The 288358-nt window shown below is 44.9% G+C and overlaps 2 protein-coding genes across 3 annotated transcripts; one reads left to right on the top strand and one right to left on the bottom strand.

Moving 5' to 3' along the window:
* Window positions 1–53320: 53320 nt before the first annotated feature.
* GFRA4 (GDNF family receptor alpha 4) lies at window positions 53321–119533 on the top strand (the record flags this gene model as incomplete). 2 transcript variants are annotated; one of them, XM_079534897.1, is made up of 8 exons in its annotated part: window positions 53321–53446; window positions 106528–106806; window positions 109671–109751; window positions 112696–113041; window positions 116037–116146; window positions 117045–117179; window positions 117269–117426; window positions 119387–119533. In XM_079534897.1, exons 1-8 carry the CDS (start codon window positions 53407–53409, stop codon window positions 119531–119533), a joined length of 1296 nt encoding a protein of 431 aa, XP_079391023.1. In that variant the 5' UTR covers window positions 53321–53406. The 2 variants fall into 2 exon arrangements, with proteins under 2 accessions (XP_079391023.1, XP_079391022.1); XM_079534896.1 differs by having other exon boundaries at window positions 106528–106815.
* Window positions 119534–130276: 10743 nt separating this feature from the next.
* On the bottom strand, window positions 130277–273104 carry ATRN (attractin; the record flags this gene model as incomplete). Its single annotated transcript, XM_079534709.1, has 29 exons — window positions 130277–130401; window positions 131681–131795; window positions 144932–145039; window positions 157648–157726; window positions 169295–169356; window positions 191346–191503; window positions 191909–191987; window positions 192827–192921; window positions 193992–194044; window positions 194923–195016; window positions 200482–200619; window positions 201489–201722; window positions 202606–202791; window positions 205544–205760; window positions 207301–207482; window positions 209319–209457; window positions 210236–210357; window positions 211263–211483; window positions 214079–214163; window positions 220261–220415; window positions 222035–222218; window positions 223320–223563; window positions 225044–225134; window positions 226437–226605; window positions 227617–227822; window positions 229657–229785; window positions 237598–237711; window positions 241094–241177; window positions 272755–273104. The coding sequence occupies 29 exons, from the start codon at window positions 273102–273104 to the stop codon at window positions 130277–130279; spliced, it is 4218 nt and encodes a 1405-aa protein (XP_079390835.1).
* Between the last annotated feature and the right edge of the window lie 15254 nt (window positions 273105–288358).

Here is a 288358-nt window from a genome sequence, read left to right as displayed (position 1 = left end):
AATTCCATTTGTGTCAGTTATATTTTCGGTTGTGAACTAGTAATTATATTTCTTCCCATTTTCTGCTTCATGGATATGATGGCTTATTTTAAAAGCACGCTGCCACATTTAGACCAGGATGTGGTCCAAAATGGGCTGACATTTCTCACTGCCAGTTGACTGCCCTTCATGAGAGTGGTATGAGAAGAATGAACTTACATAGAGGTGTTGCATGGGTAACAAGAGCAAGGTTACATCCCTCTGCTTTGTGCCCCTCCTGAGACTAACTCTTCAGTACCATTGCCACCAGAAATGAGACGCAATCTTTCCTTATGCTGCTCTTACCTCTTAATTATGGGTATAATTAAAATCATGGAATCATAGAATCCTTTGATCTGGAAGGGACCATGTTTGGATCCTCAGACAAGATCACAGACCTTCAGAGGCAACAGATCACTCTTCGCCATGGCTATTCAGTGGGAACTGAGCTTTCTTAACTTCAGAGAAAATCAGTGATAGTTCAGTGGTTATCCCATTCCCATGGAATTTTGAGTACATAAGAGCTAAGACTACTTATTTTAAGTTCAGCTTCAGGATTCATTTGGCAGCAAAACCCATGAACTGGCTGAAACAACACTGATGGTGACATGGTTCACGGAGAGGAAAGAATTTGTCAAGAGAAACTTGTTGCTTGCTGGGAAAATATTTCTGCTTACTTCTTTTCCAGAAACAAATAAACAAATCCTCCAACCAGAAATCCATTTTTTCCAAGCTTACACATTTTGTTCCACTTTATGTCCTTTTTAACCATTAAAAAAAAAGTAAAACCCTTGGGAGATGAGGTGGTATGGGAGGCTGGAAAATAGAGGAAGGTCTTATCAGAATAAAAAGAAAGAATGTGATGAGTTGATCTTCCAGTCTTTGTGATTTCTTTGTGACAAAAAATGTGCCATTATGTATAATGATGATTGGACTTGATGATCTTAGATGTCTTTTCCAATCTTAATGATTCTGTGATTCTATGTAGTTGGGAAGATGAGTGTGAGAAAACCCAGCAGTGGGTTGTGTGTGTGTGTGTGTGGATGGTGACATAAATTTCGTTTGTCCCTTCTTTCTCACTGTATTAAATTAAGGGTCAAATGTGTGATGCTGCCAACCTCCAACCTTCCCTATTCCTAGGAAAACAAACAAGTGAACCCACGTTGCAGTATGCTGCATCAGATACTGCACAAACACTGCATGAAATGAGAGTCCTGGCCCAAAGCACGTCCCGTTTGGCTGCACAGCAGAGTTGCTTGCAAGTGGAGCATCTTTCAATCAATGGAGAGGATATACAAGATGATGTTGTGCAAGTGGGGAAAAATTGTATCTCAGCATCTGGTACAATGCTGAGAAGACTTATTTTGAGACTATTACAGTTTAAATATTGCCATTATTGCCAATGCCAAGAAGAAGAATTCACAGCTTATCAGAGTAAATAAGAGCAAGGTTCACCTAAGTGAACTTAGGTGACTGCTAAGTTCACTTCACAATTTTCTACCCTTCCCTTTCTCCACTGGAGTAGAAACCACATCAGCTAGTAAGCACCAAGACCAGCATGCATAAAGACAGTATTCCAGCCCCACTTATAGAGGAAGCCTGACCAGGCATGGCTCCCTTTTATTACTGATCCTCATCCCAAAAGCTGAGACTTTTTGTGGTTTTAGAAGGCTGGCGAAGACCTCAGTCCTCATCTGCCTCCTGAATTTATCAGCTTTTGGAAACAGTTAGGCAGCTTTTATATAACAACTGCGGCCACTGAGGGTAATTTCTCACAGGACAGCATGACCTCCAGGCCCACCAGAGGAGGGAGTAACCCAGCTGAAGATCAGTTTATGAGTCCAGTGTAGGAAGGACAGGAAATAATAAACTTATCAAGGAAGATTTAACTTTGGCGCTGTCTGTGAATGTCTCAACTAATGAGCACATTCTAAGCACTGAAATGATTGCTTGAGAGACTGTGATGACTGTAGCCTAGCGTTGCTTTTGAGAACAGGAGGAAGGCAAATATCTGCCAGGACTACTTTGGGTGCAGTAGGTCCCATCAGTTTGGATATTAGGTCAAAGTTCTCTGAAAGAGTGGTAATGCATTGGAACAGGCTGCTCAGGTTGGTGGAGGATTCACCATCACTGGAGGTGTTCAAGAAATACGTCGATGTGGCACTCAGGGACATGTTTTTATGGGGAATATTAGTGCTAAATGGATGGTTGGACTTGGTGATTTTAGAGGTCTTTTTCAACCTTTATGATTCTAAGTGATCTGGGGATTTCTGACCCTAGAAGAGCATCTCCTGCCTTCTCCTTAGGTACAGTGCTGTTGGCATGGAGAGCTCACAGAAGTGAGCCTCAGCTCGTGCTGCAGTCAGCTCAATTCCTCCTGCCCCCTCCCTGCACACTCCCTTTGCTCTCGCAGTAAAGATTTAAGGAAGAAATAATAGTGGTAGGTCATTATGACGTTTTAGTGTGTGTTTTATAGAGCACCATGACTCACTGATTCAAGAAAGAACTTTGCAGCTCACTACGAAATTGCCTGTTTCAATCAATCCTGCTGGTGGTTTCTCTAGGAATTTTATGGAGTGTAACTTATATATGTGTAGTACGTGAGTGTACACCCATATATATTTATATGTATGTACATATATGTACACATGGCAGTGGTGGGGACGACTATGTTTTTGCTTCTGGAGTAACCAGTTGAAAGCCAAAAAACAAAACAAAACAAAACAGAAGTATTATAATGACAAACATGCAAGCCCTAAAATGCTGAAAGCAGCACAAGTCTCTGTTGGGTGAAGAGAAAGAATAGCTGTCATGAATAACCTTGGCAGGAATGTCTCCAAGCTCAGTTGCTCAGAGAGTTATCAGGGTCATTGTCTTTGTTTAGTTTTTTTTTTTGTGAGTGACTTAGATGCAGTCACCATCTTCTATGGCTCTGAAACTCTTGGGACAGTGATTCCTAAAGTTTCTTTGTGAGTCCTCAGGTCATGGATGAATGGGCCATAAATCAACCTTTTGTTGCTGGAGCACAGGAGTAAATTTTCTCTGCATTGTTTTCAGTTTGGATACTACAAAAAGAGTGCTGAGCTCTTCGAGGAGTGTGGTTTCTGGAGTAGGAAATACAATGCCCCAGGGCAGAGGGATGTATGTAGATCTGAAAGTAATGCCTTCTATTTATTTCCACGGAAACCACAACAGAAACAAAGAGCACGAAAACATTGCAGGATAGAGCAAACTCTCAGCTACAAAACAGTATTTTTCAACGTGGTTACCACCATTAGCTATGCATATGAACTGGAGCCTATATACCACACTCGTAATAATCTACAGCAATGGACATGACACACCCTTTCACAGATCTATGACAGCGTCATTGCTAAGAAAATATTACCCATGCAGTTCATCTTTCACTGTGCACACATAAACTATTTGGTCTCAGCACACTCAATTTTGGAGCAGTCCCCATAACGAAACAGGAGGCATTACTTTCGGAGCAGACCTCATACATGGTCTGTGTGCTCCATTAAAAACAAAACGAAGGAAAAAAAAAACCCAAACCCCAAACGTTTTTCTACCTTCATGTCTTCCAGATGGGAAAATAGAAGCCCTGGAGACAGCACTAATAAAGGTATGTCCGGGATGGACTTGGAACACATCCTGAGTTGAGATAAAAAGTGCCTGGGAAGAGATGCCAACTGAGGTGTTGAAGAAGGAGAGAGAAAAGAGCAAGGGAAACGGTTTATGTGATGGTGATTTTTTGTAAAAGCTTCATTTTGGATGGAGACAAGGACCCTGAACGCTTCAAACAAGCTTGTGGGAAGTGTAGATGGAGAACCTGCTTCCTGCTGGGGAGTGGCATCAGACCTTTCCGCTTGGATTTACATCTGGAAGCCTGACATTTTTGCTGTTGGCTACTCTGGGAAGGAAAGGAGTCTCCTTGGCTCATTGAAGGGCTTAAGTTTAACTACTGCAACAGTGAAATAGAACATACCAGCATATCTAAAGGGGGAAACCGGGGCAGCAGCCACTTCCTCAGGAGAAGACTTTGAGCTCTGAGCTTGTACCTTACATTTGTTTTGTGAAGGAAATAAGTTCACAAAATCATTTAACCATTGAGGTTGGAAAAGACCTCTAAGATCCCCAAGTCCAACCCCAAAGAAGGCAAGATTAGAGGTTACACTGAAATTGCATGGGCTGCAGTGGGAATGCAATCGGATAGACATTCAGCAGAGCATCTGTGGGCTTGCTATCTAAGAATCTTTCCTTGGCAATGAAAGGAACATAAGTTCTCTATGAGGATTAGCCAGAGGCAAACTGTAGGAAGGTACTCAAGAAAGAAGGGCAGGGTGCTTGAGGGCAGTCTGCAGGATATGATGTAAATAGAAAAGATTATCTCAGCGTGGCTGCTTGGGAACTGCTTGTGACATCATGTTTAAGAGTGCACATTAATCAGTGTGTTCTCCTTCCTTTACTCTATTCTTTAAAGAAGACTTGTCCTCCTCACATAGGAGACTGGAGTTTTAGCCCGGGATTTTCACCAATTTTCTCCATATGGTTCTTTCCTCCCTGTAGTTTAGTAACTAAACAATCATACTTAAACTACAGCATCATTTGTAATGAATTTAGGATATCATCCTGTACCCGTAGAATCATAGAATCACTGAGGTTGGGAAAAATCTCTCTGTCTGTAAGGTGCTTTGGGACAACCAAAATCCATAGCTCTGCTGTTTATGCATGGATGGTTACACTAAAAGACTCAGTCTTTGCATCTGCACTCTGTGAATGTAGTACGTGCATTTCTGCTGCCATACCAAGCCCCGTGTTTCTTACACATTGTTAATCTGCTCTCCTTAACACTTAAATGTTATTTATATCATCAAACCAGAAAACCCATAATTCCATGCACAGAGGACTTGGTGGAATCAGGTTTCTTGAACTCGGCCTCTGCAAGCTCACAGTGTGTCTGAGCTCTTCCCGTGACATTTTTCTCACTGGGAGCATCATTTCAAATCTGTTGATTTTCAGCCAGACGTATTTTTTCATCAGATTTATAGAAGCATAAGGTCCTTGAGCCAAAAAAATTGCCTGAAATTTGTCGATGGGTTCAAAAGTTGTGAAGGCGAACGAAGACAGACAGCAGATATTTCAGTTACATAAAGGGCTCGTTTCCCCAGGAAGCCATCCTAAAAAAATAATTGTGCCTTTCACAGAATATTTATGTAGACAGAACCATCAGATAAGAGCCTGAACTATGTGCACACTCTGGATTCCTAGCAGAGAGGAGTCCTCCCACCCGTAGGGTCTCACCCAGAGATCATGGCAGGAAGCTTTTATCCCATCCAAGATGTGTCTTGTGTCACAGCCAAGCAGAGGCCTCACATCGCACGGGGTTTCAGTCCACAGCTCTTGTTCTTCAGGGTTTCAAGCATATCTGCCAAAAATAACAAGTCCTGTTCATGACTTTCTAGGTTAGAGCTGTAAATCTGGTAGCACGAGGGCTCTCCCAGCGTCAGGAGCAGTCATGCTTTACCCAACGGGCTCCCATTTCATTTGCCTTGACTGGATTTGCAGGAGACCACAGGTACAGCAGGTTCATGATCTCCAGGGAATAAGGATTCTCTCTGATACATTGCAAATGAAGACAGACCAGATTAGCTAAAAACAGCTTTCACAGGTGTTGTGATGTATATTTCGATGGTCAGAACTATCTTTGGAATCATCTGGGACTTGCTGAGGGGTCTAATGCAGAGATCTAGTGGGACAGCCTTCCCAGAGAAGTGGTGCAGTCACCACTCCTGGAGCTGTTCAAGAAAAGAGCAGGTGTGGTTCTTGGTGGAATGGTTTAGTAAGCATGGTGGGGATGGGTTGACGTTTGAACTAGATGGTCTTGGTGGTCTAATCCAACCTTAATGATTTTATGACTCTGTGATTAGGATTAGAGATGACCTAGGGTATCTCCCACAGCCTGTAGCTGAACCCATGAAGCTTATAGGTAATTCTTCTGACCCATCTGCCAGCCTCTTGTGAATGACTTCATTGTCACAGAACATCATAAAGACCATTAGGCAGCAAGATTAAGTCTCTGAATTGAGTTTAAGACTTTCAGTACGACACTTTAAACCCTGTACGGGGTATCCTAATAGGAGAGGGACATTATGAGTCATGTGGTGATTAACACAATCTAGTTAGTACAGTCAGTGCACAAGGTAGATCCTCCAACAAACGTCTATATTAAACCAGAATAATCATGGCAAACACTCTTCTATTTGCATTGACTAGATATTTGTTGACTACTGTGACATTAGACAGCTAAATACGAAGGAGCCCCCTGTGAGCTAGTCACCTCATCAAGAGGAACGGCCAGCATGGTGAGCTTGGCAGCTATAATTGTTATGACCAATTTAGGGCTCTGTAAGGGTGGGATGCGGGCTTGACTCAATCAGGAGAAAAGCATAGAGAAAAGATTGACCGAAAGGAGAATTACAGAAGTGTTTGTCAAGAGGATATATCCAGTTCTCCAGTTCAGCCTTCCACTTCAGAAAGGCAATCTCCAATCCAAGTTCAAATCAGCCATACCTCTTCTTGCCATGCAGTGTTGAAATCATAGAATCATAGAATGGCTTGGGTTGGAAGGGACCTCAAGGATCATCAGCCTTCCCACTACTTACAGTGCCATTTCCCCCAGTCCTAAGTAAATTCCCAAGAATGTTAGGTCTTTACAGGTACAGTGGAAAAGACCTCTAACTCTCGAAATTCTTTCAGTGGAGTGAGCTTTGCAATCTAGTGTCTCAGACCATGTGTGAGCCAGTGACCTCCCTGGGACCCAGGGATCACTCCCTCCAGCTTAGAACTGAACTGAGCTCTGAGAGCTTTTGTGCATGTAGGTACACACATCATGTTTCTGCAAGCATAATCTCAGTTGTCAATGAACATTCTGGTTTTGTGGAAACTCTCTGCACCGCTAAGCAATGGCCTTCAGGCACTCACAACCTACATATGAATCACCCAAACTCTTCTTCAGGGGGTGCTTGACACAGCATGAAAGAAGTCACGTCAAAAGGTAGCTGCAGCCACATGCCGAGTAACTGTGGGGGCTGTGCCAGCTTCTGCCACATGAAAGGGTTGTACAGGCATCAGAGAACATCAAAACCACGTTTCCTGAAAACACGGGATGTGGTGGTGTCATGCTGGTTGAACAGGAGCCCTAAGAGCACCGCTTGTCTTGTACAGGCAGCAGTGTTTGATGGAGATGCTCCTCTTTCTTGTGGGCTGACAATGCCCCACTGCTGAAAAACTGAATCCAAGGTTCTGACAGTCAGCAAGGCTCCTGGAGCAAGCAGGGCTGATTTTGCTTACGTAGCATGCTATGTGCTCTGCTGTGCTACTGCATTTCATTACAGAATGAGCAACGCCCTGGGGAGGGTCTCAGCATTGTTAGGAACACAACTTTGAAAGCATCCCTTGGAGACATCAGCACTGGTGATAGAGTGAGGGGAATATTAGGATGCAGAGCTAGCAGGCACCATCCCATCCTGTCACCTGCAGCTGATGCAGCACAGAGGCACTGTGGGGTTGGGGATGGAGGCTTGCAGCAAGCAGGCAGGGTTGGCCCCAGCGAAGCAAAGAAGAGAAGTGATTCTTTATAGGTGAGACGCAGTTACTGAGACACTGGTAGTTATTTTCTCATCAGTCACATCGAGCTCGCAGTGCATTTCCAATTTTATTTGCTATTTTAAAGTGACAGAAGAAGCAGGGATCTCTTCACTTCCCTCCCACAGAGGCCAGCTACTCAACATAGGTGGGAATGGCATCTTAATTCCTTTTTTACCGGGCGGGTTGATACCTGCTATATCAAGAGGATGGCATTTCTCTGAGAGCAGGCTGCAGAATTCAAATGAAATGATAAGCACAGCGAGTGGACAATCGTGATTCTTTCTCTGATGATATTTGGAAATGCAAAATTATAACATATCAGAGGAAGGGGGGGTTGGGTCTTCTTTGAAAGTGGGGAGAAAAAAGTTCCCCTTTCCAGGAAGAGCACTTAACAATATGCAAGCAAAGTGGATAAAAGCAGCTCGGTAACAACCCCAATTGCACAGAGATCGACTCTTGCATTCCTGCACATCTTTGCCTTTTTGACATTTAACTTTAATTTATAGCAATTTAGCTTGCTCTTAGAGGCTGCGCTGTACGTTTGGGAAAGCAAAGTGATCTGTTAAATGTTTGTCTGCAATTCAAATAAGGCACAGCTTTGTCTTTCCCTTAAAAAGGAAAAAACAGTGATCCCCCTACACTCACCCGAGTGTTCTTATTTTGGAATAGAGAGACAGGTTATTCTCCTACTAGGAATTAATTAATAAATGAGACGACCGCTACAAATTAGTTTGGCCCATTGGTCAAGAGTTACAGAATTAGATGCTCATCATTAGATTGCTAAATATGTGGCCAGGTGGGTGGAGATGTAATTTATGTCCTGACCCCACAGCACATCCCACATCCCTGCTCTCATTTAGGTCTGGTGTCTCATCACATCTCATGTTGCTAATTGGGTCCAAAGGGGCCTTGCTCTGAGCCCACCCAAAAAAAGGCCAATTTTCTGCTGTGCCAAGGAACCAAAACAGATCATAGAAGAATCCTTGAGTGCCACAGCCAGAACATGACCACGTGGCTGTGAACAAGAGAAGAGAAGGCTCCAGGGGAAACCACATTGTGGCTTCCAATTTTGAAAGGAATGTATAAACAGGAGAGAGAACGGCTGTTTATGAGGGTGGATAGTGATAGGACAAAGAGGAACGGTTTTAAACTGAGACAGGGGAGGTTGAGGTTGGATATTAGGAGGAAGTTTTTCACTCAGAGGGTGGTGAGGCACTGGAAAAGGTTGCCCAAGGAGGCTGTGGATGCCCCATCCCTGGAGGCATTCGAGGCCAGGCTGGATGTGGCTCTGGGCAGCCTGGTCTGCTGGTTGGAGACCCTGCACACAGCAGGGGGTTGGAATCAGATGATCATTGTGGTCCTTTTCAAGCCTGGCTCTTCTATGATTCTACAATTCTATAAAGTGTGAGGAGAGGAAACAGAACATCTATATTTTGGAGGAGTGAGCCATTCAGCTCATTCATGGAGTCACACCCATCTGATATTCAAAACTGTTGGTTACTGAGATTTCCCTTTGCTGTCAGTGCATGCCAATTCGTTGTCCAAAAGTCAAATTTCCTTTCATTCATTTTAAACAACACTAAAACAGTGACAGGTGTCCAGGAAAGAATTAATTCTGCCATTATTTTTTTGCCTCTTCTTGCTCACGAATTCTCTGCAAGCAATTTGTGATTTTCCCAAGGTTGTGAATTATTCAAAATTATTCACTGATGACCTTGTGAATACACTTGGACTTTTCTGCTGTTTGTAAGGAGAATGTGAGTGGGATAACATCTGAAAGCAGGGACAATGCTCAGGTCCAGGAGTTGGCTTCTAGGAGAGTTATGTGGGACGGCACATCTACAGCTGACCTTGGTCGCATCACTTAATGCCTCTGAGCCACTGACACTGTATCTGAGCTGGACCTTTCCTTCCATAGCAAGGACTGCTTTGATGATAATGATGAAATTATTCATGTCTCTGAGCTGCTTTTGTGCTAAAGTCAGCATAGGGCCAAGTGGAAATATACTGAGCTATTAATTCAGAAAGGTGACATACTGAAGGTTCTGCCTCTTGTTGGGTGAGAAACTTAAAACCAGGTTTCTGGGGTAATTTTGAAACTTGGAAGTAAGTTCCTAGAAACTGGGCGTTATCTAACTATAAGCTAAGGCTTTCAGTATGGGAGCAAGAGACTGAAATCCGATAGCCATTTGCATACAGGCCCTCTTTTAGCTTCATAAATCAATTCATAGCTCTATCCTCATGGCTGCTCTTGGATGCCTGTTGGGGTCAGCCAATTTCTGTAGCTGTTGCCTCAACAGTCTCGTTGCCAGGACTATTTTCAGAAAACGCACACTCAAAGAAGAGTCACTGACACATTTGAAGAGGTTTGTTTAAAATTTTCAGCAAAAGTTGGTGGAATATCTGAAGTGCTTGTTGGAAGCTAAATTCCATGCTTGGAAGATTAATTCTCCTCCCACAACTTCTTTTTTTTTTTTTTTTTTTTTTTTGTGTGTGTGGCTTAAAATCATATAGATTGAAAAAGACCTCTGAGACCACCAAGTCCTACTCCAATCCACCCCACCATGCCCACTGGCTATGTCTCTCAATGCCTCATCTCCATGGTTCTGAAACACCTCCAGAGATGGTGACCCCACCACCTCCCTGGGCAACGTATGGCAATACCTGACCACAGGTAGTGGTCCTCAAGACCTGAGGTAACCAAATGATGTGGGCTTTGGCCAATTCTGTCATTATGAGCCCACAACTTCGTAACACGTGTCTATCACCAGGTTTGCCTATTGCCATGTTTTCTATTTTGTCAATGATGTAGATTTTAAAGACATCAGAGCGTCTCATCTTCTGCATAATATTCCACTTTCTGTTAAGTCCTGCAGGGAGAATTACTTTCCTGAAGCCCAGACATGATGGCATTGAGCTCATGAAGCTGAACTACAGCGCATCTTTTAGAGAGATTTCCTATCTCACTTTAAAACCTGGAGTGATAAGGTATGTACCACTGGCTTTTCAAAGCTGTTGCAGTTTATCTGCACTGTAAAAATAAAAAACCCACAAAAATCACCTTTCATTTCCTACGTCAAGTTCTCGGACTTCAACATCTAAACCTATTGGCTCACCATGTGGTGAAACAAGACTAATGTGAGCTGCAGGTCCCCTGCCACCAGAGGTAAAAGAAATCTAACAGACTCGGGAATTTATTCCCTGTTCATCACTGCTGTCTGAGCACGTGTCTGAACTATGCAGGAAATTGGAGCCGTTATCATTATTTTGACAGACCCAGCTTGTCTCCAACTGCCCCATCCCTTTGCCCTGTGGGACACACTGGCAAGTTTCCTTTTTGTTCTTAAGTGGATTTTTTTTTTTTTTTTTTCTCCATAAAAATGCCTTTTATTTTTCCTGATATGTCCTGGTTTGACATCACTTCAAAGTATGAATCCATTACTGCTCAGCTGGCTTTCCTCTCCCCCTCCTCCTTAAATGTTGTTAATATAAATGGTCAGAAGAAATGATGACAAGGAGAAGCATGACAGTGCCTTTGATCCACCAGTGAACTGTGCTCTGAACTCCCACCCTTCCTTCAAAAAAATGTCATGCCCCCATTGCTATAGCAAAGGGTCATTGGTTGGCAGCATTAGGAAGTTCAGCCACTGAGGACAGGCAGCGAGCATCCTCAGTCCATCTAACAAGACAAGGAAAGACTTGAGGATGCATGGCCCTTCCATTTGTCTGCTTACCATCTACAGCAATGACTTTAAGACTTCCTTTTGCTTTGGACAGCTCTGAAGACAAGATTGTCCCCAATCAAATCTCAGAAGAAAGAGGCAGAAATATTTTAACTCTATGAGGCCCAAGCATCCCGTCACCCACACACTCCAAAGAGGTAAGACGTAGTAAAATCCACTTAACTTTAAAGCCTACCCTAGACTGTTAGATTGTCCCAGTGTGGATATGAGTTACTGGTGCCTGAGGAAAACTACATGACACCTCATCTAACAAATTAAATGTTTCCATGCAATTAAAATGAAGCACTCAGCCTTAGTGTAATAAACTTGAGGCTATTAGTATTCCTAGCGCCGTTGCCTTCATTGTGTTTTACAGTGCCATAAATATAAGCTCAGCATGATGGCTCAGCAGGCACTGAGCATGGAGAAAAATATCTTGTAATATTTGTTATTAAAACATTAAAAAGCCCTTTACTTGAACACACACATTTTTAAGATGTCCCTGACTTGGAGCCTCTGCTTTTAATCTCTCCACGTGCCCTGTGGCACTCCATCACCAGCCTCTTCCCAGAGTGACAGGGATTGCTGCTGTGAAGTGCAGTGTTCCCTCAGTGCTCTGAGGTGTGGAAAATACCTACAGAATTCCAGCTCTTGCTCAAGATGAAGACCAGAGTTGTGGTCCCAAGGGGAGAAGCCTTGTGTGTTTTGCCAGGGCCTTGAACAGAACCTCACCATAGAGATGACCATCCAAAAATGGTCGTGTCCAGAGAGTCCTGGCTCTCAGTATGATCTGATACCTACAGATCGAAAGAAGAGGATTCATTTTCAGCCTTAGGAATTCATTTAGCTGGTGGTGACACTGAAGGTCAGGTGCCTATATATACGAAGCGCAGAGATTCCTTTTATAATTTGGAGAACACCTAGGCATCAAGTACTAATGTTGAAGACACTGGATTCAGTTGCCCATGCAAAGGTGTCTGGTGCCATTTGAGATGCACTGGGGTATCCAAGATGCCTATGCAGGACTGGGACACTGCAGACCCTCTGTTGGTGAGGTGGCATACCCTAACTACCTAAAAGACCCAATTCAGCACTCAGGCCAAGACAAAACAAAGTAAAGCAGCAAAATCTGAAGGCATCTCAGTATGTCCTAAGTGTGCAAGTCCTCCATGGGAATGTAATTGGTGAAGGCAGTGGAGATGGTGGTGTGATCCACCTGCCTGAATGAAGATGTTGCCTGGAAAAGCTGAAGATTTCCCATCCCTGGAAGTGCTTAAGATCAGGTTGGGTGGGATCCTGGGCAGCCTGATCTGATGTTTGGAAATCCTGCTAGTGGCAGGAGAGTTGAAGCTTAGAGATCTTTAAGGTCCCTTCCAACCTAAGCCACTCTATGATTCTGTGACCTCCTTTAGCATAGGATGAGCCATGGCCTAGACTCCACCAGCTACACCAGCAAGCTCTCCTCAGGCTGATGTGCTCAGACAAAGATATCTTACCTGCAGACAGATGTCTGTGATTTTAGAGGAGACATCTACAAATTCCTAACATCACATTCTGCATCCATTCATGTGCGCTTCTGGGCTTACTGGGAAGTAAGAGTAGGGAAGCAAGAAGTAGAGCTTCTCCTCTGAAGTAATGCAAAGTAGTGCAGAGCTCAGCTCATGGGATTCGCTTGAGATAAATCAGGAAAATGTCTTTTGGGTAATAGAGAAAGAGTTATGCAAAAGAATTCAATTCTACTTTCTCCTGCATCTTTCCTAGGAGTCCTAGTCCTTGAAATCCAGTTGAGTTACCGTGGTCGTATATCCATCCATGGTCAGCACATTTCACACCCCAGTTTCCCTTCATTGCAGCCCGGCTAAGCAATGCTTCTTTGACTTCATTTGGAGACAGAGTAGCAAGGATTTTAATAAAACCCAAACAGAAACTCTTTATCCACTATTAGTTTTAGCTAAAAATAGGCAACACATTTCTCTGCTGAGACTTACTCTTTATAAACTCAGGCATATGCTTGTGGATTTGAGCTATTTTTCTGCTATTTATCCACTGTGTAAGCACGGATTTCTCTCAATACATATTCTATTAGTTACAGTTAGAACTGCATGGATCACTCTTCTTTTTCACTGTCTTCTTCCTATACATCTCTGGATCCATGATACCATGTCTCTTCCAGCAGCTGTTGAAGATGAGTTAAAGCATCCTTCCAAACATCCTGAACTGACCAAAGGAATAAGAGTGAGAAGTGCATCTCGTCCTATCACTGTCCCTTTCTCTTTAGAAGGAACGTTGCTCAGTCCTCATAATTCTTTAATTCTGCAATTTCCAGTTTTAAATATTTGTTAGTGAATTTCTTAGCATCCTCTGTCACCAAAAATTGGGTGGTTGATTTGTGCTGTGTCTGTTCACAGCTTCTGAAAATCCCCTTGTTGCCTCTTTATCAATAGCCATCCTGCTTTCTCAGACATCCTCACAATTTGTCTTCGCTATTACAGACGGGTTTTAAGCAAGGAGTTTTATCTCTCAGCTATTTCTGGCTCCGTCTCCCTATCACCCCTGCCATCTTTCCCCCTCCTACTGAGATTCAACCACCAGAGAAATGAAATGCATTTTGGAAAGTGTCTGCTTTATCCCACATAAAGAGTGAACGACTTAGCCTGGGAGCTGCTTTTCCTGTTTGTGCAGAGAATCTTGTGCCTGTATCTTAAAATATTAGGAGATCTGAAGCCAAGAGATGAAGGCATCCTCCGTGTGAAAGCTGGCAATCAGGGGTGCATGAAGGGTACCTACTGGGAGAGCTTTGAATGCAATGGCACAAAAGTTCTTCTTACGAGCTCCCCAAATGCCCTTAAACTTTACAGACCATCACAACACGGCCATCTGGATCCTGGGCACATGATCTAAAGAACAAAGCACTTACCATTTACAGTACATAAATCTGAGGAGAATTCAGTACGGGAGATCATAAAAATGTAGAAGCACTGGAGGTCAGAACGCTTGTCTGATGGCAATAAAAATAACAACAATGCACAAAGCAAGTCCTTTTCCCTCAGATTTCTAATATCCTTCACCATCAGAAGTGAAATGATGCTCACATATAGGACAGCGGGAGAAGACAGACCAGGGCTTTCATAAAGGTTGGAGGGGAGAAATAGAGAGCTCAGGATCTGTGGACCAACCCTAATAAAAGCACATCTTATTTAATCTAAAAGATTCTCATATATTTTTGATACTCCTGTAGTTTTTTTTTTGCTCCATAGGAAATGCAAGTGCGAGGTACCAATCCCGACCTCTGTGTCCTCTGGCCCTGGGCAGTTTGCTCAGTTTCCCATGGGGGGAATTTAGAATGTACTATTTGAATAAAAGTTCCATCCATAGAAAGCTGCTGAAACTCTTACAAAAATATCTTTATTTCCATAGGAAATTTGTATTTTCAAGCAAAAAAAGAAACCCACTAATCCTTGCAGTCACTCTCCACCCTACCAGCTTTTCTTCTCACCCTAAGACAATCCTAAGACAACTGGGGAATTGGAATAGACAATCTTTAAAGGTCCCTTTTTAACTCTAAGGAGTCTATAATTCTATGGTTCTATCACCTGATTAGTCCTAATTGATAATTTCAGCAGTGGGAGTGGAGGATGCCCAATTCTCTGTGTCTAGCATCAAATCCTTGCTGCCCACAGATCTTTCCATTTGGACTGATAGGGAAATGGTTTCAAGCTAAAGGAAGGCAGATGTAGATTGGATATAAGGAAGTTTTTTTTACAAATAATAAGGGTTGTGAGGCATTGGCAAAGGTTGCCTAGAGAGGTGTTGGATGACCCATCTCTGGGGAAATCCAAGATCAGGCTGGATGGGGCTCTGAGCATCTAATTGAGGTGTTCCTGTTCATCACAGGGGTGTGGGACTAGATGGCCTTTTAGAATCCCTTCCAACTCACATGATTCTATGGTTCTAAGATTCTATGATATGGGTGACAACATGTATGAGGGAGGGGAAATCACCCAGAGGATGGACTTAAGAGGTGGGCCCACATGAACTTCATGAAGTTCAACAAGGCCATCTGCAAGGCCCTGCACTGGGTCAGGGAAATCCCAAACGTGGATACAGACTGGAGAAAAGAAGGCTCTGGGAAACCTCTTCATTGCAGCCTTCCAGTACCAAAAGGGGCTGTGAAGAAAGGTAGGGTGAGGCTCATAGTTGGTGGATGTGGTGATAGAACAAAGCATAATGGCTTTCAACTTTAACTTAAAGGCTTTAGATTAGTTTAGATTTAACTGGGAGTCTTTAGATTAGACATTAGGAAGAAATTCTTCACTCAGAGGGCTATGAGATACTGGCACTGCTGCCCAGAGCTGTGGGTGCTCCATCCCTAGAAGTGCTCAAGGCCATGGATGGGGCCTTGGGCAGACTGAGCTGGTGGGGGCAGCCAGCCCATGGTTGGGGGTTGGGACTGGATGAGCTTTAAATTCTCTTCCAACCCAACCATTCTGTGATTCTATGGTTCTACACTGACTGGGAGAATATGAGATGCCATGACAAGGAAAAAACAAACAAGAGGCCAAGAATCTCGTCGGAAACATGCAGATTCAGCAAAGTACCCATGTGTGCACATCCTTTGGCAGCCACCGGTGCTAACTGCTGCTTCTGGCATCATGCATAAGAAAGACATTGCAGGAGCTGTAATTCTGTGTCCATGTCTGATTGACTCAGCATCTTCTTTCCTCTCCAAGGCTTTTTACACCTAGATAAATAAGAATAAGGTGAGAGAAGAAAATATGAATAACTGAGTGTGCACATCACCTATCTGGTGCAGGATCCACCCTTACATACAGCCAATGTCCCACTCTCCCAAAGAGCAAACTACAGGGGGATGCCCCTCTTCTATTCCTATTTTATTTATTTTACTCTATTCTATTTTATTCATTTTACTCTATTCTATTTTATTCATTTTGTCTTTTTTTTTTTTTTTTTTTTTTTTAAATTAATTATTTCAAGAATAAATACTAGGTGGTTACTTTGCTTTCCCTTACAGAGTTCGGGTGTTTTTCAGGAGTTTTATTTTGTAGCTATCTTTCAGCCACTGTTTTTTGACAAATGCTTTATGAGGTGAAATGAGATGTGAAATGGGAAAATGAGGGAGATGAGAGAAAACACTACCAGGGTGAAGAAGGAAGGGAAGGAAGACAGCTGCAGAGGGAGAGGATGACAAGAGTGGCATGAAGATCAAATAGCAGACCATGTGGAATTTGGGGACTGGGGGGACCATCTTGGAGGGGCAAGGTGAGGATGTAGGAAGCAGCGAACGTTTCCTTGAAAAGATCAGTGGGAATTTGGGGATTTTTCTTGGCTTGCTGTCTCTGTTCTGTGCTCCCAGGCAGCAGCCCTTGCATGTCGTTTGGCGTTGTGAAGGGCTGTGTCATGAGGTTGTGCACCATGACCCACTGCTGTGGGCGTTTCATGCTTCAGGTGTGTATCTGCTGTGTCATCCCAGACAGGAACTACTCTTGTTCAGGCCAAAGTTGATAGGGATGGGTGCAGTAAAGGCTGCTAGAAAGGCAGTGACTGCTCATTGTGAGTGAGAAAGATGACTCCTCCATTGGGGTGTCCATACCACAGCACGCAATGCAATAGAGACTGTGAGCAGGAGGTGGGCTTTCTCCAGCAGCCCTTGAAGTGTTACTATCACATTGAACAACTCACTTCTGGGCTCTGCAAGCAACTTGCACAGCCAGTCAATAGCAGAGGAACAGGCTACAAACTGGTGGCACATCCAAGGACAGTAAGTCATAGAGTCAGAGAACTGTTTGAGTTGGAAGACACCCTTAAAGGCCACCTGGTCCAACTCCCTGCAATGAACATGGGCACCCACAGCTCTATCAGGTGCTCAGAGCCCTGTCCTGCCTGACCTTGAATGTCTCCAAAGATGGGACATCTTCCTCTTCTGAGGGCACATCCTCCTGGGATGAATCAGCAGACAGATGGCTGGGGAGGATTTAATACCTGAATCTGGAATAAAAACTGGCCAGCAAGGCAACCTGTGGAGTGACTGACCTGACTAAGAGCTATTTGATGATAACAGTCTACGAGCAAGTTTTTAACTCTTAGTACATGTCCCTTACCTAAATACTGGTCTACATGCCTCAGAACAGTTATCTTTCCAGCCCTGTAGCAATACTGATGAGTCTGGAGGAAAAGCATGATGGTGCCTACTCTGATCATGATAAGAAGGAGCCTGGAGGAGCTTTTAATAAAACTCAGTCAGGGGCACAAATTGCACCTTTCACACTGGCTTTGGAGGCAGAATCATTTTCATCTGGGGACAGGTGCTTTCGGGGTTGTCTTTATTTAAACAAATCTGCCTGTTTCCCTGAGATGGCAGATTGCAATTACAGCACAGCATGCTGGTCAGCTCAGGGTTGGATGTCCAGATTTCCATCTTCCTGCCCAGCTGGGAGGGGAGGGGTCTCCCCAGGCAGAAGTAACTGCTGGAAAGTGCAAAGACATGGCAGGAATAAGAGGTAACACTCAGCAGTGAGACTAATGAGTCTGCTGGTCTACTCTTGGGTTATTTAAATTCATTTTGGACATAGGGAACCTTTCCTGCATTTTTTTTCTAATGTTCCCGTGTGGTTGAAGGACATTCGTGCTGAAGGTAATTGGATGGATTTAAAGCCCAAAGCTTGCCTGTTAGAGATGCTCAGGAAGGAAAATATATACTGTTTTTCCAAAACAAAGCAAACAGTGTCTGGGTCAGATCCTCAGCTGCTGCAAAGTGTCAGACCTCCTGTGACCTCTGCTAAGGGTTGGACACAGTGTGCTTTCAAATGTGATGTTTGTTTCCCTGTTGTTATTAATTTGTTAAAGGATGAGATCTTCAAAGGGAGCCAAAGGAACACAGGAGCCCAGATCTTATTGAAATGCAGCCAGGCTCACATGAATTCCTCCAGGGTATCTAATTCCCACAGTGCTCTTGGAACAATCCTGGCCTTCAGGCTGGTGATGTGATCAGCACTGTAACAAACAAACAAACAAAGCTGTTTGATCTGTGCCTTCCTTCTGCACCACGCTTCTTACCCAGGTGGTGGCTGAGCCCATGGAGATCAAGAGAGGAAAACAAAGAAGTCCAAACAGTGCCTTTTTGGAGGCTTAGCAGTGCCCTATCCCCATGCCTGTCTGGTGGGACTCGTTAATAGGATATCAATGGGGCCTGAGCAGAAGTTTCACTCTTGCCTTAATGTAGGGCTGTCCTAAGTCTTCTCCTCCGGAGCAAATGATGGAGAATATCTGTCTCAGGCCAGTTCCACATGGATCAGCTGAGTGGAACACATCTCAGACAGACAGTCCTTGGAAGAGTCACCAATGTTTTTTCTGGCTTGGGCTCTCTAGGATAATAGGCTGGCAATCCATGAATGACTCTTTCTGGCTTACAGATCTGTGAACCTACCTTAGGCATCTAAAGGTCTCCAAAGCATTGGAGAAGAGTGTCCAGCAATAGCCTTCTCAGCAAACATAATTTCATGTAGAAGAGGGAAACTCACGGGATTCCCAGCCTGGGTAGGAAGGTGGTTTAAGGTTTAGTGAGTGAGGCATATGGTGTAGTTTTGATGGGTAAATCCATGCCCTCAAACAGAAGATCATCCTGACTGTGATGTTAACATCTCTCTCAGTCAAACCATTCACATCGAGACAGATATGATAGATGTTGTAGAACCACCACTAAGCCCTATTTCACCCAAGACACCTAGTAAGGGCTCTTTAAATAGGTGGAGATACCCATGTCCTCAAAGGAAGGCAAAGATGCCTCCCATTCTTGCCCCACAAAGCCTACAAAAAGATCCCCATTGCTAGAAATGTCAATCCACTCATCCGTGGGTCAGGATCTGGTGCAGTCCAGAGATGGTTCCTATCAGGCAGCAGAGACAAGGCTGGACCGATCTGAGGAAAGGGGATTGCTTTAGTTATGGTTAGAAGTTGGGTTTAGGGAGGCTGTGACCTTTCCATTGGTGAACAAAGAGCAGAGGCTGTGGCTCAAAGTGAAGTGCAATAGGTGACACACAGACTGAGCAGCAGAGGCCAGCCTTGAACCCTGCTGCCTTCCAAAGGAGGCTGTCGTGTAACGTGCATCCTGCTGTCTTCCTTGTTAAGTGATTGCCCTGTTTTAAAAAGCAAAGAGGATTGATTTGCTGGAGTGTCCCTCTGCGTGTGCAGCTTTCAGCTTGCAGCTGCTGCTCTAATTGTGATACAGAAATTTCTCCTGAGACAGGAAGGGAAGTCGGCTTAGGTTAAATAAAAAAGTGAAAAATACAGCGATTCTGCAAACTTAAGCAAAGAAATCAGCGTGGTTCTGGAGCTTAGCAACAAGAATCACTCTCAAAACATTTCATTAGGAATTGCTTGAGTCTAGTTTCAAGGAGCACGTTTTTCCCTGATGTTGGATTTGTGCTATGCTGGGATTAAAGAAGAGCACTGGGTTTCAAATATGTCAGTTCCCCCATTTGCAAGAGGTGTGAGGAGGGGATTTATGTTCACATGGGGCTGTGAACTCATCAGCTCTTGCCAGCAAATCAAGGGGGTGACTGGATCAGCTTTGGGGAGGAAGCCAGAAGGGAAAGTTAATTAACAAGGGCTTAGAAATGGGAAGTTTCACCTTCTGAAAAAAAAAATTCTATGGTTTTGATATTTGTTCTCCTCTCGAACTGAGCAAAAAAATCAGTCAAGAAAAGCAATAAGCTGAAAAATATTTGGACAGAATTACAGAAAATGACGTCCATGAGGTGGTGAGATTTAGCCCAGACAACACAAGGGAATGCCACATAACCTGTAAGGTGTTACCTGAGCCAAAAGAGAAGCATATAAAGCAAAACTTGGGGCTAGCAACACAGAACTGCTACTTCCATGAGGAACTGGCAGACCCCAAAATGAGAGACAGTGCAAAATAAGAAGTCTGGTTTGGATTATTCTCAGCTGAAATTCAGTTAAAATCAATCTTCTCATCAATTTCTCTTAGTTCTGAATCACTGTGATTCCCAGTGAGATATAAAAGCTGCTGCTGGCCATTTGAGGTCACTGAACACGTAAGATCTGTGCAGTTTTTGAGCATTATGAATTGAAAATGCAGTTTTGTTGACTTTTGTTTTTTTCTTTTGCATTGTAATTTCACATGAGCAACCATCAAGAATACATGACACAAACTTTGCAATATCGCATGAGGGAACGTGCAAAAGGTTTGCAGTGCTCCAGGCCCGTATCCACTTGGATACATCAGAGAAGACTCCTTTTCCTCTACACTTGCTTTATTTATTTATTGGATATTCTGCCCTCACAAGGGAGCAAAAGTGAAAAATTCTCCCACAAAATCTGCAAGAATGTTCAGCCACAATGTAAACCTCACTTTGGGTCCTCATTCCAACCGTTTTGCATACTGGTTTCCCAGGGAAGCTGTGGATGTCCTTTGTCTATGAGGGTTCAAGGCCAGTTTGGATGGGACTTTAAGCAATCTGATTAAGTTCTGCCATGACCATGGCAGGAGGAGTGGAACTAGATGATCCTTAAAGGTCCCTTCCACCCCAATGCTTTCTATGATTCTGTTATTTTATGTTAGTGAAAAAGAAAGCAGACCCATTTATCTTCTCCCACCAAATCCCTATTCTGCAAAATTCATCTTCATTTCCCTCAGCCCAGAAGTTAATGGTCCTGCAAAAGCTGCATGTGTTGGCTTAACACGTCTCCAACAGAGCAAGTAAAGCAAGGACGGGCTCCTCCAGCTTCCAGTTATAGGTATGGCTGGGATCAGAGTAGCAAAAGGAGCCATGTAGGGAAACACTAAACCCTTGGATAATGGTTGGACTTACCTTTGGCCCTGAAACACTACTGCAGACCATCACCTTTTAGAGATCCGCAGCACTGAGAGGTTGGGCTATCAGACCAGATGTGTCTGTGGGGCTGCAAGATGCAGCAGAGCTTTTATTCATTCCACATCACAAGGTCACAGGCTCACTTGGGTTGAAAAGGACCTCAGGAGTTTCCCAGTTCAATCTTGTGCCCAAAGCAGGATCAGATACAAGGTCAGACCACGTTACTCTGGGCTTTATCCAGTTTGGTCTTGAAAATATCCAACAGCAAAATCTTGGATCAGAGTCATTGAAGAAATGTCCTACAGCCCAGACCTGCCTAAAGCTGCATCCAGACCAGAAGTCATGAGAAGAATACGAACAGGACCACTGCTTCAAAGAACCCAGGGACAAAATTTGGCTTCCACATTTTTGACATCAGGTGTAAAATTCATGTTTTAAAGAAATGATGTGATTGGGTGAAGCTCACAGCCAAGAATAAGCGGTTCTGCTAGTTAATGACACCCTTCTCCAAAGTCTCTCTGGGTATACAGGGACATCCATGCTATGGTTTAAAGCTCAGTAAGGAGCTCCTTCTGCCATCTGATGGTGAACAGAGGAAAGGAGTCACAGCATTCCTCTGCTCAGTCCTTAGTAGGAATTAGCAAGGGCCAGGCCTTTCAACAGAAGATTTCTTTTTGACCTTTAACTTCTGGCAAGGTTTGGGAAATGTGGCCACAGAGAGAGAATCATAGAATCATAGAATGGCTTGGGTTGGAAGGGACTTCAACAATCATCTAGTTCAACTTCCCTGCCATGGGCAAGTATTGCCAACCACTGAATAAGGAACTAGTTAGGCTGCCCAGGACCCCATCCAGCCTGACCTTGAGCACTTCCAGGGATGGGGCTTCAGGTTACAGACATCCATCTTGAGCCCTCTTCAGTGACACTCATGGTAATCAACATGAAACTGAACTGAGAGTACATCAGAGATCACAAACTTAAAGGCTCAGGAGGAGACAATTTGGGGCTGTGCTTGGAAATATGGGAAAGGAGTATGAGACAGACTCTCTGAAGGACCTTTCTGTCCCTGGAAGTAGGGATATTCTTCTTTCTTTACTTGGATCACTGGGATGTTTCCATCTAACCAGCCCAGAAACCAAAGTGACTCATGGCAAGGGGAAAGAAATAGTGTTTCAGGTAAAGAAAAGTTTTGGGATGGAGCCAGCAACATCATTACACATGCAAACTTGTTTCTTACCCTTGGAGGCTGTGTTCTTTCCCCCAGCAACTTCCCCACACCCTCACAAGGCTCACCATCATCACCACTGTGCCACCCCTGCTCTTCCACATGTCCCAGCCATGTAGGCAATGGTCCTTTTCCTCTGTCTTTCAGATCCGCTGTTTCCAACCAGTCTCTCTAATTGCTGCTAAAGCTATTCTTCGCAAGCATGGTGGTGTTTGTTTCCCTGCTCTACCACAAGCCTGGCTTTTGGGAGTCCAAATTCCTGCAGTCCCACAAGGTACCATGGAGCCTGACCAAAGCAGTGAGGGCTCTGTCACTGCAGAGGGTGAGAAATGGCTATGTCAGTCCCAACCCTCCAGAGTGAAAGGTAAATGGTGCCTTGTGTGAGTGGTGTTGGCCTGATGGAGGTCTGGAAGGAAAACCAACCCTGGCCTGCTCTGGAAAGGCAGTCATTCAAATTGATAACAATGGCTTGATTTTACAGAGAGTGGCATTCCTCACATTTTTCCTTGTGATTAATGCTTTCCTTGTATGTCCTTGCCACACCACAAGCTCTTAGTTGCACAGTAATCTTTGTGTGCTGCAGGACACATCCAGCACATGATAATAAGGTCTCAGAGCTAGATCTGTGATGGTGCAGAAATGGGGGGACTGTTTGGGATCCCATGGTCCAGAGTTCGAGCTATACAGTCCTTAAATCCTATGAGACAAGGTGCTAGTAGAGTCTGATAAAATCACTGATAGAAACATAGAATCACGGAATTGCTCAGGTTGGAAAAGACCTTAAAGGTCATCAAATCCAACTGCAACCTAACCATAAGATGCTTCACCTACAGTACATTTTCAGGGCTCTGGTGTAAATCACCTTTTTGAAATGGATGAGTTGGCAGCAATGCATACCTGGGATTTGGGCCTTCTTCTGGACAACTCTCTTGGACACTGGGTGGTCCTGCATGGAGATATGAGTTGGATGCAATTAACCTCATGAGGTCTTCCAACTTGGGTATTCTATGATTCTATGATTCTTGGTGTTGAGAACGCAACTGTGTTTGGGAGACAGGCTTTGCAGAAGGACATGTTTTTCCTGCAGAACCTGCATTGTGCCAGTTATAGGATTGTGTCTGGGCAAGAACAATGTATGAGCAGTATTGTGAATAAGGCAGAGGATCAGGACACTCTAATACAGAGCTCAGAAAAACCTGAGGAGACATTCAGCAAGGAAAAAATGGAAAGAAGGTCGAGGGACACCTTCATTTGCAGTCTGCTGTGATTTGAAGTCATGCCCTTTAGGAGGACTTGGGAAGAGCACACGTGCATTATCCCTGCTTGAATGCCCAACACAAAGTCAGGCTGACTTTGCAAAGCTGAGTCACGAAGCGCGTAGAATGAAAAAGACAACATACTTTACTTTACATGCATGAGATATAAGTGTGTGGAGAAAGGGAAAGCATGTAGATTCCTGAGACACTTAAGTTCAGCCTGCCCAGGGCTCCATCCAGCCAGGCCTTGAGCCCCTCCAGAAGTAGGGCATCCACAGTTTCTCTGGGCAACCTGTTCGAAAGGACAGTACATGGCTTTCAGATCACTTCTGGTTTCCCTCTCTGGGCACTGAACAGGACCCTCATTATTTCTAACCAAAGTGTATCTTGACGGGTTCTCAACTCTGCTCACTGACTCCGCTTTCCTTCCCCACTTGTCTTTTAAGGGCACGTCTCTTCCTCCACACTGATTTTACAGCAGTGGCTTCGGTAGCTTCTGTTCCCTGCAAAGCTGCATGAGAGCGTAGCCAAGAAAGCAATGCTAATTGTAGCAGTAATTAAAAGCCGAGTGTGAATACTCAATGAGGGGTCAGCCTGGGTGAAGTCCCAGGCACAGCACTGAAGTGGCTGCTTCAGGAGTGAAACATGCCTTGTGCCTCAGCTCTCAGCACTGCAGAGCTAATTGCCCCTGGAGCAGTGCTGAGCTGGGAGGGCTGCCTGGCTTTCAAGTCCTGAGCCAGGCTCTGTACCTGGAGCCATGTGGTCACAACAGCTTGTCCTCCTCTTGAGCACAGAGACTGCATGGCAGCATGGAATCAATTGCTAAGAAAACTTTGTTTTGCTTGGGGCTTCCTAAGTTGAGTCTTATCGAAGTATCGACTGAAGCAAACGTTCAGAAGGATGTTTTCTTCAATTGGTACTTCTGGGTCATAGGGAAGAGTTGTCCTAATTTCTGGAGGTAATTGTAGCTTTTGGGGCTCTCTCAGAATAGCTAAAGGTTTACTTTACATTTTTTGGTCAATTTTAAAGGAGTGGATCACGTTTTACTCCTGGGAAGGTCAACCATTCCAATAACTTCAGAGCAACCTGTCCACAAGTCAACATCTGTGCATTTGCATTGTGATACATTATTAAAAAATGCACATTGCCAAATTTTTACATAACTTCCACAGAAGGATCAAGAGAATGAAGAGTATGTGACTTTGTAATAAGGTCTCTAGGACCAGCTCTGGCTAAGAGCTACTCCCAGTGTAGCTGGAAAAGTGCCCACCCAGAAATGCAGCCAACAGGTATCAACAATTTTAGCATCCTTTAAGGGAAACGAGATGATTTCGTGAACCAAGATGAGACAGATCAGCTAGCTATGTCAGAATAGCCACTGCTAAATTTGGGGTTTTCTCTGCATATGCCACCCAGGTAACCTACTTATTTCCTGCCCCTTGAACAAGAGCAGTATCTCAGATCCCACATCTTGATCTTCATACTGTTTTATCCAAACCATTTTGAGACATCAAATGCTGGATTTAGGCAATGCCAAAGGCTACAGTAAACCCACATAATTGGTACTTAACCAATAATAGTTACAGCTTTGATTAAGAGTGTGAAATTTCACTGTTTATTACATCAGGGTAATGAGGACTGATCCTCTCTCAGTTCTGAGTAACTCTGCCATCAGCCACCACCAGAGGGTCTCCAACGTGCACAAAGTATTTTCTTAGATAGTGATCGCAGACCTGCAGCGTTGACACCCTGACTGAGGATCTGTCCCTCCCATGTGTGCTCCCACTCAGGCACAGCAGAGCTTGGAGAAGTCACGTAGAAGCAAAGAAAACATCTTTTGTCCTGTTCTCATACTCCTGAGCCTCTTCCAGGAAAAGATCAGTCAGTAGATGATAACAGCTCTTGGGTTGACCTGGGGAGGGCAGGCCTGTGATTGAGATATAGGTCTCTGGGGATGGCAACAGTTGAAGTCTTTCCAATTAGCGAGCTGGATCAGAGTCAAGAATTGTCAGGGTTTTAATTTACTAACCTGTGTCCCTCTCCCTGTATATTCATGTGACAGCTCGTTCACTTAAGGTTGATAGAGTGCGTGGCTGGTCTCTAACTGATCTCACATCCATCTCCCCTTTGCTCCAGTTTGCTTCCCCAAGAACATTTTCCAAAGTGGAACTTCCATGACTTGTGGACGTCCAGGTCTCTTTATGCCAAAAAGTTATTCTTGCTGAAAAAAACAAAATCTCAGGCATTTATGAGTCCTTCAGATGTTTTGACGTGGGGATGTTTTGTTGGTGTCCACATCATGGAGAGGAGACAATATTTTTCTGGACTCCATGTTGAACGTTCTATTATTGAGCACTAGCTGGGCACTATTGAGCACTAGCAGGACATGGGAGCACTGCTGCTCCTGTTTCGTAAGATCAAAGTACGGGTTGAGCAAATGGCAGACAGGTGAGTGTGTTCCCTGGACTTCCTTGGAAGCCAAATGTACAGCATGTTCATCACGTGTAGATTAGGCTCCCACCTGCCTCCCATGAACCAGCATCTCCCATGAGCATCAACACCGAATCACCGTCAGGATGAGCAAGCAGTAATACCCTTCTTTATCTTTTTCAGCACCTGTTAAATGTCATCATCTCCCAAGCCTGGCACAAGCAGTAAATACAGCTCAAAATTTAAGGATACAACAAAACACAGGTTTCCATCTGTATCTTCCTGAGATCCTTTGATAAGGACAGGTGGACAGCTGAAACCAGCAAACCATTGGTAGATAAACACTAGAAACTCTCCTGATTGCCCTGACGTTTCCATTCCTGTCCAATCATCCTTACATCTTTTTTAAACACTTCATGTTTTCCAACTCAGAGCTGTCACTGTGTTTTCTCTTTAGAGTGGTACACATCCAGCAAACTTTTCAGTGTCCTAAGTGACAGTTATAGCTGAAAGAGCCTGCTCAGAAAGAGCCACTGTCATCACTGTTTGTGATGTTCATGTAATTCAGACTACCAAGTCTTGTGTCTCAGTGTCCATCCCAAAAGCACTGGTTCCACTCAAATCTCCCCTAGGGTTAGATGACCTCATTGTATACATCTGCTCTTGGGCCAGTCATCTACAGTGGGATTCCTTTGGCCAAGCAGGAAGGTCTGAAGTACAGATGTCTGTGTTGGATCTAGCCCCTTGGGCTCCTTTTGTAGCCAATGGATTGAAACAGGATACAAGCCATCTGGTCTACTTCAGAAATATGCTTAGGAGGCGATGAGTCATTCCTAGAAGTACCCATTTTGCTCCCTTGATTAGCAATGGAGGGTGGGCAGCTAATTCGGATGGAGATATATACACTGATTTCAAGTCTTAAAGTCTGAAGACTTCAAACGATTTGAATCCAAATGACCGTAATTACAGCGCAAATAGGAAGGAAAGGCACTCCAGCATCATTATGAGGCTTGTAGAGTAAGGAGCAAGAATAAAAATACAGAGCCAAGACCACATGCTCTGCTATTACAGAGGCTTCCTAGGTTATCTTCCCAGCTGGTGGAAACCTGCTACCTCTTTTCGTTTCCATACTCCTTGACCCATGAACCTGAGTGCTGAAAGGATGCTGGGAGGGGGCAGAATGAGAGCAGTGTGAGGATGAGTTCGAAGATCAGCCTAAGATCCCACAGTTTCCCCACGTTGGTGAGATTTCAAGGGCACGGAGACACCTGTGCTTCAACGGAGACTGACAGGAAGCAAATCCCTCACGGTCCTCCGTGTCTTTGAATCTTCCCTATTCAGCTGTATTACAACAAAAACTACAGTAAACTGAGAGCTGGGAGGGGGAGCAGGGATCAGAACGCAGTGAGCAAGATCAGTCTTGTTAGTTGTTCGAATGACAAGAATAATGGGACGGAGGAGGAGAGGGCATGAGAGAATACAAAAGCATTAGGCAGAAATTCTGTGAAGCTTATGCAACCTAAAATAAAATGCGATTTGCACGCAGTGCCGTTTAACCTCGTGCCCCTGTGACTAATGAATTTCTGTGTTGGGGGACAGAGAAAAAAACAAAACAAAACAAAACAAAACACCACCACAACAGCAGCAAAAGTATAAAAAAGAAAAGGAAAAGTGGCACCAACCCACAATTAGCTGACAAGCCACAAAAGAGTGGTGTTTTCCCCAGTCTACTTTGCAAAGGTTTCTTAGCAATGCATCTCAGGGGGCATCAGTGGGAGATGGGCAGGCTCAGCACAGGACTTTAATTCTCAGGCATTGTCTGACCGATAAAGATTTTAATTGGAGTATTTATGCTTCCAGTCCTCCAGCAACACAGATTTGCTCTGATAATGTGTTTTAAGGGACCAGAGGTAACATTTGGAAGATAAATGTGGTATCGGCTGCCCACAGGGTTACACAGACATTATAGCCCACTGAGGATGCATTATGCATTGTATTTTGAGTTTTTTTTTAATGAGTTTTCCAGGCATCCACCTCTGATTTTATGGAACTTTGCCTCTTTCCTCTGCTGCTTGACAGCAGACTGGATTATTGCGTGATGTAAATCAAGGCCCTTCCTGTGATTGATTATTGTGAGCTATCGGATACGATCCTGATCAGCAGTTTCCTTGAAGACAGGACAGTACTGGACTCCTCTTCTTATAGCTTGAGTATCACAGCTCACATAGCTAGGGATACCAACACCACAAAGTTGAGGAAGAGAAACAGCTCTTTGTTCTCAGTTATTGGACACAGCCCATATCTACAAAGGGGCAAGAGACACCTTCTACTAGTGATAAGACGAAAGGTAATGCATTTGCACCAGAGGAAGTTCAGTTTTGATATTAGGAAACATTTCTTCTCCAACAGAGTGATCAGGCACTGGCACAGCTGCCCAGGGGGTGGTGGGGTCACCATCCATGGTGAACTATGGTGATGTGGCACTGAGTGACGTGGTTATGGGCATGGTGGGGAGGAGTTGACAGTTGGACTAGATTGTTTTGGTAAAGTGATTCTATGATAAAATGGCCTCTGTAGCCATCGGCATCTCGGAAACCATGGGTCAAGGGACACAAAATCCATGGTTCAGGTTGGATATCAGGAAAGGTTTTTTCACCAGACGGTGGTGGGGCACTGGACTGGTGGCTTCCCAGGGATGTGGTCATGGCACCAAGATTGCTGGAGTTCAGTAAGTCTTTGGACAACACTCTCAGAAATATAGTCTGATTTTTGTGTGGTTCTCTGTGCAGACAGGAGTTGGACTCAATGACCCTTACTGGTCACTTCCAACCCAGGATATTCTATGCTTCTATGGTTGCACTTCCACCACCAAGCAGTGGAAACAAGTTTGTGTCTCTAGACAGTGCTGGGTCTTGTTTAGGGGTAGGATTGGCTGTGCAGTGACATTCGGTTGTGCTAACATAGTCATGAAGCACACAGAGGTGTTAATTCAGGGATGGGTGCAGGCACTGTGCCATGAGTCTGGCCGTAATGGGGGGGGGGGGGGGTAGGAGTGTCACTGCCTCCCTGCTGAACACAAGTTCATAGGCTGTGTCCCACAGCATTTGTCTTCACATTCTGAAGTGACTTGGTTAGCATGAGAAAGTTGATCTGATACAGATTTGTTTATTTTAAGTGAATTTGGGACACGTTCCAAAGTGCCACATTGACAGCCTGGGAAAAAGGTGGTCCTGTGTTTACCCTCAGAAAAGGGACAGAAGAGAAAAGAGCCATACAGGCCCACTGTTCTCTGCCTACCATCCTTAATGAGGAGAAACCAGCTAGAAGATGCACTTCCAGGTAGAAAAATAATATCCCCCAGTACTTAAAGCCAATTTGCATTTGATTCATAGCAGCTTGCTGGGGTTCCTCTTCTCCAGGCAGATCATTTCAGATGAGCAAGAATTTCCTGTGGGTCCTCAGCACCTGGATTTCAACAGCAGTTTATCAACAGGAGCCCTCCAGTTTGTCCCCTTCCATCTAAAAGAGGTAAGGAAACAAAAGGAATATTTTCCCTTCAGAGGTGATAGGAAATGCTTTTCTTTTTCTGAGATTCATGGTCTTTTCTGGTTGTTTCCTTACAGCTTACCAGAGCTGTCAAACTCACTTGAGCTTGGGAACATGGGGACATGAAATATTTAGGACTGGCTCTGGCTTTATTTTCAGTCTTCTGAAGGCAGTCCAGCGGGCAAAGTCAGACTTTGAAGATTTATAGGCTCTCTGAATAAGCACCAAACAGGGCTTTCAATTGGTTGCAGTTCATATTTTAAATGAGTCAAACCCTTGGAAATCCCAGTGTCAAGGGCAAGATTCTCTCCTCCTGGAAAATTGCTCCTCCTAGCCTAGAGTCCCTTAGGGAGAACTGAGCTGGGCCATAGCACACCTGCAAGCTCATGGGGTAGATGCCATGTATCACAAAGCTCTCCTGTTGGCTGTCCCCATTGAATGCATTGCCCTCTCTCACTTTGATGCAATTATAGCAAGATGTGTGTTAGGAGCAAGAAAACCAGTAGAATAATGGCCTGTTTACAACAAGAGGAAGATTTACTTCAGCCCAGATGATTATCCAATTTTAACTTCAGCCTGTGAAAGTGCTGCCTGAAGAGGGTTGTTAAAGGAAAAGACGTTAAAAAGAGGAATTTCACCAAGAAATAGACATTCTCCTTTACAACTTACTCCTGAGAGAGAGAATTCACCATCCCATTCTTTGCAGTCAGGGTGGCTGGTGAGGGTTCTCCACTTGCATTTGACCCCAAACTCAAACACTGGGATTTACAGGTCAAACATACCCCTGACGATGGGATTACCAAAGGAAAAGCTCTCCTCCTGCTTGTACTACCTTGGGCTTTGGCTGAGGAAAGAGTTTTCTATGTCATTTATCATTTTTTTTCCTTCTTCTGTTTTCCACAAGGAAAGGGAGTGAGCTCTTCTCCCTCTCAGGTTGGACTGTGGTCCAACATCCACTGGCCTCGTGGTTGCTGCATGAATGGTAAACTCCAAAAGAAGAAAACAGCAATTAGAAGTTCTTGTACCCAACGTTGAATAGAGCTCAGGGAGTCATTTTTCTCAAATAATTAGTCTGATGAAAGATGGAGGGTTTGGGGGCACTGGATTATTTGGGAGTACGGGTTGAGTGTGGCTGATGGCTTCTGCTGGAAATGAAAGCATGGGGATGATGGAAGGGAAATGTCAAAATCCTTCGTTTCAGTCTGCCACATGTTTCACATCAGAAACATCAGGGTGATTTCAGAGCAAGACTTTTCAGCTTCTATTTGTCATTTTGGAGTGAAATTTCTCTCGTAATGGAACTCTTTGTTTTTAATAGCTTAGAAAAAAAAGAAAAAATAGCTTAGAAATAAAGAAAAAATAATTAGGTGGCCAAGGGAAATTCTCGGGGTTGACCATAATCTTTTTTTGTTTTGTTTTTTTTTGCTTTTTTTTCTGGCTTCTTTTTTTCTTTTCATCTCTCAGGAAAAAAGAAGAAAGAAAAAGAGGGGGAAATGCTTGGGCTTGACTGACACCACTTTTTTTCTGATTTCTAGTAAAACAGGGGATGTCAAAAAGAAGATTCCTGAGCTCTGAACTTTGACTGCATTCTTCTTGTAGCATGAGTGGAGTACCGTCTCCTGCCTATAAATAGTCTGTGTTTATAGGCAGTAATTGAAAATACAAAGATTTCAGGAAAAGAAATCTAATCCTTGTCTCTGCTGGGCGCTTTAGCTGGAAGCACATCACTTGTAGAATCATAGACTCACAGACTCTTTTGAATTGGAAGGGGCCTTTGAAGGCCAAGTGGTCCAACTCCCCTGCAGTGAATGGAGGCACCCATGGATCTGCCAGCTGCTCAGAGCCCCATCCAGCCTGACCTTGAACATCTCCAGGACAAAGCGACAAGTCTTTAAGTGCTGGACAAGGGGGCAGTGCTGGGGCAAGATGATCACAAGGAAAAAGGTAAGGTGACCTTCCCTGGGGTCACTTTTATGAGCACAACTATGGGACCGCCAGATTGTTCTCTTCCCGTGTCAGAAGGAGCATGAGGAACAAAAGAACACATCTACAGCAGCTCCCTGATGAGACCACCTCATCCAAACTCCATTCTTAAAGAACTGGGATAATTTTTGTCTGCTTATAGGTCTTCTCTCTTCCCTCTTCTCTCAAACGACTCCTGAAACTTATTTATCAATTTCAAACAATTTCACAGGGAGATGTTGAAAAGCTAACGAATCTTGGGAAAAGAAGCAGTCAGGTGTAAGGGCAGAGACCCATAATCTCAGATGAGATAGGTGAACACAGGGTCCTGTATTAGACTTCATCTAGAATCATCATAGCCTGGCTTGAATTGGAAGGGACCTCAAAGACCGTCAAGTTCCAACCCTCTGCTGTGGGCAGTATTGCCAGCCACTGGATCAGGCACTAGTTCAGGTTGCCCACAATCCCACCCAATCTGGCCTTGAGCACCTTCAGTGAAGAGGCATCAGAGAATCCACAGCAGACAAGAGACCTTACATGTGTTTCCTAAAGAAATTCAGTCAGCTATGGGAAAGAGACTAGGAAATGCTATGGACAAAGGTCTTGGTCTCTACTGTTGTAAACAAAAAGGATCAGTGGATTTTGCTCTCAAACACAGGGATTTATTTGCAGAGGGATGTGGTTGACTGGAGAATGGCATTCATATTTCATGACCTTGAGCCTCTGTACGTTCCTGCTAGTACAGCTGAACAACACAGACCAGCCTGGCTTTCAGTCACTAAAGGCATGGTTTAGAATCTTCCCTGAAGAATAAGGCTGCATTTTGGGTATTTTTATTTATTTATTTATATTTTTTTAGTCCTGGACTTTGCTTTGTCTTGGCCCTGTGTAATCAGCACAGGACAGATTAGAGTGCTAAATTCTACAGCACCCCATTTAGGACAGAAGGAAGTCGCTGTTCTCCTGTTGACACTAGCTGTGATTTTTGGGACATGTCTGGAGCAGGATCTGGCCTGCTGCCATTGACAATGGGACAATGGTGTAATATCTCCCATCACACAAATAAGGGACCACAAATATGGTGGTTTTCAGCCGTGATGGTGAGAAAGTAGAAAGAGAAGATTTCATAGACTCATAGAATCATTAAGGCTGGAAAAGAGCTTTGAGATCTCCAACCCCAACCCCCAACCTCAACCCATCCCACCATGCCCAATGATCATGTCCTTCAGTGCCACATCTCCACAGTTTCTGAACACCTCCAGGGACAGTGACTCCACCACCTCCATAGTCAGTCTGTTCCAATGCCTCACCACCCTTACAGAGAAGAAATTTTTCCTAATATCCAACCTGAACCTCCCCCTTCAGACCCACCAGTCCAAATCTCTCCTGTAAATCTCCGACACATGCTGGGGCCATTAGCCCTGAAATTCAAGCAGTCTGGGATTTCCTTTCCCAACGCATTTGTAGTGTCCTGAGAGAGGACTCTGTTCTGTGTCCTGTCAATTCAGCCATGAATCTACACTCAGCACCTTTCCTTTTCTACATACCACATTTTTACGTTCAGAAAATGAAAGACAGAAGGAAAGAAACAAAATACAAGAAGAATCATTGGCAAAACAGAGCTGATTCTGTAACCTCAGAGGGGAAGCACAGCAAAAGAGCAGTTTTTGGAAGCCAAAGACCAGCTAAACTGGTTGAATTTCTATGCACCAAGGTGGCAAGCTGCAGTTTCCCATCCTTGCTCTCAGCCTGATTTCTGGGCAGCTGCATCACCAGTAAAGCTTGCAAACTAATCAAGCCACACTTTTTGCTGCTTCTAGAGTACATTTTGGAGAAATTGCTCTTCTGTAATGTCTACTGGGAAAAAAAAAAAAAAGGAAGAAAGAAAGAAAAAAAAAGAATAACTTTTTTTTTCACAGGTGTGTTTTATTTTAGAACATTATAGAAAGGACTAAAATGGACTGGGGAGGAAGGAGGTCGATGCTCACCTCAAGTGCATATCAATGCCAGGGGAGCTGGTGGATATACACTCATTTACATCAACTGAGAAATTAATCCTGAGGTTCTCATTATACAGAGAACACTGAATCCTAATTTACTATCCCCCAGGAATGAAGTAAAGGAGATGGAGGGTCAGGCAGCATAAAATCCAGATAAACAGGAAAAGAGAGTCATCTAGGGTCAACTGGTGTTGTTAAAGTTTCAGGACAAGCCAAGAGTTTACTGCAGCACACCCTCCTTGTGCCAGAGCACCATGGAGTAAGGGAATGCTGTCTTTTCAGGATCAGGGAATATGATGTTGGAGCTGGGAGGCAGGGTGAGCCAGGTTTGTTGGGGAAGATGGAGGATGGAGGCTTCATCCTATTGTCCACAGAGCAAGGCCAGGTGTCAAGTGTGTTGATGGGAATACGAGAAGCCCTTCCAAATGCTGGAAATGGGATGAGGGTGATGGAAACAACACAGAGTCATCAGAGAGAGATGTATTAACAGAAGGGGTTGGCTTGGAGATTCAGAGGACCCTGTTATTGCACCTCTTTAAAGAGACAGAAAAGGTGGCTTTGAGATAAGGTTCAGCTAGAGGTCCTCTGGACTCTCTTCTCAAATTGTAGGAACTCTGGAACATGGCATAGGTCAATTTTGGCATAGTTCTATATAAATATGATAGCCCTGACTCATCTCTGGCCTCTGGGGGTGGGAAAGGACTGGGCAAGCAGTATATGCCAAGTTGCAAGCACCGTTTTCCTTGGCTTTTTTTTTCTAGATAAAAGAGAGAACAAGACATAGATATCTTTTGTTGACCATGAGATGTGACTTTGTGCTAAAGTAGATAATTCAGTCATGGAGCAAAGCTTGGAAAACGCACATTGACACACAGCTCCAGGCTGGACCCTTCAGAAACATGCCCTGGAACTTGTGAGAATTATAAACCACGTCACAGGAAAGGAGCTCTCTTATTTTTGAACCAGGATTTACTCACACCAAACCAAAGTGTATGAACCACATGACTTCACCTAGCCAGGCATTTTGGAACAGGCTGCCCTGAGGGGTGCTGGGGTCACCATCCCTGGGAGTGTTCCAGAGCCATGGAGATGTGGCACTGAGGGACATGGTCAGTGGGCATGGTGGGGATGTGTTAGATCTTGGAGATCTCAGATCTCTTTTTCAGCCTTCGTGATTCTATGATTTTGTAGGTTGCATCTAGAAAATGCTGAACGGACACTGGGGTGAGTGAGCACAGAGGAATCTGTTGGCTTTTTCATCTTGACAGAGCATCCTGATAAGGTTGAAAAGCTGATGACAAAGCTTAGCAACAGAAGAAAATCATTAATTTTTATTCAATAATTCTTACAGAAGAAAACCACAATTAATCCCAAGAATAGGGCTGGGGAGTCAGGCTCTCAGAAAAGTGGTGCCACGTGAGGATCAGGGTTAGAACAGAGTGCCTTTCTCTTTGAACTGCAGAAAGATCTTTAGGAGTACAAGGAAGGAAAAAATAGCTCTTGCAGAGCTCCTGCTGACATCCTTCTTTGCTTCTGTTCAGCTTCCTGGAGTAGGTAGAAAAATATCACAGCTGATGAAACTCTGGAGCAGGAAGCCGTGCTTCTGTGCTGCTATCCTCCAGCCCAGGGGGGAGATGCACTACAAGGGGACAGAGTATAATTGCAATTGGAAGCAAAGAATATCCTCAAATGCTTCCCTGGAGGAAAGTCATAATGTCACCTAATTTTAAAAGCTGAGAGAAAATAAGTTGGAAAACACAGGCCTTTAAAATAATGTTTTCCTTCTCTATTGGAGTGGTTATTGGAAACGCTAATGGGAGAGCACAGGGTAAGATCGAGGATGCCTCATGCTTGAAAAAGAAAGGAAGAAAAAGCCAACACTCACACAAAACAACATTCTGGTTAATGAAATGGAAGTTTCCCAACTAATAAACTGGAAAGCACTCTCTGAAGTCGTAATACAATGAGTCATCCTGCAGGAGGTGTTGCACGGAGCAGGGCTGTGCCCAGAGGTCCGGTGGGAAGCCAGCAAAGGAGCAATTATTTGGGCACTGGCTTTGCAGAAAGCACAGAGTGCCAAAGGGGATGACTGTGGTGTGTGATGCAGTGAGCAACCCAAGAGTGAGGAGGAGTAGATATGACATCCATCAGCCACTGGATGCAGGATGAAGAAGGCCAGAGAGTCAGGATTTAAGAAAAGCAGAGTCGGGCAGAGATTCTCCTTGAAGGTGATTCAGTATGTTCAAATGTAACATTTCATCCAGGGGTTAGCTGTCAAAATGATCCCAATTACAGCATTTTTTTAAAAAACCATTTGAAAGAAATGAAACAATCCTATTCTATTTTATTTTATTTTTTATCCTTTGCATGTGGTAAGTGTCTGCTTCCTTTCAAAATACTCCCATTTCTCATCCAAGACTGTACTCAAGGAAGCTTTATGCCAAAGCCTCAGAAAACACTGAGTTCAATGCAAGGTTGATTTTTTTTTATCCTTGAAGAACAGAAGCTTTTCTGCTTTGATTTTGTCCCTGTTTTCAGGAAGGAAGAAAACATTTGCCAGCCAAATTCACCTTAAAGGATGGTTAGGGCAAAGGGCTGGAATATATGAGAAGGCTTGGATGGGATCTCAGAAGTTTCAGTTCAAACTTGCCTCTGGGCTGTACTTACATCATTTGACATAATGAATCAATGGATGATACTATTATCAAGGCCCCAAAGACAAGTGGAAAAAAAAAAACATGCCAGTTTCAGTCTCTGAATTCTTCAAATTGTGGAGGCAGCTGCCAAAGGCAGATCCAAATTCCCCTTAATCCCAGACAAGATCTGAGTGTTTTGAAATGCAACTTGATTCAAGGGCTGGATCTGAATTCTACTACAACACCTCCTTCCCATGCAACTTTGTCTTCAAAAAGCATCAGAGGCTCCAGAACATCCAATGAGAGCAAACACAGCTCATCCAGAAGTTATATATTTCATTGCTGCTTAGCAATGAAATTGCTTCCCTCCCATTCCTGAGAGGGAAGACAGGAGGCATGACGAGTAGCATACACAAGAAGGTTGCCTGCCCTACATCAGTCTTGGTTTGCTTTAGCAGCTTGCTGTCACAGCCACCAGGTTGATCAAACTGAGTGGTGTTCAGGCTGACTTGGACCTAACATGCCTTCTGCTGCAATAGATGACACCTCTCAAATGGGAATGGGACTTATCCTGCTGCTGGGGAAATGTAGCCATAGGCAACTGTGCAAACAGGGAAACCAGGCTTCAAGGCTCTTGCATGGAACTCTCTGAGACACAACCACATCTCAGCATGGCATGTATCAAAAGCCTCAAAAGTTATAGCTGGGCTCACAGGGAACTCATTTTGAGTTGTTCTTCAGGGTTTTAGTCATGTTAGGCAAAACTGTTAATCTGGAAAGACAAGGAGTAGAACTAGAAGGGTGAGTTTGTTCTTGCACAAGACACATAAGAGTCACCAAGGAAAAATCCAAGAGTTCCTTAAGTAGGTGCATTGGGGAAGAAGTTCAGGGGCAATAGCTTCTTGGAATCAACCTTTCCTGACAAACTGGTGGCCCTCCCACATCTTTTCCCTTACCAGATCTGTTGGTTATATCAAGTGTATAACTACCTTTAAAAGTCTGAATTTGAATGTCTGAGGATGGGGTAATTTCAACTCACTTCTCCCAACTGTTTTCTAACCCAAAGAAACTGATCAGCTTGGATCCCACAGCATATTTCTCCATGACAAGGGCCAAGAGATGAAGAGTGTCACCAAAACTGGCCACTGCTCTACTCCTGCAGCATATGGGACCAGTGGGTTACCTCTTTGCACCCCTCAGGTCATTCTCCTGGAGGTTTCCTTGCCCCATTAGGATGCTCCTTAACACAGGGAAGGGTTGGGACTGCAACTAAACATATCTGAATGCAACACCATGACTCATGTCTACAAGACTCAGCTTACTTTCCAGGGAGCCCAAATTCACCTCCTGTAGCCGCATGTACTGTTAGCAAAGCCTTTTCATGTGCAGATTAATATCCAACATTTCTGCAGGATGCAAACACAGTTAATCCCACAGGTAGGCTGTAGGCTGTGGGTTGGAGTGGCTGGATTCTTCCCCACGCTTGCACACTACTCCATGACACTGACTCCACCCACTAAATGCATTTCTAGAAATTGCCTTGGCCCCAGGATTAGATGAAAGGAGAGCAGCCATAGGAGAGCCTGAACCTCCTTCACCAGCTACCTGAAAGGAATGGTGCATTTGCAGATGCAACACTCCATTATTCACGCCTGAAAGATAGAAAATAGGGCACATTATGATATCAAAACCCAGCCTTTAAAATCACTGGCTTTGTAGTCTGCAATTGAAAACATATATCTGCCCAGGTTAGGATGGAGAAGTTTCTTTATCCAGAGAAAGCCCTCCCTCCTCAGAGCTGCACGGGGTGCGTCTTGCTGCCCATGGCTATAATTCTGAAGGTAGAACAAGACAGGGACAAACAGCTCTGAGCATCACAAGCGTGTACTTTTATAACAGACTCATGGTCCTCCAGGATTGATTCATTACAGATAGGATTGGGTTTGATTTACAGACATCATAGAATCATATCATAGAATCATAGAATCAACCCACCATAGAATCAACTCTTCATAGAAAGGTTTGGGTTGGAAGGGACCTTAAAGAACACTGAGTTCCAACTTGCAGTCGGAATCTCTTTTTGTTCCCTCCCAATGTCTCCAGCCATCTGCCTACCACGTATTTTGAGTTTCAGCATTGTCTTCCTTGTTTACCAAAGAAGACAAACTGCCAAGAGTGCCTCTGAGATGCTGGGGCAAGATAGAGTAATGCCAGATAGAGGAGTCCTGGCAAAGAGGCTCCTCTCTGTCAGTTGGCTTACCATCCACAGAGACTGCCAATGTCTGTCTCTTTTGCAAACATCTGTAGGTGCTGACAACAATGAAATAGGAAGGGAATATCTCTGATGAAGCCTGGGAAACACATGGATTTGAGAACAATAGGACTGTTGTACAGAGTACATGTTTGTCCTCTTGCAAGAGCAAGTTTCATGAGCTTCTTACCTTCCAATAATTCTTAGCCCCCAGACATTCCTCCCAGGTATTACAAATTTTTATGATAGGGGAAACTGAGGCATATCTTATGGCAGGGGTCGGAACTAGGTGAACCCAAAGCCATTCTATGATTCTAGGTTGTGGCAGAAAAAGTGGTGGCTCCAAGGATATTAAATGTGGGGTGGTGAAGCTCTGTGCATGCTTTGAACGTTAGAAAATGTGCTCCCCTGGATGTCACACTGCTCTCCCTCCACACTGGGAGGGAGAATATTGGCTGCAGATATCCTGCTGGCAGCAGCTGTACGGGGAAAAGGAAAAGGAGGAAGATTAAAGGACGAAAACAAAGCTCATCTCTTGTGGCACCTTTTACACAACCATTTCCCATTACAAGGTCTCAGCCATACATTAAGGAAGCTTTTAGGAGCAGTCCTTTTCTGCCTGATGAGTGAAACCAGATGCCAAAACCCCAGAAGCGGCAGCAGCAGTAAAATAAACCCAGCCAGCAGATTCACCTCCTGAACCTGGCAGCAGCGTGAGGCCACCTTAGCAAAGTCATCGTGGGACCATCCATCATCCCACAAAATTGCTGCTGCTCTAATTAAAGCGAGACTGTAACGATTTGGATTTATTTATCAAATATTGGAAAGCCAAGGCACTCACTTACTGCCAAAGTGATTAAAGGCTTCGTTGCTATTCACAAGCAGGAGTTGCACTCCATAAGCATCTATGATGGATGATAGAAGGTTGTTTCTCCTCAGGAGTTAAGGGGGCCCAATCCTGGATGGACTGAGGCATGGATGGGGTTTTGCTCTGGTAGCCCTTTATGTTACTAGTTCATCTGTAGACCCAACATCTTATGGGAAAGGATTCCACTTCCCACCTTGCACTGATGTGAAACAGATCCTACATTTGTCCTTTCATGTGAAAGAAGTGTTTCAGAGTCGTTTTTTTTCACTACCTTGTCCTGTTGAAACCTATATTCTCTCAATCCTTTCTACTGCTGCTGCAGCTTTGGCAGCGAGTGTCTCAAAACCGGAAACCTGAATGAAGTTTTGGGCAATCCCAGTGCAAATTCACACCTCTGGGTTTGGGAGTGGGCAACAATCTCCTTCCAATAGCTCTCCTTTCCTGGCAAACCAGCTATTTACATTCTGGTTTGTGAAGGTTCTGTGTCAGAGATGAAATCGTAAGCTTAAAAATGAGAAACGTTGGTTGTTTTTTCCTTTTTACTGGGAAAAAAAATGACTGTGGAAAAAGCGTTCATGTTTCATCATCGGAACAGGAAGCATCCTTCACTGCTCAGTGGCAACCCCTGTCAGCTTTCAGCAAATCTTTTGACTTGTGGAGGGGATTTCATGCTTCCAACCATGTCACGAGAAGACATTATTTCCCCCTCCTATGATTCCACTCCCCAATCACAAACACTTTCCTGGCATCCTCCCCCAGAACCTCCTGCACACCACCTCTTTCTCCATCCCAATTCTCATTTTTCCTTCCCTGCTTGCATTTTTCCTCTTGCCTTTTTATTTTTGCTGCCAGGAGGGAGTTTGGGCAGCTCTTTTCCAGCTTTTCTTTTTCTTTTCTTTTCTTTTTTTTCCTTTTTGGCAAAAATACAATGCTGGTTCATCGGGGAGAAGTCAGAGGAACATTTCCATTTCACTGCGTGGGACTGAAAGTAACCGAGTGCCAATGCCCTTGAAGCCATGTGCCTCCCTCTGATTTAATATCGAGCCTTTATGTGAGTTAAGGACAAATACCTTGCCTTACAGAACCACTCCCCGTGACAGCCTCTCTAATTAGTTGTTATTAACAGTGATAACAGAGCTATCAGATTTAATAGGCAGCAGATTATGGCAATTACGGTGAACTCAGCAGGTATGTGAAGTTGGAGGCTTGGCTGTGGGGACAAACGGGCACGTTTGTCAGGCAGGTCATGCAGGGCAGAGCTGCTGCACGGAAAGGCAGGAGTGGGATTGTGGCCGGGAAGAAATGATGATTAGCCCTGCTGGGGATGAGGGAGGGTAGGTGTCATAAACGTATAGGAAACCAGGCAAACTGGAAAGTGCAGGCTTGGGAAAGTAAATATTGAATGAAATAAAAAATCTGGACTTATTTGGACTTCTGCTTTTCTTCCGTCCTCCCTTTCTTCCTCTCCTTGTATAGTCTTTTATTCCTGCTCTTCCTGTTGCCTTCCTTCTTCACTCTTTTTCTCCTCTCCTCTCCTCTCCTCTCCTCTCCTCTCCTCTCCTCTCCTCTCCTCTCCTCTCCTCTCCTCTCCTCTCCTCTCCTCTCCTCTCCTCTCCTCTCCTCTCCTCTCCTCTCCTCTCCTCTCCTCTCCTCTCCTCTCCTCTCCTCTCCTCTCCTCTCCTCTCCTCTCCTCTCCTCTCCTCTCCTCTCCCTCCTCCTCTCCTCTCCTCTCCTCTCCCCTCTCTTGCCTTTGCTTCTTCTCTTTTCTCTTTTCTTTTCTTTTCTTTTCTTTTCTTTTCTTTTCTTTTTCTTTTCTTTTCTTTTCTTTTCTTTTCTTTTCTTTTCTTTTCTTTTCTTTTCTTTTCTTTTCTTTTCTTTTCTTTTCTTTTCTTTTCTTTTCTTTTCTTTTCTTTTCTTTTCTTTTCTTTTCTTTTCTTTTCTTTTCTTTTCTTCCTTTTTCTTCTTTCTCTTCCTTTTTTTCTTCTTCCTTTCCTTCCTTTCCTTCCTTTCCTTCCTTCCTTCCTTTCTCTCTTTCTCTCTTTCTCTCATTCTATTTCTCTTCCTTTCCCCTTTCCTTCCTCCCTTTCTTCTTTCTTCTCATCTTTCTCCCTTTCACTCTCTTTCTCATTTCTCTCATTCTATTTCTCTTCCTTTCCCCTTTCCTTCCTCCCTTTCTTCTTTCTTCTCATCTTTCTCCCTTTCACTCTCTTTCTCATTTCTATTTCTTTCTTTTATTTCTCTGCTTTCTCCCTTCGTATCTTTCTCACTTCTTCACTTTTCCAGCTCTTGTCTTTTTTCTTTCATTCTTTCATTCATTCTTTTCTTTCACTCTTCTCTTTCTTTTTCTCTCACACTTTTGCTATCCCTTTCACTATGTGCTCCTTGCTGTTCACCTTCTCCAGGAGAAGATGAGAAGAGAAAAAGAAAGATGAGAAAATTAGACAAAACATCAGCATCTTATTATTTCACTTTGTCCCTGCCTGAACTATTTCTGATGTGTGTGAGCTGTTTTCAGTCATGGTTGCGAATAGCAAAGCCAGTGCTTTTTGCAGGGTGCTGCAAAGGGCTGAATCCTTTTGTAGGAGGTGGAGAGAAGCAGTCTGAGGCCCAAGAACCACCTGGATGGAGGGATGGTGGTGTGGGAGGAACCCCAGAGGTCTCCTCACAATCATTTTGGCAGGTCCACCTGCCTAGTCCTGCCTAATTAAGCATAAATGGGGGAACTCTTCTGTGGACCACCCCATCCCAGCACATCACGCTCTCAGCCCCTCAAAGCAGGTGAGGCATTTCCTCCTGTATGCACTTTTCTCATCTCCATGCTGAATTTCTACTCATTAAATCAGAAACAAACACAACACGTGGTCTCAGCAGCCCATTGCTCTTCAGCAATGCATTTACCAGCCCTGGTTGCAGTGTTTTCCCCATTATCACCAAAGCTGATGAAGACGTCCTTCTCTGGTTTCTGTAACACAAATCCTCATCCCTTATCCTCCCTTCTGTCTCATTCACCCTACAAGCAAACTGCTTCCATGGAAAGATGATACACAACATGAAGTCATGCTCACATGGATAGGTGCTGGGGCCTGCTCCTCCGCTCCCAGCAGCAGAACTGAGGGACTGATCCCCTCCTCCCCAGAGCTAAGGCCCCATGGCCTGTGAAATGCTCTGGGGAAAGTGGTTGGTCCCATGACCTATTGAGCACCTTGGGGAAGGTGGTTGGCACAAGACATGGGCGAGAGGCAAGAGGCAGAGGCAAGGCAGGTGTGCATCACTCCATGCTTCTATTTTGCACTTGCTTTCTTAATCATATTCCCACCACTGAGATCAAAGACTTTGCAGCTGTGCAGCTGGATAAATAGGTAGAGCCTACTCCAGAGAAATACTGATTGGAGAGTCGGAAGGGATAAGGGTAGGGGAGCTGCAGAGACACACTGTCTTGCCCTGGATCCGTTGTCTGGGTTACAGACAGGAGTACATCTCCCATGTCTTCTGAATCCTCCCCCTTATCCCATCATCTCCCCTGAGGCATAAAAAACTTTTAACGACAAACAAGGGGTGGTTAGAGAGAGTTTTACAAGGTGTGCTATGGAGAAAACCGTATCTATTGCATCATATCCATTGCACACACCTCCCATGAGAAGTTGGATGGCTTGAACTGGCTGCTGTGCTGCAGATTGCTGTGGCCGTGGGAGCTGAAGTGTCAGACTGTGCTATAAAGAGTGTATCAGCTGCTAACACCGTCCCACAGAGTGTGATGGAGCTGTGCTGAACAGGTGACATCCCCAGACCCGAAATGGGTTGTAAAGAGAGGTGTTGGAAAGTGCAGACCTCCCAGAGATGATTTTATGCAGCACTGTGCTGGTTTGTGTTACAGCACATTTCTGCAAGGATTTTATGGTCTTCCATATAAATTTATGGAGTCCTTTTTCTGCTCCTGTCTCTCTCCCAGCTGAAATCCCAGAACTTGGCTAACACTTGCCCACTTGCCATGGGTTGGGTAACTCAAGCTCTGAGGAAGCATCTGTTTGGTATATAGTGCAGAGTTAATATCTAAGATTTTAGTTCAAAGCAGATAGAATAAAGAAGGTGCAAATGCTGATAAATTATCCTTGATTTTATTTTATTTTTTCCTCACAAAGCGGGGAAAAAATGGCACAGACTCAATTTCTGTAATGTTCTATTTTCATCTGTAAGAAGAAAAATTTTCAAGTCTAGGTGCCAAAAGCAGGAAAATTAAATCTGTATTTAGATAGTTAAATAAGAGGTTCAATTTTCAAAGAAAGAAATACCCTGCATCTCTAATTGCCACCAGAAGAGAGTGGGATCTTGCTTTACTTTTAAAAGAGTGATTTCCAAAAAGAAAACTGTCTGTCAGGGAATGAGGGGCAGAAGTCCATTGAAAGCTCAGTGTTCTCAAGCTTGTTCCTCCACTTAGTGTCATAGTGTGAGATCTTGGCTCCAGGCAGATCTCTTTATTACCAATCTTAACTCACCTCTGAAAGCAATTCGTATCAGCACATAGTGGACCAACTCCATTTATCATTCTGTCCAAACTAGAATGCACAGTGCACAACATTGGACACCACAGGGAAGCTGCAGTGTCTGCATGGGGATGGGGTTGTGTCAGCCAAAACAGTGCATCCCAATGGGAAGAACTCATGGCAGATGCTCCCAGATCTCAGCAAGAATCTCATGAGATATGCTGGGTTGTCTAAGGCTAAGAACTTTCCATCACTTCCCCCAGACGCCATGACCCAAGAGAGCACTCATTGGCATTGATGGAAGATAGCTTTTAGATAACTGAGATACTCTTAGATAACTTCATTTGTAGTGAAGTTGCTATCAATGTCCAAAAATAAAATACAACCCAAAATTCAGAAGGAAAATGGAGATATGTCACGGACCACTCAAAAACAGCCCGGCGGTGGAATGAAGTCCAACACTGGTCTTGGATTCCAAGGGCTTACCATTAGCTTTGAGGTCATTTAATCAGCCCTATGGTTTACTGAAAGGAAAAATAATTTGAAAAATAAATGCACAAAATTTCCAAGAGAGATCTCGGCCACAAAGAATAAGATTCTTTGCCCCAGGCCATGCTTTCTGCTGTGTTTGTGCTCATGCCAACCGTGAGAGGAGGGCCTCAAAATGTACACAATATTGTGCAAACGCTGAATGAGATAAATTCCTTTCTTGGAAAAGCCAGGCAGCTGGATCAAGTGCACCAAATCCACTCTGTAGTGTAAAAGTTGTTCAGGCAGCCATTATTTGTAGAAGAATTTCCCCTCACTGCAAGAAAGACATTGAGGCCCTGGAACGTGTTCAAAGGAGGGCAACAAAGCTGGTGAGGGGTCTGGAACACAGGCCATATGAAGAGAGGCTGAAGGAGCTGGGAATGTTCAGCCTGGAGAAGAGGAGGCTCAGGGGAGACCTCATTGCTCTCTATAACTTCCTGAAGGGAGGTTGTAGTGAGCTGGGGGTCGGCCTCTTCTCTTGTGTCAGTAGTGATAGGACCAGAGGGAATGGTTTCAAGCTACGGCAGGGGAGATTCAGGCTGGACATGAGGAAGTATTACTTTTCAGAAAGGGTGGTCAGGCACTGGAATGGATGCCCAGGGAGGTGGTGGAGTCACCGACCCTGGGGGTGTTCAAGGAAAGACTGGATGTTGTGTTGAGGGACATGGTTTAGTGGGAGCCATTGGTAATAGGTGAACGGTTGGACTGGATGATCCTTTAGGTCTTTTCCAACCTTGGTGATTCTATGATTCTATGATTCTACAATTCTATGAGCAAGTGAACAGGCTGCCTAGGGAGGTGGTGGAGTCACCAACCCTGGAAGTGGTCAAGAACCATAAAGATATGGCACTGAGGGTCATGGTCAGTGGGCAATGGTGGATGGTTGGATTAGATGATCTCTTCTCCAACCTTAATGACTCTATGATTCTAAGACCTTGCTGGCATATAACATTTTTCACAGAATCATGTTTTTTCCATAGTGTATGCTAGCTTTAATGATGAACCAGCTGAGGGTGTTTGCCTTCAAAGATCCTCTTGTGTTACACAAGTCAGTGAGCACAGCTAAATTATAAAACATGGTCACCTTGATTATGCAGTAGGACACAGGTTTCTCTCCTTGCTATTAGAAAAAAAGAAGCTTCAGAAATGAAAACAATATCACTGTGTTATTAAGGAAATGAGGAGGGAAGGATGCATTTCAGCAATAAAAATGTCAATCTCTGGTTTATTTAAAAAAACCAACACTAAAACAATGAGCTACAAAACTGGAAATCTCGAAAACTCCTTTGATAAATGTCACTATTTTTAAATTAGGACAAAGGAATTAGAAAAATGGAGGCTTATGTTTAATTCACTTGAAAGCAAATTAAAGGGTTCGGCTTATGGATGAAAGAGAAAATTAGGTTATTTTTTCCCTCAGAGTTACCAAGGCTACTGCAGCCCAGAGAAAGCCACAGTTCAGCACACAGCTCCGTGAACTGCTATTATTGACAGGGCTGTTTGCACATCTTAAGTGGATTTAGAAGTGGCTCCATCTCGGGAGTGGAAGCTGGACCAGACACTGTGTCACATCCTGGCATGGACAGCACTTGGTTGGGTTCACTTAATCCAGGGATCTTTTTTTCCCCCCAAATACATTCACTCCTCCCCCATACTTTTTAAGGCAGGTGCTGGTTGGATTAATGCGAAGCTCCCGGCAGCAGGATGTTTGCTTTTGAGATACTTTCTCCTACGTTAGTGAAGTCAACTCTTGTGCTGTGGTTTCACCTGGTCTGAATGGTGGGATTTAGCCAAGTACCCAGAAATGGAGCCCCTTGGTCTGTGTGTATCAATGTCCATTATGGTTTTTAACTGCCACGGCTCAAGCTGGGAATGATTTCCAACAAAGAAATGGCTGAGAACAAGTGCCCCATTTATGGGAACCCTTGCTTTCATATTCATGACTTCCCATTTCGTACTCTTTTGTTGTGTTTTTGCTCATCAATGGGGTCTTCTCTCTGCTATTCAGTTCCTCCCCACTGATGTCTCTCAGCTTTTTTTCAACCAACTGACTTCATTAGCACTTCATTTCTACCTTGGGGGCCAAAATCGTTATTGCAAACCTTAAACAAATCAATAGTAAGAAAGACCCAAGAGAAACTCCACTAACAGACGTGCTCCCCTTCCAGCACTGTTCAATATCACTTCCCATTAGCCACATTCTTCCTTGTCTCACAGTTCCCTCATCAAACTCTATCTTATCCTAAGGAACTAACAAGGTTACTCCATGGCACCTCATCAATTTCTCATTTCTCTGTCTTCCCAAAAAGGAGATTATTCACATGCCTACTTTTCATACTAAACTTTTTTTTTTATCCAAGAAAATATCAGGTTCACATGCTAGGATCTCTTTGTTGTTCCCCATGTCTTTAGTGCCTCTAAGTTGTAGCAAAGTGCAGTGAAGCTCTGAGCAGAAACAAGCAGCTCTATCATATTTTAGATTTCCTCTCTCTTTCAGATACAAACCCTGTTTTCTGCTCCCCAGCCCAGAAGCAGCACCTTGACTCAATAGTGTTGACTCCTTACTTCTAGATCCAAAGTTGTGCATGATGGCCCTTGTATCATAGAATCATTAAGATTGGAAAAGACCAAGCCCAACCCACCCCACCATGCCCACTGCCCACATTCCTCTGTGACACATCTCCAGGAGTTCTGGAACACATCAAGGGATGGTGACTCCACCATTCTCTGGGCAGCTGTGCCAGTGCCTGACTGCTCTTTTGGAGAAGAAATGATTTGTAACATCCAACCTTAACCTTCCCTGGCACAACTAATAGTCATTATCTCTCATCCTGTATGATCAGGTAGATCATCTTGTAGATGTGTTGATGAAGAGTTGTTCTGATTTGGGCACTTTTTGGATTAGAGCTTCTCTGTAGTTCTCATTTCTGAATTCCCATCCATTTCCATGACGTGTTTGGCTTTTACCATCCTATTCTTCTTAACTGAATAAAGATAAAATACTTTATTTTTTCCCCCAATACATTTTACCTACATTATGACAAAACACATATATGGAGATCAACCATAATCATCATCTCTCATTTCACTGTATATTCCCTGCCTGGATTCTTCTGGGTTTTCATTTCAAAGTATCCCGTGACTGAATATATTATGGTTGGACTTGATGACCTGAAAGGTCTTTTCTAAACATAATGACTCTATATGAGGAATACAGGAGGACTGGGGTTCCTATCACTCTTCCTAACGTTCAGATGCCCTTTTCCTTTGGTTCACTTGAAGATAATTGCAAAGTGTGGCAGATTAATCCAGATGCATCTCACCCAAGGGCTGGTTGCACTCTAGTGGTCATGGGAAAGGAGCATACCATAAGGAGATTTGCTCTGTTTATTAATGATGTAATTCTGCAAGTCAGTGTGGTCCTCCAGCTGATTCATCTGAGAGTACCGGCTTTTCAGGATCTCAACACAGGAGCTCAGGTCCAGATTCTCAGCAGGTTTTGCAAAATGCACAAGGATTCCCAAAGCCCTTGCAGTTCCCTGTAAAGCAGCACTTGCTTGCAATGAGTTTAAATACCCTACAGGTACTTAGACACTCTGGAGTCTTTAGATAAACGCTCCTGGAGTGTCCTTCTGCGAAATTGTGATTGCTGTTGTTATTATTTCTAGTTCTTAAATGGTAGCAAATAAGTTTCCTACCGTCCTCTCAGATCATTTTAACAGATGTGTGTGACTCTCCCAGAGGGTCAGCAGTCAGAGAACCCCAAATTAACTCATTCAAACGATAGAAAGGAGGTGGAAGAACACTCGAACACTTTCAAAACTTAAAAAAAAGCAGATTTAAAATTCACTGCCCTTACACGCTCATAAAACCCTGATAGCCAAGACCCACCTCCTGCCCTGCAGAGACAATACCTGATTAAAGAGGGAACACAGATACTGCCCTAGCATAGCAAACAAGGATGAATACGAGAGCAGCTTGGCCAGATCAGGAAAAATTTAATCTGTTTCTGATGACAGCCAGGCTGAGGTCATTCCATCTACAGAAGCTTTTCCATAGGCTGCGGGGTGACCTCATTACAGCCTTCAGTACCTAAAGGGAGCCTACAAACAGGAGGGGAGTCAACTCTTTGAAAGGGTAGATAACAGCAGGACAAGGGGAAATGGTTGGAAGTTGAGGGAGGGAAGACTTAGGTTGGATGTCAGGGGGAAGTTCTTGACAGAGAGAGTGGTGAGGTGCTGGAACAGCTGCCCAGAGGGGCTGTGCATGCCCTATCCCTAGAGATGTTCAAGGTCAGGTTGTTTGGGGCCCTGGGCAGCCTGGTCTGGTATTAAATGTGGAGGTTGGTGACTGTGCTTGCAGGAGAGGGGTTGGAACTTGATGATCCTTGAGGTTCCTTCCAATCTAAGCCATTCTATGATTCTATTATGATCCACATCTTGGATTGTATGGTATAGATGAAATGTGTGAGAACAACCTTACCCCCAACTGCAAGTGGAAATGGTTTTGAGAGATGTTATTCAGGAAAGGTCTAACAGCTTCAGAATCCCACTGACACGCATGCTATCTACACTGCTGAAATCTGCTGCTTCTCTATGGCTCTGGCTGGTTTCTCTTGTCTCTGTGATTGGTAATCACTTAAGAATCCTACAGCTGTATGAATGCACGGAGGGGTATCAGCTGATACCAATAAAGTCAGCTCATCAGCAAGCCAATTTGAAGCCAGATCAAGGAATTTTGTAGAGCTGACCTGAAAGTGTGGTGTTTTTTGTTTGGAGATGGGCCTATCTGTGTCAAAATTTCACCTCTTTCCAAAAGCTCCCAAGCAGTGAGGTCTAGGGATGTTTGAGGCAGGAAGTATTCTCTTCACTCCTGGTTCTGTAGGCCAAGGTAGTGCTTGGGGTTTAATGTAGAGCTGCTGCCTCGTTCATCTTCTTCAGTTTCTCATATTCCCTGATTCACATTTCTAGACAGTTTTCTTCTTATTCTAAACAAAGATAGGTGGATGGAAGGATAGGGGATGGGTGGTTTGATGGATGGGAGGAAGGGGGGATGGAAAGATGCATGCATGCATGCATGTATGCATGTCCTGTGGTGATCCTGGCTATTTTCACATTTATTTGAATTGCATGGCTTGTTTAATATGTCTGTTTTCATTTCTCCATTCATAAAAAGAGACAATAGCAGTTCCATTGCCTTGTTTTTATGGCTACTTTTTGGATGATCTATGATCAAGGGGATGTGCAGAGCACAGAAGTGGCTTCCACAGTCATCTTACTCCAGGAAGACAGAAAAAAAATGGTGTTCCAGTTTCCAGTGGAACCAGTTTTGCTTTTATAAGTGCATTTCTGTTAATCAGCATATTTCTTTGCTTTCCCTGCCCAGCAATTTCTCCATGGACTACCCAAACAATTCTTTCTTTCATTGGCATTGCTAAACCTCTCATCCGGAGCTCTGGGGAGAGGCTCTTTGGGATAGATCTAATATGAGCAACAATGGCATTGTTTAGACCTGACTGATCAATACCTTGATTCCTTCGTAAGGAAAGGTAGCAGGTAATTTTAGGAGGGGTGTATAGTGCGTGTGTTTGTGCATGGGAGGAGTGTTTTAATTAACTGCTCATCTCAGCATCCACCCAGAGATTAAGAGGAAGCCCAGATCTGATAAATAAGGCAGCAAGGAACAATGATCCCTCTCTCTTCATAGTATTTGTGGCATGTCTTTTCTGGGTGGTTTTTCCAGTGTTTGAGTCTCCCCCACATGCAGTAATCGCAGAAAAGGCAGGAAATGCCTCTGTATTGGGTTGAATGGTAGGGGTTGCCTATGTTTGGACTTTCCCCTTTTCCCAAAAACCCTACTAGTTTTTTCTTTTTTCCTGCAAACTTAGGAAGAAATGTTGCTTTCATAGCACTGATTCCTTGGAAGCTTCCCATTTGTTCAGGCAGGAGAGGTTGGGGTTGGTTCATAGCCTGAGAGGGAACAGCAAGGATTATGATCCTTGATTAGACTCATAGAAAGGCTTGGGTTGGAAATGATCTTCAAGCTCCTACTCTGTCTCCAGCTGTGCAAACGGAGATTTGTGTATTGGCACAGAGATGTGGCCCTGAGCGACATGGTTAGTGGGGATGGGTTGATGGTTAAACCTGAAGATCTTAGTGGTCTTTTCAACTTCAGTGGTTCTTTGATTCTACAAAGATGTTGATGTTCCTTCCCTGATTTGACCTCAAGCATAGCAAGGGGACGAGATGCGGTGTCTTCACATCCATGCTCTCAGCACTGGTGAGATCCCTTCATTAATGAGTGGGCTTATAGGGGTCAGGTCACTTTCTTTGGTCCAGCAGCATCAGGTAGAACCACAGGATCATTAAGGTTGGAAAAAAAAACATTAAAATCATGCATGCCCCATCCCTGCAGGCATTCAAGGCCAGGCTGGATGTGGTTCTGGGCAGCCTGGTCTGCTGGTTGGTGACCCTGCACATAGCAGGGGGTTGAAACCAGATGATCATTGTGGTCCTTTTCAACCCAGGCCATTCTATGATTCCATGATTATCCTTCTAGTCCAACCTCCAACATAGGACCTCATTCTTGAGGAGAGGGCAGACACATTAAAAGGAAAATACTCTTTTATTTGTCATCATAACACAAAGGATAACATATGTTCCAGTGACATTTATTTCATTGGTCAAATAGCTATGTCAAGAATATCATGATAAAAAAAAGAATCTGCAAAATAATTAGAAATAATAATAAGCAGAAAAATGCAATTATTTCCCAAGTCTCCCAGTTAGACGTTTCAATTGCATCTCATTGCAATTCCATTTTGAAATCTGCTTAAGCATAATCATACTCTCTTTAAAGAAGTAAAAAAACAAAACAACAAAAAACACAACAACAGAACAGCTCAAGAGTAATGCTTTTTCCCTCCAAATGAGGCTTTATTAACACTTTATTTTTCCCCACTGAGTAACTCAGAAAAAGCTCGTTTTAGATGTGAAATACAGTTATTAAAGACATTCATTTATTTACAGTTTTCCCATTCTGACAGAGAACTAAAAGCTCACTAATTGAGCATCTCGAGACTGGAACACGGTAGATACTTTCAGAGGAGAGGAGGGTCAGGGAGCACCCCTTTCTTTTTGATCTGCCAGGGGAAATAAAATAGAGAAAATGTATTTTCTCAGCCTGTTTATGCTCTGTGCCTAAGTCCTACAGATGTGGCTTTATGAATTATTTCCCTTCTCTTTTTCTCACAAAAAAAAAAAAAAAAATTAAGTAGTGCCGTTCCTCTGCTTTTCCAGGAGGGTTTGCTGGAGGATTAATGAGGTGATGCCACGAGGAAGTCAAGTTAAGAACCCTGAACAGCTCCAGCAAAAAATAATAAATAATAATCCAAGAGCTTTTAAACATCTGTTTAGCCAAAATATCTGATCCAGCACTTGAGAAAATCTCTTGCTGCAAGTGTTCAAAAGCAAATTCCTGAGCTTTCAGGGAGGAAAAAGTGAGTGGTGCTTCTCTCCGTCCTCAGAGGATCCTCTGTGTTGGGAAGAGGGAGAGGAAACGAAGGAAAGAATGAGGGAGGGAAGAAGGGAGCAGGAGAGGAGTGGAAAGGGAGAAGTGAAGGAAAAGAAAGGGAAGAAATGGGGAAAGGAAAGGGCAAAGGAAAGAGGAAGGGAAAGGAAAGAAAGGAAAGGACTTTTGAAGCTTTAGGGCTGGAGGAAGAACAGGGGTAGCTGTATTTTAAAGGGTACTGAGTCTTCTTACTCTGATGGTCAGTTAATGACTGAGCGAACCTGAAGACATCACTTTATGTTCTGTGTCTCAGCTACTCCATGCATGAAATGGAGGTAGAGGAAAATGATGCTCACTCGTCATCATAATGATTAAGAGGTGGCTCGAGGAGCCAGGCTCTGCTGCTTGGCTTCCTATAGGAGAGTCTTATGCTGGGACATGGGGATGATAGGTGGGAGAGGCTGAGGGCATGGGAGAAGCATAAGGGAAAGGTGGTGAGGGACATTTTGGTGGGGCTGTATGGGCTCAGAGCAGCACGGGGATTTGGGTGGGGGTTTATAGATTAATGGAGGTGGGAGAACATAATCTGAATTTACAGAGAGGGTTTGGGGAGGAGGTTTAGAGGATCTTATTCTAGGGGATTGCTTGAAGGAGGGTGTAGGGTTTGGCCGGAGACTTCAGGGCTCCAGCTTCAAGCAGCCAAGACCAGAATGCAGGTCACAAATGGAAAAAGCCGGTGTTGGTGATGGGGGCTCGAGGACGCCGGGATCCCCAAAAAGGGCAGAAGGGAGGGGAGAAAGCACACCTAGGGCTGAAGGAATTAAATACCTTGGGATGCCGAGGGGCTTTTCTGAGACACAGATCCACCAGGCTGGGGGAAAAACCCCCCGGGACCACAGAGCAGGGGCCAGGGAGGCGGGAAGGAGCGGGGCCGGGCCGCCAAGCCCCTCCCCACGGGGCCGGGGCCGCGGTAGAGGCGGGGGCGGCGGCGGAGGGAGAGCGGGGAAGGCGGCGAAGGGCTGCCCCGGCTCTCCGGGTACGGAGTCGGGGCGATCCGAAGTTTATTGCTGAAAAGGGAGGGGAAAAAAAAAGGGAAAAATACTAATAATTACAGAAGAGAATAAAATAAATACGGGAAGAATTGTAGATAGATACGGAGAGAGAGAGAGAGAGAAAAAAAAAAAAAGAAAACAAAAAAGGAAGAGCATCCATCTCCTTGCAGCTGCCTCGGAGGGATGCGGCGGAGCGCGGCCGGCGGGACCCCCCGCTGCCCGGGCAACACCCGGGGCCGGAGCGGGGCTGAACCGTGAGTCCTCACCCCAGGAACGCCGGACCGGGGCGGCGGGGACTCCTCCCGCCCTGCTCAACCTCCGCGCATCCTCCGGCGTCGCCGTGCCGAGCCGTGCCGGGCCGCTCGGTCCGAGCCGTGCCGAGTCGGTGTGAACCGAGCAGTGCCGAGCGGTTAGGATGAGGGGCATCCTCTACTTCTGCACGCTGATCCTCCTGGGTGAGTAACAACTTTCTGCCGGGGTTTGCTTGTCCGCCTCCGGGTATGGGTGATCTTTCCCCTCCCAGTACCCCGGGAGCATCAGCCCGCTTTCTGTTGTGCTCGCTCTGAAGCCAAGCGCTGGATCTTTGCTACTGTCACTCCGGATAGTTCTGTTTGCCGCGGGAATTGGCTAATTAGAGAAGAGAATGAACGCACTTCTCGCTGGGGAAGAGGAGCTTAGAGGGAGGTGTTGGGTGGGTGAGGATTTAGTACGGCGCCGGGTGGTGGAGGAGAGGGAAAATGTCGGGGTTCGGTGCTGGAGGGTGATGGCAATGCGTGAGCCTCAGCCCCGCAACGTGTGGAGCTGTGCAGCGGGGCTTCCCGCTGGTCCTTCCCAAAACTGGGTGCCCTCAGGGCTTTTTGCACGGGCAGCTGCTTCCCTTTACTCCTATGCGAGCTATAAAACGGCTGGGAGATGCTGTCCCCCGTGGGATGCTGCTGTATATGCTGCGATGCAATCCGCTGCATCCGTGCTTGGAGCATCCCACTTATAACCCATATCTCTCCCGTGTGCCATGCTCAGGGGTCCCCGAGTCCCCTGAGCAGTTTCCATGTGTCCGGCAGCGGGCAGCCACAGCTGGGAGCCGCACTGCTTTGGCTACAACCTCGACAGCTCCTCGTAGGGTGTGTTTCCCCCTTGCTCCGTGCTTCGTTGAGATGGCAAAGCCCAAAACGTGGGTTCGAATAAAGCAGGAAAGGCTGCAGAGAGGCAGGGGGTGGGATGTGCTGGTCCTCTTCGAGTGGCTGTTGGGAAGAAGGACTGGAAGTGGTTGGGATATCCTGATCGACCTGTATGTACCTTGAGCATCCCCGTTCTCATCCCACGTCCTGGGTGAAAACCACAGTAGGTTTTTGGTTTTGTTTTTTTTTTTTTTTGCTCAATGAAGATGGCTTTGTCAGAGCTCCAGGTGACTCCTCGTGCTCGCTTTCCCTGTCACTAGATGTCACCAGCAGCAACTCATGCAAGTCCCACCAGGCAGTGGGAGGTTTCGACTCCCAAGAGCAGCTGTCTCCAGCCCTGGAGTGGTTCACTCCGTGGGTTTGGGGTGTCCAGATTAGTTCAGCTCCTGATTTCAGGGACTGGAGCTGAGATGGGGAAGGTCTTAGGCTGCCACAGAGGTGGAGATCTCTCCTGTGAGGCTCGTGGAGCATCTGGGTGGGAGGTCAGGTCTCCGCATTGACCCCTTTTCTATGTGGTTCAGATTGAGTGGGTAACTGATTGAGTGCCTGATTGACTGGCTGGTGGGCTGATTGATTTTCTCTAGAAAAAGCCGAGTTAGAGAAAAGAGCTTGTGCAAATGGCCAGCTCTCCATTGTCAGCAATGCAATTGGGATTAGTGGCAGGATTTAAGGATACACCCATCATCTCACATCCAGACCAGAGCAAAACCATCAGATAGTATTCATCTTCTGATCTCAGGGACTCCAGAAGGACCTTTCCACCTGTGGACTAGCATTGGACTCTTGCAGGCTCAGTGCCATCTCAGCAGATGCCATCCCAAGCCCTCCATCTGCTCTATAGATGTTTCCTGGATGTTTGTGTTATGGATGGACAAGAGCTGCTTGTTCAGATGTGGAGATATCTGTGATGGGGATCGGGACTGCTGAGGTTCTGGGCTGGTGATGGAACCTTTGCAGCTATAAGCACAGCACTATCCAGCTTTCAATATCCTGCAAACCGTGAGGGCTGCAGTGGGAATGCCTCCCTTTTTGTGTGTCCCCCCCCTGTTTTGGGATGATGCAGGGTGGAGGAGGCAGGGCTGGAAGCAGTTAGGTTCTCTGGAGTGGGACCAGGCAGAATCTCCATCAAAGATGGAAATCTCCTGCTGTCACTTCGTACCCAGCTCCCCATTGGCACAAGCACGCAGGGGAAACCAGACAAAAGAAAAGAAATAATAATAGAGTTGAAGAGATTTTTACTTTCTCAGCTACTTTTCATCTAGATCAGCTCCCTGATCTGTCTCACCAGCAGCTACAAGGATATCAGTACCAGCAGCAAGGAGAATGTAAGATCACATCGCTGGGGACAGGGCCATGGTTTGTGGGCATTCACTGCTGACTCAGTGTCCCCTAATACTTGCTTGTATCTGTGGCAATGGTTGGAAATCCCACACGCAGAATAGTGGTCAGATATATTCAGGTAACTGTGGAAGGTTTTATGAAGGGTGAATCTAGTGGTTGGCAACCCTACCTTTGGTAGGAGGGTTGAAACTCAATGGTCTATAAGATCCTTTCCAACCCAAACCATTCTACTGTGTATAGATATATTTTCTATGATAAAACCCACCCTCCTGAAAGCATTAAATATGTCATTAATGTCATTAATTTTATGAAGATGTCAGACAATACCTCTGACCAGCTCCCAAAACACTGCCCATTCCTTATGCAGTAGTGGATCACTGGGATGGAGGGTGGGATCCCAAATGGCATCTGGGACATCTTCCTCTGACAACAGCTGAGTTTACCTGGGGAGTTTTATGGCTCAGGATAGTTAGCATCATTCCTGGCATATGTTAACCACAGCCTCTTCACAGATGTGATCAAACACAAGGGATCATCTGGCGGATTTTCACCCGTTTTGAGAGCACACATCCCATGGGGAGAGCAAAAATCTCAACAAAAATGCATCTGTGTGCACAAGAGAGGGAAACAGTCCCTAAATTAGTGCCTTTGTCAGCTCTGACAGGAGCAGTGCATTATCTGCATCAACGAGAATGTGATATTTATGCCTCTTTATTGGCACGGGGAAGAAACAAAACTTCTCTCTCCATGGTGCAAATTCCTCTGCAAGGAGATTGCCACACCCAGAACACATTTATTTGTTTTGCAGAGCTTTGGGCCCTAAAAAAAATAATTACTTCAGGGTCAAAATTAGTACCAGTTAAGTCTAATAATTAGTGTGAGTTACTGTGAGCAGTGCTTTCTCTTGTTTTGGGAGAAAGCAATGCCTTCTCTGCTCTCCTGATAGTTTTCACAGAAGGTCCCTATTGTGCCTGAAATTCTCTTTATCATTTCTGCTTGAGTTTTGTCACTTTCATAACTTTGCATTTGGTCATTTTTAAGCATGACTTTAATTGTGGTTGAAGCCAGTTACGTTTCAATGAAAAAACGTTGCAACCAAGACATCCGTGTTTTTTTTTCCATTCAGTGGGCTTCATTTTCCTTTTTTTTTAAAAAAGAAAATGGACCCCTTTTTTCTCAGCCCAAAGGTGGAAGAGAACAAATTCTAAGGGAGTTCTGCTAAAAAATAAAAATTAGAAGGGTACAGAATCATAAAACGATCAAAGTTGGAAAAGATCTCTAAGATCACCAAGTCCAACCCAAACCCATCACCACCATGACCACTAAATCATGTCCCTCGGTGCCACAAATATGCATTTCAAGGCACATTTCCTTGAAAGAAATAAAAAGAAAGCTTGTCCTTGTCAATCTTCAGTTCAGTTCTGTTCCAGTTTTTTTCCAAATACATCTGTCAAAATCCCCTTTGGTAATAACTTATGACTTCAAGCCTGGCTGGGCTGATGCTGGGAGCTGTGTGCTGGAAAGTGAGGGAGCTGGGAAGCCATGCCCATCACTCTGTATGGACAGCATGCAACTCTTGTGGCTATCACAGCCTTAAAGGCTTAAATAGAGGTGTGCTGGGATTGGGCTCCCGTTGTAATCGTATTTGAAAGTCAAGGCTAGGAGGATAATATTGAAGAGGTGGATGGGAAGTGGAACCACAGGTGGGCATTGGGTCCTGGAGATGGACCAGGAGGAAACACATCTATGATGTCACTGTGGGTGATTGTGTCCCAGTGTGTTCACAAGCGTGAACATGTGTGTCCAGGAGGAGTTGTGGTGGTCAAGGTGATGTTGGCCTTGGACTCAGTACTGCTGTATGGAGAGCAGGATGGCTCTGCAGAAGGTGGAACCACCATTTCTCCTAGGTAAGGAGATCCTGGGATTGCCACAGGGAATAGAAATGAGTGTGCAGAAAGAGTAAGCATCTTTTAAGGTCACACTGTATTCAAATCACCTGTGGCTCCTCCAGGATTTTGGTCTAATAACAAGTAATGCCACAGCTGGCATCCTTTGAGCTGTAAAGGTTTTGACAGATGTTCAGAAATGTTGGTGTTTTCATGAATATTTCCAAGCATCTTAGGTGAGCTATGCAGGTAGGAAGCTGTCACAGAATCATAGAGTGGCTTGGGTTGGCAGGGACCTCAAAGATCATCTAGTTCCAACCCCCCTTCCCTGGGCAGGGTTACCAACCACTAGATAGGCTGCTCTGGAAACCATGAAGCTTGGCCTTGAATGTATCCCACAACTGAAGATCTGCTTCAGGGGCTCAGCAGTGCCACATATTTCCTTGCTGCTGGGATTGGCATCTATGCAAGACATAGGATGTAGTCAGAGCCCAGTCATCTCAAGCCTTTCCTTGTCCATCTGACTGGAGCTGTTGGGGTAACTGGGATTTAGATACCTGTAGATGCAGACCACAGAAACCTCTCTGGGCTGCTGCTCGACTGCCTGACTGTCCTCATGGGGAAAAAGTGTTTTCCTATATCCCATCAGACTAGATCTTTATTTCCCAGCTCAGGACTGCCTTGTCACTTATTTCTTTTCACCTCCCTTCATGCGAATCCCTGCTCTCGCTCCGCAGGCAGCTCCTTGCTGCACACGTTGCTCTTTCTGTCCAAAGCCATCTGGGAAGCTGTTTGCATGAAAGATGCAGTCAAAACAGTTGTGCTGTTGTTCTGATTTATTGAACCCAACTGGTAAAACCTGTCTCTGATACCTGCCCTGGCTGAGTGCTTTGACAGGGCAATTAGCAGTGCTCCCTATGCGACTGCTGACAGTTGCATGGGTCATTTTGACATGCAAGTACAGGCAGTTGGTTTTAAGTTCATGGGTTCCTGTTTATCGAGGAGAAAGGAATGGTTTTCTGGTGCTTCTTCCAAAAGTAGGATCAAGTTGCTCATCTTTCACACGTGGCTGGGTCCTGCCATCTATTCTTGGTCCCCAGTGGGATGGCAGTACGTTTTGGCTATGGGGCTTTAACTGAGTCCAGATGCTAAAGGTCTGGGAGTTACAACCAGAGAAACCATTCAGCTTTGGTTTTATTTTTCACCACCTCTGCTTCTTGTGCAAAGAGCAAAAGGGCATCACTCAAGTCAAGTCTCAACACTGAAACTTCTATCTGAGAAAACATATTGAGGGTGCACTCTGTCCCCTCGTCTAGGTTCATGCTTGAGGCTGCTTTGCAGGCTGCCCTGTGAGCATGTGTTTCAGGTCTCTTCTCCCTTGGAGGAGTTTAGCTGCTAATGGCTGTAAATCCCATGAGGAGCAGAGGTGTCTGTGGGAAGTGCTTGTCTGCAAGAGGAATGTGTTTGGGAGTCCAGGGCTGTGTGATTTGAGGTCTCGTGGGACTCAGAGCTGAGCTGGGCATAGCAAATGCTCAGGGCAGGTTCTGGAGGAAGTCCAGGGCACAGAGAGAGCACAATCTTTGCGAAGTCATCAGCCTTTGCTTCAAGTTTTGCATCAAAGAAGGCTGGCTGATGCTTCTGCAGCAGCCACCTGGGAAATCCCATCATCCTTGATTAAACACAGCAAAGGAAACATAGGGCAGCTACAGCCTCATGGGAAAGAGCCTGTACTTGGATGACAGCTGTGAGTTTTTTGGAGCAAATCTGGTGTCTGGGCCACCACTCATTCAGGGTTCATGTGGTCCTGTCCGTGAGAGTTTTACATAAGCAATCAAATCAATCTTAAAGGGTTTTGAGTTTCTCAACTCATTTTACTGTGGCAACCTTTATTGAATGCTTTGTCTTCTTTTTTCCTCCTGCTCATACTGGACCCTTCGATGGCAACTGATTCACTGTGTTTGCAATTTGTTTTTTCTTTCTGTCCATTGGTCACTAGCATCACCTGTAAGTGGTGTCCAGGAGCTCCAGACCAGCACCCTGGATGCTGGTTGTAGGCATATTTCCTTGACTTGCAGTCCACCTGCCCCTCCTCCCAGCCAAAAAGCTCAGACCTGCTTGGGGAGAGAGGCATGGAATAATAGAATATCCCAAGTTGGAAGGGATCCATAAGGATCATTGAGTCCAACACCTTGGGAAGCCAAGGGGAAACTCATAGCTACTTGGAGCTACTTCTTTCTGTGACTTTGGATAAAAAGTTCTTAATAACAGGCTGAGTATTTCTTCTGAGGCTTTAACTTCCATGCGAGCAAAGAAAAATGCATCTCCCCACGACAGCCTTCACAGCAATCTTTCAGATATTATACAGCTCACTCCATTACCTGCAATCTGGAAATAGGTGGCAGAAGTCTGCTGTAGCACTGCATGTTTTTTCTTTTCTTGCTCTCTGTGTTTTCTTTTGATGTTCGGTGTGTACAGTACAAGGCACCTTAAAAAGGTGTCACAAGGCAACATAAATCCATGCACACTGACTCTTCTGTAATAAAGGCTGCAGGTTAGGACGATGTGTTTGCCATCTCCTAATGGAGAGGGGAGCAAACCAGGATGCTGAGTTATTAGACAGGGCTTGGAATGAATCAAAGCCATTTGACCTGTTTGTGTAAAACCTCAGACAAGGCTGAGTTTGCCTAAGTGTTTCCTCTGCACGGTGAGGAATTACACTCCTCCTCTCAAGGGTTGGTTGATTTATGCCCTGGATTTGACACATGAGTTATAGCAATTTCATGGTAGATCTTTTTTTTTTTCCTTTTTTTCTTTTTTTTTCTCTTTTTTCTTCTCCCTTTGGCTTGTTTTGTTTCTTCCTTTTATAACAGAGCATAACCCAACGAGGCTGGACTGGCTTTGCTTTCCTTCCAGTATGGGAAAAAGTGCTCAGGAGTCATTAAGGTCACAGCCTACAGATACCCTCAAAGTAATGGGGAAGAGTTGTTCTCCTTGCAGGGAGGAAATTGAGCTGTATATTAGGAATATATGCTTTGCTTTGAGCCAACATCTGATCTCTTAAAGGAAGAAAGAGGGAGCAGGTTCTCCTTTAGAAAATGGTAGGATCACTTTGAGGCTTGTTGGGGTTTGTAGGCATTAACAAATCTTATTCCCATAACCTGTGCTGCCCAGAGAGCTTCTTGTTTTTCCGAGGTTCAAGTTTGTGCCATTTCTGTGATAGTTCCCTAGTAACTGAAGGGAAACAGGAATGGAAATGACCTGAGACCCAGTTGAGCTGCCTTCTCATAGACCCAGCCTGTCTTTGGGGTTCTCTAGGGGAAAAGATAAAGAATTGCATTAACCTCGAAACTTAAGACTTCTCCCCATGGACTAGAAGGTGCAATAAAAAACAGAAGAGATGGACCAGAGCTGATCTAGGACAAGAGGTAATGACCTGAAGTTGTGTCAAGGGAGGGTCAGGTTGGATATTAGGAAACATTTCTTCTCCCAAAGAGTGGTCAGTCACTGGTACTGGATGCCCAGGGAGTGGTGGGATCACAATCCATGTAGGTGTTCCAGAACCATTGAAATGTGTCACATAGAGACATGGTGGCAGTGGGTTGGGGTTGGACTTGGACTTGATGATCTTAGAAGTTCTTCCTGCCTGAATGACTCTATGATTCTACGGTTCTGGTCTGGAGATGGAAGGACAGGAGAAAAGGCTGGAAAGGAGTTGGAGATGAACCTTAATAGGGGACCCAGGAGCTGAGAAGAAGGAAGGGTCTGTAAGGGTCTGAAAGCAATTCTGGAACTGAGAAAGCCATAAGAGTTGGACTCCCCCCTCTGTGAATGGTGACACGAGTCATGCTGGGGAAGTGGGGAAGTGCATGAGAACTGACAGCTGGAGGACCCATCCATCTGCATGGTGTGCAGAGGCATACACATGGCATAAAGCAGTTCCAAGTGATCACCCTCATGGGAGTGATTTGAGGAAATTTATCTCCTTCTGCTGATATTGCTTCACTCTTCCTCCTGCAGACCCAGGCAGGGCAATCCTTAATGTCTGCTGGAATGACTGTTGGTAATTAAGTACCTGACTCAAGGGGGTCTGGGTCTCTAGTTGGGTTCCTTATATATAATTGCATTACCAATTAATTATTGATCATAATTGGCAGGACTATAGCAAAAATCACCGTCACCAACAAAGAAACAAACAAAGAAAACAACAACACAGAACCAAAGCAAACCAAAGACGTTCTAGCAAATAACAAAGAGAAATTCAGTGGACTTCTGCATAAGTTCCTAATCTGCAAGGCAAATGCTGTCCTACACTCAGGAATTATGACATCTACTTCTGAGTGTCTCTCAGCATTTGGGAAACGATGCAAACTCACTGCAACTCAGTCTAAATGAGGGATATTTTGGGGGTAGACAAATTACCACGAGGCAGGAGCAGGTGAGAGTGGTGTTTGCCCTGGGATGTTGTGCAGAATGGCTACCTACAAAGTGGGACTGAAATTACTCACCGTTGTATCAGAATGAATGTGACTTTCAGCAGCACCTGCTGCTCACACAGTCGACTGAGCTCTTATTTTGGCACTTGTGCAGCTGCTGGCTAATGTGCTCTGAAAATCTGCCTGCAACCCCTACATGGGGATCAGTGGTCCTGCTGTGAGTTGGGTTTAGAGATGTGCATGGCTAAAGAGAAGGAGATGAATTCAGTGATGTGCCATGGAGACAAGGGAGCAGCTCTGGGGTGCAAAAACTAAAAGGCTCTGATAGTAGAGTAGGCTGGAAAACAGCAAAAAAAACTGGGATTTTGGTACAATTTGGCTTCCAAACAACACTGACAAATCAGGAATAGCAGGAACTGCCATAAAAGATAGAGAACAGAAAATTAAATACTTATTGAGGGTAATTCCATCTGAAGAAAATCAAGGAGTAAAATAACGTATTGGGTGTGTTTGTTCTGTTTTACCTGCTTTTATTTAAAAAAAAAAACAAAAACAGCTTCCTATTACATTGCTCCTTCTGGAGAGGCACTGGACATGGAGACAAATGGACCCTGTTTCTCATCTGTCACCTGCTCACTTCCAGACATGGATGGTTCCAGCAGAAAGTAGGTATGGGTTTCATCCTACCTGCTATTCTTCTGGAGCCTCTTTAGTCAACAGAGAGGGGCTGCTGGGTCCAGAGGAGCATTTATCCTCTCTGCAGATCTATATCAACTCCAGGAATTACAAGGAGAAACAAGATGGCAGTTTTAATCCTTTTCCTTGAATGTTAGATGTCCTAAGCTCATATGTACCCCTCCTAAACCACCAAAGCTGATGTTCCTCAAGAGATGAACTGGTGATGGGGTGAGCAGCCAAAGAGTCACTCAAACCATTCTATGATTCTGTGATTCTATGATTCCTTTCCCCAGAAAGCACCTGTAAACCACACGGTGCCCAGGAGCCTTTGGGGATGTTGAACTTTGGTTTTCAAGCCCATTAAACTGCCAAATGTTCCCTGAAATGGTTTTGGCCAGGGCCAACTAGCCATCTCCTGGGCAAGGGTCAGGATCCAGCATGAGCCAAGGCCCATTAGCAGCAGGTGGTTTGCATGTGGATGCTCTGTTTTGAAGGGGAAGGGATTTTAATAACGTGGATGAGGCAGTTCTGGACCAGCATCTCGAGTTGTTTAATTACCTATCTTAGACCATCCTTTCCCTCCCAGACACTGGTCGTCTCTCAGCCCCATCCTGCAGTTGCTGTTGAGCAAATGTGCTTCAAGCTTAATCTCAGCCCCACACATTCATCTTCCTTTCTGCTGTTTCCAGCTCAGAAGGCAGAACACTGTCAATGACATGAGATAATACAAAATAAATGATAGTGCTGCCTAATTTGATTGGGAACAGATAAATCCCCATTTCTAAAGCAAGCAGGTGCATGCAAGACCACACAGTGCTGGCAAGGGGCCGGGGCTGTGCATGCACACATTAGAAGCTCCATAGCTCTATCAACTCTGAAGTGTCCTCTCCATCACCAAAGTTTTCCTTGGCTTGCAGTTAGCATGACCTCATGAAAGATAAGGCACATGAGAGAAGTCTGAGGATTCTTGAATTATCTAGAGTTGAAAAGGGAAGAAAGACACAGGAGAGAACATGATCACACTCTATAAATACCTTCAAGGTAACAGAGCAAGGGGAGGGAGAGGATTAGTCACACTACTTTAAGACAGGGGATGAGGGGAGAGAGCAACAGTGTGAAGCAGAGGAAGAAAAAAGTTTTAAGCTGAGCAGAATGCCTAAGCTATTTTTCTTTCTCATTTGTACTGGAAAAAGAAATTGAAGGGCTGTAGTTTGGGCCACGCATGAAGCTTGGTGCAACTGTTTTTCAGGACATTTGGAGTTTCTGGCCATAAGGATTAAAGGCTACATCTATGTGTTGGATCTCTACATCATAGGTGCATACGTGAGCTAAACAAGGAGACTGTGTAACCTCCTAGACGAAGACAGGTCAAGGTCCCTCTCATTTGATTGAAAGAGAAGGTTGGCCAAAGTTCCTTCACCACCTTTTTCCCTCCACCCCCCGTATCCTACACTCATATTGAAGGTATCGTGGAAAAATGGTGCTGCTTGACCAAAGGTCTTCATAGTTGTGTGATGGTGGCTCAGTGGTGGGTGAATCTGGGACAACCAAGAGGTTTGGCTAGCCTCCAAATCTTGTTAACGGGTGATGAGGTGGCTGCTGCTCATCTCTGCTAGAGCAACCTTGCTTTTAGTGCCTCAGATCCAGCCCTGTCCTCCTTGAAAATGGAGATGGGGAAGGCAGGAGTTTGGATGCAGCTCCCTGATGGACTAGCTCCAAGACTGGCTTGGACAATCATTCTTATTGTCACCTTCTGTTATTCTGGGACTCAAAATTAAGCATTTTCCAAAAAATGCAGGTAGCTGCTGCCAAGATTCTTTCCTGTCTCCCCACGCAAGTGCCAAGAACTCCTTCTTCTCATAACAAATCAACAAGCCAAATATAGGTGTCCCCAGAGAAAAGCCTTCAGGCTAGTAAAAACCAACAAGTTGGTCCAACTAAAGGTAAACAAGTTAATTATGCTGTTCTTCAGCTTGTGGTTTCCTGAGTAAGTAAAGCTTGTAGACATATCAATCATCCTGTCCACCTTAAATAACTTCTGAGCCCCCCAGCTAGGTTTTATACATATTTGTACATATATGTATGCATATCATTATGTAGATATATATAGATATTTGATAGCAGTCTCCAAAGATGTTCAGGTCCCATGGATTGATGTGAAATCAACTGTGGAAAAAGAAGTGAGCTCTTTGAGTTGCCCATTGAGTTAGTGAAATTCATGGCAGAAAAGGTGCATGTGTGTCCTGGTTTCAGATGGGACACAGTTTGTTTTCTTCATAATGTCTGGTATGAAGCTATGTTGTGTAGTGGTCTTAGGAGGAAAACAATGTTGATATGACACTGAGAGACTCCTTTTATACTGTTGCTTGTTTTATTTCCAGCTAAGCAGTAGGATGCATGACACAGATCTGCATATTGCCAAAGAAGTGACTTCCAGGGTTCGAGGTGAGTGTTGGGTGAGATTGGCGAGAGCCCAACACCTGTTAACATAAAAGTAGTTCATGCAGTTCGCAAATCCAGTGAGGGAAGGCAAACTGAGAGCTTTGTGTAGATCCAGGACTGCTTCTAGAAGGTAAAAGCTGCTGAGAAATGCCAAAGGGGAAGGATGGTTCTGTGGAAGCTAACCATGACGTAGTACCATAACTGTGGATGCTAATATGATGTGACTATAGAACGGTTTGAGCTGGCAGGGACCCTTAAGGCCATCTGGTCCCACTCCCCTTCAGTGAACAGGGACACCTACAGCTCCATCAGGTGCTCAGAGCCCCATGCAACCTGACCTGAGTGTCCCCAGGAGCAGGGCATCCACCAGCTCTCTTGGCAATTTCAATGCCCAGTACCTTTCTTTTGTGCCAGCTGCACATTCTCGGGAGGGCTTCATTTTCCAGAGAGATGGATGTTAGGATGGAACTCTGCAGGAACTCCTTCAGGATGGATTTACTTGCCGGGGTGACCCCTTGGTCATACCAAGGATACAGGATGCAGAAGGTAACAAGTATTGATGCAGGGAAATGAGGAACATAGACTGACAGACCCCCCCTCTACTCTGCTCTTGTGAGGCCCCATCTGAAGTACTGTGTCCAGGTATGGAGTCCCCAGTACAAGAAAGACAGGAAGGTGTTGTAGAGGGTCCAGAGGAGAGCCACAAAGATGATCAGGGGACTGGAGCACCTCCCCTATGAAGACAGGCTGAGGGAGCTGGGCTTGTTCAGCCTGGAGAAGAGAAGGCTGTGGGGTGACCTCATTGCAGCCTTCAGTACCTAAAGGGAGCCTACAAACAGGAGGGGAGCCATCCCTGTGAAAGGGTAGATAACAGCAGGACAAGGGGAAATGGTTGGAAGTTGAGGGAGGGAAGACTTAGGTTGGATGTCAGGGGGAAGTTCTTGACAGAGAGAGTGGTGAGGTGCTGGAACAGCTGCCCAGAGAGGCTGTGGATGCCCCGTCCATCCCTGAAAGTGTTCAAGGCCAGGTTGGACGGGGCCCTGGGCAGCCTGGTCTGGTATTGGTCTAGTATTGAATGTGGAGGATGTGCATGTGGCAGAGGGCTTGGAGTTTGATGATCCTTGAGGTCCCTTCCAGCCCTGGCCATTCTGTGATTCTGTTTTTGCGATTCTGTCATCTTCAGAGGATAATGCCAAGCTGCAAAACCTTCCAGGACAAGGAAAAGCCCCCCAAGATGTTTCCTTGTTGGGCAAAGCATGACAAGAGGGAACATGTAGTTGTAAGAGCTGGACTCAATAGGTCCCTTCCACCTTGGGACATTCTATGATTCTGTGATGTTCTGGCAGCCTCAGTACGCATTTCAGCACATGCCATGACTCTGCTTGCACGTCCCACGTGCTGCTCCACTCAGATGTGACACACAGCGTCCTCGTTCTCCGTCATCTGACGTGTTGGGTGGCAAAGGTTAATGGCATGGCATGCAATGGTCGATAGCTGTCAACTACAATAGTTATTGCGACAGCTTGAAGTGAGGAAGGGACAGGGATTAAGTGAATTGGTTGGTGCTTTCTCCTCTCCTGTGCACATGATTTGTGTGCGCCCGTCTGAACCTCACTGCTCATTGCCGTGGTCCCATGTGCTGCTGCCTTGCAAACCCAGGGTCTGATCTCAAGGCACGGAGGCACGCATCTGCCCCATAGCATGTTATACAGAAATCACAAGGTAAACGATCTGAAATGAAAGAAGAGAGTGGAAGAGAGTGAAGGGGGGGGAAAAAAAATTCTTCATGGTGCTTTTGTTTTCTAACAATGTTGACATTATGTAGAGTAACCGAGTATAAAATCTGCCTATCGTTTGGGAGCAGTGTGCAGAAAAGATGCTATTATGTGAGCCTTTTATGCCTCTTTACCCTGTCTGGATCAGAGGAGATAAATGCGTAGATAGGAGCTGAGGCTCCTATCTTTATTTAAGCTGTCAGGTATCGCTACGTTATTTTATGCTGATTGTTATAGAAAGCCTCCACAAAGAGATATATGTTTCTATATTCCCCCAAGTTTGCTATTTTAATCTATAATTTAATAATAGAAGAGATGTATTTCCCTATATTATTTTTATTTGTGGTGTCAGTGCTCTTATTTTTCAAATAAACATTCGCAGACACAAAGCACTTAAAATATGCACATAATCAATCTTCTCTGTTCTCTTTTGGGTTCCCTTTTGACTATTATTGCAGTCATACTTTAATTTACGCACAAACACTGAAATATTTTTAGTACCAGATGGGTTCCCCATTGGGATGGCAGACTTGCAGTGAGCACATACGTGCGAATCCATGACTGTGGTAATATTCAAACGTGTTCACATCTGAAGTTACATACATACAGGCATGAAATGGCTACACATTGGTAGATATGAAATGGTCAATAGGGCCAGGGCTGTTATCCAGCCTGGTACGGGCCAATTTCATTTGGTGGTACAGATACAACCCAAGCTGCAATCAGAAGTGAGGGATTCACCTTCGTTTCCCCCCAAAATGTTTTCCATTTCTTTCCAGTGCTTCCCAACAGAGTTAACCATTTCTCTGCTATTTCTCAGTGCATTGAAGGCACTCTGAGGCCAATTTACAATCGAAATAACAGTCAGCAGCTATATGGAGCAGAAAACTTTGCTTGGGCGGGCCCATGTTTGGTGTCCTGCTTTTTCATAAAAAACAATAGGACAGATTTTATCTTCCTTTCTCCTGGCTGGTCTGCTGTTGGCTTTCCCTGTATGTATGTGCCCTCATGCAGAGTATACACTAATCCATGTGTTCACACCTAGATGACCAGAGCACCCAGAGACCGTTTGCATGGGTCAGCACACATAAAGGCAAGCACTTTTGACATTAACCACTCTCAGATACTTGGCTTTCCATGTTCATCATGAGCAAGCACGGTTCTGAAGCAGGCACTTCAGAATGTAAGCTCAGTGCTTAAGGAAGGGATTTCTGGAAAAGTAAATGATTGAGTCATCAAAGAGGAGGGAAAACACTGTTGCAGAATACTGAAATGTTGGGACCAGGAGGGACGATGAAGGGATACCAATTTGAGTAAATAACCAAAATTGCACCATTTCTAATCACAGAGCATTCAGAGGACACTTGCATGTTAAATGAGATTATTATCAGATGGTCTAGCCATGGGAACTTGGGCAATATCTTGCAAAATATTGAGATTTCTACATGACATTAGGGCACTGACCTTCTCAGAGTTGTCTTAAGAGGAGGTAGGTTCATGAAGTCCTATGAGGCAAACCAGATATTCGGTGTATGAATTTGCTTCATTTGAGCCCAGAACCATGAATTCTCTGCAGATTGCTTTTTTTTGAGGCTGTTGTAACCTCATCTTCTGTAGACAAAGTCAAATGGCTTCAGGCAACACTGTAGGACCACTGATAATTGAGGAAAGAAAAGGGGCTTATGAGCTAGCTTTGTCTCAGGTTTAACAAAGCTGCTTGAAAACATTTCCTCTCACTTCTTTCCTCTGCAAAAAACAAGTCCTTCATCTGAAGCCAATAAGAGTCACTTGTCTTTTAGAAGAAAGTATCTGCTTTCAACCATAACTATTTAAAAACATATAATAATCTTTACCGACCTCAAAATTTTCAGTGAGCAGGTAGCACATCTTGGGAATCACAGTTTGATTGAGTTGAGGGCTAGCCAGGTTAGGCTGTATGACCAGACCACATCTCTTGAGGTGCGAGATGAATGCATGCTATGCAAAAGTCCTACTAAGGAGCCCGGCCTTCAGAAGAGAAGGGCAACCAGAGCTGTCTGAACAATTCCCAGGCAGCAACCTGGCAGCATTTCAGATTTAAAATAGTGAGGCAATTAGTGGAAGCAGTTTCAGTCTCGATTATTTTCCTCTTACGGCAGAAGAATCTGCAGAAAAGTAGGATGGTTTCTTTCTGAGTGTGTTGAAATCGTATCAGAAGTGGAAGGAGTAAATGAGGGAATCCCAGCATTGGCCCAACACCTCCTACTCCTGCACATCTGAGCCCTGTGCTATCCAGCATCCAGCTCTGTTGAGCATCTTTGCACCTCTTGGCACAGGAGAAGTCAGAAGGGCCGTCTGCAGCGTTTTCACTCTATCTGGTCTAAAAACAGCCCCTAATTTCCAAGCTGTAGGAGTTATATATGTAATAATAGGAAAATCAAACAGCTGTATGAGAGTTTCCTTCTGCTCACGTGTAAAATGTGCAGAGAGTCTGGAAGGGAAAATTGCAAGAAAAAGCAAGCAGGAGTCATCGAGTCTTACAGAGATGTGTCTCTGTCTACTGAAATTCTTGTTCCTTGGGTCAATATTTCTGTGTTTAAGCCTCATGTTGTGCTACTGGTGTCAAGTCATTCAGGGCTGCAGGATGCTTCTGGACCTCCATCACTCCTTGTGGTAGCAATGGGAGGGCTGTTCATGAAGAAGTACAGGAAACCTTGTTCATGGAGGGACCGAGAGCACAAAAACTGCTTGCTGATTCCTTCATGCTGTGGTCGGAGCAAGGAACAAAGCAAAGTTGGAAAGGATAGCTTTGTCCTCACCCCACTGATCCATAATTGGCATTTAGGCTGGAAAGATTCACAAACCACCTTTTCGAGCACATTACCCAAGTCCTACAAGAACCCATAGTGCAAACCATCATGTGGATGCCCCATCCCTGCAGGCATTCAAGGCCAGGCTGGATGTGGCTCTGGGCAGCCTGGTCTGCTGGTTGGTGACCCTGCACACAGCAGGGGGTTGGAACCAGATGATCACTGTGGTCCTTCTCAACCCAGGCCATTTTATGATTCTCTGATTCTGTGGTTCTATAAACAAAAGATCCTTGCACACCCTACACATGATGAATGCTCCTGCATACGATGCACACCCCTTGCGGTGTGATTTCAGCCACACACCCTCCAACAACGCACACCGATGACCTGATCCTCTGATGAAAAATGTGTATATTTTCTGCCCACACAGAGAAAGAAAACATGTGCCATTTGGTTCCATGTGGAAGCTGAATCAAAAGCTTATGATTCAGCTTGGTCCCACTTTGATCTCCTGTCCTTCTCCACCCTTGGCAGCTCATGACAGCCGATCGCTACCCAATGGCTGTGTCACAGGCCCTGAAGGCCACCTGTGCCCCCACAGCTTGCTGAAGTGAACCTCAGTGTTCAGGTCTAATCAGCAGGTTTGCAGAGAAAATGAGATTTTTTTTCTTCCTGGCTGACTTCCATCAGCAGCAGCTCCAGCTCTCCAAGGCACATCTCAATTAATTAATAGAGTCAAACTTTGTTAGAAACAATCGTTGGCCAGAAACTACCCAGTCCCAAGTTCTCTTCTTTGCTTTTCTCTTTGTTGTTTCTCCCTGATGCTTTCTTCCCTCCTGCTTTTCTCAGCAGTGAAGCATATCCTGACAAAGCCTAATGCAGAGAGTGGGATCTTCATCAATTCAACCTTTTTTCCAGCCCATTCAAAGCCGTGCTGGAGTACTTTCCCAAGCAGACCTCAGCACAGAAGCTGTGCAGTCAACTGAGGGCAGGCTGCAGTGTATTAAAATATTGGGGTCCCAGAAGATCTTCTGTCACTTCAGGCTTGACATTATCCCCTCCAGTTTGGTGATTCCATGGTTTATGGAATAGCAGGAAGCTGTTTCTTTGAGAAAGTGACCCAGAAAAAGCTTCTGGGACAGAAATGCTGAAGGAAAGCTCTCTAGGCAGGTTGGTCTGAAGGTTTCTGAGGCTTGCAGGAAAGGAAGGGAGAAAGGGAGAAGGGAGGCAGGCAGGGAGGCAGGCAGGAAGGAAGGAGGGAAGGAGGGAAGGGGGGAAGGGGAAGGGGAAGGGGAAGAGGTAGGGGAAGGGGAAGGGAAGGGAAGGGAAGGGAAGGGAAGGGAAGGGAAGGGAAGGGAAGGGAAGGGAAGGGAAGGGAAGGGAAGGGAAGGGAAGGGAAGGGAAGGGAAGGGAAGGGAAGGGAAGGGAAGGGAAGGGAAGGGAAGGGAAGGGAAGGGAAGGGAAGGGAAGGGAAGGGAAGGAGGAGAAGGGAAAGGGAAGGAGGAGAAGGGGAAGGGAAGGAGGAGAAGGGGAAGGGAAGGAGAAAGGGAAGGGAAGAGAAAGGGAGGAATGAAAGAAGGTTCACAAGAGGATCAGTGAATATGCTGAAGCTGGGGATGGGAAAGAGGCTGAGATACCCCAAACCCAGACACACAGCTCACAGGTGCTCTGGCTGCCTCTGAGCCTGGCAAATGAGGCTGCAGACAGTAGAGATGTGGAATGGAGCTCACCCTCAGCATAGATCAATCATGTCCCAACTCAGGCTCATCCCTTCTGAAACAGCAGTCACACAGCAGGAGCAGAGGTTGCTTCACTTCTGCAGGTAAATAAAAGACGTTCTCCAGGGCTGTCAGAGAAGCACTTTTCATCAGCCTCAAATTATTATTATTTTCTTTTAACATGAATGCAAATACGTCAGCTTTTCTAGGTGGCTTCATTAACTGCTCAGCACATCACTCAGAACCTTGTAATACTTGTCAAATACCAACAGCCCTGTCCCATGATTGTGAAGTCTGAATTCCTCTATCTCATGACAGAAAACCAGTTTAGGGGAGGATTAAAAAAAACCATATATCCAAAAGATAACAGCAATTTTTCTTCTTCCTTGCAGTCACTTAATAACAGGGCAGATACCTGCTGGAGTCACAGCAGCTTACACCCAGAGTAATTCATTGCTATATCGTGGTGATATAGGTAAAAATTTTGAACCATCCTTGTTTTTATTTTTTTTTAGGTTCATGTTGAAAAGACAAAGTGAAGCAATGTCTCATCCCCTGTGTGTGTGGAAGGTTGAATCTCTTATATTCCCCATTTTGCCTCTTGAATGCCAAGGAGGGAAGCAAGAAAAGTGTTACAGGGTTGTTAAAAAAGGTGATCAAACTTAAAAAAAACAACTGATAGCAATAGAAAATCCTTTTGTTACGACACGCTGTTGATTTGTCTGCATATTTTTAGAAATATAGCAGAGTATTTCTTGGAACCTCTGTACGAACCATTCCATTCCCCAGGAATTTTACCCATGCTCTGAAACATCATGAATTAAGACACAGAGCTCTTGGATTGAGTCCAAAGGTGGGCCACTAAGATGATCAGAGGGCTGGAGCACCTTTCCTATGAAGAAAGGCCGAAGGAACTGGGCTTGTTTAGCTTGGATTAGAGAAGGCTCTGGGGAGAATTCATTGTGGCCTTCCAGTACTTGAAGGGAGCTTTTAAACAGGAGGGAGAACGGCTGTTTATGAGGATGGATAATGATAGGACAAGGAGAAACTGTTTTCAACTGAGACAGGGGAGGTTTAGGTTGGATATTAGGAGGAATTTTTTCATACAGAGGGTGGTGAAGCACTGGAACAGGTTGCCCAAGGAATCTGTGGATGCCCCATCCCTGGAGGCTTTCAAGGCTGGATGTGGCTCTGGGCAGCCTGGTCTGCTGGTTGGTGACCCTGCATATAGCAGGGAGTTTGAAACCAGGTGATCATTGTGGTCCTTTTCAACGCAGGCCATTCTATGAATCTATGTTCTATGATTCTATGCTTCCATGATCATCGTATAGATTCACACCACTGCTAAAAAGTGTTTGCAGAATGGAACATGAGCAAGAAATAACGACCGACCTTCCATTGCCTTTGGGATGCATAAAACCCTCCCGTGTGCCGATTCCTTTCAAGGTATTTCCAGGATGACTGCTTCTCCAGCTGCCTTCTCCTCTTGGCTGCATGCCACCAGAAAGACCTCCTTTAAACTCCTCAAAATATGGGAGGATTCGATACATTTCCTGAACAACTGAAGTGTGAAGAGGTGGTTTCCACAACCCCTTTGAGGCCTTGGAGCTCCTCTGAGAGATTTTTCAACATCCTGCAAGAAAACACGGCTGAAGAGGAAGTCTTGAGGAAGGGAAAGCTCTGAGCAGCTACATTTCAAGCCAGAACAGAGAAACGTAGCTCAGAGATGTTGAGAGAAGACCAAAGTCATTGCTTCAGATGTGCGTGGGAAAGAATACAACAACTCACGTGCAAGGAGAGGGAGTGTTAAGGGTTTTTTAGCAGCTGTGTCTGACTAAAAGGCCTGAGTCTTGGTCTTCAGCTGTACAAAAATCGAGATGCAAGCTCTCAAGTCTTTGATGCTTTAATTCATGATGAAGGCTGGGTACTCCAAAAATCTTATAGCCTGATCTGGCAAAAGAAATGAAGATCTGAGATGCTAATTAAGCCACACTCGCTGTTTCATTACTAATAAAGCCATGAAAACTTCAGAAAGCTCAGTCCAAACTTTACATTTGTTGCTGAGGTGGTGTTTGGCAGCTGAAGCAGATCTGGCTGCAGCCGTGCATTATCAGCCTTCACAGAGCTGTGCCTGCCTCCCAGAGGCTGTGAGCCCCCTGCTCCCCATGGGGATGGAGAGCTGGCCCTGGTGACCCTGATCCAATGCAAGCATGCCTTTAGAGAGGTTCAGAGCATGTGTTTACAGATGAAATGTTCTTTGTGTGCTTCTTGGTAGCAGAGCAAAATGAATGGGAGAGCACATTGCCAGCCTTTAAAAAAGTTAGGATGCCATCATAGAATCACAGAATTGTCAAGGTTGAGAAAGAGCTCTGTTATCCCCAAGTCCAACCCCAGTCCACCCCATCATGCCCAATGTCCACATCCCTCAGTGCCACATCTCCATGGTTTCTGGACACCTCCAGGGACAATGACTCCCCCACCCCCCTGGCTAGCCTGTTTCAATGCTTGACCTCTCTTTGGGAGAAAAAAATCTGATATCCAGCCTGATCCTCCCTGATAAGGCATATATGAAAAAACAAGAGGAAGTCACATAGAGCTTGAACCATTGCAACATCCATTTGGTTGCACAGGGAGAGCAGCAGCCACCAGGACCAGATCCTGGTAGATGGATAGAACTCGTCTGAAGGGTTCCTCCAGTCCTGATACCATTCTAGTGCTTCATCCCCTCTTTCACAGAATCACAGAATGGCCTGGGTTGAAAAGGACCTCCAAGATCATCTAGTTTCAACCCCCCTGCCACGGGCAGCGCCGCCAACCAACTCTGTGGTGCTGCCAGTCTTGCAGAGCTCCTATTTGCTTCATTAGATTACTGATGGTCCTTTGATGGAACAGCCGTGTTCAGAGAAGCATAGAATCACTAAGGTTGGACCTCTAAGCTCATCCAGTCCAACCATCCACCTACCATCTATATTTCCCCACTAAACCACATCCCTCAGTACACCACATGTATCAGGCACTTCTTGTCTCTCAGTCTGAAAGAAAAGAGATTATTTTTTTTTCTTTTAGAAACAGTCTCGCGGAATGAAGATGGATTATTCCAAATCAATTAAAGTAGCCGTGTAAAATTTCAGCACAAAATTTAACAAGGTCGTGAGTTTTTCTTTTACAACCCGTAGCTACTCATCAAAGCCCCAAAGAGCAAAGGAAACCTCACACTCTCCTGACTCACCCACTGCACTGCGATTATAAGAACCGTATCTTTTAATGCAGGACCGGAGGCGGGAGCCTGTGGCTTTATGGTTTTTCTTTGCTTGTGTTTAGACCTTAATGTGAAGATATTTTATCCTTTGAGCCTGAAATAATTTGCCGTATTCCTCACGCGGCCCCGAAAATACTTCGTTTGAGAAGTGCTGCCATGCATATTTCCTTGCAGACTACTGCTAAAGGAGGTTTTTATCTGCTCTGTAAGCAAAGATAGGGACTCTGGTTAGCAGAGGCAATCCATGCAAAACCCAATTGCTGCGTGTGCAAACTGAGCTGTAATGACGGTTACAGCTATTGCAGGGCAAGGAGCAGGAGCAGCTCAGGGAGCTTCGGTTTAGGCAGAGAAACAAATGAGGTGAAAGCAGGGATTTTACACCCAGCCCCCAAATGGAAAACCTGAATCAAGGCAGAGCACTGAAAATAATGGGAGGAGATGGGCATGGGTTGTGTGGGGAGGACACCATAGAGACCGGGTGTCTTCCACCCATTTCTGAGCATGGAAAACACCATCCCTTGGTGTAAAAATAGGAACTCTTCACACTCTTTTAATAGCAAGGAAACGCTGAGAGAAGCCACTGTTTTCAAGGTTATGCCCAGGGGGCCTGTCAGAGTGTATTTAATGCAGATTTTCTCAGCCATCCCAAGACTAAGAACGTGATGGGGTTTGAAAGGAAGAAGAGCATTCCTCTAATCCAGCAGAAGGGAAAACCTTTTTGATGCTGCCAGTCCTGCTGCTTCAGGGGCTGCAGCTCCAGGATGCCCAGTCTGGGTGGCAGAAGGACCACCTGCAGAAGGGTCTGGGGTTGATGTGCCATGTGCCAGTGCCTGATGTAACTGATGGCAGCTCTCAGTGGGCCTGTCTGGGTTTGGGGTTGGCCTTTTGGTGTTGTTTTCACCTGTTTCAGTTCAGGTCTCCATGTCCCATTGGGAAGTAGAGTTTGTTCTGGGCAAATCTTGCCTCTGATCCAAAATCACAATGTGTTTCACAAAATTTGTGACATATTCCCTCCTATTTACACTCCCATTTTCACTCTTTTCCCCTAGAAGGTCTGATCATGAGAGAAAGAGAGAAAGATACCGAGCCCTATACTTATGGCTGTAGCTGTACTGCAGCTCAGGAATTCAGGGCTGTTATTATCCAAATATTTCTCAATTTTTTTCCCTTCTAAGTTGATTTTTCCAAAACTTTGAAGATGAGATCCACTAACCAAAGCCAAGCAGTTAAATCACCCAGCTTGTTTTCCCCCTCCTTTTCCTCTTGCTTGCACGGGACAATTCAGTTGGCATCACAAAGCAAGCTTCCTTTCTCAACTTTTCCAGTTTTTTTTCTTTATTTAAACTTCTTTAAGGTGTTTTTTACTGTCCCCGTTACACAATATTTTCTCTGCACATTGTATCAAATGACCATCAGCTTTGTATTTGTATTGTTTCAAAAGTTGGGGGGGCTTTCATCCTCCTGAAAATCTTTTGACAGGGACAGCCCCAGGATCAGATGATCACAGAACAAATGAATCATAGAATGAGTGAATCATCACAGAATGACTTGGGATGAAAGGGACCTCAAAGATCATCTGTGTGGGTTTAGTGTGAGCAGTGTGTTGCGTGTCTGAAAGCAGCAGTGGTGTTGATGAGGCTGAGCACATTTCCAGGTCATAGTTCTGTTTACAAGAGTGTTTTTGAGTGTTACTCAATGACACTTGTCTTGTTTGGAGATGCCTTGCCCATGAGACTCTTTGTCTTCCAAAGGCCTTTCCCCAGAGAAGTGGTGGAGTCACCATCCCTGGAGGTGTTCAAGGACCATGGGGACGTGGCACTGAGGGACATGGTCAGTGGGCATGGTGCAGGTTGGGCTTGGTGATCTCAGAGGTCTTTTCCAACCTTAATATTTCTATGATTCTATAAGCTGTGGAACTGCTTGTGGCAGGGTGTGATGGGTGTTTACATGGATTACAGGGAAAACAGACAAATTTCACGATGACAAATACACTGAGACTCACTTCTTGTGTAGAAAGCACTTCTGGCTCAGGACATCCATAGCCTGAGGGGTTTCAGAGGGCAATATTATGTTCTGGACCCAGTGTCTTGTCTTCCTTAGGCATATTCTGTTGGTCACTGCTGGATGACAAGTACCTTGGAATGGCTGTTCCTACGTAAATCTGGGTCAGGGAAGGTTAAATGCTACTTTGTGGAGTCAATGAATGATTTAATGATGTCAGAGCAAGGGTCAGTCCAACAGGAGCCTTCACTGCACTTCCAGCTCAGCACTGATAGCAGAGAAACTTTTTAACTCAGAGGCTGTACGGAGGCATTTGTAATAGCCCCAGGGGATGGTTCAGCTTCATCCCACCAGGACGGGTGTCCACAACATTTTGCTTTTCTCCTTGCTTTCTGTGCATACCCAGTCCAAATTCCAAGGATGTTCAGAACCACATCTGCCATCCATCCAATAACAGGGGACCATGAATAGCAAAAAAAAAACACGGAGCAGAAACACCAGCTCTTCAGACTCGTTCTTCCTTCACATCTCTGACTTTGTAAGAAATTAATTGCAAGCAGCAAAGCACCCGCACTCCAGAGAGGCTGCTGGGGGCTCAGCAATGCAGGTGGGGTGAGGCCAGGCTCGAGCACAAACTCAGCTTTGTGCTACAGTCCTGCTGATTCCCAGCTCAGCAGGGAGGGAAAGTGGACGGAGAACAGATGGAGAGATGAACCCAGCAGGAGGAGAAGATGCTCGGAGGAGGGGGAGGAAGGGAGAGGAAAAAGGCAGAAAGGGGGAGGGTGTCAGCACAGGAGAAGAAGACGCGTCTTTCAGGATTAGTCCTTAGGCTGTTTGTGCCCAGAGTGCTATCTGAGGCTGATCAGGCAGGTGAGGGAAGAGAGAAGATATCAGCCTCTCTGCTGGGGTAAGGAAGGATGTGATATCTAACTAAGTGGGGAACAAGAAACAGCACAGCCACCTGAGGTCCTTGGCAGCTTGCACAGCATGGAGCCCCGAGTCAATAACTCGGGGCAAGAGGGATGGAGGGGTAGGACTTAAAGAGCTCTTTGATAAGCCTGGATTCAAAACACTTCTTAGAGGCTCTGATCAAAGTTAAAGGCAATCCCTTTGGGACAAAGCTAATGACCTGCGTCTGAATCTGCCAGCCCCATGCTGTTTCCCTCCCCACTCCATCCTTGCCAAGCTGCATGGGCTCCTCCTCACTGGGCTCTCAGCTCTTTGCAAGGATGCAAATATGGTGGAATGGATGTGCTCAGGGCAAAGAAAAGTCCCAGGAGCTCATGATGTCACTAGGGAGGGCTTTAACCTGATACATGTGTGTAGGGGTGGCTGCAATGGTTCTTGAATGGTTGAGATTGGGCAGGGTGTAAGGAAACTTTTACAAGCTTCTCTGGAATTATTTGCTCAGGACCATTGTCATTTTTTGTCCCAGATAGGGAATATTGCTATTTTTCTCCTCCATAAGCATTTATCAACTTAAGCTTTAGAAATCCAACAGGGAGCCAATGCATCATGGCATGTTACTGGTGGTTTCTTCTATGGAGTTCAGAATGATGCTAGGAATTTTGCTGGAGATAGAAGCAGCAGTTCCTACCCCAAACACATCATTTTCTAAGTACCTAAGTGTTCCCTGACTCAAATAGGGGAAGTTGTAGCAACCTTGCAAGGCCACAGCTTTGCAAAGCTGCCCCTTGGGGTGGTTTTCTGTTTGGCACCAAGTCTTCACAGTGGTGCACCATGATTGCATCTGCAGGGAGGTAACCTATCTCAGAACAGGGCCCTGGATCTCAAACAGCTGGGAGAATGAAGAGGGGTGAAGGAGAGATGGTCTGGAAAGCCAAATTGAGCACAAAGAAGACAAACAAAACAAAGATTTCGGCTCGTGTGAAAAGTGGCACTGAGTGACCCACGCACACTTGGAGAGGGTGGAAGGGAGGAATGCTGCTGTTCTGGGATGAAATCAAGTCACAGAAATGTGAATGTAAGCAAACCAGTTGATTTCCAGTGGCCAGGAGAAAATAAAAAGAAATGAAAAAAAAAAAAAGAATGAAAACACTACAAAAGAACCCCCCCAAAATATACCTACCAATGAGAATTTGATTGGCACGTAAATAAATGTGGGCATCTCCAGCTGCAGCCCCAGCTCCCCAGCTGAATGTTTAGCTCTTTATCGCCGTATTTATGAAGGATCTCTGCTGATTCACGTCTGCCCAAGTTCTGGCTCACCACTTTCAAATGGCCAGCTTTCCTTTAAAAGATAATCGGCACCTCCACAAGCTTTTCTTCCTCCAATACACCTTCCCACCAGGATAAAAGATTCCCTTGCATAATAATTGGCCAAAATGGAAATTGCACACGTTCTTTTCCCTAAGGTATGCACAGCTGAGCATCTGTGGTCTCAGCTGGGAAGTTCGATTTTATTCAGCCATTCAACCCGGGTGCTCAATAAAAAATGCAAGAGCGACAACAACCAAAAAAAAAAAGAAAATCAGAAATCAAAGGGCAAAGGAAGGTAATACTGCTGCCAGCTAAACAGCTCCTTTTAAGCTGGGCTCCGTCCTTTCCCTTCCGAAGGGGAACAATGTCGTTATTAAAGCCAGATGAGAGGGAGAGATGGGATCCTGGGTATGTGGGGCTGGAGTGGTTTGCAGAGATAAGATTTAATTTCCAGAGCCAGAGGCTGGAGCTTTGTTATTGCAGAAGGGTGTGCGTGTGCTGAGGGAGGTAATGGCGAGGTGGGGGCATACTGAATCTTCCCTTGGTGATCGACCAGAGGCAGACCCAGCTGTTAAAAAAGAGATTACTGCAGTGATTTTTGGGGGTGAGGGTGAGAATTTGGTTTAAAAGCTTCTTTTCTTTATTAAGAAGAGGTGGAGCTCCTGGTGATGTAACAACCCCGGTACCCTGTTTGTCTTCCCAAGGCATTGAAAGTGCATGGAGCACCACTGTGTAGGCAGACAGATCCTTCCCAGTCTCTCCTCTGGTTATAATGGATGCTGAGACAGCTGTGCAGCCTTTCAGATCTGCTCAGTGATGCCAAACTCCATGTTTCAACCTCAAACTGATGAAAGAAATACCTTCTTGCTGGTGACAACAGGGATTCCTTGGTCCTACCGGCTGATGGAGGCTGGAGGGACATTCTGCCAGTGATGCTGGGGGTGGTTGGCCTGTTATTGTGAGGTGCTGTGAAGGATCTGGAGCATAAGTCTTATGGAAGCAGCTGTGGGAGCTGGATGGGTCAGTCTGGAGAAGAGGAAGCTCAGGGGAGACCTTATGACTCTCTACAAGTCACTGAAAGGAGGTTGGAGTGAGGTGAAGGTCGGCCTCTACTTCCAAGCCACCAGTGATGGGACAAGAGGTGATGTCCTCAAGTTATGCCAGGGGAGGTTCAGGTTGGATATTAGGACATGGTGAGATTCTAATCTTACCAAACTGTGACAGCTACCAAAGCAGACATTGGTATGAGACAATGAGAACCTGCTGGACACTGGAGGGTGTAACATTCAAACACCTTCCTGCATTCATAAAATTGGGGTCAATAACTCCATTACTGATGCTAACTACTGCAGCCCCATTTCCCAGAGCACCGGCTGTAATAAAATAGCTCCCCAAATGTCAGCCCGAGCATAAAGGATATTAGAAACCTAATGGAGCACATTCATAGTTCTAATTGTGAGTAAAATATCAGCAAACAACTGGATACTTTGACAGGGTTATTTAATAATTAGGCCAGGGTGCAAGAGACAGGATCTGGGTTGCTGCTGAAAATGAGGCAGGATTAAGATGAGGGAAGTAGAGAGAGCCTTTTGCAAAGGCATTTTGAGACTAAATATTGCTGGGAGAGGGCTGCAAAAATGTCACTGGATATAGACTCAATGTTCAGATTCAGTGGAAAGGTGAGCTTGCTGCACTGATTGCCCAGGGAGGAGACTGCCAGAACAAGATGTTGGTGAATAAGCTAAGTTTAAATAGGAACTTTGTCATGTTTGCTTTCATCTGAATCATAGAATGGCTTGGATTGGAAGGGACCTCAAGGATCATGAAGCTCCAACCCCTCTGCCACATGCAGGGCCACCAAAACCCCCACATTTCATACCAGACCAGGCTGCCCAGGGCCCCATCCAACCTGGCCTTGAACACCTTCAGGGATGGATGGAGCATCCACAGCCTCTCTGAGCAGCTGTTCCAGCACCTCACCATCTCATAGTAAAGAACTTGTCCCTGACATCCAACCCAGATCTTCCCTGCCTCAACTTAAAACCGTTTCCCCTTGTCCTGCTGTTATCTACCCTTTCAAAGAGTAGACTCCCCTCCTGTTTATAAGCTCCATTTAGGTACTGAAAGGCTGCAAGGAGGTTTCTCAAGAGCCTTCTCTTCTCCAGGCTGAACAAGCCCAGCTCCCTCAGCCTGTCTTCATAGGGGAGGTGCTCCAGTCCCCTGATCATCTTTGTGGCTCTCCTCTGGATCCTCTCCAACAGCTCCCTGTCTTTCTTGTATTGGGAGCCCCAGACTTGAAATTTGTTTTTTTTTTTAACATCAAAGACCTCACTTATCCTCTTCGAGTAAAAAGCTACAAGAGGCAGAGCCATCCTATCACCTGAGCAATGAGGAAATCCCAGCAGCTTTGAGCCAGAAACATGAAAACCCATCTTTATAACCCAGCTTTGACAGTCTCTCAAATCCTCCTCCTCCCGTCACTTCTGTGCTTCTCTGACTGCTGCCATCCCGCTATGTGACTCTTACAAACTGTTGGTGAGATGTTTGCAGATGTAGAAATATGAGAAGTTTTCTTCGTCCTACCTGGAGTTGTTGCACTTGTATAGAATCACAGATTCATAGAATCATTAAAGTTGGAAAAGACCACTAAGATCCCCAAATCAACTCGTTCCCATCGTGCTCACTGACCGCGTCCCTTGGTGCCCCATCCACCCTTTTCCTGAAAGTGAATATCTGAACATGAATATCTTTGACAGATAGAAAGATGTCTGAGAAGATCCCATTGGATTTTAGGGTACCATTGTCCCTACTCCATCCGGTGCAGTGCCAGCTGGACTTCAGAACAGGCAAGCAGGCATGCTTTTGCCACCGTTGACTGTGCTTGTGACAACTTCTGTGGCACTTTTGACAACATCAGCGGAGCTCATCTGCTGGTATCCTTGGCCCTGTTCCAGCAGTAATAATTATGTCTCCCCACGTTCCTCCCGTAGTCTCAATTAGAAAGAATTTTCTTCTTTGCTTCCTGACCCGAACAGTTGCCTCGATTAGTTGTGCAATGTTGATTAAACAAGCCAGTTCCTATAGATGGTTTTGGAGAGGGTTGGGAATCCATGGGGATTCGAGCACTGATGGAATGCACAATATTAATAGAAATCAATAGAATTAATGGATTAATTCCATACTAATACATAGTGCTGGAGGAGAAGTTAGGCTAATGAAAATGCATGTATTCCCTAAACTCTTTCATTTGCATCAGATGATTCATCCACTACTGCTTCTTTCAAACAATATTAATGAGATTAAAAGCACATTTGCTAAATGCACATGACCAAGAGGGGGAAGGGAGCGCAAACTTGCTCCCAGGCAGCCCTGCTGTATCCAGTTCTCTAAGCAAAGTATCCTCTCTGTACCTTGCTTTTTGCAGGTTAGTTAACAAGCAGAGGGAAACTGAGGATCTGTAGTAAAGGGGGAATTTTCCGTGCTGAAGTCCGTGCTACAACTTGCCTTGCATCAGATTTAATTTTCTTATACTAGATAGACTCACTGAAAAACGGTTATAAAGTTTTACCTCCTCTGGTACTGGCTTGTGATTGCCAGTGGGTCTGGGAGTCTGAGGGTAGTAGTTGCAGATATCTGAGGCTGCAGTAAGAAATGCATATTTCTCATCCAGTTGGACATCCCTGGCTATCATTGAGCCCATCCCTTAGCACAGACTGAGAGGAAATTCTTTCAGAATGATGTTGCTTCTGCTGGAGAAGAGGTGCAGGTAGATATGGTTGCAGCCTTGAGCAACTGAGGGATCATCCATCCATTGCAAAGGGCCAAGACATTGTGGAGTAAACATGAGGCAAGATCAGGAGTTGCAGTTGCTTTCCATAGAGCCTGTGATCAGATGCTGAAGTCACTGGGTGCACCAAGGGCTCGGTTTTATGTGCTGTACAGCATAAATAGCATTGCATGTGCTATAGAAGGCATTCACACTGTTGCATCCTTACAATCAAAGAGCATTTTGGCCGTGTCCCTGTGTGGTCGCTCTGATAAAAGAGCCCTTTGTAGGCTGCATCCAAAGGCCACCCAGGCAGCCTGCAACTAAACAGCATCACTTGAAAAACAAGGCAATTGTTTGCTATGGGGCCGCCCAGATGTTGGCTGTGGGGTATCCTCAGCCCTATGACCAAACCCACTGAGCAGGCATTTATTCTAACTGAGCAGAACAGGTTGCAAAACCTTTGGAGTTTGTTTTTCCTCTGTGGGAAATATTGACAAAACCAGAGGCAAGAGAGGCACTCATGCTGAATTTTTGGCAAAAGAGAAAATGTTTTTGGCTGCAAACGAGGTGATTTGGATCCTGAACTGCATCTGTAGAGCATGCTGGGAGAGGAAATCCAGCTGTGAAACTCAGAACAGAACTGAGCCCGATTACAGGACTCACCACGGCCACAGTTCAGTAGTTCAGAGTCCGCATTCATCTTGGTCTGGGGACATTTGGGTTTTCAATTTAAAGGTAAAAACATCCTTCCCTTTGTCTGTGCATCTCCACTTGCTCTGTGCAAGCCCATTTCACTTCTACATTCCTTTCCCTCAAACTGGAAAAGGAAACAGTCTAATCTGGACAAAAAGCCATATTGAAAGCACAGTGTCCCACACCTCCAGTTTTCCTTAAATCTCCTTTCCACCTCCACTTCCAATTAAAAAATGCCTTCTTTTGACCCTAAGCTATCCCAGCACATGCTTAAAACTGAATGCAGTTATCAGAGCTGATGTCAACGTACAGATGGATTAACTCTTTACTGGCAACAGCAGATTATTCTAAAACATTTGCTGCGTGGGATGACATTTTCTCCTCAAAATAGGCCTTGCCCAAAGTAAAACATAGGAAAAAGGTTGAAGACTTGTTTAGAGAATGTGAGGAAGCTTCCTCTCTTCTGGTCTGAATGAGATTTTTAGCCTGGGTCCCTTTCCCCAGTCACGTATAAAGTCAATGCAGTTATTTTCCTTAATTTACTAAAAGTGCCATTGATTTCCTGCTTGATCTATTGTTCTTCTGGACCTGAGCAGCGCTGTGTTTTTCACATAATGAGCTCTATATTCAGAAACACTTACGTGATGCAGGCACCTCAATTTCTATAGGTGTTTTACGATTGTAGGAGCATGTGAATCCCAGGCTTTGTATAAATTATTAGATCATGGGAAATCTTTCATTGCTGTTCCCATTGGTGTACCTTGACCTGTCCCACCAAAGGCTCACCACACGTTGCTCTTTACTTTGAGCCACCCTTTATCTCTGTAAGAAGAAAATTTGGATGTACTGCCTGGAAGAATCTAGGCAACATTCAGGCCAGGAATGCTCATTCCTCTGATTGTGTGTTCCTTCTCTTGATGACATATGAGTGAGTTAGCAGTGTGCGAGTGTACAAATCTACCTTCACTGGAGCTACACTGAGTGGTAACTGCTGGGATTACTCGTGGATGGAATACCTTCTTGTGCATGAAGTCACATCTGTGTGTTGTTAGGACTGCAACAAGATTCAACACTTGAGAGGTTTCTACATTATCACCTGGATATGAGCAGCGTGCTTCCAAAAAAAAAAGCTGCTGCTTTCTCCACTCCCAAGCCAAAATTCATGATCCCACATGCAATCCAGTCATCATAGAATGGCTAGGGTTGGAAGGAACATTAAAGTTCCAACTCTCTGCTGTGGGCAGTTGCCAAATTCTTTACAGAGGGAGTGGTGAGGTATTGGAACAGCTGCCCAGAGAGGCTGTGGATGCCCCGTCCATCCCTGGAGGTGTTCAAGGCCAGGTTGGATGGGGCCCTGGGCAGCCTGTGCTGGTATTAAATGGGGAGGTTGGTGGCCCTGCATGTGGCAGGGGGGTTGGATATTCATGATCCTTAAGGTCCCTTCTAACCCTGGCCATTCTGTGATTCTGTGATTCTGTGAACCATCAAATCAGGTTGCCCAGGCTCCCATCCATGGCCTTGAGCATCTGCAGAGATGGGGCACATATGGCTCTTGCTGGGACCTCATTGCCCTCTGAGTAAAGAATTTCCTCCAACACCTAATCTAAATCTCTCCTCTATTAGTTTAAAATTGTTCCCCTTGTGCTATATCACTGTGTGCCTTCATAAAAAGTCAGTCTCCCCATGACCTTTGAAGTGGTGACACCAGGGTAGAGCGTGGCTCGTGGTCTGTGAGCTCCATGTGACTGATAAGAGTTGGCTCTGGTGATGCAAAGAGTGACAGACAAACTCACTGCATGATTTTCCTGCTGCTGAACGTAGCTCAGTCTGCTCTTAGAGCAGCCAAACATCTGCAGTGCTCAGCAGGAGGTCACTCTGCACTACTTCACCAGATACAGCCCTTTGTAAATGAGGGGCAGACCAGAACTGGCTGTCCCGATTTTCATTGTCATATCACTTACTTCTGATTTGCAGCACAACGACAACATCACTGCATATTCAGAGCAGAGACTGTGCAATAACCTTGCTGGTAGGGCCAGAGCCTCCATAGGAGGAGGGTGGGCATTGGTGGCCCTGCCTGTGGTGGGGGGAGGGAGTAGGAGCTTGATGATCCCTGAGGTCCTTTCCAACCCAAGCCATTCAATGTTTCTGTGATACTATGATTCTAAGAAGAGGAACAGAGCTGTCCAGTCACACCAGCAAATCACTCAACCCATGAAGGATGTCTTTAATCTCTTATTTTCTTTAATATTTGTGCTACGCTACTGACTTCGCTGCAGAATTCACACCAGCAAAATGAGACCAATGGCTGTTCTTTGTATACTAGAGGCATCTGCTCTATTAGCAAAAATCCAGTCACCAGGCTGAGCTCTGTGGAATTACTGCAGCTTTAAAGTTGTGTAACTGCGATTAAAACCTTGTCCTTACATTAATTCATATTTCATGGGCCTGTTTTGGATGTTTCACACTGTGACTCCACTGGGGAAATTCCAGCTGCATGTTCTAGATTCACGAGCTGTTTTATTTTGTCATCTATTCAGTCTGTTGTCACTGTGGCTACTCACTCAAAGGAGAGGAGAATTATAGCATCGTTCCCCCGGGCTGGTGTAAATCAGCACAGCTTCAGGAGAGCAGTCTGAGTCAGTCGCATCCTGGTTCCTGGTCTCATGGAATTGGGAATTTTTGGGCATTACAAGAAGCTGGGAATGCACAAGCAGCAAAAATTTAGCACAAAATTCCCCCCTGAAAAGGTCGCCAAAGTGATCTAAAGAGGGGCTATTTGACAGAGTTGGATGGAAAGGAATGGTGCCCAGTTCAGGACCTGGAGCTGGTGAACAGATAAGTCTGCAATCTGCCTAGAATCCTGAGAATTTAGCTTGGAGAATCTGTCTTTAAAGGCAACTCAGTGATCTTAAAAATAAGTAATCTTGCAGCCAAGTAGAATCCTGCAGCCCATCAGAATTATCCCAGAAATGTTCTTGCAGTGGCATTCTTGAAATCTGGACATTTATAGGAAATTAAAATTCCCTTCCTAGAAGAAAGGGCATTAGAATCCAAGACCAGCCTTGGCACTGACATTCAGGCACCTTCCATAACATTACAATTGGGAACTGAGTTTTAGTTTCCTCTGGCCAGTAGGAATGGATTATCCTGGAATGGTTAAGAGTTGGAAGGGACCCTTAAGGCCATCAGTTCCAACTCCTCTGCAATGAACAGGAACAGCCATGGCTCCATCAGGTGCTCATAGCCCTGTCCAGTGTGACCTTGAATGTATGTGCAGTATTATGTTTGACTCTTTGCACTATCCTGCATCACTGGTGAAAAGGTGATGTAGTTCAATGCTTGGGTCCCAACCATTAGCTGGACTTGCAGGAGATAAAGGACACTTGAAGACAATTTTTGCTGAGCCTAGAAAAACTAAACAGGCTAGGAAGAAGTTCAACATTCCTCCTACTTAGTCTATCCCCAGGAAAATGCCCCACAAAAGCTGCAGGAAAACTGGAATTGGCTGCTTGTGAGATGAGCATTTCAGAGGGGATGTCTGTGATGTCTGTGGTGTGAGACAGAAGCGCTGTGAAAGAAAGCAGATCCAGGTCCAAATGCAGTCAAAACCAGGTTGAAATGATCAAAAGCCCCTCAAGGATATAAGAGCTTCAATCTCATTTCATTAGATGCTTCTGAAATGGCTCCTTTAGCACCGGAGGCTCTCTGTGCCCCAGTGCACATCATGTCGATGGCACAGTCAGGCTATGTGAGCAATCCTCCTTGGCCAGGTAAATCAGCCGTGGATAGACACAGTCCTGTGCCCAGAACTAGACATAAAACCATTAGAGAGCATCCAAAGGAAGGCAAAGGGGCAGGCCACGGCAGATCCAAGGCTGCCCATACTATTTAATTCCTTTCCCCTGGTGCATATCCATTCTGGTCTTTCATTGCACGATTAAAGATACTGATATTGACACGATAACAATCTGTAGCGTGGAGGTATTGAGTAACTGAAGGCACGGATCCTCAGCACAGATACACAAGGAAGGCAGCTGCAGTGAGCTTTTCCTTCAGCTGAACACAAGGTCAGGCTTCTAGGGTGGGAGGAAAAAACTCATCCCTTCTCACAGAATGAGGATATTTTGGCAGAGGGAGAAGGATTGAGAGGCCATGGTGAACAAGAAATCCTGATGGTTTGCTCAGAATGAGTGCAGGACCAAAGCCCTGCGTGGATGCAGAAAGAGAAGCTGGTGGAGATCAGATGAGCTGCATTGGATGCCACTGAAGTGGAGACAGGAACCCTCCATGTACCTGAGAGCAGGTTTTGAGCCACTGAATCAGTGGAGCAAAGAGCTGCAGAAATTATTTGTAATTCTGCAATAATTTGTAATTCCAGAGGGCCAGAGGTTTCGAGGAAAAAAGTTTGTTGCAGAAGGGAGGTGTGTGGTGCAAAGACTTTTTGCCAAAGGTTTCTCGATAGAAGGAAAAACCTGAAAAGTGTTACTTTCTTTTTTCTTTTTTCTTTTTTATTTCCAAATCTCCCAAAGAAAGCAATGACAAAGAAAGCAGGGGAACAATTCGGTCCAGATGCAACCAAAGGAGCCAAAAGAAACACATGGTTGCAAGAGGGGTAATTAACCATTGGAACAAACTACCCACAATAACAGATTTCTTTGTCTCTTGAGGTCTTCCGAAAGAAGGGTGGGTGCTTCTTTGGAAAAGGCATATGAGCCAAAGAGAAATTACAGGGGCCATTACCACCGCAAGCGGATAGAGTCCTCTGAGCTGTGCTATGGAGGAGGTCAGCTCAGCCTCCTGGCCTCTGAACTTGTGAATCATACAGGCCTTTGGCTTTCAGAAGGGCCCCTGTCTCGCTCATGCACGCAGCACTGATGGATTTAATCAACTTCTTGCTGACAGCAGCAGAACAGCACTGCTCACACATCCTGGCTGTAATGCAGATCCTGATAGGAGAGCCACCGAGCTCCAGACCTTTCCCCTCTTCTGTTCCCTTGGTGACTTTTGCTCCTAAAACCTGACACTGACCCACTTCTAAGCTGTGCATAACAGCTCTGTTCTGCCTCATGGTCATATCCCTTATCTGCAAAACCATCAGCCTCCTACAGTCCCAGAGCCTTGCCTAATTTGCTGCCTCTCCTTGGACTCATTTGCTGTGTAGCAGCTGCTGACAACTCACTGTGAGACCACACAAGCTTGCACCCACACCGACATCCTAAACTTGTCCATCATCTGCATTTCCAGCAGGATCCTCCTTTGAGATTGCACCCTGCTATTCAAAGAATCATGGAATCATTAAGCTTGGAGAAGGCCTCTGGGATCACCAAGGCTAACCATCAACCTACCACCATTATTACCCACTAAACCACATCCCTCAGTGACACATTCCCACTCTTCTAGTACACTTCCAATGATTCCACCCCTCCCTGGGCAGCTGTGCCAGTGCATCACCACTCATTTGGAGAAGAAATTTCTCCTAATCTCCAACCTGAGATGGACGGGTCCAGTCTGGAGGTAGTCTCAGGCCCATTCCATTCTGGCTGTAATCTCTCTGACATGATTTCTGTGCTTTGACATGTGGATAGCAACCTTCCTTTCCCAAGGGTGCTGTGCTCACCATGTCTTTTGATGGTTCCCAACCTTCTGCGTCGGGACCTTTCTGCTTTTGAGTATGGCAGTAGTGTTGGAGTTCAAATCTTCCTTGGGCACTGGGAACTTTGAGTTCATCCACAGCTGAAAAAAAACACTTTTAAGATGAAAGACTGCTTTGTCTTATTGTTTATCTCCACACACAGCCAGGGATGCCGGCCCCTGACTGCAGTAGGGTTTGCAATGTTGAGTATGACTCTATAAGGTGAAAAGCAGCAGAGGATCTGGACTTGACTGGTGGTGTTGTCCCTGGCAGAGTCCCAGGCAGCTCTGAACTACTCTTCCCCACATGATGAAGGGATCCTCACAGCCAGATGCTGGCACAAATGTGCATTGCCTTCATCAGAGTGGAACAGGGTTGAGAGAGAGCTCAATGTACGGTGACGTGGGGAAAGAAGGGTTATTGAAATAACAAATGCCATTCGAGGAGAGCTATGATTAGCTGGACTCCATGCAGACTGTTAGAGGAATGCTGAAGTTTATTACTGCTGGCCTTTTCTGCTGCCTCTGGTCTGTTCAAACTTCACGACGCTTAAAAGTCAGATCAAACATTAAACTTCTCTAAACTGGCCAAATGAAGTCAAAAGAGAGCTGGGGAGAGAGACCAACCACACTGCTGCTTACCTTGATTAGATGATAGAAAGTGTGATTTCCCTTTAAAGGTGCTGTCAATCTAAGGGTGTGAAATTCACTGATGTGCAATAGAGTTTTTAATAGTCCACATGTTCCTGTAAACCTTCATAATCAATTTCCCTTATGCTCGTCTCTTCTATTACCCATCATCATCACCTCCTCTCAGCTCTCCCCAGCAAGCAATTCTGAATTTTGGGTTTGTTTGCAACCTGGTAACCTTCCCCCTGCCTACCCCAATATGAAACCCATGAATAATCACTGAAAGTATGATATAAATAATTGCATGTGTACTGCAGCCAACTTGAAGCCTGTAATTACATTTTAGGATTTTGCTCTTGTCTCTGGGTGGACTCTCGCTTCACAAAAGTAACAGAAGCCTTCAAGCAAGTTACTGGACCTTTGTACAGATCAAGTTATCTTGGATTACAAGATCATTTCTTACAGCAAAATTCCTCTTTGATTATTTGAGCTGAGACCAAAAACAGATTTCCAGGACAGAAATAGGGAGGGCATAAGGAGAAAGTTCAGCATGAAAGTTCAAACCTTGCTTAATAACTTATTATTATTTAATTTCCTTCCATCCCCTGAGATCTCTAGGATGGAAGGAATGTAATTTCCATAAATGCAGGTCTAATTCAGGTGAAGACATTCTGACTTTAGGACCATGTTTCCTTCTGTGGAGTTTCAGAAGTGTTGCCTTCCCAGGGGATCCAGTCTTTATGGCAGACAGCACAACTGGCACTTTGCTGCACTGTGAAAGTCCAACCAACCCTGGACAATCTCTACCTCTTTGTATCTGGTTCCAAATGTTTTATTTAATTCCTGACACAAGCCAGAGGTCTCCTCTTTTATCATCTTGCTACTTCCCCCAACAATGGGGTTGTTTGACACCTGGGGCTTATATTTTTACTGCCATCTCACTTTGTTTCAGAGCATCTTCAAGCAAACATCCTGCTCCCATTTGATCAGGAGTAATCTCCTATAACTTCATATACATGCCTACCTAGAGTTGAATGGATTCCCCACCTAATGCTCTACATTATTATCAATTTCCAGTTACTACATCAGAAATATGCTTACTTCCCTAAGGACTGGATTGGGTGGATGGTGATAGAACAAGGAGGAATGGTTTTAAACTGAAACAGGGGAGGTTTAGTTTGGATATTAGGAGGAAGTTTTTCAGCCAGAGGGTGGTGAGGCACTGGAACAGGTTGTCCAAGGAGGCTGTGGATGCCCCATCCCTGCAGGCATTCAAGGCCAGGCTGGATGTGGCTCTGGGCAGCCTGGTCTGCTGGTTGGTGACCTGCACATAGCAGGGGGTTGAAACCAGATGATCTTTGTGGTCCTTTTCAACCCAGGCCATTCTATGATTCTATAGATGTCTCATATCTGCAGTCCTATTCATGACTCAAGTGCCCTACAACACTGAACACCCTTACTGTGGCTTCTCTAGTGACAGTCCTCTAGGACTGTAGATACATAGCTCAGATGTGAATAACCAAATGAATGCAAGATGATTCCCACCTTCTTCCACTGAAAGAAGATGATTCTCCCTCCTATAGAGAATGAATATTTGCCTTTTATTGTGTATGGTATTTTTTAACACACTGCCCTGTATTTCTTTATCTGCCCATTTCTATTTGCCTCCTGCCCAGTGCCTTGACTCAGCATCTGTAGTGAAAATCAATCTGACATCTCATTTTTTGGAACAACTGTGTGACATGGCAAGTTTTTTTTTTCTCTCTTTCTCACAGATTATTTCCACTGTTTCCTTGTTCTGTGGCCTCCACGTTGGATTTATGCCTTTTATTACTAACAGTTAGCTGGATGAAATATCTTTCACACTCCTTTTTATGAGACATATTTGAAAAGTCATGCCAAAGCTGCTTAGATCTTGCAGTGCTGTTTCTTACAGCTTTGTGCAGCACCCCAAATATTAGCCCATACTCCAGATACGAGGCCTGTGTTCTTCCAAAGGTAGATTATTAACCTAAGTTGGATGGTTGAAATAGCACCTCTGTGCCAACGTTGCAGTCAGCTCCTGATGTTCTGAGCAACGTTGATACACGTAATAAGAAGCATTCCAGTGTGGTAAAGTGTATCAGTACACAGACTGGATTTATTATGGGACTGTATCAGTATAGACTACATCGCAGTGCTGGTTTGGGATGAGAAGTGTGGATGTAGGTCACCTTTTGCTTTACTCATGGCATGTCTCAATTTCTGAATCCTTGATTTTACAGCATCAATGTCCTTTTTATGTGTAGTTTTGCTTGCTTTAGTACAGGTTCTCATGGCTTTATTTTTCCCTTTTCCAGAACAGCCTCTTTTTTCCCTCCATCATTTCCAGCCTTGTGTTTTCTGCCTGTCTCTCTCCTTCAGCCTTGTTGGCTTTGGGGGCAATCACATCTAAGTGAGATTCCTTCATCTCTACCGGTAGTTAATGTAGGCATAGAAGTGCCTTTACTGCAAGTAATTACTTCAGTATCCTCTATCACAGAATTATATTCCAGAATCATAGAATGGCCTGGGTTGAAAAGGATCACAGTGATCATCTACTTTCAACTCCCCTGCCATGGGCAGAGTCACCACACCAAGTTAGGAAGGAGTGTTGATCTGCCAGAGGGGAGAAAGGCACTATAAAGAGACCTGGATAGACTGGATTGATGGACCAAGGTTAATTGTATGAGTTTCAATGGGGCCAAGCGTTGGGTCCTGCATTTTAGTCACAACAACCCAGGCAACCCTACAGGCTTGGGGAGGAGTGGCTGGAAAGCTGCCTGATGGAAAGGGACCTGATGGGCAGTCGGCTGAATGTGAGCCAGCAGTGTGCACAGGTGGCCAAGAAGGCCAATGGCATCCTGGCTTGGATCAGGAATCGAGTGGTGAGCAGGACAAGGGAAGTCATCCTGTCCCTGTACTTGGCATTGGTGAGGTCTCACCTTGAGTACTTTGTTCAGTTTTGGGCACCTCAGTACAGAAAGAACATTAAGGTGCTGGACCAGGTCCAAAGAAGGGCAACAAGGCTTGTGAAGGGCTTGGAGAATATGCCCTATGAGGAGAGGCTGAAGGAACTGGGGCTGTTCAGTCTGGGGAAAAGGAGGCTGAGGGGAGACCTTATTGCTCTCTTCAAATATCTGAAAGGTGGGTGATTCCAGTGAGAGCGGGGTTGGTCTCTTCTCATTGGTGACAGGTTACAGTATGAGGGGAAATGGCCTTAAGTTGCAGCAGTGGAAGGTTTAAGTTGGATATCAGGAAGAACTTCTTTAAGAAAGGGTTGTGAAGTACTGGAATGGGCTCCCCAGGGAGGTGGTTGAGTCACCATCCCTGGGTGTGTTTGAAAACTGTTTGGATGTGGTGCTCAGGGACATGATTTAGTGGAGGGTTGTTAGGGTAGGATGGTCAGGTTGTGGTTGGACTCAATGATCTTTAAGGTCTTTTCCAACCTGAGCAATTCTATGATTCTATGATCTACCCTTCTCTTGGAAACCTCCAGGGATGGTGGAGTCCCTGGATGGTGGTGGAAGACTCCACCACTTTCCTGGGCAGGAAGATGTGTATATAGATAGTGTCTACTTATATGCATATTTATATTTAAATGCAAACATACATCTACAAGAAGTTATATATATTGCCACATACCTAAATCCTTCTTCGCTGATCATTTCTCACTTCTTTTTCTCTTCCTTCCCTCTTCAGACAGAAGCTTCTCTTATTTTTCCAGCTTGGCTCCCTTCTCTAATCTCAGTTTCTGCCTTATTCAGCCTCAGTTACATTTCAGGCTTGCAAACTCCAGCCTTCAAGTTTAACTTCTCTTGTCAGAAGCAAAAAAAGTAGTCTGGGCACGAGAAGAAAGGATGATAGATGGGTGCAATGACCTGGACTGATACAGACATATACACAATTTTGTCTTTGAACCTAAGGTTGCCTGGAAAAGCGCCACTGGAGGATATATTTTGGAACCCTGTGGTTTCATAAAGTCAGGACAAGTATCTCTGTTCCTTGATTTTTAATCATCATTCATCTTCATAAAACTTCAGGGGAGAGGGGGTTGGGGGGCTAGCTTTTGTTTGAATGGATTTTGTGACTTCCAGAGAAAACAGAGGCAGAGAAGTATAATTGAGAGGTTGTTTAGTGCCAAATTCATCTTAAAGCAGGGAATGCAAATCACATAGCAAGTGTTGAATTATATATGATTAAAACTGCTTCAGCCCCTGCAAAGAAAAATAAAAAAGAGAACCTTTTTATTCACCAGTTAATCATGTACAAAGAAAAAAGCGGATAGAACAAAAATGAACTTAATCACAGAAAAAGGGGTCACAGTTTGCTGCTTGACATATGGCTGGGTTCTCTATCATGACAGTGCGATGCAGAACGCGCTGTCATTACAGTGTTTTAAAGAGGCACATTAAGAAGGGAGTTCACTGATAAATGACCCTTTAAAAATGGGAGAGATTCATTTCTTAGAAATGAATGCTCCAGGTTTGTGCAGTCCATCTTGATTGCTCTTGTATTTTGCAAGCTAGGCAGGGTGGGAAGTTTTTTCAGTGCTTTGTTAGATGTCTTGATGTACAGGATAGAAAAGAGTGTGTTGAACCTAATGAAGGCGTGGTGCTAACACTGTTCCATTTTGCTAACTGTTGTTAGCCTAGCATTAGGTCAAACCCGACATCACAGGTCCAAAAAGTGACAGAGATCAAAAAAAGAAAATCCAGTTTTCTCTTTGTTTCTCTACAGTGTGAATAGTAACCTGAAAATTGTCCTGGTCCCTGATGAACCAGCAATGTTGACATGCTTTTAGGATTGTTTGATTCAGTGGGCATCGTGGCTCCCTTGGAGAGCTTGCTGAACTTCATGTACTGATTCCTCTGCCTTTGAAGGCATTGCACTTGTTATGCTATTGGCAGGAGTGTACAAGGGGATGCTACGTGCTCTGCTTTAAGATCAGGCCTGCAGAGATGGAGGGTGCAGAGGGAACTACTGGGCTCAGCTTGCCCTTCATTCCCTCAGCTCTCTGGCAAAGGAGAACACAGAGCACCAGCAGGTGCAAAAATGTTCATCTTGAAACAAATGTCAGCCATCTTTATGCTGCTTTGGTGGTAGTGTCAGTGATTGGTGGTAGTGTCAGTGTTTGGTAGTAGCCAGTACCAGAATACAAAGCTTTAGGAGCTGTGCTAGTGCCTGGTAAAGCAGGGAAGAGCTGCTCCTCTTGTTACAAAGTTGGATGGCTGAACCTGGGGGGTATTGGATTGCTGAACAAGGCAGAAGTACTCCTGGATCTGAATCATAGAATCATTAACGTTGGAAAGGCTTCTTGCCTTCAGTTTCACAAGCCTTCATCTCAATTACTTCATTGAAGTTACTACTAACAACAGTTTAACTGTGAGAGAAATCACACGGACTTTGTTCATGAGGTTGCTGGGGACTGGAGCGTGATGATCCTTGAGGTCCCTTCCAACCCAATTCATTTGTGATTCATCTTTCATTTGGGTCTCACTCCAGCATGGTTTCTTTTGAGGCAGTTGTTCTCACTTCACAAGGGCACAAGATCCAGCCTCAAGATCTTCCAAAATCACTACTGGATGGGGTCATAGAAAGTGGGAGCAAGGAGGGACTGCAGGAAGGCACATACACAGCTTTCTGCTCCAACAGAGAGGGAGGATGCAGGAGCCATTTCTGGCAATTGCTTCTGTAAGTGATTCCACTGCTGGGGATTGAATCTGTTCCACTTTTTAACTTCCCATATAACATTTTTCTTAATATCTAACTGAATCTCCCTAGCCACACATTTAACTCAAAATTACTTCTCATCATACATCCCACAACGGTGGAGATCTATCTATCACTATCTGCTTCTTGTTTACATATGCAAGTGTTTCTTCACAGCCATCTTCCTAAACTAAACAAACCCAGTTCTTTCAGCCTTTCCTCACAAATCAGGCCTGCAAAAAAAAAAACCACCTTGTAAATATCATTAAATTCCTCTGAGATCTCTTTCATCTTCCTTAACATGTGCTGTTCAGCCAAAGAGCTGGACCTGAACTCCAGCTAAAGCTCACTGCAGTGGAGAAGGTCCCTTCCAACACAACCTATTTTGTGATTCTGTGATTCTATGATTCCATGATATGCATTTGTGTCCCAGAATTTGTGTTTTCGTGTATGCATGCTGCTGCATTTCCTTTTTCAGCCCTTGGCCACTTCCCACCCCACGGCCATGTCTTCCCTGCTGCTGGACTTCTCCCTCCTGTCCTCTTGTATTGCACTGCCCAGTGTTGCTTCTGCTTTTGTTCAACGTCATCCTCCTGATTTCAAACACTGCCTTCAACGAACCGAGATCATTTTGAATTCTGGTCTTGTCCTGCTCATTGCTTGTGACCCCCTTCTTGTCTTCTGTCAGCCACAAATTACATAAATCTATTCTCTATTCCATCATCGGAGTCATTATGAGAATATTGAACAGTGCCAGACTCAGAATAGACCCTAGAAGACCTTCTAGTCTGAAAATGTGCCATTTCTTTTTGAGCACAGTACTCACAAGCACCCATTTTACCATGATTGCACAGGAGCCATTCTTATGGGTACATCACATGGACTACTGCCAAATGCCAAAGTAAAATCATACCGTGTCACCCTTCTGGCCATTCTTATTCACCTGGCTGATCCATACTTCACCTTGTTCTTTCTTCTGCTTCCATAAAAAGGATGTTTCTTTGTCCTTGCCCGCTCCTTTGGAACCACATTCTTGATAAGGTTTGGAAAGCTAAAAATGCTGCTTTTCTGCCACCTCTTGAGGTTGGCACATGCAGACATAAGGTAAAATCTTATTAAACTAAAAAATAAGATTCACCCTGGTGACAATCCAGAAGTGGGTGAGGTTGTGACTTGGAAGGATGGTAACTGAAAGAATGAACCGGATTGGAAAAAAAAAAATAGACAAACCACAATAATAAAAAAGGAAAAACACAACGATACTGGGATGTCTTCAATGCCAATGGAGAACAAGGCGGAGAAATGCGTGCTCTCAGATTCCAAGCACTCAGTGCTGCAGCCTGCAGAAATGCTCTTCTGTTCATGAGACAGAAATTAAAAGGGCTTGGGCTATCTGCTAACACTGGGTATTGGTTTTAAAAATAGAATCTACTGCAGTGCGCCTGCCCCCGGGAACAGTAGGAAAGAAGGACGAGCCCCTCAGATCCCAAAGAACTCAATAGGAATATTTAGAGAAAATATTTTCCTTTGCTTGCCAGGGGGATGTTTTCAAGACAATGACTGGAGATGTGTTTTCTTTTATGCTGTTAGCTGCCCTCTTGGGTCCTTGCAAATTGCCCTGACCGAGAAGATGCTGAGAGTCTGCGTTTCCAATGCCCTTGATGGGAGCTATTGCTTGAGTGGAGTTCCCTCTGGGTTTTAACTTGCTCCTGAGGTTTTTGACAGGAAAGTGCAAGAGTCATTTGAAGGAAATGAGGACACTGCAATACACATTGATGATATGCTGAAAGAGGAAGACAACAAAAGAAATGTTTCCTGACCCTGAAATGGGTCACAAAAAAAAAAAAGGACATGGCAGGAGAAATCTAATTTCAAATCAGAAATGTGAGGTGTTTGGGGAAGAGTGTAAGTGTATACAGATTCTGGCCCAAGCCAGGCTATTGCAGATATGCTGCTTTAACAGATGATAAGAAAGATTTGCAGAGTTTGACTCCTGTAGCGAAAGGAGATTATGGTTCTTCTTCCTGGGCTGTTATGCAGAAGGGCTCAAAGTGAAACAGGCTTGCCAGCCTGAACAGGGAGTTCTGAAAGACAGAGAAGAAAGCAAGCACCTGAGTTTTGGCAAGCCATGTCACCTGGAGGTGAGCCATATGGCCAGAAAATAACACTGCCTCTGGAAGAAGGCTTGGGAGTAACATATCAATTCAAATCAGAGCTGTCTGTATATAATAAGCGTATGGGCACAAAAATTAGTAGTGCCACAAATATTACAGCCTGATGTATTTCATTGAAAATGTCTCAAGAAATGTACTGCAGTAGCTTCCAATGAACACAAAGCTGAAGAAGTACAAAACCTGTCAACAATTCCTACCTCAAAGAGGAAAACAGAGGTGATGGCTCAGATATAGCGGACCTGTTTCAGTATCCAGTCTATGCTGAGACTGCATTACAGAAGTGTTGAATAACCTGAGTTGGAAGGGACCCAGAAAGATCATTGAGTCCAATGGCTACACACAGAACTGCCTAAAAATTAAACCCTATGTCTGAGAACGTTCTACAAACACTTGAGCAGGCTTTGTGCCATGAGCACTTCCTTGAGGAGTCTATCCCAGTGTCCACATTGGAGAATACTCTATTCGGGTATCTTGTGGGAATAAAAAATAAACCTTTAGTTTGGCAAATATGGGCTCTTAGAAACAAAACTCCTGCAAAACTCTATATGTATTGGTTGAGCATTGCAAGGTTTTAAAGAGTTGGCAAACACCAGAACATTTAGTCAAATGACTTGAAGAAAAGTGGAGTTAAGGGAGTTTAAAACTACATATTATATAATTACATGTGTGTATAAAACTCTTGCAGGCTGTGAAAGAGATCTGTATCTCACTCTGGTGGGCAGAAGACAGCCTTTAAGGCACTAGCTGGAATTCTGCTCAGAAAGCCGAGCATTGGACTTATTCAAATCTGGGCTGAGAAGCTGATCTGATCTTGAGGCACACAGAGAGATAAATAGATGGATGAAAATGTATGGACAAAAATCAAATGAAAGCAGAGGAGTTCGCTTTCTACAGGCTTTGTAGTCAATAACCCCTGGATGCTGTTTAAGTGGCAATCGACCGTAATTGGGGAAAAATTCTGTTTGCAGAAGGGAAGGACTTATAAAGTGTTTGTGTTCAGGTTAATCTAGGAAAGACAATGAAAACATGTCAACAGCATGTTATCCAATCTCCTAGTGACATGTGGGTCAATTTCAAAATAGTAGTGACATATGGGTAAATTTCAAATGCATATCTTGCTACAGATCTGGACATTTGAGGACCCCCAAATACAGCAGTGCTAAGCTCTTTTGGAGTCTCATAACCCAGTGCCTGTGGGTAAGAGACAAAGACTGATCACTACTTTCTCTTGAGAAGAGCCATTTCAAGTATCAGAGAAATGCCTGTACTAATAAGTGGTGCACATAGCGCTTTATTTCCTCTAAAGTTGGGAAAATCAGCTCCAAGGCAATTACTGGTAATGAACTTTTGCATGGAATTTGTGTGGGGGAGACTATTGTAAACAGCAAGCACGTTGCTGATGTCACTTTGATTAAAATACCCTTTAGCTCTCCTAGCTCTCCCATCTGTAGGCCTCCATTTGTCTTTGTCTCTATTTTCAGGGATGCTTCAGATTCAGGTTATCAGGAGCAATTTCCTCTCAGAAAGAGCTGTAAGGCACTGGCACAGCTGCCCAGGGAATGGCAGGGTCACCATCCTTGGAGGTGATCAAGAATCATAGAGATGTGGCACTGAGGGACGTGGTCAGTGGGCATGGTGGGATGGGTTGGGGTTGGACTTGGGGATCTTAGAAGTCTTTTCCAACCTTAATGATTCTATGATTCTGTGATTCTGTGATGCATAGAATTATGCCAGCCTTACCAGGTGCCTCCTACACGTGCTTGCAGACACAGAGACTTTTTATTTCCACTCTGTGTGCCAACCCCAACATCTTTACTTGGTCATTGCCTTCCAGATGATGTCAAAAAACAAGTCATCACCAATGCAACTGTAACTGTTTTTTTAAAATCTCCTGCTTCCTGTCTTAAATTGCCCCTTCTTGCCACACGTTTAATAACATCCTCCTCTCTCCAGTGAGGGATGGATTTTTATCTGTGGGGCTGCTGTAACCACATCTCTCTTAGAGAAGCACCTTGTCAGGACTGTTGCTTTCCCCATTGCACATGAGAGCTCTGACATGTCACACACTCTTCTTCTCAAAGATTTCAAAGGAGAAGAGAAAATCTCATAGTGCTGGACAAGGCAAATGGAAGTCACCAGCATGTGGAACATTACAGGCAATTGCTCTCCTTTTTAGATCACTTCACTTCATCGGAATACAGTGCCAATTGAGGTGATAATGATTCCTCTTTCAATGGCAGCTTTCACTGGAGGTATTTTGATGTGCCAGTAAGAGTTACTTTAAAATGCCAGCAATAAATACACATACAAAGCAATACACTTAGTGCCTCAGCTCTGCAGTCCATATATGTTCCCATCAGCTGCATTTTTTGACTGAATAAACTCTAGGTATGAGCAGTACTCTCTTAATTTCCCTCACTGTGCCACGTCTCTAAGAAAATATGCAACTAATTCCTCTCTTTGATATGGGATGCCAACGATGCCTCCCTGGGATCAGAATAATAGGAAGAATAAAGATAATTCTTACTGAAGGATTCTTGATGTTCTTCATGAGTCACTTTCTTTGGGATGTGCTTTCAACAGGGCAATATCAGCCTTGAAGTCGTGCAATGAAAGGTCTTGTTCACCTTCATATTTTGGGTGAATATTCATCTTGTCACCAAAATCAGGTATCAATATGTCTGAGCCATGCCCAGCACATTGGGAGACCTCTAGATGAGGAATATGACAGTTCAGAAGGGGAAAAGAAGCACAGGAGACAAGCTGGTGCTCAAATCCTTTAAGCCTCCATTCAGGCGAGATGGATGAATCTTACTTAGGTATACAGCTCTTTACATCCAGGTCACGCACTGAGCATGATGGTTTGATTTGCATCTTCGTTTTGTAAAAACACTGTTTATATCTGAGTCGGTGATTAGTCTGGCTGAGTCAACTGTGTAGGATGGGGCTTTCCAGAGGCATCTTTACAAAACAAAGGCTTGTCAGAAAGGATGTGCTAATGTAGGGGAATAATGATAACTAGTGAGGCTTCACTCCAAGTTATCATGAGAGTTTTCAGGAAGAATTTTTTTCCTCCTTCAGGGTAATGAAAGCATGATGTGACTTCGCCAGACTACAGGCATCCAGAGGGCTAAGGGCTTTCTTCCAGCCTTAAAGTTTGCAGACACAATCTGGCAACTGATGTCCCAACTCACGGTTGGTTTGCTGCTGTTGTGTTGTTTCACTTCTTTCTCCCAGTCAAATTCTAATGACTGGCTTGGTGAGTGACAAATAAATTGCTTCACCTTTCCAACCTTCAGCAAAGTCATAGTGACACTTGCCTCCTGGTAAATGGCTACAGGTGCTATGAATGAGAAGGACGACCAAAGACGAATTTGGGATTGTTGAGTTCATTTCCAAATGTTCATGTCTAAAACCCAACTTACCATGCCCTCCTTGAGTGATTCTTGCTTCCATTTAATACTTATGGTCAACACATTTCACTCTCACTTTGCAGCCTTAGGGAGTCCCCACGGGGCAGAGAATAGCCCACCAATACCACATCCTCATCATCAGACTTGTGCAGATCCATCATGCCAAGAGATGGGTAGGATGGCTTGCTTCATAAATTTCCTGCTGTCATGTCTAAAGTTTCAGGTTTCTCTAAAGGTGTCAAGGTGAGATGTATTCTACAACAGGAAGACAGAAAGGATGAATGAGGTTTCTTTATGTTCTGATTCTGTTCAGTGAGTAAATTATCTTCCACCTGGATCAACTATTAAAGAAGGAGGCACCACTTAGTGAATGTTATCACATTTATTTGTATATCCCAAATGCTTTCAAAGTCCTGCTTGAATGCATCTAGCCAATATTGATAAAAACTGCTAGTAACCTTAGCATAGGGGGAGAAAGGTCAGAGATTTAGGTACAGAGAATCAGCCGAGCACATTACGATGCCTGCTGGAGACACATAGCTTGTTGCTGGCTCAAACTTTCTGGCATTGCTTTGACAGTCTCTCTCAAACATTGCATTCCTGAGGTGTTCTCAGCAAATTCCCCCAGCCCAACACTGACCAGGAAGATCTGCTAGCAAAAGAAGATCATTTTGCATTGGGAGATTTCATTTTGTGTATGTAATATTTGTAAACCCATCCAATTCCACAGGGAGTTGATAGCAATGAATGCTGACATCTTCCCTGCATGAGCTGCTCTGATCTAATTCAGCAAAACAGCATCCCAAAGGGCTTTGCAGGGCACTATGAAATCCGGATGACAGCTGTGAGTTCTGGACAAGGCATGGGGAATCTCCTGATAGGGCTTTTCTTTGACAGATCTGGGGGAAGGACCATCAACATTTCCAGTTCAGGCATGACATAGTGTTTTTGTCCAACAACACAAGGCCAAGTAAATGCACAAAAGAATTATGCAGACAGCCAAATGCCAGTGGCATTTCCACTCTGACATGGCCCAGGCTCTCCTAGGTGCCCCAAATTGGGCCCTTGGAGAGAGGGACACCTGAGAGCCACAGCTTCTTCCCCTCTTGGAGAAAATCAGAGGTATTCAGGTATGTGCCTCCAAACCACGTGCTTGCAAGGAAGACAGTCCACAGCACATTCTGCAGTAGGTGGGAAATTAATTCTGCATACGAAGGCTTGCTGCTTAGGTGACACTGAGCACTTGACTGTAAAATCTGGGTATGGAAACACAGTCTAAACAAGGTTAAAGAGCGACTGCCAGCATTAGTCACCTGTGCCCATCATTATTGGCTCATGGATACATGGGAAATATTATGACTATTTCTTCTGGACTCCCTTGGTCATCATTTCTTGCTCCAGGAAAAAATGTACACAAAAAAAAAAGAGTAACAACTTATTTCCAGCAGCTCTGGGTAAGCAGAAAGTCATTGGTTATCAGGCAGTTGCCTATTACCAAGCGCCAACCTCCGTGTCTGGCAGGGGAAAGGATGTGGCAAAGCAAGGGTGTGCCTCATAGCAAAGAGGATGGGTGAGCACAGGGGATTCAGCCTGAGCAGGAGCTTTTTGTGCAGGACTTGTGTTCATTGTGCAAGATTTGGCAGGCCTGACTTAGGAAGAACTACGTAAAAGACATCCAACTAACCTAAACGAGCAATAAACCATTTCTGCTGCTCTACAGGAGATTTCAGATGGCTGTTCTCCTTTAAGCAACAAACCATGCAAAAGATAAAAAAAAAAAAACACAAAAAAAAACCGATCTGGAGTCAACAGCTTGTCAGGGAAATAATAACAGTGTTCATCACTTCCTAGTACTGTGCATGGATTCACACCTAAAATATCCAAAATCTGGAGGGGACGGGGAGGTGTGCCAAAGCCCCAGGTTGAACAGCACCATGAATCATTCACAGAACATCACATAATCATTCAGGTTGGAAAAGAGATCCCCAAGTCCAACCCCAACCCATCCCACCATGCCCACTGACCACGTCCCTCAGTGCCATATCTCTGATTCTTGATCACCTCCAAGGATGGTGACCCCACCACTCCCTGGGCAGCTGTGCCAGTGCCAGAACACTCTTTCCAAAAAGAAATGTTTCCTAATATCCAACCTGTCCCTCCCCTGGTGCATGACTGGAGGCCATTACCTCTGATGCAGTGTGATGCAGTGCCTCCTAAAGCATCTACAACACAGGTCCTGCTGCAGGAAGGATCAGAAAATCAGAGTGCAGGGTCCAAAGTTGTTGTGTGCTCATAAAAAAGGATTTGTATGCTGTTTCCAAGCTGGCATGTGGAGTCACCTTCACACTTCTGTATGCTAGACACAGCTGCATTTCCACGGTGAAGGAAACGTTTTCCTTGGAGGAGAGTCAGGTCTCCACGTCCATCCAAATGCATTTTGAGGTAGGTGAAGGCAATGGAAGAGTCAGATTTTTCTCTTACCCCTGCAGGTTAGGAGTGCCTTTGTGTTAATGTCACCGAGGTAAGCAAGAGTCAAAACAGATGTGGTGCACGGCTACAAACAGGATGGGAAAATAAACTCATTACCCCATCTGCCCACCGTAAACAGCGTGAAATTAGCAGCGAGCGAGGAATAAAAATCCAGACAAATGGGCTTTTAAAGAGAGCAGAGGGAGCTGGAAGTTGCATTATTAGAAAAGCAGAGGCACAAAACTCCCAAGCCACGCACATATCCCCACCCCCACTGCTGCTGGGGACAGATGTGGAGGAAAACCCCACTGCAGAGCATCCATAAAGTGGTGTTTGTGAAGGTGAAGTCCTAAAGAATCATAGAATCATAGAACCATAGAATGGCCTGGGTTGAAAAGGACCACAATGCTCATCCAGTTCCAACCCCCTGCTGTGTGCAGGGTCACCAACCACCAGACCAGGCTGCCCAGAGCCACATCCAGCCTGGATGCTGGAAAGGCTGCTCTGTCAATGGGATAGCAGACCTGATGTTGCTCTCTCCCTGCCTGTTAGGAAGCACCATCTATTTTATAGATCTCAGGGTTGTTTTTTTTGTTCCCCGAGAGGCGCTCTCTTAATGTTGCATAAAATTACTCTCTCAAGGGTAGCGCGAGGAGGAGAACGCAGCGTTATGTTGTCTCAGTTGCAAAGACATTGCTACCAATAAAAGGCCCTGAATGATTTGGATTTTAAGTGACATGATTATGGGGTGGGTCATTCGTGATGCTCCAGTTAAGGTTGCTTCAAACTCCTCTACCATAAACCCTGCACGAGGGTGTCTGACGCTCTGGGATCGGGCTGTAAATATTCAACCCCAGTCTTTGTTCTATGTAGCGAACAAGGATATATTTACTTAAAATTTTTGCAGATAAATTTCTTAAATGGTCAATCTGCTTGATTTATTCAGTGAGATCCCAAGGAGTTTTATGGCTTTTATGGGCTGGCTGTGTTTATAACTATCCTGGGGAGTATCTTCTGCCATTCACATAGAGGAGTGGGGAAAGGAGGGCTGTAATTTCTATTTTAACTTACTTTTTTAGCAGCTGACATGACACTGACAAAGTCATCTCCTCTAGAATAAAACCTGCCACGCTTTATTGGAGGCCAGAGGAGATCCTTTGGAGAGAGCCCGGGCAAAATTAAGTCAAGTGTTTTTTTTCCCCAACAGATTCTGTGCAGAAAGATTGCGCATGGAAAATGCAGCAGTGTCTGAAGGCAGAGACTATAGCTCCAGCTCACTTTATAGATCTCAGAGAAATTGCAGACCGAATGATATTTCAAGGAAACTGGTTCCTTGTGTTCTGAGTTCTTCAAGATATGACAGCCCAAGGCAAAGTTTTCTATGTGTTGGAAATAATTTCTCTCTCCACATTTGGCAGATCCAAGCAAGCCTTGAGTGCTAAATAAACCGGGTCTATGAATAAATCAGAGGGAGGGGAACTCAAATTTGAGGTGTTGTGCGATTTGAGATAACTGAAAGCCTGACGTTGGCCATGAGGCACTTTGAAATAGTCTGGAGTTTGATGAAAGGTTTTACATTTGAGATGCCATTGGGGTATTTCAGGAGAAACCTCCTGGTGGGTTCACCCAAAGTTTGTAATAAACGTAATTGAAATATCTGAACTCCAGCTGCTACCTTCTACTCTAATCAGAAAGAGTGACAGAAGCAGCTCCTTGTAAGCAAACGCCCTGCTATTGCCAAAGGAGGAGGGATGGAGGGAATGGCTGCAATGGGCTCTACATGCATGGGGGGAGTAGCAGAGGCAGGAGCAGAAATTCAAGGCCTGGAAGGTAGCAGGTGGAAGGAGGACCAAAGAACTCTGGAGAAATCAATGGACTCTTGGAGAAAGGGGAGATCTGATGAAGCCCTTGGAGATGGGAATGTTGGACCCACATTTTTCCTTGGAGAGATTTCTGTAATGTTGTCTGAGTTGGTTTTCACTCTGTAAGGGTTCAAAAATGAGAAGATTCCCCCCACCTCATTCACCTCATCTGTGAACCTGTAATGTGTTCCCATCCAGAGGGAGATAAGAATTGCTGGGACAAGGAGTTCCTCTGAGAGTTGTTTGAGAAGTCCTCCTTCAAGGTCATAGAAGCAGTTTCTGTTTTTATAGTACAGCAGAATCAGAAATTACATTGTAGATATGGAGACTGAACCTTCCCTCTCATAAACCAGATTTCCATCTTCAGCACTCCCACAAAGTCATGGTGCAACCATCCTTGACCTGTATCAGTGTGCTCCAGAGCTCCACAACTGGAAGGAGCACAATTCTCTTGTTTTCTCTCCACCATTCCCTCCATAGCCCTGGCATGCCATTGCACAGGTCCCATTCCCTGGAGTCACTCTGGATGTGGCCATCCTGCTGTAGAGAAGAAGAGCATTTAATAGCATTGCAATGGTCTGCTCTGGGCCATGGGGATTTGGCATCACCAAACCTTGCTGGGGATGCTTAATTTATTGGTGTGCATGTAGCAATGACTCCTTCCTCCAGTGCTTTTCTCTGTCCTTGCAGCATGGGGAACAGAGCATTTAGTATTTTCACAAGTAACTCTGAGGGGAATTTGTAGGCATTTGGTAAAAGGCAAAACAAAACAATGGGATTCCTGGGGAGGTGGTGACAGCAAACAAGGGCCAACTCCTGGGACACGTGTGGGCTGGCTTCATGTCAAAACACCCCACACAAAGCAACTCAGAGCTTCAGGGAGGGTGTGAGCAAGATTAAATGCTGTGCAAGGAGAAGAGAGTAGAGTGTTCAACAAGATTGGGTTTGTGTTAATGTCAGTTAGCAGAGATGAGATAGAGAAGTGAGGGGGGTGAAGGCCTTGGAGAGCTTTCTATGCTGCAAATGGGATAGGACAAGCATGTACAATCTGGCTTCCAGGTTGACACCATCTGGGGCCACTCTCTCAAATCAGGATAAGGCCATGGTCTCAAGGATGGATGTGGTTTCTCCTTCTGGCTCCTCAGTGAGAGGTGTAGGAAGCAGGGGCTCTTCATCAGCTGGAGCATTTCAGTGCAATTTCTGAGTAGGAGTGGTGAGCCTGGACATTTAAATCCTCCAGCTGATACCCTGGGGAGAGATCTGCCTGCTTAAGAACTTCAGAAGCAAGGTATTTGCTTGTAGATGAGCGGTAATGTGCCTGATTTCCACCTTCATATCTGAAGGTGGACATCCCAACCTGGTCCGTCTCATGGGATACACAACTCATTTCCCAGCCAGGGTTTCTTCCCTCAGCCTCACATCCCTCCTCTGTTTTCTTGCAGAAGGTATGGCGGAAGCTGTCAGCTCAAGCAGGGACTGCCTTCAGGCAGGTGAATCCTGCACCAACGACCCCATCTGCAGCTCCAAATTCAGGACCCTCCGGCAATGCATCGCAGGCAATGGAGCCAACAAGCTGGGCCCCGATGCCAAGAACCAGTGCAGGAGCACAGTGACTGCCCTGCTCTCCAGCCAGCTCTATGGCTGCAAGTGCAAGCGAGGCATGAAAAAGGAGAAGCACTGCTTGAGTGTCTACTGGAGCATCCACCACACGCTGATGGAAGGTCAGTTGGGTACGGTGCTCTTTTCTTAGGGTCTTCCCAAAAGCTAAGTCCCCTCTGTAGAGCTCCCCAACATAAAGTCAGTGTGATGAAGGTCATACGTATCATATCCTGTTCCATCTCAGGACCTATGATGCCCCACAGTATTGGCACTTTTAGGAAGATACCCTGGAAACTTGAGACATCTCCTTTCTTTTTGTATGTTGCTTTCTTTTTCATGATGTTCCCAGTATACCTTGAGATATTCTCTGGAGAAAGGCATGGTACGTTTTGTGTGTAAATAGAAGTATGCTAGCCAAGCCCTGAAGCTGCATATCTTACAGAAAAGTTTGTGCACTGAAGAAAAAAAATGGTGTAAATTTAAAACAAATCACTCTTGGAGGATCTCAAGTGCACGGGTGTCTTTGGGTTAGTGAAGATTTGGGGCTGGTGACATCAAGTTGGAATTTAAAGTGTTCCCAGAGTGTTTAGTAAGTTTGGATTTTGACGTTTTTTAAGAGTCATCATAAAATTGCACCTCTGTGGTCATAACTCTTCGTTGTCAGGTTGGTGAGTATTTTATGCACCATGAAAATTAAAATGGGGAATAAAACAGAACCTTCCAACCATAGGCTGCAAAATAGATTAATAAAACACTGCTGGCTGAAAGCTGGAAGGAAATGTGCAGGGGTGACAGGCCAAAAGGTCAAGCAAAACAAAGAGGATGAAGACCATAAAGCACTAGCTTGACAGAATGGGAGCTGCTTGATCAAGTTCTCAGAAAGCTTTCAAGTAGTGAAAGTTGTGGCTCTGGGCAGCCTGGCCTGGTGGTTGGTGACCCTGCATATAGCAGGGGGGTTGAAACCAGATGGTCATTGTGGTCCTCTTCAACCCAGGCCATTCCATGACTCTATGATAGTGCAGCTTGCAGGGCACAGAGCATGGTGGTACTATGGGAAATAAGAGGCCCCAGCATCACCCAGGATCTGATCTTTCCCCTAATTACCAAGTGAAGAGGGTGGGGAAGAGCAGAGGGTTTGGGTAACAAGTGGTCTGAAGTAATGTGAGTGTGCAGGACAGTGATGCAAGGAGGATTCCCACTTCTGGAAGAGCAGGGAGAGGATGGCAGGGAGAACTGATAGTGGGCAGGGGCCAGGTGTGCATCTCCAGATGGATGCAGGCCAGGCTGGGTGGGATGTTGGTCCAGCAGCTTCAGCCCTCCTCTTGTGGAAGGGCTATTGAGGAGACTGCCCTACTTCTCTGCTGTCATGTTCTGAGCCCTGCATTTTTGCAAGCATCAAGCTCACTTGCATTGCAGATTCACACTCTCAAGCCTTTGATTTCCTTACCTTAATTTCCCGGGGGAAATACATTTCATAATAGTCACATGTTTCAGAGTCCTTACACATGTTTAATTGACTGAGAAAGGAAGCCAATCTATGTGCTCCTTGTAGAGCTTTGTCTTTCAGTCATATGTACCCAGGAGGCTGTAAAAAGCTTCCTAGAAGTCCTCTTATAAAATCAATTGTGGAAGTGTGTGCTCAGGGAATTTATAAAGCGTACTATTTACTCAGCTTCTCTTGTGTGTGCCTGTGTTTAGCCACCTTCCCATTTGGAGACACAATAACATGATGACAACCCGATAACAATTCTCTGATAAGGTGCTATATCACCAGGACATAAAACTGCTATGCTGGAACATACAAATGGGCCCCTCTCCAGTCAGTAACGATGCAAGATATTTCAATGAAGGTGTAAAGCTGCCTTGTAATGCACCTGTGGTAATTGCACAGTGCTGTGTACCCTGGGAGCCATTTCTTCCTGACCGCAGCTGGTGATCAGCATATGCCCAGAGCAAGAGGTTTGATAGTCCTTTTATCCCAGCCAGTGCATCTGCTGCTGCTGTCCATATCCATCTAAATGTCTAATAAAAAAAAATGATACCGAGCTGTTTGCTTCAATAATATTCTCTAGTATCTATCAGGGTGACGGGGCATTACAAACCATTGAACGGATGAAAGGGAAGCACCAATTGAATAAAATTAGCTTCCCAGTGACTTAAAAATGAAGAGGGGAAGTGTCTGCGGGAGTTGTGGGTCATTAGCTCAGTGCCAAGTAAGAAGGGGCTGTAGGCAAGAAGAGAAGAGGTGTTAATAAATATGAAAATGAAATGTTGCTCTACTTGCATCCTAGAAAGAGATGAGGACCACTGAACAAAGGAGGGATATAAAAAAAAAAAAAAAAAAGAATGGTGTTGGAAAATGCATGTAGGCAACAGGAAAAGAGGTGATTGCCCAAGTTGTGCCAAAAAGGGTCAGCTTGCGTATTAGGAGATGTGTATTAGGAGATGAAAGAGTGGTCAGGCATTGGCACAGGCTGCCCAGGGAGTGGTGGGGTCACCATCCTTGGAGGTGTTCCAGAACCATGGAGATGCAGCACTGAGGGATGTGGTCAGTGGATATGCTAGGGGTGGGTTAGAATTAGTTTTGGTGATCCTAAGAAGTCTTTTCCAACCTTAATGCTTCACTGACTCTATGATAGTATGAGCTCTGCCCATAAGCAAGAGCTTGTGTTATGATCTGGTGTCCTCAGTGGCAATCTCAGAAAGGGGCCCAGGACTTGAGCTACACAAGGTTGCAACTCAGCTGTTCTCTGAGGTGTTGATCTAGTCCATAGTTACAATATATTTTTAAAACCTAGCTGCATTCTATTCTCTTCTCTAAGGATTTGATCCCAACAGTTGCTGTGACCTTGGCTATCCATTTACTTATGACCTTTAGAGCACAGTTATTCTTGGACCAACCAAGCCAACGTGTGCTACAACTGTTGAGCCTTGCACATCTCAGGCTCTTCTACTGCCTTCTCACCAGATGCTCTTTTCACATCAGGCATGAACGTGCTGGAAAGTTCTCCTTATGAGCCATTCATCAGGGGCTTTGATTACGTCCGGCTGGCCTCCATCACTGCAGGTAGGTGGCTGAGAAAATGCTCTTACACTAGCTGGTTCAAAGTGGGAGAACTGGCTGTCAAGTGCTAAGGAGGAGGCAGTCCTCCGTGGTCTCTCATGGTCTCTACAAAGCATTGCATGGCTAGGTAGAAGAATATATCCCCCTGAAGAAACACTTGCAGTTTTTATCATTTTTGTCTTTCAAATGCCCATTCTGAAGGGCTGGGGCAGAGGGACGAAGTAGGAAGGCCTCTTGTGATGAGCCATCATCCGTGGGCTGATTCTCCACAGCAGGTGTATCACCTGTGCAATGCAGAAACTCTGGTGAGCACTGGATGGCTGCTTGCCATTAGGGACTAGAAGGTGCTTCCTCATCAATCACAGGGTCAGATACCCCAAAGGCAAAAAGGTCAGTAGTTCAACCTACTGGCTTGATCCCAATCACAACCTCTAGCCCCACGCCCTGAGGTCAGCCTGTGGACTCAGGCTCTGAATCATGTAATCCCCTTAATAACACGAGCAAAGCTGCCCTACCTTTTAACCTCCTTGAGGGCATGAACCCTTGGCTCAGCAGCTAAAAGGTCAGTGCTGTAGCTTTTAGCCATCCATCACCAATGTCACTGCTGCCAGCACAACCTGTACCAAAACCATGGGGAAGCTTTACCAACAGTGATTTTTTGTTACCAGAATAGACACCTGGAAACAGGTGATTTGCTCCACTTGTGTCTCTGGAAGATGTGTCAAAGAGGCAGTCCTCGCACATCTCTTCCTGAGTGTGCACCTGGCTCTGGAGTGGAGGACACAGCTGGAATGCACCCAAGCAAGCAGGGAGCAGCACATCCCTGCAGCTGATGGATGGCTGCAGTCCCCTCGACAGCGAGGCACTTGTTAGGTGAAAATGTCCAGGAGCAAATTAACCCATCAGCCCTTGACAATCTGACCAGCAAAGGGAAGGGAAATGTTCCCTGACCTCACATCTTCTTATTGACTCCACTTGACTGATTTGAGCATGCAAAGTGAAGCATGCACAAAGCTGTTTGCCAGGTCATGGCCTTCTTCACAAGAGTTTTTTCCTTTTTATTTTTTCTAGAAGTCCTACGGGGCACTTCAGAGCACGGCAAAATCCATCCAGGAACGGGGATTTTTATGCATGATTAACACACAGACAGGTTTTTAAAGCAGATTGAAACTGGTTGGGCAGCAAAGCCAATGAGCCTGGAGCAGCAGGGATACATACCAAAGGACTCAGCATCCATGGAGACACATGATATTTTTTGGTTTAATTTTTTCTTCCCTATTTATACATCAGAACAGTCCATAACACAGCTCATGACCTGTCACGTTGTGCCTGTCCAGTGCATAGAATTATAGGATCGGCTTTGCCAAAGGTTCCTTTTACAAATACACTCCAAAAATTCCCAAGAACTCGTTGAAATGTAAGACATTCCCATGATGCCACGCCAAGTCAGAGTGACAGGCGTTTTTAACCCTGTTTTTACAAAAAACAATATGTGGCCACCATTAAAAATATAGAAGCAGAATGATATCCCTCCACTCTAATTGTAATAGTGAATGTTAAAAGTAAGTCCTCCGCTGTTGCGTGTGAGCAGGAGAACAACTAGCATGTTCCCTGTGATTCATTAGCTGATTGGGTAATGAAACCCTTGCAAGTAACATTCCCACACATTTTCTGACAGCTCCCCTGCGTAAACTGATGCTCTGAACAATATTTATCTCTGGGCATTTTTAAGGAGGAGCACTTATGTTGTAGAAATGCACCGAGCAAAATTGCCATCCATTGTAAAATGACTGAAAAACTTGAAATTCATCTTCTAGTAAACAGAGGAGACAAAACGAAGGGGAAAATAAACAGCTCAGAGATGGAGCATCTGACAATGGCTGCAAAAATAAAGGAGGGCAGTCAGTTTTGAAGTGCTCGGAGTGACTGTCAATGCATCAGCACTTGTCACGGTGACTGGATGGCTTTAACTCCTGGTCAAAGACAGGGCTTGACTTTGCAGCAGAAATTCTTTTATTCTGGGGATTTTTCCTCTGCAAAAAAGAATCTTCTCTGCTGGGGAAAACATCTTCTAAGTGTGCTTCAGGTAATGGGCTTAATTCAGAGAGATGAAGAATTCAAATTCATTTCTCTAGCACATGGCGGACCCTCTTCTCATCTCTCCCATCAGCAAGAGCTTAATGTCTCAACAGATTCCTACTGGTGACTCTGTGGCATTCTTCCTGATACAAAAGAGAGCTCCATCCACCTTTGAAATAGTTCCAGGATCTATCTGCACCTCCAGAGGCCTGAGGAAACTCACTGCACAGGGAAAAGAAGTTGTGGTGCTAGGGTCTGAGCAGATTAGATGTGTCAGGAGATCTAGCTTGGCCATTGACTCAGTGTTTGATCTTGGGCAAAAGGAAGTCCATTGGAACAAATCCCATCACACTGGTGGATCCAGTCATGGTCATAAATTGATGTGTCTTCTAATGTGGTAGCAAGGATAATTAGTGGACAGCTGGACTAGATGATCTTGTAGGTCCTTCCCAACCTGATTCTATGATTCTATGATTCCATGATTCTGTGATTCCATGATTCTATGATTCTATGATTCTGTGAATGGCTGCTGCCTCACCAGGCCTTGGTGTTAATTCATGATGATCAGTGCCTGAGCTAGAGAAAAGATGCCCAAGGTAGTGCAAAGTCTCCTTTTATTAAATGCAGGAATGAGGTAGAGCAGACTCTGGGGTGTGAGGTTTGTTTTGTGGCCATGGCACATCTCAGGAAAAAAGGATTTGGCTCTACTTCAGCACAGAGCAGATGTGGACTCCACATGGCCACAGCTTTTCTGAAGCCAGTGGCGGCCACCTCAAGGAAAAGGTTGGGAGGAAGGTCTTAAAACGGGGCGCTGCTGCCTGTGGGAGCCGAGCACTAAACCCCATCCCCATCTTACACCAACCCGCAGGCTCTGAGAACGAGGTGACCCAGGTGAACCGCTGCCTGGATGCTGCCAAAGCCTGCAACGTGGACGAGATGTGCCAGCGGCTGCGGACGGAATATGTCTCCTTCTGCATCCGGCGCCTGGCTCGGGCTGACACCTGCAATCGGTCCAAGTGCCACAAGGCCTTACGTAAGTTCTTCGACCGCGTGCCACCCGAGTACACCCACGAGCTGCTCTTCTGCCCCTGTGAAGACACAGCCTGTGCTGAGCGCCGGCGGCAGACCATCGTTCCAGCCTGCTCCTATGAATCCAAGGAGAAACCCAACTGCCTGGCACCGCTGGACTCTTGCCGTGAGAACTATGTCTGTAGGTATGTGCATTGTGGTGGGGTGGGTGACATGGAGAGACGGCGCCCAACCAAGCCTGGGGTTCTTCAACTGGGGGCAGCCCGGTGTGCAGAGCTGTGTATTTTCCTGTAGGATTCTGGTGGAGTGCACATATCTCACCATTTCCTCAAGGGAATGGCATGGAGCTGCGTCAAGGGAGGCGCAGGTGGGATTTAGGGAAAAGCTCTGCCCCAGATGGTGTGGTGGGCATGGAACAGGCTGCCCATGGCAGTGGTCATGGCCCCGACCTCACAGAGCTCAGGGAGCACTGGGACGCCTCTCTCAGACATTGCATTTAGGTTTTGGGTGGTGCTATGTAGAGCCAGGAGTTGGAGTCGATGGTCTTTGAGGGTCCCTTCCAACTTGGGATATTCTATGGTTGTATGATTCTACAGTTGACTCACCACGACCTGCTAATGTAGGCTGTTGTGTGAGTGGCTCCTTCCCATGATCCGTGACTTTGTTTCATACCCTGATATGGAAAGTGTTAATGAACAGAACAAATTGATGTTGGAGCCTTATTTGAACTTTCCTATCAATTTTGGATTCATTCCAAAGAAAAGCCCACTATGGAAATATTTCCAGGAAGCTAAGCAGGGATGCAGCGTGGATCTCATTCCAGACTCATGCATGCACTCATGCATATACAGAAATATCTTAATTTGGATACTCACATGCACTCTCCTGATTTATTTTTCCCTCAGCTGTACTTTTTTCACCCCTCTATTTCTCAAAAAGTCTTTCATATTCCAGAAGCTAGGACAAAGGAGAATGGTTTTAAACTGAAATAGGAGAGGTTTAGTTTGGATATTAGGAGGAAGTTTTTCAGCCAGAAGGTGGTGAGGCACTGGAACAGGTTGCCCAAGGAGGCTGTGGATGCCCCATCCCTGCAGGCATTGAAGGCCAGGCTGGATGTAGCTCTGGGCAGCCTGGTCTGCTGGTTGGTGACCCTACACATAGCAGGGAGTTTGAAACCAGGTGATCATTGTGGTCCTTTTCAACCCAGGCCATTCTATGATTCTATGCAGTGATGCTCCCAGCTCCTTGTCCTGTGTGCAGCTCTTGCCATGAGCAAACACCTGGAGGAGAGCAGAAGAGCAAGGCCAGTGTAGGATATATTTCCCAGAACTGTTCCAGGCTCAAATTATTCTGGGCTTTGGGACTTCCTGAACTGAACACGTGTAGCACGTCATCCTTAAAGTGCATTAAAAAATTGTCTTTTCCTAAGAGAAGGTGAAGGCTGCTGCATGTAGCACACATCTTCTTGGAAGGGTGTCCTGGTCATTAATGCACCCAGAAATGCTGATAACAGAAAAACTGAGATACAGAGCTGATGCTGACTCCAAAGTCCTCTAGTCCCACCAGTTCTTGCTTGAAAATTCCCCCCAGGTATCCAGAGAATCAAATCAGATGAGTACTGCCCTCTCCCCAACAAGACAAGTGGGCCCAGAGGGAAAGAAAAGGTCCAAAGGGGAGAGTGCTGCTTCCCAAGAGGCTGGAAACCATTTCCCACAAACAGCACAGCTGTTAATTATCCAGTTCCTTGGTCTCTGAATGTATAATATAAAACAACCTCTAGAGACATTGGCAGGAGCAAGGGGTGGAAGTGTGAGCCGGTCAAAGCCAGCAGTGCAGAAAGCACAAGGAGAGCCAAGAACAAATCATGGCACTTTGAAGGAGTAAAATACCCCAGGGCAAATCCTGCTGCACTGCTAAGTCCTCTTACCAGTCCTAACCCCCTCCAGCTTCCCAGCTTGGAGGTATGGGCTCTACCAACAAGAGTAGTATAAAAATTGCAGTTGATCCCTCCCTCCTTCAAATGATACAACAAAGATTTGGTAAGCATACTTTGCCTGGCCATAGCACAGGAAAGAGAGGTTAATGAGATGGTCACCAGCTGCTTGACTAGGTGCATCTGTATCTCCAACAGTTCTATGTCCTACCTGAGAGCCCCATGTGGATGACTTAAATAGCTTGCCATGTCCAACTGCCATCAGACGTGCCAACAATTGTCCCATTCCTATAGAATTAAGTGTTAAATATCTGTTTGGCAGAGTTTTTCCTACCATGGTAGTAGGATAGCCACATGCAAAGAGCTATCTGGCATGTCTGAAAGATTCCTCTATTTCCTTGCATGGAGGGTCCCAACAAGCCCAGATTTGGGTCTCAAAACCCCTTTGTGCTGATAGATTTGATGCTTTCAGCCCAACCATACGAAAGCTGAGGCACAACAGTGTTTGAAGCACTGTGGCATGCACCTCTCACTCCACAGACCCCAGGGAGTCCAATCTTCTGAGAGTGGGCGCCGGTAGCAGAGGAGATGGCAACAGCCATGGTGATGGAGAGGGCATATCAGAACCTTTGGGCACTGCCCTTAAACTGAAGATATCCTCAGCAACATTTAGAGCATAATCTTTGAAGAGAGAGAAAGTGGACCAGAGCGATTCTCTCTTTCAGCAATTCAGTCCAAAAATGAAGGCTTAGGTCTCTAGGGAAGATTAGTACTCTGGAGTCAGATAGCTGCAATAGAGAATGAATTATCTTGCTCTCTGCAACAGTTCTTCCTTTGAAAATCAGCTTTGCACATCAGAAAACAAACATTCCTTCCAAAACTGCACCTTTCTTGCAGTCCCAGAGGATGCTTGTACAACATGACCTACAGCACCTCTCCACATCTCCTCTCAGGGTGATTAAACTCACTTCTGGCTTTGCTGGAGGGGCAGGCGAGACGAAAACCTGTGTTTTGTATTCAAACTGGCTTAGCAACAGCTACAGCAGCACAGAATCTTGTGAATATTATCCCCTTCTGTGTGAATGCAGCAGACACCTCCAGTGTGCTATTATCTCTCTTTTCGCCCTAAATATTTCTGCTCTCAAGTCCCATTTAACCGTGCCTATGGCAGGGGGTTGGAGCTCGATGATCTTTAAGCTCCCTTCCAGCCTAAGGCATTCTATGTTTTTGCCTTCTTGCTCCAATAGGTCTCGTTATGCAGAGTTCCAGTTTAATTGCCAGCCATCCCTGCAGACTGCAAGTGGCTGCCGGAGGGACAGCTATGCTGCCTGCTTGCTGGCCTACACCGGGATCATAGGTAAGGTCCCATGTTCTTCCACTGCTCTATCTTTCACTCCCTGAGTGGGAAGCCTCCTGTATTGCAGCCAGTTGAAAGCTATGAAAGTAGAAAGGTGGACATCTGAGAGTAGGATCTCAAGGAGACCCTCTGCTATGTGAAAGAAAGAGCCTAAGCCATGATCGTGGGGTAACTTCATGATAGCTGCATCAAAAGGAGGGAAACCACACAGCACGAGCTGCTGCAAGGCTCTGCTTGATGCTCATGGTGATGGGTTGTCCCAGAGAACCTGCTCTGCTGGGTGAGCCCTGATCTCATTGCTGGATTTCCCTGTCATCCTGCTGACCTCAGAGGATGTCAGACTGGGTTTTCAGATGCTGCAGAAGCCCTGCTGGCAGCAGTTAGCACAAGCACATCCAGAGTCCAAAGAGAAGCGCTGGTGGCAATTGGACTTGGTCCGTTCCAAAGGGAAGGGATAAATTGGCAGCTGTTTGGGTCAAGATTTCATTCTTGACCTTGACCTTTATTTAATCCTTCCTTTGTTGTCTCTACCATTCTGGAGGCTGAGTTTGGCTTCTCTGATGCCAGTGTGAAAACCTCCTCAAACATTCACAAACAATATCTGAATGTAACTAGGAAACCTCAGCTCCTGGGAGTTGCCCATTCCTTAGACTTAGAGCACACTTTAGTTGACTAAAGGCTTTGTTGGTGGTGGGGTGAGCTAAGAGATAGAAAATGATCCTCTTCTCCTCCCTGGGAGCAAAGCAGAGCCTGTGACACCAGCACCAAAAGGGTTTTTTCATCACATAGGAGCATGACTGAGACTAACCAGAGCAACACAAGAGAGCAGCAAAGAGATGACATTGTCCCCCCCTTGGATTCCCAGCTTTGGGGTAACACTTCTCCTCCCTTCCCACAGGCAGCCCCATCACTCCAAACTACATTGACAACTCCACCTCCAGCATAGCACCCTGGTGCACATGCAACGCAAGCGGCAACCGGCAGGAAGAGTGCGAGAGCTTCCTGCACCTCTTCACAGACAACATCTGTCTCCGTAAGTATCACCCAAGGAATGATGCGTGTGCTGGCCCTTGGGAGCATTGCCCTGATGGTGCTTTTTTTCCATCTCTTCCCCACACAAAGAAAATGCCATCCAGGCCTTCGGCAATGGGACCTACCTGAACGCAGCCACAGCCCCATCCATCCCCCCCACCACACAGATGTACAAGCAGGAGCGAAACGCCAACAGAGCTGTGGCAACCCTCAGCGAGAACATCTTTGAGCACCTCCAGCCTACCAAGGTAGGAGAACCTGGCCCAAGGGTCACTTGGCTGTATCCATGCCTCTCCTTGTCCTCCAGCTCTCCTCACCGCAGCTCCATTTTCCAACTGTGTCACTGCATCTACATGCAGATAACCAGCCTCCCCTCCACTTTCTAGAGTCCCTGACTCATCTTCTTCCTCATACCATGACATCTTCTTACCCGACACCAAGCACAAGGCAATGCTATCCTATTCCTCATCCTCTCCTCAGTCCTGCTGATCACCATCTCCTTTCTTTCATGAGTGCTAATCGTAGAATCATAGCATCACGTAGCCTGGTTGCTAAGGACCACAATGAGCATCCAGTTCCAACCCCTGCTGTGTGCAGGGTCACCAACCAGCAGCCCAGGCTGCCCAGAGCCACATCCAGCCTGGCCTTGAATGCCTGCAGGGATGGGGCATCCACAGCCTCCTTGGGCAACCTGTTCCAGTGCCTCACCACCCTCTGAGTGAAAAACTTCCTCCTAATATCTAACCTAAACCTCCCCTGTCTCACTTAAAAACCTCTTGTCCTATCACTATCCACCCTCATAAAGAGCCATTCCCTCTCCTGTTTATACTCTCCCTTCAAGTACTGAAGAGAAGAAGCTAATGAGAAAGATGGGTATTCTAGGAACATCCCTGTGCTTTCTGGGAGTGTAGAAGAGAACCAGAACCACTGGTTCAACTCCTTGCCCAGTTGTGGAGCATTCACATAGGTGCAGACAAGCTTTTCAGTTGCTGGAGGTCATACATTGAAACTTAACTGAGCAAGGATCACCAAGCATTGAAAAACCTCTGCTGAAAGATTCTACCCATCAGCAAGTTTTTAGTATCGAAGTAATATTAAATTGAAATCGTTCTAAAACAAATACCAGGTTAATTTACTGATGATGACAGTAATAAGCATTAAATATTTTATTATTAAGTGAAAAGCAATGACCTTGATTCGCCGCCCACTAGAGTAATCTTCAGATTGAATTATTTTACTATTGAACAATTAACAGTGACCCTGATTTGCTGAACATGCAGGTAACAGAAGCTGTCACTAGATTCTGAGGACTGAGCTTGTGCCTTGTGTTGAATTAGATGGTACCTCCTGGGAGCTTCCACATGCAGGTTTCTAAAACCTTTTCCCAAACCATCTCACACAGCTTTGTTTTCACTGAGCAGTTATCAGGTTTTGCCGTAAGTGTAGCCTCAGCTTCCCAAACTGCTTTTCAGGGCATGGGTGGCCATGCACAGAACAGAGATATTTTCATCAGGGGAGATTTGCATCCAGGAGAGCTGGAGGACTTGCTGGTGCTCACCAAACCTTTGTGCAATCTGAGTCAAAGGCCAAGACCCTGCACTGAGAACTTTATCCAAGCCACCATTTGCAAGCGATGGAGAAGCTGTGAAACTCCTTTGTGATTGACAGCCTGGTCCAGATGGCCACGTGCACAGTTCTTTCATAGTATCATGGAATCATTAAGGTTGGAAGAGACCTCTGAGATCCCCAACCCACCTCCATCATGCCCACTGTCCGTGTCCCTCAGTGCCACATCTCCTTCTGGAACACCTCCAGGGATGACAACTCCTCCACTTTCCTGGGCAGCCTGTGCCAGTGCCTGATCCCTCTTTTGGAGAATAAATTTTTCCTCATATCCAACTTGAACCTCCACTGGCAGAATGTAAAGCCATTACCTATGGAGTAATCTACCTGGGTCCCAGCTGCTGCTTGGTGAAATGCCTGCTGATGCCATGGAGATACCTCCAATACTTGGGGATATCTCCACCTGGAGAGGTCACCGCGTCAAGTCATTGACTCCACGGGTATGGATGTCCCCTGACCAAAATGGGCGTTCAGGCCCCCATTTTACAAAAAGAAACTTTCACCACCATCATCTCCAACAGAGCTGAGCTGACCACAAGGCTAAAAACCATGACACTCACCCATGCTTTTTCCTTTCTCTTGCAGGTGGCTGGAGAGGAGAGGCTCCTGCGGGGCTCCACTCATCTGTCATCAGAGACCTCCAGCCCAGCAGCTCCCTGCCACCAGGCAGCCTCCCAGCTGCAGCTGTGGCTTCTCCCTACTCTTGCTGTGCTGAGCCTCTTTGTGATGTGAAGCAGAGTGGGATCACGCCGGGCAGTGACTCTCTTTGTGTTGTTTCTTTAAAAAAACAAAACAAAACAACCAGACAAGGAACTTCTTTCAGGAGGTGGGGTAGGAGGAGGGAAGGGATGGGAAGGAGAGGTGAGTGTGTAGGCATCCCTTTCTCCTCCTCATCCATCTTCCAATTTGTTTGATTTTATACAATCAGCATCACCAACAACCAGCTCATCTTTGTCCTGGCCACTTTTCGCCCCACATTGTGGTTGCTGTCTCTCCAGCTCTCTGTGGATTGGGGTTGTGAGCCACAGACGGTTCCCTTGGAAAAGCCAAAGGAGAGAGCTGAGTCAAAAAATGAGAGCTGCAATGGAAATGGTTTCACCTTCCCCAGCCAAGAGGGGAAAGACTTTTGATGGATGAGCTGTCAGGACATTTCCTCAAGCCCCAACTCACGCTGTGGGACATTTGACAGGACAAGTCAAGTGTTGTGTCGTACAGATCATCTCCAGGGCTGCTCAGGACCCAAAGGACAGCCCATCTGGTTCAGAGTGAAGAAACCAGAGAACCTGGTGAGAAAGTAGTTGGTTCTGTTCACCAGAGAGGATCCTGAAGCACCTCTGGGGTGGAGCAAGCAGCCATACAACAAATTGGCTATTGACTCACAGGGACTATCCACCTGCTTGAAACTACAGCTGACATGCAACCAGCACGCACCTCCAAGATGTCACCTGCTCCTTGGGCCCTCCTGTCTGGGAAACGTGTCATGTATTGATCATGTTCAGGAAGAAACACGTGTGTTGCATTTTGTTAATGGCTGGCTTTCTTCGTGTCTCAACCTTAGCATCTCTACTTACCGGTCCTGTGAAGTGTTTGGGGTAGGTATTTTTTCATGACATCCAAGCAGCCAGGGGCCAAAGTCATTCCACTCCCAGCCAACCTCTCTATATGCAGGATAAACCTGTGAGGCTACAGCTAGGACTTGATACGAGTGTAACACAATCCATTCTCACCAGCTACCTGTGCTCCTGTCGGTCTCACAGAGAGACAGAGGGACAGTTGAGGGATGTCATTATCTGTGTGAGGAAGAGATAGGATACAAAGGGTTTTCATGTCCTTGGTAGGGAGTGGATTGTTACAGCCCCCTTCCTTGAATAGCTGGAGGAGGAAATCCTTGTTAGCTCAGCCAAGGGGTGGCTTAAGCAGAGGCTGGCAAAGTGACCCAACCAGATGGAGTGTGAGGACAGATGTCTCCCTGGTTGCTCAGGGCACAGAAGGGAATACATGTGACCTTGTTATACACGAGCATCCAGAGGTCTTTCCTTGAGGAAGTGAGGTGGGGTGTCCCAGAGCTTTGCAGGGAGATGAATTCCACGCTTGACCAAGACAATAAAGAAGGTGGTAAGGAAAAGTAGCGAGGTTTTCTTGGACAAATGCTTTCCCAGGTTGACCACTACAGGAGGGACAGGAGTGGCTCGTTGCTCCCTGTTAGTTTTACAGCAGCCCATTCACCCTTCGGTTTCTGCCTCTCTGTAGAACAACATCAGTTGCTCAGCATTTGGAGGCATAGAAAAGTTTAGAAGCAACTGAAATTTCAAGGTCTGGAGCTTTTTATTTCCATTCCCTGCAGAGCACTTTCCATTGCTTTATGCTTCAGGTTTTGCTGAGAAACAGCAGCGACTTTCTTGGGGTTTGTTCCAATATAAAACCACACTTGTTTGCGAATGAATATCTGTGGAAGCATAAGACAGGGCAGAAACCCTCCTGGCTGTGTCCTGGCTGAAGTTCTTCACCTGGGGTTGTCCTAATCCAGGAGACAGGATCCTGGAACACACTGAAATCTTGCATGCAGTTTGCCAGGGGATGTGCTGAAACAAATTGTGTGTGCCAAAACTTCACGGCCAAGAGGATCTCCCAGTATTGGAAATGCAGGCGGTGGCACAGGTCCCATACCTCCCTTCATAGCCATGCCCTGAGCTGTTGTGAACATTTCCAGAGCATCAGTGGGGCCATCTGTGCAAGTATGAGGTGTAAACCCAAAATCCTGTGTCCTCTGAGCCACGGGTGGGAAAGATTAAATCCTACTGCAGAATGGCAAGGAACTTCCTCGACGCTGTGAGGTTGTGCTGTGAATTGCCTTCATCTGCTGCTTTCCTTTCAAGTCCTGTTGTCCAGCCTTGCTCTTTTGCCCACCTGGTTTCAGCAGATGGGTCCCCACCAGCCTTTGGTCTTCCTGTATCATGGGCTGAGTCTCTGCACAGGATGGGTGTGCAAGGGTTGGGATGTATATATCACGCTTAGAACATCTTAGGATGTTGGTTGTCCCTGAGCTTTGCTGGCCAAACAGACCCTCAGATCCCATTGTGGTGTCTTCTTGTGTCCTCAATTCTGGGAGGATGGCAGAAGTGTCCTGAGGCTGTGAAAAGCAACAGCAAATCACTATGGATCATATCACAGAGGCCTTGCATGAGGGGGTAAAATAAAGGCGAATGGTCTGCTGGGATTCCTGCAGAAGTGTAAATGGGGGTCTGCTGGAGGGTTCTTTGTTGTGGTCTTGAATGAGGGGTCTGAACAACACCTACAGAGCTGACCTTGCAGGTCTGAGAATGCGCTCCCCATCCTCATCCCTTGTGCTGTGGTGTGAGTTTGGAAGCAGCATCCACCCAGCAATGAGAGCCTGCTGCTCGCCCAGGAGTTCCCTGCAGTCTGGGGATGCTTCCCAATGAAGAAAGTCACAGAGTTACAAGCCCCCATGCAGCAGGAAAGGGCCAGTGGTTGGGATGGGTGTTAATATTGTGGGGGAATTAAAATCCAAAAAAGCTGCATGAATTTTCCTGACCATTCCACCTTATTTTTCTTTAACGATACTTCATGGCCGCTCTTCCTCTAAGCCCATCCACAAACCAAACTTTGCAAACAAAAATAAGAGAGTCACAGCAGCAGAGGGAAAGGACTGAGTGAGCCTAAGGAGAGAAAGGGAGACAACTTTTTAGCAATCACTCCATACCTGGGGACTTCCATAAGCACAAAGAAGAGTCATGGGAAAAAAAGCAGTGGCCAGCCAACTTTCTGTAGCCACTGAACTCTGTTTTTTTTCTGGCTGCTCAGCACCGTTTTGCAGTGGTTCGGCAGTTCCTCGCATCTGTGAGATATTGTGTATGTACAAATACTGCGTTGTTGTCCAAGCAAGAGCATGAGCAGAGAGGAAAAGTGATGCTGGGAAAGTACCCCTATGGGCGGCAGGGGATGCTGATGGGTGCTGATGGGTGTGTGTGTGTGCACATGGGGAGGATGCTTGGTGTCTGCCTGTACTGCCGGGGTGTAACCTGTACTTATCTCTTCTGTACGAGTTGATATTCAGACATATCCATGAATAAAGCACACATGCATTTTCCTGACTGCCTGCTGCTGTCTGTGCTGCTGTGCGGGGTCTGGCTGTGCCCAGGCACTGTGCATGAAACTCACTCCTCTTGCACTGTAACAGAGCTGGAAAGAATGGGGGGATGCTCTAGGGGGAGATTATAGAGTATTGGGGCTCAGAGCCCCCACACTTGGCTGGAAACTCCAAGCTGGTGCATCCCAGCCTGGAGAAAATGGCTTTATGGAGACACAACCAAAGGAGAGCCACCAACGCAACCCACGGACCTGCTCAAGCTCTGGGGATGTGTGTGCTGAGCACAGAGATGGCACACGTGGAGCTCCGGGAGCAACGTGGGGAAGGCTGTGCTCTAAGATAGGTAGGAAGAGGGTGAGGAAGGGCAGCAGTTCACATTAGCCAGCATGGAGATGATTTGTGCTACCAACACCTGTGGGCCATTTTTGGTACCTAAAAAAAAAAGAAAATGAAGAGACAGAAATCTTGAGTTGGAAGGGATCCATCGTGACTCTTGAGTCCAATGTTGCATTTTTTCCTATGAAATTTGTACCTGCAGATACACAGAAAATTTTCTGCGGAAACTCCAGTCAGTGGAATCTGAAATGTGCCATGAAAACATTGCAGGTCGGATGGATTTTTTACAGAATCACAGAATGGCCAGGGTTGGAAGGGATCTCAAGGATCACAAAGCTCCAACCCCCTGCCACATGCAGGGCCACCAACCTCCACATTTCATAGCAGCCCAGGCTGCCCAGGGCCCCATCCAACCTGGCCTTGAACACCTCCAGGGATGGACGGGGCATCACAGCCTCTCTGGGCAGCTGTTCCAGCACCTCACCACTTTCTCTGTCAAGAACTTCCCCCTCACATCCAACCTAAATCTTCCCTTCTCACCTTAAAACCATTTCCCCTTGTCCTGCTGTTATCTAGCCTTGTAAAGAGTTGATTTTTCCTGCTTCTCAGCCTGAGCTCAGCACACCAAAGCCCACTGGGCCTTTGCTGGAGGACACAGGGACAGGTGCCCCAATGGGGATGGACAGCAGAGGTGGGACTCAGCCCATGGTTTCAACAAGGACATCCTTAGGGATTTCCAAAAGACATCTTGAAGGTGAACCTGGGTATCCCTGCTCATGGCAAGCTGGCTCAAGCATGCCTGTGAATCGCCCTAAATTTTGGGCAGAAAAGAGATACCAGAATCATAGGATCATCAAGTTTGGAAAAGACTGCTAAGATTATCAAGCCCAGCATTGACCCATCCCTAGCATGCCACTAACCATGTCCCTAAACTGCCCAGGAACAGGGACAAAGGCTGGAGCAAGAGCAAGTGAAGTGGTTTTCTACAATTTCCAGGAAAAACACCCATAAACCAAACATCTTGAGACCCCTAAAGGGTCACCTCTGGAGGTTCAGAGACACTCAAGAGTCTAGACAGGGCTCCGAGCACCTGATGGAGCTGTGGGTGTCCGTGCTCATTGCAGAGGAATTGGATCAGTCAGCCTTTAAGGGTCCCTTCCAACTCAAACCATTCTGTGATGACTCCATGAACAACAAAAACCCACAAAGAGAAAGACAAAACCCTCTGCACATTTTTTTTTTTTGCCAAGATGGCAATCTGCATTAGCTGTGGTGCTCTGGTTCATTTCTTCATCACTTTCTCTTGCCCTTTTCCCATTAATGTGGAAAAATCAGATGTTTGTTCTTCCACCATACCAAAATGATGGCTTTAATACCAACCAGTGATGTGCAACCCATCCAAGAGCTGGAATATTCTGGCATTACAGAATATCCTGATCTGGAAGGGACCCATAAGGATCATTATGTCCATCTCCTAGCTCCACATAGGACTGCCTCTTTTCTTAGCTACAAGCCTGGCTCCTGCATCTGGCAGGGCTGCAACGTGGTTATTTAGGGACCCCAGTTAGTGAGCATGATGGGGATGGGTCAACAGTTGGACTTGAAGAGCTTAGAGGTCATTTCCAAGCTTAAGGATCCTGTGATCCTATGATGTTACGTGCCCTAGTGCACCCTCCACCCCAACTGGAGATGGAGGTGTGGGATGGTTTTGGCAGATGAGGTGAAGGATGCCACCATCCTTCAATAGTGAGAACTACTAGTGATAGGTAGACGGTTGGACTGGATGATCCTGTAGGTCTTTTCCAACCTTGGTGATTCTATGAAGCTCTTCTTCCTCCTCTCACATCTGGTGCACAGCAAAAACACATCCCTAACTCTCACCCCTAACTCTACAATCAATTTATTCCCCCCTCCCCCCTCGTCTCAAGAAATAAGGTTAAGAAAGAAGAAAGAGATGGAAAAAAAAAAAAGAAAAAAGAGTTTTTAACCAGATCGTCTACCTTTTATTTCAGAGGAAAGATTTGCATTATTTACTTTTATTTATGTACAGGTACTTCACATTTGTATTTAAAATGCACAAACCTCCCAATAATTTCCTCGATCCTGCTTTAAATTAGCTGTTATTTTACAATACAAAAAATCATACCAAAAACTGCAGTCCTAAATGTGTGTATGTATAACACCCACAGTCCCCAGCAATGAAATAGTTTACAATACTTGCTCATATTTACATATGAATGCAATAAATGCTAAATTATACATATTAACAAACTAAGCTCAAGTCTGAACACGGATAAGAATCGTAAATAATTACAGAACAACAACAAAAAAAATAATAATAATCCAGAATAGAGTTAATTCAAGGACCCTAGTGTAAAGAACATTTATTGTGCACAAATTTCAGAGTAATATAAAACCTGTATTTATGTTCTTTTTGCTTTCTTTCCTTTGTTAAAAATGGACCGACGTTGTGTTACGCTCCTCCACAGCTTCTATCCTCCTGTCTTCTGGTGAGGTTTGTGGAGTCAATGAGAGGAAATGCCTACAGAACTACAGTACCTGGAAGACGCACAACATCGCCCATGCGTAGTGTTAGGAGGTTACAATGGGAACCTGACACACAAGCAGAAAAAAAAGCCAAACCAAACAGTACATCCACAACATTGTTGTATTCCCAGCATGGGAAACTCGCCTCATCGGAGCAGCTTGCGACAGAAAAAGCGTGGAGGTGACTGAAATTCCAATGGCATGGATGAAAATGGGGGGGGGGCTCATCTCTTCCTCCCCTTCCTGTGGCTCCACTCCCAACCCCACAGCGCTCCCTCCTGTCCCCACGCCATTCCCAAATGGAGAGAAAGAGGGAGCAGGAATAGAAGAGGTGCCAACAAGCTTGCTGTAAGTTGGGTGGATTGAGTTGAGCGTCGCTCCCGGCGTGTAAGGAGCAAATCTGTGCTTCCTTGCAAGCTGAGCGCCGACAAATCCGTATTTGTGGGGATAGAAGGGGTTGCCAAGACTCATGGTGAAGGGCTGAGGCTCTGCCCCCAACCTGGGGTCCTGCAGGAAAGCAAAAGCAGCAAAAGCTGACTGATGGGGCTCTGTGCCGTGGTACTTGGCGTTGACACCACATTTTGGCCTTGTGGGTGGACGTGGATCTCATCAAAGCTCATCAACCTCTCATCGAGCTGCCTTATAAAACCACGCCACGAACCCGAAGACACGTTTTGGAAAACACTGAAGCACAAAGAAGATGATGTTTCGGAACAACATTCAGCGCTCGCAGCGTCCCAAAGGAAGCCCGTATCCAAGAATGGCTTTGTGCAGCCCCACGTGCTCCTATGGTAACACAGCATCGCATTTCGGTACATTATCCACTACGATGCTGATCACAGGCACCGTCCAGTCACACAGAGGTCATCTTTTGGCATATCTTTCCATACGGCACATCTTCAGCCCCGTCAGAGCGGCGACGATGCAAAAGTTGTGTCCCGTAGATTTTCTTCTACCCAACGCATTGTGGCAAGGTCTCCAGTTGCTGAACACTGCAACGGTCCAGAGAAACTTCTAGGCTACACAATGGGCAATGTCAAAGGCCAAATGTGTTATCTGGAGACGCAGTGGCACTGCTGCTTCCTAGGAAAGGAGGGCTGCAATATCTCTTCGCTCTTTTTAATGGCTTCTCTCGAAAAAATAGAATGGGTTGAGACCTTGAATGCTGAATTTCAGCCAGTTATAAATGCTGGAAAGTAGTGATTCTGAATGGAAATCGCTGGCACAATCTGAGCAACAGAGGCTTAAACTGCTGACTTAATCCTCCACGTAATGACTACTTTAAGAACATTTACTACCTATCTTCAAGATTATTTTTTTTTCCCTTTCAAACAGAAGAGCTTTATTTAACTTCTCTTGTACACTTAAGTGAAAAGTATTTGAATACATACAGGTCAAATTCTGCCTCCCTGCCTTACACCACAAGATATCAGGAATATAATCTGATGTTTCTTTAAAGCTCTGGAAAGTCATCTAATACTCATCATACGAAGAAGTTATTAAGACAAAACTCATACATCATTTAAAATGCATCAAAAATACATTCAATATTTTTTTTTTCTTCTGGTTTATATACATTTAAATCTTCCCACGTTCTGCACACTACTGTATAGTTTATGTACAAGTGCAAAATCGGTGTGTTATTTTCCATTTATTTACAGATTCTCCCACGAAATAACGCTGCTCTTCCCCCCCCCCCCTCCCACCACCTCCAAGCTGAATCACCCCACAAATCCTTCACTTGGGTTAATGGCCTGGTGATGAACCACCGGCAGCGCTCCCACCTTCGCCTCACTTCTACCTTTGAGCTGGGATGAAACTGTTTGCAGTGGAGATATGTATGAGAGTTCTCTCCTTCCCTCATCAGCATGGAGATAAGATGCAGAGCTGAGCCACATCCACCAGGCGCCGTTGGGTTTGATTTATATCAGCACGCCTTGTTCTTCTATTTACTTTTTTTTGGTTCTGCCCATCGTCAGTGTTGGATCATTTCTGCTCATCTTTCACCTTTCTGACACCTCTGTGGCTACACTCCTCTTGAGACCAGACCACCCGGCTCCCTCTGGGGGAAAATCACATCTTTTTCTTAACAACGCATCGCCTTTCCAAACCTGCAGAGTTCAGAACAGAGACTTCAGCACAAGAGTTTTCTCAAGTTGGGTTGGCAGTTCTCCTCTCCCAAAAGGGTTGGAGAAGTGGGAGAAGACACCTCAGAGCATGAGGATGTGCATTAGAACCAAAAGCAGGAACATAAGCACAGGGGAGGGATTTTAGTCCAGTAGTACTTTTCTGGTACAGCCTAGTCCAGGTTAGCCCTATGCACATAGAAAGTTACAAAACAGCTTCAGGAGATGAATCTGTCTGAGGTAATTGTGCATCAGTTACGACTTCATTGCCTAAACCCTTCATTCTGAAAGACACTGCTCATCCCCTCAGTCTTCCCCAATGGGCTTCTACACTTCTGGTATAGAAACAGACTGTGGGATATACGTACGTACACGCATATATACATACACGCCTATATGGATACATGCATTATTCCCACCACGTTTTTTTTCTGCTGCTCTGTTGGATTTGTCATGTAACACGTCGATGAATGCGCCCACCAGGGACTGATGACCCCATCACCACCAGCTGGATACAGACAGCAGCTCACACCTTTATTGCAACGCCGCGCTCCAAAAAGGTTCTCCAAAACACGTACTGACAGAAAGGAACGGGTGGCTGATATGTGAGTGATGACCAAAACGTGTGCAAAAAAAAAAAAGATGCAGGTACTGGTTTTCGTTTTGGAGAAAAGATTTGATAGCTCTTCCCTTTGCCCCCCCCAGATTTGTTGCTTCTCCTTTCCCTAACCACCTGATGTCCTCACCAGAAACCAGCAACCTGAATGGAACCACGCTTCAAATGATCGACTAACGCCTCATTTGGCACTGCAACATCTTCCCATTGGTTTCACTATCCCAACTTCTCATGGTCTTGGCACAGCATTCCCTACAGTGAGCAGAAGCAGAGGGGATTTCACGTGGCAGTGTGGAGATTGATGGGCACAGCCCAAACTGGTGCCTCAAGCCAAGATCCCAACTAGTTTATTTTAAAAACCATGGGATGGTTTGATACATCCTCCAAAAGCCAAACCTTCTTTTTGCTCTTTGCAAGCCCCTTCCTATCACCAACAAGCCAACTTCTTCAACACCTACAGCAGCTCGACCTGAATGGGGAACATCCAGAATTAATCACAGAAATCATAGAAAATTCAAACGTGGCCCAATGAAGATGCTCTGCCTTTGTTTAATTATTATTATTATTATTTGAATTCTTCATCTTCAAGCATCTGGCCAGTGCAGTGCTGCTCTTTACACCCACTGAGGAGCTGGGACAAAGTCTTACAGCTGAGGAGTGGTGCTTTTGTGCACCAGCACAGCTCAGCTCATACCCATAAAAATGGCCCAAGGGAAGGAAGAGGGGAAGAGGCCAAAGAAATGTAACATATCTGACCCAGAACACAAAGTGCTTCTATTAAAAGCACTGGTGAAACCAGGCGTTTTCCTATGAGATACTGAAACACTGCTTTCCCTCCAGATATTTGCATCTGGCAGAGTAGTTTGCTGGTCAGGAAAATGCCATTTTCCCCTGACCACATGTGATATAAAGAACACAGGTTGTCTTGGGTGACTACACATATATATGTACGTGTGTGTACACATATGTATATTGAAAAGGAATATAATTATGTTAAAAACAACTGTGTAGTAGTCTCCTTGCTCCCTAGATCTGTTCAAGTCTAGGCACTTGTGTGTGGTGAACTCCAAGTAGGTTAAGACTATGTAAACACTGAGTCCTTCAGCAGCGACGTTGCACTTCTCCAGGTGTAACAAGCAGTCTGAGCAACACACAAACTCACCCTTTGAGCCACTCTAGCTTTCCCCTTGTGGATCAAGGTGACAAAAACTGTATCTGGAAGAGAGTTCCACTTAAATAATGTGGGCATAAAAAAAAAAAAAAAAAAAAAGGATGAAGATGCTTTGGAGATTAATAGTAGTGTTTATGTGTTGAGAGCTGACACCTGTAAACACTGCATCTTTTTTTTTCTTCTTTTGTACAGTTTGATAAATACATGAACTACAAAGCACTTTCCATGTATAAACCTGAGTGTCATTCATAGGACTACTGTTCTATTTACACTGACCATGAATGGTGGCGACTGGATGTTACTGGACCTGCAAGAAAATCATTTTACTTTAAACTTGAAGAAAACAAAGGCGCAATCTGAAGCCACGTGTCAGTAAAACTTAAGTGGAGCAGTTGCCAAATAAAGCCAACTATCACGTAGATGAGAGAAAAGGTTGGGTTCAAGGAAGCTGTGTTTTTCTGAGTGCTTCTAGTCTCTTGTGACACACAACTTGAGAATCTTCCTCCTCCTCCTCCTCGGTGGTACGTTACCATTTTGATTAAAACCCTAGAGAGTTTCTGATGTCCATGCATCAAATACAGGTTCCTGGCTGTGCAGGGGGCTGCTGTTTCCGATTTCGTATTGCACCCGATTTCTCTTTGTAGGCAATTGGCATCTGTTGTGAAATGTCCACCAGTGCACTGGCCACAGCAAGACCTGAGGCAACAAAACAAAACAGTCACAGAAACAAATTCTTCCACCCCAGCTGAGAAAAACCCTCTGAGCCACAAAACGAAAATCGTGCTTCGAGTTCTTAAGAAAAAAAGCAGAAAAACATCCTTGTTTAGAGATTAAACTCTAGTGGCTATACTGAAATAAGCTTTTAAATGCTGCCTGCTCTGTTGAAAGCAAATGCCGTAGAAAAAAACTGGAAATAAGATGAGTAGGTAATAGTGGAGTTAAACCCATAATATTCAAGGGAGGAATCCTTTTCTACACCAGTAAATGCACTAAAATAAATGCTCAAAGCACCTGTGCACAGCGGCTTCCCTGCACCTCCTGGACATTCTTCAGCTCTGCAGCCTCCTCCCAGCATAACCACAGGCAAACACTGTGGCCATCTGAGGTTCAGCTCAATGCAGCTCCCAGCCAAACCATCCCACCTCAAAGTCAACTAATAACCTCTGAAGATCAATGCTCACCAGTCACTGGAGAAAGCTCAGTTAAAACCACAAACTCTCGAGCAGATTAAGTCTCAGCAGTATGACATGAGGTTTAGGTGAGAAGGGGCTGGGGGACCTTAAGATGGATGGAGAAAACTTGATGGATCTGCTAAGAGGATGCTTTGGAAGGTAACTGCTCCCAGGTAACAGCAATGGGATGAGAGGTGATGGCCTCAAGTTGCACCAGGAGAGGGTCAGGTTGGGTATTAGGAAACACTTGGTCTTGGAAAGAGCAGTCAGGCACTGGCATGGGCTGCCCAGGGAGGGGAGGGGTCACTTGTCCTTGGAGGTGACAAGAACCAAGAAATATTTCCATGGTTCCAAGAACCATGGAAATATGGCACTGAGGGGTAGGGATGGGTTGGGGTTGGATTTGGGGATCTTAGTGGTCTTTTCCAAAATTCTATGACCTGATATCCCGCTGTGGATGGAGCTGGGAATGCAGAGAACAGGCTTGAAGACAAGTTACCTTCATGACTAATTGCTGAGAGTCTGACTGCAACGAATTTCACTTTTTCACAGCAGTAAATGGAACTGTAATCCAAATACCAAATGTTCATCCACCAAGTGACCCAAGAAATGGAGTCAAACTATATGCAGGAAGCTAGCAGATCCCAAGCCAGCTTCAAATAACCTAAGCACATCCACGCCAGCTGCAGTGTGCATACAGCAATCGCCACAGGATCGAGTGCAAAGCTGTAAGGTGAATGAGAGGCTGGGGAGGGAGCACAGAGGTTAATAACAAGGCAGTGGAGACAAAGGATATTCCTCACCTGACTGTCCTGGTGGTGGGATACCCCCAACCCCTCGAGGCAACCTCACAAATACAGAGAGAACAGCTGCTTTGTTACCAAAGCACGGCTCCAGCGCTATCGGCTTCGGCACAGTCTGCAGAGAGGAAAGGAAGAAGAGAAACAAGTGTTAGAGAGATCATTACACCCTCCCTCCTCCTGCAGCATCCTCCTTTTTGAGGCTGTACAAGCTTCAGGGCATGACCTGTACATTGCTGTGCTTGGCAAATTTCCAGCGCGTCGCTCGCAAAGCTAAAACCAATGTTAGCAACCACCAAAACCCGACTCATCATAAAAAACACATTTACTTAATAAAATATAGCTATTAAAAAGTCAAGCGCTGCGCAGGGCTTGTTTTTCTCCGTAAATTCAATCACAAAGGAGCAGTTTATGCTAAACAATGGGATGAAGCTTTTTTTTCTCTTCAAACCCATCAGCAGTGTTATCCTGACCTGTAACCCCACGCTCCATGTCCCACTGCCAGAGCTCAGCCCCACGTGCATTAACATGGTGAAGAACACTGACTCCCATAGCTCTCATCTCCTTTTCCTTTGCTCTAAGCTGTTCTGCAGTTCTGTCTTCCAACTCAGTTTCAGGGTCACTGGAGGTGTTCAAGGACAGTGAGGATGTGGCACTGAGGGATGTGGACAGTGGGCATGGTGGGGTGGGGATGGGGAATTCAGTGATTCTGTGGTTCTATAAAGGTTTCACACTTAAATCACAGTCATGACCATGAAATAGATTTCAGATAACAGTGAAGTGACAGCTATGAAGATACAAGCAGCCAGGCCTGCCCTCATCACTGACCCTTGAAAGCCCCCCTCCTATGATATCATAGAGTCACAGAATGGGCTGGGTTAAAAAGGACCACAATGAGCATCCAGTTCCAACCCCCTGCTGTGTGCAGGGTCACCAACCAGCAGACCAGGCTGCCCAGAGCCACATCCAGCCTGGCCTTCAATGCCTGCAGGGATGGGGCATCCACAGCCTCCTTGGGCAACCTGTTCCAGTGCCTCACCACCCTCTGAGTGAAAAACTTCCTCCTCATATCCAACCTAAACCTCCCCTATCTCAGTTTAAAACCATTCCCCCTTGTCCTGTCACTATCCACCCTCACAAACAGCCGTTCCCCCTCCTGTTCATACGCTCCCTTCAATATGGAAGGCCACAATGAGGTCCCCAGAGCCTTCTCTTCTCCAAGCTAAACAAGCCCAGTTCCTTCAACGTTTCCTCACAGAAGAGGTGCTCCAGCCCTCTGATCATCTGAGTGGCCCTCCTCTGGACTCATTCCAAGAGCTCTGCATTAATATGTTATTAGAGAGAGGAAACACAACAGTATTGCCCAGAAACCAAAATCAGACCTTACCCAAGCCAGGCCCCAGTACTACCCCACAATCATGTGTGATCAGCTTTATTGTGGGATGTCACAAGAATAGGTTGAGAGTGCAAGCTTCAGTCCTTAAGTGCAGGTTCAAGAAACTGCTTGCTTTTCTTTCACATTAGCAAAAAAGCTGAGAAACTCTTTGACTTGATACACTCAGTGATTTCTTGTTTGATACAGACAAACTCTAAACTCTGCTCTGATATTAATGAAATAATTATTGCTTTTTTCATTAGGTATACCGTTGTACTTCTGTACTTCAGTGCTCGACAGAAACTCAATATGAGGCACGACACTGAGAAAAGGAACAGGAGTCAAACAACGCAATGAAATCACTGCTGTGCAATAAAAACAAAAGAAAAACAAAGCAAGGAAAACAAAGCTTCAAATCGCTTTCATATCTCCTATCCACTGTAATGATCACAAGAGCCATTTGTTAAGTCTGTGCAAGGTGGATGAATGCGTATTGCACAGACTAACAACGTCAGCTGCAGTCTGCCTGTTTTATGACTGCAGATTTCTCTGTCTTCTCCCCACCCCCAACAAAGGGCTCCAGCTTGAAAGAATGCTTTTCCCACAAAGCACCCAAGCATACCCTTTGCTATATCCCACGGGCAACTCAATTACCAGAGGTAATGGAGAGAGCATGGAGGAGACAACTGCAGAAACACAGTGCGGAGTGGGAGTGTGCACCGAACACAGAGTTTGTTTCCATGCAGGGAGCACCAAGCACCTTCCCACCCTCATCCTCAGCAAAGACAGTGACAGGACAAGGGGGAATGGTTTTAAACTGAGATAGGGGAGGTTTAGGTTGGATATGAGGAGGAAGTTTTTCACACAGAGGTGGTGAGGCACTGGAACAGGTTGCTCAAGGAGGCTGTGGATGCCCCATCCCTGCAGGCATTCAAGGCCAGGCTGGATGTGGCTCTGGGCAGCCTGGTCTGCTGGTTGGTGACCCTGCACACAGCAGGGGGTTGGAAATGGATGCTCATTGTGGTCCTTTTCAACCCAGGCCTTTCTGTGATTCTATGAGTAAGAGCAAGCATGGGGGGGAAATATGAAGGAGTGAGCAAACAAGCCAAAGAGATCATCTTCTCTAACCTCTTTTTAATGTATTTGCTTTTAAGTCCCACTGGATTAATCACTTCTGCACCTCTTCTGCTTCCCAGCACCAATTGTTCAATGCAAGCTGATGAGAACACTGGCACAGCAATGCTCAGCCCTTCTTGTGGTCGCCGAACCCAACCCCTGCCAGGGCAGCTGGCTGCACATGAAAGCATAATGCTCTGCTTCAAAAGCAGTCACTCCTCCTACCTGCACTGTCACCTATGCCAGCCCTTTCAATAGACCCGCTGCTCTCATACCACACACTTCTTCTGAACCTCAATTCTCCCTCATCAGAATGCACTCACCCAGCTCATGTTCCTCAGTACCCTGATGCTCACCCTGTGCTGCACAGACCCACATTTCTCTGGCTCATCTGAGCATAATTTCTCCTCCTTCTTCACTTTTCCCAGGAGTGCCTCTCTGCTCTGGTTGAAGAGTGAACTGAGAGTGGTATCAAAGCATCCTGATCCTCCTGCACACGTTAAGAAGGTAAGGAAGGGAAAATCAAGTTCATTATGCAGCTCTCGGTCAAAGAGCTGAAGGGACTCTGAGGGTAATTTAGCTCATCTCAGCCCCAAGCAGGATCCCTTCTCCTCCTCTGCCCTTTTCAACTAATGAACCTGCAGAATGCAGCAGAAACTTTCATTATGAGTCCCTGTGGGCACTATCTTTCTATTTCCATGTTTTTTTTTAATGTTTATTTTGTTCCTCAAGGTCACACGCCTTCCTTCTATCTGTTCCCCTGATCCCACGTGGGACCATGGATCCCATGTGTCCCCGGTGCTGTCCCCAGGTGTAGCAGCAGTCCTTGGCCATGTGGACACATAACCTCGGTGTTATTACCCTGGGCTGAGCCCAGCCCTCGTGCTGCCATGAACTTTCAATCCATCTGAAGCACCACAGACAGCTGGGGACAGAGGTTACGTCTCTGGGTCTGCCCCCTTCCCTTGTTGCCCTGCTTAGAAAAGCCAAACATTAGTAAGGAATTGTTAATACTTCACTGCTGGCAGGATTCTATTTATCATGCCAAGCAAGGACATACACTTTATATTGAGATGCACCCAAAATCTGCCAGGCAATTGCAAGCTAATTTGAAGGGAATACACTAAGAACAAGATTATCTTCTTGTGGCTAATCCTTCTCTTAAATCAAGAAGTAGAAAAACAGTCTCGTGTCCATCAAAACCACCCATTTTCCTGAGAAAGCTGCAGCCAGCAACAGCAAGTGTGGCATAAAGAATGAAGTCCTGTGAATTTATTTTTGACAGCAGCAGTTGAGGAAGCAGCGTTTTGATCTGTGACTCACATCTCATGGCAGAGCACAGTCCCCAGGCCGGGTGACAGAGCGCAGCCTGGTGGGATGAGTCACAGCCAAGCAATGGGAATGCTCAATTCCATGCAAGCAAGAGAATCAATGAACCAAGGAATCATTAACGTTGGAAAAGACCTCTAAGATCACCAACCCCAACCCATCCCACCGTGCCCACTGACCACATCCCTCAGTGCCACATCTCCATGGTTGTGGAGCACCTCCAGGGATGGTGACTCCTCCACTGGAGCCTGGTCCAATGCATTAGCTCTCCTTACAAGAAGAAATGTTTCCTAATATCCAACCTGACCCTCCCCTGGCTCCAACTTCCTTTCGGTGAGTTGTGCAGAGCCTTGAGGTCTCCCCTAAGCCTCCTCTTCTGCAGACTGAACCATCCCTGTTCCCACAGCAGCTCCCCATTAAGACTTATGCTCCAGAGTGGATTTAGGAAGCAGAGATCAGATCATCATAAATGCTTGTGCTTCAGCCTAGCAGGTGGCTTTTAATGGCCCACTTAGAGAAAAATAATAAAGGAAACAGTGGATCTCCAAACTTCTTAACACCTTTCATCAGACAGTTAAAGGCAGCCTCTGCCAGAGACTGTCATTTAGAGTGCTTTGATAAACCCATTGTTGAATTATACAAAGCAATTCCTTTTTATTGAAGGCTTAATGGCACAATAAAGTACACATTATTCAAATCTATGCAAATACGGTGCCTCCATCAGACACTTGGTACACGATGTGTGCTTCATGCTGTGCCCAAACTGCGGTGTCCCACCCCAAAGGGGGACGGCAGGCAGTCAGCTGCTGCAGGGGTGCAGCTAATGGGATAACAAGATCTCGCCTTTGGTGCACTGGGTCAACTGAGAGCAGCTAAAATTCTACTTGAATATGAACAAATAAAGGAAGAGCAGAAAAACTCTGCAGGACACTTTGCCATCAGAAATCCAGAGGCTGATACTTGGAACCAGCACGGTACAGAGGGGCCAGGTGGGTGGTGGGGGTATCCTGGAGTCCAACAGTTGGCCAACAAGTTGACCATGAGCTCTGGTGGAGAGAGCCCAGAGATTGTGGGGGCCTGGAACACCTCCTGATGGGGTCAGGCTGAGAGCCTTGGGGATGTTCACCTGGAGAAAGAAGATCTTACCAGTGCTTATAAATATCTACAGAACAGGGGTCAAGTGGATGGGGCCAAACTCTTGAGGACAGAAGAAACAACGAAGACCAAAAATCCATGTAGCATCTGCTTCTTAACTGGGAAGCACAGTTCCCAGTTTTGCATTGGGTAGTGCTTGAAATGAGTGATTCTGGATGGAAACAGAAAGGTAATGGTGTTTTACAGAGCGCTGACACGAGCCCATTGCTCCTGGGAGCAGTGGGAACCCATCCTCAGCAATTTCCCAGAGATGACTTTATTGGCCAAGAGCACCACTAAACAACCGAGCTATTTCTGCTGTTTATGGGCTTTGATACGTCCTTAATATGGGTAAAGCTTAAACAATTATAGGAGACAGAGGCTGGAAGAGCCCTATTAAGCCATCTAATTAGTCTGACAGTACGGTAGTATTTTTTACACAAATATTGCATTTTCCACTGCTCTGTTTGGGCTGTTTCGATGCGACCCAGGTGTAGAGTGCACCACCAGCTCCCTTGGGAGACAATTTCACAGCCAAATGCTTTTCACAATCAAGTTCCATTGGACGGCGTTCAACTCTAAAAAATTATTCTTTTTTGTAAACTTTATTTCTTGTCATTATTTCTCCCTACGCTGCTTATATTTGACAAACTCTAAAGGTTAATAAGATGTCACATCAAACTAATGGCCAGAACAATAAATATTTTGTGCAATTTAAAAAACACAGCATCAATTTTATTTAGGCTCTGTAACACACTGCCAGAATATTGCTTTTCAGAACGTATAAAAAATACTGTCGAGACTATTTTTCCTTAACAAGAAAACATATTTCTGTGGTTTGATCAAATAACTCTTACATGGTTTTCAATTTCCAGCAAGGAAATTAAAATAAAGCAAAAGTCTTACGGTGGGGGAAGAGAAGGGGAACATTATTGAAACAGTTTAACTTTATTATTTGATTTCGCTTCTTCAGATGATTTCACTTTGCCAAAAAAGGGTCAAATTCCATTTGCAAGTTTTTAAATTGTGCCATTAAAAGCTGGCTGAACATTTGCAAAATAAGTTACAAGCAATTTTCTATAAATACAGAGTATTAAGTTTTAAAAATCATATTCTCGGGGTAATGTGTATGTCCTCCGAGGCAGAGATGAATAAACGTCCAGCCATAATTTGTGGTAAATGAATCTAGATTAAAAATTCGTATTTACCTTGTCCCTGATATCTACCTTGGGAGTGACACGGGGGTTGGGGAATGAATTGCTCACTGCTCAGCCACAACTGCTTTCCTGTGTGCCAGGAACTCAGCAGCAGTCACATTTGTCTGGGGAAGAGGAGGCTGAGAGGAGACCTTACTGCTCTCTTCAAATGTCTGAAAGGTGATTGCAGTGAGAGTAGGATTGGTCTCTTCTCACTGGTGACAGGTTACAGGATGAGGGGAAATGGCCTCAAGTTGCACCAGTGGAAGGTTTAAGTTGGATATCAGGAAGAACTTCTTTAAGAAAGGGTTGTGAAGCACTGGAATGGGCTCCACAGGGAGGTGGCTGAGTCACCATCCCTAGATGTGTTTGAAAACTGTTTGGATGTGGTGCTCAGGGACATGATTTAGTGGAGGGTTGTTAGGGTAGGATGGTCAGGTTGTGGTTGGACTCAATGATCTTTAAGGTCTTTTCCAACCTGAGCAATTTTATGATTCTGTGATTCAAGCCTTTGGATGAATGCTAACAACCTGAAACTGAAAACACAAAGCTGAGCAGAGAGTGCATACAAACCAACGCCACAGGGCACAGAGTTTGCTCCTATTGCACTTAACGACAAAGTTGGCTCTTTGCAAGGGGATGGGATGGATGAGGCCATGGGTAGCAAATCTGGACAGAAGGTATATGGTGAGTGGTATCGATTTATTTCCATTTTTGTCTCTTTTCAACCACTTGGCTGGTTTGTGATGAGAAGTGCAAGCAGCAGAAGGAAGTAGGACAGCAGCTGAAGACTGCAAGCACGAGACCCAAAAAACAACTACTTGGCATAATGAATGCAAACAGGTTCCCTATCATGTATTTGGAAAGCTGCTGATATTATTGGTGTTTCAATCTGAAGAGGCAATTGTTGGTGCTGAAGGGAAAGAAAAGCTTAAAAATCCCTTTTTCTGTAGGAAGCTCTGTGCAGCTTCCTCTCCCTCCAGCGAGCTCCTCCTTATCAGCTAAAATCAGGGCTCTTCTGCTGAAAACCTTACAGCCTTCACATCTAAACCCAGCTTAATCTCAGCTCAATTATCAGCCAAATATTCCCTAAATACAGCACAGGCAGAACAGATGCTTGCGCTGATCTCACGTCCCTTCCAAATATTTACCATGTGCATGAAGTGGCAAAAGTTTTCCCTGAGTACCTCATCTTGCAAGAAATCCAAACAAGATTCCCTGCGGCCGTTAACTGGAAATAATTCATCAGGCTCAGGTTTTATCAGGTATTTTTGTTGTGGCTTTCGGAGCGCGGATGACAGCCAGGCTCTGCCCAATTTGAGTGCAGCTAATCCTTTTTGCATACCTCTGCTGCCCAGATAACGCCTCCCTTCCTTCTCATGGCTGGCGACTCCCCAAGCACAGCACTCGTTCAAAGGGGAGTGGGAGCTTTGCTGTGAATGAGCAAGTGGCACAAGCAGGATTAACAGGGAATACAGAGAGCAAGCTGGGATGTCACTTCTCGTTCCGTGTCACCCTGATGCACCAGGAGGGCTGCAGTGAGTGGAAGTGATTTCTGTAATGATGAGGGGAAACGCTCTGATGCAAAGTTAGGCTCCCAGAACCAACAAACATGAGTAAGCCTGGAAATTAATACAATAGGAATTAACAAGCCTGAACTGCCTGTGTTGGACAGGTCAGGCAAGACAACACAGAGTTCTGGCCTCAAAGCTGTGTGTGAGCCAGCTCCAGCGCATGCCACATCAGATTAAGTTTATTCTGTTTTTATTTTCATCCCTCAAATTCACCCCCTTCCTCCAAACTCGCTTTTCTGAGGCTCTTCAAAGAACACTTCTCCCTTTCAGCTGTGAAAGATTTTAACCTGCACCGACCCCATCATGATGATCTCAATAGCACGGCTGTCTCTACTCAATGCTGCTTCTATGTCACAGCCCTTGCACTTTCCAAGTGTGCCATCCAAACACACTCACTTGCAAGAGTGATCCTCAGCTCAACAATCTTGATGAGGGGACTGAGTGCACTGTGGGTAAGTCTGCAGGTGACAACAAGCTGGGAGGAAGCTTGTTGTCAGCCTGAGGGTGGGAGGGCCCTACAGAGGGACCTGGACAGGCTGCACTGATGGGCTGAGGTCAGTGGGATGAAGTTCAACAAGACCAACTGCTGGGTCCTGCACTTTTGTCACAACAACCCCATGCAATGCTACAGGCTTGAGGCAGAGTGGCTGCAAAACTGCGCAGAGGAAAAGGATCTGGGGGTGTTGGCTGGCAGCTGGGTGAATATGAGCCAGCAGTGTGCCCAAGTGGTCGTGGTTCAGTCTGGAGAAGAGGAGGCTCAGGGGAGATCTCATTGCCCCTTACCATGCCCAGAAAGGAGGCTGGAGCAAAGCGAGGACTGGCCCCTTCTTCAGGTAACAGCAACGGGATGAGGTGATGGCCTCAAGTTCTGCCAGGGGAGGGTCAGGTTGGATATTAGGAAGTATTTGTTCTTAGAAGGAGAGGTAAGGCATTGGAACAGGATCCAGTGGTGGAATCATCATCTCTGGAGGTGTTCCAGAAACATGGAGATGCTGGGTTGGGAATGGGCCTGGTGATCTTAGAGGTCTTTTCCAACCTTAATGATTCTATGAGTGACAACCAGAAGAGGATAACACCTTTAAATCCCATTGCTTTTTAAGTCTTTAGTTGTGGTTTAGTCCTGGTGGTTGCAACTTCATTGCAATGTAAAAAGAATTCAACAGGAGCAGTGCTCAGCTGTGAAACCCGAGGAAGCTGAGGATACAAATCTGCGATATCCCCTGCCCACTCCTCCTTCAGCCCACCACTACATCTCTGTGCTTCTCGAACAGATGGGACCTTCTGGCAGTCTTTAAACCGCTCAACAACAGTCTCTTCTGTAACAAAATAAACTAATTAGGAGAGTAAGACGCTATTTTCCATCAAACTTCTGCTATTTTTAAGGAGTCAGCCAGCTTAGTGAGCTGATGCCTGATTAAGGATTTGCAGAGAAGCAATTTTGCCCTCGGAAACCTAACACAGCAGAATTAAATGCACGCCCGCACAAAGGTACAGAACATGCTGAATGAACTTCAGCAGCATTCTGCTCACCAAATACTCCTCTCCATTTAAGATTCCACAAATGCAGACGGTCTGTTGATGGCGGATGCAGAGACAATCACCTGTAAGCACTGTCTCTGCAGGTTGCATCTCTAAACACAGCCCAGCAAAAGAATAACTGCACATAACAACTCTGCTCAGCAAATGCTTTTTTATGAGAGTGTTCTTCAAAGCCTCTGAAAGCTTCTGTGGCAATGTTGTCCAACTTGAGCATAAACTTCTCTAATGCAACCATGCAACGAGCCTGTAGGTATTTTGCTCCAGATAAGCATTTGCCTGCTGCACTTTATAGTGTTTTCCCACAAGTGTTAGCTTTGTTATTTTACCACCTCCAAGATACATGGAAATCACTGTAAAAACTACAATCTTCCTGAATTCTTACAGCAAACCTTCTGAAAATCACTGCAGAGAACTGCAAAGCTTGGCTCTGGATATCCACAGATGTTAAACGCTCGTAGAAGAAACTGCAATGCACAGCACCTCAGAGTGCATGAAAAGCTGCAGAGAAAAGCCAATGGATTTTGTAATAACTAAGCACATTTAGAGGTAGATTTGTGATCCATTAGGTATTTTTTGGTGCAGGAGATAAACCAAAGCTGCTTGTTACGTGTTGCCTAGCTGCAGCCTATGTTATGAATAGTTTCCCTGCAGGTAAAAAATCTTCTATTGCTTCTAAGTACCCCAGGAAAAATAGTAATTGAAAACGGTTCTAATACTGTCCAGCTGGAAAACATTTGCTTGGGATGGAACTAGCTTGACTTTGGCTGCCAATTGGCTATGTACAACGGAAAAGAAAATTAATCTCTAGCAGACAAGACATCCCATTTTCCACTTTTACATTGTAACTCTCAAATAAACTCGTTATTAACCAAAGGCTTTGATTTGCATGGGGAAAGAAAAACATCAATGCATGTTTGGTAACACAAGCCTGGATTTCTTATGTATAAGAAAAGCTCTCAAAGTTTGACAGCAAGTGGTGCAGCAACCAGAAAATACTTTTTGGTCCAACAACTTAACACTTTCCCTCACTCCTTCTTTGGCCAATAGCTGAAGAACAGATAAAATAAGATTGCTTTTTCACTTCTAAAACAATTCAGTTCTATGCAGCAGCCAGCAAGCTCACAACCCACAGCTCTCCTGCAGCTCTGCTCCTCTCTGCTCAGCTACAGCCTTGCTGAAACACTCCAGACTTCCATACATGCTTCCACTGAAAGGATTGAGCTGGAAGGAACCCTTAAAGGTCATCCAGTCCAACTTCCTGCAATGAACAGGGACACCTACAGCTCCATCAGCTGCACGGAGCTGACCTTCAATGTCTCCACCCTCCACATTAATTCTGCAACCTAACAGAAAACAAACAAATAAATAAACTCTCCTTGCACAAAAGCATCCTCATCATGCACGTAGCTTTCAGCAGATGAAGTCACCTGCTGGCACAGACCTCGTCCACGTTCCCAGTTTGGCTTCACGTTGCTGCACACAGTTTGTGCCATTTGCCCAAATTAGATTATTTTGGTTTTTGTCTGATGTAGACTAAGAAATGTTTGCACAAATTGCTTCAAGGACTTATCAGCACAGAGGGTAATTAGCAGTTGGTAACAATTTCTGGGTCTGAAAATAGGCATATGTCCATCTGTCCACAATCTTAGCTATTATGTTTGAAAATGGCTTCTCCATCTCTTCTTGAGTAACTGAAGGAGGTCAGACAAGTGAGATATGGAGGATGACAGCAGACATGGGAAAGCAAGGAAATGTAGCTGCTGGTGCCAGAAAGACAAAATCCTGTCTGCGCTACTGTCCATGGAAGCACTTCAAAAGAGAGTTTCACATTCCTCTAATCAAAGAAACTGAGAAGAATAAAAAGAGCTACAGAGGAGAAAATGTACCACAGAGCCCACATGAAGAGAAACAAGCACTGCTGGCTGAACAAGAATAACAACACACGCGTTGGAATATTACAGAGTCAAGGCTTAGCATCTTCTCTGCACTTAGTGTAGACAAACTTGTTGGAGATCAAAAAGTTAAGGACAAGCTTTGCTCTGATCTGATTCTATGGGAGAGGTGCATTAAGTTAGCATGTTTAGCTTGGATGGGGTCACGGGCAATCTGATCTAGTAGGTGGCAACCCTGCCCAAGGCAGGGGGTTGGAACTGGATGAGCTTTAAGGTTCCTTCCAACCCAAACCATTCTATGGTTTTAGAATTTGCAGAAAAATAGTGTCAATAATGGAAAGAAGAAGGGAAGGGAAGGGAAGGGAAGGGAAGGGAAGGGAAGGGAAGGGAAGGGAAGGGAAGGGAAGGGAAGGGAAGGGAAGGGAAGGGAAGGGAAGGGAAGGGAAGGGAAGGGAAGGGAAGGGAAGGGAAGGGAAGGGAAGGGAAGGGAAGGGAAGGGAAGGGAAGGGAAGGGAAGGGAAGGGAAGGGAAGGGAAGGGAAGGGAAGGGAAGGGAAGGGAAGGGAAGGGAAGGGAAGGGAAGTGCCCCTGCACAGACACACTGTGGCCCCAAAACATCAGCACCCAGGCAACAGTCACACAAACATGCTTCCATCCCAATGGGAACACGTGTACACATCCCATGGCTTCTTTGATGAAGCAGTGAAAAGAAGGCTCTAGTTTGTTGGATGACAGCCAGATTTTACAAGCATGTATTGCAGTGCCTTGGCGAGCTTTTAGTGGCTAATAATTCCTATTATCTGCCAGGTTCATAATAAAATTACATAAGTTATAAAAGCAAAGGAAAACAGAGTGATTTGGAGTCATGTGGAAGTCCATGGGATGAGGGTCACCTGGTGCCTGCCAGGAATGGTCCCAACTAAGCTGACCTGTGCCACTCCACTACCTCCAAATGAGTGTCTCTGCAAATTTTCCTTTATTTTCACTGCCTATGAAGGTTCCTATCTGCAAACCAGGACAATAACCCCTGACTTCAGAGAGAGGTGTTGATGATTAATTCATGAAGCATTCAGCTCTGGAGCAGTGACAGGAATCATTCACAGCTTGGGACAAAAGGTACGGATGAAATACAGCGAATAACCAGGAAAAATAATGAAACTATGACAATACAGTGAAATCCTTTCTCTTCTGTTCTCCTACCCACAACACACTGCACGACAAGAATCAGGAGGAAGAAGTACTGCAGCTTGCGATGAAAGACTATATTCACATCTATGTAAAGAATTGCCAGGGCTCCATAGGCACCCTTAATTGTGGTGTTCCCTGATATTGAGGCCAAGATTTAATTACAAATATTCACCAAACAGAAGTTCTGGGGTCAGATTTTTTTGGTACTAATGAAGACACTGAAAAAACTGAAGTCTAGATAAAATTAAACTGCTATCTTAGATAGGGGGAAAAAAGAATTTAAACCAGGATTCTCAGGTTCTTAACTTTTCCCTTTTGAGCACAAGTCTGCTGGTGAAAGTACGGCATTAAAAAGGACCTTTTAATTAACTTGTTTCCCTTTAAACAAGCTTTTGCTAAATCCACAATGTGCTGTGACAAAGAACGTGCCAGGCAGGTTTAACACAACCACTTCTCCACAGTTCTGTATCACACGATGTATTTGAACGTGTATTTATAGCCAGAAATATGTTGATACTATTAGAGTACACAGACACGATGGTATTCCTGTTTGATTTGGGAGATCAGAGAAAAACGTTTTCTATTTGCAGCACCTATAGCTATTTCTGGCCAAATGTTCTGCTGTGTAACACCGCATTCTTCTCTATTACAAGGCATAAAAACCAACAAGGCAAGCACAAAACCCCACAGCCTTCAAACAGCACAGCTTTCAGCTAAGCTGGGCTGAAAGTTGAAAACGTGCACCTGAAGGTACAAAAATCAAACGAAACGAGATCTGTCAGCCCGTGGAGATTTACAGTTTCTCAGGGATACGTAACAAATAGAAGTTGGATTAAGGCATTAAGCACAGTTTAAAGGAAGCAGCCATGTGATTAATTGCAGAGAGGACCATCCTCGAGCACCAGCTCTCACCTTTATGCTTCCCCCAATGAGATCTGGCGGCTCTTCATCTGTTTCTAAGGCAACGTTGATGGAGGCGAAGGGGCGACTTGCCATCTGTTGCATCTCACGGAGTAGTTGCTAATGTAATAAACAGAAAAATATTATTATTATATTGTTCCAACATGAGGGTGAGAAATCAAGCAGCCCAATGCAAAAGGATATCAGCGGATGTGGAAAAAATAACCTCCTGGTGCTTTAAGGGTTTAAGGGTACAGAGGGCTTATTGTGAGTATTCAGCTTACTACAGCTTAACAAGTCAGTGCAAGTGAAGTTGTGCAGCACTGCCACAGCCTGACTTGTTGGTGGAGGAAAAGACGTTGCCCTCAGTTCATAGAATCATCACAGAATCACAAAATGGCCTGGGTTGAAAAGGACCACAGTGATCATCTGGTTTCAACCCCCTGCTGTGTGCAGGGTCACCAACCAGCAGCCCAGGCTGCCCAGAGCCACATCCAGCCTGGCCTTGAATGCCTGCAGGGATGGGGCATCCACAGCCTCCTTGGGCAGCCTGTTCCAGTGCTTTACCACTCTCTGAGTGAAAAAATTCCTCCTAATATCCACCTAAACCTCTCCTGTCTCAGTTTAAAACCATTCCCCCTTGTCCTATCACTATCCACCTCACAAACAGTCATTCCCCCTCCTGTTTATATACTCCCTTCAAGTACCGGAAGACCACAGTGAGTTCTCCCCAGAGCCTTCTCTAAGCTAAACAAATTGCCACAGAGGCACTTTTTAAGCTGTGTTCCCTGTGCTGTTTGTCATCACCTCTCTGGGACACGAGGGGACTCCATAGGATCTATGGGAAGGCAAAACAGCTGCAAGAAATACTCTTGCATTACTTAGAGCAGCACTAGCAGAATGTTGTCAGGCAGCTATTGAGTAATTATCTTCTCCTAATTGTTTCTTTCTTTCCTAAACATAGCAAACGTATCAAATGGCAAACAAGTCCCTGCTGCAATGTGTTTCATTAAGTAGAAAACATTTTCCTTCTTTTCATGTACTCTTAAGCAGCCTTAAGCGCTGGGATGCAGCTCCCTTTTTTTAAGACAAAAAATGACACTTCCTATACAGCCAAGCTGTGGGCATGCTCCTCCTTGATTGCAGCCAATAACTGGATGCAGAACCATAACCCTAACTCCGAGAAGCAATAGGTGTGGATGTGACTCAGTGCCCCTTCTTAATAAGGGAAGAGAGGTATACTGTGCATAGCCTGTAAAAACCAGCAGTCGTGCCCTTAAGTGCAGCAAGTTACCTAAGCCCACTCAAACACAGCATTAGGCTGTGTACACAGCTGCAGGACTACTACTTATACACTGTTTTTAAGCTAAATGGAATCACTACCAAATGGTATGCACCACCACTATCTTCATTCCCCCTTTAAGTTGGGGTGATTTGATATTTCAAACCCTAAAGGATCATTCATAGAGTTAAAGGGAACGACACAAAATGCATCAAGATCCCAGTAAACCAGGGGTGACACGTCCATATTCACCAGGGCAGAAGGGGACACTGATCTACAGAAACAGCCCCAAAAATAATAAGAAAGCACATCAGGGCAGATTGCAGATACTGTCACAAAGCGAAAAACCCACTCAATTCACCCAAATGGAGCTGCACAAAGTATTTGCAAGCAAACTTGTGCGGACCTCACACTTGGGTAGAAGAAGTTGCAGAGCTTTCGAATATTAAAAGCACACCAGCAGATTGCAGACTAAAGCAAGTGTGAAACAGATTGCTGGGTTGTTGTTCCTGCAATTGTCCCCTTCAGCTATCATAAAGTGCTTTGTTTAATGGCTATAAAATCAAAGAACAAGCTGTCCTGATGAAGATGTCCAGGAGACTCATGAACTGTGAGCTGTTAGCTCTTTCGAAGGAAGTTTAGCTTAGGAAAATGTGCCATTTGGCAACACGGCTCCTATTGAAGTCATCAGTAGCTTCAAGAAACCAAACCCTGAGCTGAGCGGCTTCCGTGTGAGCGATGGGAAAAGCAGTGCTGACAGCAATGTTTCTGCTCTCATCCTTAAAACTGAGCAGGGAATGGCATCCATGTGGCCGTCCCAAAGCCAAGAGCCCAAACCAGGCAAAACCGAAGATCCACACTGTCACCAAAACAGCAAAGGATGAAGGAAGAACATCCTTTCTCTGCTAATTTCTTGTTACAAAACCAATTCCCTGAAAATTAAAAATAAATGTGAGAAATAATAGCTCTCAAGCCAGAATGTCACTCTTTTCCCCAAGGCACACACCGTATGCGTTTAACCTATCCACGTGTATATCCTTCCATGTTTGTTTGGTGTAACAAAATGTTAATTAAAAAGTTTTATAATGTTGTAAAGAAGAAATTGTGGCATTTCCCTAGCCAAGATGTGGAGCGTGTCATTAGAAATCAGCAGCAGCTAATGTCAAGATACCCTGAACCTTGCTAACCCTTGTTCCTAATGATTCACTTTCTGAGGTTTAAAATAATTAACCTGAACACTCTTCCTTCAAAGATTTGGTTTCTTGATCACACAATTAACAGAACAACCTGGGAATGTTTGAAACTGCTTTGATCTAAAGAGGATCTTAAAGGCAAAAAGTCTGACAAGCTTGCAATAAAAACACATCCAAAAGAGTGTAATGCAACACACCATGGACCTCTAATACTGAAGGAACTGCAAACTTAAAGGGAGAACCTGCACAACTTTTATTTGCACTGATTACTCTTTTTCTTAGTAGAAAAACTATTGCCAAGAACCACAAGAGAAAGCTGTGGCAGAATGAGGAGGGCTGAAACGACTCTTGAAAGCTTTAGTGCAGCCAAAGAAGCTGTGGGTGTCCCATCCCTGGAGATGCTCCAGGCCAGGTTGGATGGGGCCCTGTGGAGCCTGGTGTCTGATCAGGAGGGTGGGAATCCTGCCCACAGCACGGGGGGGGGTTGGAACTGGATGACCTTTAGGTTCCTTCCAACCCAATCCATTCTATGATTCTACAACCAAAGGCTTGGACTACTTAATAACTGCTTACAGCGGAGGAGAACATCAGGGAAGAAGAGAGATCAGGGCTGCTCATCTCATACTGCATAGGACTAAACGTGGTGCAGAAACGCAGTGTTTCATCCCAACAGTTCTTTGTATGAATAACCACGGAGTGATGGGAAATCCACAATGAACAGCGTGTGACTGATGGGAGAAAAACCACCCGAGGAAAACCATTCCCTTTGTGCAACAGCACAGACTCTCATGCAAAAGAAAAACAGCTATTCGGGTTACCAGGTTAATTGACTAATATAAACTGTGCTGTGTTTTCTGACAAGAAGAGCCTGAACATTTTATTTACGGTAATAAACCAGTCATTGGTTTCTGTATAAGTGTCCTGCTACCATCAATCTCAGCAATTGCCCCCTGCGGAGCCCCTTTTATGAGCGTGGGGCTCTGGTGCCTCTCAGGATCAGGCTCTGATATTTTCAGGCATGAAAGGATGCCATTTTTTTCCAGAAGAAAACCACACAGTTTGTATTTGATTTGCTCCCTATAAATAACGGCATTAAAAAGCTAACCAAAACAGCTGTCTGTAACACAGGCTGCCCTGGAAGGCGGTGGAGTCAGCCTGACGTGGTCAAGAACCATGGAGATCTGGCACTGAGGGACATGGTCAGTGGGCATGGTGGGGATGGGTTGGAGTTGGGCTTGGTGATCGCAGAGGTCTTTTCCAACCTCATTGATCCTGTGATTCAAAAGCCAGGATTGCCTGAAATAAGTCATGTGTTTTGAACCACTACCCTATGCATACTGCAAAGATAAACTGGTTTGAAGAGCTGAAACTCAGAGATCTCACAAGCAACAGTGAGTCTTAAGAACTGCCTATTTCCAAGCACTTCTGCTTGGCTAACTTAGAAAAGCTTGTCTTGAGAACCGGTCCCAGAGCTCTCCTGTAATGACATCTGCTGAAATGACAGCCTGTGGCCTCCCAACAGCCAGTGTTGGAAGGGGATACCTCGCAAGTCTCATCTTGAATTTTTAAGCAGTCAACACTGACAGGTGCTTAGGCTTATCTTGAAGAAACACTTACTTTCAATATATCACAGAACTGTAGGTGTTGGAAGGGACCTCTGGAGCCCAACCCCGCTAAAGCAGGGGCACTACTGCAAGTTGCATGGGAAAACATCCAGGTGGGTTCTCATTATCTCCAGGGGAGGAGACTCCACCATCTGTCAGGGCAGCTTGTTCCAGGGCTCTGAAACCCTTAAAAGTCAAGAAGTTCTTCTTCCTCATGTTCATATGTTCTGTGTTTCAATTTGTGCCCACTGCCCCTTGTCCTGTTGTTGTGTGCCACCAGAAAGAGCCTGGCTGTATCCAACTTGACCCCTGCCCTGTAGATACTGATAGAACCAATAATATCTCTTAGTAATGCACTCCAGGGTCCCATTAGCCTTCTTGGATTGACTCATGGTCACCCTGTGGTCAAACTTTGGTCAACTGTTGGCCAACCACTGGGTCAAACAGCTCTATCTCCACACAGCTCCTTTCCAGTAGCTCAGCCCTCAACCTGTACTGACGCACTCAGCCATTCCTTCCCAGGTTTAGAACATCTGCCCTTGCAGAACCTCATAAGGTTCTTCTCCACAAAACTCTCAGCCTTCCCAGCTCTTGCTGAATGGCAGCATGGCCTTCTGAGGTGTCAGCCACTATTCCCAGCCTTGTATCATCAGCAAACTTGCTGAGGGCGCACTCAATTCTTTCACTCACGTCACTGATGAAGAAGTTGAACAAGATTGAATCCAGCACCAGCTGGGGAACACTGCTATCCATAGGCCTTACTCTGAGTCTCTGATCACAGCTCTGAGTTCTGCCCATCAGCAAGTTCTCAACCCACCTCACTGCCCACTCATCTACACCTGTACAGGAACCTTTGCTTTTTGTTACAGTTACTTGGTTACTTTGGGAGAAATGGGAGAACATCAATCAATATGGTGCTACCCATAAAATAAGAAGGGGCACCAGCAAAGACACAAAGACATAAGAAACAAATATTCCATGAAGATGAACAAAATTGTTTCAGAAATAAGTGATTTAAAGCATTTAGCTACAATTACATCAACTACCATGTAAGTCAACAAACAAACAATTTTCTTTTGACGCTTCCATCATCACTGAAAATTAAGTTTTTACGCCCCTAGAGCAGTGCACATATTAATGTTAGCTAATTAGTTTTGTAACTGACTTTGCAGGCTATGTTGAAAGAGAGGAGAGAATTAATGTTCAAATGCTTCTCAACAGGCATTTCCACACTTCAAAACTCTAACAAACCAGAAAGCAAAGCTGCTGGGAAGTTGCCTCATGCTGAAATGACAGAATATATTTAATCCAAGGCTGATTAAGATAAGTAAGTTATTTATCATAATCATGCCCAGTAGGTGGGCAGAAACAAACTGACCTTTAATATGAATAAGATATCATTCATTTTGAAAAGAGCAAAAGTATATATGGTGTATACAAACTAGAACATATACCAATCCCAGATAATTGCACAATAGCAGAGCACACCTTTGATTGACTGGAGCTCTTCCAGCATAATTACACAGCACTGCTTCCCTCCCTAAGTTTCCCAAATAGCTAAATTAGATACCTGTGCCACTGATTCCTATCATCAGAGAAAGACCTGGGAGCCTGAAACGACAACAGCTCCAACAAACATATAGTTGTTTGTTTCTTTTTAGATGAGGTTGAGCTCTGCTATCACACCATCACCCCAAATCCTGTCCGATGGCTCTTTTTTTCTTCTTTTTTTTTTTTAAATGACATATTACAAGCAATTGCAGCTTGTCTTAATTTTCTGGCAGGGACATGATGTGAGAAGTGCTCAGCTGGGTGCTGTCATCTACATGTCATGGTGGCACCCAATATGGCCGTGTTAAAGCCACAAATGGTCAACTGTAACCAGCCATCTGCAAGTTCAACCAGAGATGAGCTCAATTAGGCACAGAAGTGGCAGTAGCATGTTCAAACAAAAATGGACCATCAATTTCCCCCTAAGCTGGAGTCTCTTGTCAACATTAATACGTTGGGCTGTTTTTCCTCTTCAGGGCATCGCTTATCTCTGCTCTAATTTCCTTCAGCTGCTGACAAAGACGCATAGATCACTGCAGAGAGCACTCAGCATTTGTATTTTGGAAAAAGCCTAGAGGCACTATGACTTGGTTCCCATTCATAGATTTTAAATTCAGGGGTAGCACAAAGAGTTACGATTATTTGATCCGACCTCCCGTGTAGTACGAGCCACCGAATTTCACCATGTCATTTCCACAGCCACGTGATTTGGACTGACCCAGAAAACATCTTTCCAAAAGCACTCCAAGATCCGTGTTTTTAAAATGAATTGCTAGCATCACTCGTCAAAGCAGCAGAAAAACAAAGCAGCTTTCAACTTCTTCAGCCCCAGTTGCAGATAGCTGGGCATCGTGCCTTTGGCTGATTATTTAGAAGAGACTCATCCCATCATGAATCTTCTATGATTCTTTTTCACAGACGCTCACTCACATCATCAAATCTCAATATGTTTTCCCTTGGATAGAATGAGTGATTCGTGATGCTTTCGTCTCTCACTTATCTTTTGGATAACAAATGGATCTCGTAGTGTTTTTCTGAACCATCTGCAACACTCAGGGTATTGCTGAAACCAGAGTGGACACAGCATTCCAATAAGCAGCTGCTGAAAATGCTAACCCTGTGTTCTGAGTTTATTACTTTACTTATAAATGCAGGACTTGGGAATTTACACACAGCTGCTAAATCAACACGACCACCATCATTTCAGCCCATTTTCCAGGACATGGATCATCTTGGAAGTAAATCTCCTGCAACTGCTGAAAAAGAGATACTGCATACAGACTTACATTTGACACTGTAATAAGACAACCAAGCATGCTGACCACATCATCCTGACCTCTGCAGAAGTTATCTGCTTGCTGTAGTCCCTCATCCCTCCAATTTGTGTTTCATCTACAGCCAACAAGCTCGTACGTTATTCTGAGCTGACAGATGTCAAGCAGCATTGTCACTGCTATCAAACACGATGGTCCACAAGCCAAATGATGGCTGGAAACATGATGAATGCAGCACATCCAGCACCAGCACATCCCGTTTCTTATATGCCTTCCAAAGGTGCTGTGATGGCCCACTGCCCATTCTGGGTATAGCTGTAGTCTGAACTTTCAATGTTCTAGCACAAGGTTGATATGAAACCTTCTTCAAACACCAGCAGAAACTCCAGGTGGCAATGAAGATTCCAATTTCCAGTTACTGTGTGAGAATACGCCAGTTCTGAATCTTTCTCTTTGAGAAAAGACACCCTAAATCACACCCTAAGAGGCAATATACAAGAAATGAATGTAATGCTAACAGGTGAGAGCTGGAAGGAGATGGAAGCAGAGGCAGGGCAATAAATAACACCCAGCACACATCCTTTGGAAAGTCTTTGCAATGCAAGTGAATACAGAAAAGAGCCTGCTGAAATGGTATTCAGTGTTCATGGCTGTTATACAGAGGATGCTAGTAACAACAGAAGCACTGCTACACTTTGAATACACATGGGATGGAAAAAGATTTCAGCAATGAGGTCATGAAGGAGAAGGATAATCCCTGCAGTAAATCAAAACACACAACCCATCCTGAATAAGTTGGGTGCTGCACAGAGCGAAAACATTCAGTACTGGATAGTCCTGACAACAAAGAAGGCAAAGCATAGATAATGTTATGTACATTAAGGGTGGAACTGAGCTCTGGACACTTAAATGGAGTTATCCCAACACAGTGGGGCACTGAGAGCCATCCAGCTGACCCTCATGCAGCCAGGTGCCAAATTGCTATCCACGCTCCATTTGCTGGGCACGTTAACAGGAGTTATTTCTTGCCCAAAGTGGAGGAGCAGGAAGCAGCCTGAGGGTGAAGAGAATAGGATTTGGCTGCTGAGATAAAACAATAGATGGAAAAATCAAGAGAGCAGATGGGCATGTTAAATTTCTAATGCCACTCTCATATTTTGCACATTATTCTCTATGACCACCTTGATACATTCAACATGTCATTTTCCAGAGACGAGACAGAAAAGCTTCCTATCCCTATTTCCTAATGCCATTCACTTCATTTTAAGCCTCCTATAAAAGCTGCCTTTTTATTTCCATTCTCCCTCTTAAGGTGTCTGAAAATATTTAAACTTGGTGCTCGCCGGACAGGGGATAAACACACAATTTACTATCCCATCTCCTCCCTGCTTGATATGACACAGATTGCTCCCATTTTTACTTCAGGTCAAGTTTTATACTCTGCAAGGCCTGAACTCAGCACTCCAAACTCATTTTCCTACAGATACACATCTGCTATGCTGAATCTGATCACCCAAAGACCTTTTCACTATTAGGCTGAAGAACATCAGCACTGATATGTGCAAGCAGCTGACCGAAAACCTGACCGAAGAGTAATAATAATAGCCTGAATAATTTTGGCTACCACATCATCCTACTTACTCTTTTTTGTCCTAAACATATTTTGGATTAAGCTTCAGCTATCTATTTTTCACCCAGCACTGGGATAAGAAGCGGAGCGCTAGTGATGCTTATATTGGAAAGAGTGATTGATAGCTGGGAATTATCTGCAGATTGCATCATATTTCACTTTCCTTTTGGGTTACAATTAGACAACAACAAGCACAGAATTACTGCAGCACAACCCACGGGGAAGAAGCAACTGTAACTTGAACACCTCTAAAAATCAGAGAATTTTTTTCTACCATGGCTGCAGCATTTCACACAGCATATGCAAGACAACCAAGTGACAAGACAAAGCCAGTATGGGTTTATGAAGGGCAGGTCCTGATCTCCTTCTATGAGAAGATGATCAATTTAGCAAGAGAGGGAAAGGCTATGGATCTGCTGTCCATCTGGATGGCAGCAAAGCATATGACGCCATTTCTCACAGTACTTTCTTGGCTGCTTGTGGCTTTGACAGATGTATGGTTCACTGGGCAAGGAACCAACTCAATGGCTCCCAGAGAATGGGATTCATTCCAGTTGATGCTTGGGCCAGTTTTGTTTCACATTTTTACCTATGATCTGGCTGATGGGATCAACGACACCCTAAGATCTTGGATTATATGAAGTTAGGTGGGAGTATAGACCTGCTTGACATTGGGAAGGATCTGGGTAGACTTATGGACTGAGCACAACCACTGGCATTCAACAAGGCTCAGTGCTGAGTCCCACACTTGGATCATAACCTGAAGGAGTGGTATAGGCTTGAGAAGAAGAGAAGGATGCCCAACAGAAAAGGACTCGACAGTGCTGCTTGACTGATGAGCCAGCAGTGTGCCCAAGTGGCCAAGAAAGCCAATGGAGTCCTGGCCTGCATCAGAAATAATGTGGCCAGCAGGAGCAGGAAGGTAACTGTCCCCTTGTACATGGCCCTGGTGAGACCACACCTCAAGTGTTTAATTTTGGGCTCCTCAGCTACAGGAAGGATACTGAGTCACTTGAGTGCATCCAGAAAAGAGAAGCAAAGCTCATGGAATGACTAGAAAACAGGACATGAGGAGTCACTGAGGGGCTGTTCAGCCTGCAGAATGAGAGGCTGAGGGGAGACCTCATCCTTCTCTACAACTCCCTGGAAAGAGGCTACAGTAAGATGGGTGATGGTCTCTAATCTCAGCTGATAAGACATGAGAAAACAGCCTCAAGTTTTGCAAGAGATGGTTTAGATTGGATGTTAGGAAGAATTTCTTCAGAGGGAGGCTGATCAAGCATGAGAACAGGCTGCCAAGAGAAGCAGCAGAGTCCTCATACCTGCAGTATCCAAGAGCCATGCAGACGTGGCACTTACTGACACTGTATAGTGATGGGATTCAGAAGGCTTGATGACCTTGATGGACTTTTTCAACCTAAGTGATTCTATGATTCTGTGCATTAAGTGTAAGCTTATAACATGTTGTCCAACTCGGATGTCTTGCCACCACTGCTTCATCACCTTTCCCTTCACCCAGCCTCTGAACTGTAACATGGCAGGAGGAGGAGGAAGAGGTGGTCTCCAAATACATCATCACTTTATACATGGAGGAAAAAAGGTAATTAAACAACGTTTGTTTTCCCCAAGCCGGTCTACAAACTTTGTGACACAAAGTTCCTGTAAGAGTAAATGGAGAAAAACAGAGAGCAGCCACTCCCAAAGAAAGGAGAAACAGTGAACCTCAAAATCTCATCCTTCAAAACCATTGTTACAACAGAGGTATAAACTTTTGGACACTTAAAACGTTCAGTGTAGCAAACTGCTGTTCATCATTTTAACTACCACTGTTTAAAGGGAGCCCTGATAGGATTTATTGAAGTTGTGCATGAAAAGAACATCGTCAGCTATAAAACCATCATAGTTTCTACAAAAAAGCCAAACAATTTTTTTAGCAGACTTTCATTTCGAGGGACAGTCTTTATTAATATCTTTAATCAATGCATGGCAAGGATTTAAAGCCGTTTCCTCATGTTTTACAACAACAGAGGGATGCAACAGCAGAGACTGACGAAGTACTAGATAGATGCAAGGGATGTAGAGAAGGAGCACGGCAAAGAATGCAGACAGACTGAAACCTGACAAGAAAAGAATGTCCTGATGACCTGCCTTGAAAGTGCCCTTGTGTTCAAGAAACATTTAGATGTTGCACTGAGAGACATGGCTTCATGGGAAATATTGGTGGTAGGTGGACACTTGGACTGGATGATGTTGGAGGTCTTTTCCAACCTCGGTGATTCTGTGATTCTATGAAATAGCTGCACGTGTAAACTGAGTTTAAATAGGCTCAAACATGCCTTGTTAGCACTTTGGATTTTTTCTTTCTTAAAAGACAAATTAGACTCAAAATAATTTAAGGAGAAATCTTTCATTTGGGCCACTGCTACAATATTTTAACTGAGCTCGAAAGCACAGTATTTATTTCTCAGTCTATTTTTCTTATACATTCCTTGATAACATTTAACCCCAGGAGCCAGCAGGGAACGTTATGTTTACTCCATTTTCCTTTCTTGCCAAGAGAGATAAAGAAAAAAAAAACAGCCATGGTAGTCAAAATTTATCTACCTTCAGAGAATACGAAAAGCCTCAAAGACTTAAATTATTTCAAAGATTAAGGGTTATCTGTTTGAAAAACACTGATTACATTATGCATTTGAGTTCACTACTAAGAGCAAAAACAACTGAAGCAGAAAGAGGAAGAAGGGGAGAAGAGTTATCAGACATCACCCTGCTTTATTACACGAAAGGAGATCCACAGATGGAGTAATTTTATAATACTCCCACTCCTGCATTGGAAAGCACAACCTGATACAGGTTTTTAAGGTATGCAAGAAACAGTCTCTTGCACAGAACTTAATTTCTGTGCCTGCAACTGCCCTCATCCCAGACTGCAGCCGGGAGGAAAAGCTATACCAGTGGACAGATTTCACCTCAAAATCCATAAGCAGAGGAGATGCACAAGATACCTCTTGGGAAAAATACCTGACGAGGCACAGACACCTACATTTAGAATTTGCACATAGATTCACTCGGATAAAGCATAACTGCTCTCTCGTTTGCATACAAGAAAACAGCACAAGGCAAAACTCCAAAATAACCCTATGCTCAGCCCAGCCTAACCTCTCTTGTATTCACACACGACACCAGGCTTCACTTTACATGGTTTCAGTGCCTACCACAGCATGAGAACCCCAGGAACACGATGTGGCCATCTGCATGGCAGCACACAGGACCTGCTTCTCCACAAATACAACTCGCCCCACTACACGTTTCTACATCTGTGCTTAAAAAATGAGAAAGAAGGATATATTCTTTACGTTCTGGGGTGACAACACACTGGCTGTTGTATCACTGCAGTTGGACTTGATGGTCTCTAGTCCCTTCCAACATGGGTTACTCTATTGGTCACTTTGTATCTCAGGATGTAATGTGTAATGACAGCTCCAGCTCAGAAGCAGAAGGGGGGTGAGGAATCACCACACACATCAGGCACAAGCAAGGAAAAACACTGTTTTAAGTGATTAATAGCGTGCATTTTCATATGCTGCAACACAAGAAAGTCGGGAAGTTGCTATGGGCCCCAGCTTGACAAAAGAAGAAAGCTCCAGTACTAAAAACTGCTTTCTATGAAGTGCATTAATAGCTTTCCAACATCTTGTGTGGTTCCTTCCACCTTTCTTTAACGCTAATATGCTTCTGCAATTAAAGCATATGAGACAGAATTCCCCTCAACACGAGTACAAGCTATTCACTTGACAAAGGGAATTGTCTGTTTTCAACACATTAACGTGTGAACTCACGTGCCCAGTGTTGTAACAGAGATAGTTCCTCTCTCAAAGCACATCTATAGTCTCCTAGTTTGCTGGTGGTTTTATCTTTATGCTGTCTAAAACCCAAGTTCTGGGAATACAGGACATTCGCCCCTATTTTTTGTGCTTGGCAAGAACTGCAGTATCAGGACGGTAAAACAGAATCATTTGTCACTGAAATTGTAATGGAAAATACACTATTGTAAATGCCTAAACAGAAGCATTTACAGATTAGTGAAGCTTATCCTTAACTGAAGGTTAATACTGTGCATAGGTGAACAAACACAAGGCAGGAGGACTATAAAGAAGACATTTAAGAAATAGCATTCAATTTTGTCATTTCAACCTCTCTTCTTCGCGATGCCCAGCAACTCTGCTTAATCTTCCAGACCACAGCTGCCACCAGGAGCAGAGACAGGAAACAACTGTAAAAGAGAAAAGAAAACAAATATCTTACTGTCCTTGCTCATGACATAAAAGCAGACGAAAAACTCTAGCAAATAAAAAAAAAACAGACTAAATGTTCATATGGTACTTAGAGGTACTTTGATGAAAGATAATGTGGCAGTGCAAAATGGTTTGCACAGCCCAGTGCTCGCTACACCAGGCGAGGAACGAAACTGCTGTTCCAATGTTACCTATTTGACCTCCTTACACGACACAGAATCCTAAGATATCCACCAGCTTTCACTGGGCAATCAGAACAGTAAGGCACAGAGATTTAATCATATTGGAAAAAGCCAGTTATCGACTATCTTCGGCAATATGTAAATGGAGATGATAACCCACAAGAGAAAAGCCTTGAAAGCAGCAGAGAAAATTGATTTTTTTTTTTTTTTTTCATTTCCAAATTACAAAAAATAAGATAAAGTGTAGAGTCGTTGGATTCTTTTTAACTGGTTGCCGCAGAACTATAGGCATTGCTTGGCTTCCCCAAATCTGTATTCTTTAAGTCTAAAGAGGAAAAAATGGATGAATGGGTTTATCGACTTCCAGGGAAAATGCAAAAAAGAAGATTTAACAAAAAAGCAGCTATAACAATAATAATAAAAGCCGACTTTATTGACAGTGATGATGTTATCAGGCTGAATACTTAACAAGCAACTTCAAGGCACGCAGGCTTTCTAAGATTAAAATTTATCCTTTTGTGTAACCACCCCAATGAAAGCCTCTCTTCTCAAGTACCGCAGTGATGGGTAAAAGAAAGTCCTTCCTCTGGAGTCTAGAGTGCATTTAAACAGAGTGCTTATAGGAAGATTAACCAGAGCAGACAACTGCTTTCCTGAAGTGCATCATTTATGGCAGCTGCTGTGCTCTGGAGGGGGATTTCTATGGGATGGGCCATAGTTTGGTTCTCGCCATTCTGGGGCTCCCACAGAGCCCATAGCAGAGGGACCACTCACTACTCCTTGCCTTCACCAATAAACATTTCCATTTATTTAATATATTTACTATATTTCCATATATTTAATATTTTTTTATGTAATGTTTCCACTGCTTCCAAACATACATCCACCCTTCTATGGTTTCCACTGTGCTCTCTTGCCCAAGGACGCTGTGGATGCCCCATCCCTGCAGGCATTCAAGGCCAGGCTGGATGTGGCTCTGGGCAGCCTGGGCTGCTGGTTGGTGACCCTGCACATAGCAGGGGGTTGGAACTGGATGAGCACTGTGCTCCTTTGCAACCCAGGCCGTTCTATGACTCTATGATCCTTTCCCATACAGATGCCTACAACCCCAATGAGTTTCTCTACTTGCACACAAACCATGGTTGTGCCACTGACTTCAAGTCCACAGTTTATGATGACCAATGGCATTGCATCCCACTACCTCCCTATCTTCTCCTCTCCCTTTTGTGCTGTTTGCCTCATACAAGTTATAAGGGACTTCACATCTTGGCCTCCGGGCAACTGGGGGTCCTCTTCTCAGTGGCAAATTCTTTAGCAGAGTGTAGAGCAAAGACATGGCAAAGTTATTATTAATTATTACAAAAAAAGACGGACAGCAGGAGCTGATCCCTGAGACGAGGATAAAGGAGGGTCTGTTCCTGATTCCATATCATTATACATACGCTATATATTACGAAAACTGCATGTGACTGGGCACTCAAAGAGCAGCCAGCATTATACAATTATATTATTCAGTCTCAGAAATGCAGAGATATACGTCTTACTCTCATATACCATAAGATATTAAAAAATTGGTGCCTGCATGGCTTCAGCATTAAAACATCTGCACAGCTTTTACAGACTCCTGCAGTGCTCATTTCTTTACAAATTTAAGCAGGACCATGGAGAGATTTGTTTGGCCTTTTTCATTTCAAGAGGTACAGATTCCAAACCATTTCTCCCACATTTCCTCTGAATATTAAAATCTGACACTTGTTCACTCTAACTGTTCACTCTGTTTACGAGGGTGGATGGTGATAGGACAAGGGGGAATGGTTTTAAACTGAGACAGGGGAGGTTAAGGATATGAGGAGGAAGTTTTTCACTCAGAGGGTGGTGAGGCACTGGAACAGGTTGCCCAAGGAGGCTGTGGATGCCCCATCCCTGCAGGCATTCAAGGCCAGGCTGGATGTGGCTCTGGGCAGCCTGGGCTGCTGGTTGGTGACCTGCACACAGCAGGGGTTGGAATTGGATGAGCATTGTGCTCCTTTGCAACCCAGGCCATTCTGTGATTCTATGAAATTTCTGTCTTGCAGTGAAAATGGACAAACAGTTTAGATGTGCAGTTTTAATGGGAATTTTATTTTTCCTTTTGAGAGGTAATGGATTACTGTTGAGCTCTGTAGTGGAAAGCACTGTGCCACTCATTAATTAGTAAAGTATATACATTAAACCTTTAATTGCTGCTTTGGTAAAGGAGCAAACACACATGACTGATGATTAAGGATGTCATACCTTCAGCTTTCCCTTTTTTCCCCAAAGCTCCCTCTTGCTGTATTAAATGTGAGAGCAGACTGTACCACTCGGTAACAGCATTTCTCTCCTGGACAAGGTCACACTTCAACTAAATGGATTTCCACTCATACCACACTTCAACAGGCACAAATGAATGATGGACTAACAAAATTTCTGAGTGCCCACATTTGTCTTGGGACTCCCTTTGGCTGCCCACAGCAGGAAAGCCACCACATTCATTCAAAGGCTTTGATGAGCTTTTCTCTTTTTATAAGCTTCCTTTCCCACTAAAGAAACAAACTCTCAGGTGAAACATCTGCTTTATCTTTGAGGCCCAAACAGGACAGTGCTCCCTGATGAACAAAAATCCAAAGTGCATCCAAGCAAAACCAGCACAGCAAGGACCACACGCTGAACCTTTTGTCTGTCGTCTGCTTTGCTTTCAGGAAAATAATCAGCATCCATGTACACAGCAAGGGTAGAGATAAAACTAAATCTTCAAGGCAGTGGGGAGAAGTGTCCTGACTGTCTGTTTAATTTGACCACAAAAGCACCACCACTCATAGCACCTGCAGGAGGCTGTTAGAAGAAGTATGTGCTCCATTCTGCTGCATCTATCAGAGACACACACGTCAAACCAAAGATGCATGTCAAAATCTACTGAACTTCCCTCAGGATGGCTCTTCTCTGGGATAGAAACGTGCAAGATCACCTCTCTCTGCACATTCATTTATTCCCTTGGAGACAAAGGCTAGGGAGTGAAGAATTAAGAGGGTTGTCTTTATCCTCATAGAAAATTCCACTTTGGAAATGTATATCTCCTAACTCTGCACATGCCAGAGTCTTTCCCTGTTTGCTTCTTCCCTCGCTTCTCTCACCACAGCCAAAAATTTCTGAAGAAAGGAATTAACAATTAAAGACCAACGAATTCTCCTCCTAAAATGCTCACCACAGTACCCTGTATTTCAGAGGAACAGCACCATGCATCTTGGTGCTGTCACAAGGAGGCAGCAAATACCCACAAAAGCCATAAAGCCACTATGGAAATATATTTCCCCCTTGCACTACCTCCCCTTGGCAGCACCTGGGGAGGAATAAACCTCAGTGCCTGTTTGCTGCACTGCACTACATCATCTGCTGGAAGAGTCCCAGAGCAGTCAAGTCAAGATCTGTCTGCTCATCTTGTCTTGACCAGCCTAAACCATCCTGAAATGCTAGAAGCTTTAAGGTAATCTTTTATCCATACCTTTTCTCTGAAAGCAACTGTGTAAGCATGGAAGGAAGGACAGAATCAGCTGGGTGGAAGAGTGCTGTGTTGGAAAGGGATCTGGAGCAGGAGCCTATAGATGGCAATGACTTGGTTAAATACTGTGTTCTGCCCCAAGGATCTCCGTGCCAGTTAGGAATATGCACCCATTTTAAAATGGCTTTAAAAATAAACCTTTGCTTCAGGACTTGCTTTGCCTTTTCCTTCTGTTTCTTCCTTCTCCAAAAATAGCTCCCACCACCATCGTCCTTCGCTCCCTGAAATCCACTGTTCGCTCAGATCCTCTCCCTCCATCTCCTCCCACCTTAAGCAACGCTTTGGTACCACTTCTCCTCATCTATCACTCCTAAATGGCCAACTCTTACAGTCCAGTTTTCCTAAATCCAGAGATGAGTTCACCTTTAGGGCTGGAAAACTGAGTTGCTCACCAAGATAACGCCAGAAAACATCAACGTGAAATCAGATAGGAAAGAAAAAGAACCATCCAGAGATTTGGAGACATTTTCATTCCAAGGAAATTTGAACCTAACTCTGCAAATGAGTCGGCTTCAGTCAAAGGCAGCTTTCATTGGCCTACAGAAATTGTAAAAGTCCCTTATGCAGCATAAACACTGCAATCTAGGGAGAGGTTACATTAACATCTCATGGAGAATTTTCAATTTGATAAACAGCATGTTAAGTAATTCTTAATTATTTAATCAATTATGAGCAGTGATTGTAAGTAATCTTCCCTCAGTTGGTCTCAACAAATGCATGAATGGTTTCCTGGTATGCATCCAGCATGCTTCATGCCATGGGTTACTTCCAGCTCCAAACAAAAATATGAACTTCAACACCCTGTCTGGTTTTATATCGTACCCTTAAACTCCTTTCCATGATAAAAATCATATTCTCTCCACCCCAGGTACCCTTAAAGCTCTCCAAATAAGCACGCTTTCAATTTTAAATGGCAGGAAAACTTCATCAGCACGATGTGATGCATTCTCACGAAGAGAGTAGAAAATCCATCTGGCGTATTAGGGCCCAATTATTAAACTCTCCTATAATGTTTATCTACATCAGAGTTGCTAGTAAAAATGGCAGCTTTAAATGCCAAAATATACAGCAGCTTGAATACTAATATGCCTTAACATACATCGGTCGTTTAATAATTTCAGAAAGCACTGCAATGATTACTGGCAGCACATCACAAATTGCTATCTGAAAGAAACTTTTAATGGGCTGGTGAGTTGTAGGACACATTTTTAACTACTCAATGCATTAAACCTCAGAGTAATTGGAAACGAATACAAAATGCTGAAGGAATTGCCCATATGATGACGCTAGGCAAAACCAGCCTGGCTGAATGCCTCTTATTACTGTGTGTTGCTGATGGGCTCTGCCTAACAGCTCTCTGCAGCCTACAGCAAACCAATAGACCTGAGCTACGGATTAATGACCTTATTTTTCTGCTGAAGACAGTGCTGACTGTCTTTTGACTGAGCAACCCAACTTAGATGTGGCAGCTGATTTTTTTTTGTACTTTAATAGAAAAAATAGATCTACTTATTCATAAGCACAACCAATCATAAAATCATTAAGGTTGGAAAAGACCAAGATCGTCAAGTCCAACCCCAACCCATGCCCACTGACCACATCCCTCAGTGCCACATCTCCACGGTTCTTGGATACCTCTGGGGACAGTGACCCACCATTCCTGGGCAGCTGTGCCAGTGTCTGACTGCATTCTTTCAGAGAAGAAATGTCTCCTAATATCCAGCCTGAATCTCCTGTGGCACAACTTGAGGCCATCAACTCTCATCCCATTGCTGTTACCTGGGAGCAGAGGCCAACTCCCACCTCACTTCAACCTCCTTCCAGGCAGCTGTGCAGAGCCATAATGTCTCCCCTGAGCCTTCACTTCTCCAGACTGAGCCATCCCATTCCCTCAGCTGTTCCCCATAAGACTTGTGCCCCCAAATCCATCACAACTCCATTGACCTTCTCTGGACACGCTCCAGGGCATCAATGTCTGTCTTGTAGTGAGGGGCCCAACACTGAACACAGCACTTGAAGTGCAGCCTCACCAGTGCCAAGAACCATGGAGGATTCTACTATCATGGAACCAGTTTGATTAGAGCTCTGAGGTCTTTCTGGAAAGCAAGTTTTAATAGATTTGTCCGAGGGGAGAGGGTCAGGTGGGAGGAAGGGAAAGGCTCTGCCCTACAGGGCAACGGGCATGGAACAGGGTGCCCAGGACAGTGGGCACAGCCTCGAGCTGCTGGAGCTCAGGGACCATTGGGACATTGCTCTCAGCCACAGGGTTTGGGTGGTGCTGTGTGGACTCCTCAGTGATCACCATGGGTCCCTTCCAACTTGGGATATTCTATCATTCTGTGACGTTATTATGAACTTTTGCATCCAGGCCTGGGGCCACCAGTACAGGAAGGACGTGTAGCTCTTGGAGCGGGTCCAGAGGAGGGCACAGAGATGAGCAGAGGGCTGGAGCAGCTCTCCTGTGAGGAAAGGTTGAGGGAACTGGGATTATTTAGCTTGGAAAAGGGAAGGCTGAGGGGAGACCTCACTGTGGCCTTCCATACTTGAAGGGAGCCTATAAACAGGAGGGGGAACAGCTGTTTATGAGGGTGGATAGTGATAGGACAAGGGGGAATGGTTTTCAACTGAGACAGGGGAGGTTTAGCTTGGATATTAGGAGGAAGTTTTTCACTCAGAGGGTGGTGAGGCACTGGAACAGGTTGCCCAAGGAGGCTGTGGATGCCCCATCCCTGCAGGCATTCAAGGCCAGACTGGATGTGGCTCTGGGCAGCCTAGTCTGCTGGTTGGTGACCTGCACATAGCAGGGGGTTGGAACTAAATGACCATTGTGGTCCTTTTCAACCCAGGCCACTCTATGATTCCATGACTCTATGAACTCATGGGAAATGTCCCAGTTAATTGTTGTCAGTGGAGTGTTGAGATCCACACCTGGAATGGCTGGAACACACCTGGTTCACCTGGAATGGACACAATGTCTTGTAACTCACTGCTCTTTCATTTCCATCACCTGTATCAACTAAGGTAACAGCAAGGACACAACACATATGCAAACCTAAATTAAACTCTACAAACCTGTAAGCTAAAGCCACTGAGTCAATAGGTTTAAAAGAAAGTAAAAAAGAGTGCTTATACCTCACCCCAAGTCCCTATGTCACCATGGGAGACTGCAGAGGCCAAAAGCATAAATAAGCATGGGATTAATTAATGGAGCAGAGACCATATGGCACTTCTGTGCTGCACCATGTGTGACCACTGTGGAGAGGTAACTGAAGAGGGATGAGGAGAACATGGAAAGAAGGAAGTTATGAACAGCAAATTCTTAATTTTCCTCATCTTGTCAGAAATAACATTCAGATATTTCCAAGCTTTTCCTTTACCTTGGGGAAAAAAACAGAAGGAAAAAAAAAGATCCAGACTGTATCTTAGATACGTATCTCTGCTGCAGAAAGAAACTATTTAATAAGCAAAAAGATTAAATAAAGTAGCTGCAGCACGACTTCAGGTTTGAATTATTGCAAACAGGTCATTCCTACTTAATAAAAACACTGGGCAGATGCTTACAGCCATGAAAACCAATATAGAGCACCTTAAATCACCTACTTGACAATCATATAGAGATAAACACCATTCCTTTTTTCTCTTTTTGCACCAAAGCAAACTACACAACTTGATATGCAGACCTCAGCACAGGCCATAAATGTTCACACCAATGCTGTGGTACCACGAAAAGACAAGATTTGCAGTGGACTCTATCTTGAAGCACCGTGGTAAGACTGCAAGGAGACTTAGAGGCAGCACTGAGCATCCCAGGGAGGATGTTCTGAGCACAGATATGAAAGAAAAGGTAGAGCAGCCAAGAAATGGGGTGAATGTTGCACATGAGGACACAGAGCAGAAGTGCAGTAGGAAAAGCACGCAATGTATGTGAGTGGAAGAAAGCATAGGGTGAGATCTTATGGAAGGAGAAGGTGATTATAGTTCATAATAAGTCCATATAGCCCATGGAAAGGCAATGATACCCTCTTGCACTCTTAGACCCCAAACCTCCAAATGTCTGTGGCCATCTATCTGGCCAACCTTGCTTGTTTCCTGCACAGAGGACAAGGGATGCTGGCTGCCATGTCCTTGCCATACCTCCTGGCTTCTTCCCTGGACACAGCAAGCATAGTTTGCAGTCTTTCACACCATGTAAGGCTCAGCAGCTTCTTTGGAAGACCCCTTTGGCCACACAGTTTTGTTTGCTTCCTTCTTCTGACCTTTCAGGCAAGTCAGTGAAAGAATGCATGTCTCCTTGCTTTGAGTTTCTTAGGACTGCTGTGCTAACAGGAAAACAGCATTGAACAGCAATGACGACGTGCTGTGACCTCGCTGCCACCCTCTCCAGGTTTTGGAGCACAGGGGTCTCCTCTCTGTGATGAAAGGGAGTTACAACCATGATCCTTATCATGTTATCATGATCCTTATCATACAAGGCACGCTTTCTCCTTCTGTTCTGCTGTTTCTTCTGGTGCTTATACATGCTTTTCCACCCTGATTTCCTTCAAACCTATCAATATTTATCTTTTAAGTCTCTACTGAACATGGAGAAGCACTGATGAAATACAGATGCAATGTTTTACACAGAAAAAAAAGGAAAGGAAGTAAGAGGACTGAAGGTCAGCACCATGAGTTTAAAAGCTTTGATATTTTCACATCTTTTATATGCAATGAGATACTGGTGAAAAATACATCTTATAGACTGGTGTGATGGCACACAGGGGAAAATAAAATACAGATACCAACAACAATATTCACCAAAGCTCGAACTTTCTGCTGAAAGAAATTGGCAAGATTTGATATTAAAGAGTTGCACTACAGAAAACAGAGAAGGAAACTGGAAAAAGAAACACTTGCAATTCATTTAGATTTGCAAAGGTTAACAATGCTTAGAATATCATTTCTCCTGCAGTTCCAATTATAATGCAATATTAACGACCCTGCAACTTCACGTTGTACCTCAGCCTTTATCCACTGACATTTCCTTTGCTTGAAATAAGCAGCTAATGTGTTGCAAAACAAAATAATGGCCACACACAGCCACACTGACTCGAAAAGGAGCTCCAGGAGTCTAAGGGCACTTCCAGATGCAATACTCACCCCCTTGTGACCCAAAGTAGCCCAACTCTTAAATTAAATGGAAACCAAATCCTGATGTCACAGAAGTGCACTGCCTGGTTCCTGGCTTCTCTATGTGCCTCACAGAGAGCTGGGGCTCTGCAGCAGCCTGTGATGCTCCTTAAGTTAAGCTGCACTGGAGATACACAAAGTGGCTTGCACTCCAGTGCCCACTAGAGGGATTTACTTGACCTCAGTCACAGCAAACAACAGTAAAGAAATGAAGACTGTAAAACACCCATTTCCCTGTAAGGTTCCCCATGAACCTCAAGACACAGCTGTGCCTTTTGGTGGCATGGCAGCAGGGCATATTGGGGTTGGGGTCACAACAAAGCACAGGGTGGCCCCTGTGGGATGGAAACATTCCACATCATCACCAGCAGAGTAAATTCATATAAATGTTACTTGTAGGATAACGAAGTCATTCTGAACATTCATTTTCCAGGACAAGGAGTCTGTTTTCACATCCATCACATCCAACGAGTGATAGGCGTTCCAGTTCTCGCATTAGAGATGGTCTGTATCTCCAAAGTGGTTTTACCAATGGCCTTTAGGCTTTGCAGAAAGCATTTCTATTGCCTCTGCTCAGCGTGCAGATTTTTCAGCCAACTTTATCTCATTAGCATCACAGGGGGCTATCGGCTCTTACTTATTTTATACTTTAACTTGGACTCAACTGTGATTATGAGATGCACAGCAGAGCATTAGAAATACAAGAGTGCATCCTAGAGCATCACAAATACAAGAGTTCCAATAGTTTTCCTTACACACAGAGATGAATCATGCTGCTGGTTCCTTATCAAGTGGGAATGAATGTAAAATAAAATACTAGGAGAGGATCCTAGCAGTAGTTACAGTTGAAGAAACGAAGACTTCTTAATGCATTATGAATGTGTGGTTGGAAAGGATCAGTAAACTGTCTTTCTCCTTAACACATGCATTCTTATTCCTCTGGCATGTTAAGATGTTATTAAAGTGACATAGAAACATTACTTATTAGGGAGAGCCACGTGATAGCAGTGAGGGAAGGAAGGAAAATCAATGCTGCCTGGCTTTGGTGCACCTAACTTCTGTGTTTCCAACAGCATGAGCTCACTGAGGTATTTAACATATGTATCACAGAATTATAGAGTAGCCTGGGTTGAAAAGGACCTCAATGATCATGCAGTTCCAACCCCCTGCTATGTGCAGGGTCACCAACCAGCAGACCAGGCTGCCCAGAGCCACATCCAGCCTGGCCTTGAATGCCTGCAGGGATGGGGCATCCACAACCTCCTTCAGCTGCCTGTTCCAGTGTACCTTCTGCCTAAAACTGCTGTGCTCTTCCAATAACCAAACTACACACATTAAAGGGCTTCAAACTCTCATCTGCAGATGGACCTGGGTCTGTGAAGAGCGGATGGCTAATTTGGAAAGCACAAATCAACCATGTGCCATTAAAAAGGAAATGAAGAGCCAAACTACTCCTCTGTTAGTTCTCCTTGTAAGGAATTAACCTGCCACGAAGATTTTTAGAAGAGGTCTTGACTGCAATGGAACAAACCATTAAGTCTGATCAAGGAGTAAACACTTTTTGCCTATTGATGCCAACAAAGCAGTGGTTCAAAGCTGGTGTTTACCTGGGATTGTATTTAAGCACACCACACACTGCAGAAAGAAACCACTCGGATCTGATATAAACTACTTGTCTGAAGGACCCATCTGGAGCTCCTTGCTTTAATGAACTTCAGCACGGAATCTAAAACAAGGTGTTATTCACATTGCTCATTTTAAAATGGGCACAATATTGCATAGTTTAAAACAGGCTGTAAGTTCTGGACTAAACAGACACATAAACCCCACTTGTGTGCGTTCTTCCTATAGATCAATTACTGCTTTGTATCTGTGGAGCATTACCAGTTCCTAAAATAAGGACTAAAGCATCAGATCATGAAAACTTAAGGAGATGGCTGCTGTGCTTGGGGGTTTAGTTAACCTCTGTGTCAGGGATGGATTGCTTTGGAGGATGGAAAAGGAAGCAAATACCAAAAATATGTCTGTTGGTTGCACTCCTATGGAATCAACAATTTACTTTACACTAAGGAAAGAACTTTACCAAGCAGTTCCTGAATGAGTATTCAGCTTCAACTGTGTCAATTTATACGATTATGTTTGATGTATTCTCGGAGCTCAGTTTGAAATCAAAAGGTGCTCCCCTACAGAATTTGAAACCAGTCCGTGTTTAACTCTGCAAAAATCACTGATTCATAACTTGCACCTGAGGATATGGGAATATCTGTAATTTCTCTACGACATATTTGATCTGCAGGATGTGGGGTCCAAAAAGCTGTCTCCTATACCATTATAAAAGTAACTTCTGCACTTCAGAGAGCCTCCCACCTCCCCCAAGCTCCCTCTCTTTGCATGCACAGGACAAGATGCATCTGCAAACGCAGGCAGACAATTTTCTTAACATAATCCCTAATTAAATGCTTTAAACACAGTAGGAATTTCCATTTTCTGGGCTGTCATGTAAGCAGGATGTTTAATTAAAAAAAGAGCAACAACAACAACAGAAAAACAAAGACTGCACTGCAAAACAAAAACGCGACGGGAAAAAAAAGAAACATTGAGCTGTCTGTAAGGAAATGTACCTGAAAAACGTCACAAAGAACTGTACCAGGTCCATAAAGTTGCTGTGTTGTGAGAATGCAATCTGCAAAAGAAAAGCAAAATGCTTTCTATTACTGAAAAGTGAAGTTATACTTAACGCGCGTTGTTTCTGGGGCTGGAGAAATGACAGTGAAATAATGCTGTAAGTCAGAGTTGAAAAAGCACTGGAATATTTGGAGGGAAAAGAAAGCAAGTTACATTGTTTGAAGCCACACATATCCAAAAGAAACTAAACGTCTCTCCCTGCAATAGGCAAGGCATGGCATTCAGTGCATGCTAAGCACTGCGGAGAAAGCACGACTCGGTGCAGTTTTAAAGAGCTCCAGTGGAGTGTTTGTAATTATCGTACCGACAGCAAAGCACAACATGAACAAGTTCTAAACGCATGCCCCTGCACAAAGAACACTCTTGCAACAGAATCTCCTTGAATAAGTAACTTACACCGAGAGCAGCAAAGAGGCATGAAATACAGAAGATAATAGAGACTGTGAAAACAGCTATGGCATTCATCTTAGCTCGCTGCCCTGCAATCCACACCAACTGCAAAGAAGAGCGAAAAAACAAGCCTGTATTTTGGACAAAAAACAGAGGGAAGAAGCGAACAGGAAACTGGGAGGTGGTTAAAGGCAAGGGGAAAGATTAGGGAGCCTGGGTAAAAATAACAAAGCGGAGGGGAGGCAAGCCAACAGCAAGGCAACTTCTGCAACATTAGGAATCAGAAGTTCTTTCCAGGTACCTCCTATTTCCTCTGACTATCAATCGCAGCACCACAACAGGAAATTAACTCTTTCATGAAGTATCTGAATGCATTTCAAAACTGAACTGAAATCTGCATTTCACCTACAAAAGCTGCTGGTGGACATTAAATTCACTTAAGGCATCTTTTCTTTTCTTAATGAACTGCAACATTAGCATAAACCTCTGCTCCCAGCAGCAGCCACCTTCCAGAAATCATGAATACATGCAAAACAAGAAGCAAAAACCAGAAACACCTTCTATTATCGCATTTGCTCCAAATACCACAATCACTTTGTCACAAATAGATTGCAATGCTCTTAAGTTGAAAGCTCCTTCGCAGCGCATAACTTTGCTGGAAAGGCAGCTGAAAAGCTGCAGACCAGATGCGTGTGATCTCAGCACTACTGCTTCTGAAAGAGATGAAAACAGGACTTGATTTTTGGCTCAGTGCTTCCCAGTGTCTTTCTGAGCAGCAGAAGAGAGATGAAGAGCTCACTTTATGTTTTAAAGCCAGCCTGGTGACTGAGGTGGTTCGTTGTTTGCAGAGCTGCTGTGGTGTTTCTTTAAGGCAGAGATATTTCTCATTGTAATACCACACCCCAAAATAAAAACACGTCCTGCTTCCAGCAGTGTGAGAAAGAGAGGCTGAGAATAACCGTGGGCAAAGATGCTCTGTCAAACAAAGACCACATTGTGTACCAACAGTTGATATCTATATAGGAAAGCCTGGAATGTTTCCTACAGAAACACTATCATAGAATCACAGAATGGCCTGGGTTGAAAAGGACCACAATGATGATGTAGTTCCAACCCCTGCTATGTGCAGGGTCACCAACCAGCAGACCAGGCTGCCCAGAGCCACATCCAGCCTGGCCTTGAATGCCTCCAGGGATGGGGCATCCACAGCCTCCTTGGGCAGCCTGTTCCAATGCCTCACCACCCTCTATGTGAAAAACTTCCTCCTCATATCCAAACTAAACCTCCCCTGTCTCAGTTTAAAACCATTCCCCCTTGTCCTATCACCATCCACCCTCGTAAACAGCCATTCCCCCTCCTGTTTATAGGCTCCCTTCAAGTATGGAAGGCCACAGTGAGGTCTCCCCGCAGCCTTCTCTTCTCCAAGCTCAACAATCCCAGTTCCCTCAACCTTTCCTCACAGGAGAGCTGCTCCAGCCCTCTGCTCATCTTATTGCCCTTCACTGGAACCGCTCCAAGAGCTCCATGTCCTTCCTGTGCTGGTGGCCCCAGGCCTGGATGCAGTGCTGCAGATGGGGCCTCACAAGAGCCGAGTAGATGGGACGATCACCTCCATGTCCCTGCTGGCCACTCCTCTTTTAATGCAGCACAGGATATAATTGTTCTTCTACACCATCCACGGTGTTTCTTTTGCCTACCTGTTAGAGCTCTTCTTTTGCAAAGATCAACTGTGTGGCTGCACATCACACACAGACTGAAAGAATGGCAAGGTTGAGTTCTGCAGTTTACTTCTCACAACATTTTATGTTATTAAACCTGACCAATCTGTGTCACGGGCAATTTAGTATCATAATTGTTAATGGTTTGCTTACTTAAAGCTTAATTTCCCCTAATATAATCTGTTCCTAGGACTTAATTAATTCAGTTACATAGAAAGTTTGGTTAGAAATAGCCATTATAAGTAGACTGTTCATCCTGAATATAGGGAAAATACAGCACAAATTTTGTAGCGGTATGGATTTCTAATTAAGTTTAGACGATAGTGGAAGATTCATTTATCCACTCTCAAAATCTAATTTTGTACCGAAAGAATAAGCAGGGAAAGTGCAGGAAAACACAGCGTGTAACACAGGAGGGTGGGAGGGCCTCCTCAGGCACCGAGCAGAACTTCAGCTCTGCTGTTAAGTCACCATGTCACTTCCATGGCATGCAGAGCAGAATCATAGAATGGCCTGGGTTGAAAAGGACCACAATGATGATGTAGTTCCAACCCCTGCTATGTGCAGGGTCACCAACCAGCAGACCAGGCTGCCCAGAGCCACATCCAGCCTGGCCTTGAATGCCTCCAGGGATGGGGCATCCACAGCCTCCTTGGGCAACCTGTGCCAGTGCCTCACCACCCTCTGAGTGAAAAACTTCCTCCTCATATCCAGCCTAAACCTCCCCTGTCTCAGTTTAAAACCATTCCCCCTTGTCCTATCACTATGCATCCTCACTATTCACCATGTGCTGTGCCAGCAACTCTTCTTAGAAATCACAGCATCATCAGAATTGAAAAAGACCACTAAGATCACAGAACCATTGAATGGTTTGGGTCGGAAAGATCGCTAAGTTCAACCCCAACCCAACCCAGCTATGCCCATAACCACATCCCAAGAGCCACATTCACCTTTTACTTCCTCTACCATTCAATTAACATAAAATATGAAGGCAAAAAGAAAGTTGGTCTACTTCTATCACCCAACGCCATCTACATGCAATAGTTTCAAAGCACTTGGCCACAGAACATTTTGTCTGAAGGAAAAGCGATTGGAACCCAATTGAAATTTCAGTAACAGCTGGTACCTCAAATTCAGTATTCTTCTGGAGTGAAACTACTGCCTGTGACTGATACAACAACCGACAAACAAATTGGGATGATTACATACCAGGAACTGGTTTGCATTAGTAACACAGTCAGTGTTCCAGTAGCAAAGAAATTTCAATATAACTTAGATTACTTTATTTTCTCCTCCCAACGTGACCAAGTGATTCTTAGTCTGCGACTCATTTCAAAACAACTTCACTTTATGCCCTTATGTACAACCATATCTTAGGGCATTTAAGCCCCAGTTCTTTGATTTACAAGTGCCTTCAGCTCATACAAAAAGTATCTGGATTTCATGTACCACTAAGAACAATTAGTAACACCAAACTGATGAGAAACTGTAAAAATGTGTGGGTTTTTTGTTAAGTATAGGAAGAAATAGTGAAGAAAATTATAGATAAATCATCACAAAGTAACTCTTCCCAGTTGTGTTGGAAATTATTGCTTATTCTCAACACATAAAAGCAGAACTATTAGCCACAATGGGAGTGGGGCAAATTTCTCTCTAGACTCAAATAATTTCTTGTATTCAACATAACTCATTCAGCCTGAAGAACTGCCAATGGATTGAAGAACACCACCAGTACAGTACTATGATAACATATTTTGGAGCATTTGGGGTACCTCGGTGCTTGAGAAAACATGAATGAACAGAGAAAACATTATTTTTACAGCATTTCTTTCTCCCTGTAACAATTCAGGATTATTTTGCTGTATTTTCTTCCCACTTTTGCATAAAGGAAATAGAATCACGTCAGTTCTGCCTTTCTTCCCAACCCCACTTCACATCAGGGGGGAGAAAGTGAAACTGGAAATGGTATTTTGAAGAGGACGCTCTCTTAGAAAAAGGAAGAATATAAAACTTAATTAACTTATGAAATTGGAGAGGTACAGCAAAGAAGGCACAGTGGGAGGCTGACCACCAGGGTTTGGTGCTCGCTTTGAATTCATAAGATCTTTAAAAAGGGTCCCTAGCACTCAATTCACCAGCTTCACCTCGTAGGTGGGAGCACCTTATGGTGTCCAAGCCTACAGAACCAGTCAGCATCAAAAGCCAGGGACATGAAGAGAGCTCAGACTGTTTGCTTTCTACTTAAACACAGCCCCAAAGCCAAAGTTAATGAACAAAAAAGCAGCACAAAGGCTGAAAGCTCCAAGGGGATCCAAAGAGCCAACAGCCCAACAAGCTGCACGTGACATTTATGTGCACCTTTCTCTATTTCTTCTCCAGCACCTCCACTTTCTCTATTCTGTTTTTCTTTCTTCCTTTTTGTTTCTTTTTTAATGGTTAGAGGCAAGGATTCAATCCGACCTTGGAGAATACAGACAACAGTAAGAGGAAGCCACAGCCTGAATGCTGAGTGCCTGTGCTACTGTCAGAGGACCAGCTGAAAAACAAATGTGCCTTTTTTCTGAGCGCTCCTGAGTGATGCCAAAGTCATCAAAACACTCGTTGTGCCCTTTGTGAGAACGATGGGGGGAAAGAGTGCTCTTCTGCTTAAGGGAAGCACCATTACAGACCGCAGCTCTCCTTTAAGCACAAACTCATCTTGCCCTTGTGAAACTCATGGTGCTGTTTTTGGTTCTCTCCACTTGTCAGCAGCAGTATGCCAACTCAGCAGTGAGGGTCTGGGAAAAACCAATCAACCTGACAACCCAACTCCACCATCCATACAACGGTCCTGGCTCTGCCGTGTGCTGTTCTGCCAATATCTGTAATGAGCGATGTAGGTTGGTAGGACAGCAGAGAGCTAACCTTAGGAACTTAAAAAAAGCGTGGCCAGCTGATTCTCCCCCTCTGATCTGCATTTATTAGGCCACATTTAGAATACTGTGCCCAGTTCTGGGCTCCCCAGTTCCAAAAGAACAGGGATCTCTGGAAGGCGTCCAGTGAAAGGCCACAAAGGTGATGAATATGAGGAAAGGCTGAGTGACCAGGGTCTGTTCAGCCTGGAGAAGACTGAGAGGGGATCTGATAAATGTGTATAAATACCTAAAGGGAAGTGGGAGGCAAATGGATGAAGCCAGGCTCTTCTCAATGGTGCGTAGCAATAGGACAAGGAGCAGTGGCCTAAGACTCGAACATAGGAGGTCCTGTACTGACATGCTTAAGAATTTCTTTACAGTCAGGATGATGGAGCACTGGAACAGGCTGCCCAGAGAGGCTGCAGAGTCTTAGAGAGATTCTCAAGACCCAGCTGGTTGCCAACCTATGCGACCTACTGTAGGGAACTGCTTTATGAGTGGGGTTGAAGCTTCAGGGAAGGAAGGTCTTGCACGTGTAGCACTCTATTTCTTAGCATCTGAAGTACCATATCTTAGAATATAACTATCTCAGGATTAGATATTTGGTCTTCACCAGTGTAGTATCCATTTTATTTGCATTGCCCTTAGTTACTTCACCAGAATTCTTTCTTTATTTAATGCTCCTAGAAATATGGTTTGAATTTTAGTCCTGTGTGGAGCCAGTAGTTGGACTCGTCGATCCTTGTAGGTCCCTTACGACTCAGGATATTCTACAGCCATCAATAGCTGAAGATCCATGAGAACTGGGTCACAGAGAGGAGAGATGTCCCAGAATTTAGTCTGTTCCTATTCGCATTCCCCATTGCTCATCAGAAGCTCAAAACCAATCTGCAAGTAAGCACACTCAGACTGCTCTGATACCTCGTAGAAGAAAAGCTTTTGGTAAATTCAGCACAGCTGAAGAGGTTCATACGCCCAAATTTATATTCTACAACAAATAAAAATAAAATTTCCACTAAAATTTGATTTTCACACCTACTACTGTGAGCCATGTTGCTCCTGTGCGGAAAGCCAATGAAGGAGACAAATGACTTCTTCTTCACATGCTGCAATGCTAACTAAGCCATTGAGCCTTTATGGCACAAACATTTGATATTGTGCAAATATAAAAACTAGTTCACTTCTGAACTTACACCAAGCTGAAAATCGATTTATATTCCAATACTGTGCTGCCTTACTGCAGTAGTCACAAATTGTCACTTTTCAGCTAATTGGCTGCAGTCAGCAGTTGGCTCAGAAATGCCAATTATCTACGCTTTGTCTCCCTATGTGAGCTCTCCGATTGCTGTGCAGAGCAAACACAGGCATAGCTGCCTCTAAATTAAAAACAGAGCTTAACATCGAGTCCCCCATTTCTGGGCATCACAAAAAATTACCACACAAACCTGACAAACGGGAAGTATTTGATCAGAAAAACAGCCAGGTGCTGAATAGCGATGCACATCTAAATTTCAAGTGTACCAGCAAACAATGCTCTGGGAAGTGCCATAACCAGGGCAGCAAGCTCAGTTTGGGCCCTGAGCACATCCAGTGAGACATTGGAGGCGGTCTCCCAGAGTGCCTGAGGATGCTACGTCCCTGCAGGCATTCAAGGCCAGGCTGGATGTGGCTCTGGGCAGCCTGGTCTGCTGGTTGGTGACCCTGCACATAGCAGGGGTGTTGAAACCAGATGGTCATTATAGTCCTTTTCAACTCAGGCCATTCTGTGATTCTGTGATCTGAAAGTTCCCTTCCAACCCAAGCCAATCTATGATTCTATAATCTTCCTTATGTAACCCGGTACCAAATGCCTCAAGAACCTGAGGTAGGGCCAGAAAACACTCAGCTCTTCAAAGAGCTGAAAAATATGAAAATATATCAAAACTAAAGATCAGGCCTTTCCATGGCCATCTGCAGATCCTGCCCACAGACTGATGAACGGTCGTGCAAGACAAGAGGGATACCGCAGCTCGAGGCTATTGGACCAATCCTGCAGGAGAGAAAAAATGAAATAAAAGGGTCCCTGCTCCCGCCTCCAGAGCTGTGTCAATAAGAGGGAGTACCTGAAGTAACAGCTAAAGTCATGCTGTGGTGGTGAGCCTCACGGGTTGTGAAGGCAGCAGCAGCAGTATCTGGCTGCTGGGTGCCATGGAACACACAGTATTGTGACCTCTCCGGTAGCCAGGCCGGAGGGGTCAGCTGCTGGGTGCTCCTCCTTCAGCTCCTGCTGTGAAAGGTGCATGGAGAACAGCAGCATGCCTGTGGCTGGCATCAGATGCAGAGATGACTAGCAGAGATGGTGCTATGTCTTGCTGCTGTGGGTTAAGATGTACTGCTACAGCTCTTCTCACACCCAAGAGTTAAAGCAGCTTTTGAGATGGGCTAGAGAAGGAACTCACACCTGTAAATCTACCCCAAGTTTTGATTTTGTTGGTCTTAATGTCAAAACTGAAAACTCAAGAAGCGACTTCTACAACAGCTACAACAGAACTCCCCAGTGCCTTAGGAAAGTTTAAGCAAACATTAAATGATGGGGCAGCATTTGAGATGAGAAGGAGATACAAACTCAGATGAGAAAGGTCTAAGTCCAAACTCACTGGATTTCCATAGTATGAGGATCTCAAAGGAGTTCTTGTATTCAACAACACCTGGAGCTTCTCCCATGTAAGGAAAGGTTGAGTGACCTGGGTCTGTTAAGCCTGGGGAAAAGAAGACTGAGAGGGGATTATAAAGATCTAAAGGGAAGTGGGAGGCAAATGGATGAGGCCAGGCTCTTCTCAGTGCTGTGCAGCAACAGGACAAGGAGCAATGGCCTAAAACTTGAACACAGGAAGTTCTGTACTGACGTGTGGAAGAACTTCTTTACGGTCAGGGTGACGGAGCACTGGAACAGGCTGCCCAGAGAGGATGGGGAGTCTCTGATGGAGACATTCAAGACCTGGCTGGATGCTGACCTGTGAGACATATTATAGGGTGCCTGTTTTGGCAGGGGGGTTGACTCAATGACCTCTTGAGTTCCCTTCCAACCCCCGTGATTCTGTAAAACCTTAAGATGTTGTACTAAGGGACAGGGTTTAATAGGGAAAACACTGGTAGTAGGTGGACGGTTGGACTGGATGATCCTGGAGGTCCTTTCCAACCTCGGTGATGCTGAATTCTACAATTTCAGTTCTGATCCCTCCCCATAGCACAGAGCCTGACACACACATAATTCTCTCTTACTTCTCGCCAGCAACTGACCAAAATGTGGTGATTTTTTCCACAAGAACTCAGTCTGAAGACAAAAGTTAAAAACAGGACATTCTGAGGTAACAACAATTAAGCTCAGTTAAATTATTAATGTTAACCGAAGACTAACCTTAGTCCCTTATTTCAGTTATTAAAAAGACAGACTCCTTAAAGTTATTTTAAAGGCTCAGAAACAGAATCAAACAGTCCCAAACATCCCACCTTGTACATTGCCTGCAGATAAAACCTCTACTTACCCGTGGCCTCTCACAGTCTGTATATTGTTAAGGTATCCAGCTGAATGCCTTTGAAAGCAAATTCTCTGCTTGCAATTCAAAGGGAAGAGAGCAGAAATAAATAAGAAGCGCAGAAAAGAGATGTTGTCACATTGCTTCTGCCCCAACACAGCTCACTTCCAAAGCTCTTCTTTTTGTCCAAGAAAGGATTTCTGGTTGCTTACAAACTTTTGTATATCCACTCTTAACCTTGATGTCTGACCTACAGGTTTGGTAAAAGCCCATTGGAAAGGGATTTCTATTCTTTGAGCAAACTTCTGTGTTGCTGGTTTTCATTCTGCCACCTCTAAGCAACAGTAACTTCTCAACCACAGCACAAGAACTATGTTTCGTGCCTTTTGGACTTCAACAGTCTAACTAGAAGGGGAAGAAGAGAAGGAAATGCAGGTCAGGAGCTCACCCCGTTACGAGGAATTCAGCAGAGGAAAACAACACAATAAAATCCCCTGTTTAATAAAAAGAAAAGAAGGGAAAAAAACCACTCTCGGTTTAACAGTAACAAATTTGGGAGTGCAGGAGACTTCTTAAAAACCTATCTAAAATACCAGCCCTTACGCTGGACCTCAGATGTGTTTATGCTGTGGAGCTGTTTCCAGTTATCTCAGCTTGGCAGTGGGGACTGCGTTCCCATGTCAGTCTGACAGCTGCAGCAGGAGGGCCAATGCCACGACTCCATCCCACAGCATCTGGCTCACACCACGGGAGGAAGAGGCACTAATCTGCAGTTGGGAATAAAGTTTTGGTGACAGAGCGAGCTTTCTATATGAATCTTGTCAGAGGGAAAAATAATGCTTATATACTCCCTGTTTTTCAGTGGATTTGGATTTATACACTATTGCAAAAATTATTGTGGAGATGAAGCAGCCTCGAGCTGCTTTGCAGAGTGTGCTTGCAAATACGAAGGCGGAAGCCAGACACAGAAAGCAGCCACTGAGTTTGCAATGCTCCACCCTTCCCTGCTGCAAGTCCCCAAGTTCCTCTGCTGCACCCAATGCTGCTGCCTGGATGTGTTTGTGAAGGATCCTGTTGGCTGGCTCTGCGCCCAGCACAGCTCCAACACCATCTGTGTGCAGGATAAGTGAGATCTGCAAGCAGACCAACTATTCACAGGGAGTTTCAACATGGAAAAAGTTAAAACTTCAGCACACGACAGCTCAGCCACTTTCCCAGACACTGAAAGTCCAGGATAAGTGAGCTTACAGCATACAGCCACCTGAATGGCTGCCAAAAAACTTACGTAAATGGAATAAAAGTTGTTTTCCTGAAGAGCTTACAATCATAAAATGGCCTGGGTTGAAAAGGACCACAATGATCATCTGGTTTCAACCCCCCTGCTGTGTGCAGGATCACCAACCAGCAAACCAGGCTGCCCAGAGCCACATCCAGCCTGGCCTTGAATGCCTGCAGGGATGGGGCATCCACAGCCTCCTTGGGCAAACGTGGGTAGGAAGCAGGAATCAAAGATAATGAGAAGAATAAAGCAGCTAAATACAAATTAGAAAGCTTTTTTTAGGCCGCAAAATAGCTGGCAGATGAAAGTGGCCAAAACCTTCTGTCTTGAATCATCTCTGACCAGGCAAAGCACAGGACAAAGCAAGAGAGGGCTGACAGCTACAGCTCTAAAAGTGGAGAAAGAGCTCGGTCCCCCTCCCCAAAAGTCATACAGGAGGAATCATTTAAAATACTGATCAATCTGTATCAGAAAAGATGTGTCCATGAGCTGCAGCCTGATCTGGGTTTCTTCAAGAGAGGGAAACCACAATGGAAGGTTTCCTTCCAATGGATTAGATGGAGCCTGTGTGACCGCTGAGCAAAGGACAGCCTCGTTACGTGGTACTGATAGCCACATCCTCAAGGAGAGATGAAGCCAGAATTCATGAGCTGGACTGCTTCATGCATCAAGGTTTTATTTTTTAAGAGCCTCTGTTATGACTTTGCGTTAAAGACATCTTAATGTGGAAAAAAAGCACTGCTGGGGAGGGAAAAATGAGCAATGTAGATCCAGGTAGATAAATGTAGAGGGAACGGCCTTAAGTCGTACCAGGGGAGGCTCAGGTTGGATAGTAAGAAGGATTTCTTCTCTGAAAGAGTGGTCAGGCACTGGCACAGGCATCCCAGGGAGGTGGTGGGTCACTGTCCCTGGAGGTGGCCAAGAACCATGGAGATTGGCACTGAGAGATGTGGTTATGGGCATGGTGGGGTGGGACTTGGTGATGATAAAGCTCCAAGTAGAGAAACCAGGTTGGAACCTGTCTTATTTGCACTGTTTCAAGAAATAACTATGCATGACACCCATCGTTATAGAAAAACACACCTGATTCAGGAAAAAAAAAATAATAATCCAAACCCAATCTTCCCAGAAATTAGTTCCTAGTGGCCTCATTATACCAGGATGCCACAATGCCACGCTGCCCTGACCCCAACTCTCTGTGCTGTGAGTGAGATTCGGCAGTATGGTAAAAACATCTTAATGTGAAGTCAGGAAAGACATTTCAGCAACATTCCAAGAATGGATTGTTTTCAACACGAGCAAAGCAGACTTGCAGAGCCAGCTGAGGTTTGTTAGGGGAGCACTGGTGGCTCTGCTGTCATGTCAGACAGCCAAACAAACCTTCTGCTTTTGTCATCCCACTTATTATGGGATGGATTTTCCCCCAGTGGATAGTTCTGTCTACTGTGTTTGAGTGTTGTGGCTTCTTGTGTTCTATTCCCAGTGCACTTTTCTCCTCTTCATTCACTCCGTGTACTGTTCTTTGGCTCTTTAAATGAGCTTTCACGTTAAGGAAATACATCCAGCTCTTCTGGTAGTCATAAAATCTTCCCAGCAATGGCCCACATCGCTCATTTGCTGAAACATATTTCAACCCAATGCTTCCCATTTACATTCAGCAGTGGCCCACTATACTTTCAGGAAGAGCTGCTCAGCACAGAAGCACAGCACCTGCAAGCAGTCGGCACATCACCACCCTGGACCTCACCCAGGAGGAATTATTGCTAATCTAATGCAGACTTTGCTTCCACATAAAATTAATTCTACATTTTTTTTTATATGATGCTTTCCAGTCCTGAAACTTGAAAGAAAGAGGAAAAAAAAAAATCATCTATCTTTAAAGGTGAGAGAATCGTAGAATGCCCCATGCATATCTTATCCATACATCTTGCTCTCACATCCAAAAGAAAACTCTTCCTACAAAATCCTTTTGGTATTGTTAAAATCTGAATCTCAGCGTATGCATCTCTGCTCCCCTATAACTTGATTTATTTATGTAGCTGATGTTTTGGGAAAGCCACGTGGCCAGACTTCCAATGCTTCATGAACATATTATGATAAGCTTCAGAAACAGAGATGTGTGAGTTACTTCTTCAACACAGCTAAATCATCCATATGAGACTGTGACGAGAAAACAAAATGAAAGAATATTAATAGGGTGGCCTGCATTAAAATGGTACCTTTCCTGATTTCAAAGGAAGATAAAAATAGGGAAATAAAAATATGGTGCAGACTGAGACAGCCTTGAAGGCTCCTCCCATCCTGGTACAGCTGAAAGGGGCTGTGATGGAGCGTCACGTTTCCAGTCGGAGCAGATGTCACTGAATCATCAAGGTTGGAAAAGACCCCAGAGATCACCAAGTCCAACCAGCAGCCCACATCAGTGAACACTACAGAGCACGATGCGACACGCAGAGAGGTCGTGGTTCAATCCCAAGTACAGCTCGAGCTGTAGGTATCAACCCCAAGACTCCAATAGTTGGATAGAATGATAGCAACCCTGTGCAGCAACACAACATCTGGGGAAAATCGAGTGTGTGCAGTTCTCAGTGCTGCTGAAGCCTCCAGCCAAAAGCAGAGGTTGGAGCCCATCTGAGAAAGGCTGAATTGCCTTTGAGAAAAACCTCAAGTTTTAATGATTTAAGAACAAGGACAAGGAGGAACGGTTTTAAACTGAAATAGGGGAGGTTTAGGTTGGATATGAGGAGGAAGTTTTTCACACAGAGGGTGGTGAAGCACTGGAACAGGTTGCCCAAGGAGGCTGTGGATGCCCCATCCCTGCAGGCATTCAAGACCAGGCTGGATGTGGCTCTGGGCAGCCTGGTCTGCTGGTTGGTGACCTGCACATAGCAGGGGGTTGGAACTGGATGATCACTGTGGTCCTTTTCAACCCAGGCCATTCTATGATTCTAAGAAGCTGCTAAGGAAAATACTACTTAATGTGAAAGGGAACAACTTCGAAAAGGAGAAAAATGTCATCGGTCGATGCCAAAAATACAAAGGCAAGAACAGATAAAAAGGAAGCAGCTGTTTTGTGTTTTAAAGTATCATTTAACTGTACTGTTTCAAATCTTTCCATCCCCAGCAGAAGATGTCAGTTTGCCTGTTCTGGAAATCAGCATGTAATTGCATGTCTCCAAAAGTAATTACATTGAACGGCAAATTTCATCAGATTAACAAATTGATTTACGTTTCATTGTTCGGGTGGAAGCAAGCAAGGCTCTCACACAGCGAGCGGCTCCCAAGCACCTGCAGTTACATCTAAATAAAGGCAAGGGACATCATTAGCAAACAACTCTGGCATTCCAGGGCTTTCAGAAGCAAAACTGAAAGAAGGCTTTCCGAATGGAAGGATCCCAAAGAGCAGAGGGTGATTATATCTCATCACCGACACCTATTCCTAATTAGAGGCATGGAAGGCACAGTGAGGACCTGGCAGGAAAGATCACTGGCCTCAGGAAGGCTTCAAACCAACCTAATTATTTTATAAGAGCAATCCCTACCTATCTGTACGTATTTTATTCTCTTTGGCCAACAACAAAGGCTTCTTTTCCTTTACCCTATGGAGAGCTTTCATTCGATTAGCCCGTGGCTTTTGATTACAGAACATTAATTTACAGAAAGGCTGGAAACATCCACGGGCCACATCCATCCTCAGGGATATTTACGCCCTATATCAAATGTTTCCTCCAGAGACACATCAGGGTATTAGAGTCAGTTACAGACTCTGCTTTTTAACTCCAGAACACTATCTTTGCTCTGCCTTGTTACCAGCGTTATCAAAGCCTTTTAGTTAGGCTGTAAACCTCAAAGAGGGAACCCTAGAGAGCATCATGAGCAGTATGCATGTCACCTTAGAGAAGTGGAAGGCCTCAACTAAAAGGAAGCATGGGATGCAGCATTCCTGGGGTCCCACGTTCCTCACCTGGCAGGAGCTGAGTTACCCCAATGCTGTTTTTGGCTGCGCTGATGCTTCATCCATCACTCTGCAAGGTAACACAACGCTTTCTGACACACATTAAGCACTGAATGGCAAGTCAAATTGAGGCTTAATTGAAAGTGGTATTATGATTCACACTAATGGCAACCACCTGTTTTATGGGCAACGCCGCCAATACAAATAGCAGGATGGGGAATCGGGTATCAGAAGAAGAAATTTAATCTAAATCTGCTTTAATGAAGATTTCCTTTGAAAAAGAAGAGCGTGGAAGAATTTAGTATTTGCATTCTGCTAGGCACACGAACCGTGAGGCATTAAACTAATGATGATAGAGATGAGAGTAAGAGCTTTGTCTGAAGGTTGCAAAGGCTTTTTGGGAATATAATTCATGGCACTTTATAAAACACTGGCTATTCTTTCCTACTTGGAGAGCCTTGTTCAGCATAAGGGGAAATGAGCCTGCTTCACCCAGCCAGAGAGCCATTCCTTACAAGAACCTCAGCCTACTTTATAATTCCTCTCTGCTCTGAAATACAGCTGACAACAGCAGCATATGGCTCCATGTGAACTTTGCCTACATAATAACACAGGAAATATCCTCTGGCTTAAGAAAAAGACACATTTACTCGTAATTGCCAGCTCTGCAATGCCAAACAGACACACAGGGAATCTGCTTCCTTACGCTCCTATACATGTTTTCAGAGAATGCATGTAAACCAGTAGGAACTGATTTAGAGGTCAAAGGAGGCCATTAGCAAAAATAATACAACCCCACAGCAAGCTGTTCAGCTGCAATGAAAGGCAGAGCAGAAATCCTCTGATGTGCAGGAATAAACAGAATGTAGTTGGTTCCCTCAGAGCAACAGCGAAGGGAAGAAGGAGTTGGATTTGAGGATCCTTGTGGGTCCCTTCCAGTTTGGGATATTCTATGATGCTAAGAGAAGGTTGCAGATGCAGTAGCCACTGGTCCAAAACACTAAACTTCATTCTGAGTGCAAACATATTTTCATATCAATGTGAAACCTTACTCTGCTCTATCTGGAGCACCAAGACGTGCACCTTGCTTCAGAAGTTGGACGCAGCCAACCTGGTAACGTTATGCCAACAGTAATTTAGCAAAAGCAATGCGAAAAGCTGACAGGAGAGCACCAAAGGAAGGTCCGAGGCTGGTGGTGATGGATTGATGGTTGGACTTGATGATCTTAGTGGTCTTTTCCAACTGTAATGATTCTATGAGTCATAGATCATTCAATAACAGCATGTCACTGCATGGAGAAGCTTACATCTTGGGACACCATACGGGCTCTGCACACACAGCAGCAGGGAAGCATGTGGACACATAAGTCTACACGTGCAGGTTGGTGACAGTCATCTGGCCTATCACCAAAAGCAAGCTCTGCAAATAAAAGTCTGATTTAATTACAGCAGATTTCAGGCTGTCCTCAATTTTCGGCTGGCTCTGCCATTTGTTACAATTCCTGTGCTTGAACTTCTGGCAGCTCCGTGTAAAGCAGCCATCAATTTAACAGAGATGAATTGTTTCCACCTTTCGGTTCACCATTCACAATTTCAGGAGATGAACTATGCAGCAGTTCAACATTTTGAGTGGGTTTGCAAACATTTTCCTATCACTGTAAACAGCCTGTTTGAAATATCCCGAATAATTATGACAACACATTATGTGACTGAGTTAAGCTATCCACACTCCATTAACTTTCAGCATAGAAGGGAATAAAGCTTTAGGAGAGACTATATAGACCCTCAGCTGTGAAATAAATCAGCTGGAGGAACCCTGAAAGAAGCTTCAACAGCCCATGCTGAAGTTTGCGAAATTAAAGAAATGTAGGCAGCAGAGGCAATTTTAGCTATTTTTCCAGCACAGCCTTTATTAAATCATGCTAGAAGGCAGCAATTTCAGTGACTTGAAAGTTTCCTCATATCTTGCAGAGGCCCCAAACAGTGGGTGATGTTTAATGCCATGGCAGCACTCCTCCAAGCATCGCACGCGGTGACGCTGCGTCAGCACGGTGACACTTTCCCGAAGCCCAACACGATGATGAATTGCAGAGCAATGAGATTTTGCTTACTTTGTATGCAAAAGGCTGTAAAATTCCTTCACCTCTTTTTGTCCCTTGAAACATTTGGCTTATAATTAACGTTTAAGCACGTTCAAATTAAAATACTTCAACCAACACGAGAGAAAGAGAGGAGGCAATCGCCAGTTAATGACACAATTACAAACTGGTTGTTTTTTTCTTAATCAGCTCCTAAGCTTCCTACACGCACTCAGCAAGCAGCAATCTATGTAAAAAGCTTTACAGAGGGTGGATCTGAACTGTGGGAGAGCAAAGCCTGAAATCACATGGGACAGAATGAGAATAACAGCAGTAAGTTGGGTAAGAAACAAGGCGGAACCACAAGTTGTGTTGGACATGGTTAATGGGCACGGTGTGATGGGTTAATGGTGGGACTGGATGATCTTCATGGTCACTTCCAACCTTGATGATTCTAAGTTCATATTTAGTGAGTTGAAGAAAGCTCCAACAGGACGGAGCTGTAATGGCACAGAGCTCAGAGCCACTGGAGGGGTGGAAGTTAGCTCCGTTAGCAACTAATTTTGACCCATTACACTCTGGAGAGATCAACTTCTGCGACACGTCCCATGTAAATAAACACACTGCCAGCAGGAATACAAGCATCAAAGAGCTTCCAGCTCTCGCCACGAGCTACTTCTCAGATCTAGAACTTCAGTTTCACATCCCAGAGAGCTGAGAGAATGCCACCTGAAATGAAAACCCATGAAGTTGCTCTCAAGTTACCGCAGCAAATTTCCTTGCTCCTTATTGCAACATTCTACATCTTTTAAAGACATACATTTTGAGTGAATAACAAAACATGCAACGTAGATTAAGTACATAAAATAAGCAGGGAGGGAAGAGATGCACTGCTTCAACTGGCAGATAAGGAACCCTTCAGGCAGTGCTTTCCAAGCAAAAGAGAGAAGGGTGAACAGCTGTGGTCTGCACGATGCTTCTGAAGATGACATGGCTGTGTTGGACTGCATGCAGGAGCAGAAAGAGCTGCAAAGCAGAGAGGGGAAATACAGAGACGTTTTTGACAAGTCCTTACCTGAGTTTTTAGGGAAGCTTGGCAAGCTAAGACTTTAAAGGAGCTCCGTAATGTCGCTTTCATAAGCAGAAACTACTCTGACAAAGTTAGTAGGAAGCAGATTGCTGAGTTTTGAAGGCTCTCTGCATTTTGCAGCTTTTGCTTCTTTTACAAAATAATCATCTCGAGTCAGAAGGCAGGGAGGGCGAGACATCCCAAACCAATGTAGTTAACAAAAAAAATCCAAACTGAAGTGGTTTTGAAGAGAGGTGGAGCAAGGAGGGAAAAAAAAAAAAGCCAGAATTTGGTGCTGGCAGGGACACAGCTATCTCTGACACAAAGAGCATTTATACCCAAGTCCTCACTCAGCAAGGCAGCAAGAGAGGAAAGGAGAGACAGACCTCAATCACGAGCAGCTGGATATACTTTACTGCCCAGGGACAGACACAGAAAAATGTGTGTGCTGCAAGGTGATGTGCACACAAGGAGGGAATATTTCCCTGCATTTCCCAACAGCAGTCTGGCAGCATCACACTGCTTATATTAAAAACACTCTCGCTTCCAAAGGTAAATTGAAACACGTTCTCTAGCTCCAAAAAGCTGAAGAGTGCAACTGCAACGGGCTGAATTGTAGGTGGCAGTCTCTGAGATAAGGAAACCAGTTTGCATCCTGGCCATCTGCAACATGTAGCTTTAATTAACAAGTCTTCTTGACCTGGAGGACCAAATCCAAGCTGCAGAGGAAATATTTAGAAAAAGAACTAGTAGAAGGAATAGAGGAAAGGGCTGGATAAAAGCCCTGAAGAAGCAGTGAGGAAAGCAGAGTGGTCACCAGGTGAGCAGTCATCCTGGGGCTCTACCTTAAATCCTGCACTGAACCCCAATCAAGGATCAATTGCGAGGAAGTCTTTGTTCCAGAAATCCATATCTTGAGTTATCTTCTATTTTACCTGATTGAAGATGAACTTGTACAGTAAGCTCACACTTTATGAAAAAAAAATAAAGCAAATAGGACAGAGGTATAGAAAGGACAGGTAGGAATACAGATTGCAATTAAGGGCAATTGAGGGCAGCTCAATCCACTGTGGAAGATTGCACAAGACCTGAAAGGACACTACAAGCCCTGCAGATAAATCATACATATACTTCTTACTATATTTTCCCTAGTTTTTTCTCCATATGAAGCTGTAACTTTCCATAATACCATCTCCTACTCAGCAGCTGCTCTTACCAAGATGGGGAGCATGGAGAAGAACTATTGGAGTAAAGGAGCACTGCTAGCTGGTGTGAGAGGTGTGGTAACAAACTGTAGAGTGTCTTAGCAGCCAGTGCAATAAAGCTTTTGTGTGGCATCAGATATAAGAGCACGGCTATATTAGATGGAGAATGGACCAAAGGTACAGCATGACACCAGACAAAAGCAGGTCTACATGGCTGTAGGCTCTGTGTGAAGATGGGACGACCCTCCTAAGTGCAGACACCAACAGGTATCCAGAGAAAGAAGTCAGAAAAACAGCAGTTTGGGGAACCTAATTTCTTAGCTATGAACTGAAGAGCATATGTTAAGAGTAATTGTAAGGACCATATATTCCTGGATGTGCTGTTACTGCCAGACTTCTTTGCAAAAAATGTCTCTCTGCCAATAACAGCTGACAATATTTTGGACTTTATTTTGGCAAGTAACAAGGATATTAAGGAGAGCTGGTGATATAATATTAGCTTGGACTGAATGCACACACATGCACTCAGATTAAATTAAGGATAAAGGAAGGTAGGTGGTGTAAAAGAATCAAAGTTCACTCTTTTTAACAGTGAGAAATTAAGTCAGACACTAAAATCAAGTGGACCAAGGAGACAAGGAAGGGGAAAGCAGCCATCTAACTATTTCTATCAGGTAAAACATACAAAACTATTTGAAAACTAACTGAGAACTGACCTCTAAGAGGACATTAAGAACAATTAAAGAATCCACAAACTACAGAGTGGATGGGATTCATTAGCAATGTCTTAGAAGCTGTGAGTGGTACAGAGATAAAACAAGAACTGCTGAATGTCAAGCTGTGCTAGACCTCAGCAACTCACAAACAAAATGGGGAGAGATGCTTCAGTTGTGTAAGAAAAGGAAAATATAAAGGGAAGGAGGAGAGGGTATGCTATAAGGATAGGCAGGAGGCTAAAATCAATCCGCTACAATCTTACAATTGAATTAGAGCATTCATTAAGGACAAGGACACTGAACATGGGCGGGAAGGCCAAGCACCTAACGGGAATGAGCTTATAAACAGAGAATGAGATGGATACAAAACACAAATGTTTTCCTATGGTCAAAGTCAGTGAAAGCAGACAGCACTCATCCCTGCACTCCAAAAGGAATGGTAACAAGGTGGTCAGAGCCATCTACAGCCAAGCATGGGGCTGCAGAAAACGTGAAGTGTGTTTAGAGGAGGAGAGAGAATCCTGATATCCCATTCCCACAGCATGCAAGGTTGTCTGAACGCAATAACTGAAGAACAATAACTGGAACACGTCATGAGTTGGCAGTGGTGAACTGTGTTCTGCCGACCCAATGCCTTCTGCCTGTAAAAACATTGTATAGACTTAGGAAGTGCAGCTCAAATAATGCAAGTTACACAGAATCAGAGAATCATTAATTGGAAAAGACCACTGAGACCACAACGTCCCAACCCATCCACCCCCACCATGACTACAGCCACATCCCCGTGGTTTTGGAACACCCAGAGGGACAGTGACCCCACCACTCCCTGGGCAGCTGTGCCACTGCCTGACCACTCTTTCAGAGAATAAATGCTTCCCAATATCCATCTTGAATCTCCCCTGGCACAGCTTAAAGCCATCACCTAATTTCATTATGGCTTTCAGTACGAGGCTGCACTGGAAATTCCTGGGTAAGATAAAGATGGTGGGCAGAAATTAGTTCAAGGATTGAGTTGGACAGGCTTTGAACAATATATTTATTAACGGCAGACCCCAGACAAAGTGTGTTAAGAATGTTCTGCTGACAAAGTTGAAGGGGATTGTCAGTAAATAGGAAAGAATAATACTGAAGAAAATCTAGATGATCTTCAGGACTGGCAATGTTATGCAGTAACAGCAGCAGGATAACGTTTTATGATGCTATTAGGGATGGAGAAGAATGTTTGCCATCCAGTCAGGGAGCTCATCAGTTGGAAATAAAGGATGTGAAGGAGCTGAGTATATTAGGCCATGTTAAAATGAATAAGGACTATTAACCACTGAAGGCATGAGAAGGAAGAACACAAGTTACTGCCATAAAAGGACCTCGAAAAGTCCATTAAAGACACAGAAGCATCGCTGCACAAAGAAATGGTGAGAGCTGAGCCACATAACATTAAATGAGGCTGACCAAAACTGTAAGCACAGGTAGGGTGGAGACCAGACTGATCACAGTGAAGCTTAAGGAACAGGAACAGCACTGTTCTTAAAGACCTACAAGTGCTCACACACAGCTCTGCAATCAGAAATAGCAAAATAAAGAATTCATTGTAAGCTACAGTCCAGCACTCATTATGGAAGGCCAACAGTCAACATCTGTATCAGTGAACATGTAAGTTGGAAAATAAATCATGTATTTCTTCCTGACACCTGCAATTATCAATGTGATAAAAGAGAAGCCTGAAAACTTACATCAGCCATAGAGCAAGTGCCCAGCTTTGTACACAGGACTGTCCTGAGAGCAATTCTAATCCGTAATGGAAACAATCAGCTTTACTATTTGCTGCTTCTGCAGCCAGTGACAAACTTGCAGCTCTCCAAACTCATTCACATCTAAAACTCAGGGCTTTATCAATCTATAAAGCAGAAACTAGATAATATTTATCAATACTGTAAGCAATATTGAAAGGAACCAAACTGCAATCCAAAGTCAGGGGATCAAATTTACCGTTTTCTAAATAACACCACAGTCTCCAAAGCATTTAAACACTGCTATCTTTACAAGAAGGTGATGTGGGCCTTTCACAAGTATTCTTAATATTTTCAAAAAATTACAGAACAAAAAACTTGAAAAATATCAGCACAGCTTAATGCCATCTTCTCAAGTGAACCTCACCTCTTTACTCAACATGGTAACACGTGCTGTCTTTGTTGGAAGCGATGCCAATGGTGACTTTGTGCAACAACTGATGCCAATGATGAGTTTGTGCAATAATTGTGTCTAAAATACCGTGCAAATCCACGTGAAGTTTCCAGCTTTCACTTAGTAACTGGTTTCACTGGCTGAATAAGGGTGGAGAAGGATGATTTTGATCCCCTACAATTTCACCGAGTTTCTTCAAAAAGGCATTAATCAAACACACAGAGCCTTGTTTGTGATCTCTGTTCCAGACCCAGCAATAGCTTTGTCCTTCACAGGGACCCCCTATCACTCTGAGCACACTGTGTTGATACCTGAATTAGCCCAGAGCAAGCAGGTGCCCGAGGCTGCCCTGAATTATTAGCTGCAGCAGCAGTTGTAGAGTGCCTGTGACTGCACTCTGTGATCTACGAGCATTTTCATGATCCACTGAGCTTCAGCCACTGCTTGTGCAGCTTTAGCATTATCACCACAGACAGCCTGACACCTAAGGCAATGTGTGTTAACTGACTGCACTGCATTAAGGGGAAGAATGAGCATCACCTTCTTCTGCAGGTACCACCGGCAGCATGAGGAGAAAGAGGGATGGCCCTCCAGCAGAGCCTTTAAAGAACATGATGTTAAAAAGAGACAGTAAGAACATTTCCTCTGTTTTCTCATACCAGGCTTGGTTTTGTGGCTATGACTCTTTGTTTGCTTTCCTCAGAATCCATATCCGCACCTTTAAAGTCAAAGCCCTTAATAGAGCATAGCTCAGTAAATAAACAAGCATCCCACTTGATTTCACAGCCCATTTTCAGACCCAGTGGGCTGAGGTAATAGCAGACACACAACCCTTGTGCTCTTAATCAGGAACAGTAGAAGTCTGCTGCAGGATTACACCGAGAGCTGCTTCGGCTTGGACAGCATGCAGCACAGCTGAATTGCCACATTGCTCATGAGAAAGGGAAAGCACATAGGAATAATTGCACACAGGCAAAGAGCTCCTACCTGTATCTTTATTGGCCAGGTGAAGTTGCTGACGTAGACAAAGAAGGTGATGTTTGGATTGTTGCGGAAATCAAACTTCTCGTTGGAGAAGCTGTCCTTGTATTCCTTTATATTTGTTCTTGAAACAACAGGAATCTCCTCCCCAGCCTGCGTGCCAGCTGTTTTCAGATGTTAAGAAGTAACAAAAAAACCACGTTTCAGTGCATGTTTCAAATGACACATAAAAAGGGCCAATCACCCAGAATCCTAATGCTCTAAAATTCACTATTCATCTAAACACGACCACATTAAGCTGCTCTGTGCTATCAAAACCACTGTATGCCAGAATATTGCATTACTAAAAATTAAATTAGCTCTCCTCTGCTGTTCCCAAAACACGCTATTAAGATGGAAAAATATACCTCTTCTTAACATTTTACTCCTGCCCCGAAGGCACAGCATTAAAGAACGTCACACAGCGAGTTCACAGGTTAAAGCAGATGTTTCCAAGACAAAATTTGCATGTGTCAAAAACTGGTAACTGAAGCAAGCTACCAAACAACTTAGATCACTTCCAATTTTACCTGCAAAGCTTGTTGCCCAAGTAATATTGAGGTTGAAGTTTTTCGATGCGTTGATAAACATATCCAGGTCTCTGTTTTGCTAGAGGAGAAAAAAAAAAAACCAACAAAATACAGATCAACAGAAATACCCACAGTTTTTAAGACGAGCAATTTCGCTGTACTGTTTCCTAGCAAAGCCTCCCTGAAAAATAATCTTGGAGTTTGTTATTTATACGAAGCAAACACATCAAGTATCATCACATTAAGCAAACGACAGCCTGCAGAACTACTTCCATTTTCTGAAAGCAGTACTTTCCTCCCCAAGGAGAACGTAATAAAGAACAAAACAAGTCATGTGCATGAAACGAAACAAGAAGAATAGAGATACGAGGTATGGGCTGAGCAACAAGCAAAGCTAGAATTGCTCAGCAGTTGTTTAAACAACCGTAACAAACCGACTGTGGCTTGTACGAAATTTTCCCATGACTATTTCAAATTTCATGGCCAAGCACAGCTCTCGTGCAGCTTTGTGGAACTGGGCACACTGAGGAGACTACAGCTGGAGACTCCCAGTACTTGCAACAGTATATATATATTTTTTCTATGGCCATGGAAAACAAACACACAGCCAAAGGATGATATTTGGTGATAGGAAGAGGGTAAATAACTTTAAACTGTAAGAGGGTAGATGTAGACTAGGTATTAGGAGGAAATTCTTCACTGTGAAGGTGGTGATACACTGGAACAGGTTGCTCAGAGAGCTTGTGGATGCTTCCTCCCTGTATGCATTCAAGGCCAGGCTGGATGGGGCTATGAGCAACCTGGTCTAGAGGGAGGTGTTCCTGCCTACAGCAGAGGGCTTGGAACAAGATGATCTTAAAGATCCCTTCCAGTCCCCATTCTGTGACTCCATATTTCAGGAGAAAGTAGAAAGTTTACCTCTTCGGGTGTTGCTACAAAGTTGATTGCTGTGTAATAGCGATCGTCCTCTTGAGAAAGGCTAAAGGTGAACTGGTAGTCAATGAGAAGAGTATCTGTAAGGAATGCATACAGCAAGTTACTGCAGGTCTTGGAACAGAACCACAAAGAAAAGCATAATATTACTAAGGCACATCTAGCACAAGAGAACACCTAGGAGTCACTATGCTGATATGAACGAGTCCAACCACTGTGATTTCACACAAAAGGGACAAACTCTTGTTATTATTTTCCTCTTAATGCCTCCTAGGACCCTCTGTTGGGTAGACACGAGCTAGGCAACCCTCCAATGTCTATGTTCAACTTTGACAAAGCACTAAATAGAAATTTCCATGCAAGAAGAGAACCTGGTGGGACTGAAACCGACCAGCACAGAGAGTTGCTCCGGTGAGAGTCATGCATTTCTGACTTTTCTTTTTGCTCACTTTACCAGCTTGGTGCTAATTGCATCAGCGTGGTGAGTTACCCTTGCAAAGTGACTGTCACAAGCTGCTGTCGCATCCTTGCTTTGCAACATAAATGGAATTTAAATTTGTTAAATATGGCACGTTGGCAACTTCTGTGTCTCACAAAAACACTGCTCGAGATCGTACCTTTATGTAATTTAAAATGATATCTCTCCTTGCCTGCCAATGTGCTGATCATTAATACTTGCAAATAGAAGCTGGAGAGTTTCCCTTAGGCAATCTGAACCTTGGCAAAGTACCTTGGAGCTGCACAGGAATCCAACTGTTCATTTCAGAGGAAATGTGGGGATTTTGAAGCTTTACTCACTCTAACATGGAATAAAATAAATAAAAAATAGCGTGTTCCACTAACAAAAAATCTGCAGACCTGCTCAGATGTTGACTTGTTAGGTATATATTTCCAAGTATTTTCCAGAAAACCACCATTCATCTGAATGCCACGTGAGAAATTTTCAAAGATTTGCTGTGAAAGTCCAATAGAGGCATCAAGAAGAGCGCACTGATTTTCTTCAGTGAAAGCAGGAGTTCTAAAAGAGCATTTTCTAGCCTCGGCCTTAATCTCTGGGACTGTAAGCTGATCTGTGGTGAGTGAGTTTTAAACAGGATATTTTAAATGTCAAACATTTGTTATCTACAAACACAATCCCAACTGTACTCACAGTAACACGTTCCTTTAAGTGGATTTCCCTGATAGCGGTTTTCTACTTCGCACCTAAAGAAAACAAATGTTTTGAAGGTTATTTATTTTTTTTTTCCCCAGTTCTATTTATACCCAGATGCTGAAAATCAGAAAACACACCTGTTCCAATAATACCATGCAATTAAAAGTAAAAAATACGTCTGAGCTGTACTGAGCTGCTGAAGAAATTACCCAAATCTGCCAGATCCCTGCAAAACAAACTAGAACGGAATTAAACTAAAATACAAAATTAAGGAAACTAACTTTGTGTTCACTTGGAACGTGTCTAATAGCTCTTTGCAATGGATGGACCTGTATTACTGTAGTCAAAATCTGAAGTTTCCATTTGCATTTATGTCCGTTTCAGGATCCAGTCCTCCACATGTTTGCTAATGCAGTGCTTTAAAAATAAACCCGCCAATGAAATTATTTGAGATGAAATTACTTCCACTAACGTTACACTAAAAGCATTTTTGTTGTGTTGCAGAGAAACCTCCAGCAAATTCGCTGCTCTGAAACAGCTCCATTAAAATGCCCCAGTGTCGAAGTCTTATTTCAGACATATTTATATTCCCCCAGAAGAAAAAGTGAAAATCAACCCAATTAGAAAGATTAAACTAAGGATGAAGCAAAACGGTGTGCACATCCTATGGGGTGGAGGCATTATTTTTCCTCCCATCCATTCTGCACGACATCCCCAATGGAAACATTAAAATGGAAATCTCCAGGCAATCATTTTGTTCCTGCTTTTCCCTGGGGGAAGCACAGCTGGCTGCACAGCCAATGGATTTAGTCAACTGTCAGCAGGAAGAGATGGGCACAGACATCATAAATACAGTCACTAAAGCACGTGGGGGCTCTGTGCCAGCGTGAGCACGGCCCTTTTGAACAACAAAGTGAAAGGAACTCACAGTTGACACTCATCTCCTTTGATTCCCTTGGTGGTGCAGAAACACTTCCCCGTGTTGGTGTTGCAGACGGAGGCATGGCCGTTGCACTTGCAAGCTGGTGGGAAAAGGGTGCAAGGTTGAAGAAAGCAAAACACACTTCATAAGCAATTAGATCCAAATGGTGATAAGTCAACAATTAACGAGTACACAAAAACTCTTTGGGTGCTCTCTGGTTTCTCAGGGCTGTTAAAAATAGAACCAGATGACGGAATGGTTCCAGGGACGACGTTTTGTATGAAACCACAATCCGAATGCTTCTCTTCAGCCTCCAAAATCTATTTAACTTCCTCTCGTGTTGCCAGATAGCACAAGGGATATCATAACGGGTAGGAAAAAGGCAGAGTTTCAAATTATTTGGGGCTCGCTAACACATTTCATTTAAACTCAAAACCCAAGAGAAAACAGTGATCTCTATTCTCTGCTAGCAAAGCAAAGCTCCCGGTGCTTTTGGGGCTTCTGTAAGAAATAAATCTGCTGTTGAGAGAATTAAAGGAAGTGCATCTGCAGTGTGTGAGATCTTTGGTGCCTGTGCTTTGAGTACTTCGGGGGGCAAACCCCAATATAGTTTAAGATGGCTGTGGGTCCCCCAGCAGATGGTGGATATGCTTCCAACGAAACACTCGTGCTGACACACTCTGAAAGCTTTGTTTGCATAGAAGTAGAGGAGATAGGAGCAAAAATGAAACAACAGAAGTCGTCATTGAAGTCAACTTCAATCGAAGTCAGAATAACGGATCTAAGAACTCCTCCCAGACCGTGGGTGCCTTTCAGAGTTTGTTCTGGTGATGGCCTGGAAGATGTGTGCACCTGGAGCCGTGAGAAGTGGGAAAAGGATATAAAGAAAAGATCCCTCATTTGTGCTCTCTAAGCTTGCTGAAATTGCATGGTTTAAAGGATGGTGTCAAGGCACTTCAAGGCACGTGCCACAATGTACCAGCAGGTTCTCAGATGAAGTCCCCATCCCGAATATTCTTGCCCACCTTGGACCTTATTTTATGAATCCTTTTGATGCCTCCTTTGTATTGGCATGTAAGGGAAGCTCTATTGTATCACAGATGCTTAATTGTGCTTCTCATCTGTGGATGAGTGGTTTCCTAGCAGCACCACGGAACAAAATAGCAAGAGGCACAAAGGGCTATTGTGGAAGCAAGTGGACGAGTGAAGATCTGACAAAATCACTGTATTCCATGAAGCAAACACACTTCTCATTAGTGGCACTAGAAAAAATAATAATTCTTAATACTACTGAGTATGTCTTCTACTTCCTTCTGCCTTGCAATACATAAGCTGAGTGAAATTTGTTCAATATTCAACAAGAATGCATGTAAAAATAAGGAGAAGTTCCAAGCTGTGTGTTGTTTAGATGCAGACAACAGCATGTTGAGCATTAACACTTGGTCCTTCCTCACTCATTAGTCACAAAATTATGGCTAGATTTAGCATCCCAACATGTCTATTTGGAACAACAGCCCTATTCACACATTTTCCTATGAGTCCCATTACTGGAGATCATCCAGTAAAGGACTGGAAGATGCACAGGGAAGGGAGATTTTCTCTTGACTTTTCAGGACATAAAGAGGTTGGAAACAAACTATTAACAAAACGCACTAGGAAACCTTGTTGGACTACAGAACCATAGGGGTTGGAAGGGACCGCTGGAAATCCCCCAGTCCAAACCCCCCTAAAGCAGTTCCCTACAGCAGGTTGCATAGGAAAGCATCCAGGTGGGTCTGGGTATCTCTAAAAAAAGTGATTAAAACACCTCTCTGGGCAGCTGGTGCCAGGGCTCTGCCACCATCAAAGGCAAGAAGTTCTTTCTCATGTTCAGATGGATTTTGTTCCTGTTTGTGCCCTCTTGTCCTCTCACTGGACATCACCAAAAAGATCCTGGCCTTATTCACTTGACCTTTGCACTGCTCAGATCCCTCTCAGCCTTCTCTTCTCCAGGTGAACAGCCAAAGGCTCTCAATCTGCCCCCATCAGGAGGTGCTCCAGTCTCCCACCAGCTCTGCAGCCACCTGCTGGACTCTCCCAGCAGTTCCCTGTCTGCCTGGAGCTGGGAAGCCCAACACTGGGCGCAGTGCTCCAGATGTGTCCTCCCCAGTGCAAAGCAGAATGTCACAGTTGTTAAAAATGACTTTTGGATTGTGCAATCCTAACAATGAACCTGACCTGCCTTGCAGCAAGCCTCTTTCCACCTTCTTCACAATCCCTAAGTCTCTGACTCATCCAGAGATGGTCAACAGGATCACATCACCTCCTCCTGCCTTTGGGACTCTTCAGCACCCCTATGGCAACCACCATCTCATCGACCTTCCCATGACAAGTGCTTCTGTTCCCAAGCACCCAGAGGGAACAGACACCACTGTGCCACCAGCAAACGCTTGGCAGATGCACGTGGAAGCGCTGTCGCAGCAGCAATCTGATTGCTGGCACAACAGCACCTTCCCTTCTCTTGCTAATAACTTCCTTATCTACTGCCAGCATATTTTCATGGGAAACTTTAATCAGAAATTTCAAAAAAATCCTGAATGCAGTGAAAGCACCTTGCAGCTATTTTTACATTTGATGTACTGCAATTCCTGCCCTTCCTGAATGTTGCTCTACGTTGGGCACTTCCTAAAAGCAACTGCTGAGCAGTGATTTGCCTGCCGCTTCGTTATTATCTGCCCAGCTCTGCAAAAAAAATGTGATGATACGCAAACAATTCCTTCAGAGGTAACAGCAGTTTGCTAACAATTCTTAAACACAAGTGAGATAGCAAAGTTCACTTGCCCTGGTGGAACAGAGCAGCAGGAAAAGGCATCTAGTTCTATTCACTCTTATTCCTCTTCCTCTGTTGCTTTTCACTCTGCACAGCCTTACATGTTTGAAAGGCTACTACTGACCCTACGGCGTCTCTCAGCCTCCTGATATCTCATCAGAATTGAAAATAGTCCCACCCATGTTTCACCAGTCCTGCATATTTGACATTTTGGGGATATTTATGACCCCTGAATTGAACTCCCACTAAGTGTTCAATGCCTGCTCATTGACATGGTATTTCAACTCTTTGAAAAGGTAGATAACTGCAGGACAAGAGGAAATGGTTTGAAGTTGAAGGAGGGAAGATTGAGATTGGATGTCAGGGGCAAGTTCTGGACAGAAAGAGTGGTGAGGTGCTGGAACAGCTGCCCAGAGAGGCTGTGGATGCCCCGTCCATCCCTGGAGGTGCTGAAGGCCAGGTTGGATGGGGCCCTGGGCAGCCTGGGCTGCTATGAAATGTGGAGGTTGGTGGCCCTTCCTGAGGTGTGGGGGTTGGAGCTTCATCATCCTTGTGGCTCCTTCCAACCCTGGCTATGATTCTATGATTCTGTCAACAACTGTCTCCAGAACAGATGTGACCACGGGCTCTCAAATCACAGAATCATAGAAAGACCTGGGTTGAAAAGGACCATAACAACCATCTGGTTTTTTATATGATTGTATGATTGTATTAGTTCACGATTTTTTTTCCTCCCAAATAGAGAAGCACACAGCACTGCACACCCACGCCCAAGAAGAGTGGGATCAGCACATCACTAATGGGAAAAGAAGGAGAGATGGCAGCTTAAATGAGAGAGAAAGCAGGAGTTTGCTCCCCTGTCCATCAGCTGATCCTCATGCGAAGCACTCCCCTCCAGAATCCTTTTCATGGAGCAAAACTTCCAAGTTAACAGCAGTCATTCTGGCTGCATCAGATATGATGATTTCCTCTCGCTTTACCTCCTCTGTCCCACACAGGTCTTGCTGCCCACCCTCCTGCTTCCCTCGTTCTTTTACCATCACAGCAAACAGCATTAAATCACAGCAAATTAAAAACCTGGGCCCAAAGCACTTGAGAGCAAAGCACTTCTGACATGAGCTACCAGTTTCATCAGACAGCGAATGAATGCTGCTCCAAAGTCTCCCAACACATTTTCTAATTTCTCTGTCAGGCATCTGGCTGACTTCAGTCTATCATACATTATCTCGACAAGAAACTATTTTTGGACAGTCCTCACACAGAAGAGTCTAAAGTAACTTACTTTTGAGTTTTCACAAGCACAGAAATGCAACAAATACAAAAAGGCACACTGTGATGCAATGATTAAATCTGAATGCTCAGAGCAGGATTGTACATTTTCTCATGCCAGCTCAGCCTCAATTTATTCATTCCTGCACTTCAAATTATCTTCATGCAAAACGGATTTAAGAATATCAGCGGTATTTAATCTTGCAGATAACACTGTAAAATACAAGTGTCAAACATGCACTTTCTCCTTTGTACCAGGAACACTGAGCTGCCTGTCACAATTTCATATCATGGAATCATAGAATGGTTTGGGTTGGATGAGACCTTTAAGATCATCTAGCTCCAACCCTCTGCTATAGGCATACTTCTCCCACGAGACCAGGTTGCTCACAGCCCCATTCAGTTTGGACTTGAGGGCCTCCATGCATTCTCCAGCTGCTGACTCTCATCTTCCTCAAATAGGATGATGCTGCTTCCAGCAAACAGATGGATTTCCAAATGTTTCTTTTTCCCCTGGATTGCCTCCATATTTGGAACGAGCAACCTGAAGTCCTCAGTGTCTCTTCATTAATGACCTTCACTTACTTCTTCCAGGGTGCCTACAAACCACTCACATTCATTTCACAGAACTGCTGATACAACTCTCACCCCCAACAATGCAATTTATGCTCTACTCTTTCCATCACTGTGTCATATTATAATTACTCCACCTAACTGCATTCCATTAAAGCTCCTTGGAGCAAGAAGCATCTTCTCTTTCATCTGCATATCCTCTACCACAGCTGGATGTTGGTTTACAACTGGTGTCCCCACGCTACTGTGCTACACAACTTCTGAATGTTGTTGAAAGGTTTGAGGACAGAGCTCCAAATCTCACAAGTTTATTTCTCAGTATTACTGGAGGAAACTGTACGGGTCCTTCAAGAAAGAATTATTTCCATTTTTGTTAACTGGATCTTACACAACTGAAAAATTACTTTGTGCCAAAGAGACCGAAAGCATGTTACAAACTTAAAACGCAATTTTAACAGAGATCACTTAATCCTCAACTGAAACCCAGCCAACTCCTCAGTGAAATACGGCAATCCTTTTATGAAGCAGGCATTCATAATAATAAATGCACAACACATTAAGCAAATGTAATAGAAAGTGGAACTGAGATAAGCGGAAATTTGTCCAAGACATTGGGATTAACACCATTTCTTTTCAAAACAGGACTGTCAAACACCAAAGCTAACTCATTTTTCAGTGTGGTCATTCGAATTGTACGAAGGAGGGGAAAATCATTTTAATCTTGTGCAACACCAGTCAAAGAACTTCATCAAGCTATTTCTGCATCTTGGATGCAAAGAAGCAAGGATGGTGCCCTGCCTGCAGGAAAGAAATGTATTATTGGGATATAATTTCAGTTAAGATAGAAGAGGAATGAGTAAAGAGCAATAAAACACCATAGCATTCAGCAAAGGAAGAATTCAGGCATCACTTACGCTGGCATGTTCCTCCATTAGTAGGATCACCATAGTAGCCAGAGATACAAGTTTCACAGTGTTTGCCAGTTGTCAGATTTTCACACTTCTCACAGATGCTTTCATTTATGCACTTACTGTGCCCATTGCACTGGCAGGCTGCAGAAAACAGAAAAGGATGAGTATCTGTGCTCAAAGGCAGCCCTGCACACAGCAGTCTGTGACTTCTGGAGAGGCTGAATGAAACCACTTCACCCAACTTTCAAAGAGGTTCTTGCAGTCTTGCTAGAGATACATAAACTCAAAGAGAAGCATGCACTGAAAACCTGAAATTTAAAGCAGCAAACAGAAAACTGAACTCTAAATCACTACTGTGAATATTGGACGGATGGAAATGGAAGCAGATAGAGGGATGGGTTTACAAGGATGAATGGGGAAGAGAGGTTTCAACAGCAATTCAGTAATTTTATTCTATGTACTTAGTGTCAAAAACATTATTTCAGCATCTCCCTAAGCATTACTAATAGCTAAATCAACTGTCAAAGAAAGACTCGTCTTTCTTTTTAAGAAACCTTAAAATGAATATGTAAATAAAAGCTAAAAACTCAGTAAAGGTTGGAAGAAAGGGAAAATTCTTGCAAGAACAACCCGTGGATTAGGGAAAAAAATTAAATCACAGAATCATTAAGGTTGGAAAAGATCTCTAAGATCATCAAGTCCAACACCAACCCATCCCCATCATGCCCACTAAACCACATCCAACCACTGGGGTTTAGGACTAGATGACCTTTGAGATACTTTCCAATCCAGGCCATTTTATAACTTTATATCCTTAAGTGCCACATCTGCACATTTCTTGAAGGCAGGTCTTCAGGTAGCAAATCTCTGCAGCTGTTCTGCAGATAGATCAACTCTTCCCATCTCAAACTGTGTTCCTTTTTGTGTCTTCCAAGCTCTCCTCCTCCTTCCATTAACAGGTATGAAGCTGCTCACCCTGCATTTAACTCTGCTACACTTCACCCACTTACCTGGACACTGGATAAAGGACCAGTTATAACTGTGCTCTCCAGCACACATGCTGACATTAAGGACAGGCTCCAAGCTTTGTTTCCCTGTTGCAGATGGGGTTGGCATCTTGAGTGCACCTCGGTAGGAGCCATCAATGCATTTCCCCTTGCCAGTGTTGCTGGGATCCGTGCACCAACCACAGCCAGGCTGCTCCAGGCAGTGAGAACACGTGCAGTAGCCTGAGCAGTTTTCAGCTATTAAAAAGATGAAATAAAATCAAATTGTGACGTAAGTCACGGTCTCAAAAAAAAGGCAATGATTAAGGAGAGCCCTTTAGTGACACAGAGTAATTTTCTCCCCAAAGCCTGTAAATATTTATTCTGATACACAGAGCGAGAGGTATCAATTCTCATTCCTATCAGAATATTTATTTTAGAATCTTAATTAACAAAGGTTGAACCAAGCAGTGAATTAGGAGACAATGGAACATAAGGTAGGAAACAACCAACATAAGGCCTATCTAACCATTAAGTAGCACACACTGAAATCAGAGCTGATGGTTCCCAGCTAGAGACCATCTCTGCCTGATCCTCAAATTAGAAATGAGTTATCCCAAAGCAAAAGAAACAAACAAACAAAAAAGAAAATAATTTATTTTAAACACAAAATTTCTACTGTGGGATATGCAATAAATCAGAGCATATATGTAAACCATCCTTTGGATTTCATGATTCCACATGGAAGATACAGAAGAGATGCAAACAGAAGTTAATCACATGAAATCGTGTAAGAGTTTTAATTGGAAGGGTAAATATAATAATCAAATAATGCTTCAAATAATGAAGCAAGCACTGAAAAAGAAATTTGAGATTTCATTATTTGAAAGCCCAGACTATCTGCCATTGAAGACCATCCGCCATTGAGTTCATTTGATAGTGTCCCTTATCAGACCCCAATTCTCTTCAACTCTTTACACGACACAGAGGATTCTGTAAGACTGAGCTGCACACACCAAGCTCCCAGGGCTGTGTTTTTGAAGACCTCCATGAACACAGTGGTACAGGATACCCAACGATCAGAGCTGTTGGCCAACACCAGACCTCTCCCACCCATTTGGAAGCAAAAGCAAGGACTCACGTGGACAGCTGCTCATGGTGTACCACTCCATGCACTGCCCGTAGGGGAAGGAGGCCACGTAGGCGTTGGAGTCCACACACTGCTTCATGTTGCTGCACCACATGCACTCAGAGCTGCCACTCGTGCACTCACCACACATGGTGCGCAGGGCGCAGGGCGTGCGGCACTGCTTGGCGCTGTGGTTGGCTGTGGGAGGAGGTAAAGGTCAGCTGTGAGCCAAAAACCCATAGGTAACAAACCCCTAAAGTAGGTTATGAAGACTGGAAAATAGTTCAGCATCGTAAAGGTGACATATTTCTTTGGTAGTGTCTTGGTGGTAGAGCTCAGTGTGACAATATGCAATGGCATGTAATGGGTTTATGTTGAGCCATGGAGGGTTCAGGATGGATATTAGGAGAAATTTCTTCTTTGAAAGAATGGTGAGGTATTGGAACAGGCTGCCCAGGGAGGTGGTGGAGTCACTGTCCCTGCAGGTGTACAAGAAAAGGGTAAAGGTGGCACTGAGGGACATGGGTTAGTGGGCATGAAGGGGATGCTTTAATGGTTGGACTTGATCTTAGAGGTTTTTTCCAACCTGAATGGTTCTATGAGTCCATGAGATATTTAATACATTGGTAAGAGGGGTGGCCAGCAGGGACAGGGAACTGATTGTCCCCCTCTACTCTGCTCTTGGGAGGCCTCATCAGTATTGCACTCAGGTCTGGAGCCCTCAACACAGAAAAGACAGGGGGCTGTTGGAGAGGGTCCAGAGGAGAGCCACAAAGATGAGCAGGGGACTGGAGCATCTTCCCTATAAAGACCACCCTGAGGGAGCTGGGCTTGTTCAGCATGGAGAAAAGAAGGCTGTGGGGTGACCTCATTGCAGCCTTTCATTACCTAAAGGGAGCCTACAGACAGGAGGGGAATCAACTCTGTGAAAGGGTAGATAACAGCAGGATGAGGGGAAATGGTTTGAAGTTGAGGGAGGGAAGATTGAGGTTGGATGTGAGGGGGAAGTTCTTGACAGAGAGAGCGGTGAGGTGCTGGAACAGCTGCCCAGAGAGGCTGTGGATGCCCCGTCCATCCCTGGAGGTGTTGAAGGCCAGGTTGGATGGGGCCCTGGGCAGCCTGGTCCAGTATTAAGTGGGGAGGTTGGTGGCCCTGCATGTGGCAGGGGGTTGGAGCTTCATGATCCTTGAGGTCCCTTCCAACCCTGTCCATTCTGTGATTCTATGATTCTGTGAATATCCCAAGTTGGAAGCAATCTGTAAAGATCAATGTGTCCAACTCCTGGCTCCACCCAGCACCACCCAAAAATCAAGACTATAAGGACTGTAAAACCATTTCTCTTACTATGAGTGCTTATCCATGAATGCTCATGATTTCAAAAGTGGTCGGAAAACAATTTAAAGATCATATTTATAACACTGCTTATCTCAACAGGTTTGTTGATGGGCTCCTTCCCTATTTACTCAATCAAAGTGTTGGGAATCAGAATCATCTAAACTGGAAAAGACTGACAGGGATGGGACGCCAGCACTTCCCTGCAGTGCCTGCCAGTGCTAGACCGGGAAGGAACCCCCATGATTAACTAAGCACACTGGGATGGGTTTTAAGTTATTTGATAGGTTCCAGACATAAAACTTAGTATTGAAAGCAGAACTAAGTCAGGAACTGCTGGTGTGATCCAACGCTTTATCATCAGCTTTAAGTGATTGCTCTCAGACCATAAAACCAAGTGAAAGCTTAAAACAATTCAAAAAGCTGTCAGTTAAAAGAGAAAACTCTGAGTCAGGATTCCACATTCACAATCTGTACCCTGAGTTTCTATGATGCTCACCTTAAAATAGTGTACCTCACTTACGAATATTATGTAATAAGTCAACTTTCCTAAAATTTAAAAGGCACTAATTGGTATTCAGAAATAATCAGCTCTAATAACTGAGTGGAGTTAACAGACCAAACCATTTTAAAAAAAAGATATGCAGTTCCAACAAAGCCAGAAGACTTTTCCCAAAAGCCAACAGCTTCTCTTTCAAAGTTCTCCTATCTGCAAAGTGTCTTGCCCAATTAATTTCGAACTTTGATAAAAATCCTCCTCTGGCAATGGAGCCTGGGAGGGCAGGGAAGGGAGTTCAATTGGAAAGTGGCTTTTATTTATTTATTTTTAAACAGTAGATTGCTCCGTACCGTAATTAACCTAAATGTCACAATCAGGTATGCAATTTAGAGAAAAATAATTAAACTCTAATGTACTTTATGAATTTTACAGTTAGCAATGTAAGCATAGAGCTATTTATAACTTCTGATCCCTGTGTGGAATATCTACACAGGACACATTTTCAGAACCACTTTTCTTTGGCAAAATCGTGATGCAAATGGGATAAAAAATGTGATGTTTTTTACTCTCAGGGACAAACATCTACATATCAACCTGTCCCCTAAAGAAGGGGGAGAAGAGAAGGCTGCAAGGTGACCTGATAGCAGCATTTCAGTATCACAGAATCACAGAATGGCCAGGGTTGGAAGGGACTTCAAGGATCATGAATCTCCAACCCCCCTGCCATATGCAGGGCCACCAATCTCCAGGTTTAATAGTAGACCTTCAGTATCTAAAGGGGAGCTCCAGGAAAGAAGGGGACAGACTCTTTCAGCACTGCCTGTGGTGATAGAACAAGGGGAAATGGTTTCAGGCTTAAAGAGGCTATATTTAGGTTGGATAAGGAAAAAATCTTTTGCAATAAGGGTGGTGAGCAATGGAACAGGTTGCCCAGAAAGGTGGTGGATGCCCCATCCCTTGAGGCACTCAAGGCCAGGCTGGACAGGGCTCTAAGCACCTGACCTAGCTGTGCACGTCCCCATTCCTTGCAGGGGAGCTGAACTAGATGACTTTTAAAGGTCCTTTCCAACTCTAAGGATTCCATGATTCTAAGGGCCGTACACTCAGAGCCAGTGTTACCTGCCCTTTCGCAGACACTGCCATTGACTTCATTGATGCACGTTGCTGCCTTCAGTCCCTGGCTGGAAGGCTCAGCTAGATAACCACAAAATCCAGCATCGCTGGGTTCATCGGGGAGCCACTGGAGCAGGGTGTTGGTGAAGGGTGACATGTCCTCCCAGCACCAGTACGACACGTTGATCTTCCTCAGGCCAACCCATGGAGTCAATGCTTTGGACTAGAAACACAGAGGGGGAAAGTTATCACACAGCTTTATTTATTTTTTGGTATTAAAACAAACATCAGCACACAGTGCTCGTAAGGAACTTCGACAAATTAGGTGTTGCAAAAACGCATGGGGGAGATACGTGTTTCTCAGTGCGATCTGAATTTAATGCTACAGAAGTAGAGAAATTCTCTTGGAAACAGCAATTATTATTTTTTCTTTACACTATGTTTCTATTTATCTGCAACAGGAGGAGCACAAGCCACTCACACAGCTCATTATGAAATTAGCTGCAAGTCCCCTACACAACTTAAATGATGAAGTGTACCCTGCTTTACAGCTCTTCTTTACTACAGCTGTCCCTCAGCAAAACCATTACCCACATTTTGACCACTTAATACCAACTAAAAGGGCTAATATTTCCATTCCTAGGGCTCACATTTTAAAGGATACCATAGCAGGAAATAATATGTACATGGAAAATGTTTTTCCTCCAATGCAAAGGAGCAAGTGCTGTTAAGGAAGGGTTGCTAATGCATCTTTAGGAATTTACATGATACTTAACCACTCCTGGAGCTGTTTTGCAGTGTCCAGAGCTTGGCTTCCTCTCCTCCCTTAAGAGTTAACACGCAGCCTCAAGTGAACTGACTCTTAACTTACACTGGTTCAGCTGAATCCCCTCTAAAAACCCTACACTTGTTGAAACATCACTTGAAAATTCACACAGGGAATCAAAGCAGGAAAAGCTCGTTTCAACAGGGCAATATTTCTCTTCAATACTGAAGTATGCTCCTCTCTGAGAAGCACCAATCCTACTGCCTCCAGTCTGATTTTTCCTATAAAAACCTCTTGCCAGCCCCGAGACCCAGGATGAGGAAAGCTGATGCTTTCAGACCAAGCTTTCAGAGCCTCAGAGCACCACTCTTTGCTATGGTTCAAGCACCCCTCACACAACCTGCCCCAAATACCTCTGCACTTCTGCAAGTGGCTGGAAAAAAACAATATTTATTTTCCTGCTGCTTGAGGATGGATGAATTCCAACTCACTCCTCACTGGCTCAGACAGCAAAGCACCTGCCACTAAATCAAACGTAAATAACTCCCAATAAGCCAAGCAGGTCTGCAGAGTTAAGAAGCTGACATTTGAAACAGTGCTTTCCTGAGCAGAATAAATAGCTTTAAATGCTTTATTTTAAACACCTCCGGCGCCCCCAAAGGGACCTTTATTTATAAAATACTGTGTAGATGTCACAAGAGAACCACTTGCACTCCTCTCGCAGCCATGTATCCCACAAGGGAAATGTGTGTGTGATTTCATTACAGAAAGCAATACCTTTGAGGCACCGTGTATGTTTGTATTTATCTTTCCCATTTACATTCTCTACAATTTCACTTCAAAAACACCCATAGGGTACGTTGAATTTCAAAAGGAAAAATCGGTCCTTCTCAGTTAAGAGGCATGTCTGCTCCACAGAGAGCACACCGTGCCTCAGCAAGGACTCCTCCACAGCCAGAGCTTAATTAGTCAGAAGACATAAAAGAGAAGTGCTCACCGAAGACTGCATCTTCTGCAGCTCCTTCAGAACAAATTCCACCTTTTTCTGGGTGGTCAGAGAAGCCAGTGAAGCTCCACTGGACCTGCAGGACAGCTTGGCGTGATCGTAGTTCTCCTTTGCATTTGTAATTTTCAGGCAAGAGTTGCTGACCAAATGCCAGTTTGTTCCACAGATATTTTCTGAAGGAAGGAAAAGAGTAAAACCTGAGGTGGGGGTGACTTTCACAGTGTTCTGAGTTGCAAGACATCTTCCACCAAAATGAGCTCTACAGCCCCATCCAACCCAGCATGACCCACTGGCACGCTCAGAAGTACTTATGTACAAGTAACACACAGAAGAAAGCTGTGTAGGGGCTCTGAAGTCAAAGTCACCACTTGGTTACTCACAACGGGTTGACAAAGCACTTCTTTGAACATCCAGCAGTGAAATCGTTTCAAAGGAAAAGTGGAGAAGAACTCCTTACACTTTGCAAGAATTATTCCTCTGACTCCTAACATTTTCTAGTGAGGCAATGGCAGAGGTTGCCCAGGGAGGTGGTGGGTTCCCCATCCCTGAGACCCTCAAGGTCAGGCAGGATGGGGCTCTGAGCACCTGTTGGAGCTGTGGGTGTCCCTGTTCACTGCAGGCAGGGAGACCAGATGACCTTTAAGGGGCACTTCCAACTCAAACCATTCTGTAGAGCTGATGTCCAGATCAAAGCCTCAGTTTAAATTCATCTGAAAACTATCAAGAGTTGGGTTTTCAGATGGGCTTTTTACAAATATGATCACCTCGCTCCCTTCTCTATAACCAATTAAACACACCAAATCCTTCATCAGTATCACTAAGAGATGTTTTTTTCACTTTCATGGTTCTTCTCTGATGTCTCTTCATTTATTCACTTCCCCAGACTAGCAGAAAGCAGACCTGGACGTGTCCAGAGTTACCAGGGGAAGTTCCTCCAGGCCTTTTTAAAGGTCCTGTCCACGCTGTTTTTCTCTCTTTCTCCCCTACTAGGAAAGGTTGAGGGAACTGGGCTTGTTTAGCTTGGAGAAGAGAAGGCTCTGGGGAAATTTCATTGCAGCCTTCCATATTTGAAGGGAGCATATAAACAGGAGGGGGAACGGCTGTTTACGAGGATGGATAGTGATAGGACAAGGGGGAATGGTTTTAAACTGAGACAGGAGAGGTTTAGGTTGGCTATTAGGAGGAAGTTTTTCACTCAGAGGGTGGTGAGGCACTGGAACAGGTTGCCCAAGGAGGTTTTGGATGCCCCATCCCTGCAGGCATTCAAGGCCAGGCTGGATGTGGCTCTGGGCAGCCTGGTCTGCTGGTTGGTGACCCTGCACACAGCAGGGGTTGGAACTGGATGATCATTGTGGTTCTTTTCAACCCAGGCCATTCTGTGATACTACGATTCTACGATATTTTATTAACTGTGTAAGTCAATTTCTGAAGATGCTATAATTCTCTTCTAGTTACTGGGAAAAAAAAATCCTTTCTGTGGCGGAGCCTAATAAACAACTGCTGTGAGCTCCCACTGGAAACATGCTAATAAGAGAATTTTCCTCATACACTTAGGTGTTATTTGCCTAACACGTCCAGTATGTGACATTCTGCTTTTGCACAATTCTAGTTTCTAAAATCAAATGGCATGCATTATTAAACCTAATGCCTCACCGAAGCCTATTATATCAACAGTGCTGCTTTCATCAAATGAAAAGAGAGAGAGATGAAATGCAGGCTAATAATTATACAAATGATTACACTGCTCTTCAGACAATTGGGACTGAAAAATATTCCATCAGACTTTCTAAATTTACTTGAAATAGAGTTTCATGCCAAAATTGGGTTGATTAAAGAACACTACTCCTATATAGCAGTAAACTGTCACCCGGTTGGGAGTTTTGTTTTAAACAGAAGCAAAAGAAACAAGAAAAAAAGAAAACCAACCAAAAAAGAAGACGAACATCACAACCAATACTTTTGGATTGGGTGAATGTGGAGCTGCTTACACAAACTCAAGCAATACCTACCTGGTAAAGCAATGCACTCCTGATTCCTTGGTTCCCACTGACAATTCTGATCCATGGCACAGCTTTTACAGCTTGTCCTTTTGTTACAATAATAGGCAGGGTTATCCTTAGGACAATTCTCATAAGCAGTAATGGGAACCTAAAATAAATTGCACCAATGAGGTTTCCCATCCAAATAACATCAGTTTGTAACAGTCATAAAGACTAGCATGCTCAACTTCATGTTTCAGATCTACAAGGCAATCTATATGTTCCAATGTGGAAACACTGAGGTGTGCTTTCAGGATATTCCCCTAGATTAGCACTTTCCTCCTTAAAGCTGTTCCCTCTAGGGGTAGGGCTGAGTTTTTTCTAGGGCTATAACAGCAAATCCAAATGGCTTTGAGCCTTACTGAATAACCACATCACCCTGACAGTAAAAGATTCATCTCTTCCCCTCTGCCCTTAGGCATTGATAGGACAAGGGAGAATGGTTTTCAACTGAGACAGGGGAGGTTTAGGTTGGATATTAGAAGGAAGTTTTTCACTCAGAGGGTGGTGAGGCACTGGAACAGGTTGCCCAAGGAGGTTGTGGATGCCCCATCCCTGCAGGCATTCAAGGCCAGGCTGGATGTGGCTCTGGGCAGCCTGGTCTGGTCCCTGCACATAGCAGGGGGTTGGAACTGGATGATCACTGTGGTCCTTTTCAATCCAGGCCATTCTAAGATTCTACAGTGATGATGATCCTCCTCATTTCAGGACTGGGGAGTCCCACAAAAAGCCCTCAGACCCACATGAAGAATTCAAGGGTGTGAGCAGTTCAGAGGCACAAAAGCACAGCAAATAACAAAAGGATGGGGGTCATCATGCTGTCAGATGAAAACAATTGTTATTTCAAAGGCAAAACGTAAACTACAGAGGCATTAGAGAGACTTTACCTGTTCCTCCGTGCAGTTGTTATGCATTGAGACACACTGGTCGGTGCACCACTGACAGTTGTTTGTGTTTGCTGTACAGCTATAGCAGTCTGTAATCTGATCACATTTTTCATTGTCTACAACTATTAAAGAAAAAAACCTGCATGACCAAAAACAGGCATTTCCTGACAGAGCTCTAAGAACTTGATTACATACAGCAAAAGATACAACCAAACAGTAGCGCCTGGAGATTTCCTCTTATCAACCAGTTAGTAAATGGGATTCTTTCTTTTCACTCAACGGAGAGAGAATTGCATTCATCAATTGCTTTTAGTGCCCAGGTAGCAATCAAAACACAACAGCAGAAAACACACTGAGACACTGAAGCCCACCAGCAGCAATGGGGCACGCGTGTTCCATCAACGCACAGGCAAACCATGCCAGAGGACGTTTCTCAAGGACAGGGAAATCTCCCACTGCAGGCCCATTTTGCTGAAAGCCTGCCCTTCAATTATGTGCAGCATTTTCATGCAAAGCTTGAACTTTCCACTTCATCTTTCCAATTGCTTATCGCCTGTGTTTTGTGAGAATTTATTGTACATTCAGAGCCCATCAAAGCAGTGTCCCTTTACATCAATTTCTTTTAAATAATTAAAGGCTGCAATCTATTACAGAATCGAGGTTCATGTAATTCAATTCAGAGCAATGAACGCACTGGGATAAAGTGTTGAAAAGTTGTTAAAAAGTTATCATATGAAGAACACAGGAATCAGACCTTAAAAATAATGCTCTTTTTCTATGCCCCAACCCAGATAAGAGCGTAGAAGGTGACAGAAAGCACATAAACCACCTATCCTGCTGTCTCAGGGTAACACAGCAGACCCAGGTCCTCCCCCCTCCCCTCACAATGAACAGAAAGCTCTCACAAGGTCAGACTTCAGGGCCAGCACCGACAGAGCAACAACCCTGATGCCGTCTGTGCAGTGTGGGACCGTACATACGAACAACACCGGAGAGGAAAGGGAAATAGGAAGGATGTGGCACATACCTGACTTGGCAGGACAATCCTCAAGGACCTTTTGCTGTTGCTGCACTGTGGCCATTTCCCAGGGCACGCAGCCAGGCCGGGCAGGAGCCCACACACAGCGCACACCAGGTCCTGCTTGCGTGCAGGAGGTCTCGTTAGTAAAGGCCTCACATCTCTCTGGTGTGTACTTCAGGATGTCGCTCAGCAGGAGGCTGTTGAAGCCTCCAAATATATACATGGTGCTGGAGAAAATACAAGTAAAAAAACGTTTCTCCTCAACATCTTTTTCAGTGGCACAGACATAATGAGATTGAGTTTACTCTTGGGAAGTTTGCTGATGTCGCTAAGCTGAGAGGTGCAATTCATAGTATCGTTAAGGTTGGCAAAGACCTCTAAGATCCTTTAGTACCACCCTGACCCACCCCCACCATGCCCACTGACCACGTCCCTCAGTGCCACATCTCCATGGCTCTGGAGCACCTCCAGGGAAGGTGACCCCACCACTCTCTGGGCAGCTGTGCCAGTGCCTGACCACTCTTTTGGAGAACAAATTTCCCCTAGTATTCCACCTGACCCTCCAGTGGTGCAACTTGAGGCCATTACCTCTCATCCTATTGCTGTTATCTGGGAGAGGAAGCCTTTTGATACAACAGAAGGAAGGGATGCCATCCAGACAGACCTGGACAGGCTCAAAATGTGGGTCCATGAGAGCTGAATGAGAATCAACAAGGGCAAGGTTCTGCACTTGGGTTGGGGTAATCCCAGATATGTTTACAGCCTAGGAGAAGAAGTCATTGACAGCAGTCCTGCAGAGAAGGACCTGGGGCTTCTGATGGATAAGAAGTTGGCTGTGTACCAGTGCTTACAGCCTGGAAGGCCAACAGCACCCTGGGCTACATCAGCAGAGGGGTGCCACAGGGCAGGGAAGGGACTGTCCTGTCTGCACTGCCCTTGTGAGGCCTCCAGCACAAGAAGGGAGCTGTTGGAGCAGCTGCATGTCCAGGAGGCCATGAGGATGCTCAGAGTGCTGGAGGAGATCTGCTATGGAGGGGGACTGAGAGCTGGAGGTGTTCAGCATGGAGAGGAGGATTTAGGGAGAACTCACTGAGTCCTTCCATTACTTAAAGGGAATTTATAAACACAAGAGAGAGTGATTTTTTACACAGTCTGATAGTGATAGGACATGGGGCAATGGCTTTAAACTAAAGGAGGGGAAATAACATCTGACATGTTAGGAGGAAATTCTTTACTCACTGGGTGGTGAGGCCCAGATCTGTGGGTGCACCATCTCTGAAGGTGCCCAAAGCCATGGATGGGCCCTGGGCAGCCCGAGCTGGTGGGGAGCCAGTGATGGAGGGGCATTAAGGTTTCTTCCAACCCAACTATTCTGTGATTCTACCCAAAATGATGCCACAATTCTGTGTGACACCTGACTAATGTGACCATATATATAAAATGCTGCAGGAATGCACGATCCTCCTGTAAAAACAGTGTCAAGAAAGGGAAGAAGGCTGACACAGGGGAGACAATATTGCACTATTAAACCAGCAGTCAGGAACTGTGACAAAACAATTCAATGCTGTCACATACTGCCGCACTGCTGCGACAAAACCACAGATATTTTTATGGCTGTTATCAACTGAGCAGAGATCCATTTCCCTCTCATGTTTTGAGGGTGGGAAAAGATGTTTTGTTTTCTTTTTCTTTTAAACCTCCTATAACATCACAACTGCTTCAGGCATAACATCAAGTTTCAGCGGTTACACAAAAACGCAGCTCAAAAAAAACAACACCTGTGCATCAATGTTTGTAAACTTATACTCAGTGAGATAGCACAGAAGAGTTTCTGCAACTGAACAGAAGTTTTGTATGAATAATAAACAATTGTTAGCATTACTTTCATCCTATTTCAGAAGACAATTAATGCAGAGGCTTCATTGCTCTTGAGGGCAGCAAACAGACAGCTGATAATCAGCGTACACTGCAACAGGTATAGTGAGATTTCCAAAAACAAGGGTTTCTGTTTGAAAGCACACATTCCTTTTAAAGTCAGTATTCTCAAACTGACTGAAGCTGTGCTTTAAATAATGTTACTGATTTAGATATACTGTACTCAAAGGGACAGGGAACCAGAATGGAAGACTCCTCAGAAATACCACATCCCTGCAGACGCCCTCAAACTGAGCTCTGCAGAGCCAAGCACAGCAACAGCTGTTCACCTCAAGGTGTGGATATCATTACAGTGATATAATGCTTAACAGCAGGAATCTCATCTATGATTTCACCTAATTACTGCACATCACATCACTGGTAAAGAGCGACACAGGATACACCGTGGAAACTAAAACATGGGCAATTTAGAGACCACAAGGGAAAATATGGATTTGGGCATATAAATGGTCAATGAAGCTAAATGAGGGCAGAAAGAAATAAAAAAATGCGAGAAAATGATTTCTGAATGAACAAACATTTATCAGATCCCCTCTCGGTCTTCTCTATCCAGGCTGAACAGACCCATATCACAGCCTTTCCTCATACACAAGATGCTCCAGGCCCTTCATCACCTTTGTGGCCCTTCACTGGACTCCTTCTAGGAGATCCCTGTCTTTTTGGAACTGGGAAGATGCATTAGTAGAAGCACTGATAGAAAGAGATGCTTGCTGAAGACAATGAGAAAGCAGAGATCTGAGAACTTCAGCAGATTTGACACTGAATCTCACTTCTCCAGTCTCAGTGTCCTTAACTATACACACATAAACATCTCAACGCATGCACAAATGTGCACCAATGTATTGAAATGGGGCTGAGCTATGAAAAACACTTGTTTGGATTCTCACCTGTTGTACAGCACTGCAGAATGTCCAAACCTGTTCACATCATGATGGAGACCCGGGCGAGGAAGAACGGACCACTTGTTGCAGGCTAGGATTAAAGAGAGGAGATGATTAGCTGCAGGAAATGATTCTGCCTGTACACAAAACACAAAAATCTCTCAAATCAAATGGGGCAGCTGATAAAAGCACTGCAGTATCTGCTTTGTGCACGGCCAAACTCCCATCCATGCCCCAGCTGACAGAGGGGGTAAGGAAGGATGTGGTTGTTCTGCACCACCACCTGAACAGTCCAGTTTTGTGGCCTTGTGTGGCATAGATTAACAACTGTTTACGAGCATGGATGGTGATAGGACAAGGGGGAATGGTTTTAAACTGAGACAGCAGAGGTTTAGGTTGGATATTAGGAGGAAGTTCTTCACTCAGAGGGTGGTGAAGCACTGGAACAGGTTGCCCAAGGAGGCTGTGGATGCCCCATCCCTGCAGGCATTCAAGGCCAGGCTGGATGTGGCTCTGGGCAGCTGGGGCTGCTGGTTGGTGACCCTGCACACAGCAGGGGTTTGGAACTGGATGCTCATTGTGCTCCTTTGCAACCCAGGCTATTGTATGATGATTCCATGATAGATGGTTGGCTCTTTGGCAATCACGTGTAATTAAATGGCAGCAATGCAAGTTGTTTTCTCTCCTTTGCAAATGGAGTATTTCATTGCATAACAAGTTCTGTTTTTATCTGTTGAGACATGAATTATTTGCAGTTTTGCCCTCAAACCAGCATCACTGAGAACAGAGACTTATCTTCCTCTTCTTTTTCATTGCAATTACGTTCCTAGAGGGTAGATATCCATGTTTTTAAAAATATTTTTCACTCATCATAGCTTCGGGATTTTTGGTTGTTTTTCTCTTTTAATATAATGTGAGATTATTCCATCTTTTTCTATTAGCATAACATTTATAAGTTCTGCTTCATTTCTAACTTGGTTTCTCAGGTAATTTCTTCCTTTAGGCAGCACAGAAAAAACAACCTAAGAAACCTATAACCCACTGAGCAATCAAAGGAACAAAAGCAGGAGAAGTCAGTCCAATTCACAGCACTTCAGCTACGCAAAGGGAATGGGATCACCTTGGGGGTTAATGTCCCAGAGGCAGTTGTATGCAATTTATGCAATTAAGACAGAAAAGTCAATCTGCTGTAAAGATCTACAGAGCCCCAAAACGCTCGCAGTTTCTAATGCAAGATAAAACTGTTGTTACAGGGAGTGAACCTCTGAAAAAAGAAGTCCATAAGCCCAAACCACTACATAAATAAATCAAGAGGGCAGAGAAAATCAGCTTCATTACTTTACAAAATTTAATTGGAGAGTTGCTGGGTAAGAAAGCTGATCCTCCACTGTGCACCTGCGGAAACTTTTGTTTGAGAGTGCCAGTAAATAGAAGATGTATGACCCAGTTGGTTGGGTTTAACACTTGGTAAATCATGACTCTGAAGTTTATTTTTAAACGTCACTTGCTCTATTTTTGAAGAATTTACCCTATGGAACAAGCATGCATGGTTTCAATTTCCAACAGGAGACCTCAGAATTGGACGGAGATTTGCAATCTTTTATCCAGCAAGTTGTGAGTTATGCAAGGCCAAAAAACATATTTTTCTAGATTAACAGAAGGTCTGGAATGTTTGGCTTTCTAAGCTTCTTTCCCATCTTTAACAGAAGAGCGAGTACAGGAAAAAATGACTGCTTCTAAAACTGCAAAGAATATACTTCTTCCTGACTTAGAAGTTAAGCCAAGCCTAAAGCTTACAATGCAGAGGATTTTATTAAATATGTTACTCAAATAGAATACATATGCTACAAAAACATCTAGCCTCCTTCCAATCCTGGCATCAGAACTGAATTTTTGAAGGGAGAAAGAAAAGTTTTAATTTCTCTCCCGTAGGGAGAAGAGACCATTACACGAGCATAGGTTTTGCATGAATATTTCCTGCTGTGTTTTACAAAGAGAAACAACAAAGCTAAAACTTGTTTAGAAATGAAAGCAAATGATTACTTAAACCACAGTAATTGTGACTGGAGAGTTGGGCAGGGCAGAGAAGAACTTGATAAGGTTTAACAAGAGCAAGTGTAGAATCTTGCACCTGGGGAGGAATCACCACATGCATCAGTACAGGTTGGGGGAAGAGCTGCTGGAAAGGAGCTCTGAAAAGAAAGACCTGGGAGTCCTGGTGGACAACAGGAGCCAGCATTGTGCCCTGGTGGCCAAGAAGGTCAATGGGATCCTAGGATGCATTACAAAGAGATTGGGCAGCAGGTCAAGGAAGGTCATCCTCCCCCTCTACTTTGCCCTGGTGAGGTCACATTTAGATCCTGCGTCCAGTTCTGGGCTTTCCAGTTCCAAAAAAGACACGGATCTCTGACTCCAGCAGAGGGCCACAAAGGTGATGAAGGGCCTGGAGCATCTCCTGTATGAGGAAAGGCTGTGAGTTCAGCCTGGGGAGGAGAAAACCGAGAGGGGATCTGATAAACACTGATAAAGATTTAAGGGAGGTCAGAGGCAAATGGATGAGGCCACGTTCTTCTCAGTGCTGTGCAGCGATAGGACAAGGAGCAATGGTCTAAAACTTGAACACAGGAAGTTCTGTACTGATGTGTGGAAGAACTTCTTTACAGTCAGGGTGATGGAGCACTGGAACAGGCTGCCCAGAGAGGATGGGGAGTCTCCTTCTATGGAGACACTCAAGACTTGGTTGGATGCCAACCTGTGCGACCTGTTGTAGGGAACTGCTTTAGCAGAGGGGTTGGACTTGATGGTCCCTCGAGGTCCTTTCCAACCCCTGTGATTCTGTGTTTTGAGACAAGTTGCCCGAGAAGTTACTATTCTTGTTTTGCATTCATCCCATACATGAGGGATGTGACCCTTTGGAAAGGACAACCTTTGCATTTTGCTGCTGGATTTGATCATAAGGAGATGCAAGGGCTGCAGCCCACCCTCGTCTCCTCTGCTGCTATGAATCGAGGGAAGAAGAGGATTGGATGAAGGCATTTGTCCACCCAGAGAAACAAATGCTAGGAAACTCTTCTATACTGGCCAGAGAGACTGATTTGGAGAATGGGAAGTGCTAAGCAGTCATCGTGGTGCACAGGGCACAGGAAAAATACTGTGAGGCTGCTCTACCCAAGTGCTCACCCAACCTGAAAATCAACAAAACCAAAGCTTATCCTGAGAAGCAATGAGAAACACACTCATGTACAGCCAGCTGCATTGTTATCCTCACACCTTCCAAAACTGGTAAGGATGGGATAAGCCCCAGTCTGGCCAGGTGCAGGGTAAAAGGATAAGAAGCATCAATGCCTTCTCAGATCTATCTAAAAACCCTCTAAGAACCTCTGCAGGCCACAAAACAGAAGGCATGTCCTCACAAAACCCAACGCACGTGGCCTGACTACTTGAAAATTTGGCGAGGGCAAGGAAGAAAAAACATGGTAAGGAAAAATAAAACAAGTCACTACAGAAATAACCATTAACAGTCACAATTATAAGGAAAAGCTGTCTTTGAAGCCTTTCCTCAACTTGAACTCCAATTTTCTCCACTCTTCCTACCAGGGCTCTAACGCATTCCTGGCTGCGCTTCTGGTCCATTTTCCATAGTGTTTCTCAGTGAGACAAGGCAAACCATGCCAGTAAAGCTGCCCTGACATGAAGGAGAAAGAAGAAGTGATCTTTTTTCCTTTGAAGAGCTGTTTTTGCCACGATCTGACCTGAGAGTCTCTGCCCCGACGAATGAGGGACAGAAGAGCACGAGAAGGACTCCCATCACTCTCGTGCCAATTGCAATCAACGCAAGCTATAATTCTTGGCATAAAATTGGTAAAAAACTGGGCTGGCAAACTGCAATGAGCAGTTCCTGTAAAAGGAATTGCCTGTTAACTGCACTGAATCAAAATGAACTTCACTACTGGCATTTCTTTTTTCAAATTTGTGTCATTTGTGTTTTACACCTGATAGAGTTCACTGGGTGAGGGAAGACAGCAAAATGTATTAAGAAAAATCTATCCCCATTGATATGCAAGCTGATAGAAATTACTCTCTTGTGCTTGTCAAAATACCTCATATACTGAATGTTTCTCAAGTTAAAAACTCAAAATAAAGTTAGTTAAGAGCACACAACAGATTGCACAGGGAGGTGATGCGATATCAAAGAAAGTCGGGGAACAATTCCAGATAGCAAAATAGCACAAGGATGCCAGACTGATCATCAAAGTAATCCATTCACTGGCATACTCCCTTCACAAAACAGGAGTGACATCTCAGCAGACAGTCCTTCCAGGAAAGCAGGTTTACATGATCATTTCTGGGAATAAATCACCAGAACCCTCATTTCAAGGAATAAGGAGCAGAAGACAGAATGTGATGTGAGTACAGAATGGCGTTTTTTGCCAGTGTGAATTATCTGGATTGTGCATGCATTTCCTTTTATAGAATTTCATCTCCTTTCTTCCTTAAACACGGCCTGTGGACTCCACATTCACAAATAAATGCTGCCCTCTTCTGGCTGTTCACCCCCGCCAAACCCTAATCCTTCCAAATAAAATCCGCTTGCTTGGCTTTATGATTAAATACTACTTACGGGGACATTTATGCTTACAAAGCACACACAAACAAACTGACATTGCAAACAGCTCAGTGAAGCAATAGAGACAGCCCTCACTTCAAACAAGAGCATACAATGGATGAGTTGAGCTCTAGCAATGTCTGGTGCTTGTTACCATCCAAACAGTGCTTCTTCCTTAACTCAGAGATTAAGAGGGGGAGCGGCTGTTTATGAGGGTGGATAGTGATAGGACAAGGGGGAATGGTTTTAAACTGAGATAGGGGAGGTTTAGGTTGGATATGAGGAGGAAGTTTTTCACTCAGAGGGCGGTGAGGCACTGGAACAGGTTGCCCAAGGAGGTTATGGATGCCCCATCCCTGGAGGCTTTCAAGGCTGGATGTGGCTCTGGGCAGCCTGATCTGCTGGTTGGTGACCCTGCACACAGCAGGGGGTTGAAACTGGATGGTCATTGTGGTCCTTTTCAACCCAGGCCATTCTATCTGATTCTAAAGCACACTCAAAACCTCACTACAGCTTTTGGGATGAGACATCAGAAGAATGTGTGCTGTATTCAGGATGTTTTTTAATGTCTAAGGTGGTGTACAAACTGTTGGCCAACAAAACACTGCTGTATTTGCCTAGAAATCTCTGCAGCAGTTCATTTGCTTGGTAATATGCACTAAGCTAATGTGCTCCTCCTGATTAAACATTCTTCTGCAGTATGCTTAGCAGCGTTTGCTCCGATACACCCAGCATGTAAATCAGGCTTCGGGAAGCCGGGTCCTGCACTTCGGCTACAACAACCCCAGGCGACGCTGCAGGCTTGGGGCGGTGTGGCTGCAGGACTGCGTAGAGGAAATGGACCTGGGGGTATTGATTGATGCTCGGCTGAACATGAGCTGACAGTGTGCCCAGGTGGCCAAGAAGGCCAATGGCATCCTGGCTTGCATCAAAAACAGCGTTGCAAGCAGGAGCAGAGAGGTGATTGTTCCCCTATATTCAGCACTAGTGAGGCTGCACCTCGAGTACTGTGTCCAGTTTTGGGCCCCTCACTGCAAGAAAGATATTGAGGCCCTGGAACGTGTTCAAAGGAGGGCAACAAAGCTGGTGAGGGGTCTGGAACACAGGCCATATGAGGAGAGGCTGAAGGAGCTGGGAATGTTCAGCATGGAGAAGAGGAGGCTCAGGGGAGACCTCACTGCTCTCTATAACTTCCTGAAGGGAGGTTGTAGTGAGCTGGGAGTCGGCCTCTTCTCTCGTGTCAGTAGTGATAGGACCAGAGGGAATGGCTTCAAGCTACGGCAGGGGAGATTCAGGCTGGACATGAGGAAGTATTACTTTTCAGAAAGGGTGGTCAGGCACTGCAATGGATGCCCAGGGAGGTGGTGGAGTCACCGAGCCTGGGGGTGTTCAAGGAAAGGCTGGATGTTGTGTTGAGGGACATGGTTTAGTGGGAGCTATTGGGAATAGGTGAATGGTTGGACTGGATGATCTTGAAGGTCTTTTCCAACCTTGGTGATTCTATGATTCTATGATTCTAAGGCAGCTCTTCCAAAATGTCCAGGGATATTTTGTGTTGTTCTTATTTCCCCCAAGAACTTACCGATATCGTAGGCCATGAAATCGGAAGAAAAGCACTTAGCGCCGTGGCTCATGGAGGTGTCGTTGTGCGTGTTCCCTCCAAACACCAGCATGGTTCCACTCATTATCACGGCTGTGTGCAAATAGCGGAAAAATCTGCTGTCTTTAAGAATCGTCCTTCAGAAATAGAAAGATATGGATTAATGAATCTGATAGGTACCTTGCAAAGGCATCAAATAATAAACCCAAGCTGAAGAAGGAAACTGAGAGGTGGAGGGTACTATTTAATTAGTTTCTCTAATGAGATTGAACAACTTTCTCTGCGGACTGTTCGATTCCTCCCATAATCTCACTCCCATATTCTGATCTGCTTTCCGATTTATAGGAGAAATACATCTAGGAAAGCAACTCTCCAAAGCCATGGATCTTAATCATCAATTCTTTCCCTAGGGGTTGTGGAGCTTTCACACTAACACAGCTTCGAGCGCAGTCAATTAAAACGTGCTGATACGGACGCTGCCTGGGGAGACTGCAGTCCAGAGAAATTTATAGTAATTTAAACCATTTCTTTTAAAATCGGGTGTCGTTTCTTGCTCAAAACCAACAAAATATTTCAGGGACATCATCTGTGTACTTGCCAAGAGCAGAGCCCTGCAGCTTAGCACCTGCAAAGCTCAATGCCTCACCCACGGTTAAATCAGGGCTGGCGTTAATCGTGTTACCAATGACCTCGCCTTTAATCAGCATCATTAACAGCACTGAACACAAAGGGTCACTGATAAGGATGTGGAGAGGGCTTTTTTTTTGCCCTAACTTACCATGAAATCCACGGAACATCAGAGAGAGTTGGCAGAGCAAGAAACCTACAGATAAGGACGAGCAGACACCGCTAGGTGCCCTGCTGCAGGGTGACTGCTGCCTGCCCTGCCAGCCATCAAGGCTGACAAAATAAACATAAAAGGAAGCTGCTGCTGAATGCTTTGGGCAGATATTGTCCCATTTGTGATGTTTTCTACCTATTCAGCCAGATCTGCCAAGCTGAACGGGAAGAACAAATGAACCAAGATAGGAAGTGTGGTTGTCGCTGCATGTGATTGAGCAGGAAGGCAGATTTTTGGCAATTAGTTACTTCACTCATCAGTAAAAACTCACCAACAGCTGTTGCAGAAATACTACTTTAAACTCTCAAAAAAACAGAGGGATAGTGACTCAAAATGACACATGGCCATTCAAATACCAGCCTTCGTATTCACACAGAGCCTTTAAAAATAAATTAAGACAAACACAACACTGACGAAAATGTACTTCACCTCTACAGCTCCAAGTTGTGAAGTTTTGCTATAGCTGTATAATAAAACTCACCTCTGGGCAAAAAGCAATCACAGAAGATGTCAGTTTAGGAAATAAACATTTCAAATAATTACGGGGCCGGAAGAAAATGGGGATGTATAGAAATTCTTGTGTGGGATTAATGCAGAATGAATTACCACTCACTTGATTACAGTAGCCAGGTTCATATGCATGGTCTGAAGTGCTGGCAAAAAAATACCATCAAACAGTTTTCCTTTCAGCTTTAATACAATGACAGATGAAAAAGGATTTCTTCGCTTGTTCACAGCCTTGATTATATGTGACTGCATGATTCTCTTGTCATAAAGGGGCATCAAACTTACAGACAAAAGAGCACACTGTCCTGAATGCAAGTAGCTATGTGCAACTGTACCCTTATCACACAACCCATCCTCTTTTCCACTACATACAACAGTGAGATGTATACAGGAACAAGAAGTACTCACCACATCCGGGAATCAACTTCATATCTGTACAGGTCATCTGCTAACCTGTATTTGTTGGCACTGAATGCCTTGTAACCTCCGTGGATATAAATGGATCTTGTATGTGGATCATAAACACTACTGTGACCATACCCTCCTTGTACCAAAGCTCCACTTGTCTGTAAGATGCTCCACGTGTTTGTGGCTAAGAAATGAAAAAAAGTGAGTGACAAAACACAAGTTAATTTACCTCTGTTAGTAACCTATCGACAAATCTGATGATGAAACAAATTGGGTTTCACTTGGCTCAGAATTAGATACCGTCTCTATGATTTGACATCCAAAAATATTCTCCTTCAAGGAGTAAGTACGCTGCGAAGAATTATTGCCAAGTGTTTTTAATTAGACCAGAAAAATCTCTTTTACAGTCACTTATTAAATGTTGCAGACAAGCTAAGTAAATGAGAGATAAAAAGCACAGAAGGAATATATTGCATCTCAGTGACATGAAAATGACAGCACTGCAGCTTGATTCAGAATTGTACCCGAGAGCACTTTTATTTTAAGTATTTAAGGCCAGACTGCACAGAAGTTAAGGATGATAATGAAGAACACTCTAGTTAGAAACTAACATGTGATTAATGACTCTATATTCTTGCTCACTAAAATAACATTTGTTTGGTACGTTCCTTACGTGGTCAGCAGAACAAGGACATGCCTCCAGAGAGCCATTTCTGGCCATTTCTGAGCAGCTGCCTTAGGCAGCACCTCATCTGGAGAGCTTCTTACGCTTCTCCACCGCTAACAGTGGAAATCTCTGCATCCTCAAATCAGAGTTTGGACTGTTCCCAGAGATATGGGACAAATGGGAGTCCAGAAAGTTATTCTCCTTTTCCCCCGAGGATTCACTAATGACTGCTACAGAGGTTGGGATATTGAGTTAAGTGGATGCTTGGTCTGAATTGTTACATCCATTTTTGTACTCGGAGGAGGCAGAAGCAATTTTGAAAATGTTTGCTTTGCAAGAAAGAGAAAGGAAAATGAATTTAGATGTCTCACAGTTATCCTGCTTCACCTCTCAATTACAGCTTTTTCATCTTTGGGATCCAATAAGCTGCATAAAGCTGCAAGTACATGGCTGTCTGCTCACACAGCTACACAAACACTAAAAGTAGGACTGAATTTCTCATAAATACAACTCAAAGGAGAAGAACGCAGCCACCCCCTGTGTTGCAATCTGGATATGCATCATCTCAGCAATTTCCAAACCAGTTGCTAACAAATGGTAGGTGGGGCCCATACTCACCTAAGTTGTACTCCTGGACGTTGCTGATGTACCCATAAAGGGGACAGTGCCCAAAGATGACAAGCATGACCACGCTCTCATCCTCCAAGGTGACAATATGTGCTGAATGGCCAACCACAGCGTACTGCTCCTTGGCTTTTGGTGCTGCCTGAGTCCAGGACTGGCTGGGAATGTTAAACACCCACAGCTGGCTGCTCACATTCCCCGTGGCATCTATTTTTCCACCATACATGTATATGTCATCCTAAAAGAAGAGAGATTTAAAATGAGCCCAATGGGTTTGGCATTTAGGAAACAGCCTGGCAAAAGAGGCAGTTAAGATGGAAACTCCTCTGTTGTCAGCACATTCAAAATTTTGTCTACCAGGTAAAAATAGAAATTAAGTGCTTTTGGAATGAAGAGTGCTAGGATAGTTAAACTAGGTTTTATTAATCATGCTTTAAGAGTGAAGCTCCTGAAATCTTCTCTAGTTTTATCTGTGGGTTTCTCCAGATGTCTCACAGTGGCTCATGAATACAAAGGGTCCAGAGGAGCCCCACTCTGCTGCTAACAAGATGGTAACCTTGGAAAGGGAAGCTCTACTGCTATAGCTGGTGCTGCTTGGGAAACTGCAGAAAAGAACTGCCTGTCGCTGACAGTGAACATACTACAGTGTCTGACTTCCAACAGTTATCCTTTTTCATACAGAGGGTGGTGAAGCACTGGAACAGGTTGCCCAAGGAGGCTGTGGATGCCCCATCCCTGCAGGCATTCAAGGCCAGGCTGGATGTGGCTCTGGGCAGCCTGGGCTGCTGGTTGGTGACCCTGCACACAGCAGGGGTTGGAACTGGATGAGCATTGTGGCCCTTTTCAACCCAGGCCATTCTGTGATTCTGTTTCTATCCTCAGAACATGCACTGGTAACTTGCAGCCAGGGATTCCCATCTTTCTCAGTTTTTTTCCAGGGTTCTGTTTGTGGATGGTGCTGTCTGGACTTTTTCAAGTTTTTTGAATTATGTTTAATATGAGCTTCCATTGCAATAAGCTACTTAACAATCTAAAATCAAGGATCAACAAAGTGATAGGTCACTTTATTCTCAAATGAACCAGCAAGCCAAAGACCTGGCCATTCTGCTCTCACGTGGTCTGCACCCACAGGAAGACACTGCAGGTGAGAAATGAGGTAAGAAATGGTCAAATCCATTTATTTTAGATGCTGGAAGAACAGATTCATGGATCTACTGCAAAACAGACTCCAAAAATCCCTAACTCACCAGCTCTCCTACTGTGCTTTGGACAACAGATGCTTCAAAACCAGACCCTTGGGAGCTCACAGCGATCGTGTGGTCTACACAAAAGGCAAATGGGAAACTGGCTGGATGTGGCTCTGGGCAGCCTGCTCTAGTGGCTGGCAACCCTGCACACAGCAGGGGGATTGAAACTAGATGATCATTGTGGACCTTTTCAACTCAGGCCATTCTATGATTCTACGAACCAGGTGAACTCCAATAAACCCCAACCATCACACACATCTTACAAGCCTTAGGATGTCTGAGAAAAGTGGGAAAGGAGGAACACACAAGCAAAGGCACTACAGCCTCCTTGGACCCAAAGCCAAGGATTCCCTGCAGTGCACAGACTGCATTACCCATGGACAAATCCTGGAAGGAGAAAACTTTCTCCCAAAGCAAGACTGAGCTGTGGAAAGGGATGGGTGGGGTTGGGATGAAAAGCACTGAACATACCTTATGTAGTGCCAGTGAATGACCGTATCTCATCTCTACTGAGTTCACAGTGTTGTTCAGTGGAAGCCACTCTTCAGAAATAAGATCATACCTGTGTAGTAAAAATGGAAAAGATTTCCTGAGAAGTTGATACCAAGTTGAGAAAATTCGTGTTTGTTCTTTCTAGGTGTTAGAAATTCTTTTCTTTTACAGAAGTCCTATCAAGATTTCAGCATAAACCAAGTATGCACACACACTGCTTATGGATTAAAAAACAAAATCCCATCAAGTCTACTCAGCATCCACATCTTGATTGGCTTTACCCTGAGTTTAACTTTCCTGCAGAACCAAGAGATGATGCACTGCCTCTACGCTATAACTTACAACAGATGATCCATCCCAAAGAGTAGAAAAAGGTTACTTGAAGCCCAGGTAAATTCCAATTACTTGATAAAAATAAAACTGCCACTGTTAGAAGGCACTTTTAATTATGTCTTTGTCATTCAAGCATATTTTTTCAGAGAACTTGAAATAAGATAAAAACTCTACCCTGAAAATGGCCTCTGGCTTTTCAGATAAACGAATGAACTATATTTGCCAGACTTACAGCTGTGCAAGATAAAATAATCTCTGAGAAAGTCTTTAATGAAGGCACAGGTTATCAGTTGAAAAATCAGGCATGACTTTGAAAAAGCAAACCATGAATGTAATCTGCAACTATTTTACAATAATGTACACATTTGCAGCTGCCCTGTAACTCCTGCTAAATAAAAGCACAGCTCTGACTTAGGTCAATGGAAGTGAAAAACTCAGTTTTTTGCCTGGATCTCCCAAAATGACATCGAGTTCAAGAGAAAGCCTGAACGTGTTTTTATGGGGCATTCCAATGAGGAACCACAATTATTGTTTGGTATCCTAGCTAACGTTCAGTATCCCAAACAGTCTGCATGAATGGCATCATCCTAAGTGCCATTCCCAGTTTGGTATCCCATTCCCTATGCATAAATAGTCACATCCCCAGGAATCATTGTGTCTTCATTAAGGAATCAAACACTGAATACAGACAGACACAATATAAGGAAGGGCTAATAAAACAGAAGCAAAACTGGACTGCAAGGCTAGATGTAATTTACAAGCCAGCCTACAAAACATACAGTAAACAGCTGAATGCTGTCACAAGCAGATGAACCAAAAACTCACAGAGCAACAGAAACTTATACTTTTCTTCTCCAATATTGCCTACTTTATCAGCATTTTCCCACACCTCCAACCTTGAGTTTAAGTTTTATTACTGTTATTTCCCCTTGGACATGGAGCATAAGCCAAAGCACAGCGTGTCAGGTAGCATTTTCTAAAAATAATTCTCAGATCTCTGTTTTTGTGCTTAGATTCTGTTATTGGGGTTTATACTCACGCTAAAACCTTCTGAGAGTCAGAATGATTGAAGACGTAGCCTCCAACAATCCACATTTTATTGTCATGGATGATGGTTTTGTGAGATGCTCTAGGAAGTTTTGGAAGAGAATATTCCTCACGGGTCCAAAACGACCGATTTGCAGGGACAGGAATTGAACAGCCAGGACCTAGGAAACAGTTTTAGAAGTTAAACAAATGCTTTCCAAAGTCAGCATTTCAGCTAGAGGTCAGTATCCCGCACACTGGTGGCAAAGAGCACGGCCTGGTGGAAGTTGTGCTCATCAGAAATGATCTACAATGGATGTGGTGTGAAGGGACTCCTGTGATGGAACCACAACCACGTACTACAAGAGGCTGCAGAAGGAAAAAGCAGATCCAGACCAGGTAAAGCTGTGATGAAGCAAAGCTGACACCCAGCTCTGTTCTCTGTCCCTGTGATGGCAGGGGGATGGTGCAGACCCCTTCCCACTCAACAACGCAAGGCCGTCTATCTCCCACCACCTTTCTGCCTGCCATGTACCCTCAGGAGCCCCAACACTCAAGGGTCATACAGCACTGTTTGCTGTCTTTCCTGCTTTTTGTTCCTCCCCTTTCCAGCGCCATGTTTTTTATGAACTGTTCACTTCTTGTTTTATCTCTATTTCTGCTGCTCTTAAAGCAGCTTCACTGCCAGGGTTCCCTTCAGAGCTACTTCCTACTCTGTGGGACCCCATTAAGAGCCACAAAAGAGGAAAGTTTGGAGAAGCCACACAATATCCCAAGTTGGAAGGGACCCATAAGGATCACTGAGTCCAACTAGAGGACCCACAGAATTTCATCCACGCTTCAGATCCTCACAAAACGATCAAAAAAAGCAGCACACGGTGGCCAATTTGAATCTTCCAGCTCCCCGAGGCTTAAAGGTTGTGGGTGGATCAGTTTTGATTATTATTTTTTTAATTATTGTTCTCAAATTTCATTTTAATCTGATGCTTGCACACGTCAAGTTGGCAACTTTGCATGGTGGCACAGCTGCTAACAAGAACTTCTTCCCAACGATCTGTTAATAGGAGAAGCTGGATGGAAGCTTGATTTTCTTCCCAGTTAAAGCATAAACATTTGTCAAGAACAGTCTCACACACTTCCAAGAACCACATACATCCTCTTAACAAGAGGTTCTTCACAATATCCAGACTTACCTTGCCAGCCTGCAGAGCAAACACATGCTTTAGTATCATTGAAGTTGCAAAATCCCCTCTCTGGTGCCCCACAGTCATCTGTGCAGTAGGGAATATCACAAGCTTCTCCCTTCCAGTATTTGGCACATTCACATTCAAGAGCATTGCTGCTGTTGTTGAGCCTGCACTCTCCTCGGCCAGAGCAATTATTGGGACACGTATTGAAACTGCAAACGTCAGGGAAAGAAGCTTCATCAGTAATGAAACAGGCTCCCCTTATTAACTAGTACAAGAGTGATGCTGAACAGAAGCTAATACAGCAGCTCAGTTGTTTGTTAATAACCAAACCAAGAATCATCTGGAGTTCGATGCGATGGACCTGCATTTGTTCTGTACCTATAATGTGCAGAGCTGCCCCACTTAATGAGTTAAACCTATGTAAAATGACCAGGGTGACTTTTAGCCAGTTGTAATGCTAACAAATTGCCTCAAAATCCCCAACAGTAAATGAAGAATTCCATCAGCACACAAGGCTTTGGTGGTGGCTCTGCAGTGTAGGCTTAAGCTGCTCACATTCAGATGCTGTTCTAGGATCTGTTTATACAATGAACACGCTTGAGACGAATCCCAAGCCATAGGTGTGTTTCTTCTGAATCATTTCTAATTCTATAACTTTGGCAATTTAATTGAGGCAAAATCAGACGCATTCTTGTTGAGGACCCAAAGGGTCAACTCAAGGACTGCCCAAAAACTCAAGGACTACTTCTCAATATTCTGTCAAGCAACAGGTGAATCACTGGGTTCAAGCCCATGATTTCACAATATCTGCCTCCAGTAGTAACTCTAAAGACCATTAAACTCAAAAGAAATAAATCAATACTTCTCAAAAACATTAAGAGGAAATCTAGTAACTAGAACTGACAGGAGAAAAACATACAAAACAGTACCTGAAGATGGTTTGAAATCATCAAGAGAAGAGTTAAAGACACATTAAGAAGTTATAGAGAAAATTATAAAGGCAGATTACGCTTGGAGAGAACTTCATAGAATTTCAGAATGTTATCAGTTGGAAGGGACCTTTAAAGGCCATCTGGTCCAACTCCCCTGCAATGAACAGGGATGCCTACAGCTACAGCTTCACCACCATCGCATCAGTGCAATGCTGACAGCTGGCAGTAGATGGTGTCATGGTTTATGGTATCAGCCAACCTTTCAAAATGAACTGCTTCAGCTCCTGTGTTTCAGGCAACAAGGCAAAAGCTCGTTTCCTTCTGGATGCCCCACGTTTTTCAAACAGTTGACTGCATTTTGAAGTGCTTAAAAAGGAGGAAAGCACCAAAACTGGCTTCAAAACTGAGCAACCTCACTTTAGTCGGTTTTTTTAGTCGGTTGTGAGCGAGGACTTTGCAGCTGGTTCTTTCTGAAGACAGAGCTAAAAACTTCTTAAATTTACACCCAAATTAAAGTCTCCTGGTGCAGCACATACGTCATTTGTATGAGCATATGTATATGTTTCCTATTTTAAATATGAAACAAACAAAAAAACCCAAAACAGAACAAAACCATTCTAGAATAAGAAGTCAGATTCAGCCATTCAATCCAATTAAAAGCAGAGTTCCATGCTTCATTCACTGCTGAAGGGTTCTCAGCAATAGGTCCCATCCAGTGTCCCAAGCGAAATGCAGGCACTAAAGCAAAAGCATTTCTGTGCAGAAGCATCTCTGCAAAATGCATAAGGACACACAATATATCAGTTCTGCCTGCCTGAATACGATCACATAAAATCTAATCATATAAAATAAATACTATGATGTCCTTTCTGAGCAAACATTTGCCCACACTCACAATTGACAACTGAAGCTGACGCTGAGCACATTACAGTTATTAGCCAGTGTAAGAGTATAATAAAGATAGAATCTAAATTCAAGTATCTGCTCGTAATTACATGCTTCAGTGGCAATTGCTTTTTCCAAGACAAGATTGAGGGAAGAGGAAACCTCCTTCTGCTCAACCTGCAACATTTATGCAATGTACAAATCACTTTGGAGTGGTACCACTTACTTATACGTGATGTTAAACCCTGTCAAATTATAAGCAGCATCACTGAAGAAATGCAGAAGAGCATATCCAGAAGTAGCTACAACTTCTGGGACCGTTTCATTGCTGTCCTTCTCAGGAACAATCAGACCACTGCGAAAGAGGAAAAGAAAAAAAGGTAGAAATGAAACAAAAGGGAGCAAAACAACGAGAGCAAACACAGTATGCATACAGGTATGAATAGAAAATTGAAACCAAAAGTATTTATTTGCATCTATTTCAAGTATAACGAATTTGCATACAGTAATTACCATTTTCACAGGGCAGTTATTAGACAGGTTTTCTTCAACAGAACTCCTTAAACATTTCAAAAGAAAATATATCAAACTTGTGAGCACACTCCAACAAACCCATTCCAAATGAAGTAAGAACACACAAGACCTCTCAGAAAGAGAAAACTGCATTCCACAGGGACCAGTTTATTAACACACGTCTTAATTATGTGCCAAACAGAGGCCACGTCACTGACCAAAGAGTCCTAACAAATCTCAGGGCACTGAAAACAGCATTACCACTGCTGTCAGCACGCGTGATTTCGGCATGAAAGAAGGAATGACTGAAGAAGGAATGCAAATAGAAAACCCTGAAGTAGCCAAGTGGGTTCCTCTGAAAGATAAATGTACAATAAAAGTGTTCGGTTTGAGTAACCCTGAAGCTGTCTGCAATCATTGCTTTCCTATACCTATAAAAACCTACTTTCCTCTCTCGCTATTCTCCAACAGGATCTGTTCCTGAAACAAGGTGACACATTTCAAGACAGAAATTAATGTCACAGAAGCACAGAACCCGCTGTACCAAGCCAAATGACGGGACTGTCAAACCAGGCATCTCCCTCTAAGCAAATCCTTGGGAAAGACTGCAACAAATGAAGCAAGCACAGAGCATGCTGGTGGTGTAGTTATCCAGCTGCTGGAAACCCATAGTTGAGGCACTTTCTGACCTGCAGAATGCCATCTATTTACTTTTTCTTTGCCTGGATCATCTGCAGCAGGCAGATCAGCAATTCAACTCTGCAGTGATAGAGGGAAGCTCTTGCTGGCTTCACATCTGCTTGGGCTTCTCCACTGTGAGAAGTCAGTATAACCACCCTCACTCACCACTTTCTGCCACCTCCTGTTGTGTAGAGCTCTATCTGACTCATCACATCCATTCTTCCTGTCTTTTTGAACCTGAAAGGCTGTCACGCTCCTTATCCCCATCTCATCCTTTGATTTCATGCTTCTGATCAACCCCAACAGCCTTCCAAGTTCTGTCAGATCCTTCCAGTTTGAGGAGAGAAGTGGACAGAAACGAGGATGGTGGCCAAAACCATTTATCTCAATGCGACAGGTAATGGGACACAAGGAAATGCTCTCAAAATGCATCACACTGGAGAGAGGGGAGAATTTCTTCATTGAATGGTTGAGAATAGGAACAGGCTGCCCAGGGAAGTAGTGGTGTCCCCAGCCCTGAAGGCACTCAAGACATGTGCCAATGAAGGACATGGCATAGGGATGGGACTCCATGGGTCACACTGATGCTTGGACTTGCTGCTCTTGAAGGTCTTGTCCAGCCTAGATAAGTCTTCGATTCTATTCAAGCAGGCACAGTACAGTTTTATAGAATATACTGCCTAAATACTTGAAGTAAACCAGCAAGAGTAAATGTCTCTTGAAAAAAATGAACCACTCACAATTTACCTATTGCACAAAATAGCTTCTATCTGAAAGGGAATGTTTATCCCTCTTTTAACAGAAGCCTGACATCCACAAAACAAGGTTAATTCCTCCCTTACACAAGACACAAGAGCAGGCATAACTCTGAAGGTCTATTGAATCTTTTTTTAATCCTTTACCTAAGCAAAGTATATTATCTACAACCACCTATTAATAGCTGGCTGCTATTTTTCTTACACAGAAGTAATTTCCCCCCCAGTCTCCGTCCTGTTTCCATCAAAGGCCAAGCCCAAGCTTTCTGAAAGCAGAGCCTCCAATATTGCACAAATGTGGGGTCCTAGAAAAGCAGAATCCAGCTTGCACTCCAGGGATCCTGCACATCCAGGGGCAAGAGCAGCTAAAAGCAAGGATGAAAAGAGTCTTTCCCCTTAAAAGATCTTATTTTTCCTCGTTTCAGAGTTATTCAGAACAGGGAGCTTTGAAGATGGCTGCTGGCACAGGTTAAGTGCATTTCTGCACCTACGGAAAGAACCCACAGCTGACCAAGCAACTCACACACATCACCTGTAAAACACTTTTTGTGACCTAAATTTTTCTGTGCCTGTAATACAATACAATGATGTGCTTGCAGAGATCCCGACTGAAGGCTTTTGCTGTACAACAGGGGGGTGTTTGCCCTACAAATGCCAGAGGCACATTACCTATGTCAGGGTAAATATCCAGCCTGCACAACGGCCCTTTCTGCACAAGTCATCCCACTGACCCAACCTCATGCTTCGTTTCACCAACATGCCATAATGATGCTGTGACCTCACCCCGTGTTTTGGCTAAACAACGGCAGCACATTTGCAGATATGGAGCTCAATACGTATTTCCTTGTGAGGAGGCCAATTATTTTTCCCTTTCAGATCTCAAGGATACAGGATTAAAAGGCAAAACGCACTGCTTTTTTCTACGTGCATCAGAGGTGCCGGCTTCGTTCTGAAATTTCAGACTTCTGATCTGCAGATGATCTCTCCCAAAAGGCCGTCTCCCAGAATATCAAAGAACAAAAAGCCTAATAAACTTCTCTTTGCTATTTGCTTCATATACAGTTTTCCTTTGTAATGCAAACTGTAGGACAGCACGCCTCCACCGCAGGAAAACAGACATCTGAATAGAATTGAGGAAAAGGCAAACTACAGCTCGGGGACCAAAAACTCCTTTGTTCTGTTTTATTCTCCTTTGGTCTCATCCTTGCAACATATATCCCTGATACGACGCAGGAATTCAGCTGGAAGGCCCTGCAGCAGGGAGAGCAAAGCAGCAAACACCAACCAAAAGACAGAACAAACAGCAGGGATGAAAGCACACGCGATCCCCCTCAAACCATCTTCTCTAATAATATAAATGCTAGGCTTGTGTTGGTCATTTTCTCTTAGAAATCTCACTTTGGGGATTTGCTTGGTAAGAAGGCAAGTACTTCCACAGCATTAGTTCTCCTTGATCCTTCCTTCCTCACTACCTTTTTCTGCTTCCCTGAAGACAAAGAGCACGAGGGACGTTCCCTGTGTGCTGGAGGCACTTCCGAGGCACAGACAGACAGATAAGGAAAGCAATCGTGTTTTATGTTGCTACACGGGTATTGAGTGGTGGAGTGAGATTCAAATGAATGACCTGTGTGATTTATCCCATCTGCACAAGTTTAACACTGGAACAGGCTGCCCAGAGAGGCTGCAGAGTCTTCTTCTATGGAGATATTCAAGACCCATCTGGATGCTGACCTTTATGACCCATCGTAGGGAATTGCTTTAGCAGGGGGTTGGTCATCTCTTTGAGGTCCTTTCCAACCCTTAGGAAAAAAATCCTGCAGGCACAATCTGAATAACAGCTTATGGAAAACTTCCCTTAAACAACAATCCAGAATCTCTCGGGCTCTGGCCAAGATCATTCTGTTTCACAACACGCCATTTCCATTTGGTTTTGAAAGCTGCAGACCATTTCGCAACCACCACTACTCCAAAGCAAACAAATACTCCTACTCAGCCAAGCTGCCCAATGGCACTGCTTCTTAGAAGCTGTAAGGCAAGCCCCTGTTTTGGCCCAAAACACTTCCATTTGCTGCGCGCTGGACTTGTTGAGTCAGTGAAAACAACAGTAGGGCACCCAACTTTGCCATCACCCCACACCGTGCTCTGATCTCTTTCCCTGCACCACACACGAATAGGAATTAGCTAAAATGAAGGGCATCTCCTTCCTTCCTTTTCCTTCATTTGCTATGGTAGCAGGACAAGGAGCACGGATTCATCCTTCACCCTCGAGACAGAACCTGCCAGGAAGGCAGAGATGAAAAGCCTTAGCAAGGAGGAAGATGGGAGCTGTGTACAGAGAGGGGGGAATGCAGGATTCACATCACAGGGAAGCAGAAGGATGAAGGTGACACCAAAACTTGATGGCATGTTGGCTTCTCAGTCTCCTGACACAGAGTGCAAAATCATTCTTTTTAGTTTATCTGGGTACATGTGTGCAAAACTGCACCTTATTAAAGCACTCCCCGTGCGTTAGCCACGCTCCCAACAGCAAAAAAACAAGCGTAAAATAAACAAACCCAAAATAGAACTTACAGCAGATTAAAAATAAATCAATGCCAAAAGAAAACGGGGGAGGAGGATTAAGGAAACAGATCTCAAGTTTCTGTTCTTAAAGGAAAAGCTAACGTGCTTGTGTGAGGAGATGACTCCCAGAAGTGGGCTCTTCAGCAGACAAAGCTGGTACAATACCAATTACCAAAAACCAATCCAACCGATTACTGAGAGCTGGCAACAACCAAAGCAAGCCTATTTCTTGAAAGCATCTTCCCTGTTTCATTAAGGACAGCAATAAGCACTGCTGCTGCAGCACCTGCAAGGGGCACACAGCATCGGTGGCACTGAGGGATGTGGACAGTGGGCACAGTGAGGCTGAGTTGGGGACCACAGTGGCCTTTTCCACTCCAGAGGCATTCTGATTGAGCAAATCACATTTATTGAAAGCATCAGCTGCCTCACAGGCAGCATACAGGGTAACTGCCAGTGAGGGACATTGTGCAGCAGGTCAATTAATGCTTGCAAGCAATACAACACAACTGAGTGCAGGGTGTGAGCAGGGTTTGCAGAGTGGTTCAGGAAGGGTGCTGAGGACAAAGCAGAAGAAAGCACGAGCATTTACACGTGCCTGTGGCAGCAATACGAGTTATGATTAATGGCACTGAAAGAGAGGCTTGGGGGAGTGGAAGGAAAACAAACCCTAACATAGGAGTGGGGTCAGAGGAGACGCAACATGCGTGCACAGTGAAGGAGGAGAAGCGAAGAACAGGAAGTTTCTAACTAATGTGCTGAGGGAAGTGGAACCAAGAGGTCTCATGAGACTGTTCTGGTTCCAACTTGAGGTCCCCAGCACAAAACAGACTGGAGCACGTCCAGCCAGTGACCAATCTGATGGCCAGGGGCCAAACAGATGAGGAAGGCAGAATCACAGAATGGCTGGGGTTGAAGGGATCTCAAAGATCATCAGTTCCAACGCCCTGCTGCACATGGGGTTGCAAAGCACTAAATCAGACACTAAATCAGGTTGTCCAGGGCCCCATCCAAGCTGGCCTGGCTTTGGGTTAGGGCCTTGAATGTCCCTTCCAGCGCAACCACCCCATGTTCTGACTCAAGCTGAGTTTGGCAGTGCCACATCTGATGGGCAGCAGCCAGAGAAAGGGGACTGCTCCCATGTGAGGATGGCAGGGCAGCTCACAGACAGCAATGTCCGTGGGGCAGCCAGTGCCATCTGTCAGTGCTGTCGCTGTGACCATCCATCTGTGCCCAACACCACAGCGAGGTGCTTCAGGGCAGCCAAAGGTCTTGCAGAAAGAGGTCGTTGTGAGCAGGAAGAACACAGCATGCTGACCAGCCCAAAACAAAGGTAAATGCTCAAGAGCAGCTCCAGTAAACGTTTAACATGGAGCGAAAAATAACAGCAACGAAGTTCACAGATGACAGAGTGTAAGTTATTCAGATTTCACCATTCAGTGCTGATGAGAACACTAGATTTTAATTAGCTCCCTGCTCCTTTATTGTGTATCTGAAGCAAAATATTTAAACAGCATTACGTTGCCTATGATTGCCAGTATAAACCAGCAAATGCATTTTTGACAACGCTTCATGGAAGCAAAGCTTAGCATGGTACAGGATGGGACCACCTCACACACTCAGGCTACAAGGAGTTCAGTAAAGAGTTGATGGCAGATATTCAGTACATGTTTGTGGCAGAGGAATTTGGAGCTCTTGGAGTAGGTCCAGAGAAGGGCAATAAGATGATCAGAGGGCTGGAGCAGCTCTCCTGTGAGGAAAGGTTGAGGGAACTGGGCTTGTTTAGCTTGGAGAAGAGAAGGCTCTGGGGAGACCTCACTATGGCCTTCCATACTTGAAGGGAGCTTATGAACAGAAGGGGGAATGGCTGTTTATGAGGGTGGCTGGTGACAGGACAAGGGGGAATGGTTTTAAACTGAGACAGGGGAGGTTTAGTTTGGATATTAGGAGGAAGTTTTTCACTCAAAGGGTGGTGAGGCACTGGAACAGGTTGCCCAAGGAGGCTTTGGATGCCCCATCCCTGCAGGCATTCAAGGCCAGGCTGGATGTGGCTCTGGGCAGCCTGGGCTGCTGGTTGGTGACCCTGCACACAGCAGGGGGTTGGAACTGGATGAGCACTGTGCTCCTTTTCAACACAGGCCATTCTACGATTTAGGACTCTGAAATTTCTTTCTTGCAGCTAACATGCATAAAACTGATTTCAGTCGTTCCATAGCCCCAGTGCTGAGGATTTCCAGGATAAACATCATATTTTAAACAAACTCATGTGAACACCAGAAGGTTGAGAAAGTTAAAGAGAGCAGAGAAGGAAGTGAGGTTTAAAAGAAAGAAAAAAAAAAGCTGAGCCTTGGAGAGTTCTGGGAGGAATTTACAGTGTTTATCAACAAACTCAGAAAGCTGACAGTGCCCAGAGGTACAAAGCTCAATCTTGCAAGTCCTCCGGCACGGTGCAAAAATAGTGAAGAGCAAAAGATGGCTTTGGTTAATGTTAAAACTTAATACGAGCCAAGAAAATAAATAAAATGTGAACACTGCTTGAGAAATCGTAGAGCATTTATTTTTGTACTGGAGAAAAGTATTTTTCAACAGATGCCTTTTTCGCACTTCATCAAAATTAGAAGCATCTGCTGTTTCCTGAACTTGGTTTAGTGAACAACACAGCACAGTACTAATGAAGATGAAACTCAAATGTCATCTAAAGAAGCAATTAGAAAAAAGAAAAAAAAATGGAGTTTTTTTTCCTACCTCAAAAATGTTATTGTATTAAGCTCACGCTTGCTTGTCCTCGGGCACAGACTTCCCAGTGATTTACAGACGATTTTCAAGTCTGAACTGTAATTGTTCATGCTATGAACTACTTCTAACCTCAATTTAGAAAGCCTATTAATTTTTGGAAAACACACCAGGAACTGCAGGCACAAATCATGATCATTTCACCTTTTCAACGGCGTATTAAAAATTACCTCAATTAGAGCAAAATGACTCTGAGTCAAGATGACATTTCTTCCTCTTCATGCATATCAATTCAGCACACAATACCAGGAGAGGGATTCCAGGTTCTTTTTAGCAGAGAGGTGGCTTCTTCTTCTCTTCAAATGGGGAGAGATGGCCCTAACGCTTTGTTTGCATGCCCTGCTTTAACCTCAGGTTAGAGTTTGGAGGTTTATAGGCTGACTTACCACTGCTGTTTCTGAACACCAAGGTGCTGTTCTGTAAGAACCACATGGCTGCAGCACTGATTAATTGGCTTCTGCCTTGTGTCAGCGTGAACATGCCACGAGCTGAACTTAAGTCACAGTCATGCTCAATAAATGGGGCAGTTTGATGCTTCTGAAGGAGCCAGCACACCAAATCACCCCCAGCACAACCAGATGACAATGACTGTGCCTAAAATAATCAGGATTTGGAAGGGAAAAACTAATACTTTCATGCTACAGTGTAGTAACATGATCTGTTCATTGTAAAAGCAAAAACAACTCCATAATTGTTGATGCTGCCGATGACTGCACAAAAGAACACTGTATGTGCTGTACTGGCAGTATTATATATTTAGGTTACTGGAACATATTTATGCTGCTAAAAGCCACATCTGATTCAGGCTCCAAGTTAAAGAAATAGCACTGCTTACAGTTAAGACTCTTAACAAGTGAACTTACCTAAAAGCTGCCAGTAAAGGAGCGTAAATTGAATCTCCATCATACACATATAAGTGGTCCCAACTGCACTCTGTGGCAAAGTGATTGAATCGAAGCCTCAGGATTGTGTTTGGCCTGTAAAAAATATAATACAGAAGAATTAAAAGATTTGGAATTAGCCACTCCACACACACAGCAAAGTCCTTCCAACAAGCTCCTGCAATGTGAAGCATGCCTCTAAACAAGACTGAAACAGTTTTAGTGCAAATGTAGATGCATCAAACATGTCATGGCTTTCATTTTTGGCACGCACGCTCCACTGTTATTAAGGGAACAGATTCTTTACAGTCAGAAAAACAACTCTGTCCTTAAATCTTCCCCCACCACAGAGGGCAGAAATTGAAGAGCACGCACAACCAGCCCACTGCTCTTTACCTCTAATGATAGGGCTCTGCAGGGGTAAGCAAAGAAAATCTGCACATACAATACATGTAAAGAATCACAGCCACCATTAAACAATCCTTTTTTTCCTACTTCAAGGGATTTTCTGCAGATTGACACAATTATGATGGACTATTTAGTTGCCTGGAAGCTGGCAGAAAGCTTTCTTCTATTAACTTATCAGCCTACCACTTCTGCAGGATCTTGAAAGGCCGTCTTGAAAGAAGTCCTTCTGAACTGGAAATCAGAAACATAAGGATAGTGAAGCACCGGCACAGGTTGCCCAGAGAGGTGGTGGAGGTGCTCCACCCCTGCTGACACCCAAGGTCAGGCTGATGGGGCTCTGGGCACCTATTGGAGCTCTGGGAATGGGACCAGATGGCCTTTAAGGGTTTCTTCCAACTCAAACCATTCAACAATTGAATGTAGAGTTGTGACCTGAGATGTACCAGCAGGAAAAATGTTTGGTTTACTCACCAATGTTCCTTCCATTCGATGCACAAAAGATGCCCACAAAGCCATAACTGTGCAATGAACGTTTAGATACCATTAATTTCACTGCTCACACGTGAAGATACATCTAAAGAGAATCCCTCCAGAGCCACAGCAGAAATCTCATTAACACTCAGCTCAGGGAGGGTGAAAACCCCACCAGCTTTGTGCTTGGACCTGAGATGAAAGGCTCTGAATCCATAGCCACGCTGCCTCTTCCCACTCATGGCCAGAAAAGGATAGATGAAAGTGATTAGGATCTCTCAACAGTACACTGCCCTTGGGTACAGATGAAATCGCTGTTCATCCTAATCAAAGAAATTAATACAATGTCAGCCTGCCATCGAGTCCTTCTTTCTAACAGAAAAGGAATTCTTTAGGGAGTTGTTCTGCAAAAGAATGCTTTTTGGTAGGCACGCTGATCTTCTCCATGCCTTTGGAAAAAGAGAGGCAGGTGTAACTCAAGGATAACGTCTCGCTGAAGGAAAAGCACAGAGAGTGCTCGTCCTTTCAAAACAAAGCACTCTAAGAAATTGTAGGGGGTTTGCTTCTATTTTAATGGCATGACAGCTGTGGAGAAGCGTGGAATCCTTCATCAATAAAAGCTTCAGAGCAGAAAGAAAGAATACCTACAGTAGAGCTAGCAACTCATTAACAGAGAGCGCTCGTTTGCAGAATTGCAAGGCGTGGGGCTTCAGGCTCAGCCTCAGATGGGATGTCTGGGCTGGACCACATCTGCTTTGCCTTTCACACCCCCGGCACGAGGACACAGCACACACAGCAGCCAAGAGTCAGGAGTGGTGTGAAAAAGTAAGGAACACGTGGCTTCCTTTCCATCTGAATGTATCTGGTGTCTCTGCTTATTTAGCTTGTGCCTTTACTTGCTAACCTCAAAAGGCCTCTACATACCAGTGTGCTAGCACCGAGGTGAAGGCACTTAGCAGAATTTAACAGCTCTGCAGAAGCTGTTTTCCAAGTCCAGACCTCTCTGGGAATGTCATATTTGGCAGAGAGCTTGAGCTATTTTCACAGGGGTGCCTGTTTCAGCTGTTTCAATCAGCGTGGTCTTTCTGTTCACCACCATCTTCTGACAGCAGAAGCAGGAACAACCAGAAGCAGGAAAAGGACATCTCTCTGAATGCCTGACCACAAAAGTACTGTCTCACTTCAAGCCTCACAAAGCGGTAGCTCTCCAAGAAGCCTCTGGGGATCAGCAGAGGCTGAAGGAACTGGTTATGGTGACCTTATCAAAGACCTGTGAGAAGCATTTCCATTCCGATAAGAACACGAGACAAATTATCCTCTAAAGGAAAAAACAAATAAATAAGAAGCTCTGAGGGTTATGCTGACTGTACTGGAATTGCAGAGGCTGTTTTGTCTGTAATAATATCCTTTAAAACCATTTTTTTTAACTTGTAATTCCAAAGCAAATGCAGTTGCAGTTTTACTATCTGCAAAAATGAAGAGGTGTTGCCACTCAGGGCATCTCACTGGGAGCTCAACCACAACAAAGCACTGGGCTCCTCCCAGTTAACAGTTGGTGGTAGGTCCTCAGTTGCAGTGCTCTGGATCTGGATGGATCTCTGCAACAGCTTGGCCCTTACAAACATAAGCTCCCAACACATTCAAAGGTAAATCAGTCATCCAAAATAAATGCCTGAAGTGGATGAAGTGAATACCAAGACATCCCAAAGAAAAGACTAAAGAAAAACATACCCCTGGTCTTTTATTAAGTTCTAAACATCCAAGATGCTGAGAGACCTGAGTATAGAAGGCGTTAAATGTAAATGAAGTAGTTTGTGCTCTCACAAGACGTGATCCTATCCACATACCACTCTGCTTACAGTGTCAGAGAACAGTATGGAATGTGATCTAAGATACAGCTGTTAATGTAGAGCATCAAAACTGACCAATCAAAGCTATATGGACTATAAAGATGAATTTTACAGTCATGCTACTATGGAAAACACCCTTTATCTGCTGCCCCATCCATCAGAAGACAGTCAGAAAGTACACACTATATGGGATGTTGCTAAAACCTCTGCAAGGGACCACTGCAAGCAATATAAAGATCAAATATACAGCAACAGAGAAATGAAGAGACAGGTCTAAGGGACTTTTCCCAGTTCAAATCTTCGCAAAGAAGGTCTTCTGAAGTTCATGTGAAAAAAAAAATAATAACCTCAAGTGCAGCATTACATAAACTGTCTCTCCATGAGCTTCAACTGTGTTGGTTTTTCTTTTCATACTGCCTAAAGTTGAATATGGACTCAATCCTGCCATGGCCCACTGCAATAATGGTTGAATAAGTAGTAAACCTTTATTTACTCAGACAGGTGCATTAATTCTGATTTTCCACGTGGTTTCAAAGCAAAGCAGATTTTACACCAGGAAGCCATAAATTCAGACAGCAATTTGCACAAACAACAACAACAAAACAAACCCATTTTCCAAGAATAACTAAGTGCTACCCTACGTAGTTTTAGGAATAGCAAAAAAAAAAAAAAAAGAATTAAAAAAAGGATTGTGAGATCTAAAAACAAAAGCAACACTGTTTGCAAGCAGAGCTGTCGATTCTACTCACCTTCCTTCAATTAGCCAGGTGCATTTTGTTTTGTATTTGTAGTTTCCAGGCCCATCCGTTACGTACCCTGAAGGTTCAGTGAGTCTGTAAACAAAAAATAATAAACACAAGCCTTAGTCCTCAAAGTTACAACATTCACAAAGGATATCCTGAATTTAGAAGATCTGTCGCTAGGTTTTCACCTTCTGAAGAGCCCTTAAAAATGATGCAACGTGAATCAATTGGGATTTTCCTGTTCAAGTCTACGTGCTTTCTGATGACTGTCCTTGGAGAATGAGTTCAGAGTGCTGGTTTTTCTACCAGAAAAGCCTGACACAGAGAGTGGAAAGAGTGACCAAAGACATGCAAAGGTTGCTTTCACATCCTCATCACTCGTACTGGAAATATAACAGCCAAACACACGTACAGTGGCACAAAATCAATCACAGAATCCTTAAGCTTGAAAAAGACCTTTCAGATTCCCAAGGCCAACCCCAGCACATCCCCACCATGACCACTAAACCATGACCCTCCGTGCCACATCTTCACTGCTCTTGGATTCCTGTAGTGAAGGTGATTCCATCACTCCTTGCACAGCCTGTGCCAGTGCCCAACTGCTATTTCGGAGAGGAAATGTTTCCTAATATCCAACCCGAGCCTTCCCTGAAGGTAGCAACACACAGGCTTTGGCTATGACTTATTTCCTCCATGATTTCAACATTTTCTCCAAAGATCACAGACGATTGAGAGGACAACCACAATATCTAAAAGGTAGCAGAGGCATCCAGTTGGAGTTTGGGACAACGGATCCCTTCTACCACTTGGGTTCCTCAAAACCAGCCACTGAGATCCTTCATCTTTGGCCTCAGCACAGAGACCCATGGGTTGATGATAAAACCAAGAGCCACGCTGCCAGCTCAGAGAAATTAATTATCAATTCCAGATCAGTTTCACAAAACGCTCAAGTGAAGCAAAACCCATTTGAAAACAAATCCCCTGAGAAAGATGAAAGGAAACGGAAGCAGCACCTGAGGACATCCCACCACCACGTGTTGGCAGAGCATTGGCACTGCATTCCTGCCCAGGGAGGTTATGCACCCCATCACCAGCACAAAGCCTCTTAGCAAATCCCATTTGTCCTACTTAGAACAGCTTCAGTCAGACAAAAACACTCTGAAACATCAAATTTGAAAGAAAAATGAAGGAAGGAACCAATACCGTGAGATCCCAGAAATGATAACTTGGAATCTTTTGCTTGGTCTTTCTGGTGATCCATTAATGTTATCATCTAATATCTTGACCAAGTCAAAATGGTTGTTCAGCATCTTACCTGTTTTAGGTTTATGCAAGGTTCATTAGGTTAGATATTAGGAAGTTTTTCCACACAGAGGGTGGTGAGGCACTGGAACAGGTTGCCCAAGGAGGCTCCATCCCTGGATGCCCCATCCCTGCAGGCATTCAAGGCCAGGCTGGATGTGGCTCTGGGCAGCCTGGGCTGCTGGTTGGAGACCCTGTACATAGCAGGGGGTTGGAAATGGATGAGCATTGTGGTTCTTTTCAACCCAGGCCATTCTATGATATTCGCACCACATTTTAAAGCTTCAGTATCTGTGAAAATTCAAGTTACCTATCTATTGGCATGGAATTTGCAAAAACAGATGGAAATTTCTAACTGTAGAAAACAGCATCAAGTCCTTTTGTAATATGTAATAACCATGGAAGGGTAGGAATGAGACCACATCAGTGCTGACAGCACTTTGCATGGAACCAAGAGCAAGCAGACGCTGGAAACCTGAGCAAGTCTTGCATGCTGAAAAACAACCTTATGCAACCTGCCAAGCTCTCAGAGAGCCTCTGCTCAGCAAACTCCTTCAACAACTTTCTCTGGCAACAATTATTAAATCATTCATCACTGAAATGCCATCGAGAGCAACGCTACAAGAAAACAACTCTTAAATACCAGCCGTGTCTGATCTCAGAGAGTCTCAGCATCCATATAATTTACAATCATACAATGGCAAATCAAAAACAAACCATAGGATTTAGTTTAAAAAAATAGATTAAAATAAAATAAGCAATCCTACTTCCTTGATACGCTATTGAATACCTACCTGTAAGTTACTCAGATTCCTTGCTAAGCTTTAGAAGCTGCTGCCACTACAGATAACTAAAGGATATTAAATAATAATAATAATAATAATAAAATCAAAGTTCAAACCTCCAAAAGGAGAAGAAATTGGAGCAATGCTCTCAGTGCTGGGGTGGGTAGGACGCTGTACAAACACTGGAAGAGATATGCTCCAAGACAGATAGAAACAAAAACTAAGCAATACAAGCTGGAATTTTATCTTTATATTCAATAGAAGAAGCTATATTAATCTCCAGCTCTAGTTAAAAAAGCAAACAAACTCAGTTCCCCTTCACATCACATGATGCTGCCATGCTCCGTACTTGTGAGCACTGATAACCAGGGCATAGCCCAGGTACTGGTTGGGTTTCCTATCTATCGATTTCCAGATATGGCTTGGAAAGAGAATGGATGAGTAATGGGGAGGAAAAGCACTCCAGGAGCAAAGCTGCTCAGTGTGGGACATTTCCATGGTACTCGCAGGGTTATGCCCACAGGGCTGCCCTCGGGATGTACACCAAAAAAAGTCCTACACCCGTGCAACCTGTTGCCAACACCATCAGGGTCTGAGGTCTTTTACCCCACTGTGTGCTACAGATGTGAAACCCTGAGAATATCATAGAATTGCTCCAGTTGGAAAAGACCTTAAAGATCATTAAGTCCTAACCATACTACCCTAACTCTAACCATAGGATCCTAAGGGATGGAAAAGACCTCTAAGACCCCAAGGTCAACCCCAACCCACCCCACCATGCCCACTGACCACATCCCTCAGTGCCACATCCCCACAGCTGATACTACAATTAGGACACATCAGTTTCCAATGCCTCCAGCATGGATTTGAGAAGGATCTTTTAGCTCCAAGGTTTTAGCTTGGAGAAGAGAAGGTTCTGGGGAGAGCTCATTGTGGCTTTCCACTACTTGAAGGGAGCTTATAAACAGGAGAGGTAATGGCTGTTTATGGGGGTGGATAGTGATAGGACAAGGGGGAATGGTTTTAAACTGTGACAGGGGAGGTTTAGCTTGGATATTAGGAGGAAGTTTTTCACATAGAGGGTGGTGAGGCACTGGAACAGGTTGCCCAAGGAGGCTGTGGATGCCCCATCCCTGCAGGCATTCAAGGCCAGGCTGGATGTGGCTCTGGGCAGCCTGGTCTGCTGGTTGGTGACCCTGCACACAGCAGGGGTTGGAACCAGATGAGCATTGTGCTCCTTGCAACCCAGGCCATTCTATGATTCTATGATGTATTTTCCACCAGTATCCTCATGTCCTTGAATTTATTATGCATATTTATAATTTCATCACTCAAATGCAAACTGAACTGCATACAGTTTGGAGAGGCACCAACTCCCATTTTCCTTGGCTAATTGGACAGCCCGTGACGGTATTCTCCACAAGCACAACTCGGCCTGAAGGTGCTGCACCTTATGAAAGAAAGCAGCAAAGTCCTTCAGGTGCTCTCTATGATGGGCGAGCACGGTGGAAAAACATACGCAGTGCAAAGATTACGCTTTTAGCAAAGCACAGATAGAGCACTGAACTCCTCCAGAGCGACGACTTTGACTTCAAAACCACCACCACCACAGTGGAAAAACTCTTGCATGTTTCTGGTTAAAAACCCAAGATTTTAAAATAGATATCAATGCTAACATGCATGCAGACACTACTGAAGGGCTGTTACCACTGCTAACGCTGCTCCTCACAGCTGATGTCAATTCCTCACTGATTTTCACCCAGGCTTTTAATAGTGTCAGCAATGCTAGACGTGTGTATTTGTTAAATACAAATTACTGTACACTAACAAAGTCCCTACAGAGCCATGAATTGCACAGTGAGGTGAAGACTCAAAGCTGTTTTCTAATTACTATCTAATAAATCTAAACAGCATTGAGGAGCTCGTAGCTTCAGAGTAAATCATTGTTTGAGGTTGTTAATAGAATCATAGAATGAAGCTGAAAGGGACCCATAAGGATCAATGAGTCCAACTCCTGGCTCCTCACAGTACCACCCAAATTCTGTATTCTTTCCAATACACTGCAACATTAAAGATACACTACATGCTGGCAGTGAGGTGTTGAATATATTTAATTTTGCCTGAGATTCTTAGCAGATCTCATTGGTTTCCATTGCTTACACTATGACAGAACTCCAGCATTCCCACCAGAGATTCCTTCTGCTAAAAACAGGAAAAACCCCCAAAACCAATTGCTCATGCTAATTTTGAAGTTGCTAAAACTAGAGGCTGAGGCACACAGTGAGTTCTTCCTCCTCCCTCCCCTCTCTTCCCCAATAACACCACAATTAGAAGCCATTGTTTTGGGTTAATTTGAAGTTGCACCCAATAAAGAGAGGGCTGCTACAGCCTATTACAGAACAATGGCATTCTACCCTGAATTGATTAACAACTTAGCTTAGCTCGTTTTCTAAAAGAACACCAAGTAAACACAAAAACCACACACTGATATATCCTATGGTTTCCTACATGTCCCAGTGTATGGGCATGGAAAGCAATCAGCCACATGCAGGATGAAATGGTTTTAAACTGAGACAGGGGAGGTTTAGCTTGGATATTAGGAGGAAGTTTTTCACACAGAGGGTGGTGAAGCACTGGAACAGGTTGCCCAAGGAGGCTGTGGATGCCCCATCCCTGCAGGCATTCAAGGCCAGGCTGGATGTGGCTCTGGGCAGCCTGGGCTGCTGGTAGGTGACCCTGCACACAGCAGGGGGTTGGAACTGGATGAGCATTGTGCTCCTTTTCAACACAGGCCATTCTATGAGTCTATGAAATAAAGAGAGAAACAACATCCGTGCATGTATTTCATTAATTTCTAACACCTCAGATCCCCAAACATACGTACAGCTCAAACGAAATCATTCTTCCACACCAGGTCTCACACAGATGGCATCACCGCCAAATCAAGTCTGATCAGGATTTAACCTATTTGGTACGCAACCAAAGAGCACAAACAACTCTGTGTTTTCACAAAAGTTCTGCTGATCTCTCCACACCGTGGCCAAAGTCATGCAAGAGTTTGTTCTTCCAAAGCTTTCGCAGTCAGTCCTCCATGTTGTTACCATTTCTGCAATGGGTTCAAGACAGCTCTACCTGTGACTTCCACCACTCCAGGGTGCGAACCTCAGGAAGCCCAGACTGTGTCCTCCATCCCTGGGAGGTGGATCTGAAGGTCCCAACCCCACAAGACGACACTCCTCAACAGCCATTTGAACTCTCCATGCTTCTCTGCCTGTCTTCCCCAAGGAGGTCAAAGAGGAACGAGCACCTTCTGCACTTAATGGCACCTGGCTTCATCCTGCCTCCATGATTCTGCTAAACTGAGGCTAAAGAGCTGTCTTGCTTCAGAAACAACCACAGTGACTGACACAGTTAATTTAACACAGGCAACACAGTTTCTTCAAAGGAGAGGTTAGCTCTGCCCTTTTGTGGGACATTTCTAAGATACAAGAGGTGATTTCCTGGCTGCTGATCAGAGATAAGGGCAGAGCCTGAAAAGCCCAGCAAGGTCTGAGAGGAGAGTCAGAAAAATTACAGCAGGTGAAAGGAATCCACACAGCCACTGATGCTAAATCCCTTTGTTAACGAAATATCTGCTTCAATCCAACAAGATGCCGAGCTCCAAAAAAGCCTGAATCAATGCCTGCAGCCTAGGAGAGATCAGAAAGCACAAAAGCTCCTACAGGTTTATAAATCGTGACATCACCAAGCTAGAAACCAAGTTATTTTCCAACACTGCCCCTCTATGATTGGCACCAGGCTCCCATTCCTGACTTCTGCTCTTCCGCTGTCACCAAAAATAAATGCCCCTCGCAGTTGTCCCATTTGAGGCTGCCTGCTGCCACTACCCCCAGCCTGCTTTCAGCATCAGGGCTGATCTCAAACCACGTCCCCTCCTCAGCCCAAATAAACCAACCCAAGCCTGCAGTTCTTCCCAGTCGTCTCATTAATCCCTTCAAGTTTCCTGTGTCCAACCAGCTCTCCTGCCAGGGAGGGGAAGGGATTTCAACGGTATTTTGTCTGAAAACTCACTTTAATGCATTTTAAACATGGTTCTAAACTGAGACAGGGGAGGTTTAGCTTGGATATTAGGAGGAAGTTTTTCACACAGAGGTGGTGAGGCACTGGAACAGGTTGCCCAAGGAGGTTGTGGATGCCCCATCCCTGCAGGCATTCAAGGCCAGGCTGGATGTGGCTCTGGGCAGCCTGGTCTGCTGGCTGGAGACCCTGCACATAGCAGGGGGTTGGAACTGGACGAGCACTGTGGTGCTTTCAACCCAGGCCATTCTATGATTCAACTCCTCTTTATGGAAGACGTTTGCTTCCACTCTTACTTACAACTCCTATTTGCAAGCTAAGGAAATTGTATCCATCAAGAAATTGCATAAGAACACATCAAATTACCCAGGTCATCATTCACGACAACAGAAACAACAAAGTTGACCTCCCTCCCCCAATGCCAATTCAAGCACTGAAAATCCATGCCAGATCCCAAAAGACATCACCACTTCACCACTGTTGCACAGGCACAGGTTACAGACACTGCAATAACAGTGGCATCAGGAACCTGCTGTAGCTGACGTTCTAGCTCCTAAATTAGTCCAGCAACAAAAGTCAAGTTGAGGTCATCACATGTTTAGATTCTTATCTACCTGTATTTCCTATCCTTCCACCTCTATTTCCAGCCCCATCTCAGACAGCACATGACTCTGTTCAGCGCACGAGCTCGGGTCTCTGTTGACTTGAATATATATCCAAGCTGCAGCGTAAATCCGAATCTTATCAAGTAAGTTCTCCCCATTCAGATTGACTGAGGGAAAATAAACCCCATACAATAACATCATTGTTACCCCACAGAATCCTCTTTTTAAAATAAGCACTATCTTGGAGGTGCAGATTTCCGTGGCTTTGCTTTGTTATCACCATTATCCAGACACCCATCTCTGCCTCCACAGCTCAACACCAACCATTCAGCAATTCTGCGATCCCAATCTTGATTCAGTGCTTGTTTTCAAAACACTCTCTCCAGTGTCTGTATTATATGTGGAAATATTTCCATGTTGAAAGGCCACCTGGATTCCTCTTTTTGAAGCCAACCTTCAACCAGCTCCTGTACCTGAACCGAGAGCCGTGCAGGCGGTGTCAGCTCCTGCAGTTGTCTATGAAGCTGCTCTAACAGTTGCTCTATGCTTTCCCCATCTGTTCACAAACCCATTTATTGGCTCTTGGCCTACTTCTTTGAAATGAAGATAATTTAGCTGCAAGCATTCACCCTGCCTAAAACGACTCAACTCCCATCATTCGCCGGTGGGCCTCGAGGCTGCTGGATTGTAGCAGTAACAAACAGAGCTGGTGCATCACACAGCATCTAACTTGGCAGAAGAAAAGGAAGATAAGTATCCTTAAGAATAAGAATCCTTACAGCTTTTGGCCAAGAGCTCTGACAAACAGTCTCACCCCACACTAATTGCTTCAGCAGCACCCCCCAAGTGAGCTCCCTGTAAGAGGAAAATAGGGAGAGAGGATAACATTCAAAGAGAATCATCAGAATTTGATGATGAAAGAGCTCCTGAGCCAGACAGGTCTCTTCAAGGCCTGCCACCGGATGATCAAACAAATGCACTGCATTATCCAAGATCCTGGCTTCATGTAATATACAAGGTATCCAATGTAAGCTAAGGGGGTGAGGGAAGAATCATAAAATCCATTCAGATTGGAAAAGACCTCTAAGATCCCCAAGCCCAACCCATCCCACTGTGGCCATAATCACGCGTCTCAGTGCCACATCCCACTGCTCTGGAAAACCTCCAGGGACGGTGACCCCACCACCTCCCTGGGCAGCTGTGACAATGCCTGACCTTCCTTTTAGAGATGAAATGTTTCCTCATATCCAACCCGAGTGTTTTATCTAAATTCATCATCCCGTTCTGGTGGAAAGCACAGAAAAAAATACAGCAGTGTACTACTAAAATTCTGATCAGAAAATAAAGATGAAGCTAATTGTAGGCAAAAATGTAAGTCAAGAATTTCTGCTTTTATCAATGAGTTCATTCATCCAGGAGCTCTACCTTGTCTAAGGGTGAATTACAATCTGTGTAATTTTAACAGAAACAAATCTACACACACGTTTGGTGTACACAGAATCTCAAACCGAGTAAAGATACCTACAGAAACCAGTCCAGATCTTGCTGGCTCAAAGGCTTAAGGAAACACAAATGATTATAGAAACATAGAATGGCTTGGGTTGGAAAGGACTTCAAGGACCATCAAGGTCCAGCAGGGCCACCAATCCTGTTCGAGATGAGCAATAGGCACATCAATATTCTCTCTTAGCTGAAGAATCCTTGACTTCAATGAGCTCTCAAGGCACCATTCCTACTCTTAAGCTTAGGAAAAAGAGTCTGTTGGTGGCACACGTGCTGTACTGTGAATGAAATCGGGCTGAGCTGCTGACTTCAGCTTCCTGAAATGAAAGGAGTTTAAGCTCACCCTCATGGAGCAGAAGACCCTCACCATTCCGGTCCCTTTAGTCCAGCTGCAAGCTTGCCTACATCCAGCACCGCTGATTTCTAGGCCAGATGCAGAGCACAGCAACCAGCAGCAGCACTTACAGAAAGCTAAAGCCAAAGATCAGTCATTTGTGGCAAAAAAAGGAAAATGAAAATATTGAGACATTCTATAAATAAATATCACAACCCGACCCACTTTCCTAATGTGGGTTTGCAATAATTCTTTTTATTTCATCCTGACATACAAAAACTTCCAAGCAGTGTTACCTGCTGGGAAATGCTCCTAAAAAAAAAAAAAAAAAACACTAAAATTCATGCAAGTTAGCAAACAGTTTGGTGTAAAGGTTAACATCCATTCGGTTCTGAGCTGAAAAAAGGATTTTGATGCAGATATGCAAGTGTTGATCACAAAAGAAATAAAACATAGACATCCTAAGGTCCAGAGAAGGTTTTGTGAACCTACACAATGCCAATCCCTAACACATTTAAAGCAGTCTTTTGGCTGCAGCGATGTGGAAAAGGTCATGCAAAGTGCAGGAGATCGATAGGGAAAGAGGAATTCAGGCTGAAACACGTGCTTGGGGCAGCCTGGATTTGTTTACATTGATTTGCTGCTGCTCTTACTGAATATTCACAAGAGCTTTTACACTGATAACATGCAGGAAGCCACACAGGTTTCAATTCTTCACATCAGTGATGCACAAACGCAGCTTGTGACAACTAAGCATTCAAAAACAAACTAGGAAGAAAACTCTGTTTATAAACGGAACAGATTAATAGTACATCTGAAAGCCTATTTATACCATCAATAAGCTGAGTGATCTCCAGGATGCCACGTGTAGCAGGAAGAGCACAACATCCATGGGAGCCCAAATCAGCACTGTGCATTAAACTTAAACTTGAGAGGCAAAAGGAGTCAACTAAAGTGTGTATGTCGGTATTGGATGAGGATATAGTATAGTCTAAACTTCCCTTCATGTGCATTAACTTAAAGAATACAAGGCAGAATAAATAACAAAATAAAATAATAGAATAAAAGAATCATCTTGGAGATGATGGAGAAGAGATGGAGACCTCATTGCAGCCTTCCAGTACCTAAAGAGAGCGTATAAACAGGAGGGGGAACGGCTGTTTACGAGGGTGGATGGTGACAGGACAAGGGGGAATGGTTTTAAACTGTGACAGGGGAGGTTTAGGTTAGATGTTACGAGGAATTTTTTCACCCAGAGGATGGTGAGGCAGTGGAACAGGTTGCCCAAGGAGGCTGTGGATGCCCCATCCCTGCAGGCATTCAAGGCCAGGCTGGATGTGGCTCTGGGCAGCCTGGGCTGCTGGTTGGTGACCCTGCACACAGCAGGGGGTTGGAACTGGATGATCATTGTGGTCCTTTGCAAACCAGGCCATTCTGTGATTCTATGATCTTGTCAACATGATACGCACACACACACACACACACACACAAAAACAAGGTAGGGAAAAAGCACGTAAAGAAGTAATTTCTTATCAAATGCAACTCTAGCACGTCTGCGTATTAACACCAACCTGTGTGTTCAACTGTGAAAGGAATCTTGCTGCTTATAAGGTCTGTGAAGTACAACTGTGAAGAAATCCAGATGTGCAAATGCTCCTGCATGTGGATTTTTATTAGGCAACGTTAAAAACCTCCTGAAAATCCTCTGAAAGATGAACTCTATGAATGATCTGCGAATCCTTCGTTTACTTGCCACTGGAGAGGAACAGGATTTTTGATACGATGCTTTTCATATCCAGTAGATGGAAGCCCATTTAGAGTCTATACTCAAATACAGAGCAACAGCTATAGGGGCACCAGGCACAGACTGGAACTCTGGAAGTTTCATCTGAACACAGGGAACAGCTTCTCTCCTTTGGGAGTGGTACAGCCCTGGCACAGCTGCCTACAGAGGTGAGGGACTCTTCTTTGGCCATATCCAAACCCATCTGGATGTGTCCTGAGCTGCTTCAGGAAGGGAGTTGGACTGGGGACCTCCAGAGGTCCCTTCCAACCCCTACAGTTCTATGATTCTGGCTTAATGAATGGAGGGAAAAGGCCAGATTTGATGTAGATTTGATGAATTCACCTCAATGCCTTAAATCAAAACTTCTACTGCTGGTAACAGTGACCGAGCCACACTCAGCTCAGTCCACCAGCAAGCCTCAATTTTTCCACTGACATCTCATAAGAATGAAGAAAGCCCACACTGCTCAAACCATCACTTTTTATTAAAGACCTTAGGAAAATAAATGAGATGTGAACAGTACCCAATAACTCAACCGATCTCCACTCCGTGAGAAGACACAGACTGATTTACAAACATCAGAACGTCTTCCTCATCTTCCCTGTGCCCAGCAAGCATCAATGCCTCAACAGTGGCATCCCTCACATTGCTACGTGTTAAACCAAAGAATACTGAGGTTGGAAAAGAGCTCTAAGATCACCAAGCCTAATCCCAACCCATCCCCACCACGCTCATTGACCACATACCTCAGTGCCACATCTCCATGGTTCTGGGACACCTCCAAGGATGGTGACCCCACCACCTCCCTGGGCAGCTGTGCCAACGTATTCCAAATTAGGATCACTAAATTTGGATCGCTGTGAGAGCTTTCCTAGTCATACAAGACAGGCATTAAAGCCCAGCCCCTGCTTCTTTTACTGGAATGCACGAAATTGCAAGAAAATCTTAAAAGAAAAAAAAAAACAACAAAGAAGCTAATCGCCACTAAATACCTAATTAAAAAAAAAAAATAAAAAAGGAAGCAGCTTTACATGCATGTTAGCCATGCAAAGACCAAGAAACTGTTGTGTTCTTTTGTGTTCTGTTGATAATGGTGGATGGTGACAGGACAAGGGGAATGGTTTTAAACTGAGACAGGGGAGGTTTAGCTTGGATATTAGGAGGAAGTTTTTCACTCAGAGGGTGGTGAGGCACTGGAACAGGTTGCCCAAGGAGGCTGTGGATGCCCCATCCCTGCAGGCATTCAAGGCCAGGCTGGATGTGGCTCTGGGCAGCCTGGGCTGCTGGTTGGTGACCCTGCACATAGCAGTGGGTTGGAACTGGATGAGCACTGTGCTCCTTTTCAACCCAGGCCATTCTGTGATTCATTCTATGATTCTATGAAACAGCTTTCCTTTTTGAGTTAATGCTGAAAACTTAGAAACGAGGCAGCGATTTGCACATAATGCAGAATTTATGGCTTATGTCAATGCAGCCTTAGCAACAGACATGCCAAAATATCTTTGCAACCCAGGATCTGCTCGCATTCCTTCGCGCCGTGAGCAGTTTGTCTACGAACAGCTCAGCAGTGCAGGGAGGGTCACAGCCACCAGCCCACAGACTGCTCAGCACTGAGGGAGGGTGTGCACACAAGTTTATTTTCCTTCTTTCCTTATAGTAAGCCAACGCCTTCATCTACAGATCATAGAATCACAGAATGGCCCGGGTTAAAAATGACCACAGTGATCATCTAGTTTCAACCCCCTGCTATGTTCAGGGTCACCAACCAGCAGCCCAGGCTGCCCAGAGCCACATCCAGCCTGGCCTTGAAATGAAATCTTTCCTTAAAAATAAAATGGTTTTGAAGAAGAGTCCAACTGACCCAATAGATAAGCTACATAATGAACACTGGAGTCAATCTAGAAAATAAGGCAACTGAGGGCATCCTCCAGGCATTTTGGTGGCAGGTCTGCAGAACTTGCAGCCATCCAGCAATACTGAACACCCCCGGGGCAGGTGTAGCTGCAAAACTCATCATTTCCATCCCCAAACCTGCCATATGCACCTTTCCCACTGCCTCTGAAATGCCTCAAAAAGGAGTTATTCTTGGACAGGAGTGGGAAAAAATGAAATTCCATCTGCTCCCAGCAGATTTGTAGCAGCAAAAACAAAGGCAATGGCTCAACACTGCCTATGCAAAGTTTGGAAATAACCTCTCACTTCACAACCAAACTGAGCATGGTTTAAAGGCCACTTCTCAAGGAAAGATAAAAAAAAATAAAATCTTACATCATTATTTATCACGAATTCTTTCCTCATTTTGGTAACATCTATAGGAAAAGTACATTCACACTAATGAGATATTCTGCACCAAACGTTGCTCTGTTGACTCCGTTCCTCTTATCGTCAAGAAAAACAGGAATGCTTTTGCCTTGCCCCAGCTTCTAGTGGATGGCAACCCTACACACAGCTGGGGGGTTGAAACTAGATGATCACTGTGATCCCTTTCAATTCAGGCCATTCTATGATTGCCATTTCATTACCTCTATTCATCACCAAGATGACCCAGTACATAATGTGAGAGAGTAATACTACAAGCACCCTTACACTCTCTAAGAAAGAGCTCCCTCCTGCTTTCAAATTACCAAAAAAATAAGCCATGAGACTTCAATTATTCCTTCCTGAATGGCGAAAGAGAAGCACTCGTACAGAGTCCTCTGGAGTAGAAGGTGAAACTCACTGACATCGAGTGCTCAACCCCAGCAGTTCCAACAATTAAAGGTGAATGGCACCAATGCATCACAAGGTCAGTCATTTCCTCTTGTCTGATGCACTTCAAATTAATCTGCCAGAGCTCATTTATAGAAAAAGGGATAAGGAGTGAAGCAATCATAGTAATAAATCTCTCCTTGACATGTAATACAAAGATACAGGTCAGCAGAGGCACATATCTCCTGCAACCATTTTGGTCTTCCACTACATACACCAGGGAAGGTTGAGGTTGGGTATTAGGATGGAATTCTCCTCTGAAAGAGTGGTGAGGCACTGGAATGGGCTGCCCAGTGTGTGGTAGAGTCACCCTGAAGGTCTTCAGGAATGGAGATGGGGCATGGAGACACGCGGTCAGTGAGCGTGGTGGGATGGGTTGGGCTTGATCACCTTAGAGATCTTTTCTAACCTTAATGATAAGATTACTTAAGCAAAGAATAAACAGGAAGTCACATGGCTGCTGTCTTCTAATTTAAAGGCAGGCAGATGCATTTTCAGATTTGACACTTGCAACCACTGCTGACATGATGGAGGTGTTTTCATAGGGGACTCTACAAACTTAGCAACCCTCCGCAATACTCACTCGCAGCAGTTTCTAATTGCCCAGAAAAAAAATCAAATAAGAGGATTTACAATGTTTTCTCTGCAATTTTCAAATTTACAAGTCTCACATTTGAGCCTGTCCAAGAACCAGGACTGCATGAGCTCCCCCAGGTACAGTTCCCATGACAGGGCACCTTACAGCCCTCCTGCATCACAGCACACAGAAGAGATCAAAGAGCAAAGGCGATTCCCAGGAAAGCAGCAAGGAGTCATAGAATGGCTTGGCTTGAGAGGGTCCTCAAGGATCATCAAGCTCCAACCCCCCTGCTGCAGGCAGGGCTGACAACCTCCATATCTAACACTAGACCAGGCTGCCCAGCTCTCCAGACTGTCATTCTGAGCTCAGGGACAAAGGAGAGCTGTCACTGCACACTGACTCAAAATCAATGCAGGATGAGGATGGAGACCCAAACGTTTTCCCCTCTATCCCACCTGCAGATATCTTGCTTGCCAAGAGCTCTGCAGCACCATTGCGAGCTTTCGGCGTCTCATTATTTAATTTATTTATTCAAGTCCGATTTAGAAGGGAAACAAAACTTGCTCAAAGCATTTTGGTTTCATTTAGATTAAGCCAGGCTGTTCGAACCGGTTTGTTATCAAAATTGTTCCCCCTAATTACAATCCTTATTTTAGAGAAAGTGGAAATACTCCAATTCTCCGTCTGCTTTGCTTAGGGGTTGTGCTTCCCACCTCCAGCTTAACAAGCAGCATTCCAAGCATCCAACAAGCCTCAAACCAAGAGATGGCATTCCCTGGGACTGAACTTTTTGCTGTAAGATTAAAGCACATCAGCCACTCCCCACTAGTTAAATATTACAGGTGAGAAAGCAGTAGCTGCCCCAGATACAGCACAGCACACGCTGCCTTTGCCACTGGTTTCAAATGCAGGTCAATGGGCAATAACACCTCAAAAGCAGCAGGGATCAGCAATATTTAAACACTCCTATCAACCACATAACAAATCACATCATTATTTTTTATTTTTCCTCCACCTCGATGACCAGTCAGAAGGGCAGATGTTCCAAAGAAAGAAGATAAGATCACTACGTCCAACCCTAACCCAACCCCACCATGCCAGTATCCCTCAGTGCCACATCTCCACAGTTTTTGGGCACCTCCAGGGATGGTGATTCCACAACTCCCTGTGCAGCCCGTGTCAGTGAATTACCACTGTTTTGAAGAAGAAATGTGTGCTAATATTCAACCTGAACCTGCCCTGATACAACTTCAGGACATCACCTCTCATTCTATTGCTGTTACCTGGGAGAAGAGGTCGACCCCAGTCTCCAACCTCCTTTCAGGGAGTTGAACAGAGCCACAATGCATCCCCTCAGCCCCCTCTAGACTGAACCATCCCTCACACACTCCCCATAAGACCCGTGTGTACTTCAGACCCCACACAGCTCCATTGCCCTTCTCCAGACACATCACAGGGCCTTAATGTCAGTCCTATAGCGAAGGACCAACACTGAATTTAGCACTCGAGGTGCAGCCTCACCTGTGTGAGTACAGGGGGACGATCCCCTCCTGCTCCTGCTGATTGCACTACTGCTGACACCAAGCCAGGATGCCACTGGCCTTCTCAGTCACCTGGGCACATTGCTGGCTCACCATCAGCCATCAGCCAACACCTCCAGATTCTTTTCCCCCCAGGCAGCTCTGCACCACTCTGCCCCAAGCCTGCAGCGATGCATGGTGCTGCTGTGACAGAAGGGCAGAATCCAACACTTGGTCTCAACGAACTTCATCCCGTTGGCCTCAACTCATCGATCAGCCTGTCCAGATACCTCTGGAGGAAATGAGATACTTTTAGGGAGCCTGTACAAAATGTGGGTTAAACCTACCACTATTTGCTCTTGCTCCTGAACCCAAAAGAATTTAGATGCTATTTGCGCAGCCACTTTCCTACCTCGATAAGGCAAAGGACTTCATACTCTTAATGCAGGTTGGCACCATAATCAATAAGCAATTCACACACAGAGAGCAGGTAGTAAAAGCCACAGTTAATTCATTTATTATGGGCTTGGTTCAGAGCTGCCTCCTGCCTGCGATCCACCTGGGTCCACCGTGAACTGTGAACCAAGTGTATTCCCAGGGCTCTTCACTCTCACTGCTCTAGAGACAGAATTATTTCTACATGAGCAGCGTTGCGACTTGTCAACAAGCAGATCCTGCTCTGCCAAACAAGCCCCAAAGCCTTGTCCTGCCTCTAATTTGCTGCGTAGAACGTGGGAGCTTGCTTAATTCAGACGTGATTTCACACTGACCAAACATGGGTACGCTGCCAAGATGAGTGTTTTATTCATAGTCTCAAGGTAGGGAAGTTTCACATACAAATTACCAGTCGATAGCCATACTGTGGCTTTGTGCTACCAATTTTAGGACTGCATTAAAAAGAATACAATCTCAACTGAAGTTCTTGTACCCCAGAAGTTGAGATTTGGTCAAAGTGTGAACTGGAGGTAGGAATGGTGCTTAATTGAAGCACTGATGGGAAGCAGGGCCGGAAAAGAAACCCCCATTCACCCTGCTGTTGTGTCAACCAGTGCTGAGTGACAGCAAATACACATCATTTGCCTTTAATCATTTCCATTTGAGGCTGTCGTTCCGTAGTAACAGTGCTAGAACTGTAATGCAAAAAATATTTCTCCATTTAGGAAAATACTGACATGTGAACAATTAGAAAATTAAACACGTTGGAGATTGCTTCATTGCAAAAAAAATGAAAAAGAAGAAGGAAAAAAAGTCCTTTGCTCCATTTTTCCAAAACACGAGAGGAGCACTACATGCCTGGCAAAGTGCACCTCCAGTAATTGAAATGTTGCACCCAAGACACGCTATGATAGGACTACTGCCTCGTGTGGGTAAGAAATACGAGGTGAGAGCACTTGCTGATTGATAGCCATTAAAAGTCTCAATGAAAGCCCCAACTACACCCCTGAACTAAGGGCAGAACAGCTCTTGTTAGTGACAAGGGGTTAAAAAAAGCAAACCAGACCTGATCAGTGCATACAGGAGAGACTGACTGTGCTTTAAGCAATATTTGCATTTTCCCTCCCTCACTTTTTATTTTACTTTGCATTACAAAAAGCTTTGCACTGGGAAATAAGAATTCAAAGACCAATTACTGTTTGTGAGCCTTTATTGGATAAGTCAGAATAACAATAAGGCTGGAGAAGACCACAGAGATCATCAAACCCAACCACAGAATCATAGAATGGCCTGGGTTGAAAAGAAGCACAATGATCATCAGTTCCAACCCCCTGCTATGTGCAGGGTCACCAACCAGCAGACCAGGCTGCCCAGAGCCACATCCAGCCTGGCCTTGAATGCCTGCAGGGACGGGGCATCCACAGCCTCCTTGGGCAATCTGTTCCAGTGCCTCACCACCCTCTGGGTGAAAAACTTCCTCCTAATATCCAACCTAAACCTCCCCTGTCTCAGTTGAAAACCATTCCCCCTTGTCCCATCACTATCAACCCTCGTCAACAGCTGTTCCACCATGAATCCATCACTGCCAGACCTACCAAACCATGTCCCTAAGCTCTCCTGAACAGAAATTTTCAGACAGCACACAATGCCATTCTGCACTCTGCAGACTCACCTAACATTATATCTCTATGACCAGCTCTTCACTCTTGTAATTCTTTAAAACTGCTCTTAAAAAATTACGAGTGTATGTTTGCTGAAGGGCAAAATCTGGTAATGCTGACGTGAAGAAGAGATTTTAAAAGTGAATTAATGATAGAGAGAATTCAACATAACTTCTGAAAACATGACCAAGGCGGTAAGACGAAAGAGCAGCAATGAAAAAGGCAGAACATTTTATTTGAACCAGTGAACGTGAATCTCATTGCTACAAATAATCGAGACAACTTACAACACAGCCTATTTTAAGGGGAAACACAATCCAAATGTTATGACTAGGACTCCTACATACTCCCTCAGTACAAATAAGTAATACGATATGTGTGCAGACGTGCCACATTCTCATCTCCAATGCTCACGATGAGCTCTGCGACCTAACTTTGGGGCCTTGGGAAAGGGTTCTTGCATTCCCCAGAACAGGATATGGAAAAGGCTCTCAATTATCAGCTGCAGACTGAGTCAGCCACGGCACTGATTTGCTTCAGAAGGTTCAGTCCGCAAGGGCTGCAAAGCACTGGCTGTGCTGAATCAATTAACCAGTTCATAAATCAATCCCGTAATTCCATCTCACTTGAATTCACTCGCAAAGGGAAATGTGTCATAGCCTGCTTAACTGAATCTTCACTGAAAAAAAGAAAAAAAGAAAAAAAAAAGAAGGAAGAAATAATCAGGGTATAAACCACAACTGGAAAGGAACAGACACGGGAATGCACGGGGTTTTCCTTTTCCATGCTTTCAGCCCTGCTGTGATTTGCTGCCACAGGTTTGCTGTTGATACCACTGGGATGCAAAGACAGCAGAGATGGATGCCGCGCTCCCTTTGACTCCATCTGCAGCTGCTGAAGAAATATTTTTCTGAGGATGATCTGAAATAAGGCTGCATCAGCATACTGACATCATCATACTCGTGCCACCTCAAATTCCTGGTGCCTGCCTTAGTGTGGTCATCTCCCAAACCATCCATGGGTAGTGCTCCTCCAAAGGCAGCTCCCAGCAGCTCTTCAGTTGTATTTTTAGATGATAAGCATGGTTGAATTTGAAAATGTTTCAAATGGAAAGCGTTGGTTTAGTTTATTGCACATGTAAGGGAATGCCTCAAACAGTATCAGTGACAGCAAATGTGCCTTGTAGATATTTAACTTTACAAACAGACTTTTGTTCACAAGATGAGGACAAGAAGATACTTGCCATTTTATAGACACAGATATACTGTAACTACTTTGGAACTCGCATCACTGATCTGCTCTTCTCTCTTTCTGATATGTCCTCCCATTATTAACCAGGACATTCAAGGATGCATTCAAGGCCAGGCTGGACGTGGCTCTGGGCAGCCTGGGCTGCTGGTTGGTGACCCTGCACACAGCAGGGGGTTGGAACTGGATGATCATCATGGTCCTTTTCAACCCAGGCCATTCTATGATTCTATGACATTACACACTGAAGGAACATGAATTGACATGCACAATTATTTCTGAGTCCACACGTGGGCAATTGCACCACATTGCAAGACGGGTGAAGATCACAGAATCATTAAGGCTGGAAAAGACCTCCAGGATCACCAAGACCAACCCATCCCATCAGACCCACTGACCATGGCTCTCAGTGCCACATCTCCACACCTCCAGGGATGGTGACTCCACCACTCTTTGGGCAGCTGTGCTAATGCATCACCACTCCTTGTGAGAAGAAATGTTTCCTGATACCCAACCTGAAGATAACTGCCAACAACAAAAGACATTAGAAAGTTGCAACTCCTCCTATTCTCAGCCTACACAGCTGTTACAGCAAAACCGGACAAATCAGGGCCACAGTTTTCCAGATTTTGTTTTTGAAGACTTTTCCTAAATATTCGAGTTATTTCTGGCCAAAAGAAAAGGCTTATAGAAAGTTTTCTTTGCTATCAAGTGATTTCTACTCTAAGTCATTAGCAGAAAGGAGAGCCTCTGCCGACCTGCCAGAAGGTCACTGGATGTATACATGTTATAACCCCATTAAAATCATAGCTATCATTTTTTCATTTAACTGGAGATTAAAGTAAAAGCAATTTGTGCCAAGTCCCAATCCCAACCTGCTGTAAATCCTCAGCCTATCAACAGCTCAGACTCCCACAGGGGTTCCAGCACTCTGTTTATTACACACAGCACCTTTACACGTGTAAATTAGAACATAAAAATTCTCCATGCCGCTTGCTAGCCTCGAAATGAGAAGCTTTTCTTCTTCAGATGTGAGACAGATACCACAGAAACCATTCACAGCAGTGCATTTCCTCCAGTATTGACAGCAAGTGGCCTTCATCTGGCTACCCCTAATTTTTTAGTGCAAATTTGTTGCTTCTGGCCACACCATTTGTAAAGCTGCTGTGCTGTAAGACACTACAGGAATAAGCAATGCCAGTGCTGTAGTCCCATGAGGCAGAGGGATGTAACCAGCCTGCACTCACAGCTCCAAAGAGAAGGCCAAGAAGCTCAGCTATGAGAAGTCCAATCTTTTGCAGATCTGATGCCCAGAACTCCATCACAGAATCATAAAATGACCTGGGTTGAAAAGGAGCACAATGCTCATCCAGTTCCAACCCCCTGCTATGTGCAGGGTCACCAACCAGCAGCCCAGGCTGCCCAGAGCCACATCCAGCCTGGCCTTGAATGCCTGCAGGGATGGGGCATCCACAGCCTCCTTGGGCAACCTGCTCCAGTGCCTCACCACCCTCTGAGTGAAAAACCTCCTCCTAAAAGGAAATCTAAATAAGGCACATAAGGTTAAAGCAGCAAGAAATGTATGCAATTAGAGGTTAAACAGAAATCTTAAGAGGTTTTCTCCAACCTTTATGATTCTAAGATCAAGTCCAACCATAGACCCATCCCCATCATGTCCACTGTGTACTTCAACACACACAAAATAAGAGCAAACAGACTGTTTCTGAGAGCTGACTTCACAGTAGACACAATGGAGAAACATCTCTTCCAGGTAACATTACAGAAATGGGGTCTTTGGAGGACAGGGGGACACTTCCTACCATTTCCAAGCTGCAGTGGGTCTGTAACACAACAGGCAGAGCACACTGCTCTGCTCCTCACAGCGTATAAAGAAAAGCTCAAATGCTTTGTCTGGAGATCAGAACCACTGATCCTTCTTGGAAGGCTGCACAAAGACCTATGGACTGGGGAGGAATGCAAAGGTTACAAAAAGCGAACAGGAAAAATACTTGGATCCCAGCAGTTGCACACCATGAGCCCCATGGCACAGCCTATGCTTTTAGTCCAGTAGCTATGCTGATTTCCCAGGATGATGAACTACAATTCCTCAACCTACAGGAAAGAAAAAAAAAAAGAAAAACCTTCCTCCCTCAGCCTTTCCTGGGGGTCCCTCAAGCCCCATAGAACATTGCCTGGGAGGGTCCTGCAAGATCTCCCCAATCCTGGTAAACCTCATACTAACACTCAGCTTGCTGCTCGAGGAGGCCAAGTATACATCTGCATAGGGTGAGACCTTCCACCTTCATGCCTGCACTCATGATAGAACTGTAGATTTATTAAGGTTGGAAGAAAGCACTAAGATCCCCAACTCCAACCCCACTGACCACATCCCTCAGTGCCACATCTCCATGGTTCCTGAACACCTCCAGGGACGGTGACTCCATCACTCCCTGGGCAGCTGTGCCAGTGCCTGACTGCTTTCTGAGAAGAAATTATCCCTAACATCCAACCTGAGCTTCCCATGGTGCAGCTTAAGGCTATTACCTCTCATCCTAGTTGTTCCAGCCCTACGCGCCTTGAGATGCTGAAAGACCAGCAGGTTTCAGGCAGTAAGAAAATGGATCATTTCTTCAACACGGCATCTCATTTCACGCACGCTGCTCTCACACACACCCATCTTGTACTGAGAGCAGCAAACCTCGGGCACAAAAGATGCTCTGATGCCTCGATCAGCTCTGATCAGATAACACGACTTTCGCATCAGGACTTTTTCTCTTTAAATTCCACATGACAAATTCCTCTCAGAGCTGAATAGAGGAATTAAGATCACATTTTAAACTTCCTCCCTTTTAACACAGAACATCCTATTTCATAAGGCTCAGTGACGCTAATTTAGGCGCATTTATAGCAACATTAACTACATTTCTTCTGTAGGGCAGTATAATTGTCTCAATAGGCAAAAGTTGGAATACCACTTGCCATGCAAACCAGCCACTACAACTGCTTTTAAACCTTCACATTTCCGTGAGAATGACATCTTCATCAGAACATCTTCTGAACCTATAAATAGCTCATCCTTCTTTCATTGATAGGGAAAGTACACCAAGATTAGATGAGCTGCAGTTCTGCTCTACTGCTGAAACTGTGCAGTCAGTTGTTCTCGAGGCAATTGCATCCTATGGATGCTCAAGCTACACCCTGCGTGTTTTCTAAACAAAACAAATCATTTGCTATGGTGGCACTTCTGGTTCTGGCAGAACTGAAGAGGAAATGAAACACCACCGCCAGCTGCAATAGAAACATAGAATCCTTTAGACTTAGAAGGGAGCTCTGAAAGCCATCCAGCCCAACTCCCCTGCAATGAACAGGGACAACACAGCTACAGCAGGATGCCCAGGGCTTCTTGGGCCATGCTTTGAAAGTCTCCAGGGACGGGGCATCAACCACATCTCTGGGCAATCTGTGCCAGTTCATTTCCGAGGGGAACCCCACAGCTCACACAATGTGAAGACTAAGCATCTTTGCATTGCATTCATGGTGAGTAGCTGTGACAAAGGGCAGCCCACATTTTCACACCCACTTCCCATCTCCGCTGCAGCTGAGCTCAGTGCAGGCCTCACAAGTGGGACAGAACAGAAGCCAGCCCACTGAGGGCTAAACCTTACCAAAATTTCATAGTAGCTCATGCACTCTATAAAACCAACCGATGTGCCAAATTAGATTGGGACTTTATTCATTCTCTTTGTCTTTTCAGGACTGAAGTCCACTCACCCCATTTCCCCCTTCTGTAGGTGCTATTCATAAAATTGTTAAGGCTGGAAAAGACCACTGAGATCACCAAGTCCAACCCCAGCCCACCCCATCAGGCCCACTGACCACATCCCTCAGTGCCACATCTCCTCAGCCCTTGGACATCTCTGGAGATGGTGACTCCTCTGTGTCCCTGTGCAGCCTGTGTCAGTGCCTGACCACTCTTTCAGAGAAGCAATTATTCCTAATATTCAACCTGAACCTCTCGTGGTGCAACTTAAAGCCGTGACTTCTTTTAATGGAAGCCCCTCCAGCTTTACAAGCTGGTCCTACATTCCCAACTTTCAACACCTCCCCACCCCTTCATGTCAAATACCAAACCTGGGCAAAGCGTGAGTTATGCCATTAGGGAATCACGCACATATCCACACCACAAGTGTCTGCGTGTGAAGTCTTGAACAGTTCAGGTTACTGAGAACAGCAGCAAACGATACAAAAATTCACACTTGGATGCTATTAAGTAATGAGGTTGGATTTTTGTCTGAATTTATACCACCAGTTCAAAACGTGTTAATAAAATATCAGCATATTCACTGTTAGGAAAAAAAAACCACCAACAAAACAAAATAACACAACAACAAAGCAATAACCACAAAAACAAAACAAATAACAAACCACCCAACGTTACCAGCAGTGTCAGAATGGACGTTTCAGAGGGACTGTGCATAGGGAAAGAAGTCTTGTTTTTGACTTTGAACTATTTCAACACCTCCTCAAAATGATTCATACAACAGTAGTTGAACGAGGGCACATTTAAACACCCATTGCCATTCTCAAAATGAAAAACAGCAACTTGAAAGGATCTCTGCAACCTGTGCTTGTGAGAAGCAGCCACTGACTGACCCGCGTTGAAGGACCTCCCTGCTATGTGTTTGGATGCTATAAATCAATCAGTTAACAGAAGTGCACTAACAGACTGTCAGGCATGCAAGAAGCAACTATAAATAAAGGCATTTGGAAGCACAGAGTATATCTTGCACAACAAGAAACTTAGCTTCACCTTTTTCTACAGAAAAAGAAAAACCACAAGCAACTGACCTCATCATTACACCCCGTCCTTATCTCAGTTAGCAAAAAAATAAGGATGACAGCTGTGTAACAACAGCAGATATTGGAGATCCCAAGCACTGAGATGGCTCTAAAATTCACACTACATCCTCTGGCCTGCATTAATAGGTACCAGCCTCGTAAATTAATCATTAAACAGGCTGGTGCACAACTTTGACAGCAAACGTGCTGCACGGTGCTACCGAAAGGCTCTCACAAAGCTGTCTTGGAAAGTTTGTTTTAGAAAATGCAAACACGTTCTTGATCACGGCAAACACTGAAATCCAAAACCTGTGTGCAAAGCGAACCTCGGGCATAGATTTTCTCCAGATAAGGCAATCACATGCAAAGAATCTGGTGACAGCACCATCAGAGCAATGCTGAGAGCTCTGCAGAGCTGTGAAAGGAAGGATATAACACCGGGTGCACAAAGATACTGAAAAAACCCCAACAGCGAGCACAGCCATACCTTATATCAGCAGCAACTCACCAAAGCAGAATGTGCTGCAGTGCCATTTCTTTGTGGCAATACTAAGGAGGGGAACAACAGCAAGGAAGAAAAAATAACACCACTTTCAAAGTGTATGCATTGGAGGCACGGTTACTCTTTCCTCTTGATAGGACAAGAAGGGAATGGTTTTAAACTGAGACAGGGGAGGCTTAGGTTGGATATTAAGAGGAGGTTTTTCACTCAGAGGGTGGTGAGGCACTGGAACAGGTTGCCCAAGGAGGTTGTGGATGCCCCATCCCTGCAGGCATTTAAGGCCAGGCTGGATGTGGCTCTGGGCAGTCTGGGCTGCTGGTTGGTGACCTGCACACAGCAGGGGGTTGGAACTGGATGAGCATTGTGGTCCTTTTCAATCCAGGCCATTTTAGGATTCTATGACAATGAAATAATTTTAAATCCAAGCTAAATTTTCTGAATGGAAAAAATAGTCCTGGCCTTCTGTATTTAAGTGCATAAAATGAGTTTATAGGAATGCTAATTTGTCTGTGCTGAGCCTCTTATAGCAGACAAGCAGAACCTCAGAGGCAGATATTAAATTTTCATGCAATACAAACACGGACTAATAAGAAACTCTTCCAAAGGGTATTTCTCCTACCTTCATCATGCTTCTTACGTATCCTTTCAGAGCAGAGAAGCTAGCAAACAAAAAACTAAGGCTCCTGGAAAATGAGACACACAGAGAGAATGCAAAGAGCAGGAGAAGTGGGATTGTCACCTCTGCATTTGCACACCCTGCAAAGAGCTGAGCAGAGGTGCAAATAATTCTCCCTCTCAGTGGACTGTGTAATGCTCTCCTTACCTACATAGTTCTGGTCTGTACTTCTGTGACACCCATTAATCTCATGTGAGATGGTGGGTGTGTTGTATGCAGCTACAAACCCAGCAGGAGAAAACCATCATCATCGTCACCTTACATGTTGGAAAACCTCAGCTGGCAACTATCGCCCTCACATCAAGTGAATTCTGCTTCTGCATTTTCAGAGAACTGAAAATTCAGACCCTGCTGACACTGCAGTTTTACCCTATCAGGGCACAACGGGCAGCAGGCACACTGATGAGATGCAGGGCACCCTCAAGTACTTCATCCCACGTGGTCTAGCAGCCAGCTGCCCTTCCTTACCAGGAACATCGCTCAGCCCATCAGCTGCCATTCAAATCCCTCTTAGCACATTCCACATGAGTAAGGCTACAACCAGCCCCAAATTCTTAGTGCATTTCCTTCCAAGCAGTTTTCTAAAAGCCCTCCACTGTTCTGACACACTAAATTTAGCTTATGAGGTTCTACATCAGGACTGCTCAGTGTGCAGCTCAGGTCCCTTCGCCATCCCTTCCCATTTCACAACCAGGATGGGTCCCTTTCCTTCTGAGAATCCCAAGGAATAAAGGTTTTAGAAGACAGAATCATGCCTGAATCCTGTGCATGCAACACATCCAGTGAAATCCTTTTGGCAACCTGTGTCACCATTTGTCCAGAGAGATATCAAATAAACATTTACTTTAAGGAAAGGGAGGAAAGCACATTAGCAGTGATCTCAAATCCAAAGGAGCTCCCTGAGAATCTGCCACAAACAAAGCAAGGGAACAAAAGCAGGAAGCAACAACCATACATCACCAATGCTTGAGCACTTCAGTGGCTTCATGACTATTGGATTCAAAGCCATGCACAATAGCAAATGATCGTGTCTGTCCTGTGCTGCATTATTGATTATCAAGTTTTCCACTCTGTTTTCAAGACACCGTGGAGGCTACGTGGGCAGCCTTCAGCATACAGCAATGCAAGAACAAAGTGCTAGAATACTGTGGAATATGTGGCTCTGGGCAGCCTGGTCTGGTGGCTGGAGACCCTGCACACAGCAGGGGGGTTGAAACCAAATGATTACTGTGGTCCTTTTCAACCCAGACCATTCTATGAGTCTATGAATAAAATGGGTGTGCTCCTTCTTCTTTGGGCAAACTCCAGTTTGCAGAGGCTTGTTCCTCCTCTAAAACCACTTTCCTCACCAAATCAAGTAACTCTCAATCCCTCCTTCTGCATTTCTACTGTAGTTTTTCACCGTGGTTTAGTAAGCGTGATTTAAGAGCTCCTAAAGAACTGCTTGCAAAGAAAACTTTGGGTGCACAAAGAAAGCAAAGCTCCACCAGATCAAGGAGCCAATTCCAAGTGCTGAGCTTGGAACTTCAAACTGAAAAAGAGAATTCCTTGAAGGAAACTGACTGATTAGGAGAAGAACACCCAAGGGGATCATGCACTAATGCAGAAATGCAGCAGTTTGGTCAGCAGCAACATCATCTCAATAGATAGTGGGTTTTCAGCGTGGATCATCATCGACGCAGACGTTACGCACAGTAAGCTCGAGGTTTGAAATGTGCAGAGAAACAAGCCAGGAAGGAGAGATCTGTCACACATCTACGTTAACTGTAAATTGTTTAAGATGGTAACGAACACCCAGTTGGGTTGTGGGTCTATTTTGGAACTGCGACGAAATAAAAAACAGCTTGTGAAATAATGGAAAGAACCCAGAGCAGCGTCAGACAACTTCTGCTAAACTGAGTCAGTTGGCGGGGTGATATTGAGAGAAATGGGACAGAAATGCCCCATGTGCTGGGTGCCAAGGAAATCCCCACAGGAAGATGGGGGGCAGCGGTGTGCTGCTGGAATTGGGTGGCACAGAGATATGATGCTCTACCTGTGCCTGTCCTGGAGCTCTCAGTGCTCAGCAGTTGGCAAGCAGATACTGCTCCCATTGCTCCTGGGTTGTGCTGTGAGCTGCTCGATGGTTCCAACTACCTGTGCTCCACGGTGACAACATCTGATGTGCACAAAGCAAAGAGGATAGTGGACGCAGAGTGCACTGCATTGCCTTTCTTCCAGCCTGTGTTTTCTGCTGTTACCTCCTTGTTACTTCAGTCAGAAGTGAGAATACTGCAAACATCTAAATCATAGAATGGCCTGGGTTGAAAAGAACCACAATGATCATCCAGTTCCAACCCCCTGCTGTGTGCAGGGTCACCAACCAGCAGACCAGGCTGCCCAGAGCCACATCCAGCCTGGCCTTGAATGCCTCCAGGGATGGGGCATCCACAACCTCCTTGGGCAACCTGTTCCACTGCATCACCACCCTCTGGGTGAAAAACTTCCTCCTAATATCCAACCCAAACCTCCCCTGTCTCAGTTTAAAACCATTCCCCCCTGTCCTATCACTATCCACCCTCATGAACAGCCATTACTCCTCCTGTTTATACGCTCCCTTCAAGTAGTGGAAGGCAGCAATGAGGTCTCCCCAGAACCTTCTCTTCTCCAAGCTAAACAAGCCCAGTTCCCTCAACCTTTCTCAATACGAGAGGTGCTCCAGCCCTCTGATCATCTGAGTGGCCCTCCTCTGGATTTGTTTCAAGAGATCTGCATCTTTCTTGTACTGGGGGCTCCAGGCCTGGATGCAGTACTCCAAATGGGGCCTCACAAGAGGCAAAAGAAAACCTGTGCATCATTGCACAACAGTGGCCATTCAGCAGAGTATAAATGCACTTAGATATTTTTTCAAAAATACAGCATTATTTCACATAGGAGTCTTTGTTCTCTGACCAACCGTAGTAAAATCTCAGCAACGTGAAAGAGAAAATCATTTTCAAGCACAATGATAAGAGAGAATGGAATTGGGATCAGGAACAAATGCAGCACCCAAATCTAATTTCAGCACTTAAAATGATTTGATTCAAATTGCCAACATCCTCTAATTTATTAAGCTGCTTTCTGACTTTCCTAAGGCTCTGAACTGCATCAGGTAGCTTTGTAAAGAAAGCAGTTCTACGTACCAGCTTTCGACCAACGTTCCCATTTATTGAACAAGGGGAACTGTGACAGTTCTCTGCCAGCTTGCAACTCTCTCAGGTGATGATTTACCCCAAATCTTCTGCAGATAAAATCCCTCTTCTCTGTAATATTCTTTGGCCAAGGAAACTGCCTTACCGCAGACTCCTTCATAACGTTCAATCAGCAGCCTGTAACTGCCTCCATTAAATTAATAAAAAGGCCATTTAAAAGATACGTTCATCTCTGATATTTTCCTTCCCTTGTTCTGTTCCATTGCTAAGCATTGCTTTGCATTTTCCATCTCCCACCCCAAAAATCAAACAAGTTTTACCAGAGAAGGAGAAGAATCCCCTTGCACACAAAACTCAGTTTTCTGGAAACATTTGCTATCTGATTCCGAACTCAAAATACAAACTGTTCACATTTCCAACTAGAACCATACATCAGATTGCTCAGCAATGGAGTCTTTGGCCCCGGAGGTGTACAGGAACCATGGAGACGTGGCACTGAAGGACGTGGTTATGGCCATAGTGGGGATGGGTTGGGAATTTTAGATGTCTTCTCCAAACTTAATGACTCTGATTCTACAGACACAATTGGCACAGTTACCTTTTCAGAAGGCAAGAACCCTGAATACAACCTCTAGCCAATAAAGCCATTTACAACAGCGTCACAGAGCCTGGCTTTTATCTCTTGAACAAGAAAACTTCACAAAGTTTTATGTGAAACCTTTGGGGCTCTGCCTTTGACAAACTGAGGTGACTGCTTCCTCATCCTGAAGAGGGACATCTAATTCAAACCTCATTCTTACACACACCCAAGTGCACCATGAATCATAGAATTGCTCAGGTTGGAAACTACCTCTAAGCTCACCAAGCCCAATCCCAACCCATCCCACCATGCCCATTGACCACGTCCCTCAGTGCCACACATCCTCACAGTTCTGAACGGTGACCCCACCACCTCCCTGGGCAGCTATGCCAATGCCCGACCACTCTTTTAGAGAAGAAATGTTTCCTAAGATCCAACCTGACCCCCTCCTGGCACAACTAAAGCCATCCTCTCTCATTCTATCACTCTTACCAGAGAGAAGAGGCCAATCCCCACCTCATTCTAACCTCAACAGAGAGTGATGAGGTCTCCGCTGAGCCTCCTCCAGCTACAAACTACCACCAACATAACCATATGCAGGTGAGCTTCTCCCACAAGTCACAGCACACTGCATATCCTCAGAAAGAACAGAAACACATCCCCAGCACTGCATTGCAAGCGATCTCCCCGTGCAGGGTTTGAGAAAGAAAGCAGTCCACCCTTGGATTGCTAACCTTATTTCTAACCACGCTGTAACTATTAAGACTTGTTCTCAGTGTGTAGAGAGAGTGTTCATGGGCTGCAGCACGAAGCCACAAGGTTGCAGCTGCTAACATAGGAAGAAGTGAGGGTGAAGCACAGGCTATGTGTCATGACAGCTCTGGCACACAACATAAACCAGCCAAGACCCCAGATACAGTCATCACAAACATCTAGATAAAGAACAAAGCGATTAACATGCCGAATTTAATTACAATTCACAGTCACGCAGATAAGCATGTGGAATATGCCACGCTTACAAAGTAATTTTCACCTGCCCTCGTACTTCCTATTCCTACCTGCAGATCTTTTAAAGCCAAGCTCTTGCCAACCACAAAAAGTAATTAAAAATGAAAGAAAAGCTGCAATGCCATTTCTGACAGAGGAAAGGGTAAGCCCAGTGCACATGAGCAATGGCTGCAAAGCTCTGAGCACTGCTGAGAAACCTTTGCTGGCACTTTTCTCAAGGCTCAAAGTCTAAAAACATGACAAGGAACTTCGTTTCACAAACCAACACGCAAACAGGTAAACGAAGCAGATGGAGAGAAGAACACGGGCTGATATTTTCAGTGGAAGTTTTACACTGGAGCATGTGTGAAGAAACAACAAGGAGCTTCATCAAAACAGACAAAAGCAGCCTGCAGCTCACGTCTACCAGCTCTTTTGTTACCCAGCAGCACTTCACCGCTGCTCTGCCTCTATTCAGATTTGGTCCCCTTCAACTTACAAATATCCTCAAGTACTTGAGGAAGCTAAGGCATAAGTAGCTATCTCAAAAAGCTCTCTAGATGAGAGGGAAATACTTATCATGATGCTGGCTATAAACATTCAAAAGGAAGCTTTCAGCTTCCAGAGTTTCCTTGGAAAATCCCTTTACAATCAGCTGCATTGCACATCCATCCCATGTAAATAAAAATATAAATTAGAAAAAAAAAAAGTAATAATTATAGATATCTTTATGAACCTCAACTTCTCAAGCATACAAAGTGTTTTTCCTTGTGCATGCAGCTGTTCTTTCCCCAAATTTACATTTAGCATCACCAGAGAGCGGATGGTGCTTTCCATAGCAGCTCCCCCAGAAGGCAGCGCTGCCCAGGATAACATTTTCATTTCCTTCTTCCCCAAGAATCAACCCTGCTGAGAATTCACCTAACACATGCAGACACACACTGATAAAAGCAGAGCAGGTAACCATCTTACAGACGCTTCTGCTGCAAACAGTAAGTGAAGCCAGGGTGCACTCCCAACCTATTTCTGCATGGATTTCCAATCTGGCACACAGTGGGACAGACACAGCCCAATCCAGCATCCCATCACCACCATAAACGGTCTCAACACTGCTGTACCAGCACAGTACAACCCAGAGATCACCCCACAGGCACTCCTCAGCACCACACACACACACGCATGCTGTCTGAAAGCACACAGGGCTGCTTTGCCAAGAACCACTTTTTAGCCTTATATTCCCCCCCCCCCCCCCCCCAAAATGCTCCAGCCCAAAGGCAAACCCTGCACACCAGCCCCAGTGCTGTTGGTTCAGCTCTGGCCTCATACCCAACCGAACCAATCCATCACTCCCCTGTCCCTCCCCAACAGCCAGCACTGCTCTTACCCACCCTAAAAGCTGCATCTCCCCATGCCACCCCCCCCCCTCAGCCTTACACCTTCCTGCCCCACCGCAACCTGCTGCTAGCTGGATCCTGCCCCTACTCCACCCAACTCCCATACAACCCCAATCCCCCCACCACGTTTCTCCCATCAATCAGCCCAACCTCACTCTCTCTCCAGCCCCTACACAAAGCAAACCCAATCGCTCCCGATCCACTGCTATCATCTCCCACTTTTCTCCTCCCCACAGCCCTGCACCCACTTCCCACTGCTCCCAGACCCAGCTGGGAACACCCAAACCTCCAATATCCCCACTCTAACAGTACTACCAACCCTACACCTACATCCTGGCTGGGGTCTGTCTCTCTTCCCCATTATCCTCATGCATTCCACAACCAACCTCAGAGATTCACCACCTCTGTGAACCTCCAGATGGGCTCCTCACACCCCTGCCACCCCATTGTGAGCCCATAGATCGGCTCCTTGCAACTTGAAAGCTGGGTTTTAACCCAGCCCTTACACCCTATCACCCTTCTACAAACCCCCCAGTTCTGATCCCTACAACTACAACACCTGCTTCTTGGGAAAGGGAGCCCCCAAACCCACTTCTCACACCACTCTGGAAGCCTCTAAATATGCTCCCAGCTCCTTGCAAACACACCAACCTGCTCACTGCGCCTTGCAAGACCCACACCCAGCCCTCAGACCTCCTCCTGAGCCCCCAGACAGCCTCCCCTCCCCTCCCCAGCTCCAATATTTGCTCCTCACACCACAACACCTCCCGGTGAGTCCCCACATGGGCTCTTCGTGCCTTACCCCCCCCCCCCCCCCACACACACACACCCCGTCACTCCTCTGAGAGCCCTCGAACGGCCTCCTCGCACCCCAGCGCCTCCTCGCACCCCAGCACCTCCTCGTAACCCCCCCTCAATCCCTTCCCCGACCTCACCTGAAGCGTCCGCCGCAATGCTGGCACTGATCGCCCACCCAACCGGGCTGACACTCGCACTGCCCGCTGCCCGGTTGGCACCGCCCGCCGTTAGCGCACGGTTTGTCGCATTCTTTCGCCGTTCCCCCATCCTCTTCTTTTTCTTCGGCGGCAGCGGCGGCGGCGGGCCCGAGCCCCGGCACGGCGGGTAACAGCAATAAGAGCAGAGCCAAAAGCAAACGTCTCGGCCTCCCTCCACGCCAGCCCGGGCCCCGCCGCGCCCCGCGCTCCCGCGCCATCTGCCGCCGACGCCGCCGCCGCCGACTGCGGGAGGAGGGGCGGCCGGGGGGCGGCGGGACGACGCGGACCATCCGCCGCCGCGGCACCTCCTCCCCGGGACGGTGGCCGGCGAGTGCGGAGGGAGGGGGGAAGGGGGGGGGGGAGGGATGTTCCGCCGCTACGGTGGCCGCGAGGAGGTGGCGGGGACGGGAAAGGGGGGGGGCGGGGGGAGGGGGAGCGCGCAGCCGGGAGGCGCCGCCGGGCCGCGGGCGATGACGTCTCAGCGCGGCGGGCGCCGTTCCCGCCTCTCACCTCAACTGAGGCGATTGGGGGGCGGAGGGCAGTTGGGCGCCCCGTCATTGGGAGCAGTTTTTCCGAGCCCTCGAGGTTGAAGGGGAGAAGAAAAGAAATAAATGTCAAAAGAAAGTTTTAGGTTTAGTGGTGGTGGTGGTGGTGTGTTTTCAGTTTGAAATCAACTCTGTGAAAAGGTTGATAACTGCAGGACGAGGGGAAATGGTTTGATGTTGAGGGAGGGGAGATTGAGGTTGGATGTGAGGGGGGAAGTTCTTGACAGAGAGAGTGGTGAGGTGCTGGAACAGCTGCCCAGAGAGGCTGTAGATGCCCCATCCATCCCTGGAGGTGTTCAGGGCCAGGTTGGATGGGGCCCTGGGCAGCCTGGGCTGCTATGAAATGTGGGGGTTGGTGTGCAGTCTGTGCTGCTTCCTGACCGCTCCTTTGGGGAAGGAATTCCTCCTAATATCCAACCTGACCCTCCCCTGGCACAGCTTGAGGCTGTCGCAGAGAAAGAATCACAGAAACACCGAGGTTGGAAAAGACCTTCAAGGTCATCCAATCATCCACCTCTCACCAACAGCTCTCACTAAACCATGTCCCTCAACACAAAATCCAACCATTCCTTGAACACCTCCAGGCTCGGTGACTCCACCACCTCCCTGGGCAGCCCGTTCCAGTGCCTGATCTCTCTTTTGGAGCAGTAGTATTTCCAGCCTAAATCTCCCCTGGCGCAGCTTGAAGCCATTCCCTCCAGTCCTATCACCAGTTACACAAGAGAAGAGGCCGACCCCCAGCTCACTATAACCTCCCTTCAGGTAGCTATAGAGAGCAATAAGGTCTTCCTGAGCCTCCTCCATAGTGAACAATCCCTGCTCCTTCAGCCGCTCCTCATATGGCCTGTGCTCCAGATCCCTCACCAGCTTTGTTGCCCTTGTCACCACTCATCCTAACGCTGTCAGCTGGGAGCAGAAGCTGACCTCACCTCACCCCAGCCTCCTTCAGGCAGTTGTGCACAGCCGTGAGGTCTCCCCTGATCCTCCTCCATGCTCAGCCATCCCATCCTCTCAGCCTCTCCTCACAGGATCTGTGCTCCAGATCCTTTACATCTCTGCTGCCCTTCCCTGGACACACTCCAAATGCCTTTCTTATAGTAAGGGGCCCCAAGCTGTACGCAGTTTCCTTCACATGCTCTAGGCTCTCCAGCCTGTGATGGTGGGTGAGCCTCAGGATTTCCTTACACAACCAGGGCGAATGGCAGAACATGGGCTCAGGGTTTGCTCTCTGTAACTACCTGGAGGGAGCTTATAGTGAGCTGGAGGTCGGCCTCTTCTCTTGTGTAACTGGTGATAGGACTGGAGGGAATGGCTTCAAGCTGCACCAGGGGAGATTTAGGCTGGACGGTAGGAAATACTACTTCTCTGAAAGAGTGGTCAGGCACTGGAACGGGCTGCCCAGGGAGGTGGTGGAGTCAAATAGTGCCTCGGGTTCACCCAAGTGACATCTCAGTGCTGGGATCATAGAATGGTTTGGGTTGGAAGAGACCCTTAAAGGCCCTCTGGCCCCATTCCCCTGCAGTGAACAGGGATACCCACAGCTCCATCAGCTGCTCAGAGCCCCATCCAGACTGACCCTGGTTGCCTCCAGGTCCAAAAATACTTTTTCCTTAGACCCAGTCTTATAACTTGGGTAATTAATTTAATTAATTAACCTTGTTTCGATTGCGGAAAGATGACAGCAGCTGAGATTGAATGAAATTTTACTCATATTTTTCCCCATAAAAAGGGCCAGCGGGATTTAGGCACAGCAATGCAGAGACAGACAACAAACTAGACAAAATAGCCAACTCACTGCCTTTAAGTGGTTCGTTTGTATTTACAAATCAAGCTGCCGGCTAACTGAGCTGAGAGAGGCTCTTCAGTGGGAGCTTCAGTGACTTCCAAGTGAGTTACCAGGGATACTGAAAAGACAGGTATTGAGCAGATAGGAAAGAAAACAATCTTAAGACTGGAACGTATGTGTCTTATTCACAGTCAAGCAACTCTCTAATGAAATTTCTGTTTGCCTTTTTTGCTTCAGGCCTAGGAAAGTGGATAAAATCTTGGCTTCTTTCAAAAATGCTGTGCTGGGGTTTACTTGATAGACAAGGGAGGAAAAAAAGGTCACATGAGAAATAGACTGCCAAAATGCTCTGGACCATAAAGAGGGGATATTTCTATATATGTGTATTTTCCTGGGTTGCAGACAACTGCCAGCATTCCCTGGGGGGGTTCAGAGACCAGCCACTGCCCTGCCACTGCCCAGGGAATTGCCAGCACAAGCCAGCCTGGCTCCAAGATGCACCCACCTTGTGATCCAGCCAGCTTAAGTCAAAGAGTCAAAGAGCTCCCACAGGTGCAAATTTCTCTGGGACAGAGATATTAACTGCTGTGGCCAAGGGTCAGCATCTGCTGTCAAATAAAATCCCCATCCTCTGCCCAGATCTGCCCACCTGTATTTATTGGAGAGAACAATACTTTTACTTTCAGAACACCTGCTTGCCCCTTTCTTGCCAAACACAAGGGATGAAAGTAAAAACATTGATTGATGCAATGAGAATAAACTTAGGCAATCTGTTCACATCCTCAAGATGAATTTCTCTGCATCAAACTTGGAGAAGAGCTTTTGTGCTACATGGCTTGGGCATTTTTTCAACCTGAAATTGTTAGCACAACACAAGATGCCATCTCTCCTTGTATCTCTCCCTACCCTTTTCCTATAGCAACTTGTTCCTTAAAATTGATAAATGAAGAGAAAAAAAGAATCCACTCAATAACTGACGAATCAGATCTGTGCTGGAGTGAGTTGGTCAGTTGGTTGGTGTTACCAAGCAAACTTCAGCTCTTAAATGAAGGCTTTAGGAGGATCAGCTCAGCTGTACGGGATCATCCGGCACATGAGAGCAGGGTGAAAGTGTTATCACAACATGGCACGCTGATCTGTCAGCTCCTGCAGCATTCATCAGCTGCCAGTGGCCAATCTCAAATGCTTCAGAGAAGACTAACATCCGTGAGCGTTGCACAACAGAAGAAATCCTTTCCTGACCTTGTTAGGGATCACACTGTGCCCTGTTGCTATCTGGAATAAAACATTAACTGTGGGAGATCATTACTGTTAAATTAAGTTTAATCTGTCCAATTTTAACATGTGAAGAATGTTCACAAAGTCTTTTTTTTGTGTGTGTGTGTGTCAAGCAACTTTCCAACACGCAAATACGGGTTGGAAGGGGAGGGGTTTGGTTATCTCAGAAGGCAAGCAAGGCTATTTTTATTCTGGAAAGCAGAAATACTTTGTAATAGACATAGTAGAATGATTAAAACGCCCTTTCCTGGCAGCAGGCTCAGCAAGACAATGGTGTTTTTGCAAACCATGCATAGCAAGAGGATTTATTGAGAGACGGAGGAGTCTCCTGTATCACAGCAAAAAAAAAATGTCATCAGGATAACACTTAGGGGGCTGTCACACAACTTGAAAGCAGCAGCTAATTGGTAAGCAAGCGTTTCCTTGGATGCTGATTGCAGACAAGGCTGCAATGGGCAATGTACCACCAGCGCTGAGTTATAAACTGCATTCGTCCCTTTTTCACTCTTGCTGCCAAACTTTTATGACCCTGTATGTTGTCACTATATTTAAATTAAATGCGTATTTACTCTGCACATATTTGCACAGTGTCTGAGTCAAGTTGCTATCCTCTTCACATGCCCAATGACAGGACAGCCAGAGACGCTCGTTAACACATTGGCCTCTGGGATGAAATTATGTCCTCGTTAAGAAGACTTCCATTGATATTAATAGGATCAGACCATCATTGCTGAGGGCTGAGTCAGGGCTGGGTGTCTTGGGAGTGTAAACAGCAGAGGTGCCGTCCCTCTGCCTCTTTATCTCTGCAGCTCCAATGGGTCGAGTCACAGCAATACCTGGGGTCAAAAACCACGTGAAGGCACAGCCCCAGCAGCACCTTGTAAATGCATTTTTCCTCCACCAAGGAACTGAACTCCAGAATAACTCCCTTCCCAAGGGCCTGACAACAGCTATTCTCAATTAGCTCCCAACCCAGCATCACCAGTTTTTCTATTCCTCACCCAACCTGACTTTCCCCCCACTCTGCCCATGCTCCCAAATCCTCCCTTCTCTCAATGGCCTTCCAGCTGCCCTCGTGAGACCTGGATCACTCCAGTCCAACAGCGTGTCCTTGCTGCCCACCCTAATACCCTCCTTGCATTACAAAGAGCAGGAGAAGGGAAAAGAATATTCATCCATCCATCACTGGGACCATTGCACACCACCACCACCATGGCTGTATGGGAGATGTGTGAGCTCTGCGCTCAACAGCTGCCGTGTGATCTTCCTTCTGAACACCATTAGGGAAATCCTGCCATGGGCATGTTGGGCTCATGGCAAGATTGTGGATGCCCCATCCCTGAAAATATTCAAGGCCAGTTGGATGGGGCCCTGAGCAGCCTGTTCTAGTGTTAGCTCTGGAGCTTGGTGGCCTTGCCTGTGAGGGGGGGACTGGAGCTTGATGATCCTTGAGGTCCCTTCCAACCCAAGCCATTCTGTAATTCTATGATTCTATGATTCTATGATTCTATGATCCACATATTACAGCACGTATAGGCACAAGCTTGGAGATTGCTAGAGTTTTGGTTTACCTCTATTTTTCCTTTTTTTATATGTGAACGTAGTGACCAAAGTTCTTTAGAGAAAATGCTTAATAAAGGGTTTTGTATAGTAAATAAAGTGCTGCAGGGGACAAAGGTCTGATGACTAATGATGAGTAGCTGTAAAATACTTTGTGTGTGCACAGATGCTTTAGATCCTTTTATTTTTGGAATCGGGGGAAACTCATAATAAAATTTCATTGTGGCTGCAGAAATTCAGACAGAGAATGACCGAATATTACAAAGCTGTAGTCAGGCTGTAAGAGGCTGTCAGTGTCCCATCCTTGGAGGCACTCAAGGCCAAGTTGGACAAGGCCCTGGGCAAGCTGATCTGATGGGAGCAGATGATCTTTACAGTCCCTTCCAACCGAAGCCGTTCTACGATTCTATGCTTCCTCTGCCTCACTCAAAAGAACCCACCTTTCATGCTATACAATTCTGTAAAGCTATGTGGCCCAGCTCAGTGGAAGGCACTGCGGTGGCCGAGTTACTCGCAGCACATCTGCTCTTGTAGATTTTCTATTCAAACACTGGCCAAACCTGAGCCAGCCTTCCTGATGAGACCGAAATTTAGAAAGCTTTATCAGGATGACGTTCGTCTGCCTTGAGCTGCCTCTGATCAAAAGTGCTCCAGTTTCCAGGTTGTCTTGAAAGAGCTTTATGGAAAGATTTGTCCCATATATCTCTCCTGTGTTAGTGGGAAGATGTGCAGGCTCTGAAAAACAGCATTCGATCGCCTCGAGTTGGGTGGCTGTGAGAACAGAGCGTGTGTTTGGGAGAATGTGGGTGTGCGTGGGCCTGGAACAGAGGTTAGGTCTGGATTTGGGAAGTGGGGATCCCAGGACAGAGCCATCATCTCTGTGAAGCCACTGCTCTGAAATCTCTGCGTATTTTGGGATGACTTTGAGTTTCATAGCAAAACTCAGAGCATTGCATGAAAAGAGGGAAAATTAAGAAAATAATAATTCAAAAACGAGTCGCTTGCACTTCTTGGGAAGAGAATCATTTCGAGAAGCCATTTCTTACAGATATATTTGGAAATCTACCCCAGAAGTGTAAATTTACTGAATCCCACTCTATCTGAAAAGAAATGTGTTGTTTGTAAGCAGTCCTTCTGCCCGGTGTAGCCACCCCATCCAGACTGCTCTTTGCAAAGAGTGCTCTGAATACAGCAGCCTTTTTCTGCAAGCACAGAGCAAAGTCCCGAGTGTGGGAAGTGACTGAAAGACCATTGACCAACAATACCGAATCAGATGCAGTCTGGGGATGCTATAAAAACAGCTCTGTCTGCTCTCCTTGCAAAAGGGAGAGAATGGAGACGTGCATTCAGAGGCAGCCCGGTACAATGTGGCACGTTCAGCTGGGGGCTGAAAAGAGAAGAGCCGCCGTGATTCTTCAGTGCGTTCTGGGCAGGAACAAAGGGAGGCAAGGCAGTTTCGTGCGTTGGAAGCAAAACCCCGACAAAACAGTGAAGACAGGCTGGGCTGCAATGCGTTTCTGGAGTCTGAGCTGGAGGCATTGGGGTTGTGGCAGCAGCTGGTGCCTGTAGGGGCTTGCTAAAGGCTTGCTGACCCCCCCCTGGGTGCTGATGGGAGCTCCTGGACTCCAGGCTGTGCCCAGTGCCTATGGGCCTGACTCTGGGCACTGTCTCTGTCCCCTTGCACCTCCCTGCAGGGATTTATGGGCATGGATAGAATCCCCCTGAGCCTCCCCTGCACCATGCTGGGCAGCCCCAACTCTCTCAACCTCTTGCCACAGGAACACTGCACTTCCTTCAGCATCACCAAGGCCGTATGTTGGGTACTCCCCATATGTCCTGACTTCTCTGGGGGGGCCCAGAACCTGGCCTTGCCCTAATTTTTCCCTGAGTGAAATTATGCTGCTTTACACTGATTTAATCATGGGCTAGGCATTGTGTTTGCAGAATCATAGAATCATTAAGGTTGGAGAAGACAATCAAGGTCATCTGGTCCAACTGTAAGAGGAGAGCGGTGAGGTGCTGGAACAGCTGCCCAGAGAGGCTGTGGATGCCCCGTCCATCCCTGGAGGTGTTCAAGGCCAGGTTGGATGGGGCCCTGGGCAGCCTGGGCTGCTATGAAATGTGGAGGTTGGTGGCCCTGCCTGTGGCAGGGGGTTGGAGCTTCATGATCCTTGAGATCCCTTCCGACCCTGGCCATTCTGTGATTCTATGATTTTGTGTTGTCCAACCACCTCAATCTTGTTTGATTTCACCAGAAGTTCCTCTGGTTTACACAAAGCTCATTAATTTACATTTCACCCAAATGTTTCCATGTGTAATTAAGAGCTTGAATGGTCAGACTTCCGTGGGAGTGCCTGCATATGTGGTTGAACTTGTGCCTGCAGTTTAACAAGAGTGAAACCTCCTCATGCCCTGATGAAACAGCAGACAGTGAACTTGGTTCCAGGTTGCATCAACTTGTTCTACTTCCTCCTATTGCGACGAGACAAACCAGTATGCAGCCACTGATTTTAAATCCAGGTTTGAAACCAGTTCTCCCAATGCCTCTTGCACCCCAGCGCAAAAATAGTTGTGCAAAGCATAATTGGTTTAACAAAGCCCAAGTTAATGACAGTGTGGAAGCAAGTGTTGTATGAGAAGCAGTGTGAACATCACTGGGGAGTAAAAAGATACATAGGGGTGTGCACAATTATATACAGAGCATGCATAGTGTTTGGGGATGTGTTTGTCTTGTGCAAACCTGAGCTGGGAAGGCATCACCAGGTGCAACCCCTCCCAGCCCTCAAAACCTCGGAGCAGCGCTCAGGGCTTGAAAATAAATCGTTGGTCACCAACTCTGGCCACTAAAGCAAGATTAATATTTTCACATTACTTAACTCCAGCACAGCCACCAATACCTACATATTACAGGGCTTAACAGAGGATTAAAGCAATTTTATGAGTGAGAGAAACTTGGAAGGAGGAATGCTCGCTCCGCACTTGTTTCAGTCAGTGTCGCTCCTTCAAGAGCAGTGTGAGCAGGGTGTGGGGTTTGCGGGCAGATGGGCTCTGCATAGAGGATTGAGTCCTTGCAAAATCTGGAGGAGAGGGGTTGTGGTGGAAGAGAAAGGGAAGGTGAGAAGAACAAGGAAGGGATGTGACTCCAGTACAGTGTATGAGTGATAGGCTCCAGGAACTGGAGGCAAGGAGGGACTGTGGCTGTGTGCCTCCATCCGGGAGCACTGTAGGAGTGTGCTGTGCTCCCACCCACCTGCACCCCATGGGTCTCACATCTCTGTGTCCCCGGGGGCGCTGGAACAGCTCAATGCTGTGGCACAATTCGAGGACACTGTGCTGCAAAGTGTGTCCTGAGCAGCTGTTTGAGGAAGCAGAGCATTTGGCTCAAGAAGAATATTGCTGTATAATCCCTCGGGCTTCTTGGGAGGAAACAGTGTCTCATTATAAGCCAAAAAGAGCTGGGAGTTGGGTTTGCTTCTTTTTTTTTCTTTCCTTTTTTTTCAATTTAACATTATTAAAATGTAAAATCTGTTGTGACTCATCCAAGGAAAGGCTCTGCTGCTTTTCTTCTGCTGCTTTGAGCATCGTTACCGTGTGTGTCCAGTCTGAACAGAGGCAGCAGGAAGGGAAGAGGGGCAGGGGAAGAGGAAAAACCCAACCTTGTTCAGCACATTCTGCACACGGAGGTTAGTGTGGGAAGAGTGGAAATGCTTCGTGCAGTGACTAAAAAGCATCTACTCCGTGTGCACACAAAGGTGGCTGCAGCAGAAAATGCGGGTGGAAAGGGAGCTCTCCAGCAACGAGATGCTCCCAAGAGGTGTCTTTAGAGCTGTACTGTGTGTTTTAGAAACAACCCCGGATAGAGGCTTTATCTGCAGATCCGTGAGTCAGCTGGCGCTCGGTGCTGGGAGATAAATACGCTATTTAAGTACATACAATAATACCCACCTTGAAGGAACAGCTTTGAGACACAGACGATCGATATGACCAGCACGTTTGCTTGCTTCATGCAGAGATCAGCGTGAAGGAGTTGTTGTGGTTAAGCCTGGAACCGTCGGGGAGAGCCAAGAAAATGCATTCCTTGGCTGAACCGTGTTCCAGCAATGAGTGGGCGGTGATGGCCTTTGCAAAGTCATGAACGCTGTCCTTGCTCCAACCCAGAAGTGCTGCATCTGCTCCACGTTATTTGATATTTTTTCAATAGTGCTGCCTCTTGCTCAAAGGCTGGGACTCATCTCTCATGTCTTGTGAGATATTGACAGCACAGATGTCTCCATTTGAGTCCCAGAAGTTTTCTCTGTGGTCAGTAGAGAACCGTAGGCAGTTCAGCAGGGGATTTCCAAGAGGTCTGTCTATGTGCGGTTGCAAAGGCTGTCTGAGCAATCCGTACAGACACAGCTTTGCACAGCAGATACCTTCAGGTGCCCACGAGGATCTCACTTGCGTTTAACTACAAACTAAAGCACGGCAGTGTTGCTCCCCTATCAGAATTTCTTGATCCTCAATGAGGATGATCTATTACATCTTCCCCATAACACAGTCTGAGCTCCAGTACTCCTGATTCAGATGCTCAGCAATGCCTTGGGCTGCTTGTGATGTGTCCTCTTTGCTTGAGGACAGTACTCTCAGCAGTTTTCAAAGCTGAAAATTCTTTTTTGCCTGGATTTTGATTCAGAGTGAGGTCACCAGATCCCTTACGAGCACTACTTCCCTGGAGACATTCAGGTCAGGCTGGATGGGGCCCTGAGCACCTGGTGGAGCTGTGGATGTCCCTGTTCATTGCAAGGGAGTTGGACCAGATGACCTTTAAGGGTCCCTTCCAATTCCATGACTCTATTTTATGATTCTATGCTTAAGCAGTTGGACCAGATGGGTCCCTTCTAACTTCAGCTTTAGGGATTCTGGGATAAAGAAGTCAGCTCATGAGAGCTCCAAGGAGCTTGGAGACAACAGAACATGGTGGAATGATGTCTAGAAAGCCTAGAGCTGCCCTAGCAGCATGCTGTGGGGAGATCTCTCAAGCCAGAAGCCCTCCATTGAGCTCCAGACCTACACAATGAATCTTGAAATCTGCCACTCACCCATATGCTTGTGACCATAAGCTTGGAACTGGCCTGAACCCTATATAGAAGGGTATCCCACCAGAAGCTGACAGCTGACTCGTTCTGGGTTGAACCACATCACTTTCACTGACTAATGGTCATATGTTTTCTTTGAAACACTATTGAATCACATCTCATAATGTGAACGAGGACATTGCATCCTGCCATTAGCTTTAAAAGAGATCAATGCACTTCTAGTGGCAATGGATTGGTGACAAGAGTATTGAACTTTTCTGTTGTCGAGCACAGTGTAGGCATACAGCTGGTGGCCAAAATGGTCCTGTGCTCCCTTCACAGAGGACACCATATGTGCTTAATTTCTGTGGTGTACAAACTTCAGTAAGGAATGTCCTTCTAAGCAATAGTGAGAATTAAGGCAAAAGCAGACAAAAAAAAATACCAAACTCTGGGGGTTGCAAAGGATGCAGCTCATTGGAGAAAGGAATTAAAATGGAAAAGAAGGAGCTGTTGTTTGGTACGGGCCTCAGCCTGCGAGGCAGGGCGAGGATGGAATCACGAGGACGATGTGTATGAGGGATGAGGTGGAAAATGACCCCAGCAGTGATGGTTTGTGGAAAAGTCCCAGTGTGCTGTTGGAGAGGTGCCATAAATAACCCTGCCCCTCGGGCCAGCACACGGCCCTTCGGCTCGCACAGAAATCTCATGATCATGGAAAGGGGCTCTTTTTCACAGCCGGGCGCATGAATGATTTTGATGACTTTTTTTCCACTTTCGCTTTGCTCAGGAGCTAACGACCTGCTTTGGGGCATACGGAACAAAGAGCTGAATGGGTTTCACTGGGAGCTGCGGGTGGGAACAGGGGGTTGGGAGCGGGGATGATTGCGCTGGAGTGATTTCAGCGACACACAACAAGCACCCGGCCATAATTAAGTGCTGAAAAATAACAACCCACCATTAAGCGTCGGCATAAGAGTCCCAGCGGTGCTCGTATAGCAGTCTCAATAATGGTGTCAAAGGAGATATTCTCTGGGGATTGATGAGCAGTGAGAGCACGAAAGCTCCCCACCAGAAGGTTATCTCCAGGAAATGTCTGCGAGCTCGATGGTTATTACTTAAATAAACAGTGAATGCCACTGTTGAATATAAAATTTTTTACACTGCCTTATAAAAATGTCAGGATAGAGGTGAAGGGGAAGTGTATCACTGCAGATATCCAGATGCCAGCCTTTTTCCACATCCTTTGCCGTAGCTTTAACACCCAAACCCTTCAATTTGCACACAGACACCATGCCATGATCAATGAGTGTCTAGCATCTGCATGGGAAAGTGGATATTTCTGCAAGAGCTGTTCTGTCACTTATGTATTCTTCCCATTTCTATACACTTTTTTACAGCTTCTTCTTCCGTGTGAGCAAACAGACCACGATGGACTCCTGGCTGATGGGTAGAGAAGTCCAGAAAGCTGCTGGGGGACACACAGTCCACGAGTTGGGAATGCTGATAATTGCTTCAGCCTGGTATCCCATGGTAGAGGTATAAGGATTAAACAGGCTTTGGAAGGGGAGCTCGTTTTTGTTTTGGGATGGGCATTTCTTTGAACACAAAGTCTTTGGGGTGAGAAACTATCAGCAGTCAGTCCTTGTTCCCAGAGAAAAGGATAGAAAACCCATTGGGATGACCAGTGATGTCATCCCAGTTGATTAAACTTAAATTGAAATGAGTGACATTCGGATTAGTCAGCAGGAGAATGTTTCTTAGGGCATGATCAAGAAAATGAGGCTTCAGTACCAGCCGGGTGAAGAAGCCTCTGGAGCAACATTACTGGAAGCTGACATCCACTTATTGGGAAGGCTCTAAGTTTGGGGGCTGGAGAAGCTCTCAGCAATGCCTGTGGTTTTCTTCACTGCTTCACAAAGCAGTGCTGGAGAAGAGAATCAGTTTCTAATGCATGAGTCTTGAGATCCTCCACCCAGATCCCATGGATTTATTGCCTTCAGCCGTTGTACGCAGGCTGGCATAGTTCCCCAGGTGCAGTTGAGGGCATGGTCACCCACTGCAGAGTGGCAGAATAGGGACCAAGAACGTGGCCAGGAAACTTCAGGACTTCAAATGTGGCTTTTGAGCTCAGTGACTTTCTTCAGTTCCCAGCTGGATCTATTCTTGTGGCTCCCACTCTCTGCACGCTGATTGCCTGCTCCGGCTGTTGCAAGGCAGAAAGGCAATATATCTGCCTATAACAGCTGAATTGGCCTGAGCTTCACAAAGCTAATCAGCCATGAAAATGCCCCTCCTTGCCATCCTGGAAGAATTGACTTTAATGATGAGAGACATTCTCTTTCCAGGCTGGTCAAAAGGGTAGGAGGCCTTCTGGGGAGATTGCAGCTTGTCCTTGAGAGCATCCAAGAGAGGCCTTGCTTTCTTTTAACCCTCTCCTTTCCTGCAGTCAGGAATTGCCAGAGCTGAACTGCTGCACTAACACTTGTGCACTTGCTTTATAATTCCTCCTATTCCTTCCTCATCTCCTGCACCCACATTGCTCCTGGCACCCTTGGCCCTGAGGGTTGGGTGCAGTGGTCTTTTCCAACCTTAATGATTCTATGATTCCACAATGTTACTTGTGTTTGGCTGAAGAAAACTAATGGGAACACTGCAGGTTTCTGGGATATTTGTCCCATTGATAGCACAGCTGAAGAGTCTTCTCCATGGAGGAGAACCACCAAGTGGTTGCCACTGTGGTGTCCCAAAGGAAATTCTGTGCAGTAGCTCATGATGGAGACCCTCATAGAGGAAATAGCACCTATGGACTGCATAGCTGCACAGAAGCAATGAGCATCCTTGCTGGAATCATAGAATCATAGAATTACAGAACCATTAAGGTTGGAAAAGAGCACTAAGACCAGCCAGTCCAACCATTGACCCATCACTGCCATGCCCACCAAACCACGTCCCTCCTTCTTAGTGCCTAGGAACAAATGTTGACAGGTATTTCTAATCACTTCTGGTTCGAAAGCTGCTGGTGGTAGATGTTACCAGGGGATGTCCTGATAAAGCAACACCAATGCCCTATTGCTGGATCTGCCCTATTGCTGGAAATACTTTTGACCACTGCAGCAGCCCCATGTTCTGGCACTGCTAAAAGGGCACAATTCACGGCTCCTGACCTTCCATCCATGTCATACAACCATGCAGCACGCAGGTGTGGATTTCTCTCTCTCATGGACAGTGCTGTCACTTGTGCCTGTGTTTAGATCAATGATGCCAGCAGAACCCTGCACTGCAAGCATCTCAGACACGTTGCCATTTTCCCTCATTATTCTCTGTATCACCCTGCAGTAAAAATCTTTCTTCTTGCTGTCTCTCTCCCAACACTGCTTCTCCTAAATAGCCCAATCTCAGCCCAGGAGGCACTGAGATTTCATAGAAACAATGGTGTTTCATCCTAGCTCCCTGCTCCTTCTGGAGAGCTCATAGTTAAGACTGAGCTAGAAAGAATAACAGAGGAGTCAAGGGCTGAGGCTGTGCCGTGGTGATAAAACCCCCGTTAGTGAGGTGGCCAAAAATTGTTTACCATGAGAATGATGGCACAGTGACACAGACTGCCCAGAGAAGCTGTGTATGCCCCATCCCTGGAGGTGCTCAAGGCTGGGTTGGATGGGGCTTTGAGCAATTTGGAGTGGTGGGAGGTGTCCCTGACCGTGGGATTTGGGACTGGGTGGGCTTTAAGGATTCTTCCAACCCAAACCACTCTGTGATTCCATGAACTGGCTTTGCAGCAACATGCAGGGCAATGACCAGTGAAGAAGGTCTCTCCTGTCGGGAGGTCACAAAGGGGCTGGTCAGGCTTGCTGCACATTTTGAGTTGCTGCAGTCAGCTGTGACATCCCAGCCTGGATCAGAGATGGCTGAAAGTTTTAGACCAGCAGTCACATCTTTCTGGTGTCTCTCCTGCAGACCTAAATCAAATCAATGTCATGAACATTGAGATAAATATTCACATCTCATGTAGCTATAAGAACAAGAAAGGAAGGATTGACAAGCAAGCTGTGCTGAAGTATAAATCTTTCTGCTGCTGCTCCTTTTTCCTCCACATTCTTTAGGTACAACAATTAACTCAGTAATGGGAGAAAAACAGTGAACTCAGCACAATCTAAAGACAAATCTTTCCAATTCCTCTGCAAGTTCTGCCTAGAGCTAGCAGGGTCATGAATTTATGGCACATCTGAACTCGCGGAGTTTGCACAGAGAGTTGTGGTCTGTTTTGCCTCAGTGCTGTTCTTCAGGCTGGAAATCAGTCACCCTTTACTGTGGGTCAGGAGAGAATATTCCCAATATAAATGGATTTATATTATGCAGAGATGAATCCCGGAGGACTCGCCAGCAGAGCAAGCCTCTGTCCAAGCAGTTCATCCCACACCTAGCACGGAATGGGAAGGGAGGGGTTCGGTCTCCACCATCAAATTCTTCCAACATTAACAGGAAAGGAGACAATTACTCACCACGACAGCCCTGCAATCTGTGGAGGCCACGAAACTCATTGCACAAAGTTAGTGGTCGCTTCATGGAAGCGGTGCTCAGCGCTGCACTGCCATTGTGGATTCTGGTCCCTTCTTGGCCCTGATGAGTTCCTGCACTGATTTATTTAAGCTCGTGTCAGGTTGCTCAAGAGCTATGTCTGTAAGCCAAGCCCATCTCTCCCCTGCCTCATTTTTTATGGCAAGACCATCCATCCTGCAGTGACGGTATCTCTTTATCATGGAGCAGCGTTGCCTGGAGCATGTCACCACCTTATTTTTCATTCACGGGTCATCTGGTTTTGTTTATCGTTCGCTAAGAGGAAAGCATGTGTTCCACCATTTAGGTTAATTAATAGATGATGTCGCTCTTCAGGGTGCGAGACTGGAAAAGCACATCGGGATGAGAAGCATCGGTCAGATGGGTACACAGCAACATGTGCTCATAAATCTTGCATCCCCGGGTCTGTCTGCCTGCAGAGCGGTGTTCTCAGCTCTACAGGGCTTTAGCAGTTCAACCAAGGAAAGAAAAGCCTGCATTTATCCCCAGTTCCCCATGTGAACCCATGTGCTGGCAGAAAGTCAGCGCTGGAAAGTAGCAGAGAGCTGTACATCTTTCTGCTCCAAATGGCATCTTTTCCATGTCTGGGCAGTCCTAACACTTATTTCTTAAAGGATACAATCAAAGCTCTGCCTTCCTCTTCCCAGGAAACCCAGCTCTGCTGCAGACTTGGAATTTTGGCAGCGTGTTCATCCGCTGGGCTCAGCAGGCTGTCTGTAATCTCCATGCTTCCCTTCCTTTGT

Source organism: Tetrao urogallus (genome assembly GCF_951394365.1).
Source record: "Tetrao urogallus genome assembly, chromosome: 4".
Classification (NCBI taxonomy): domain Eukaryota; kingdom Metazoa; phylum Chordata; class Aves; order Galliformes; family Phasianidae; genus Tetrao; species Tetrao urogallus.
The sequence above is the reverse complement of the archived record's forward strand: the minus strand, read 5'-3'. Positions and strand labels throughout refer to the sequence as shown.